Below are 285427 nucleotides of genomic sequence, written 5' to 3'. Positions count from 1 at the left end.
TTTTTGTTGATGGACTGGATATGGAAGGAGTGGGAAAGAGAAAAATCCTAAATAACTCCTAGCTTTTGGAATTGAGTGAATAGTGATAACATTTACCGAGATGTAAAAGACTAGAGAAGGAAAAGATTTGAGAGTTTGAAAAATAAACAGGACTTCTCCTTTGGCTGTGATTAATTTGAGAGGCTTTTTGACCACCCAGGTACAAATAAGACAGGCTATATATATATATATATATATGACTCTGATCACTTCTCAGCCTTTTGGCCAAGATCAAGTGATATATGACTCTGGAAGTCAGGGGGAAAGCCATCAGTGAAAAACTTAACTAACTTACAAGGCAGCCCATTATATTTTCGATAGCTCTAGTTATCAGAAAGTTCTTGCCATTACACTAAGGTGACTATAAATGTTATATAAATTTGATGCCCATTTCCATTCGGGGTTCCTGAAAAGTACATATTTTTCTAAGCACATCAAATATTGGAAGAGAGTTATCACATTTTCTCCCAGCATCTTTTATTTTATTTATTTATTGTTTTAGAGACGGAGTTTCACACTTTTTGCCTAGGCTGGAGTACAGTGGTGCAATCTTGGTTTACCACAACCTCTGCCTCTCGGGTTCAAGTGATTCTCCTGCCTCAGCCTCCCGAGTAGCTGGGATTACAGGCATGCACCACCACACTCGGCTAATTTTGTATTTTTAGTAGAGATGGGTTTCTCCATGCTGGTCAGGCTGGTCTCAAACTCCCAACCTCAGGTGATCTGCCCGCCTCAGCCTCCCAAAGTGCTGAGATTACAGGCGTGAGCCACCGCACCCAGGCTACATCTTATATTTTCTAATCTAAACAAACAATCGTAGTTTCTCCAGCTGTCCTTCAGGACCTGTTTCCAGACATGTCATCATCCTAGCTGGTCATATGCCTTTTCAGGTAGGATGCCAAGGACTAACATGACCCAAATAATACACAAAATGTAGGAGTATCATCCCTCGGATTTGCCATTCCTTCAGAAATATGGTTGACTTTTATAATTTGTGTTTTCTTTTTTTTTATTTTATTTTTTGGAGACACACCACCTTGCCCGGCTAATTTTTGTATTTTTAATAGAGACAGTATTTCACCATGTTGGCCAGGCTGGTCTCAAACTTCTGACCTCCAGTGTTCCGCCGACCTTGGCCTCCCGAAGTGCTGGGATTACAGGCATGAGCAACCTTGCCCGGCGCTATTTTCTTTCTTATTTTCATGATTGTGTCAGAGTTCCTGCCTGTGGCATACAATGTCTCTTCTTCTCTTTTTTTTTTTTTTTTTTTAATGGCGTTTCGCTCTTGTTGCCCAGGCTGGAGTGCAATGGCACAATCCTGGCTCACTGCAACCTCTGCCTCCTGGGTTCCAGCGATTCTCCTGTCTCAACCTCCCAAATCTCTGGGATTACAGGCATATGCCACCATGCCCAGCTAATTTTTGTATTTTTAGTAGAGACAGGGTTTCACCATGTTGGCCAGGCTGGTCTTGAACTCCCGACCTCAGGTGATCCACCTGCCTCGGCCTCCCAATGTGCTGGAATTATGGGCGTTAGCCACCACGCCACGCCTGGCCACAATGTCTCTTCTTACTTTCTTCTTATCCGTTGTTGGATTTGGAAATTAAATAACCAATTTAAGCTATCAGATATTAACATTTTGCTTTGTATGTTTGGGAAATTTTGTAATAATTTAAAAGGAGAGGCGGGGCACAGTGGCTAATGACTGTAATCCCAGCACTTTGGGAGGCCGAGGCAGGGAGATCACCTGAGGTCAGGAGTTGGAGAATAGACTGGCCAACATGGTGAAATCCTGTCTCTACTAAAAATACAAAAATTAGCCGGGCGTGGTGGCAACCACCTGTAATCCCAGCTTCTAGGGAGGCTGAAGCAGGAGAATCGCTTGAACCCCGGAGGCAGCGGATGCAGTAAGCCAAGATTGTGCCATTGTACTCCAGCCTGGGAGACAAGAGCTCCTTGTCAAAAAACACCCCGTCTCAAAAAAAAAAAAGGAGAAAGTGCTTCCTGAGAGGAACCAAAGCCTTCCTATGAGTTATGCTTTGAATTCTAGCGAGAAATCCTGTTTTCTTTCCTTGTTTCCTCCTGCCTATATTCAAAATAAATGAGTTTCCCAAACAGTTGAGTGTCAGATGGGTGAGGTATTTCAGCCTTTTGCACAGGATCTCATTGGAGATTTTCTGAGATGTCTTGCTGAAATCAAGGTGCGTGGTGTCTGTCTAAGGCAGTGGTTCTCAAACAGTGGTGATTTGCTCCCAGTGGACAATTGGCAATATCGAGAGATATTTTTGTTGTCATGATTACAGGAAAGGGATTGGCTTCTAGTGGGGAGGGGCCAGGGATTCTGCTAACCCTTCTGTAATGCATGGGACAAGCCTCTGTAACAAAGAATTGTCTGGCTCCGTATGTCAGTAATATCCATATTTCAGACTATGGTATTTCTCTGATTTTATTAACTTTATGGGAAAAAGTTAGAAAAGTTTTAAACTTAATGAAATAATTCTGCTTCCAACTAATCACTGCTCTCTCTCTCTTTTTTTTTTTTCTTGAGACAGAGTTTTGCTCTTGTTACCCAGGCCGGAGTGCAATGGCACCATCTCGGCTCACCGCAACCTCTGCCTCCCAGGTTCAAGCAAGCCTCCCAAATAGCTGGGATTACAGGCATGTGCCACCACGCCCAGGTAATTTTGAATTTTTAGTAGAGATGGGGTTTCTCCATATTGGTCAGGCTGGTCTTGAACTCCGTTCCTCAGGTGATCCGCCCGCCTCGGCCTCCCAAATTGCTGGGATTAGAGGTGTGAGCCACCGTGCCCGGCCTATCACTGCTCTCTTATTGCATACAAATCATCTGTTAATAATCTTTCTAGACTTTAGTAGGAAAATAATGAAGCACTGTTTTTTTTCCACTTTTTTAAAATGGAAAAGTTTACATTTTTCTGTCATCATTCTCAATCTCCATAATTTTTTCAATATTAACAGTGCCCGATGATTAAATTTGGACACAATGTTCATATACTGTTATTTAAAGAAAAATTGTATTCTTACCATATCCCATTGCCTTTTTTGGCCTTTTGTTTCTCTTCCCCATGTTTATTCATTTGTTACAGTTGTAAGGTTTTTCCTGAGGAGGTAAGTAATCCCGCTTTTCTTCTGTCATCTCTAAAAACTAAGTAGATACAATACAACTTAAACTAGAAGCTCTGTTCTTATCTTTTAGGACCCCTAGTGAGACATGTAGCTATTCTGGAATGAGGCTATACTAATCATGTTGACTAGCTACTTATTAGTGAGAGGGAAGGGGGCAGAAGTCACTGTCCTGTCACCAGGTAGATAAGAATGTGGGAGACAAAGAATGATGCTGTCTCTGCACGTCCTCCACGTGGGGACATTGGAATCTTTTCCTGGGGCTGTGGCATTTCTTTTGTATTGACTGCAGCTGTCAGGATCAAAGAAGAGCTAATGAGACAAAAGTAAATAGCTTCATTCTCAGGCTACCTGAGAGGAGCAATGTCTAATGGAGATTAAAAGATGAAAGGGGAGAAAAATTCTTTCTCAGCCATACCCAGATACAACTAAGTCACTGTTTTCACATGCTTCTGATTCTTCGAATTCTATGTTACCACTTAGAATCTAGTGGCAAAAAAAACCTTTTCCTAATGCTTTTTTCCTTATTACGTTTTTATTATTTTTAAGATAGAGAACAGTGATGTTTCCTGATCTCAATGCTTTTATATTCAGAGCTAGAGGTTTATTCAGTCAGCCAGTCATTTATTCAATTATATATTCACTATGTCTATATGTTCCAGACCCAAACATGAACCAAGGAAAGGCTCCAAAAACTTGGCAGTTTTAAGTATATATTTGAAGGAGGACTGATAAGTGAATATCTGATCAGTAGTTAAAATGTTATATAATTTGGCAAGGCATGGTGGCTCATGCCTGTAATCTCAGCACTTTGGGAAGCCGAGGTGGGTGGATCACCTGAGGTCAGGAGTTCAAGACCAGCATGGCCAACATGGTGAAACCCCATCTCTACTAAAAATATAAAAAAGTAGCTGGGCATGGTGGCGGGTGCCTGTAATCCCAGCTACTCCAGAGGCTGAAGCAGGAGAATCACTTGAATCCGGGAGACGGAGGTTGCAGTGAGCCAATATTGTGCCATTGCACTCTAACCTGGGCAACAAGAACATAACTCCATCTCAAAAAAAAAAAAAAAAAAGAACAATTACATAATTTTTCACCTTTCTTCTCGGGTGATGACTACTTCACATGCATGGATCAGGAAGTATTTGTTTGGGCAGTACATTTGTAGAACCCTTGAGATTGCACAGAATCAAATAGCTAGCATTCTTCTTCTTCAGCCATAAGTCCACCTTCTGGAATTAGAGAACTGAGACACACGTTTAATGACTTAAGTTTTTGCGAAGTCTGTAGCACAGTCTGTACCATAGTCTTTGCTGATACCTAGGTTTTCTAACTTCCAACCTTGTCTTTGTTCTAAAAACAGAGGTGAGAGAAGACTGCTTGCAGAAAACGCTTTCTGCCGTTGTACCAAATGCATTTCTATCAAGAAAGCCTCTGAAGCAATCAAGTTGGGATTCAGGGTTGGGGTCGAGGAAAGCAATAGAAAGACGAGATTTAAAAAAGCACAGAATGCTTGGTGCGGTGGCTCATACCTGTATCCCAGCACTTGGGAGGCTGAGGTGGATGATCACCTGATGTCAGGAGTTCGAGATCAGCCTGACCAACATGGTGAAACCCCGTTTCTACCAAAAATACAAAAACTAAGGCCGGGAGCGGTGGATCACGCCTGTAATCCCAGCACTTTGGGAGGCCAAGGCGGGCTGATAACGAGGTCAGGAGTTCGAGATCAGCCATGGCCAACATGGTGAAACCCCATCTCTACTAATAATACAAAAATTAGCTGTGCATGGTGGTGGGTGCCTGTAATCCCAGCTACTCAGGAGACTGAGGCAGGAGAATCACTTGAACCCAGGAGGCGGAAGTTGCAGTGAACTGAGATCGCATCACTGCACTCCAGCCTGGGCGACAGAGTGAGACTCTGTCTCAAAATAAATAAATAAATAAAATAATAATACAAAATAAATAATAAATAATTTAGTTCATCCCTCACCTGAGGGCTTACACTTGAACTAGCACCAGTGGTATTCGAAGACTGCTGCAGCATCCCCGAACTTGCTTTTCCAGCATTATCTTTTACTAGACTTCTGTAAGTGCCTTACTCCTCAGCTAAACTGGTCTAAGCACCATTCCCCAGCCTTCCCACAAACTGCCTACCACCAGACATGTGCCCAGGCCATTCCACTTTACTGAAATGCTCTTTTTTTTTTTTTTTTTTTCCCCTGAGATGGAGTTTCAGCTCTTGTTGTCCAGGCTGGAGTGCAATGGCGTGATCTCAGCTCACTGCAACCTCCGCCTCCCGGGTTCAAGCAATTCTCCTGCCTCAGCCTCCCCAGTTGCTGGGATTACAGGTGCGTGCCTCCACATCCGGCTAATTTTTGTATTTTTAGTAGAGACATGTTTCCCCATGTTGGCCAGGCTGGTCTCGAACCCCTGACCTCAGGTCATCTGCCTGCCTTGGCATCCCAAAGTGCTGGGATTAAAGGCGTGAGCCACCACGCCCACCCGAAATGCTCTTTTCTGATTTTTTTTTTTTTTTTTTTTTTTGAGACAGAGTCTCACTCTGTCGCCCCAGCTGGAATGCACTGGCACCATCTCGGCTCACTGCAAGCTCTGCCTCCCGTGTTCACCCCATTCTCCTGCCCCAGCCTCCCGAGTAGCTGGGACTACAGGCGCCCACCACAATGCCCCGCTAATGTTTTTTTGTATTTTTAGTAGAGATGGGGTTTCACCCTGTTAGCCAGCATGGTCTCGATCTCCTGACCTCATGATCCACCCACCTCAGCCTCCCAAAGTGCTGGGATTACAGGCGTGAGCCACTGTGCCCGACCCTCTCATCTTCATCTCTTATCTCTGAGTCTACCCATGTTTCAAGATCTATTCCAAATACCCACTTCAAGAAGCCTTTCTGGGTGTTTCCACATGAATAAAATCTCATGATTCTTGGCTTTTCTTTCTTTTTTTTTTTTTTTTTTAGCATTTTCTTATCTTGTCCCTTCCAGCACCAGATTATAACTTGAGGGTAGGGACTTTGAGTTTCCTGCCTAGTACAGCACAGCATTGTGCATTTTGTAGGCTTTCTCAATATATATGCATATACATTTTAATTTTTTTCAACATCACCTTTAAAAAAAATCTCATTCAAATCTTTCTGGATTTAGAAAGCTGTTATTTCGGCCAGGCGTGGTGGCTCACCCCTGTGATCCCAGCACTTTGGGAGGCTGAGGCAGGCGGATCACGAGATCAGGAGATCCAGAGCATCCTGGCTAACACAGTGAAACCCCATCTCTACTAAAAATACAAAAACTAGTCAGGCATGGTGGCAGGCACCTGTAGTCCCAGCTACTCGGGAGGCTGAGGCAGGAGAATCGCTTGAACCCGGGAGGTGGAGGTTGCAGTGAGCCGAGATTGCATCACTGCACTCCAGCCTTGGCGAGAACAGCAAAAACTCCATCTCAAAAAAATAAAAAATAAAAAGAAGGAAAAAGAAAGCTCTTATTTCTTGATTGATTTATATGTATGTATGTAACAGTCTTGCTGTCTTGCCCAGGCTGGAGTGTAGTGGCATGATCACGGCTCACTGCAACCTCGACCTCCAGGGCTTGACTAATCCTCCCATGTCAGCCTTCCAAGTAGCTAGGACCACAGGTGGGTGACCCCATGCCTGGTTAATTATTTGTATTACTTGTAGAGATGAAGTTTTGCCATGTTGCCCAGGCTGGTCTTAAACTTCTGGACTCAAGCAATCCTCCCACCTTGGTTTCCCAAAGTGCTGCGATTACAGACATGAGCCACCACGCCTGGCCTCTGGATGTTTTTATTAAGATGTTGTCTTGTCCAAAGATTGAGAGGCCCAAGTAAGAACTCGGTTAAAGAATGGAATTGGAAGAAGCAAAATTTTTGGCTAGGAGGGGTGGGGACAAGGATGACTAGGTAATAGAGACTGGAAAAAGGAATGGGATAGACATAAGGAGCATTAAGTTGGTGGCTACCTGGGGCAAATGGAAAAAAAAAAAAAAGAACAAGAAAGTGAATTGTAAAAAAAAAAAAAAAAAAAAAGACAAAAATACAAATATTGAAAAACAGTCAAGATATAAGAGTTGTGTCTAGGCCAGGCACGGTGGCTCAAGCCTGTAATCCCAGCACTTTGGGAGGCCGAGGCAGGAGGATCACGAGGTCAGGAGATCGAGACCATCCTGGCTAACACGATGAAGCCTTGTCTCTACTAAAAATACAAAAAATTAGCTGGGCGTGGTGGTGGGCACCTGTGGTCCCAGCTGCTCGGGAGGCTGAGGAAGGAGAATGGCACGAACCTGGGAGGCAGAGCTTGCAGTGAGCCGAGATCGGGCCACTGCACTCCAACCTGAGTGACAGAGCGAGACACTGTCTTAAAAAAAAAAAAAAAAGAGTTGTGTCTAAGGGACATATTCCTGGCTTTTGGTTGTCCTAGGGAAGTTCCTTTCTGTGCACATCAGAAGATGACAGGCAAGAAAACAAAGTGGAAAACAACAAGGAAGTGAAGGTAACCCCTTTATAATCTCCCACTGGTTCATTCCTTGGAAATAGAAATGACTCAGGGAGGCAGATGAGGATAAATAAACGCTGCCTTGAAACAGTCTCTATGCTTAGCTAGATTCTGTCTGCAGCTGCTTTCTGCAGAATCCTGCAAATTGGGTTTGTCATCTGACCGTGTCTCTCTCCTCCTGTGTCTCTACATCTATTTCAGGTCCCTGGGTTTGCTCATGTCTGTTGCCTTGGTTCCTCTGCTGTGTTCCTCTAACTGTGGGCAATGCCTCCATCCATTTCTAGAAGTAAATGTGTTGATGGCATTTTCTCACCTGTGTAGTTCCTCTTTTGACTGTCTCAATTCTCTTTTTTTTTTTTTTTTTTTGAGACGGAGTCTCGCTCTAACGCCCAGGCTGGAGTGCAGTGGCACGATCTCGGCTGTGCATGGTGGCAAGCTCCGCCTCCTGGGTTCATGCCATTCTCCTGCCTCAGCCTCCCAAGTAGCTGGGACTACAGGTGCCCACCACCACACCCGGCTAATTTTTTGTATTTTTTTTTTTAGTAGAGACGGGGTTTCACCGTGTTAGCCAGGATGGTCTTGATCTCCTGACCTCGTGATCCACCCGCCTTGGCCTCCCAAAGTGCTGGGATTACAGGCATGAGCCACCGCGCCTGGCCTTGACCGCGCCTGGCCTTGACCGTCTCGATTCTCACCTATGTCTGTGCCTATTGTTTTTACCTTCGTCTTTTATTTTTCTTTCTGCACCCTTTTGTTTCTGCTTCTGTCACTGCTTCTCTCTACCAGCTGGCTTTCTATGATGATGCCATCCCCATAGCAACCTCTCTCTGGGGAAGAATGAGGGGAAGGAAAAGAGAGAGCTAGAATAGATGGGCTAAGAGAAGCCAGATTGGAGCTGGAAGGTGACCTTTTGGATTGAGTCCTAGAACAGAGTACAGAGAAACTATGAAGACTGATACCAGCCAAGTTACACAAAACCCTAAGAAAACACAAATTGGGAGCCCAAATCCAGTCCCTGCTGGCAAAACTCATTCAGCAAATCCTTTCTATTGTAAATTAACCTGTCATCTATTTTCCCCTTCTCTGTGATTCAGATTATTCTTTCTTTCTGTTTTTAGATCTCATGATTCTTTTTTTTTTTTTTTTTTTTTGAGACAGAGTTTTGCTCTTGTTGCCCAGGCTGGAGTGCAATGGCATGATCTCGGCTCACCGCAACCTCCGCCTCCCAGGTTCAAGCAATTCTCCTGCCTCAGCCTCCCAAGTAGCTGGGATTACAAGCATGCACCACCATGCCTGGCTTATTTTGTATTTTTAGTAGAGACAGGGTTTCTCCATATGGGTCAGGCTGGTCTCGAACTCCTGACCTCAGGTCATCCACCTGCCTCGGTCTCCCAAAGTGCTGGGATTACAGGCGTGAGCCACTGCGCCCAGCCAGATCTCATGATTCTTAAACATGTATAGTTCTTTTTTTCTTTTTAAAGCTGGTCAAGTGAAGCAGTGTGAGTGGAAAAGGAACGAAGAAATTCGTAACTGGTTGTTATCAGTTAGTTGTAAATGCCACTGTACTCAGACCAGCCACATGTATATTTTCTTTTAAAACTTATGAATATTCACATTGTAACCACAAGGTCTTTCTTTTGATGTACTATAGTTTTTTCACTAAGATTAGTTCTGGACACCATACTTTGAGTGGTACATGAAATACACTTGGAATGGCCTTAGGAAAAGACAATAAAGAAAAAAACCAACTTGAAATGATATTATGCACTCTCATTAAGGATCACAATGTTAGATAAGAGATTTCATAAGGATGATTCTTTTCTTTTTTCCTTTTTTTTTCTTTTTTTTTTTTTAACCAACAATGGGATTTGTTCCATGTAGGGAAAGGTTACTGAGCGAGTTGAAGCAATGGAAAAAAAATTTTTTTTGAGACGGAATCTTGCTCTGTCACCCAGGCTGGAGTGCAGTGGCTAGATCTTGGTTACTGCAACCTCTGCCCCCTGGGTTCATGCAGTTGTCCTGCCTACCCCCCCGAGTACCTGGAATTACAGGCATACACCACCACGCTTGGCTAATTTTTGTATTTCTTTTGTAGAGATGAGATTTCACCATGTTGGCCAGGCTGGTCTGGAACTGCTGACCTCAGGTGATCCACCCACCTTGGCCTCCCAAAGTGCTGGGATTACAGGCGCAAGCCACTGTGCCCAGCCAGCAATGGAAAAATTCTGCTCGGAAATCTGTTTTTTTTTTTTTTTTTTTTTTTTTTGAGACAGAGTCTTGCTCTGTCACTTAGGCTGGAGCGCAGTGGGGCAATTTTGGTTCACTGCAACCTCCACCTCCCGGGTTCAAGCGATTCTCCTGCCTCAGCCTCCTGAGTAGCTGGGATCACAGGTGCACACTACCACGCCCAGCTAAGTTTTGTATTTTTAGTAGAGACGGAGTTTCACCATGTTGGCCAAGCTGGTCTTGAACTTCTGACCTCCTGATCCGCCCGCCTTGGCTTCCCAAAGTGCTGGGATTACAGGCGTGAGCCACCGCGCCTGGCGAGTTTGCATTTCTAACAGGATCCTAGGAGATGCTGATGCTGCTGGTCCATGGACCACAATTTCAGTAGCACTAGTCTAGATGATCTCCAAGTCAAGCAATAGAGTTGATAAACATAGTGCATAAATGTGTGGATATTTTGTTGTTCATTGATTAAAAATAACTTTCCTGCTGGGCACGGTGGCTCATGCCAGTAATCCCACCACTTTGGGAGGCCAAGGCGGGCGGATCACGAGGTCAGGAGTTCGAGACCTGCCTGGCCAACATGGTGAAACCCCGTCTCTACTAAAAATACAAAAAATTAGCTGGGAGTGTTGGCGTGCGCCTGCAATCCCAGCTACTCGGGAGGCTGAGGCAGGAGAATCGCTTGAACCCAGGAGGTGGAGGTTGCGATGAGCGGAGATCACATTGTAGCACTCCAGCCTGGGTGACAGAGCAAGACTCTATCTGGGAAAAAAAAAACAAAAAACTTTCCTTTGGGAATGGAGGAGCATGAATGAGCTAAATCAAGTTGGTTTTGTTTTTCTCTGCCATTTGCAAGTTGTGATATCTATCTGACCCCTTTCTTTGTTTTGTAAAATGACCAACCTTCCAGGTTTGCCCAGAGCCTTTCAGTGCTAAAACTGAGATAGTCCTGGGCAAAGGAGATGACTGGGTGACCTCTTCACTCACGAGGCCAGTGAAATCAAAGGAATATGTAAGCATAAATGAACTTGGCTAGGAATTAGGAAATGCAGTTTCTAGTCCTAATTCACAACTTATTAATATTATGAACTTGGCCGGGCACGGTGGCTCACGCCTGTAATCCCAGCACTTTGGGAGGCTGACGCAGGCGGATCACGAGGTCAGGAGATCGAGACCATACTGACTAATACATTAAAACCCCGTCTCTACTAAAAATACAAAAAATTAGCCGGGCGTGGTGGCGGGCACCTGTAGTCCCAGTTACTCAGGAGGCTGAGGCAGGAGAATGGCATGAACCCAGGAGGCGGAGCTTGCAGCGAGCCAAGATCGTGTCACTGCACTCCAGCCTGGGTGACAGAGCGAGACTCTGTCTCAAAAAAAAACGAGATATTATGACCTTAAATTGGCCATTTAAATTATCTTTCAGTTTTTACACCTGTAAAATGGCGATAACATTATCTACTTTACTTCACACTAAAGTTTGAAGATCAACTTAAATAATGTATTTAAAAGATTTTTATTAAAGTACCATACGCTTATTAAGACAAAGATGTAGCCCACTTGTTTCTGTTTAGAATTTACTATTTACTGCCAAAAAATAACAACCCAGGCCGGGTGCAGTGGCTCACGCCTGTAATCCCAACGCTTTGGGAGGCCAAGGTGTGTGGATCATCTGAGGTCGGGAGTTCAACACCAGCCTGGCCAACATCATGAAACCCCGTCTCTACTAAAAATTCAAAAACATTAGCCAGGCATGGTGGTAGACGCCTGTAATCCCAGCTACTTGGGAGGCTGAGGCACGAGAATCGCTTGATCCCAGGAGGTGAAGGTTGCAGTGAGCCGAGATGGCCACCACTGCACTCCAGCCTGGGTGACAGAGCAGGACTCCGTCTCAAAAAAAAAAAAAAAAAAGCAACCCAGCAATCTCATTCCTAATTATACACCCAAGAGAAAAGAATTCATACATTGAGCAAATGACAGGGATGTTTATAATAGCTCAAAACTGGAAACAATGAAGCGTACATCAGTGGGAGAATAGATAAATAAATGTTGGCATAGCCAAAGGTGGAATACTACTCAGCAGTAAGAAGGAATGAACTACCAACACCACCACATAGTACTCATAGACACTATGCTCAGTGAAAGAAAACATCTGAGCACAAAAGAGTACATACTGTATGGTTCCATTTAAAGGTCAAGAACAACAAAATTCATTGATGATGACAGAAGTGAAAATTGTGATTTCTAGCTGGGAGTGGTGGCTCATACCTGTAATCCCAGCTGCTCGGGAGGCTGAGGCAGGAGAATGGCTTGAACCCGGGAGGCGGAGGTTGCAGTGAGCTGAGATCACACCAGTACACTCCGGCCTGGGTGGACAGAGCAAGACTCCATCTCGAAAAATAAAAAAAAAAAAATCTTGGTTTCTTCTGGCAAGGGCGGCTGTAGACTTGAACCGGCACAAGGAGCCTTTTTGAGGAGCAAGAAATGTTAAAGAATCTAGATTTTGCCAGGCTCGGTGGCTCACGTCTGTAATCCCAGCACTTTGGAGGCCGGGGAGGGGGGTGGATCACCTGAGGTTAGGAGTTCGAGACCAGCCTGACTAACATGGAGAAACCCCATCTCTGCTAAAAATACAAAATTAGCCGGGCATGGTGGCGCGTGCCTGTAATCCCAGCTACTTGGGAGGCTGAGGCAGGTCAATCACTTTAACACGGGAGTTGGAGGTTATGGTGAGCCAATGGCGCCATGCACTCCAGCCTGGGAGACAGTGCAAGACTCCCATCTCAAAAAAAAAAAAAAAGAAAAAAAAATTAGCTGGGCATGGTGGTGCAAAAAAAAAAAAAAAATCTAGATCTAAATATTCACCCAACTGTAAGCTCCAGATTAGTGAATTTTTATCTGCTTTATTGCATGTGCACTTCAGTAAAGTAGAAAAAAAATAAAAGAAAAGACAAAAATAAAGGAAGGAAGAACTCACCCTCAATTCTATCACCACTAGAAAACAATGTTTTTTTTCTTGAAATGTTTCCATTCTAACCGCCCCAGCACTAACGAGAGGTTCAGTTTTGTAATTGGAACGTCTGATGAGCATCTGATGAGTGGATCTAGAGGTTATCCCCTCATGTCGAGTTGATGATGATATTTCAGCTTCTAGACTTGAGCAAGTTGACAGTAAAGGGAAGTGGAAACCCTGGGTCACTGGTTCAGGAAGAGGGCCAGGTTTACATCAACGTTGCAACAAATCTGGTGGCTTTTTTTTGTTTCGTGTTGCTGTTTCTTTTCTTCCTCTTCATCTTTGGGTCCGTTTGCTACTTTTCTTGGATTGATTTTCCACTCTACCCCACTACACAACGTACTCTTTGGGGAGGAGGGGGGTCTTTACATTTTCTTCCACTCTCCTACTTTCCCATATTTTCTCATGTGTCTCAGTGAATTCAATGGTATGTGCTAACATTTTCTTTTATGAGTCTATTCCAGAGGCTCACATCCTGTCCCCTGCCCGAGGAGCCTTCCAGTAGCCTTTACAGCCGCATTCTCAGGCTTTTATCCACTCTTTTTGAAACAGCGCCTGTGACATTCCCACTCATTACAGCGTGCCCCTCCCATGCCTCCAGGAAATTCTCTGTTTTCCCACCGGCTTTCTACTCAGCAGCTATTCTCAGTCTAATGTGCTTCATTCACCGTCAGCCTTCCTCAGGAAGACATAAAAAAGGGTAAAAAAGAACATTTATTTCTCAGGAAGGATTGGTCAGCTGACTGAGTTGTCTGAGGGTCTAAAAAGATGAGGGGGTAACTCAAAGCATAAATGCTTGAGGAGATGGATACCCCATTCTCCATGAGGTGATTATTTTACATTGCATGCTTGCATTAAAACATCATGGACCCCATAAATATATACACCTACTATATACTCACAAAAAATTTTTTTTAATTGTTTTTAAAGGGGAAGGGGAAGGATTAGCAGAAATACTATAGGTGAAGGGGAAACAAAAGTATGTGTCTTATTGTATGCGCCTTCCCTTTTACATTGAGTTGCTCTAGTTTCCTGGTTATTTCTGTTTCCGTAGTGTTTGGTTCATACGTAGTACTTACGTAAATATTTCACCAATATATGAAAAAGTGAATGTGAGGGAGAAAACCTGTAAGTCGTGATTGAAAAATGACAGGCTAACTGCCCAAGATTCAGGATGCTGAGCTTTCTAAGATGATGAAAATTTCTGTGCGGATTGGGGTAGTGGCAACACTGGTGTGTGTGTGTGAGAGAGAGAGAGAGAGAGAGAGAGAGAAGTCGTCCACCTGCACACCTAAAAGGTTTGAATTGTATTGTGTACATTTTATACATAAAATTGACTTTAAAAAAGACTCAGCGTGCTGCTCGGGCATAATGAAGGGAGAGAGTTGGTAAACATAGGAGGCTGTGTGCAAGCGTGAAATGTGAAACGTGGAGTGTACGTGGGAAAGAAGAGGAAAAAAAGGACCTGCAGCTAAAGAGGCAACGTGGTCGGGTGAGAGGAGGAGATGGGGATGGAGACTCACACAGCTGAGTGGGGCTAAAAGGGACGTTTGGGGATTACTGGCCTAGCACAAAACATCTGCCCTTAAGGCGAAACCCTCTTAAAACCTTTGGCGGCTTTCCAGAGAAGACACCGATTCCTGAAAATTGCAAGGCTCTCCGGCGGGGTGGGAGTGGGAGGCGCTCCCGGTGTCCCCCAGCATGTGGGAGTCAGCGGGACCTGAGCCCCGCCTTCCTGCGGCGGCCGGGACGTGCCGTGTGGCACGCTACCCGCCGCGCGCGCATCCTGTCCCCCGCCCTCGGAATCCCAGCACGGGGGCCGAGCCCCGAGCTACATTCCTCCTCCTCCTTCTTCGCCACCCAAAGACTCACGCATACACGCATTTTTCTTTCGTATCTGCTGTCTCAGCCTCCCTCGGGCCAATTTGGGTAAATGCGCCCAGGAGGAAGAAATAAAAATGAAAAGACTGACAGTTTAAAAGCATGTGGAGGGCTTAGAAGATAAAGACGAGTGCAAGAAAGGGAGAGCGCGGCCGGCCGCGGTGTCTCACGCCTGTCATCCTAGCACTTTGGGAGGCCGAGGAGGTCGCATCACTTGAGGTCCGGAGTTCAAATCCAGCCTGGCCAACATGGTGAAACCCTGTCTCTACTAAAAATACAAAAAAATTATCCGGACCTGGTGGCGGGCGTCTGTAATGGCAGCTACTCGGGAGGCTGAGGCGGGAGAATCGCTTGAACCTGGGAGGCGGAGGTTGCAGTGAGCCGAGATCGCGCCACTGCATTCCAGCCTGGGCAACAGACTGAGACCCTGCCTCAAAAGAAAAAAAAAAAAAAAAAAGGAGAGCACGTACTGTTGCGGAAGGGGCACTGCTCGAGAAACAGAGACGAAGGGATGATTTTGAAGTAATCAAGACACCGAGAAAGAAAAGATTGGGGATGGAAGAGCAGTAAGAATTAATGGAGACGTCCAAGAATTGTAGTTCGGGCGCGGTGGCTCATGCCTGTAATCCCAGCACTTTGGGAGGCTGAGGTTAGTGGATCACCTGAGGTCAGGAGTTCGAGACCAGCCTGTCCAAATGGCGAAACCCCATCTCTACTAAAAAATACAAAAATTAGCCGAGCATGGTGGCGCACGCCTGTAATCCCAGCTACTGGGGAAGCTGAGTCAGGAGAATAGCTTGAACCCGGGAGGTGGAGGTTGCAGTTAACCGAGCCACTGCATTTCAGGTTAGGTGACAGAGTGAGACTATGTCTCCAAAAAAAAAAAAAAAAAAAGAAGAAGAAGAAGAAGAAAAGCAAATGGGGAGTTTGTTTTGCATGCTTCTTGCCAGGCAGAAGAGGTGCTTGAGAGGAGAAAGAAGTGGAAAACTGGAAAGGGGGGGAATCTAAATCAAGGACTTTATTTTCCTTACTGTTGAGTTGTAAATACAGTCCTCCTTTGACATTTATCTTCCCCTTTTTCTATGGTTTAAAAACAGGTGATTTGGCTGCGCATGGTGGCTCACACCTGTAATCCCAGCAGTTTGGGAGGCCAAGGCAGGCGGATCACTTGAGATTTCCAAAGACCAGCTTGGGAAAAAAAAAAAGACCAGCTTGGTCAACATGGTGAAACCCTGTCTCTACTAAAAATACAAAAATTAGCTGGGTGTGGTGGCAGGCACCTGTAGTCCCTGCTACTCGGGAGTCTAAGGCAGGAGAATCGCTTAAACCCAGGAGGTGGAGGTTGCAGTGAGCCGAGATCGCACCATTGCACTCCAGCCTGGGAGACAGAGTGAGACTCCGTCTCAAAAGCAAAACAAAACAAAAAACAACGTGATTTATATATCATGGCGTTGTATTTATGTATTATGTAGTTTTTTTTTCTTTTGACACAGGGTCTCACCCTGTTGCCCAGACTGGAGTGTAGCAGAGCAATCACGGCTTCACTGCAGCCTCAGACTCCTGGGTTGAAACAACCCTCCCACCTTCCTGAATACCAGCTATTGTCCCAGCTTCCTGAATACCTGGGACAATAGTTGGGACTATGAGCACAACTGTCTTGGGACTAAATTTGTATTTTATTTTATTTTATTTTTATTTTTTAGAGACGGAGTTTCGCTCTTATTGCCCAGGCTGGAGTGCAGTGGCGCGATCTAGGCTTACTGCAACCTACGCCTCCCGGGTTCAATCGATTATCCTGCTTCAGCCTCCGGAGTCGCTGGGATTGCAGGCATGCACCACCACTCCTGGCTAATTTTTTTTTTTTTTTTTTTTGAGACGGAATCTTGCTCTGTTGCCCAGGCTGGAGTGCAGTGGCACCATCTCGGCTCACTGCAACCTCCGCCTCCCGGGTTCAACCGATTCTCCTGCCTCACCCTCCCAAACAGCTGGGACTACAGGCGCGTGCCACCACGCCCAGATAATTTTTTTTTGTATTTTTAGTGAAGACGGGGTTTCACCATATTGGCCAGGCTGGTCTCAAATTCCTGACCTCGTAATCCACCCTCCTTAGCCTCCCAAAGTGCTGGGATTACAAGCGTGAGCCACCGTGCCTGGCGGCTAATTTTGTGTTTTTAGTAGAGATGGGGTTTCTCCATGTTGGTCAGGCTGTTTTGGAATTCCCGACCTCAGGTGATCCGCCCGCCTTGGCCTCCGAAAGTGCTGAGATTACAGGCGTGAGCCACCGCGGCCAGCCTGTATTTTATTTTTTGTAGAATCAGTGTTGCGCTAGGTTGCTCAGACTGGCCTCTAACACCTGGGCTCAAGGGATCCTTCCTGCCTCTGCCTTCAGAGTAGCTAGAATTACAGACACACATCACCATGCCCAGCTTTGTTTGCTTGTTTTGAGATAGGATTGGCTGGTTTTGAACTCGTGGACTCAAGCTATCCTCCTGCCTCAGCCTTCCAAAGTGGTAGGATTACGGGTGTGGACCACCGCTCCCAGCCTGTATTTTATTTTTTATGCACTTGGCAGTGCCCCTTCATGACACTTAATATAAACTTTCAGCCAGGAACAGTGGTTCCCACCTGTAATCTCAGCCCAGGTGGGAGGATTGCTTGAGCCTACAAGTTTGAGACTAGCTTGGGCAACATAGTGAGACGCCAATCTCTATCTTTAAAAAACTAAAACATTAGTCCGGGCACAGTGGCTCATGCCTATAATTTCAGCACTTTGGAGGCCGAGGCGGGTGGATCACCTGTGAGGTTAGGAGTTTGAGACCAGCCTGGCCAACAAGATGAAACCCCGTCTCTACTAAAAATACAAAAATTAACCAGGCGTGGTGGTGAGCATCTGTAATCCCAGCTACTCGGGAGGCTGAGGCAGGAGAATCACTGGAATCCAGGAGGTGGAAGTTGCTGTGAGCCGAGATCGCGCCATTGCACTCTAGCCTGGGTGACAGAGCAAGACTCTGTCTTAAAAAAAAATTTTTTTTCTAATAAATTTAAAAAAAACAAAACATTAAATAGGCTGGGCCTGTTGGCTCAAGCCTCTAATCTCAGCACTTTGGGAGGCTGAGATGGAAGGATCACTAGAGCTCAAGAACTCGAGTCCAGCATGGACGATGTATCAGGACCTCATCTCTACAAATAATGTTAAAAATTATTAGCGCAGCATAAGTGGCATAGGCTTGTGGTCCCAGCTACTTGTGAGGCTGATATGGTTTGGCTCCGTTTCCGCACACAAACATCATCCCAAATTGTAACCCCTACCTGTTGAGGGAGGGACCTGGTGGGAAGTGATTGGATCATTTGGACAGTTTCCTCCATGCTGTTCTCGTGATAATGAGTGAGTTCTAACAAGATCTGATGGTTCGGCCGGGCGCGGTGGCTCAAGCCTGTAATCCCAGCACTTTGGGAGGCCGAGGTGGGCGGATTACGAGGCCAGGAGATCGAGACCATCCTGGCTAACACGGTGAAACCCCGTCTCTACTAAAAATACAAAAAATTAGCCAGGTGTGATGGCGGGCACCTGTGGTCCCAGCTACTCGGGAGGCTGAGGCAGGAGAATGGCGTGAACCCAGGAGGCAGAGCTTGCAGTGAGCCGAGACCGCGCCACTGCACTCCAGCCTGGGCGACAGAGCAAGACTCCGTCTCAAAAAAAAAAAAAAAAAAGAAAAAAAAAAGATCTGATAGTTGAAAGGTGTGTGGTGGTCTCCCCCCGCCCTCTGCCACCTCTCCTGCTGCAATGTAAGACGTGCCCTGCTTCCCATTTCACCATGATTGTAAGTTTCCTGAGGCATCCCCACCCATGTGAAACTGTGAGTCAATTAAAGCTTTTTTTTTTTTTTTTTCCAGAGTCTCCCTCTGTCGCCCAGGCTGGAGCGCAGTGGCGTGATCTCGGCTCACTGCAACCTCCGCCCCCGGGTTTAAGCAATTCTCCTGCCTCAGCCTCCAGAGGAGCTGTGATTACACACGCTTGCCACCACGCCCGGCTAATTTTTGTATTTTTAGTAGAGATGGGGTTTCACCACGTTAGCCAGGCTGGTCTCGAACTCCTGACCTCGTGATCAGCCCAACTCGGCCTCCCGAATTGCTAGGATTATAGGCATGAGCCACCACACCCTACCAAGCTTTTTCCTTTATAAATTACCCAGTCACAGGTAGTTATTATTTTTTTTTTTTTGAGACAGAGTCTTGCTCTGTTGCCCAGGCTGGAGTGCCATGGCGTGATCTCAGCTCACTGCAACCTCAGCTTCCTAGATTCAAGCTATTCTCCTGCCTCAGCTTCCCACGTAGCTAGGATTACAAGCATGCGCCATCACACCCAGCTAATTTTTGTATATTTAGTAGAGATGGAGTTTCATTCACCATGTTGGCCAGATTGGTGTTGAACTGACCTCAGGTGATCCACCCACCTTGACCTCCCAAACTGCTGGGATTATAGGCATGAGCCACTGCACTCAGCCTCAGGTACTTCTTTGTTGTTGTTGTTTTGTTGTTGTTGTTGTTGTTTCAGACGAAGTCTCGCTCTCGTCCCCCAAGCTAGAGCATAATGGCATGATCTCGGCTCACTGCAACCTCCGCCTCCCGGGTTCAAGCAATTCTCCTGCCTCAGCCTCCCGAGTAGCTGGGATTATAGGCACCTGCCACCATGCCCGGCTAATTTTTGTATTTTAAGTAGAGACGGGGGGTTTCATCATTTTGGCCAGGCTGGTCTCGAACTCCTGACCTCAGGTGATCCGCCTGCCTCGGCCTCCCAAAGTGCTGGGATTACAAGTGTGAGCCACCATGCCCGGCCGGCCTCAGGTAGTTCTTTATAGCAGTGTGAAAATGGAGTAATAGAGAGCTGAGGCAGGAGGATCACCTGCGGCCAGGAGGTGAGGCTGCCATGAGCTGTGACTGCACCACTGCACTCCAGCCTCGGTGACAAAGTGAGACCCTGTCTCAAAAAAACAAAACAAAAGACATATTTATTTTAAAAATAAATAAACTTTGTAGGACTTTGTTTAGACACGTTTACCATATGACATATGTGTTTTTATAACAGCGTCCAGCATCTTGTAGAAGGACAATCATTACAAAGGTCAAGCACGTTCTGCTTTAAACACACCTATTGTGCCACACTAAAATCTGAATTTGTGAATAAATGAACTAAAACAATCATATTATAAAACTACACAGGGCTTTAAAACGTCATGTAGGATGTGACTTTTTTATTACAGGCTCCCATAATGTATTTAGAAATACGACTCAGGATCTATCCATGATAACAGTCAGTATAGGATAAACAAGTTAATAATTTACGTTTAATAATGTATTCTATTTATTTTATTTTATTTTATTTTTTGAGCTGGAGTCTCACTCTGTTGCCCAGGCTGGAGTGCAGTGGCACGATCTCAGCTCACTGCAGGCTCCGCCTCCCGGATTCAAGTGATTCTCCTGCCTCAGCCTCCCGAGTAGCTGGTACTACAGGTGCGTGCCACCACGCCCAGCTAAATGTATTCTATTTATAATGGTTTATTCGGGGACTAATTCCACTAAAGTTATTATTCCTGCGCTGTTCTCCACATCTGTTTTCTTCACCCACACTTCATTAGGTAGATGGGTGATGATAGTGGTAATTTTTGTGTTTTTTTTCTTTCTTTTTTCAGATGGAGTTTCGCTCTTGTTGCCAGGCTGGAGTACAGTGGCCTGATCTCGGCTCACCGCAACCTCTGCCTCCTGGGTTTAAGCAATTCTCCTGCCTCAGCTTCCTCCTGAGTAGCTAGGATTACAGGCATGCGTCACCACGCCCGGCTAATATTGTATTTTATTTTTATTTTTTATTTTTATTTTATTTTATTTTTTTTTTTTTTTTTGAGACGGAGTCTAGCTCTGTCGCCCAGGCTGGAGTGCAGTGGCGCGATCTCGGCTCACTGCAAGCTCCGCCTCCTGGGTTCACGCCATTCTCCTACCTCAGCCTCCCGAGTAGCTGGGACTACAGGCGCCCTCCACCACGCCCGGCTAATTTTTAGTATTTTTAGTAGAGACGGGGTTTCACCGTGTTAGCCAGGATGGTCTCGATCTCCTGACCTCGTGATCCACCCGCCTCGGCCTCCCAAAGTGCTGGGATTACAGGCGTGAGCCACCGCGCCCGGCCGCTAATATTGTATTTTAATAGAGACGGGATTTCACCATGTTGGCCAGGCTGGTCTCGAAGTCCTGACCTCAAGTGATCCGCCCGCCTCATCATCCCAAAGTGCTAGGGTTACAGGCATTAGCCCTCACGTCTGGCCAAATGCAGTCTTTTCACCACCTTTTTGGATCACAGAAAATGACCATGAAGCTATGGAAAAAAGGGAGAGCTGAATTTAAGATTAGCCGTCAGCCCATCTTTCATTAGCCATTTCTCTAATCCAGTCTTGAATTTTCCTCTTTCTAGTAATATGGAGGGTAGCACTATGTTCAAAGCGGCCACTGGGGATTTAGGTATTTTAATATCTGTACTATGTTTCTAGATAAGTAAAAGAACCAGGTGAATTTATCAGCCCGCAGTGAACCTGGGGAACAGTTTATTGAACTAGTGCCCTTAAGTAGAGGACATTCTCAACATTGCTAAGTTTATCTCCCATTCCCTATATCATGGAATGAGAGAAATTTGGAGAAAAAATTTCTATTTCCTAATCTCAGCTTTTTTTTTTTTTTTTCCGAGACAGAGTATCGCTCTGTCGCCCAGGCTGGAGTGCAATGGCACGATCTTGGCTCACTGCAACCTCTGCCTCCCGGGTTCTAAGTGATTCTCCTTCCTCAGCCTCCCGAATAGCTGGGATTATAGGCACGCACCATCATGCATGGCTAATTTTGTATTTTTAGTAGAGATGGGGTTTCCCCATGTTGGCCAGGCTGGTCTCGAACTCCTGATCTCAGGTTATCCACCCGCCTCAGCCTCTCCAAGTGCTGGGATTACAAGTGTGAGCCACCGCACCCTGCCCTAATCTCAGCCTTTTTATATCTTCTTGGTAGGCCCACTTTTTGGCATCCCCTAACAAGGAGTCCTCAGAGATTTTTACTGCTCAACATGTGTGCATCCCGCTCAGATGTATTCTGTTCTTTCTGTTCACCCTCTACTCCCCATTCCATTTCTTCCTCTGACTTAGGGTTAGAATGAACCAATGATCCCACAACTTTTTGATGCTATTTCATTTGATTCCTCTACTGTCTAAATCACAAGTTGGCTAACTTTACTTACTGTAAGGGATCAGATAGCAAATAGTTTAGGCCTTGTGGGCCATTCAATCTGTCATAACTACCCACTCTGACCATATGTAGTGCAAAAGCAGCCCTTGACAACATATAAATGAATGAATGTGAATGTATTTCAATAAAGCTTTACTTGTGGACACTGAAATTTGAATTTTATATCATTTTCACAAGCCACAAAATAATTATTTTGATTCCCCCCCACCCTCAATCATTTAAAAATGTAAAAATCATTCTTAGTTTATGTGTGGTGATAAACAGGTGTTGGGCTGGATTTGGACCCAGTGCCATAGTTTCAGACCCCTGGTCTAACTGAACTGAAAGGTAATCAGCTCTCCAAAGCCATTATTACTGAAGGAGATTCCCCCTTTTTTCCCTTTGACGTTTCTTCTTGGCAGACAGAACACTGATAAGTAGCAAGAGCTTTCCTTCCCTTATCCAGCCTCCCTGCCTGGCATCCTCAACTTCCTTTCACCTTCTCTCTAGAGCCTAAGAATAGAATCTTTACTAAACTCGCGGGGGAGAATGTCTCCCTTTTCCTACAACCCTTGAACAGCCACTTATCGTCAGTCTCCAGATGTCTTGCACCCAGGACACATGCTTCCTGTTTATGACAAGCTGCCTAAGAAGGGGCAAGAACAGGCTCCATTTCTAGGCGTAAAAGGGTAGGATAGACGTGGATGGAGAAAGAGTGGCTATCCCGGATTCTTTTTTCTTTTCTTTTTTTTTTGAGGCGGAGTCTCGCTTTGTCGTCCAGTCTGGAGTGCAGTGGCGGTGCGACGTCGGCTCACTGCAACCTCCGCCTCCCAGGTTCAAGCGATTCTCCTGCCTCAGCCTCCTGAGTAGCTGGGACTACAAGCGCGCACCACCACACCCGGCTAATTTTTGTATTTTTAGTAGAGAAGGCGTTTCACCATATTGGCCACGCTGATCTCGGACTCTTGACCTCGTGATCCGCCCACCTCGGACTCCCAAAGTGGTGGGATTACAGGCGTGAGCCACCGCGCCCGGCCCCGGATTCTTTCTTCCTAACATACATTGGATATATTTCTCTTAATCTACAACAATGTAGTATACTATAGTATAGTATGGACAACTAGTTCTGCCCCAAACTGTGGGTCCTTGAGCAAATTACTTAGAGATTTCTTGGTGTAAATGAGGATGACAATAGCAAATTTTAAATATTGTTATGAATTATAAATGAGGTAACAGAAGAAACTGACACTTTGATTTATCAAGTACCTATTTCTACCACCACAGAGACGAATGTTTCTGTGATGATTTGATTAAGCTCCTCACATCTACTTCGAGTATGTTTGGAAAGTCTAAATTTAGATCGTTAAGAAGAATGGTGGTGGGGGTGGGGCGGGGGCTCGGTGGCTCACACCTATAATCCCAGCACTTTGGGAGGCTGAGGCAGGTGGATCACCTGAGGTCGGGAGTTTCAGACCAGCCTGACCAACATGGAGAAACCCCATCTCTACTAAAAATACAAAATTAGCTGGGCGTGGTGGTGCACGCCTGTAATCCCAGCTACTCGGGAGGCTGAGGCAGGAGAATCCCTTGAACCCAGGAGGTGGAGGTTGCAGTGAGCTGAGATTGCACCACTGCACTCCAGCCTGAGCGACAGAGCAAGGCTCTGTCTCGAGAACAACAACAAAAAAGAAATAAAAGGTAAAAATGAATACATAGCCTCATCCCAGTAGAATTTAAATTCTATGCAAACAGGAAATGGAGTTCCCCTACCACACCACAGTATCCTCAGAATATAAAACTGGGTTTGGCAACATAGTAGATCTGTATAAATAAATTAACCCAGACTTATATCCCCTTGTGGATTTTTCAGGCCATTTGTCTTTCTTACTCACTCTTGTCACTACGTTAGTCTGCTGCTGTTTATTAATAGTATCTAGGGGAAGAAGGCCAGAGAATATTAAGGTAAGGTCCACAGCCTTTAAAGGGCCACTTGTCAGGGTATAAGATTTCATGGGTTATCTCTTAACTTTGAATTTCATTTTTTAAAAATTATAAACTTGCTTATTTTCTATTAGCTTAAAGCAGCCACTTACATGTAATTGGAATTAAGCTGGATTTTAAAATTTACCTGGGGTTCGCTCATGCCTGTAATCCCAGCACGTTGGGAGGCCAGGGTGGATTAGTTGAGCCCAGGAGTTCGAGACCAGCCTGGGCAACATGGTGAAGCCTTGTCACTACAAATGATACAAACATTAGCTGGACATGGTGGCATGTGCTTATAGTCTCCGCTACTCAGGAGGCTGAGGCAGGAGGATCACTTGGGCCCAGCAGGTCGAGGCTGCAGTGAGCTGAGATCATGACACTGCACTCCAGCCAGCTCCTTTTTGCAACAGAGAAAGACCCTGTCTCCAAAAAATAAATAAAGAAAATAAATAAATCTACATGGAATCTAGTTTTTGAATATTGTGGTTGTAATCAAAGCAACTTCCCATGTTCGAACACTTAAACAGTTACGGGATTATAGGCTCAGGCCACTGAAGTCAACATTTGTTGCACACATTTTAAAAACAGGTAGAGTATTGCTGCAATAAATTTGCATTGAATCATGCAAGAAGTACTCGAGATTTTGCACTCCCATGAGATTGTGCAGATCCACGCCAAACAGACCAAGAACCAAAGAGGATGAAGAAAAACAGGACGCTGAGGGAGATAAAGATGTTGTCGTATCCCTCGGTGGCATCAACAGGAAGATAAATTCCATAGGAGGAGAAGAGAAACAGAAGAACAAAGAAGGGACCAGAGTATTTGATCCGCTTTGAGTGATGGAGCTCGTCGCTCCGGAGATTCAAGATGATCTGCAACTCACGTCCGCACTTGCTTACGCAGCCTTTTACAAAAGCAAAACGCCAGCAGGCGGGGCTAACCTACAGGGTAGATACAGACAGGAAGAAATTCTTTGGTTTCTGGGCCCGCCTCATCCAAATATTTCTGTAACTGCCCTGTTCAGCTGGGAGGCTAAAAATAAGAGGTCAACAGCCTGTGTTATTTGTAAGAAAAATGCATAAATTAGGGAAGATGATTTTGTTGTTTTTTTTTTTTTGAGACAGTCTCGCTCTGCCGCCCAGGCTGGAGGGCAATGGCGCAATCTCTGCTCACTACAAGCTCCGCCTCCCGGGTTCACGCCATTCTCCTGCCTCAGCCTCCCGAGTAGCTGGGACTACAGGAGCCCGTCACCATGCCCGGCTAATTTTTTTTGTGTTTTTAGTAGAGACGGGGTTTCACCATGTTAGCCAGGATGGTCTCGATTTCCTGACCTTGTGATCCGTCCGCCTTGGCCTCCCAAAGTGCTGGGATTACAGGCGTGAGCCACCGCTCCCGGCCGGGAAGCTGATTTTTCACTACACAGAAAGATTGTGTGGCACTTGTAAATGAAGTATGTATAGTAGAATATGCATCAGGTCATATAATTCCTACAAGTATAATAGCTAGAACACTGTATAGTATGTAACAGCCACTGAATGTTAAAAATGTGTTAAATGCATGTGGTGTGAAATGTATGGAATAGGAAAACACACGAGTCTTTTTCACTTAAGAGAGCTTGGCCTCTGCTACTTCACATCTCTTCCTCTTCAAGTTGCTAAAGACAAATGCTAAAATATTACAGTGACCCCTTATACAAGTGAGGGTGAAGAGTTTTTGTCTCTTCAGACTATGGCATGCTCTGAGGATTATACTGCTATTTTGCTTAAGTACCTTAATCAGGCACTAATGTTACCTGCACTTTCTCTTAACTTCCCCTTGCCTGAAAGGAATTGGGGCCTCAGGCTTGAAAGGAGCTTGCTCTTTGCGATTCCACCAGGAGCCGTCCCTAAAAGTGGGAGGAGAACCTCTGTTGCAAGCAGACCACACCTGCTGTTTCCACACTAAGGCTCCTCTGCAGTGGCTTCCTCCCCACTTCCTACCACATTCAATGCCCAGAGGCCAATCTGGCTGTATTCTGAGTCTTGTACTCCTTTTTGAGACTGTAATAAGAGATTTTGCACCTCACCGCCCCTCAACAGTACACTAAAATACATTTGCATTCACTTTCAGGGGGTATTTGCCTAGTCTACGTTATTTTTTCTTTCTTTTTTTGGGGGGGGCGGGGGTGGCACATAAAGGGGGAACAGGGTTTGACTCTGCTCCCCAGGCTGGAGGGTAGTGGCTCACTGCAGCCTCAAACTCCTGGGTTCAGGGATCCTGCCTACTCAGCCTCCGGTGTAGCTGGAACTACAGGCATGGCACCACCACACCTGGCTCATTTTTAAAGTTTTTTTGTAGAGATGAAGTCTTGCTATGTTCCCCAGGCTGGTCTCTAACTCCTGACCTCAAGCCATCCTCCCATCTCAGCCTCCTAAAGCAAGGTAATTATAGGCATAAAGCACCACACCTCCTAGTCCATTTTAGAACCCCATTTGATAAACAGCATCCTGGGGCTTCAGTAGTCTTTTTCCTCCTAGAGAACTTGGTGAATCTTTTCCAGGGAGTTAGGCTCTGCTGCACTGGAGGGTTACCAAAGTTAGGGAAAAGCCCTGTTAAAAGAATGTAGACCTTTACTTATGAAACACTGTATTGAAAAGTATCCATAGGTCAGGCACAGTGGCTCGAGCCTGTAATCCCAACACTTTGGGAGGCCAAGGTGGTTGGATTGATCACTTGAGGTTGAGGTCAGGAGTTTGAGACCAGCCTGGCCAACATGATAAAACCCTGTCTCTACTAAAAATACAAAAATTAGCCAGGCGTGGTGGTGGGCATCTGTAATCCAGGAGAATCACTGGAATCCGGGAGGTGGAGGTTGCTGTGAGCTGAGATCACGCCATTGCCTGGGTGACAGAGCGAAACTCTGTCTCAAAAGAAATTAAAAAAAAAAAAAGTGCCCATAGATTGGCATGTGCTTCTGGTTTTGAAAGCATAGATGTGAGTCAGCTAAGCACTTCAGTCATCATGTAGCTGTTTTCCTGTGAGTGGGGGGAGGGGGCTGGTATCCTGGTGATAGTGTCCCACTAATAGCTACACAGAGAAAGAAGGACATTTATAGCTTTAGAGCACTGCTAGAGAAAAGTTAAGGAACTCAAAGAACTGTCTCCACTTCATGCAAGCAATTATCTGTGTTGCTTATATATTGGCACTTGTATAGAAGAAGACTTTTCCCGCTTCTCGGCCTTTTGGCTAAGATCAAGTGAAGACGACTTTTAAAACCCTTGTCTGTGATCCTGCAATCACCCTCCTTGGTACTTACACAAATGAGTTGAAATCATGCATCTACATGAAAACCTGCAAACGAATGTTTAGAGCAGTTTTATTCATAGTTGCTAAAACTTACCAAGATGTCCTTCAGTAGGTGAAGGGATAAACTGTGGTGCATCCAAATAATGGAATATTATCCAGTGATAAAAAGAAATGAGCAATGAAAAGACATAGAGGAACTTTCAATGAATATCACTAAGTGAAATAAGCCAATCTGGAAAGGCTACGTAATGTATGACTCCAACTGTATGACATTCTGGAAAAGGTAAAACTATGCAAAAACAGCAAAAAGATCAGTGATTGCCAGGGCTTGGAGGAGTAGGGAAGGGAGGTGGAACATGGGATTTTTAGGGCAGTAAAGCTGTTCTGTATGATATCAAACATTTATCAAACCCATAGAATATACAACACAAAGAATGAACCCAAATATAAACTATGGACTTCAGGTAATAATAATGTATCAATATTAGCTCCTCAATTATTAATATAACAGATGTGGCGAGGCGCAGTGGCTCAAGCCTGTAATCCCAACACTTTGGGAGGCCAAGACGGGCAGACCACCTGAGGTTAGGAGTTCAAGACCAGCCTGGCCAACATGGCAAAACCCCATCTCTACTAAAAATACAAAAATTAGCTGGGCATGATGACGGGTGCCTGTAATCCCAGCTACTCAGGAGGCTGAGGCTGGAGAATCACTTGAACATGGGAAACAGAGGTTGCAGTGAGCCGAGATCATGCCACTGCATTCCGGCTTGGGAGACAGAGTGCAAAACTCCATATAGATATATAGATATATATATAGATATAGATATATAGATATATATATAGATATAGATATATAGATATATATATAGATATAGATATATAGATATATATATAGATATAGATATATAGATATATATATAGATATAGATATATAGATATATCTATATAGATATAGATATATATATAGATATATAGATATATCTAGATATATAGATATATATATAGATATATAGATATATCTAGATATATAGATATATATATCTATATATCTATATATAGATATATCTCAGATGTATCATACTAATGCAAATGTTACTAGTAAGGGGGTTAAGGGAGTAGATGGGAACTCTGTATACTTTCTGCTTAATTTTTCTGTAAACCTTAAACTGTCCTACCCCAAGTAAAGCCTATTAATTAAAACAAAGGCAGAACGCTTGATTATATGTCACTCTCCATCCCCTTTACCACCACGAGACCTTAAAGGCAGGGAACATCTTTTTTGTGTGTGACAGAGTTTCGCTCTTGTCGCCCAGGCTGAAGTGTAATGGCATGATCTCGGCTCACTGAAATCTCAGCCTCCCAGGTTCAAGAGATTCTCCTGCCTGAGCCTCCTGAGTAGCTGAGATAACAGGCGTAGGCCAGCATACCCAGCTAATTTTTTTGTATTATTACTAGAAATGGGGTTTCACCATGTTGAACCAGGGTAGTCTGGAAATCCGGACCTCAGGTGATCCACCCACCTCGGCCTCCCAAACTGCTAGGATTATACGTGTAAGCCACTGTGCCAGCCCGAACATGTTTTTTATCTTTATATTCCCAGCATCTGGGATGAAAGAGAAAGGGAACACTATTTTTAGTGCATACCCTAACAACATCTCAGACTTAGCGCATCTAAAATAAAAGTCTTGATTTGACCCTGAAGTCTCTGTCTGCTTTCCCGACTGAGGTAAATGGCAACTCCAGTTCTCCAGTTGCTCCAGCCAAAACCTTTAGGATCATTCTTGACTCCGTTTTTTCACTTATGCCCAACATCTAGACCACCAGTAGGTTGCACCTTGAAAATACATTTTAAATCCAACAACAACCCACTACCAAGTCATTTCTCACCTGGACCAGTAGCCTCCTAACTGGTCTCTATGCTCCCACTCTTACCCTGTGTCTTTGTTCATACTGCTGTAACCAAGTAACACAGACTGGCAGGGCGCGGTGGCTCAAACCTGTAATCCCTGCACCGAAGCGGGTGGATCACCTGAGGTCAGGAGTTCGATACCAACCTGACCGACATCATGAAATCCCGTCTCTACTGAAAATACAAAAAATTGGCCTGGCGCGGTGGCTCATGCCTGTAATCCCAGCACTTTGGAAGCCGAGGCAGGCGGATCACGAGGTCAGGAGATCGAGACCATCCTGGCTAACATGGTGAAACCCCGTCTCTACTAAAAATACAAAAAATTAGCCGGTCGTGGTGGTGGGCGCCTGTAGTCCCACCTACTCCGGAGGCTGAGGCAGGAGAATGGCGTGAACCCAGGAGGCGGAGCTTGCAGTGACCTGAGATCGCCCCACTGCACTCCAACCTGGGCGACAGAGTGAGACTCCGTCTCAAGAAATAAAATAACAAATTTAAAAAATTAAAAATTAACTGGGCGTGGTGGTGCGCACCTGTAATCCCAGCTACTCAGGAGGCTGAGGCAGGAGAAATCGCTTGAACCCGGGAGGCGGAGGTTGTGGTGAGCCGAGATTGCGCCACTGTACTCCAGCCTGGGCAACAAGAGCAAAACTCCGTCTCAAAAAACAAAAACAAAGTAACATAGACTGCGTAATTTTTGTTGTTATTGTTTTTTGAGATGGATTCTCACTGTGTCACCCAGGCTGGAGTGCAGTGGCGGGATCACAGCTCACTCACTGCTGGCTTGACCTCCTGGGATCAAGTGATCCTCCCACTTCAGCCACCCGAGTAGCTGGGACTAGAGGCGCAAATCACCATGCTCGGCTAATTTTTTGTATTTTTTTTTGGTAGAGACAGGGTCTCCACGTGTTACACAGGCTGGTCCAAAAGGAGGAAATAAGGACCTCTGCACTCAAGCAATCCGCCCGCCTTGGCCTCTGAAAGTGTTAAGATTACACGCATTAGCCACCGTGCCTGTCCTCTGAAGTCCTTTTATATGGGGATGAATCCATCCGTGGATACAGACTCCTCATGACTCAGTCACTTCCCAAAAGGTCCGGCCTTTTTTTTTTTTTTTTTTTTTTTTTTTTTTTTTTTTTTTTTTTGAGACGGAGTCTCATTCTGTCGCCCAGGCTAGAGTGCAGTGGCGCAATCTCGGCTCACTGCAACCTCTGCCTCCCGGCTTCACGCCATTCTCCTGCCTCAGCCTCCTGAGTAGCTGGGACTACAGGCGCCCGCCACCACGCCCGGCTAATTTTTTATATTTTTAGTAGAGACGGGGTTTCACCGTGTTAGCCAGGATGGTCTCGATCTCCTGACCTTGTGATCCACCCGCCTCAGCCTCCCAAAGTGCTGGGATTACAGGCGTGAGCCACCGCGCCCGGCTTTTTTTTTTTTTTTTTTTTTGAGACGGAGTTTCACTCTTGTTGCCCAGGCTGGAGCGCAATGGCGCTGTCTCGGCTCACCACAACCTCTGCCTCCCGGGTTCAAACGATTCTCCTGCCTCAGCCTCCCGAGTAGCTCGGATTACAGACATGCGCCACCACGCCCAGCCAATTTTGTATTTTTAGTAGAGTCGGAGTTTCTCCATGTTGGTCAGGCTGGTCGCAAACTCCCAACCTCAGGTGATCCGCCCGCCTCGGCCTCCCAGCGTGCTGGGATTACAGGCGTGAGCCACTGCGCCCTGCCAAGGTCCAGCCTCTTAATATCACCACAATTAGGATTAAGTTTCTGCATGAATTTTGGAGGGAACACACATTTAAACCACAGCACCCTCCTTCAGCATCTTTTCCATTCAACGGCACATACTTTTTTAAAAACACGAATCAACTCATGTCATGCTTCTGCTCAAAAAACTAAAATGGCTTCGTAGCTTCCTGGCTGTCTGTCACATTCGGAATATAAACCAGAACGTTCATGACTGCTTACAGCGTCCTGCATGAGCAAACTCTTAGCTGTCTTCAACATCATTTCTCCTGCCACTCTGCCCCCGCTTCACTCCACTCCTGCCAAATCCGCCTTTTGACACCCTGCCAAGCACGAGTCCTCCTTTTGGTGTCTGCGTTTGAAATGCCTTCTGTTTGAAATGCTGTTTTCAGATACTCCCAAGGTTGACTTTCTCGTGTGATTCAGGTTTCTGTTCAAGTATCATCTCTACTGAGAGAGGAACCCTAACCACCCTATCTTAATCTTCCCCAGCCCCAACCCTTTATCGCCTTACCTTGATATTTTCTCCTTCAAAATGCTCCCTTATTACTTGACAGTATATATTTATTGTCTGCTAAGGCTGCCATAACAAAATACCACAAACAGGTGGCTTAAACAACAGGAATTTGTTTTCTCAAAGTTCTAGATGCTGGACATCCAAGATCAAGGTGCCAGCAGGCTTAGTTTCTCCTGAGACCTCTCCCTTCAGTAGCAGATGGCTGTCTTCTCAGTGTCCTCACATGGCCTTTTCTCTCTTCACAGGCCTAATGCCTCTTCCTCTTCTCATAAGGACACCTGTCCTATTGGACTAGAGCCCCACCCTAGTGACCTCATGTAACCTTAATTACCTCCTTAAAGGCCCCATCTCCAAATACAGTTCCATTCTAAGTTACTAGGGGTTAGGGCTTCAACATAGGAATTTAAGGACGCAATTAAGTCCATGACAGTTTGCCCTTTGGCCCCCCAAAATGTATGTCCTCACATCCAAAATACATTTATCTCTATCCCAGCAGCCCCTAAAATCTTTTTTTTTTTTTTTTTTTTTGAGACGGAGTTTTGCTCTGTCGCCCAGGCTGGAGTGCAGTGGCGCAATCTCGGCTCACTGCAACCTCCGCCTCCTGGGTTCACACCATTCTCCTGTCTCAGCCTCCCGAGTAGCTGGGACTACAGGCGCCCGCCACCACTCCCGGATAATTTTTTTTGTATTTTTAGTAGAGACGGGGTTTCACCGTGTTAGCCAGGATGGTCTCGATCTCCTGACCTCGTGATCCGCCCACCTCGGCCTCCCAAAGTGCTGGAATTACAGGCGCGAGTGAGCCACCGCGCCCCGCAGGCCCTAAAGTCTCAACCCATTCCAGCATCAGTTCCAAATCCAAAATCTCATCTGAATATCATTTACATTTGGTATGGGTGAGACTCAAGGTATGATTAATCCCGAGGCAAATTTGTTTTTCCAATCTGACCCTGGGAAACCAGACAAGTTATGTGCTTCCATAATATAATGGTGGGACAGGCATAGGCTAGACATTCCCCTTGCAAAAGGGGGAAATGGGGGAAATAAGAAAGAAGAAAGGGGTACCTGGGCTTCCAAATCAAAATTCTAGCAAGGCAAATTCCATTTTTTTTTTTTTTGTTTTTTGAGACAGAGTCTCACTGTGTTGCCCAGGCTGGAGTGCAGTGGCGCGATCTCGGCTCACTGCAACCTCTGCCTCCTGGGTTCATGCGATTCTTCTGCCTCAGCCTCCCAAGTAGCTGGGATTACAGGCTTGTGCCACCACGCCCGGCTAATTTTTGTATTTTTAGTAAAGACAGGGTTTCATCATGTTGGCCAGGCTGGTCTTGAACTCCTGATCTCAGGTAATCCACCCACTTTGGCCTCCCAAAGTGCTGGGATAACAGGCCCGAGCCACCATGCCCAGCCCATTATTTCTTTATCAAATGATTTTCTTTTTTTTTTTTTTGAGACCGAGTCTTGCTCTGTTGCCCAGGCTGGAGTGCAGTGGCGTGATCTCAGCTCACTGCAAGTTCTGCCTCCGGGGTTCACGCCATTCTCCTGCCTCAGCCTCCTGAGTAACTGGGACTACAGACGCCCGCCACCACGCCTGGCTAATTTTTTGTATTTTTGGTAGAGACGGGTTTCACCATGTTAGCCAGGATGGTCTTGATCTCCTGACCTTGTGACCCGCACGCCTCAGCCTCCCAAAGTGCTGGATTACAAGCGTGAGACACCGTGCCCCGCCAACTATCGAATGATTTTCTAGCCACACTCTCAGTATTCTCTCCAGAACATGCTTTCTCAGTACTTTGCAATATAGATAGGCCAAGAATTTCCCAAATAATGGTTCCTTTTTGCTTACAATTTCTCATTCAGTTTATCTCTTCTTCTCACATATTACTATAAGCAGCAAGGAGAAAGCAGGCTATATCCTCAGCATTTTCCTTAGAAATCACCTCAGCTAAATATGCATTTCATGACAAACAAGTTCATTACACAAAACATTGGCACAATGTTCAGCCAAGTTTTTTTTGCCACTTTATAACATAGATTGCCTTTTCTTCAGTTTCCAATAACATGTTCCTCATTTCCCTCAGGGAACTCCCAGAATCGCCTTTTTATTTATTTATTTATTTTGTATATTTATTTTTCAGAGGGTCCCATGGAGAAACAGAATCACTTTTAGTGTTGATTAATGTTGATATTCTTACCAAGAATCATTTTTGTTGTTGTTGTTGTTGTTTTGAGACAGAGTTTCATTCTTGTTGCCCAGGCTGGAGTGCAATGGCGAGATCTCAGCTCACTGCAACCTCCACCTCCCAGGTTCAGGCGATTCTCCTGCCTCAGCCTCCTGAGTAGCTGTCATTACAGTCGCACACCACCACACCTGGCTAATTTTGTATTTTTAGTAGAGACAGGGTTTTCCCATGTTGGTCAGGCTGATCTTGAACTCCTGACTTCAGGTGATCCACCCGCCTTGGCTTCCCAAAGTGCTGGGCTTACAGCCATGAGCCACTGAACCCGGCTGCAAGAATCCCTTTAAGGCAATCTAGGCTTTTTCTCGTATTTACCTCAAAATTCTTCAGCTGCTACTCATTACCCACTTCCACAGCCATTTCCACATTTTTAGGTATTTGTTATAGTAACACCCTACTTTTTAGTACCAAAATCTGTATGAGTTAGGGTTAGAACCAATAGGGTGCATACGTGTGTGTGTGTGTGTATGTGCAAGCATGACTGCCTGTGTAGAGGGAGAGATTTATTTATTTATTTATTTATTTAATTTATTTTTTTTAGATGAGTCTCACTCTGTCCCCTAGGCTGGAGTGCAGTGGCATGATCTCGGCTCACTGCAACCTCTGCCTCCCAGGTTCAAGCGATTCTCCTGCCTCAGCCTCCTGAGTAGTTGGGACTACAGGCGCGCACCACCATGCCTGGCTAATTTTTTTTATTTTTTAGTAGAGACGGGGTTTCACCATGTTGGCCAGTCTGGTCTCGAACTCCCAACCTCAGGTGATCCGCCTGCCTCGGCCTCCCAAAGTGCTGGGATTACAGGTGTGAGCCTCTGCACCCGGCCTGGCTCACATGATTATAGAGGCTGGCAAGTCCGAAATCTGCAAGAAGGGCTGACTGGATAGAGACCCAGGAAGAGCTGATACTGCAGTTGAAGTCTGAAGCCCCTCTGCTGGCAGAATTCTCTCTTGCTCAGGGAGTCAGTCTGCTGTTCTATCAGGTCTTAGCAACTGATTGGATGAGGCCTACCCACATTATGGAAGATAACCTTCTTTACTCAAACTCTGCTGATTTAAATATAAATCTCATCCCAAACACTCTCACAAAAACATTTAGAATGAGGGTTTTTTAAAATTTTTTATTTATTTATTTATTTTATTTATTTATTTATTTTTGAGATGGAGTTTCGCTCTTGTTGCCCAGGCTGGAGTGCAATGGCTCGATCTCGGCTCACTGCAACCTCCGCCTCCTGGGTTCAAGCAATTCTCCTGCCTCAGCCTCCCGAGTAGCTGGGATTACAGGCATGCGCCACCACGCCTGGCTAATTTTGTATTTTTAGTAGAGATGGGGTTTCTCCATGTTGAGGCTGGTCTTGAACTCCTGACCTCAGGTGATCCACCCTCCTCGGCCTCCCAAAGTGCTGGGATTACAGGCATGAGCCAACTCACCTGGCACTAGAATGAGGTTTGACCACATATCTGGGCACTGTAGTCCAACCAAGTTGACACATAAAATAAAATATCACAAATATCTTCCGTACTGAAATGTAGATGTTGGGCACAGTGGCTCATGCCTTGTAATCCCACTACTTTGGGAGGTCGAGGCAGGAGGATCACTTGAGCTCAGGAATTTGAGATGAGCCTGGGCTACATGGGAAGACTGTGTCTCTACTAAAAACCAACAAAATGAGCCAGTCATGGTGGTATGCACATGTATTCCCAGCTGCTTGGGAGGCTGAGGCAGGAAGTTCACGGCATCATGCCTCACTGCAGCCCCGACCTCTCTTGAGCCAGGAGCTCTAGGATGCAGTGGGTCATGATGGTGCCATTGCACTCCAGCCTAAATGACAAAGTGACTCTGTCTCAATTTTTTTTTTTTTTTTTTTTTTTTGAGGCAGAGTCTCACTCTGTTGCCCAGGCTGGAGTGCAGTGGCATGATCTTGGCTCACTGCAACCTCTGCCTCCAGGGTTCAATCAATTCTCCTGCCTCAGCCTCCTGAATGGCCGGGACTATAAGCGCACACCACCACGCCTGGCTAATTTTTGTATTTTTAGTAGAGATGGGGTTTCACCGTGTTAGCCAGGCTGGTCTTAAATTCCTGACCTCAGGTGATCCGCCCGCCTCAGCCTCCCAAAGTGCTGGGATTACAGATGTGAGCCACCGCCCAGCCTCAAACAAGTCATTTTCTTTCTCTAAATCTCAATTTCAGTATTTAAATTGGAGGTTTGAATACCCATCTCACAAAATTATTGGAAAAATTAAATGAGACAATGTAAGTGAAAAAAAGGCACATACACTCTATAGCCCAAACAAATATATTTCTTCAGTCAGTCATTATGCATTTTTTTGATTTATTTATTTTTTACACAGATGGGATCTCACTATGTTGCCTAGGCTGGTCTCAAACTCCTGGGCTCAAGCAATCCTCCCGCCTCAACCTCCTAAAGTGCTAGGATTCACCATACCTGGCCTTTGAGGTGAGTATTTTATTTTATTTTATTTTTTGAGACAGAGTCTCGCTCTGTTGCCCAGGCTGGAGTGCAATGGCCAGTCTCGGCTCACTGCAACCTATATTGTCTGTGCCTAGTAGTGTATCTAGCAAACAGTAGGTATTCAATAAATAGTTGATGAAAAATATCACTAGGTCTAGAGTTCGAGACCAGCCTGACCAACATGGTGAAACCCTGTCTCTCCTAAAAATACAAAAATTAGCTGGGCGTGGTGGCAGGCACCTGTAATCCTGGCTACTCAGGAGGCTGAGGCAGGAGAATCGCTTGAACCCGGGAGGCGGAGGTTGCAGTGAGCCGAGATAGTGCCATTGCATTTCAGCTCTGGCGACGGAGTAAGGTTCTGTCTCAAAAAAAAAAAAAAAAAAAGAAAGTGACTTGTTTGAATATCTAAACTCTAGTTCATGCTCCAGAGCTGGGCTTCACATTTTTCTGTTCTGATGTCCAAACCTCTGCTTAGTTAACTACACCAAACTGTAAAAATTCTCTCTCCTACCTATTTTTTTCTAGTATTGACAATAAGAGGAAGTAGATAAAGTAATAATGCCAAGTCTCAGATTGTCTCATACCTTTCACATTCTGCTGGGTGTTAAAGAGGATATACAATGAGTAAGGGGAATATTTGTGCAGCCCTGCCCAAGGTTAATAGGCAGTTGTGATCTGCAAGGGAGGTGTCAGAGAAAGAGCTTCTGCTTTAGTGTAGATGGTCATTTCAGGGAAGCACTGAAATACTCTGCAAGGAGTGTCACTTGTTTCTCCAATCCTGGGGAAAAAGCTGTTATTAAAACACTGGAGAGAGTCTATAAACACAAAGACTTTGCTTTGCACTGCAAGTCTTTCAGAATTAGTTTGGCATATAGGGATTGGGGAGATTTGGGGGCTAAATTGTGGGCAGCTGTTGTATAAGGTAGTGGTTTTTTGTATGGTAATTGTGACATAAACATTCACTTCCCCCTCTTAGTAACCTGGTTCTTCCTTTTTTTCTCAGGTCTTCCTTTATCAAGTATAATGATCGACTTACTTTCTAGATATTGAATAGAGCATATTCAGACATTATTGATTCTTAACAATAAGTATAATATATGTGATGCTATAGTATGATAGAACCATTTTAATCTCTGCTAAATATGAAAAAGTACTTGTGGCCAGACACGGTGGCTCACACCTGTAATCCCAGCACTTTGGGAGGTTGAGGCGGGTGGATGATGAGGTCAGGAGATCGAGACACTTCTGGCTAACATGGTGAAACCCCATCTCTACTAAAAATACAAAAAATTAGCCGGGCGTGGTGGCAGGTGCCTGTAGTCCCAGCTATTTGGGAGGCTGAGGCAGGAGAATGGCTTGAACCCAGGAGGCGGAGCTTGCAGTGAGCCAAGATCGCGCCACTGCACTCCAGCCTGGGCAACAGAGTGAGCGAGACTCAGTCTCAAAAAAAAAAAAAAGTACTTGTGCTGGGAAAGGTGTCTCACGCCTATAATCCCAGCACTTTGGAAGGCCAAGGTGGGCAGATCACGAGGTCAAGAGACTGAGACCATCCTGGCCAACATGGTGAAACCCCGTCTCTACTAAAAATACAAAAATTAGCTGGGTGTGGTGGTGCTCACCTTTAGTCCCAGCTACTCGGGAAGCTGAGGCAGGAGAATTGCTTGAACCCAGGAGGCGCAGGTTGCAGTGAGCCGAGATCGAGACACTGCAGCGAGACTCCATCTAAAAATAAAAAGTACTTGTTTAAAGAAAAATAAAAATAATTACTTAGAAGTAACAAGGCAGGCCAGGTGTGGTGGCTCACACCTGTAATCCCAGGACTTTGGAAAGCCGAGGTGGGTGGATAGCTTGAGGTCAGGAGTTTGAGACCAGCATGGCCAACGTGGTGAAACCTGTCTCTACTAGAAATACAAACATTAGCCGGGCTTGGTGGCATGGGCCTGTAATCCCAACTACTGGGGAGGTGGAGACTCAAAATTGCTTTACCGGGAGGCAGAGGTGGCAGTGAGCTGAGATCACTCCAGCCTGGACAACAGAGCGAGACTGTGACTCAAAAATAAATAAATAAAATAAAATAAAAAGACGAAAACAATGCATGGGAAATAAAATGGCTAGGCTCAGTGGCTCTTGTCTGTAATCCCAGCACTTTGGGAGGCCGATGCGGGTGGATGGCTTGAGCTCAGGAGTTCCAGACCAGCCTAGGCAACATGGTAAATCCGCATCTCTACAAAAAATTAGCTGGGTGTGGTGGCGCACACCTGTGGCCCAAGCTACTCAGGAGGCTGAGGTGGGATGATTGCTTGGGCCCAGGAGGCAGAGGTTGCAGTGAGCTGAGACCACACAACTGCACTCCAGCCTGGGAGACAGAGTTAGACCCTATCTCAAAAAGAAAGAAAAGGAAAGGAAAGGAAGAGAAGGGAGGGGAGGGAGGGGAGGGGAGGGCAGGGGAGGGAAGGGAAGGGAAAGGAAGGAAAAAGGAAAGGAAAGGAAGAAAGAGTATTATCTTAATTGGGTTATCATGCCCCATCTACCTACATTCCTAGAAGGATTTACTTATCTAAGGGACATTTTTGAGACTTATAAAAATAATTTTATTAATGAATCTCTTCTATAATTATGGTATCTAATTAGGTAGTAGCTTATTTAGATATTAGTGGTCCTAAAGATATACTTTGGACGTGTTTTATTCCCCTAATTTGACATTTTGATCACCTATTTATTAGGCACTGTGAATGCAGAGATAGGTGAAATCAAGTCTCTGCCCCTAGAGTGCTCACAGCTTAGAAAGGTGAGCAAATATTCACCATGGGATTCAATAAGTACTAAATTACGGGTATGTTTGAGATGGTTGGTAGCACAAAGGAAATGAGATCTTCTTAGGTTTCTCTGGGAAAATTTCACAAATGAGAAGAAATGCTGGTTAGTGAAGTATGATCAGGAGTTAGCTGATTGGAAAGAATATTCCAGATGGAAGAATACAAAGGAGTGAATCTCCAGTAACATGGTGTTATGGACTGAATCGTGTCCCCCAAATTCAATACTACTGCCCTATTCTGGGAATAGAGTTCACTACAAATCCTGGTATTAGAGACTAGTAATATTAAATTTTAGTCGCTTAAATTTCAGTCTCTTAAATTTTATTTAAAGATGTTATTTCATTTAAAGAGATAACTTCTTTTCTTTTTTTTTTTTTTTTTTTTGAGATGGAGTTTTGCTCTTATTGCCCAGGCTGGAGTGCAATGGCACAATCTTGGCTCACTGCAACGTCCACCTCCCGGGTTCAAGCAAGCGATTCTCCTGCCTCAGCCTCCCAAGTAGCTGGGATTACGGGCATGTGCCACCAAGCCCAGCAAATTTTGTATTTTTAGTAGAGATGGTATTTCGCCATGTTGATCAGGCTGGTTTCGAACTCCTGACCTCAGGTGATCCACCGGCCTTGGCCTCCCAAAGTGCTGAGATGACAGGAGTGAGCTAACGGGCTCGGCCTGCTCAACATTAAAATAGGTATCTGCTTTAACAATTTCAGGGCATGGGTTTTTTTGTTTCTTTTGGGTTTTTTTGTTTTTGTTTTTGTTTTTTGAGACAGGGCCTTGCTCTGTCGCCCAGGCTGGAGTGCAGTGGCATGATCATGGCTCACTGCAAGCCTTGACCTCCTGGGCTCGAAAGTCTCCCACCTCAGCCTCTTAAGTAGCTAGGACTACAGGCACACACCACCACGCTCAGCTAATTTTTAAATTTTTTGTAGAGACAAGTTCTCACTATATCACCCAGGCTGGTCTTGAACTCCTGGGCTCAAGCGAAGCCCCCACCTAGGCCTCCCCAAGCCATGTTTTAATACCTATGAGTGACAAAGATGGCTACTGTAAAACAAAAGGACCTATGGCTGGCAGAATTGAAGTCCTATTGCAATTTATTATAAAAAGGAAGAAAGATCCGGATTGTTTCTATACCCTCTACAATTAATTCAACAATGATTAAGCCTTTCTATGTGTGAGGAACTTACACATTTCAAAAGTTTAAAAATTACCCAGAGAGTTGATGAGAATACTACATTAATACAATGACCAGATGCCCAGATTTTCCAAGGCAATCCTGGTTGCAGTATTTTGTCCCAGTTTCAGACTGTGTGGAATGATGTAAATATGTCAATTATGAGCATCATGAGTTTGTTGTTTGAGTTTTCCAAAAGTCCTATATTATGTATTCAAGGCTAACATAAAAAATAGAGTAAAAGTAAACTTCACATACTTGGTTATGGGTTAATGTACTCCTTGGCCAAGTGTGGTGACTCACACCTATAATCTGAGCAATTTGGGAGGCTGAGACAAGGGGATAGCTTGAGGCCAGAAGTTTGAGACCAGCATGGGCTATATAGTGAGTCCCTGTCTCTATAATTTAAAAATAAAAATAATGTACTTACTAACCTTGGTTTCACTGTCAGCTGTGCCCTGTTTGTGTGGCCTGCAAGCATGACTGTATGACCTTCCTAAACCAAATGCTTTAGGAGGAACTGAAGTGTTCATAAGTTTTAGTTTGTTCATTTATTCTGAGAAATACAGTAAACTTTTTTTTTTTTTTGAGAGGGGGTCTTGCTCTGTTGCCCAGGCTGGAGTGCAGTGGCGCGATTTAGGCTCACTGCAACCTCTGGCTCCCGGGTTCCAGCGATTCCCCTGCTTCAGCCTCCCAAATAGCTGGAATTACAGGCATGCGTCACCATGCCCAGCTTATTTTTGTATTTTGCGTAGGGACAGGGTTTCCCCATGTTGGGCAGGCTGGTCTCCAACTCCTGATCTCAGGTGATCCGCCCGCCTTGGCCTCCCAAAGTGCTGGGATTACAGGTGTGAGCCACTGTGCCTGGCCAACAATAAACTTTTTTATCTGAGGAATCTGAATCCCCTTTAAATTACCAGGTCCAGAGAGGCATTGCAATAAGACTGCAGTCACTTCCCATCCCCGCTTGAGCCAAGTCATTATTTTGATGTGGCCTTCTATATGAACTCTAGATTGAGTGTCAGCATCAACAGCTATAAATTAACATGGGCATGGTGGTGCGTGCCTGTAATCCCAGCTACTCAGGAGACTAAGGTAGGAGGATCACTTGAGATTGGGGTGACATAGAAAGATGCCGTCTAGAAGAAAAAAAAAATTAATTGAGTGATACAGTACATTGGACACCATAAATCATATCCTATAGTTCAACTAGGTATAACCAATCACTGATCAATGTTATTTATTTTTTTTAAGACAGAGTCTCACTCTGTTGCCAGGCTGGAGTGCAGTGGCGTGCTCTCGGCTCACTGCAACCTCTGCCTCCCGGTTTCAAGCTATTCTCCTGCCTCAGCCTCCCGAGTACCTGGGACTACAGGCATGCACCACCATGCCCAAATAATTTTTGTATTTTTAGTAGAGACAGAGTTTCACCATGTTGGCCAGGCTGGTCTTAAACTCTTGACCTCAGGTGATCCACCCACCTCAGCCTCCCAAAGTGTTGGGATTACAGGCGTGAATCACTGCGCCTGGCCTGGTCTTAAACGCTTGCCCTCAGGTGATCCGCCTGCCTCGGCCTCCCAAAGTGCTAGGATTACAGGCGTAAGCCACGGAGCCTGGCCGATCAATATTATTTCTGTAAACCTGTGAGAATTCCTGAAACACAACTTTTGTTTTCACCCTTCTCCTGATTAATCCTTTTTTCTTTAAAATCTCAAGGTTCTCCTTTGTTCTCTGGAGCACTTCCTAGTGATTTCTAGGATACAGTCCTCAATCTTGGCCCAAATACACCCCCTACCTATATTAATTTTGCCTCAGTTTCTTTCTTTAGACCGACATGTCATTCAGTCAACGGTTCATTCATGCATATGTCCAGGACTATGTGAAGTGCCTGTGAATAGAAAGAAGACACAAAATCCCTGCTCTTAAGGGATTCACATGTGAATTAGGGTGATGAAGAAGACAATTAAGGTGAGACTCTGAGGAGCATGGAGTGTGCCTGTAGTCCCACCTACCAGGAGGATCACTTGAGCCCAGGAGTTATAGTTCAGCCTGGGGTAACATAGCTAGATGCTGTCTCTTAAATTAAAAAGAAGAAGAAAATTAAAAGACGCTGGCCAGGCATGGTGGCTCACGCCTGTAATCCCAACACTTTGGGAGGCCGAGGCGGGCAGATCACCTGAGGTCAGGAGTTTGAGAGCCTGGCCAACATGGCAAAACCCCATCTCTACTAAAAATACAAAAAAATCAGCTGAGTGTGGTGGTGGGAGGCTGTAATCCCAGCTACTTGCGGGGCTGAGGCAGGAGAATCACTTGAACCCGGGATGGGGAGGTTGCAGTGAGTGTGCCATTGCACTCCAGCCTAGGCAACAAGAGCAAAACTCCATCTCAAAAAAAAAAAACAAAAGAAAGAAAAAATTAAAAGACATAGAAACAGGTTGTGAGGGATGAAGTTCCTGGAAGAGATGATGTTTCATTTAAAACTTGAAGGTCGCCTGGCGCGGTGGCTCACGCCTGTAATCCCAGCACTTTGGGAGGCCGAGGCAGGCAGATCACGAGGTGAGGAGATTGAGACCATCCTGGCTAACACGGTGAAACCCCTTCTTTACTAAAAAAATACAAAAAATCAGCCAGGCGTGCTGGAGGGCACCTGTAATCCCAGCTACTTGGGAGGCCGAGGCAGGAGAATGGCATGAACCTGGGAGGTGGAGGTTGCAGTGAGCCGAGATCATGCCACTGCACTCCAGCCTGGGCGACAGAGTCAGACTCTGTCTCAAAACAAACAAACAAACAAACAAAAAAACACTTGAAGGTCTTCATCAGGTTTTTCACTACCCTCCAACTTCCACAACTTTTACATACAACCATTCATTGATTCAACTAACATGTAGTGGGTTTCCATTCTATTCTAGGCCTGCTCAAAACAAGCCAGATCATGCTCCCATGGAGTTCCAACCTACATACCTAAAATTCAAGATAAAATATAGTATTATAAGACATGCATGATCTTTGGCTGGGCACGGTGGCTCACACCTGTAATCCTAGCACTTTGGGAGGCCAAGGTGGGTGGATCACCTGAGGTCAGGAGTTTGAGCCCACCTGGCCAACACGTTAAAACCCCCTCTCTACAAAAATTGGCTGGGCGTGGTGCCACATGCCTATAATCCCAGCTAGTCGGGAGGCTGAGACAGAAGAATCGCTTGATCCCAGAAGGGAGAGGTTGCAGTGAGCTGAGATCACGCCACTGCACTTTAGCCTGGGCAATAGAGTGAGACTGTCTCAAAAAAAAAAAAAAAATACACATAATCTTCAAATGTATGTCCTTTGGCCAGAAGGATCTTGCATTAGAATTGACCCATAAAGGATGGGAAAGATTTGTACGAGCAGGAATGAAAGGGATTTATTTATTTATTTATTTATTTATTTTTTGAGAGGGAGTCTAGCACTGTCGCCCAGGCTGGAGTGCAGTGGCGCGATCTCCGCTCACTGCAAGCTCCGCCTCCCGGGTTCACGCTACGCCATTCTCCTGGCTCAGCCTCCCAAGTGGCTGGGACTATAGGCGCTCGCCACCACGCCTGGCTAATTTTTTTGTATTTTAAGTAGAGACGGGGTTTCACCGTGTTAGCCAGGATGGTCTCGATCTCCTGACCTCATGATCTGCCCGCCCGCCTCGGCCTCCCAGAGTGCTGGGATTACAGGCGTGAGCCACCGCGCCCGGCTGGGGATTTATTTTTTAAGGCAAAGTAAGACAAAGTAAAAACTATGAGGCAGGGAATGGGGCCTGTTTGAAAACTGACAAATAGTTAGATTGGCTGGGGCAAAGGGTAGGTATACTTCCAATTTTTTTCTTGGGTGTATATTTTAAGTATATTCTAAGCCTGGCATCCTAAGTTGGGATCATGCTGAAGAGTCAAGATATATCTCGTTGATAATTATATATATTAATTTAATGCTGAAATGAGAATTTGGGGGTATATTAGGGTATACAAAGGATAATATTAAAATTAATGTGTTTCTTTTTATTTTCTTAATGTGGCTACTTAATTTTTTTTTTTTTTTTTTTTTTTTTGACTCAGGGTCTCACTCTGTCACCCAGGCTGGAGTGCAGTGGCACTGTCTTGGCTCATTGCAACGTCTGCCTCCTGGGTTCAAGTGATTCTCATGCCTCAGCTTCCCAAGTAGCTGGGGTTACAGGCGGGTAGCACACACCTGGCTAAATTTTTGTATTTTTCACAGAGACGGGCTTTTGCAATGTTGGCCAGGCTGGTATTGAATTTCTGACCTCAAGTGATCTGCCCGCCTCAGCCTCCCAAAATGCTGGGATTACAACAGGTGTGAGACCCCATGCCCAGAAGAAAAATTTTAAGTGACATATGTGGTTCACATTATATTTATATTGGACAGTACTGGTCTAGGCTTTATTCAATAATTATTGAAGATATTTGAGTAGGAAATTGATACAATTCAAATTTTGATTTAGGATAATTCATCTAGCACTGATGTGGAATGGATTCATTTTTGAAGAAGGGAGAGGGAGGAGGAGAGAAGACCCTTCTGAACGTGGTAAGGGCCTGGGAGCTGGGATTAGGCCCTTCAGGGCCAACAGGAGTGACGGATGGATGGTTTAAACCCACTATAGACAGGAAAATCAACATTTCTCAAATTCTTTCTTTCTTCACCCTGAGGACTTATTTTCTACAGTGTTTTCAAATTCAAAGTGAACTCTGCCTACACTAACCTAATAAAGGAAGATAAAAAAGTTGCTTTAACAAAAGTTGTTCTTTATGAGGAATATTACAGATGCAAGCAAAGTTTTAGAGCAGTTACTAGCTCTTTTGTTTCTGTTTTTGTTTTTCTTTTTGTTTTTTTGAGATGGAGTCTTGCTGTGTCGCCCAGGCTGGAGTGCAATGGCGCAATCTCAGCTCACTGCAAGCTCCGCCTCCCAGGTTCACGCCATTCTCCTGCCTCAGCCTCCTGAATAGCTGGGACTACAGGCACCCGCCACCACGCCCAGCTAATTTTTTTGTATTTTTAGTAGAGACGGGGTTTCACCGTGTTAGCCAGGATGGTCTCAATCTCCTGACCTCGTGATCCACCCGCCTCGGCCTCCCAAAGTGCTGGGATTACAGGCATGAGCCACCGCTCCCGGTCTTGTTTTTGTTTTTTTTTTGGATGGAGTTTTTGCTCTTATTGCCCAGGGTGGAGTGCAGTGGCGCAATCTCGGCTCACTGCAACCTCTGCCTCCCAGGTTCAAGTGACTCTCCTGCCTCAGCCTCCTGAGTAGCTTGGATTACAGGCACGCACCACCACTCCCAGCTAATTTTTTAGTATTTTCAGTAGAGACAGGGTTTCACCATGTTGGCCAGGCTGGTCTCGAACTCCTGACCTCAGGTGATCCACCCGCCTTGGCCTCCCAAAGTGCTGGGATTACAGGTGTGAGCCACCGCGCCTGGCCCAGTTACTAGCTTTTTAGTGTGTCTTGAAATGCCACTTATATTGTTTTATGAAAGAGACAGTTTTCCCTGTCTTTACCTCAATGCGTTTAAAGCCTTGTGTTCCCTGACTTTAGATTTTATGTTTGTTTTCCACTTGGTTATCATACTAGCAAGCATCCATTCCACAAAGCTGCATGAAACTAGGATTGAGATTTACATTCTGCAGATTTAGATTCCAGGATTGAGATTTACATTACAACTCTTCTCTAGCGGCCAGGGTGAAGGACTATCTAAGCTTGGACATTCCTGTTGCTTTCCGGGCCAGCCCAGTGCAGAACTGGTTTTTGAGCATCAGGTTCCTCCCAGGTGCCATTTGCCCAAGGAACACTTGTCTCAATATGCTCAACATACTTTTTTTTTCTTTTTTGAGGCAGGGTCTCACTCTGTTGCCCAGGCTGCATAGCTCACTGCAGCTTCTACCTCCTGGGCTCAAGTGATCCTCCCACCTCAGCCTCCCAAGTAGCTGGGTCTATAGGCACCTGCCATTACCACGTCCAGCTAATTTTTTTTTCTTTTTTTTTTTTAGAGAAGGGGTCTCACTGTGTTGCCCAGGCTGGTCTCAAACACCTAGGTTCAAGTGATCCTTCCACCTCAACCTCCCAAAATGCTGGGATTATAGATGTGAGCCACTGTGCCCAGGTCAACACATTTTTAGATTCTCAAGACTCGGCTGAATTCCAATTGTAACCTTTAAAAATATATATGGCCAGGGCCGGGCGAGCTGGCTCACGCCTGTAATCCCAGCACTTTTTTTTTCTGGAGATGGGGTTTCCCTCTTGTCACCCAGGCTAGAGTGCAATTGCCCACGGCAACCTCCGCCTCCTGGGTTCAAACGATTCTCCTGCCTCAGCCTCCCCAGTAGCTGGGATTATAGGCTTCCGCCTCCACGCCCAGCTAATTTTTGTATTTTTAATAGAGACAGGGTTTCACCACATTGGCCAGGCTGGTCTCGAGCTCGTGACCTCAGGTGATCTGCCCGCCTCAGTCTCCCAAAGGGCTGGGATTACAGGCATGAGCCACTGCGCCCAGCCAATCCCAGCACTTTGGAAGGCTGAGGTGGGCGGATCACGAGATCAAGAGATCGCCGGGCGCAGTGGCTCACGCCTGTAATCCCAGCACTTTGGGATGCCAAGGCGGGAGGATCACGAGGTCAGGAGATGGAGACCACGGTGAAACCCCGTCTCTACTAAAAATACAAAAAATTAGCCGGGCACGGTGGCAAGCGCCTGTAGTCCCAGCTACTCGGGAGGCTAAGGCAAGAGAATGGCGTGAACCCGGGAGGTGGAGCTTGCAGTAAGCCGAGATCGCGCCACTGTACTCCAGCCTGGGCAACAGAGCAAGACTCTGTCTAAAAAAAAAAAAAAAAAAAAGAGATCAAGAGATCAAGACCACCCTGGTGTACCACTGGGCTAGGCGGCCAGGCTTGGCCGTATGCAATTTGCCTGCATGCAATGCTCGATATGCAATTTAAAATATTTTCCTGATAAACACAACTTTGTTGTTTTGGTAGGGCTACATATCCCTTTAATTTGTAAATTTAAAATATACAATATGTTTCAAAGACTTAGTACAAAAAAGTAAACTATTAATAATTTTTATATTGAATGCATGCTGAAATGACAATGTTTTGGATATATTGGGTTAAATAAAATAATTATGAAAAAAATTTATCTTGTTTCTTTTAAAATTTTTAGTGTGGCTACTAGAAACCATAATGTGACATGCTCATATTATATTTCTATTGGACAGCACTGCCCTTTGGGATATCCTTTTTCCTTTAGATACTAAATTCAGTTGCTGTGGTGACTAAAGGGGCCTCTGGCTCAGCATTTCCTGGAAGGCAATGGTGAGATGGGGGAGGGGAGTTGTCATCAAATCAGATTTTAACAATATCCTCGTTAAAGCAGAGGAAGCAACAGTAATCTAGTTTTCTCGGGTCCAGCAGTATCAATTTGAATTCTAGGCCTTCAACCAAAACCCTAAAGAAAGATGCACTTTCTCCAATTCACCATTGGGAAAAATTTTATCTCTTTACCAAGCTTCCTTCACCCACCCCGCCACCTCCAGTACTGAAAGGGTTGCAAGCTACAAATTAATGGGCATTAGGAATTTGATAGTTGATATTCCTCCTCCAAAAAAGCCTAGATACTATCTCCCACTTACCCAGCTGTTTAAACACAAACCAAGTTGTTTTGCTTTGTTTACTCTCAACCTGGAACCACTCTTCTCTCTCCCCGATTATCCCTCCCTCAGTTCTCATTCCTATTTTCTTCTCCTGCTTAGCTTGTTCAGTTTTCTTGTATAGCTTAGTAATCAGATACTTATCTAACACTTCTCTTTCAAGAAACTCACAGTCCATAACTAATAGGATATTAATAATCTTTTCCAGTTATGTGAGAATTACTTGCCCTAGTCCCTTTTTATACTTTATAAAAAGGGAAGAAGGGAAACACTATAAATGACTTGTGGGTCAGAACTCTTTTGTCCTATTATTCTTTTTTTTTTTTTTTTCTTTTGAGACGGATTCTTGCTCTGTCGCCCAGGCTGGAGTGCAGTGGCGCTATCTTGGCTCACTGCAAGCTCCGCCTGCCGCGTTCACGCCATTCTCCTGTCTCAGCCTCCCGAGTAGCTGGGACTGCAGGCGCCCGCCACCATGCCCGGCTAATTTTTTTTTTTTTTTATTTTTAGTAGAGAATGGTTTCACCGTGTTAGCCAGGATGGTCTTGATCTCCTGACCTCGTGATCCGCCCACCTCGGCCTCCCAAAGTGCTGGGATTACAGGCGTGAGCCACCGCGCCCGGCCTTTTTTTCTATTATTCACTGAAGAATCACCAACTTCTTGGAGAGTACCTGATACATAGCATGTATTCGGCAAATACCTGCTTAATTGAATTCGGTATTTATTGCATTTCTAGATGCTATAAGCTTGAGACTAGCAGAAAGTGATGCAGAATTCAGAATGGGTGATATGGCAAATGCCTTATTAAATATAGGGCCCGGCGTGGTGGCTCACACTTGTAATCCCAGCACTTTGGGAGGCCAAGGCGGGCAGACCACAAGGTCAGGAGTTTGAAACCAGCCTGGCCAATATGGTGAAACCCCGTCTTTACTAAAAATACAAAAATTAGCGGGGCGTGGTGGCGGGCGCCTATAGTCCCAGCTACTCGGGAGGCTGAGGCAGGAGAATTGCTTGAACCCGGGAGGCGGAGGTTGCAGTGAGCCGAGATCGCACCACTGCACTCCAGCCTGGGCGACAGAGAGAGACACCGTATCAAAAAAAAAAAAAAAAAAAAAAAAAAGGATATGGATTGTATTCCATAAACAGTTGAACCTCTTATTCCTGCTGCCCTGATAGTTGGTCTGGCTCCTAGACATTCAGGTTTTCTTCCTTCCAGGTGAGATTATGCGAAGAAAGGAACACTGGCAAAATTATTTCCCTGATTTTCTTCTCTCAGGCTGTCTTTCCCTCCCCTTTAAGATTGTGGACTCCGTCTCAAAAAAAAAAAAAAAAAAAAAAAAAGATTGTAGACCCAGCCTATAAATTCACAGGATCAAGAATTCTTACTAACACTCTTTCTAACAACCTTAAATCTCTGATAGTAGCACCCACTTGACTTTGTTTTGTATGGATAGATTTATTCTAATCTCTCTGTAGATTGTTTTAATCCCAAGCAGATGCGAGAGCAAAAAATAGTGTATTTGCCCTCCCTCCAGGCTTTTCTGGTAGCATTTTGTCTGTGAAACTAAGAGGCTCTAGCTGCTATTAGAAGAGGGAAGGAGTAAGGATGAGCTTTTGAAAAAAAAAAAAAAAAAAAAACCCAGGGTGGAGAGAGTGGAAGGATGTGGTTTTAAGAGAGGGGGGAGGGAGGGCGTTATTGTCTGTGGGGCGGGGGCGGGGGTAGTTCTGATAACACAGAATTCCGAGAGATCACAAGATTGCTTCAGGGGGGTTGGGTGGGGTGGGGTGGGGTGGGGCTGGGGGCTTGTCGCCCTTTCAGGCTCCACCCTTTGCGGAGATTATAAATAGTCATGATCCCAGCGAGACCCAGAGATGCTGTAATGGTGACACTTTGGATCCTTCCTGAGGACGTGGAGAAAACTTGCTGCTGAGAAGGACATTTTGAAGGTTTTGTTGGCTGAAAAAGCTGTTTCTGGAATCACCCTTAGATCTTTCTTGAAGACTTGAATTAGATTACAGCGATGGGGACACAGAAGGTAAGAATGATATAATTACTGGTTATTTTTGCTTGTTTGGGATACACTCAGAAAGGCAAATATTAATGGTAATCTCCTTGTTCTATTTTCTCCTAAGTCACCAAGCCATCTCAAGGCCTTTTCATTTCGTCTCTAGCCTGCACTGCTGCCGCTTCATCAGTTCTCTTTGAATGTCATACAGTTCTGTTCACCTTATCATAGGAAAGTCACCCGGAGAAGTTGTGTTTGCTTCTCAGGTTTATTTTAGGTAACCATATGCCACTGAGGACGAGATGGTTGAGTGTTTAGAGGATCGGGCTGCTTGGTTGTATGGATTACAAGTGTGGGTCTCAGAGCCAGTGTGAAGACTTCTCTGGAAGCATTAGACCTTGAAAAGGTCTGTGTTTGGGGGCACAGGCCAGGGTCTGGCCATCTGTTTGTCCTATAACATATGGAGTTCGTGGATGCTAAGGAGAAAGAATTCCAGTTGTCCTTCCTATTAGGGTTAAAATCGTGAGTGCAGGACATACTAAAATATTGAGTGTTGTATATGCATTATTTGCAGGGAGAAAGGCTTTTCTTTTTTTTCTGATTGAGTTTTACTCTTGTTGCCCAGGCTGGAGTGCAATGGAGCGACCGCAGCTCACCACAGCCTCCGCCTCCTGGGTTCAAGTGATTCTCCTGCCTCAGCCTCCTGAGTAGCTGGGGTTACAGGCATGAACCACCGGGCCCGGCTAATTTTGTATTTTTAGTAGAGATGGGGTTTCTCTATGTTGGTCAGGCTGGTCTCGACTCCTGACCTCAGGCGATCCGCCGGCCTCGGCCTCCCAAGGTGCTGAGATTACAGGCATGAGCCACTGCGCGCAGCAAGAAAGGCATTTTTTACCAAGATAAATTTAACTAAAAATAAGGGGCCAGGTGTGGTGGGTCACACCTATAACCCCAGCATTTGGGAAACCAAGGCAGGAGGATCACATGAGGCCTGGAGTTTGAGACTAGCCTTGGGCAATATAGTGAGATCCCATCTCTACAAAGCAGAAAGAAAGAAAATGTAGGAAAATAAGAAAGGGATGGAAAATTATGAGACTAAAGAAGAAAAGGCTCTCAAAGATAGTGAATGATGAGAGGAGACAGAAGAGATTTTTACTAAACGGAAAAAGATTTAACAGAGCATTGCACTGGCAAGGCCCTCCGGGGTACCGATGCTTAGCTGGGACTGAGACATCTGGGAGGCTGCAGGCAAGGTCACTTCTCCTGCTGAAGCTCCCAGCCTGCTGCCTAATCTGCCTGACCTGAAAGGAAAGGAGTTTAAGATATGAAAGGTTGAAGGGATTTTGGGTGGTGGGGTGGGGGGGAATGGCGTAGAAGTTGGCCTCAGGTATAAAAATTGAGCTGCCCCAAGGCAGAAATGGAAAATGTCTCGCCCGGCTGAATTATTCCAGGCAAGGTGAAGATGACCGGTTCTCCCCACTAAGAAATGTCTCTTATATGTTGGGTTCAGAGTAAGTACTTTCTTCCCCTGCGCGGGAGTTAGGGATAGCAGAACTGTATTTAATAAACGAAGACTGAAATGGGGCCAGGATGCAGTGGGTAGATCCAGTAGGTTACATGGTCCTGAGAGATAAGAGACTCAAAGAGCCGCCCAGCAGTGAAGACACAAACTACCACCCCCTCCACCACCACCACTGGGCTTCCGTGGAGTCTGGGGTACAGATCAGACTGCACTGTATTTGTTTCCAAAATGGTCAATTCTTAGTAATCCTACCCAAGACTGTCTTTTTCTCTGCCCTCCCAGTTCGTGAGTGGAATTCTATGCCTACATTTGCCTGATGCAAGTTTTTAAATATTTCCAAACTGACCAACCCAGTTTCTCTTAACTTCTTCCTTCCCCAATTTTCTTTCATTTTTACCGAGTTAACTTCACATTCTTATCTCCAGATAAGTTCTTTAGTATAATCTATTCCTTTGTCTTCCCCATTAATTACCTAAATCTTATTGGATGTTCTTTTCATACCACTCATAACTCAAATTCTCCTAATACAGCTCCATAATTAATAAGAAACAGTCATCAATCACAAGTTTTAAGGACTATTCTCTCCTCTGTCTTCCCTCCCTCCAGGTCACCCCAGCTCTGATCTTTGCCATCACAGTTGCTACAATCGGCTCTTTCCAATTTGGCTACAACACTGGGGTCATCAATGCTCCTGAGAAGGTGAGTGCCAGGCCACAATAATTAGAATTTAGAATAGGGAAGTTATTCCTTTAAGTAGGGTTTCAGGAATTCAGAATTTAAGGCCAGGCATGGTGGCACCTGCCTGGAGTCCCAGCTACTCCTGAGGCTGAGGCTTAAAGATCACTTGAGTCCAGGAGTTAAACACCATCCTGAGCAACACAGTTAGTGAGGGTCCCTCCCCAAACTAGGGGATTTTAAGACAAACTTTGTATCTATCCTGTCCAAGACTGAAGATGGAGACAATATTGGTGGGGAAAATTAGTGGGGTCATCTAATCGAAGCACAAAGCTCACTTACTCCCTGAACGCTGGGCGGTGCTGTTCTTCCTCCCACTCTTTCACCTCAAAGTGATGCACATCCTGTATTATCCCTTAGGGGTTAGTTACAAAGAAGCTGGGTTCCCTTAGCAGAGGGCTGGGGTAGACTGTGAACATCGGTGCTGCCACCTACTGGGATTTTCAGGACAAATAGAATTACTATTCCAGGGAGAGTTAACATAAATTCCAATACGTTATCTGCCCCTTCCATTCCTGTCTATTTATTCCCTTGATTCTCTAGGAAGGAAATGATCCCTAATGTTTGTCTTTTGTTCTCATCCAACTGTAACAGTCTGTTCTTCCACCAACCCTTTTATTTTGCAGATCATAAAGGAATTTATCAATAAAACTTTGACGGACAAGGGAAATGCCCCACCCTCTGAGGTGCTGCTCACGTCTCTCTGGTCCTTGTCTGTGGCCATATTTTCCGTTGGGGGTATGATCGGCTCCTTTTCCGTCGGACTCTTCGTCAACCGCTTTGGCAGGTATTGACTAGAAACTGGGCAAGGAAGTGGGCTCTACCAGCCACATTGAGGACAAGTGTGGAGAGTTAGGGCAGGGAGGTGATGATGCCTTTGAATAAGAACACCTTGAATTCTAATCAAGGGAAACCTAGTCCAACTGGCCCCGAATATGACTGCCCTTGCTTGGAGCTCTACTACCCTGGAGAGCTCCCACCCAGCTGTGCAAGAGATGAACTGTGAGTGATTGGCCTTTGCAGTCCAGCTAGGGATAGTTCAGAATTATTCCCTAGTAAACTCAACTATGGGGTTTCCAGAAACATACTTAATTTACAAGGTCCGAAGTTGTTTACTTGTATTAAAAAAGTTGGGGTTTCATATAAATGTTTTTATTATTTTACCCAGGATTGGTAGGAATTATTTTTGTGCTTCTTAGTCTATGGCAAATGTGGATAATAGCAAAAAAAAAAAGTCTTATTCTATAGAAGCTTAACAATATGTTTTAGAAGGTAGAATATATTTTCATTTATGACTAATGAAGGAACTGTTTTAATTTGCCAATTAGGCAGGGTGTGGTGGCTCACCCCTGTAATCCTAGCACTTTGGGAAACCGAGGCAAGTGGATCAGCTGAGGTCAGGAGTTCGAGACCAGCCTGGCCAACATGGCAAAACCCTGTCTCTACCAAAAATACAAAAATTAGCCGGGCGTAGTGACAGGCACCTATAATCCCAGCTACTCCGGAGGCTGAGGCAGGAAAATCACTTGAACCTGCAGTGGGGGTGCAAAGGGTGCAGTAAGCTGAGATCTGGCCACTTCACAACAGCCTGGGTGAAAGAGCAAAATCTCGTCTCAAAAAAAAAAAAAAGCCGGTGCCGTGGCTTACGCCTGTAATCCCAGCACTTTGGGAGGCTGAGGCAGGCAGATCACAAGGTCAGGAGATCGAGACCATCCTGGCTAACACGGTGAAACCCTGTCCCTACTAAAGATACAAAAAATTAGCCGGGCGTGGTGGCATGCACCTGCAATCCCAGCTGCTTGGAAGCGGAGGCAGGAGAATCTCTTGAGCCTGGGAGGCGCAGGTTGCAGTGAGCCGAGATCCCACCACTGCACTCCAGCCTGGGTGACAGACCAAGACTCCGTCTCCAAAAAAAAAAAAAAAAAATGCCAATTAGATATTCTAGAAATGCAATTGGAATTCACATTTAAAAATCAGTAAAGCAACCTGTTTTACTTGATTATGTTGTTCTTTTGTTTTTTTACCCCCCAAGAAAGAGGGTCTTGCTCTGCCACCCGGGCTGGAGTGTAATGGCCCAATCATAGCTCACTACAGCTTTGACCTCCGACCTCAGTTCCCTGAGTGCCTGGGACTACAGGCGGGCACCATCACACCTGGTTCCCAACTAGAAATGTTCTGATAATAGAAAGTGAAAAACAAAAGTTAGATTAAAAAAAAAAAGAGATGATATGAGCCTGGAGAAGAACAGAATAATGAGGACAGAGGAGAAGTTAGGAGCCTCTCACTTTGCTAATTCCACTTTGTCTTTGATTAACCTTACAGGCGCAATTCAATGCTGATCGTCAACCTGTTGGCTGTCACTGGTGGCTGCTTTATGGGACTGTGTAAAGTAGCTAAGTCGGTTGAAATGCTGATCCTGGGTCGCTTGGTTATTGGCCTCTTCTGCGGACTCTGCACAGGTTTTGTGCCCATGTACATTGGAGAGATCTCGCCTACTGCCCTGCGGGGTGCCTTTGGCACTCTCAACCAGCTGGGCATCGTTGTTGGAATTCTGGTGGCCCAGGTACTCTAGAACTTCTCATACTTAATGAGTGTTAGTTTCATGGGTCATTAAAAAAGTTAACATAGGTGAAGCACTGAAGAATATCTGGCACATGTTCAATTACATATGGAAGTTTTAGATAATAGATAGTAGCTGAAGAAGCAGGCTGAGGCCGGGCGCTGTGGCTCACGCCTGTAATCCCAGCACTTTGGGAGGCCGAGGTGGGTGGATCACGAGGTCAGCAGATCAAGACCAGCCTGGCTAACATGGTGAAACCCCATCTCTACTAAAAACACAAAAAATTGGTTGGGCGTGGTGGCGGGCACCTGTAGTCCCAGCTACTCCGGAGGCTGAGGCGGGAGAACGGCGTGAACCCAGTAGACGGAGTTTGCAGTGAGCCGAGATTGTGCCACTGATCTCCAGCCTGGGTGACAGAGCGAGACTCCGTCTCAAAAAAAAAAAAAAAAAGCACGCTGAGTAGAGAAAGGAAAAGAAGCACAATTTGTTTATTTTTTCACATGGTAAAAGAATGTATGATTTTCTGAACTTTTTGTGTTTTAATGAACTTGTGGCCTGTGAAGTATGGGATTTATAGCATTATCTTTGTGTGGTTTCTAGATCTTTGGTCTGGAACTCATCCTTGGGTCTGAAGAGCTATGGCCGCTGCTACTGGGTTTTACCATCCTTCCTGCTATCCTACAAAGTGCAGCCCTTCCATTTTGCCCTGAAAGTCCCAGATTTTTGCTCATTAACAGAAAAGAAGAGGAGAATGCTAAGCAGAGTGAGTATCCTTCACACCTTACTACATGAATTATATGGTTGTGGTTTGTTTTAGGGATGATTGTACTGGACCTACTTTCTGTTACACTCTTTCCCTGCCTCTCAGAATCCAAGTGAGGAGGGTTCTGATTACTCCTGAGTAAAATTTTCAGCCCCTAAAGAGTGAGGTGAAAAGGCGGGTTTAGGAATGGATGCTATCAGGCCGGGTGTGATGGCTCATGCCTGTAATCCAGCATTATAAGAGGCCGAGGTGGGTCACCTGAGGTCAGGAGTTCAAGACCTGCCTGAAACAACATGGAGAAACCCTGTCTCTACTAAAAACAAAATTAGCCGGGCATGGGGGCGCATGCCTGTAATCCCAGCTACTTGGGAGGCTGAGGCAGGAGAATCGCGTGAACCCGGGAGGTGGAGGTTGCAGGGAGCTGAGATCATGCCATTGCACTCCAGCCTGGGCAACAAAAGTGAAACTCTGTCTCAAAAAAAAAAAAAAAGGAATGGATGCTACCCATCACCTCACCTCGTGCGGCCCTTTCCTGGCTGCCTTACAGGAAGAATGAATTTGGGGCAGCACATTCTCTTTATCCTTTCCTCTTTCTTCTTTTCACCAGTCCTCCAGCGGTTGTGGGGCACCCAGGATGTATCCCAAGACATCCAGGAGATGAAAGATGAGAGTGCAAGGATGTCACAAGAAAAGCAAGTCACCGTGCTAGAGCTCTTCAGAGTGTCCAGCTACCGACAGCCCATCATCATTTCCATTGTGCTCCAGCTCTCTCAGCAGCTCTCTGGGATCAATGCTGTGAGTGTGATACTTTAGGGTCAAACGTGTCTTAAAGTATTTCACTTAAAATGCCGGGTGTGGTGGCGGTGTGCCTCTGTAGTCCCAGCTACTCAGGAGGCTGAGGTAAGAGGATCACTTGAGCTCAGGAGTTTCAGGTTGCAGTGAGCTATAATTATGCCACTGCATTCCAGCCTGGGAGACAGAGTGAGACTGTGTCTCTGAAATTTAAAAAAAGGAAAAAAAAAAAGACCCTGGAAGGACACTGGCAACTTCAGAGTGAACTGACTTTACCAGTCTGTTTTTACAACTAGTATAGCGAGCGTGGTAGTTTAAAGAGGGCATGATAGATGATAGTTTAAAGAGTGTGGCAAAACGGAAGCTAGCATTTGGCAGATAGCCCTTGTATTCCATGCAAATATCAGCTTCCTGCATTTGACTGTGGATTGTAGGAAGAGAGTACTCCTGTGCCTTCTAGTCAATATGGATATTAAGAGCACCCTTGTCCCACCTTTTTAAATACTGATTCATCCCCTAAGGGTTTTCAGACAGACTTTGATCAATGGGATTAAATTATTTTGTAACAAAGCATTTTGCAAAACTTACTATTTTGAGCATTTTGATGCTCAAAATAGTAAGTTGGTTCTTGGAACTTTTCTCCTACCTAGCACACCAGGATATTTGTATTTGAAGTGGCAGTGCTTCTTATGAGGGGTTAGAGGCTGTTATGTCAGAATCTATGAGGAGCCAAGTGTGGTGGCTGCTCATGCCTGTAGTCCCAGCTACTACTCGGGAGGCTGAGGTGGGAATATCACTTAGGGCCAGGAGTCAAGCTTGGGAAATATAGTATGACCCTGTCTTTAAAAAAAAAACTTGGGAGGAAATACACAGTAGTTAGAAAAAGCCTCCTAGGTGATTTTGATGAATCCCAGTCTCAAATTTCTTCATTTGGAAATGATAATGTAGGCCACACGTATTACTGGAGAAAAATGTGCTCCCGAGACTCTCCAGAGCAGCAGAGCTGGGACTAGGCAGGTGAGGCAGCTACGTGCAAGTGTAGCCCTGAGAATGAGCACCTCTCTAAAGAATGTACCTTGCCTTAGTTCTGTGCCTGTTTAAAAAAAGAAAAAAGAAAGAAAGAATAAAAGAATGCACCTGAGGCAACTCCCTAGCTGCCTCACCACAGTCCAGGCCCTGCAAAACAGGATCAGTAAAAGATCACCTGTGAGAAATGACAAGTGATCCGTGAGCAGTCTGAGGGACAGACTCCTGCCATTTCAGAGTATGGTGTGTACATTCTTTTTTTTTTTTGAAACAGAGTCTCACTCGATCGCCCAGGCTGGAGTACAGTGGCACGATCTCCGCTCACTGCAACCTCCACCTCCCGGGTTCAAGCGATTCTCCTGCCTCAGCCTCCTGAGTAGCTGGGACTACAGGCGTGTGCCACCATTGCCTGGCTAATTTTTGTATTTTTAGTAGAGAACAGGTTTCACCATGTTGGCCAGGATGGTCTCGATCTCTTGACCTCATGATCCACCTGCCACGGCCTTCCTAAGTGCTGGGATTATAGGTGTGAGCCACTGCGCCTGGCCCATCGTTTTTTTGAGGTGAAGTCTTGTTCTGTCACCCAGGCTGGAGTGCTGTGGCACAATCTCAGCTCACCATAACCTCCATCTCCTGGGTTCAAATGATTCTCCTGCCTCAGACTCCCGAGATTACAGGTGGGATTACAGCCCAGATTACAGGTGCGCACCACCATACCTTGCTTATTTTTTCGTACTTTTAGTAGAGAATAGAGGGATATCACCATGTTGGCCAGGCTGGTCTCAAACTCCTGACCTCAGGTGATCCACCCACCTCAGCTCTCTCTCCTAAAGTGCCGGCCTTACAGGTGTGACCCACCTCGCCCGGCATGTACATTAATTATTCTTGGACTAAGCTGGCTCCCAATTTAGTCAATGAGTAGATTTTGCGCCAGGTATAATCTCACCCAAAGCTGGCTGCATCAGAATTATGGGGATTGGGATTCCTGAGTCAGCTGAATTTGAGAATCTCTGTGTAAGAGACATGAAAGTTGTCCGTAAAAAAATAAATCTGATGCACAGCAGGCTTGGAAATCACTTTTCCAACCTACTTTGCACAAATGATGATTTCTAATTTCCCTTATGGGCAAATGGGTAAGAGGTTGCATTGTATCATGTTTACCTAGCAGAGTAAACTATTTAGGTGAGATGATGTAGCGGTTACCTTGCTTGGTGACACTAGATAGCAAAGTCATTTTACTATGAGAAATTTTATTGAGATGTGTACATGTACATTAGGTTTTTGACGTGTAGACATTATGTTAAGGAAAAGAATTGGCATACCTATTGCTTGTTTAAACTGCTCAAGTAATTACTTTTGCACTAGCCTAATATCTTTCCCCACAAGCTTGACGCCATCATATAATATGTTGAGATTTCTTAACAGTCTTAATTAGCCCTAGAGCTGCAGGTTTTTCAATAATGACTCCACAAATCTCAGTTTCAAAAAACAATTATCTTATTTTAGAAAATATGAATATACATAGTTTACATCTTACGTACTAGGGATTTAAAGAGTTGTTTCATGAGAAGGTAAATCCCAATGTAGAGGTCCATATTCATCAAAAAGACTAATAAATATTGCTATGGAGGCAAATACTCTGGGTGAAATAAACTGAAGTGAACCTCGGTAACCTAGATAATGTTCCCTTGTTAACTTGAGGTCTGAGTCCAGTATTTTAATATCTCTTAACTATGGTAGTTATAGCAACTTTAGATTTTAGCACAGTGCCTAGCAAACAACATAATAATTTATTTAATATATATTAAATTGCAATAGTAGCTGGTATTATTTCATAAAACACTTCAAAAGGGCCTAGGCCTAGGAAACACAGCCCAACCTCTGCTTATTCAATGAGCAGGATAAGGTTATTCAATTAGTTCACTATCAAATTGAGACATCGATGTCCCTATCAATGCTTTGAGAGTTTGGGGAAGAGCCAATTAAAAAAGCATTTAGCTGGGCCTGATGGCACATGCCTATAATCCCAGCAACTTGGGAGGCTGAGAGGCAGGAGGATCACTTGAGACCAAGAGTTTAGGACCAGCCTCGGCAACAGTGAGTTGCTGTCTCAACTTATAAAAAAGAAACCAGTTAGTAGGAATTACACCTTCAGGTAAGTTAGTGAAGTGGACATAAGCAAGAGGAAATGGAACAGTGGGAATAAGCATTTTTAGAAGAAACAATGTAAATGAGTAGCTAGCATTAAGAACATTTAGAAAGAGAAAGGAGGGCCAGGTGCGGTGGCTCCTGCCTGTAATCCTAGCACTTTGGGAGGCCAAGGCGAGCAGGTCACTTGAGGTCAGGAGTACGAGACCAGCCTGGCCAACAAAGTGAAAACCCATCTCTACTTAAACTACAAAAATTAGCTGGTTGTGGTTGCAGGCACCTGTAGTCCAGCTACTCAGGAGGCTGAGGCAGGAGAATCGCTTGAATCTGGGAGGTGGAGGTAGCAGTGAGCTGAGATTGTGCCACTGCACTCCTGCCTGGGTGACAGATCCAGACTAGGAGATAAGATACAGAAGATAATTCATTTGCAGAAGGGATATTAGTATTGAACGAAAACCTAGAAAAAGGACTTCTTACCCACTGGGACTTTTAAGTTTATTTTTGAGGGTTCTGTGTAAGTGGTGTGCAGAATTGCATCAAAGCTGCATGTTTTCTTTTCTACTAGGTGTTCTATTACTCAACAGGAATCTTCAAGGATGCAGGTGTTCAAGAGCCCATCTATGCCACCATCGGCGCGGGTGTGGTTAATACTATCTTCACTGTAGTTTCTGTAAGTTGGATGGTTTGGTAATTTTGAGGCGAGAAAAGAATCCTTGCTACAGATGTTCAAAGATGGATTGCATGACCCTACCATCATTTAGTTACCTTTTTGTTGCTTAATTTTCCTTTGGGAAAAAGAGATAAATTTAATGTTGGATGTAGTCTTCACTCTTCAAGCAAATATGGGATGGATGGGAAAGGAGGGAGTATAGAAGGGACTATATAGTATGCTTTGAACTTGGAATTGGAGGAGAGGTGCTTGGAAAAACTCAAGCTCTGTTACTCCACTGTTTTTACACTAAAAGAACAATAATCAACAAGTTATCTGTGATCCCCAGAATATGTGAGAACTTTTCCCCGTGAGGTGTGCAATCAGTTCCGTAGTGGACACCATCTAGGTGTCCTGCGATTTTTTAATTATTACACTGTCTGCCTGGAGATAGCATCAGATCTCACAGGTTGGTGGCCGATTTCCCAAGACTGCCCCCAACTCCTGATGCCAGTCACAAGCTCCAGGTTGTTTTACCTGTGCTTCTGACTCACCAGCTGTAGATCAGGATTCCCACTACATCCTCTTTGGGTTTGATTAATTTGCTACAGTGGCTCACAGAACTCAGGGAAATTGTTTCCTAGTTTGATTTAAAGGATATTTTAAAGCACAGAAATAAAGAACCAGATGAAGAGATTCACGGGGCGAGGTCTGGAGGGATCCTGAGCATGGGAGCTTCTGTCTCTGGGGTTGGGGTGCACTCCTAGCACATAGATGAGTTGTTGCTGACCTTCCTGTCAGCTTTCACGGGTTCAGATATCTGGAAGCTCCCCACACCCTGCCTTTTGGGCCTTTTATGCAGATTTAATTGGTTCTCCATGATTGAAGCATGGACAACTGTTCTGACATGTGATTGGACAAAAAGGGAATGATCTGAACCCAGCTGGGCCTGTCTGCTTAGATTATTTGTTGGCCTCTCTGTAGCGTTTCTTCCTGTAGGGTATGGGGCAGGACCCTCTCTGAAATGAGGGTTTTATGACCCACAGTCAGATTAGCGTCCTGCCAAGTGGGAGGGCAAGAGAAAGTCAGAGAAGAATTCTGTTATCTGAGGCCTGCTCCTGAGGCCTGAAGCATCCCAACATTATGGCAAAAGACTCTACCAAGGGCTATGGGGATTTTGAGCCAGGACCTGTGAATGGAACACAATATGTATGTATATAAAATCATAAATCACAGGAGGGGTATCCATAACAAGTGTTGTTATGGATATGCCTGCTGTTGGTAAGGCAGATTTCAAGTAGCTCAGATGCTGTTTTCATGGAAAGGAAAACTGAAGTTTCATGTCATATTCTTCTTCCAGCTATTTCTGGTGGAAAGGGCAGGAAGAAGGACTCTGCATATGATAGGCCTTGGAGGGATGGCTTTTTGTTCCACGCTCATGACTATTTCTTTGTTATTAAAGGTAAGTGCTCTTTGGGTGAAAAAAAAGGGAGGGGGAAAGAAAAGAGGTTACAGTTGACTTCTGGGACACAAGGGGTGGGTTGTTAAGGTTGCAGTTTGTCAATAAAGTCAGAGGAGAGAAGCAGGATGCCCAGAGTTTAAGAAACATGGGTCATCAGAGAACTGGAGGTAAACTGTTAGAATCTTTACATTTAGAGAACATTATTATAGCTTATAAAATAAATTATCTAATTTAATTCTTAGAATAATATCAAGGTAATCACACTTAATAGATGATGACATGGTCTCAGTACAAAGTGACATATATGAGATCATATAGATGGGATTGAAAAATTCAATCCTCGGCTGGGCGCAGTGGCTCACGCCTGTAATCCCAGCACACTGGGAGGGTGAGGCGGGCGGATCACCTGATGTCGAGAGTTCAAGACCAGCCTGACCAACATGGAGAAACCCTGTCTCTATTAAAAATAGAAAATTAGCCAGGAGTGGTGGTGCATGCCTCTAATGTCAGCTACTTGGGAGGCTGAGGCAGGAGAATCGCTTGAACCCAGGAGGCAGAGGTTGCGGTAAGTTGAGATGGTGCCATTGCACTCCAGCCTGGGCAACAAGAGCGAAACTCTCTCTCTCAAAAAAAAAAGATCCAATCCTGGCTGGGCGCAGTGGTTCATGCCTGTCATCACAACACTTTGGAAGGCCAAGGTTAGAGGATTGCTTGAGCCCAGAAGTTCAAGACCAGCCTACGCAACATGGCAAGAAACTTTCTCTACAAAAAAACAAAAAAATATTTTTTTTTTTGAGACAGGGTTTCACTCTGTCACCAGGCTGGAGAGCAGTGGCAGGATCTCAGCTCACTGCAACCTCCGCCTCCTGGGCTTAAGTGTTTCTGCTGCCTCAGCCTCCCAGGTAGCTGGGATTATAGGCGCGTGCCACCACGCTCAGCTAATTTTTGTACTTCTTAGTAGAGACTGGGTTTCACCATGTTAGCCAGGCTGGTCTCCAACTCTTGACCTCAGATAATCCACCTGCCTTGGCGTGAGCCACAGCTCCTGGCCAAAAAAAATTTTTTTTTAATTAGGCAGGTGTGGTGGCACATGCTTCAAGTCCAAGCGATTGGAGAGGCTGAGGTGGGAGGATTGCTTATGCCCAGGAGATCAATGATGCAGTGAGCTATTGTAGTGCCACTGCACTCCAGCATAGGCAACAGAGTAAGACCCTGTCTCAAAAAATAAAAATAAAAATAAATCCAAGCCTTTTGACTCCACAGCCACTCTTTGTATTGTACGTCAGGGACAGGAGGAGCTTGCCGTTAATTGCTTCTGGGAACCTAGATACTAGGTTACACTGTCTTTAAATTTAATTTTCTCTGTTCCTTCCTCTTACAGGATAACTATAATGGGATGAGCTTTGTCTGTATTGGGGCTATCTTGGTCTTTGTAGCCTTCTTTGAAATTGGACCAGGCCCCATTCCCTGGTTTATTGTGGCCGAACTCTTCAGCCAGGGCCCCCGCCCAGCTGCGATGGCAGTGGCCGGCTGCTCCAACTGGACCTCCAACTTCCTAGTCGGATTGCTCTTCCCCTCCGCTGCTGTAAGTAAACTCACCTTATCTTAAAACCAGCCTATGTAAGCTGACATGAAGATACTCCTTAATAATGCAGTAGTCTGGGCCTGGCATGGTGGCTCATGCCTGTAATCCTAGCACTGTGGGAGGCTGAGGCAGGTGGATCACCTGAGGTCAGGAGCTCAAGACCAGCCTGGCCAACATGGTGAAATTCAAAAATTAGCTGGGCATGGTGGTGCATGCCTGTAATTCCAGCTACTTGGGAGACCGAGGAAGGAGAATCGCTTAAACCTGGGAGGTGGAGGTTGCAGCCAGCTGAGATCGCACTACTGCACTCTAGCCTGCTTGATGGAAGCAAGACTCCATCCCTAAATAAATAAAAAAATACAGTAGTCCCTCCTCTTCTTCAGTTTCAGTTACCTGTAGTCTAAAAATATTAAATGGAAAATTGCAGAAATAAATAATTCATAAAGTTTAATTTGCGGCCAGACACAGTGGCTCAAGCCTGTAATTCCAGCACTTTGAGAGGCCTAGGCGGGTGGATAACTTGAGGTCAGGAGTTGGGGACCAACCTGACTATCATGGTGAAACCCTGTTTCTACAATAAATACAAAAATTAGGCTGGGCGTCGTGGCTCATGACTGTAATCCCAGTGAGCGAGATCACACCATTGCAGTACCACACACCTGTAGTCCTAGCTACTCAGAAGACTGAGGCAAGAGAATCACTTAAACCCAGGAGGTGGAGTTCATGGTGAGCTGCGATCAAGCTTCTGCTCTCCAGCCTGGGTGACAGAGCGAGATTCCGTCTCAAAAAAAAAAAAAAAATTCATAGAGATGGAGTTGCCCAGGCTAGTCTCAAACTGCTGGGTTCCATTGATCCTCCCACCTTGACCTCCCAAAGTGCTGGGATTATGGGCGTGAGCCCGCACTCGGCCCAGAAACACAGATTTTAAAAATAATACTCAAAAGTCCAAGAATACTCAGTAGACATTTGGAAGCATTTAACTGTAATGAAAAGGAATGGCAGAAAGAAAACTAGAGAGAACTACAGTAAGTTAGCAATGGAATCATAAGTGAATCTGAAGAAACCTGTTTTCATTAAATATGGAAGGGTTATAGCTTGAAGCCTATTGGAAATATGAATGTGAAGGAAATTGACTTTGTCAATGACCAGATTTTTATATCAATCTTCCTTTTTTCTGTCCTTTCACTAGTACTATTTAGGAGCCTACGTTTTTATTATCTTCACCGGCTTCCTCATTACCTTCTTGGCTTTTACCTTCTTCAAAGTCCCTGAGACCCGTGGCAGGACTTTTGAGGATATCACACGGGCCTTTGAAGGGCAGGCACACGGTGCAGATAGATCTGGAAAGGACGGCATCATGGAGATGAACAGCATCGAGCCTGCTAAGGAGACCACCACCAATGTCTAAGTCGTGCCTCCTTCCACCTCCCTCCCAGCATGGGAAAGCCACCTCTCCCTCAACAAGGGAGAGACCTCATCAGGATGAACCCAGGACTGCTTCTGAATGCTGCTACTTGATTCCTTTCTCATCCCATGCACTCCATGAGCACCCCAAGGCTGCAGTTTGTTGGATCTTCAATGGCTTTTTAAATATTTTATTTCCTGGACATCCTCTTCTGCTTAGGAGAGACCGAGTGAACCTACCTTCATTTCAGGAGGGATTGGCCGCTTGGCATATGACAACTTTGCCAGCTTTTCCTCCCTTGGGTTCTGATATTGCCGCACTAGGGGATATAGGAGAGGAAAAGTAAGCTGCAGTTCCCCCAACCTGAGACTTACCAGGAAGCAGATACATATGAGTGTGGAAGCCGGAGGGGGTTTATGTAAGAGCACCTTCCTCACTTCCATACAGCTCTACGCGGCAAATTAACTTGAGTTTTATTTATTTTATCCTCTGGTTTAATTACATAATTTTTTTTTTTTTACTTTAAGTTTCAGGATACATGTGCCGAATGTGCAGGTTTGTTACATAGGTATATATATGTCATGATGGAAATATTTATTTTTTTAAGCATAATTTTGCCAAATAATAAAAACAGAAGGAAATTGAGATTAGAGGGAGGTGTTTAAAGAGAGGTTATAGAGTAGAAGATTTGATGCTGGAGAGGTTAAGGTGCAATAAGAATTTAGGGAGAAATGTTGTTCATTATTGGAGGGTAAATGATGTGGTGCCTGAGGTCTGTACATTACCTCTTCAACAATTTCTGTCCTTCAGATGGAAACTCTTTAAGTTTAATTTCTCGTAAAAGTCATATACCTATATAATAAAGCTACTGATTTCCTTTGGAGCTTTTTTCTTTAAGATAATAGTTTACATGTAGTAGTAGTACTTGAAATCTAGGATTATTAACTAATATGGGCATTGTAGTTAATGACGGTTGATGGGTTCTAATTTTGGATGGAGTCCAGGGAAGAGAAAGTGATTTCTAGAAAGCCTGTTCCCCTCACTGGATGAAATAACTCCTTGTAGTAGTCTCATTACTTTTGAAGTAATCCCGCCACCTATCTCGTGGGAGAGCCACCCAAATGAGAAACCTAAAATAATTGGTTCTTGGTAGAGATTCATTATTTTTCCACTTTGTTCTTTAGGAGATTTTAGGTGTTGATTTTCTGTTTTATTTTAACTCATACCTTTAAAGGAATTCCCCAAAGAATGTTTATAGCAAACTTGGAATTTGTAACCTCAGCTCTGGGAGAGGATTTTTTTCTGAGCGATTATTATCTAAAGTGTGTTGTTGCTTTAGGCTCACGGCACGCTTGCGTATGTCTGTTGCCGTGTCACTGTGGTCCTATGCCGAATGCCCTCAGGGGACTTGAATCTTTCCAATAAACCAGGTTTAGACAGTATGAGTCAATGTGCAGTGCAGCCCACACTTGAGAGGATGAATGTATGTGCACTGTCACTTTGCTCTGGGTGGAAGTACGTTATTGTTGACTTATTTTCTCTGTGTTTGTTCCTACAGCCCCTTTTTCATATGTTGCTCAGTCTCCCTTTCCCTTCTTGGTGCTTACACATCTCAGACCCTTTAGCCAAACCCTTGCCAGTGACAGTATCTTGGTTCTCAGTTCTCACTGTTCCCTCTGCTCCTGGAGCCTTTGAATAAAAATGCACGTAGCTGAGGCCGGATGCGGTGGCTCACGCCTGTAATCCCAGCACTTTGGGAGGCCTAGGTGAGCGGTCAGGGGTTCGAGACCAGTCTGGCCAACATAGTGAAACCCTGTCTCTACTAAAAATGCAAAAATTAGCCGGGCATGGTGGCGGGCGCCTGTAATCCCAGCTACTTGGGAAGCTGAGGCAGGAGAATCATGTGAACCCGGGACGCAGGGGTTGCAGTGAGCGGAGATCGCATCATTGCACTCTAGCCTGGGCCACAGGGCGAGACTCCGTCTCAAAAAAAAAAAAAAAAATGCACATAGCTATGGAGTGGGCTTTAGCTTGAAAAGGTGACCTTGCAACTTCATGTCAACTTCTGGCTCCTCAAACAGTAGGTTGGCAGTAAGGCAGGGTCCCATTTCTCACTGAGAAGATTGTGAATATTTCCATATGGATTTTCTATTGTTACTCTGATTCTTTGTTTTAAAATAAAAATTCTGAATGTACACGACATTATGGGCTTATTTACTTTTTGTCCTTCCTGTAACCACAAAATGAGCTTTAAATCCTGACTTGGCTACTCAGTGCCTGTTGACTTTGAGACTTGTATGAGACCCTCATACTCATATGAGACTCTGTTGTTAGAGTCTCATACATAAGAGAATAGCAATATGTGTTTATTATGTAGATTAAATGAAAAAGCTTTCGTGGCCGGGCGCGGTGGCTCACGCCTGTAATCCCAGCACTTTGGGAGGCCAAGGCGGGTGGATCGCCTGAGGTCGGAAGTTCAAGACCAGCGTGACCAACATGGAGAAACTCCGTCCCTACTAAAAATACAAAAATTAGCTGGGCATGATGGCGCATTCCTGTAATCCCAGCTACTCGGGAAGGCTGAGGCAGGCAAATCGCTTAAACCTGGGAGGCGGAGGTTGCGGTGAGCAGAGATCGCGCCATTGTACTCCACCCTGGGCAACAAGAGCGAAACTCCGTCTCAAAAAAAAAGAAAAAAAAAGCTTTCATTTGTTGCTTTTCATACTTGATAAATTATTTTGCTTTCTTTCCCCACTGAGAACTAGCTATTTTGTTTGTTTTTCTCTTGTGTTCTTTTTACTTCCTCCTCCAGTCTTTTTTTTTTTTTTTTTGGAGACAGAGTTTTGCTCTTGTTGCTCAGGCTGGAGTGCAATGGTGTGATCTCAGCTCACTATAACCTCTGCCTCCTGGGTTCAAGCCATTCTCCCGACTCAGCCTCCCAAGTAGCTGGTATTATAGGCATGCGCCACCACACCCGGCTAATTTTTATATTTTTAGTAGAGATGGGGTTCCACCATGTTGGCCAGGCTGGTTTTGAACTCCTGACCTCAAGTGATCCGCCCACCTCCGCCTTCCCAAAGTGTTGGGATTACAGGTGTGAGCCACCGCACCTGGCCCAGAGTGATCTTTTAAAATTGAATGTTACTCTGCTGCTTAAAGCCTTCCAATTACATCTAACCACTTAAAATAATGTCCAAACTCCTTCACCATGACTAACAAATCTAGTGACCTTAGGTCCCAGTTTAAATTGCCTTGATTCATTTTCACAACTGCCCTATCTGCCTAAAAGCCTTGCCTCTCCAATTTCACATCTTGTTATATGCATTTTTTTTTTTTTTTTTGAGACAGAGCTTCATTCTTGTTATCCAGGATGGAGTGCAATGGTGTGGTCTCGGCTCACTGCATCCTCAGCCTCCCAGGTTCAAGCGATTCTCCTGACTTAGTCTCCCAAGTAGCTGAGACTACAGGCATAGGCCACCACACCCAGCTAATTTTTGTACTTTTAGTAGAGATCGGGTTTGGCCATGTTGACTAGGCTGGTCTTGAACTGGACTCACGTGATCTGCCAGCCTCAGCCTCCCAACGTTCTGGGATTACAGGCGTGAGCCACCACACCCAGCCCTAAGTGATGTTTATTTAAAGTGTCAGTCTGGGTCCTATCAGAAGACAAAAATGACACTTTTTTTTTTTTTGGAAATAATAATATAAAGAATATCAAGCTATAGGCCGTGCGCGGTGGCTCACACGTGTAATCCCAGCACTTTGGGAGGCTGAGGTGGGTGGATCACCTGAGGTCAGGAGTTCGAGACCTGTCTGGCCATCATGCTGAAACCCCGTCTCTCCTAAAAATACAAAGAAAAATTAGCCGGGCTTGGTGGCAGGCGCCTGTAATCCCAGCTGAGGCAGGAGAATCGCTTGACCCGGGGAGGCAGAGGTTGCCGTGAGCCAAGATCGTACCATTGCACTCCAGCCTGGGCAATAAGAACAAAACTCCTTTAAAAAAAAAAAAAAAGGTATAAGACAAAATGCAGTTCCCTAGAGCTGAGGGAGATTATCCAAGAAATGACATACTTGGAAGGAAGGCCACTGCCATCTCCTCAAAACTGAAGTGCACACCTTATTGGAGAGTGTGGAGTTTCAGTCTACTGGAGAGCAGAGAAGTCCGGTAGTTTGCCTGGGTCAGTGCTGGTGTGCAGTCCCTGGGCAAGCAGGGAACACACAGCTGGTGACCAGACATGCAGATGTGCAGATGGAGTTGAGGCATCAGAGGGGTGGGAGGCTTAGAGTGTGGCATCCCTGTGGAAAGTGACCACCAGGCCAGGGTGTGGCTGGGGCAGGTCACCATCAAATTTTCTCTCATCTATACTACTAACCTATGGTGCAGCCACTGGAACCAGTAAGAGAATCCCCCTTCATCCTGCAGTATCCTTCCAGCACCATCTACTGAGAAAGCATTGTTCTTAGTACTCTAAAAAGGAAATGCTTAAAGGAATTCCAACCATTTAAAAGCAGGTATTGGCCAGGCGCGGTGGCTCAAGCCTGTAATCTCAGCACTTTGGGAGGCCAAGGCGGGCGGATCACAAGGTCAGGAGATCGAGACCATCCTGGCCAACACGGTGAAACCCCGTCTCTACTAAAAATACAAAAAATTAGCAGGGCGTGGTGGCGGGCGCCTGTAGTCCCAGCTGCTCTGGAGGCTGAGGCAGGAGAATGGCGTGAACCCGGGAGGCGGAGCTTGCAGTGAGCCGAGATCACGCCACTGCACTCCAGCCTGGGCGACAGAGCGAGACTCCGTCTCAAAAAAAAAAAAAAAAAAAAAAAAAGCAGGTATTGAGGGATGAATTCGGAGCTGACAGACAATAAATTTATAACTAGCACAATAAGTGTTAGATGGCTGGGTAGATAATAGTGGGTATTGGTAGAGGGGATTTCCCCCTTCCACACCTCCTAAAGCTACCTGGGCTTTTAGAGAAAATTCAAGTCCCCCACCCCGCCATCCTCCTTTTTTTTGGAATCAAGTGTTTGTTGCAGAAACTTGGCCAAGGTTCCAAGTGGCCCCAGATGGTTGAGGCTGGGCTAGGGGTCGCCTGCTCAGGGCTGGGCAAGTGAGACAAGGAAAAGGTGGAGGGAGCGCCTCTGGGCCTGGAGCTTCAGAGCTGCGAGATTATGTTTCAGCCAAACTGCAGGTGAGGCTTATGAGGCCCGCTTCGGCTCCGCGCTGTGGGCCTTCATCACGCCGTCCTCTCTCATCATGAGCTGTAGATACCCAAAGAATGGCACCGATGAATCATCTAGTAACAAATCTGTCTTTTTGATCGGGGGCCTTCGCTGCACTGGCGTGGCTGAAACTGCGGTTCTCACCAACGTCCACCCTCTTCTTCCAGTTCGCCGCCCTGCCCCCAGCGAGCACTGAGCCCGCCAGCCCGACTTGGCGCTGCGGCCGCGACCACCCACCTCCCAACAGCCAGGCGCCGCATGAGGCTGGGACTGGCGCCCGGAGGCGGTGGGGCGGGGTGGGGGGCGGGGAAGGGGGAGGGGAAGGGGGGTGCGGAAGCGGGGGGCGAGAAACTGGAGACCCTGCAAAAAGGCTGGGCCTGGGCCGCGCTGGTTCCCCCGCGAGTCCTCTTCACTGCGCAGGCGTGGGCAGCTGCAGAACCCTGTCATTCTTTCTTAGTTTGCTTATCATCACTAATATTCTTTGCTATGACCCAGGATATACCTGGAACCCAGCGACCTTGACCTGCCTTCCAATGCAGGTAAGTGAATTTAACTGCCCTTTCTGTATTGCTCTAGGCTGTGTTACTTGATAGGGTTGACTCCTGAGTTGGGATACATTTCAGGGATTACATTAAATTTTTTTTTTTTTTTTTTTTTTTTTGGAGACTGAGTTTCGCTCTTGTCGCCCAGGCTGGAGTGCAATGGCACGATCTCAGGTCACCGCAATCTCCGCCACCCGGGTTCAAGCGATTCTCCTGCCTCAGCCTCCCGAGTAGCTGGGATGAGAGGCGCGCGACACCACTCCCAGCTACACGCCCGGCTAATTTTTTGTAGTTTTAGTAGAAACAGGATTTCACCATGTTAGCCAGGCTGGTCTCGAACTCCCGACTTCAGGTGATCTGCCCGCCTAGGCCTCCCAAACTATTGGGATGACAGGCGTGAGCCACCGCGCCCAGCTAAGTTTCATTTTTTTAAATGAGAAAATTGGCCAGGTGCTGCGGCTCGAGCCTGTCATCCCAGCACTTTGGGAGCTGAGGCGGGAGAATCGCTTGAACTCGGGAGGCGGAGGTTGCAGTGAGCCGAGATCGTGCCATTGCACTCCAGCCTGGAGGACAGACTGAGACTCCGTCTCAAAAAAATAAACAAAAGAAAAAAAGTGAAAGAAGCCAATCATAAAAGACCACATACTATATTAATAACTCAATTGAGACGAAATTTCCAGAACAGGCCATTCTACAGAGAGAAAGAAGATAGATTTACTGGTGGCCTTGGAAGGGAAGAGGAAGTGGTGAAGAACACAGGGAGGGCCGAGTGCAGTGGCTCACGCCTGTAACCCCAGCACTTTAGGAGGCCGAGGCAGAAGGATCACTTGAGCCAGGAGTTCAAGACCAGCCTAGGCAATATAGAGAGACCCCGTCTCTACAAAAAATTTAAAATTTAGTCAGATGTGGTGACACGTGCCTGTGATCCCAGCTACTCGGGAGGCTGAGGCAGGAGGATCGCTTGAGCCAGGAGGTCGAGGTTGCAGTGAACCGAGGTCATACCACTGCACTCTAGCTTGGGCGACAGAGGGAGACCCTATCTCGAAAAGAAAAGATATGAAACCGAAATATCCTGGCCAGGCGCGGTAGCTCACACGTGTAATCCCAGCACTTTGGGAGGCTGAGGTGGGCGGATCATGAGGTCAGGAAATCGAGACCATCCTGGCTAACATGGTAAAACCCTGTCTCTACTAAAAATACAAAAAATTAGCCGGGCATGGTGGCGGACGCCTGTAGTCCCAGCTACTCAGGAGGCTGAGGCAGGAGAATGGCGTGAACCCGGGAGAAGGAGCTTGCAGTGAGCCGATATCCCGCCACTGCGCTCCAGCCTGGGCGACAGAGCAAGACTCTGTCTCAAAAATATAAATAAAATAAATAAAAAATAAAACCTAAATATCCCAATAAGAAACTGGTAAACATAAATTTTGAAACATCCGTGGAATATAGTACTATGCAGATACTCTACATAATTAGGTAGATATTTGGTGCTGCTATGTTACAACATCCACGATGTATCACTGAGTAAAGAAAAGAAATTAGAGAATAACATATTCAGTATGACCCCATTTGTTTAAAAAAAAAAAAAAGAAGGAAGATAAGAAAAGGAATCTTACTTATGTAGGCTTAGATAAGCATAGTTTCCGGAGTGATATTGAATAAATTGTTAATAATGGTTACCTCTGAATAATGGGAAGAGATCTTATTGAGAAGACATTTACTTTTAAATTTTTTCCATCTTGTGCTTTTTAAATATTTTGCTGGGCTGGCACGGTGGCTCACCCCTGGAATCCCAGCACTTTGGGAGACCAAGGTTGGCGGATCACCTGAGGTTGGGAGTCGAGACCAGCCTGACCAACATGGAGAAACCCTGTCTCTACTAAAAATACAAAATTAGCCGGGCGTGCTGGCTCATGCCTGTAATCCCAGCTACTCGGGAGGCTGAGGCAGGAGAATCGCTTGAACCCAGGAGGCAGAGGTTACGGTGAGCCAAGATAGTGCCATTACACTGCAGCCTGGGCAACGAGAACGAAACTCTGTATCAAAAATAAAATAAAAATAAACATTTTGCCGTGATTATATTCTACTTTTAAAAGCGTAAGTACACACAACAAATATTTAGAAAATTCTCAATCATCTCTCTTTTTAAAACATTGTAGCTTTTGGCCAGGCGCAGTGGCTCATGCCTGTAATCCCAGCACTTTGGGAGGCCGAGGCGGGCAGATCATGAGGTCAGGAGATTGAGACCATCCTGGCTAACATGGTGAAACCCCGTCTCTACTAAAAATACCAAAAATTAGCGGGGCATGGTGGCAGGCGCCTGTAGTCCCAGCTACTCGGGAGGCTGAGGCAGGAGAATGGTGTGAACCCAGGAGGAGGAGCTTGCAGCGAGCCGAGATTGTGCCACTGCACTCCAGCCTGGGCGACAAAGCGAGACTCCGTCTCAAAAAACAACAACAACAACAACAACAAATTGTAGCTTTTCCCTTCTTCATAGATTTGGGAAGCTTCATTGATCTTGGACTTTTCCCAGGAAGGCTTCATGGAGTGTGGAGGCCCAAGATAAAGTCTAGGTAGTCTAAAAGGAGATCTCTGCATAAAGGATGAACAAGAGATCAAACCATGGTTCAGAAGAAGACAGCAGTCCTCTTTTGCTTTTTCACCTTGGTGCTGGACAGAGGAGGAAAAAAAAAAATCTCGCCAAGAATTCTTAACTACACATTGGTCCCCATGCAGTGTCGTTGTCTGATTTTATGCTAACTGTGTGGCTAAAAATCTACAAATAGAAAATATAACTTAAAGCGGTTCTAGATTAGTACAGGTCCTAAACAACTGAGAGAAGCAAATGTAAATCTTTTCTGGAGGAATGCCAGTTCAACTCAGAGTTCAAAGTAGTCAATTATAAAATAAGAGGCCAGGCGCAGTGGCTCACGTCTGTAATCCAAGCACTTTGGGAGGCTGAGGCGGGTGGATCACCTGATGTCAGGAGTTCGAGACCATCCTGGACAACATGGCAAAACCCTGTCTCTACTAAAAATACAAAAGGCTGGGCACAGTGACTCATACCTGTAATCCCAGCACTTTGGGAGGCCAAGGTGGGTGGATCACTTGAGGTCAGGAGTTTGAGACCAGCCTGACCGACATGGTGAAACCCTGTCTCTACTAAAAATACAAAATTAGCCGAGCATGGTGGCATATACCTGTAATCCCAGCTACTCGGGAGGCTGAGGCAGGACAATCACTTGTACCCGGGAGGCAGAGGTTGCAGTGAGCTGAGATCAGGCCATTGCACTCCAGCATGGGCAACAAGAGCAAAACTCCATTTCCAAAAACAAAACAAAACAAAACAAAATCCAAAAATTTGGATGGGCATGGTGTCTCACGTCTGTAATCCCAGCACTTTGGGAGGCTGAGGCGAGTGGATCACTAGAGGTCAGGAGGTCGAGACCAGCCTGGCCAAGACAGTGAAACCCCATTTCTACTAAAAATACAAAAATTAGCCTAGCATGGTGGTGCACGCCTGTAATCCCAGCAACTCAGGAGGCTGAGGCAGTAGAATTGCTTGAACCCAGTCACTATTAAATGAATAAGCCTTATAGATGATAAATTCCAAATATTTTACATGGGGGAAAAAAACAGACTACGTAAAGAAAAACAAACCAACCATTTTTTTTTTTTTTTTTTTTAAGAGATGGAATCTCGCTATGTTGCCAAAGCTGGACGTGAATTCCTGGGCTCAAGCAATCCTCCCGCCTCAGCCTCTCGAGTAGCTAGAATTACACACACACCCCACACAAACCAACTACCTTTTTTTTTTTTGAGACGGAATCTCCCTCTTGTTGTCCAGGCTGGAGTGCAATGGCACGATCTCGGCTCACCACAACCTCTGCCTGCCGGGTTCAAGTGATTCTCCTGCCTCATCCTCCCAAGTAGCTAGGATTACAGGCAGGCACCACCACGCCTGGTTAATTTTTTGTATTTTTAGTAGAGACGGGGTTTCTCCATGTTGGTTAGGCTGGTCTCGAACTCCCAACCTCAGGTGATCCACCCGTCTCGGCCTCCCAAAGTGCTGGGATTATAGGGGTGAGCCACCACGCCCGGCCAGACAACCAACTACCTTTAAAAGAACAGAAAAGGGTTTGGGAAGAGAAAACAGAAAAAGCATTACAAAGTAGAAAGCAGATAATAGAATGATAGGAAAAAATCTAATTATATAAGCAATAACAAATATAATGGGATAAGCTTTTCAAATAATAGAAGAAGATTATCACATTAGATTTTTATTTATTTATTAAATTTTTTTTTTGAGACAGGGTCTCAGGCAGACCAATTTTATTAATTCATATAGAGGCAAACAAATTATTAGAATTTCATATCTAGCAATGTATTAAAAAATATAATACATCTTAGCCAGGCTCGTCGGCTCATGCCTGTAATCCCTGCACTTTGGGAGGCTGAGGCAGGTGGATCACTTGAGGTCAGGATTTCGAGACCAGCCTGGCAAACATGGTGAAACCTTGTCTCTACCACAAATACAAAAATTAGCTAGGTGTGGTGGCACGTGCCTGTAGTCCCAGCTGCTACAGAGGCTGAGGCAGGAGAATCGCTTGAACCTGGGAGACGGAGGTTGGAGGTTGCAGTGAGCTAAGATCATGCCACTACACTCCAGTCTGGCTGACAGAGCAAGACTCTGTCTCCAAAAAAAAAAAAAAACGGAAAAGAAACTCTGGACCCTTTAACTATTGTGCCTCTCTCTCCATTCCCCCAGCCCCAAACAACCACTAATGTACCTTCTACCTCTGTAGGTTTACCTATTCTGGACATTTTGTGTAAAAGGAATTACACAATATGTGATCTTTTGTGACTAGCTTTATACATTTAGCATAACATTTTCAAGATTCATCTATGTTACAGCATGGGTCAGTACCTCATTCCTATTAATGGCTGAATAATATTACATTGCACGGACATACTACATTTAATTTATCCTTTTTTTTTTTTGAGACAAAATCTTACTCTGTTGCCCAGGCTGGAGTACAGTGGTACAGTCTTGGTTCACTGCAGCCTCTGCCTCCTGGGTTCAAGCAATTCTGCCACCTCAGCCTCCCAAGTAGCTAGTACTACATGTGCACACCACCACACCCGGCTAATTTTTGTATTTTTAGTAGAGACAGGGTTTCACCATGTTTGCCCAGCTGTCTGGAACTCCTGACCTCCAGTGATCTGCCCACCTCAGCCTCCCAAAGTGTTGGGATTATAGGCGTGAGCCACCGCGCCCAGCCTGTTTATCCATTTATTGGCGGATGGATGGGTTGTTTCCAATTTGGTGTTATTGTCAAGAATTCTGCAGTGAACACCTATGAACAACTTTTTTATGTGGTCATATGTGTATTAGTCAGGGTTCTCTAGAGGGACAGAACTAATAGGATAGATGTATATATAAAAGGGAGTTTATTAAGGAGTATGACTCACACGATCACAAGGTAAGGTCCCACAATAGGCCGTCTGCAAGCTGAGGAGCAAAGAAGCCAGTCCAAGTCCCAAAGCTAAAGAACTTAGATTCCGATGTTCAAGGGCGGGAAGCATCCGGCACGGGAGAAAGATGTAGGCCAGGAGGCTATGCCAGTCTGGTCTTTTCATGTTCTTCTGCCTGCTTTTATTCTGGCCTCACTGGTAGCTGATTAGCTGGTGCCCACCCAGATTGAGAGTGGGTCTGCCTTTCCCAGTCCACTGACTCAAATGTAAATTTCCTTTGGCAACACCTCACAGACAAGACACACCCAGGAACAATACTTTGCATCCTTCAATCCAATTAAGTTGACACTCAATATTAACCATCACAATACATTTTCATTTTCTTCAGATAATATACCTAGGAGTAGAATTTCTGGGTTATATAGTAACTCTATCTTTAACCATTTGAGAAACTATCAAACTGTTTTCCAAAGTGGCTGCACCAGGCTAGGCTACTCTGCCTCTGGAGTAGCCATTCTTTTGTTCCTTTACTTTCCTAATAAACTTGCTTTCCTTCTTTTTTTTCTTTTTTTTTTGTTTTTTTGTTTTTTTGAGGCGGAGTTTCGCTCTTGATCCCCAGGCTGGTGTGCCATGGTGCGATCTCAGCCCACCGAAACCTTGGCCTCCTGGGTTCAAGCGATTCTTCTGCCTCAGTCTCCCGAGTAGCTGGGATTACAGGCATGCAACACTATGCCCGGCTAATTTTTGTATTATTAGTAGAGATGGGGTTTCTCCATTCTCTGTGTTGGTCAGGCTGATCTCAAATTCCCTTTTTTTTTTTTTTTTTTTGAGACAGACTCTCACTCTGTCGCCCAGGCAGGAGTGCACTGGGCTCACTGCAACTTCCGCCTCGGGGGTTCAAGTGATTCTCCTGCCTCAGCCTCCCAAGTAGCTGGGACTACAGGCACATGCCACCACACCAGGCTAATCTTTGTATTTGTAGTAGAGACAGGGTTACACCATGTTGGCCAGGCTGCTCTTGAACTCCTGACCTCAGGTGATCTGCCCACCTTGGTCTCCCAAAGAGCTGGGATTACAGGTGTGAGCCACCATGCCTGGCCTAATAATCTTGCTTTAAAAAAAAAAAAAAAACAAAAAAAAAGAACAGGCCAGGAGCGGTGGCTCATGCGTGTAATCCCAGCACTTTGGGAGGCTGAGGCGGACAGATCACGAGGTCAGGAGATCAAGACCATCCTGGCTAACATGGTGAAACCCCGTCTCTACTAAAAATACAAAAAATCAGCTGGGCGTGGTGGTGCTTGCCTGTAATCTCAGCTACTTGTGAGGCTGAGGCAGGAGAATCGCTTGAACCCAGGAGGTGGAGGTTGCAGTGAGCCAAGATGGCGCCACTGCACTCCAGCCAGGGTGACAGAGCGAGACTTCATCTCCAAAAAAAATTTAAAAAGCAAAGCCAGGCGTGGTGGCTCACGCCTGTAATCCCAGCACTTTGGGAACCCAGGCTGAGGCAGGCAGATCACAAGGTCAGGAGTTTGGGACCAGCCTGGCCAACATGGTGAAACCCCGTCTCTACTAAAAAAATACAAAAATTAGCCGAGCATGGTGGCTTGTGCCTGTAATCCCAGCTACTTGGGAGGCTGAGGCAGGAGAATTGCTTGAACCCAGGAGGCAGAGGTTGCAGTGAGCAGAGATCACGCCACTGCATTCCAGCCTGGGCGACAGAGCAAGACTCCATCTCAAAACAAAATAAAGCAAAACAAAAACACCCAAAGTGGCTGCATCACCATTTTATATTCCCAACAGTAGTGTCTAAGAGATCCAATTTTTCCACATCTTTAATAACACTTTCCTTCCTTCTTTCCTTCCCTCCTTTCTTCCTTTCTTTCCTTCTTTCTTCTTTTCTTTATTTCATTCTTTCTCTTTCTTTCTCTCTCTCTCTCTCTCTTTTTCTTTCTTTTTTATTTCTTTGAGACAGAGCCTCCCTCTGCTGCCCAGGCTGGAGTGCAGTGACATGACCTCGACTCACTGCAACCTCCACCTCCCAGGTTCAAACTTCTTCTCTGGAGTAGCTGGGACTACAGGCGCCCGCCACCACACCCGGCTAATTTTTGTATTTCTAGTAGAGATAGGGTTTCACCATGTTGGCTAGGCTGCTCTTGAGCACCTGACCTCAGGTGATCTGCCCACCTCAGCCTCCCAAAGTGCTGGGATTACAGGCATGAGCTGCACCCGGCCCTTACTCTCTCTTTTTCTTTCTTTTCTCTCTCTCTTTCTTTTTTCAGAGACGGGGGTCTCACTGTGTTTCCCAGGCTGGCCTCAAACTCCTGTGTCCAAGTGATTCTCCTGCCTCAGTCTCTCAAGTAGCTGGGATTACAGGTGCAAACCTCCACATCCGGCTCAATATCCGACCTTCTGATTTTAGTCAAAACATGAGTGGGGGCCAGGCGCAGTGGCTCACACCTGTGATTTCCAGCACTTTGGGTGGCCGAGGCAGGTGAATTGCTTGAGGCCAGGAGTTCGAGACCAGTCTGTCCAACATAGTGAAATCCCGTCTCTACTAAAAATACAAAAATTAGTTGGGCATGGTGGCTGGCATGTGCCTCTAATCCCAGCTTCTTGGGAGGCTTAGGCATGAGAATTGCTTGAACCCAGGAGGCAGAGGTTACAGGGAGCCAAGATCACAGCATTGCATTCCTGCCTGGGCAACAGCGCAAGACTCTGTCTCAAAAAACAAAAAAACAAAACAAAACAAAAAAAATGTGGTCCAGGCACGGTGGCTCACACCTGTAATCCCAGCAGTTTGGGAGGCCAACGCAGGTGGGTCACCTGAGGTCAGGAGTTCGAGACCAGCCTGACCAACATGGAGAAACCCCATCTCTACTAAAAACACAAAATATTTTAGCCAGGCATGGTGGCACATGCCTGTAATTCCAGCTACTTGGGAGGCTGAGGCGGGAGAATCACTTGCACCTAGGAGGTGGAGGTTGCAGTGAGCCGAGATCGTGTCATTGCACTCCAGCCTGGGCAATAAGAGCGAAATGCCATCTCAAAACAAAAAAAAAAATTGATGTAATCAAATTTATCTATTTTTTTGTTGTTGTTACTCAGGCCTGCTAAATTGGCAAACCTTTAAATAGCTGTACATATCAACTTGGGCAAGAATGAGAAGCAATGGGAACTAAATTTACTGCTAGCAAGAGTATAACATTGTATCACTACTTTGTTATTATTATTATCTTTATTTTACCTTTCCCAATTCTCTTTATGTATCATTACTTTAGAAAGCAGTTTGGGCTGGGACAGGTGTGGTGGCTCACGCCTCTAATTCCAGCACTTTGGGAGGCCGAGGCAGGTGCATCACCTGAGGTCAGGAGTTTGAGACCAGCCTAGCCAACATGTCGAAACCCCATTTCTACTAAAAATACAAAATTAGCCGGGCATGGTGGCACACGTCTGTAGTTCCAGCTACTCGGGAGGCTGAGGCAGGAGAATCGCTTGAATCCAGGAAGCAGAGGCTGCAGTGAGCTGAGATCACGCCATTGCACTCCAGCCTCGGTGATAGAGGGAAACTGTCTCAAAAAAAGAAAGCAGTTTGGGCTGGGCACAGTAGCTCATGCCTATAATCCCAGCACTTCGGGAGGCCAAGGCAGGAGAATCGCTTGAGCCCAGGAGTTTGAGACCAGCCCTGGCAACAGAGTGGGACCCATGTCTCTGCAAATTTTTTATTTTTTTAGTTAGCTGAGCATGGTGATGTGTGCCTGTAATGCCAGCTATTCAGGAGGCTGAGGGCAGGATCCCTTGAGTTATGATTGAGGTACTGCACTGCAGCCTGAGCGACAGAGCAAGATCCTATCTCAAAAAAAAAAAAAATGAAAGCAGTGTGGCTTTATCCAGGAAAGTTGAATGTATGTATGGCTCCAATTCTTTACCTCCTCATCCCATCCCCAATTCCATGCTTTTTGCTAAATGGTCTTTGCAGTTCCTTCTACTAAAGGAGAGGGATAAGTTTCACTTTAACTTTTTTTTTTTTTTTTTTTGAGATGGAGTTTTGCTCTTGTTGCCCAGGCTGGAGAGCAATGGTGTGATCTCGGCTCACTGCAACCTCCGCCTCCCAGGTTCAAGCGATTCTCCTGCCTCAGCCTCCTGAGTAGCTGGGATTGCAGGCATGCACCACCATGCCCGGCTAATTTTTGCATTATTAGTAGAGACGGGGTTTCTCCATGTTGATCAGGCTGGTCTCAAACTCCTGACCTCAGGTGATCCGCCCGCCTCGGCCTCCCAAAGTGCTGGGATTACAGGCGTGAGCCACTGCACCTGGCCAACTTTTTTTTTTTTTTGAGACGGAGTCTCACTCTGTCACCCAGGCTGGAGTGCAGTGGACTCAATCTTGGCTCACTGCAACCTCCGCCTCCTGGGCTCAAGCGATTCTCCAGCCTCAGCCTCCTGAGTGGCTGGGATTATAGGTGTGCACCGCCACACCTGGCTAATTTTTGTATTTTTTTTTTTTTTTTTTTGAGATGGAGTCTCGCTCTGTCGCCGAGGCTGGAGTGCAGTGGTGCGATCTCGGCTCACTGCAACCTCCACCTCCCGGGTTCACACCATTCTCCTGCCTCAGCCTCCTGAGTAGCTGGGACTACAGGCGCCCGCCACCACGCCTGGCTAATTTTTTGTATTTTTAGTAGAGACAGGGTTTCACCATGTTAGCCAGCATGGTCTCGATCTCCTGACCTCGTGATCTGCCTGCCTCAGCCTCCCAAAGTGCTGGGATTATAGGCATGAACCACTGAGCCTGGCCGTCAATTTTTGTATTTTTAGTTGAGACGGGGTTTTACCATGTTGAACAGGCTGGTCTCGAACTCCTGACCTCAGGTGATCGTCCTAGCTTGGCCTCCCAAAATGCTGGGATTACAGGCATGAGCCACCGTGCCCAGCCCACGCTAACTTTAGGTTCAGTCATCTGACTTGAATTGGCCAACAGAATAAGGAATATTGGTTCTGAGCCTAGGTCTTAAGAGCATTTGTCTGTTTTCACTTGCCCTCTAGTATACCTGCTTTTGCTAGGTAAGAGCTTTTTCTGGGTAACTGTTGTAATCCTGGCCTGGCCTCCAAAGTAAACAGGCAGCGATATCTTAGTACAAACCTCAGGGAGAAGCCTAGCTCAGCTAGATCTGTAACTTGAAACAGAACCAAACCCAGCCTGGACCTACTGACCCCCAGCCCATTCACAGGTATGTCCAATCAACATGGGCAGAAGGATAGATGTATATGCCTTCTGTTTGACCATACTAGGTAGGGGAAGCATTCCCCAGTCAGACACAGTATCCATCCCCGTAATACATTTGGGTAAAGGGGACTCAACTGTTTCACATAAAATCTTTTCAAACATACCAATTTCCATCCAAATTTTCACCTTAGTCTTACGAGTCTTTTGCACTCTTATATCCTCCTAACTTTACTGTAGCCCCCTTAGACCTTCATCAACAGGTCTTGGAACGACAGTGCATGGGGCTTCTGTGTCAAGGAGTCCCAGAAATATCACTTCTCTACCTCTGACTATTTTACTCACTCATGTGCATATGTCTTTGAGTCCTATACTGGAGGTCAGGCCGAGAGACCCAAACCCTCTCATCAGTTCTTCTTTTGATTAAATTGCAGGACCATCATCCCAGATGATTAGAGGTCAGGTTTGATTGTTTGTCGTTTTTCTTTTTCTTTTTTCTTTTTTTTTTTTTTTTTTTGAGACAGAGTCTCGCTCCATCCCCCAGGCTGGAGTGCAGTGGTGCGATCTCGGCTCACTGCAAGCTCCGCCTCCCGGGTTCACGCCATTCTCCTGCCTCAGCCTCCAGAGTAGCTGGGACTACAGGCACCGGCCACCACACCCGGCTAATTTTTTGTATGTTTGATAGAGACGGGGTTTCACCATCTCTATCAAGCCAGGATGGTCTTGATCTCCCGACCTCGTGATCCGCCCGCCTCGGCCTCCCAAAGTGCTGGGATTACGGGCATAAGCCACCGCGCCCGGCCTGGTCCAGTTTCTTGAATTCCTAATAACTAGGGTAAACACCTCCGGTTTGTTTAAGGCCCTTCAATGCTGAGTGACTAGTAGGAGTCTCATCAGTACAGCAACTTCTGACAGTGCTGCATTAAGGCCTCTGTTTCGGCCCCATCAGTGTCTGCTTTATTGGTCCAATTTCTTGGAGGTTTTTTTGTTTTATTTTCTTTTGTTTTGTGTTTGTAGAGACAGGGTCTTGCTCTGGCACCCAGGCTGGAATGCACTGGTACAATCACAGCTCACTATATCCTCAAACTACTGGGCTCAAGTGATCCTCCCACCTCAGCCTGCTGAGTAGCCGGGACTACAGGTGCTCACCACACGTGGCTAAGTTTTTAATTCTTATTTTTTGTAGAGATGAGGTCTCACTGGATTGCCAGGCTGGTCTCAAACTCCTGGGCTCAAGTGATCCTCCTGCCTCGGCCCTGCAAAGTGCTGGGATTACAGGAGTGAGTCACTGTGACCAGCCTATTCATCCCATTTCTTTCTTTCTTTTTTTTTTTTTTTGAAAAGGCGTCTCGCTCTGTCACCCAGGCTGGAGTGCAGTGGTGTGATCTCGCCTCATTGCAACCTCTGCCTCTCAGGCTCAAGTGATCCTCCTGCCTTGGCTCTGCAAAGTTCTGGGATTGAAGGAGTGAGTCACTGTGACTAGCCTGTTTATCCCATTTCTTTTTTTACTTTTCTTTTTTTTGAGAAGTAGTCTCACTCTGTCAGCCAGACTGAAGTGCAGTGGTGCGATCTCACCTCATTGCAATCTGCCTGCCGGGTTCAAGTGATTCTCCCGCCTCAGCCTCATGAGGAGCTGGGATCACAGGCGTGCGCCACCACGCCCAGCTAAATTTTGTATTTTTAGTAAAGACGTGGCTTTGCCATGTTGGCCAGGCTGGTCTTGAACTCCTGACCTCAGATAATCCACCCGCATCGGCCTCCCAAAGTGCTAGGATTACAGGCATGAGCCACTGTGCCCGGCTACTCATCCCATTTCTTAATAACAGTTTGAGAATTGATGTACTGATGGGATGAGTATTTCCATACTCTTCCCATTTTCTTTCCCCTTTGTTTTACCCATGCTCATACAAATTGTTCCAACCTTCTTTGCTATTTTTTGTTTTTGCATAATTTTTTCCTTTTTCTTTTTTTTTTGAGACAGAGTCTTGCTCTGTCACCAGGCTGGAGTGCCGTGGCTCGATCTCGGCTCACTGCAACCTCCGCCTCCCGGGTTCAAGCAATTCTCCTACCTCAGCCCCCTGAGTAGCTGGGACTACAGGCGCGCACCACCACACCCAGCTAATTTTTGTATTTTTAGTAGAGACAGAGTTTCACCATGTTGGCGAGGATGGTCTTGATCTCTTGACCTCGTGATCCGTCCTCCTCGGCCTCCCAAAGTGCTGGGATTACAGGCATGAGGAACCGCACCAGGCCAGTTTTTCCCTTTGGAAGCAATTCTGGCTACCAGCTGTAACTCAGGCTGGCTGGAATCCGTTTGGCCTAGTGACAAGATCTGTCCCAGTGTGTTCCTTTGGTAGGGCCCCTGAGGCTAGAGGCTAGAGTTCCCCTGGGCCAAGATTCAAGCTTGGCTCACTGTCAGGATTCACCACAACAATTTCTTTTCACTTTAACTTTTACCTGTTGGAGACCGGCCTGACCAACATGGTGAAACCCCATCTCTACTAAAAATACAAAAAACTAGCTGGGCGTGGTGGTGCACGCCTGTAACCCCAGTACTTGGGAGGCTGAGGCAGGAGAATCGCTTGAACCTGGGAGGCAGAGGTTGCAGTGAGCTGAGATCGTGGCACTGTACTCCAGCCTGGGCAACAGAGCAAGGTTCTGTCTGAAATACATACATAAATAAATAAATAAATAAATAAATAAATAAATAAATAAATAAATAAATCTTTTATTGTATTTTATTTTTATTATTATTGTTTTGAGTCTCACTCTGTTGCCCAGGCTGGAGTACAGTGGCATGATCTCAGCTCACTGCAAATTCCACCTCCCGGGTTCAAGTGAGTTTCCTGCCTCAGCCTCCCAAGTAGCTGGAATTACAGGTGTGTGACACCACACCCAGCTAATTTTTGTATTTTTAGTAGAGACAGGGTTTCACCATGTTGGCCAGGCTGGTCTCAAACTCCTGACATCAAGTGATCTGCCTGCCTTGGCCTCCTAAAGTGCTGGTATTACAGGTGTGGGTGTGAGCCACCTCGCCCAGCCATTTTTATTTTTATTTTTTTCCGAGACCACCCAGGCTGGGGTGCAGTGTCATGATCTCGGCTCACAGCAACCTCCGCCTCCAGATGCAAGCGATTCTCCTGCCTCAGCCTCCCAAGTAGCTGGGGTTACAAGCGGGCACCACCACGCTGGGCTAATTTTTGTATTTTCAGTAGAGACGAGGTTTCACCATGTTGGTGAGGCTAGTCTTGAACTCCTGACCTCAGGTGATCCACCCGGCTCAGCCTCCCAAAGTGCTGGGATTACAGGTGTGAGCCATCATACCTGGCCTGACTAGTCTTAAAAAAAAAAAAAAAAAAAAAAAAAAAACTTACAGAGCTTTAGAGTGTCAACACACAAATGGCAGTTAACCTCAGAGTATAGCTTACAGTTCAAGTGAAGCACAGTTTATAAATATTTTCTCATGTAATTGAGTGCTGTGTAAATCTAAAGTACTCTGAAAGGTATTTACCTCCAAATTGGAACTCACTTTATTTTTCACTATTCTTTTTTTCTTTTTTTCAGAGACAGGGTCTTGCTCTTGTTGCCCAGGCTGGAGTGCGGTGGCAGGATCTTGGCTCACTGCAACCTCTGCCTCCCAGGTTCAAATGATTCTCCTGCCTCAGCCTCCAGAGTAGTTGGGATTACAGGCGCGTGCCACCACGCCCAGCTAATGTTTGTATTTATTTATTATTATTATTTTTTTGAAAAAGAGTCTCACTCTATTACACTGATTGGAGTACAGTGGCGCCATCTTGGCTCACCGCAACCTCTGCTTCCCAGGTTCAAGCGATTCTTCTCCTGCCTCAGCCTCCCAAAAAGCTGGCATTACAGTCACGTGCCACCAGGCCCAGGTAATGTTTGTATTTTTAGTAGAGATGGGGTTTCTTCATGTTGGCCAGGCCGGTCTCAAACACTTGACCTCAGGTGATCCGCCTGCCTTGGCCTCCCAAAGAGCTGGGATTACAGGTGTAAGCCATTGCGCCCGGCCTATTTTTCACTCTTCTTTTGGAAGATGTAAGTGACATAAGAGGCAGAGTAGGACTGCTGAGGTGGCTCACGCCTGTAATCCCAGCACTTTGGGACGCCGAGGCAGGCGGATCACCTGAGGTCAGGAGTTGGAGAGCAGCCTGGCCAACATGGCGAAACCCCGTCTCTACTAAAGATACAACAATTAGCTGGGCGTGGTGGCAGGCACATGTAATTCCAGCTACTCGGAAAGCTGAGGAAGAAGAATCGCTTGAACCCGGGAGGCAGAGGTTGCAGTGAGCCGAGATCATGCCACTGCACTCCAGCCTGGGAGACAGAGCAAGACTCCGTCTCAAAAAAAAATGAAAAGAGGCAGAGTATTCTGACCTATAGAACTGTAGGAAAAAAAAAGGAAAAAACATGTTTTTTAAAAAAGGCATAATAAAAATATATCGCTAAGAGTTAAGAATAGTGATCATCTCTCTTATCCTGACAAAGACTGATGTGGCCAGGAGTGGTGGCTCACGCCTGTAATCCCAGCACTTTGGGAGGCCGAGGCATGCGGATCACAAGGTCAGGAGTCTGAGACCAGCCTGACCAACATAGTGAAACCCCACCTCAACTAAAAATACAAAAATTAGCTGGGCGTGGTGGGCGCGCACCTGTAATCCCAGCTACTCAGGAGACTGAGGCAAGACAACTGCTTGAACCCGGGAGGCGGAGGTTGCAGTGAGCTGAGATCCTGCCACTGCACTCTAGGCTGGGAGACAGAGGGAGACTCCAACTCAAAAAAACAAAAAGAAAAGACTGATGTGGCAGATACTTAAAACACGGTCTTTCCGCCCCCCCGCACCCGCCCCCCCCCCCCACCGATAGAGGGCAGCAACTCTGAGTAAATAAAAGGAGTCACTTTTATTGACATAATGAGATAAGAATTGACCAGGAACTGTGTGTGATAGTTGTGTGGACTGAACTGAAAGAACCTACAGAGCCTTACATAGCTTGAGGGCTAAGTATGATTGCAGGCCTGGTGGGGCTCACACCTGCAATTCCAGCACTTTTGCAGGCCAAGATGGGAGGATCCCTTGAGTCCAGGAGTTCGAGACCAACCTAGGCAACATAGTGAGAGCCTGTCTCTACAAAAAAAAAAAAAAAAAAAAAATTAGCCTGTGATCCCAGCTACTAGGGAGGCTGAGGTGGGAGGATCTGTTAGACCCAAAAGGTTGAGGTAGCAGTGAGCCATGATCGTGCCACTACACTCCAGCCTAAACAACATAGCAAAATGTTGTCTCAAAACAAAAGTATGGCTGTAGGATTACTGAAAGGCTGAGGAAGGACGAGACTTAAGAAATGACATTTGGGGCCGGGCGTGGTGGCTCACACCTATAAACGCAGCACTTTGGGAAGTTGAGGCAGGCAGATCATGAGGTCAGGAGTTCGAGACCAGCATGGCCAATATGGTGAAACCCTGTCTCTACTAAAAATAGAAAAATTAGCCAGGTGTGGTGGTATGCACCTGTAGTCCCAGCTACTCGGGAGGCTGAGGGAGAAGAATGACTTGAACCCAGAAGGCGGAGGTTGCAGTGGACCGAGATCACACCACTGCATTCCAGCCTGGGTGACAGAGCAAGATTCCATCTCAAAAAGAAAAAAGTGCTGCTCAATGAGCCAAGGAGAACTACTTTTGTGGCCAGGAATACCTACCCCTTTGTCTCTCTGATAAGAGCACATTCACACCCATGTTCCAGGTACATCTGTTCTGCAGATCCCTGGCCCTAATTGAATCTCAAATTCTCACCCTTGATTCTTGTCCTTAGCTCTTGTGACTACGCCAGTGTATCAGAGGACATATAAACACTGCTACCCTTTCTACTCCACATGCACCTTATCCTAAATGGATTAATGTATCCCATCTTTTTTTACTGTGCTTTGTGCCATGTATTTAAGTGATTTAATATGATTCTAGTATCTTAATTTGATCTGTGAGCTTTTCTGTTTCTTAATAGTTTGCTTGGTAGTGTCATTGGAGGTAGTGCTACCATTGCATTGAAGTAATTTCCCAGGTGCTTAACCCTTTAAAATTCTCAAGAACATTTTATTCGAGGACCACAAAGTTTATACCAACTACCCAGAAGCCAGGAATAGCTTAAGGAGAGACTCACCACCAGCAGCTTCTTTTCAATCAAGTTTCACTTCAACTTCACACCCATGAACCCATTCAAATTCCTACATTTCAGTATCCTTAGTCGAACTAACTTCCTGTGCCGGAAGCTTTTGTCTGTCCCAGTGACTTCTTTCTTTAACAAATTCCCTTCATCTCCTTCTTGAGTCAAAACCCATGGGGGCCCCAGGAGGCATGCAATATTTACCAAGGGTCCTCCCCCGTTTTCCTGCCTCTGTCTGGCAGTTGTTTGCCTTTACTTTTAGGTTTGTAGTCACAGCCTGTATTTTTTCCTGTAGACACACCAGGTTTTCTGAACGGTAGAATTATTCAGAGTAGAATTAACCTTGTCCTTCACCCCGAGAACTGAGCTTGAAATTCACTAATCAAGGCCTGTATTCCTCCCACTTCTGAGCTTTGAATTTATATTATGAAATTCGGAAAACCCAGGCAAATTCAATCCATGCTTCTCTCCTTCAGGTACAAACTGAAATGGAAATGGAAGCTGAAAAATCAAGAAAATGAATTTTAAAAACTAACATATGGTAAAGTTACTAAAATATAATGTTGGAAGTAACACACACCACCTTTTGGGAAAAGAACAAAGAAAGCAAAATTTTCTAGGGGAAAGGAAGAGATGTAAAAAGGAGAGCCTGACTTGTGAACTTATAATTTCCTTTTTGCTTAATCTCGTATTATTATATTTGTTTATATTGTTGGTGATCCGGTGACCTAGAAAGGATAAGCTGAAAAGCCTTAAATTAGGTTGGCACATCTCCAAGTTCTTACTGGCAACTTTTCAAGCCTCTTCTTAAGGTGGCTTATGTATAGTGAATTTTGCTTTAATGTTTATTTGCTGATCTTTCACCTTCTTAGGCATTAAGTTTTTGGACCATAAAGACAACACAGAGCTTACATTTTTTAACTTTTAATCACTTGGCTAATAGTAGTCAGTGATTAGTTCTCATTTAGCCATGAAGTGAGCAGGAACATAAAGAATGGCATTTTTTAATTTTTAAAAACATATCGGCCAGGCGCGGTGGCTCACGCCTATAATCCCAGCACTTTGGGAGGCCAAGGCGGGTGGATCATGAGGTCAGGAGTTCAAGACCAGCCTGGCCAAGATGGCGAAACCCCATCTCTACTAAAAAATACAAAAAATTAGCCGGACATGGTGGCAGGTGTCTGTAATCCCAGCTACTTGGGAGTCTGAGGCAGGAGAATTGCTTGAACCCAGGAGGCGCAGGTTGCAGTGAGCCCAGATGGCACTACTGAACTCCAGCCTGGGCGACAGAGCGAGACTCTGTCTAAAAAAAAAAAAAGCTGTCGGCCGGGCGTGGTGGCTCATGCCAGTAATCCCAGCACTTTAGCAGGCCAACGCGGGCAGATCACCTGACGTCAGGAGTTCACAACCAGCCTGACCAACATGGAGAAACCCCATCTCTACTAAAAATACAAAATTAGCCAGTCATGATGGTGCATGCCTGTAATCCCAGCTACTTGGGAGGCTGAGGCAGGAGAATCACTTGAAACCGGGAGGCAGAGGTTGCAGTGAGCTGAGATCATGCCATTACACTCCAGCCTGGGCAACAACAGCAAAATTCTGTTTCAAAAAAAAAAAAAAATCTACACCTTAACATTTATTTAAATTAATGACAAGATGTTAATAGCAGGCTGGGTGCGGTGGCTCATGCCTGTAATCTGAGCACTTTGAGAGGCCGAGGCAGGTGGATCACCTGATGTCAGGAGTTCGAGACCAGCCTGGTCAACATGGTGCAACCCCATCTCTACTAAAAAATACAAAAATAAGCCGGGCGTGGTGGCCGGCGCCTGTAATCCCAGCTACTTGGGAGGCCGAGCCAGGAGAATCACTTGAACCTGGGAGGTGGAGGTTGCAGTGAGCCAAGATCGTGACACTGCACTCCAGCCTGGGTGACAGAGCAAGACTCCGTCTCAAAAAAATTTTAAAAAAATTTTTTAAAAATGTTAATAGTTATATATAGTGCTCAAAAATCAAAACAAAAATAAAAACAACTTAAATCGTGATACATCTGTAATATTTATTATTACATAATAATTAAAATGAATGAGCCAGATCCAATTTTAGTGTATAGAAAGTTATCTATGATAGGCCGAGCACGGTGGCTCACGCCTGTAATCTCAGCCCTTTGGAAGGCTGAGGCGGGCGGATCACTTGAGGTCAGGAGTTCAAGACCAGCCTGTCCAAAATGGTGAAACCCCAACTCTACTAAAAATACAAAAATTAGCCAGGTGTGATACCTGTAATCCTAGCTACTTGGGAGGCTGAGGCAGGAGAATCGCTTGAACCCAAGAGGCAGAGGTTGCAGTGAGTGGAGATTGTGCCATTGCACTCCAGCCTGGGCAACATCTCAAAAAAAATAAATAAATAATACAAAAGTTTGTTGGGCATAGTGGTTCGTGCCTGTAGTCTGAGCTATTTGGGAGGCTGAGGCAGAAGAATTCCTTGAATCCAGGAAGTCGAGGCTGCAATGAGCTGAGATGGCACCACTGAACCCCAGTTTGGGCAGCAGAGCCAGACCTTTTTTTTTTTTTTTTTTTTTTTGAGACAGAATTTGCTCTTGTTGCCCAAACTGGAGTGCAATGGTGCAATCTTGGCTCACTGCAACCTCCGCCTCCCAGGTTCAAGCAATTCTTCTGCCTCAGCCTCCCAAGTAGCTGGGATTACAGGCGCGCACCACCACACCAGGCTAATTTCTTGTACTTTTAGTAGACACGGGGTTTCACCATGTTGGCCAGGTTGGTCTCAAACTCCTGACCTCAGGTGATCCACCAGCCTTGGCCTCCCAAAGTGCTGGGATCACAGGCATGAGCCACCCTGCCTGGCCAAGACCTTGTCTTTAAAAAAAAAAAAAAACCGGGGCACAGTGGCTCATGCCTGTAATCCCAGCACTTTGGGAGACCGAGGGATCACCTGAGGTCAGAAGTTCAAGACCAGCCTGGCCAACATGGTGAAACCTTGTGTCTACTAAAAATACAAAAATTAGCCGGGTATGGTGGCATGCACCTGTAATCCCAGCTACTCAGGAGGCTGAGGCAGGAGAATTGGCTTGAACTGGGGATGTGAAGGTTATGGTAAGATGAGATCGCACGCTGCACTCCAGCCACCTGGGCGACGGGAAAACTTCGTCTCAAAAAAAAAAAAGACGGGCACGGTGGCTCACGCCTGTTAATCCCAGCACTTTGGGAGGCCGAGGCAGGCAGATCACCTGAGGTCAGGAGTTTGAGACCAGCCTGACCAACATGGAGAAACCCCGTGTCTACTAAAAATACAATATTATCTGGGTGTGGTGATGCATGCTTATAATCCCAGCTTTCCAGAGGCTGAGTCAGGAGAATCGCTTGAACGTGGGAGGCGGAGGTTGGAGTGAGCCAAGATTGTGACATTGCACTGGGCAACAGGAGTGAAACTCCGTCTCAGAAAAAAAACCAGAAAATATAATAGTGTTATAATTTACAAAACCACGCATTAACATCTACATTATATGTACTAAAATATCTTTGGCTGAAAATCTGTAAGAATATATGCTGAATTATTTAGTGTTTATATCTGAATAGGTGTAATTACTAGATCAACTTCATTATGTATTTTTCTATTGCTTAAATAATTTGCTTTTAAGAGCAAATTTATTTCAGACTTGCAACCAAAAGCCATGATTCTTTAGAAAAAAGAAAATCGGGGCTGGGCGCAGTGGCTCACGCCTGTAATCCCAGCACTTTGGGAGGCTGAGGTGGGCAGATCACCAGGTCAAGAGATGGAGTCCATCCTGGCCAACATGGTGAAACCCTGCCTCTACTAAAAATACAAAAATTAGCTGGGAGTGGTGGCACGTACCTGTAGTCTCAGCTACTTGGGAGGCTGAGGCAGGAGAATTGCTGGAACCCGGGAGGCAGAGGTTGCAGTGAGCCAACATTGTGCCACTGTACTCCAGCCTGGTGACAGAGCAAGACTCATCTCAAAAAAAAAAAAAGAAAAGAAAAGATATCAGGCCGGGTGCAGTGGCTCATGCCTGTAATCCCAACACTTTGGGAGGCTGAGGCTGGAGGATCATGAGGTCAGGAGTTCAAGACCAGCCTAACCAACATGGTGAAACCCTGTTGTTATTAAAAATACAAAAATTAGCCAGACATGGTGGCACACACCTGTAATCCCAACTACTCCGAAGGCTGAAGCAGGAGAATCACTTGAACCTGGGAGGCAGAGGTTGCAGTGAGCCAAGATCATGCCACTGCACTCCAGCCTGGGTGACAGAGTGAGACTGTGTCTCAGGAAAAAAAAAAAAAAAGAAAAGAAGAAAATTTTCTTTTCTCTTTTTTTTCCTGAGCTGGAGTCTCACTCTCCACCAGGCTGGAGTGCAGTGGTGCAATTTCAGCTCACTGCCATTTCCACCTCCAGAGTTTATGCGATTCTCCTGCCTCTGCCTCCTAAGTAGCTGAGATTACAGGTGTGAGCTACCATAACCGGCTAATTTTTGTATTTTTAGCAGAGATGGGGTTTCACCATATTTGGCCAGGATGGTCTTGAACTCCTGACCTCAAATGATCTGCCTGCCTCAGTCTCCCAAAGTGCTGGGATTGCAGGTGTGAGCCACTGCGTACAGCCTTTCTTTGGTTTCTTGGTGACTGTGGGTTTTACTACCTTCTGCCCTAGGTCTTCACCTCAACTTGAATATTGACCTATTGGATGTAGGAAACAAGTCGTATTTCCATTAATGGTTAATTTCCAAAAGCAAATTAAACAGTGAAAACCAGACACCAATCTCCTTTTTTTCTCTCATCTCTTACTTCCTTTCTTCAGTCCCCAGCTTGATGGTTTCAACATGAGATGCTTCAAGCCTATGTGCAACTCAAAATCTTCCCTCTCGCAGATCCCAGACCTCAAGTCAGGCATCTTTCCTCAGCCTCTCAGTAACCCTGCAGTCATACTTAACCTCCCCCAAACCGGGGAAGGCCCTGTAGATTCCATCAGTGCTGCCCACACAGCCATCACACACGTGTTAACTGCCACCAAGGCCCTGAACAATTCCTATGCTCATTAGGTCAGTAAAACTGGTTCCATTATCTACTCAAGATTATCCTTTCGGCAGGTGGAGGGTGGTATCTACCACATCAGATTTCTCATCAGGATAACAGAAATATAAACTACCCCCATGCTTTGTAGCTGAACTTAATCCAAAGCAAAGAGAAGCCGGATATTTTTTCCAAAATTTCTAGGCTCTGAATTACTATTTAATATTTCCTCAAATTTATTGGAGCTTCATTATCTGCCCTTTGTAAGAACCAATAATTTTATTAAAATGTTAGTGACACACCATCTTAAAAAAAAAAAAAGGCCAAGCGCAGTGGCTCACACCTGTAATCCCAACACTTTGAGAGGCAGAGGCAGGCAGATCACTTGAGGTCAGGAATCTCACTCTGTTACCCAGGCTGGAGTGCAGTGGTGCGATCTTAGCTCACTGCAACCTCTTGCAACAAATTTTTGTATTTTTAGTAGAGATGGTGTTTCGCCATGTTGGCCACGCTGGTCTTGAACTCCTGACCTCGCATGATCCACCCAGTTCAGCCTCCCAAAGTGCTGGGATTATAGGACTGAGCCACCTCGCCCAGCCACTTACTCAATTCTATCATTTTTTGAGGCAGGGGACTCACTGTTGCCCAGGCTGGAGTGAGTCCTCCAGGGCTCAAGCGATCTTCCTTCTTCAGCCTCCCAAGTAGCTGGGACTACAGGCATGGGTCACCACATTCAGCTTTTTCTATCTATTTCTAAGATAGCAGTGTTCTCAGCTAATTTACTCCCCCGCCCCAACAAAAAACGTAACAAAGATTTATGTTTAAGCTGTATTTTTACTGATTGAAACACTAGGAGAAATCAGGCCAAAGTCAACTGAAGGAAAAATGGTTGTTTTATTCATTAGTACTTAAACCAGCCGAAGTAGTACTGCTGCCGTTATAATGCACTAAACACAAGACCTCTTTCCACAAATATTAGTCATAACCAACAAAATACAGGCTATAGTAAAACGGAGCCAAAAAGGGCTGAGGAAATCAATGAAGTATGTAACAACTTAAAGCTTCACCCTTCACCTCAATAGAGTTTTTATTTTATTTTGACATGGAGTCTGGCTCTCTCATCCAGGCTGGATTGCTGTGGCACCATCTGGGCTCAGCCTCCCGAGTAGCTGGGATTACAGGCGCCTGCCACCATGCCCAGCTAATTTTTGTATTTTAGTAGAGACGGGATTTCACCATGTTGGCCAGACTGGTCTTGAATTCCTAACCTGAGGTGATCTGCCTACCTTGGCCTCCCAAAGTGCTGTGATTACAGGTGTGAGCCACCACACCCAGCCTCAATAGAGTTTTTAAAAAAATAAACAAAGCCTCCCAATCCCAAACAATAGGAATATATCTTTATCACACCAATTTGTACTTTTATTTCCTTTTCTTTTTCTTTCTTTTTTTTTTTTTTTTTTGAGACAGAGTCTCGCTCTGTCGCCCAGGCTGGAGTGCAGTGGCGCGATCTTGGCTCACTGCAACCTCCGCCTCCCAAGTAGCTGGCACTACAGGCGCCCGCCACCATGCCCAGCTAATTTTTTTGTATTTTTTAGTAGAGACAGGGTTTCACCGTGTTAGCCAGGATGGTCTCGATCTCCTGACCTCGTGATCCGCCTGCCTTGGCCTGCCAAAGTGCTGGGATTACAGACTAAGCCACCGCGCCCAGCTTATTTCTCATTCTTGAGGTTAGATTCTAAACCCTAAAGATACCCAAACTAGTATTACATCTACTTATCTATAGCCAGAGACAGCTTCTATCAAGTTGTCTTTAGCAGCCAAGGTTATTAAAATATCTTTTCTCAGGAAAGATCCAATAGGAAAAAAGAAAGAAACCTCTCTGATTAGGCTCCAACCATACCCCACCCTCCATGAGATTGACTGGATAGGCATCATGGAAACCAGAACACGTAGTTTCCATACAAGAAAAATCCTATGAGGGATGGGAGGAGGGGAGAGGAAGGATTCAGCCAGTGTCCAGACTGAAACTGAGTAATATCAATTTCACTCATCTTCACACGTCTTCAGGTTGCATGTTCGTGGAGTAGTTTAGGAATAAATCCATGGTTTGTGGAGTACTAAAATACCTAGTGGTCTGCTGTATTACATTAAGGCCTCCCCAGCAGCTTCCAAGGCAGACTCCAAGTCACTGGCAGGAGAATTTGGCTGGAACTGCATGCAGGACTGCAGAGATTCCTCTCCACAGTTATAGAAGGGACTGTTCCAGGCCTGATTGTTCCAGAATTGGGTGCACCAGGTCTGAGTGTTCCAGGAGTGGTTGCTCCAGGACTGGATGTTCTGCGTCTGGTTGCTCCAGGTTGAATTGTTCCAGGTCTGGTTGCTCCACATTGGAAGGTTCCCAGTCGGGTTCACCAGGCATCCCTGGTGGTAGGAAGAGTAGAGGCTGGGGTAGGTAGGTGCTGAGGCCTTCTCAAAGAGAAGGAGAGATTAACAGAAAGGATACAAGGACAACCAGAACTGTCTGTGACTGGAGTTGTGTGTTTCAGGGATGGACAAGATTGAAAGATCACTGAAAGGAAAGAACAGAATGAAGTTTCCTGTTACCTGCGTCACACCATTGCTATTCTTCAGCCAGTTGTTTTTCTGCCACCTCTTAGATTTCATTCTCTGGTTCTGGAACCAGGTCTTCACCTGCAGGAAAAAATGACAGAAATTATAAAATATTAATAATACGGATGTACTTTGAATGAAAGAATACTACTAACTTTTATTCCTGGCCAGGCACCATGTCTCACACCTGTAATCCCAACACTTCGGGAAGCCAAGGTGGGCGAATTGCTTAAGCCCAGGAGTTCGCGCCAGCCTCGCCAAAATGGTGAAACCCTGTCTTTACAAAAATTAAAAAAATTAGCCAGGCATACGCAGTGGCTCATGCCTGTAATCTCAGCACTTTGGGAGGCCGAGGCGGGCGGATCATGAGGTCAGGAGAGCAAGACCATCCTGGCTAACATGGTGAAACTCCGTCTCTACTAAAAATACAAAAAAAAAAAAAAAAAAAAAATTAGCTGGGCGTGGCAGCGCGCGCCTGTAGTCCCAGCTACTCGGGAGGCTGAGGCAGGAGAATGGCTTGAACCCGGGAGGCGGAGCTTGCAGTGAGCCGAGATTGTGCCACTGCACTCCAGCCTGGGCGACAGAGCGAGACTCCGTCTCAAAAAAATAAAATAAAGTAACAAATTAGCCCAGCATAATGGTGTGTGCCTATGGTCCCAGCTACTCAGGCGTGGAGATGGAAGGATCACTTGCACCTGGGAGGTGGAGGTTGCAGTGAGCCAAGATTGCACAGCTGCATTCCAGCCTGGGCAACAGAGAAAGACTGTTTTAAAAAAAATAAAAATAAAAAAGAGAAATGAACATTTCGATACAAAATAAGGGCTAAAAACAAAAGAAGCTGGAGGCTGCTGGCAGAAAGAAAAAAAGGAAAAAGAAGAGATAGTTTTTATTTTAATAAGAACCAGTGTAAGTTAGGAATTCTCCTAACCTGGAAAGTGGAGTTACGTAATTCTTTTTTTTTTTTTTTTTTTGAGACGGAGTCTTGACCTTTCGCCCAGGCTGGAGTGCAGTGGCAAGATCTCGGTTCACTGCAACCTCCACCTCATGGGTTCAAGCAATTCTCCTGCCTCAGCCTCCTGAGTAGCTGGGATTACAGGCAACCACCACCACGCCCGGCAATTTTTTGTATTTTTAGTAGAGACGGGAGTTTCACCACGTTGGCGAGGCTGGTCTTGAGCTCCTGACCTCAGATAATCTGCCTGCCTTGGCCTCCCAAAGTGCTGGGATTACAGGTGTGAGCTACTGCGCCCGGCCCATAATTCTTTTTGATTAAGGAAACATTGGAAAGATTTTCACAATATTGGTCTATGCAAGAAAAGAAAGTGGTTAAATTATATCACATTCACGTAATAGATATTTAATGAAAGAAAGAGGTGAAGAACCTTCCAATGTGGAGCAACCAGACCTGGAACAATTCAACCTGGAGCAACGAGACCCAGAACATCCAGTCCTGGAGCAGCCACTCCTGGAACACTCAGACCTGGTGCACCCAATCCTGGAACAATCAGGCCTGGAACAGTCCCTTCTATAACTGTGGAGAAGAATCTCTGCAGTCCTGCATGCAGTTCCAGCCAAATTCTCCTGCCAGTGACTTGGAGTCTGCCTTGGAAGCTGCTGGGGAAGGCCTTAATGTAATACAGCAGACCACTAGGTATTTTAGTACTCCACAAACCATGGATTTATTCCTAAACTACTCCACGAACATGCAACCTGAAGACGTGTGAAGATGAGTGATATTACTCAGTTTCAGTCTGGACACTGGCTGAATCCTTCCTCTCCCCTCCTCCCATCCCTCATAGGATTTTTCTTGTATGGAAACTACGTGTTCTGGTTTCCATGATGCCTATCCAGTCAATCTCATGGAGGGTGGGGTATGGTTGGAGCCTAATCAGAGAGGTTTCTTTCTTTTTTCCTATTGCATCTTCCCTGAGAAAAGACATTTTAATAACCTTGGCTGTTAAGGACAACATTGATAGAAGCTGTCTCTGGCTATAGATAAGTAGATGTAATACTAGTTTGGATATCTTTAGGGTTTAGAATCTAACCTCAAGTATAAGAAATAAAGTACAAATTGGTGTGATGAAGATCTATTCCTATTGTTTGGAATTGGGAGACTTTGTTTATTTTTTTAAAAACTCTATTGAGGCCAGGCACGGTGGCTCACGCCTGTAATCCCAGCACTTTGGTAGGCCAAGGTAGGCAGATCACCTCAGGTTAGGAGTTCAAGACCAGTCTGGCCAACATGGTGAAACCCCGTCTCTACTGAAATACAAAAATTAGCTAGGCGCGGTGGCAGGCGCCTGTAATCCCAGCTATTCGGGAGGCTGAGGCAGTGAGCTGAGATTGTGCCACAGTGAATCCAGCCTGGATAATAGAGCCAGACTCCATCTCAAAATAAAATAAAATAAAAACTCTATTGAGGTGAAGGGTGAAGGGTTAAGCCATAACATACCTCATCTTCATACTTAAATTATTTGCAAGAGGGGGTGTGCTGACACATACCACACACATCTATGTGCATCCACAGAGATCTTAGCCATGCAAATTAGTCCAATTTTTGTTCACCTTATTGCAACGACAAAATAAGCCTACCTGTTTGTAGCTGAGGTTCAGGATGTTGGAGAGTTCTTGCATCTGCTGGAGGCTGAGGTATTTCTGTCTCTGAAATCTATCATTGAGTACACACAGCTGGGTGGAAGAGAACACAGTTCTGGTCTTCTGTTTCTTGACCGGGACCTTGTCTTCCTTTTTGGTGGCACTCTTCTCTGCAGAAGTGGGTTGTTTGCCTTTGGGACTGGTGGAAGAATCAGGGCTGTCCTGAATAGGCAGATCCATGGAGGAAGGAAGAGGAGAGACTGTTGGAAACAAATAAAAGGGTGCTTTTCTTTAAAACTTTTTCCAAATATTAAAATATCCTGTTAAAAAAATTGTTTTCAAAGTACTTTGATAATCCCCACAACCCCAGATCTAAGTAATAAGCACCTTCTTATTTATTTATTTATTTAGAGACAGAGTCTTGCTCTGACGCCCAGGCAGGAGTGCAGTGGGGTGATCTCCGCTCATTGCAACCTCCGCTTCCCAGGTTCAAGAGATTCTCGGCGGGGGCGGTACCTCACGCCTGTAATCCCAACACTTTGGGAGGCCCAGGCGGGTGGATCACCTGAGGTCAGGAGTTCGAGACCAGCCTGACCAACATGGAGAAACCCCATCTCTACTAAAAATACAAAATTAGCTGGACGTGGTGACACATGCCTGTAATCCCAGCTACTTGGGAGGCTGAGGCAGGAGAATCACTTGAACCTGGGAGGTGGAGGTTGCGGTGAGCCAAGTTCACACCATTGCACTCTAGCCTGGGCAACAACAGCAAAACTCTGTCTCAAAAAAAAAGAAAAAAAAGAGATTCTCGTGCCTCAGCTTCCTGAGTAGGTGTGATTACAGGCACCCGCTACCATGCCTAGCTAATTCTTTGTATTTTTAGTAGAGACAGTGTTTCACCATGTTGAGCAGGATGGTCCTGAACTCCTGACCTCAAGTGATCTAGCCGCCTTGGCATCCAAAAGTGCTGGGATTACAGGCGTGAGACACTTCGCCCGGCCATAGGCACCTTTTTTTTTTTTTTTTTTTTTTTTTTTTTTCCGAGACAAAGTCCCACTCTGTTGCCCAAGCTGGAGTGCAGTGGCGCAATCTCAGCTGGTGGCAACCTCCACCTCCTGGGTTCAAGTGATTCTCCTGCCTCAGCCTCCCAAGTAAATGGGACTACAGGCTCGCGCCACCATGTCCGGCTAATTTGCTTGTATTTTTAGTAGAGAGAGGGTTTCACTATGTTGGCCTGGCTGGTCTTGAACTCCTGACCTCAGATGATCTGCCTGCTTAGGCCTCTCGAAGTGCTGGGATTACAGGTGTGAGCCACTGCGCCCGGCCCATGATAAGCATCTTCTTTTTTTTTCTTTTTGAGACAGAAGTCTCGCTCTGTCGCCCAGACTGGAGTGAAGTGGTGCAATCTCAGCTCACTGCAACCTCCGCCTCCCGGGTTCAAGCAATTCTCCTGTCTCAGCCTCCCGAGTAGCTGGGAGTATAGGTGCATGCCGCCACGCCCAGCTAATTTTTTGTATTTTGGTAGAGATGGGGGTTTCACCGTGTTGCCCAGGCTGGTCTCGAACTCCTGAACTCTGGCAATCCGCTCGCCTCGGCCTCCCAAAGTGCTGGGATTACAGGCGTGAGCCACCACGCCCAGCCCGAGACTGTGTCTTAAAAAATAAAAAATAAAGCCAGCAACTCACTGCCCAGCTCTCAATGCTAGAACCAGCAGGATATGTGAATTTTGATAGGCTTCTGTTTCAGTCCAAGATTTCCCTTTACTAGCTCTCTGACCTCATCTCCAAAATTATTCCTTCATTTATTAAAATGAGGTAACCAATTAAAATGGTCTAGCATAGGGCCTGGCATATACTGATTTTGTAACTAAAGTTGGTTCATTTTTAAATTTTTGAAAACTACTGAAAAATTGATTTTCCAAAGAGTGATAGTGGCTTTATGAGTATCCTGAGTATCCCCCACCCCTTGCAGCTACCAGTCAGAAGCGTAAGTACTAGCACAGGTTTTGAAGCCAAAGTGGACTTCTAGCTACGTTCTGTTTGACTGTCAGTAGATTAAACTTTCTGGAATTATCTTTACCATAAAGTTTCATCAACACTTCCCAGGACTGATGAGAAGTAAACATAGGAGGTGCTCCCAAACTCAGAGCTGCCCAGTAACATCCACAAACCCAGAGAATGGAGAAGAGACAACCGTTACTGACATAGAAAGAAGGTAATTACGTAAATTATATATTAACTACAGAAATCTCACCATGATTTGCCATGCCATTTTTGGCAAAACAAAAACATCATGCTTATCCCTGAGCTATGATGTTAGGTCTTCCGGTTAATTAGCAATAAATCTGCTATAGCTGTGTGTCCAGTGCTATGTGAAGATGTACGCATCACCTTCATTTAACTATAATAATACATTTTTTTTTTTGAGATGGAATCTCGCTCTGTCACCCAGGCTGGAGTGCAGTGGCGCGATCTCGGCTCACTGCAAGCTCCGCCTCCCAGGTTCACACGCCATTCTCCTGCCTCAGCCTCCCAAGTAGCTGGGACTACAGGTGCCCTCCACCACGCCCAGCTAATTTTTTGTATTTTTAGTAGAGATGGGGTTTCACCGTGTTAGCCAGGATGGTCTCGATCTCCTGACCTCGTGATCCGCCCACCTCGGCCTCCCAAAGTCCTGGGACTACAGGCGTAAGCCACCGAGCCCGGCCAATGATACATTTTTGTTTCCACCATGCCTAAACCCATAGGTTCTCAAATTTACTGCACACTGTTCAACTGCCGAATTCTGTGTCCTTCAACTCAGTGCACACTCCTGAGACCTGGGATATAGTTCAAAGGGCAGGTGCCACCAAGTTACAATTGAAACGGGGGTTTTTTCAGAGGATTAGGTGATATTAACACTTGCTTATAGTAATGGGGTATTATTGCTCAAGAGTGAAATGATCCCTTAACCCTCTCTCCTTCCCTTTTCTCTTAAGGAACTTGGCCTTTCTCTCAAGGATAAATTTCTTTCTTACCAGTCTCTGTGTGAGGCATCTCAGCAGAAGACATTTGCAAGGATGGATGGTTTTCTTCAGGCCCACAAATCACAGGTATAGGTGACCAGTCTTTACAGTCAGATGCTTTGGAGCAAGGCAGGCTTTATGGACAAGCTGGATCCACACTCATGTCATTATTGGAGAAGAGTGGGAAAAATTTAAGAGCTGGACTGGAAAAAAGGCTAAGATGGCTTTAAGACTTTTTTCTGGAAGATCTTAGAGAAATATGACCTCCAGAAGCAAAAGGATCAAGAAGTTGTGATGAAGTGAGTCGCCTCCACAATAACAGGAGGAAACCAGCTCAGTCCAGAAAAACGCTAAAGTCCTGGAGTCTCTAGATTTATAATGAAGGCTCTATCACCTTAGACCCACCCCTCCTGGGGGGGACACCCCCGACCCTTGTGAATTCTCTGTTAATCCCGTCTGCCAGTCTCACCAAGGCCATTGTAATGCAAAAGTAGCTGCAGAGTAACCCAGACTAGGTGGGGAACTAGAAAACCGGGCAACAGAACCTGAAGACAAACGCAGCAACAAATACTTCTAGGTTCACCACGTTTCCAACTTTTAAATCAGGAATGATGATATTGTCATGTCTTTCAACATTACCCCATACCCATCTTGTGTGTTTGGGTTTGTTTGTTTGTTTGTTTGTTTGAGGTGAGAGGGAGGTATGTTTTCCAAAGGAATAAAGTTTTTAGAGTTGGGTTCCAGCACTAACATTTATGGACATAGTCTAAAGTGGCTGGGTGCTGTCATTCACGCCTGTAATCCCAGCACTTTGGGAGGCCAAGGTGGGCGGATCACGAGGTCGGGAGATGGAGACCATCCTGGCTAACACGATGAAACCCCGTCTCTACTAAAAATACAAAAAATTAGCTGGGTGTGGTAGCACGGACCTGTAGTCCCAGCTACTCAGGAGGCTGAGGCAGGAAAATTGCTTGAACCTGGGAGGCAGAGGTTGCAGTGAGCTGAGATCGTGCCACTGCACTGTAGCCTGGGGGAACAGAGTGAGACTCCACCTCAAAAAAAAAAAAAAAGTCTAAAGTTTTCCATTTTCCTTTCTATTCCCAAACCTAACATTCAAGAAACCTGGCCAGGTGCGAAGGTTCACGCCTATAATCCCAGCACTTTGGGAGGCCGAGGTGGGCGAATAACTCTGAGGTCAGGAGTTCGAGATCAGCCTGGCCAACATGGTGAAACCCCGTCTCTACTAAAACGTACAAAAAAATTAACCGGGCTGTAGTGGCACACGCCTGTAATCCCAGCTACTCGGCGGGGCTGAGGTAGGAAAGTCGCTTGAACCCAGGAGGCAGAGGTTGCAGTGAGCCGAGATTGTGCCACTGCACTCCAGTCTGGGTGACAGTGAGACCCTGTCTCGAAAAAAAAAAAAAAGAAATAAAAGTAAGATTTCTTTCTCTTTTCCAATTTCCCAAACAGAAAGTAAACTCTTAGCAAATCGCAATTACGTAATTTTTGAAGACACAACTCTGACTCATTCTCCTCTGCACTCTGCTCCTGGATCTGCACCGGGAGCAGCTGGCTTTGCTCCCACGCAAGCTGACTTTTGTTCACAATGCAAAGACTCCAACTGTTGAGAGTAGAAGTACTGCTGGTTGTAAAACAAGGAGATGAAATGCGGCATATCTTTTTTTCTTCTCAGACCTCCATTCTGTAGAAGAGTCAGAATGGGAGCGTCGGGGAGGAGGTAAGTGGAACTAGATAGATCATGCTTCAGGCAGGTAGTCCATGTTTCTGGATGATTTCTTTAAAAAAGGGAAAAACTTGCCCTCCGGTCTCTCTTAATCAGCACAGTGTGTTAAGTGGGGGCTGTCAAGGCCGCCAAGACTCACTGAGGCTGAGCTTGCCCGCAGCTCTCGAAAGGGCAGGTACCAGAAGCTTTGTTCTTTGCTGAAAGGGGGACTTTGCATAAAAACCTGAGCTGAATTCCCCCATCCCCCGCTCCCCGTCCTATTGTGTCTAGGGTAAGAGCCTCCGGAGTGAAAGACCAAAGGGAAGGGGGTTGGTGGCTGGAAGGCCAACTTACTATGTCCTTTGCCAAGGAAAGCAATTTGAATAAAGTTGAGGTTTAGGAACCTGTCTGACTTCAGATTTGTTGGAATAGGCTGGCATAAGGGTGTGTTAAAATGAGCTAACAATTTAGTAGAGTAGATCAAAATAAACCAAAAAAACAATTATAATGTTGTGTGATAAGTACTGAAAAAAGTGCACTGGATGCTAAGAGAGTACAGATAATGGAGGATGGGGTTGAGAAGGGTTGGGCAGTGAAGAGTGGACGATCTTCAGTGATCTGAGAAGGAAAAATGTGGAGAGAAGGGAATTGCAGAAAATTAACAGTTTGGGTAAAGGCATGAGAGAAAATGATGGGTTCCAATACTGTTGTTTAACGGGACTCAAAGGCAGGGGTGCAACAGGAGCGAGTTGTGGGAGAGAACACGGCAACTAACACTTAGTGAGCAGATTACTGTCAGAGCCGTGTGAACCAGAACGACTCCATCTTAAATAGGAGCTGGGTAAAATGAGGCTGAAACCTACTGGGCTGCATTCCCAGATGGTTAAGGTGTTCTAAGTCACAGGATGAGACACGAGGTCAGCACAAAATACAGGTCATAAAGACCTTGCTGATAGAACAGGTTGCAGTAAAGGAGCCAGCCAAAACCTACCAAAACAAAAATGGTGGCGAGAGTGACCTCTGGTAGTCCTCACTGCTACACTCCCATCAGCGCCATGACAGTTTAGGAATGCCAAGGCAACCTGGGGAAGTTACCCTATATGCTCCGAAAAGGGGAGGAATGAATAATCCACCCGTTGTTTAACATATCATCAAGTAATAACCATAAAAATGGGCAACCAGGCGACCAGGCTCATGCCTGTAATCCCAGCACTTTGGGAGACCAAGGCGGGTGGATCACCTGAGGTCAGGAGTTCGAGACCAGCCTGACCAATATAATTGAACCCTGTCTCTACTAAAAATACAAAAATTAGCTGGGCGTGGTGGCGTACACCTGTAATCCCACCTACTCTGGAGGCTGAAGCAGGAGAATCGCTTGAACCTGGGAGGCAGAGGTTGCAGTGAGCCGAGATTGCACCCCTGCACTCCAGCCTGGGCAACAAGAGCAAAACTCCATCTCAAAAAAAAAAGGGGAACCAGGTCAGGCACGGTGGCTCACGCCTGTAATCCCAGCACTTTGGGAGGCCGAGATGGTGTATCACCTGAGGTCAGGAGTTCGAGACCAGCCTGACCAACATGGAGAAACCCGTCTCTACTAAAAATACAAAATTAGCCGGGCGTGGTGGTGCATGCCTGTAATCTCCCAGCTATTCGGGAGGCTGAGGCAGGAGAATTGCTTGAATCCGGGAGGCAGAGGTTGGAGTGAGCTGAGATCACACCATTGCAACCCAGCCTAGGCAACAAGGGCGAAACTCAGTCTTAAAAAAAAAAAAAAAAAAAAAAGGGGCAACCAGCAGCCCTCTGGGCTGCTCTGTCTATGGAGTAGCCTTTCTTTTATTCCTTCACTTTCTTAATAAAGTTGCTTTCACTTTGCCTTGCGGACTTGCCCTGAATTATTTCTTGTGCTCAAGAACCCTCCTGGGGTCTGGATTGGGACCCTTTTCCTGTAACATTAATATGCATGAGGCACTGTCTTGTCCATATTGTAGCCATCTTAATTATATCTAGCCCAAGGCCTGATACCTGTGTATGTATATATTTGATCATCTTGGTTTATATGGAGATGGAGTGTCAAATCGGTCATTGGAAATTAGAGTCCAGACACCTGAGAAGTAAGTAGGTGACCATAGGTAGAAAAGGACTGTAAGCTTTAAATTAAACCTCTTCTAATTAGTCTGTATTCTCCTGATATTTCTTTTTTCTTTTTTCTTTTTTTTTTTGAGACAGAGTCTTGCTCTGTTGCCCAGGCTAGAGTGCAGTGGCATGATCTCAGCTCACTGCAACCTCCACCTCCCAGGTTCAAGTGATTCTCCTGCCTCAGCCTCTGGAGCAGCTGGGACTACAGGCACGCACCACCACGCCTGGCTAATTTTTGTATTTTTAGTAGAGACGGGGTTTCACCATGTTGGCCAGGATGGTCTCGATCTCTTGACCTTGTGATCTGCCAACCTCGGCCTCCCAAAGTGCTAGGATTACAGGTGTGAGCCACTGCACCCGGCCAGTCCAAAATCTTAAAGCCATCTTTGTCAACTATGCCTTCAAAATATATCTAGAATTCAATGGCATCTTTCTTGTAATTTTATTGCTTTTGTATGCTTCTGTTTTCCACCGTTGAGTGAGTTTTTGATCAGCACATGAACAAGGGCTTGGTGAACCAGTAGAGTGTCAAAAAATGATTATGCTTTTTAAAAACGTGCATTTCTTTATTTCTTTCATTACTGCTTGTGTCACAGGACTGCTGGGGTGGAGATTACCTGTTTCTCTTGCCAAAAGGGTAGGTTCACATTTGGCATGTGTGCCAACCGAAGCTGCAGTTGACCTTTCCTAAGTGCTGTAATGAAGAATCAAATGGAGGATAGGGAGGGGGACACTGCATTAAGGAGGTAATGTTAAAGCTAGGTAGATTTCTGGAGGAAGAACCAGAAAGACAACATTGGTGGCAAAAGCCCTGATTCTGGAGATTTCCTGCCTTCTTCCTGGATCAATGAGGGGCCAACTTCATGGTGCTGTGGAAGAACCCAAGGAGGCAAAGACAGAGTGTAAAGTACAGGGCCAGAGGAAGGATTCTGTGATTCAGCAGTTTGACTCATGACTCTGAATGAGAGAAAGCCAAAGGAAGATTTTGAGCTAAGGAGTATCTTGTTACGACTGTCTTTAAAAAACAACAAAAAAATAATTCTGACGAATACATTGGGATTAGATTATAGGAAGGCATGGGTGCCAACAGAGATGACAGTTGGGAGACTTCTTGAATAATTCAAGTGATAGGATTTGGATAGGGCAATAGGTAGACTTGGAGATGATTAGAAAAGGTCAAGTGCAGCTTGGATTGACATACATGCCAAATGTGAACCTACCCTTTGGCCAGGCAACACAGGTAACATACATTCTTTCTATCTATCTATCTATCTATCTATCTATCTATCTATCTATCTATCTATCTGATTTATCTACCTACTATCACTAGAATATAAGCTCTGTGAGGGCAATTACTTTCATTTTTCACCTGTTTAATTTATTGTCTTGTCTGCAACCCTAGAAGAGTATGAATGGTTCATTCGCCAGCATCCTCAGCACCACCTGGGAGCTTGCTAGAGATGCTAATTGATGGGCTTCACCACTGAATAGGAATCTTTGGTGGTAGGGATCAGGAATCTGTTTTAAAATTCTCCCTGTGATTTTTTTTTTTTTCATGACAGCCTACCATTGAAACCAGGTGATTTTTCTGAATGCTATTGTTTAAGAACTACTCTTCTAGAGAGAACCAGGCAAAAAGTAGGAAATCATTATTTGGCCGGGCGCGGTGGCTCACGACTGTAATCCCAGCACTTTGGGAGGCTGAGGTTGGCGGATCACCAGAGGTCAGGAGTTGGAGACCAGCCTGGCCAACATGGTGAAACCCCATCTCTACTAAAAATACAAAAATTAGTCAGGCGTGGTGGTGGGTGCCTGTAATCCCAGCTACTCAGGAGGCTGAGGCAGGAGAATTGCTTGAACCTGGGAGGCGGAGGTTGCAGTGAGCCGAGATCGCGCCATTGCACTCCAGCCTGGGCTACAGAGCAAGACTTAGTCTCAAAAAAAAAAAAAAAAAAAAAAGAAAATCATTATTTGTTGATGAAGGAATGGGCATAAATGAGAACTAGGGTTTTGTAAACAAATAGAGGGTAGGAGTCATTTCCTTACATTTAAATATTGAACTGCACATCAATGTGATATACAGAATAACTCTTGAAAATAACAGTGGTCATTGCCTTAGGTCCCCTACACTGACAATTCAATGAGCCTTGAACAATGAGTCTTTAATTCACAACTAACAGTCTTTCTTCCTTCCTTCCTTTGGGAGGTAGAGTTACTCTCCAATTACCAATGATGGAAAGATGAACACCACAACTACTGAAACTACTTAGTTTAGTTAGAGATTACAAATGGAATTATCAGCATATTCTTCACTATTTTGCCTATTTTACCTATAAAAACACAAAAAGAACCTTTTTATTATGAAAAATTTTAGCTAGCTGCGGTACTTCACGCACTCCCAGCAATTTGGGAGACTAAAGCAAGAGGACTGCTTTGAGCCCAGGTATTTGAGACCAGCCTGGGCAACAAAGAAAAACTCTGTCTCAAAATAAATAAACAAATAATTAATTAAATTTTAAAAATTTAATTAGCTGGGCGAGGTGGCACATGCCTGTGGTCCCAGCTACTTGGGAGGCTGAGGTGGGAGGATCCTTTGAGCCGAGAAGGTCAAGGCTTCAGTGAGCCATGATTGCATCACTGCACTCCAGCCTCAGGGACACCTTGTCTCCAAAAAAAAATAAAAAAAAAAAAGCTGTCCGGGCGTGGTGGTACATGCCTGTAATCCCAGCTACTCGGGAGGCTGAGGCAGAGAACTGCTTGAACCTGGGAGGTGGGGGTTGCAGTGAGCTGAGATCGCACCACTGCACTCCAGACTGAGCGACAGAGTGAGACTCCATCTCAAAAAAAAAAAAAGAAGGAAAGAAAAGAAAAATTTCAAACTTACATAGTGAACAATACAATAAATCTTCACATATGTATCTATGAACCAGTTTAATTAACTTGCTCATGGCTGTTTCATCAATGACCTTACCATGAGAAGAAATTTTGAAGTGGAATAAAAGATTCAACTAACAGAAAAACATGTGAGACACCATTGACTCCTTTTTCCACGATGAGCATCACTTATTGGGCTGGGCATCACCCGAGACCTACTGAATAAGAATCTCGTAGGTGGGCCCAGAAATCTGTCCTTTATGAATCTCTGATTTTTGTTTGTTTGTTTGTCTGTTTACTTTTCTTTTTTCCCTCTCCATGATATAGAGCTTGAACGAATCTCTGATTTTTGTATATACTAAATTAGAGAAGCACTGCTCAAACTACGGTGCTTGGCAGCATGAAAAAAAAAAAACTTACCAATTTAACAAATTAGTGAATCATTTCCAATAGCTAAAACATTAACATTCAGAAAATTGGAGAGTTACAAGAACTTTTTTTTTTGAGACGAAGTTTCACTCTTGTTGCCCAGGCTGGAGTGCCATGGCATGATCTCGGCTCACTGCAACCTCCCTCTCCTGGATTCAAGCGATTCTCCCGCCTCAGCATCCCGAGTAGCTGGGACTACTGGCGCCTGCCACCACCCCTGGCTAATTTGTGTATTTTTAGTAGAGATGGGGTTTTGCCATGTTGGCCAGGCTGGTTTCAAATTCCTGACCTCGTGATCTGCCCGCCTCGGCCTCCCGAAATGCTGTACAGGCATGAGCCACCACACCTGGCTCTTTTTAGTTATTATTTTTTCTTTCCTATGGTGCTGGAAAAAAAAATTTCTGACTCATGGTTCAGCTTTGGATTTGTCAGATTGTACTCTAACTAAAGGCTTTTAATATTCAAGGACTGAATTACTATGTATACCAAATTCTAAGGTTTACTGGAGAGTTCAAAAGACTAAACCATCAAACTGCATTGTCAAAAATAGTCCTGACCGTTTTTTGGTTCCTGAAAAATATGAGGAAAAAAAATAGTCCTGACCTTGAACAATATTGTTGCCAGGGTATTTATGACTTCCTCTTTCCCACCCTACCCTCAGGGGATCTTTGACCCAATGTAAAAAGGGATTTATTTTTAACTCCTAGTAAGTCTAGCCCGCAGGGAGAGGAGAAACATCTAAGAATGCCTTCCAAAGTTTAACAAACAAAAATAGAACCTTGCTCTGGAACAGCATATTAACAGCCCTGAAGAGAATCGCCTTCTCAATTTCTCAGTAGGTGTTACAGAAGGAGGAAGAACATGTGCGCAGAGTTGAGGAAGGTGAAGTGATGATGATGTTGAGGAGAGAGAAGTCCAGCACCTATGACAATGCTATTATCTCAACCTTAGCTGTTGCTCCAGTTAGCTGATGTGGGATAAAAAAAAGCTGTTGACCGTAATAATACAGCAACCAAATAGTGAATTACCTACGTAGTGAGTTATCCCAACTGATTGTTCAGGGTCAGTTACAGATCAAACTCCTTGTTCTACTCTTCCCCACCCCCCCAATACGGCACTTCACTAGTATTAAAAGCTTTTTACAAAAATAAATAAATATTATACTTAAAATATTGCAGGACACCAGAGTATTTCAGTTATTACAAAGGGGTTGGAGGAAGAAGGAGCAACAGGTCCCAGCCTCCAGGAGTAAATAAGTTTAATTATGTGAAAGAAAGAGTTCAAACTTATAGCACATAGTATGATGTTGAAAAGGAAATTCAGGCTAGGATGGTGGCTCATGCCTGTAATCCCAGCACTTTGGGAGGCTGAGGCGGGCAGATCACGAGGTCAGGAGATCAAGACCATCCTGGCTAACATGGTGAAACCCCGTTTCTACTAAAAATACAAAAAATTAGCCAGTTGTGGTGGCAGGCGCCTGTAGTCCCAGCTACTTGGGAGGCTGAGGCAGGAGAACGGCGTGAACCTGGGAGGCAGAGCTTGCAGTGAGCCGAGATTGTGCCACTGCACTCCAGCCTGGGTGACTGCACTCCAGCCTGGGTGACAGACCAAGGCTCCGCCTCAAACAAAAAAAAAAAGAAAGAGAGAAAAGTTAATTCAGATTTAAGAAAGCATTTGTGGGCCAGGCGTGGTGGCTCATGCCTGTAATCCCAGCAGTTTGGGAGGCCAAGGCAGGTAGAGCACGAGGTCAAGAGATCGAGACCATCTTGGCCAACATGGTGAAACCTTGTCTCTACTAAAAACACAAAAAATTAGCCCGGCGTGGTGGTGGGCGCCTGTAATCCCAGCTACTCGGGAGACTGAGGCAGGAGAATGGCGTGAACCTGGGAAGCAGAGGCTGTGAGCCGAGACTGCACTCCAGCCTGATGACAGAGAGACCCCGTCTCAAAAAAAAAAAAGAAAGAAAAAGAAAAAGAGGCCGGGCGTGGTGGCTCATGCCTGTAATCTCAGCACTTTGGGAGGCCGAGGCAGGCGGATCATGAGGTCAGGAGATCAAGACCATCCTGGCTAACATGGTGAAACCCTGTCTCTACTAAAAATACAAAAAATTAGCCAGGCATGGTGGCGGGCACCTGTAATCCCAGCTACTCAGGAGACTGAGGCAAGAGAATGGCGTGAACCCAGGAGGCTGAGTTGCAGTGAGCCGAGATCACGCCACTGCACTCCAGCCTGGGCGACAAAGCAAGACTCCATCTCAAAAAAAAAAAAAAAGAAAAAGAAAGCATTTGTGGTTTTGTTTGATTTTGGGTTGTTTTTTGAGACTGAGACTTGCTTTTGTCACCCAGACTGGAGTGCAATGGCATGATCTTGGCTCACTGCAACCTCCGCCTCCTGGGTTCCAGCGATTCTCCCCACTCAGCCTACGAAGTAGCTGAGATTACAGGCGCCCATCACCATGTCCAGCTAATTTTTGTATTTTTAGTAGAGACAGGGTTTCACCATGTTGGCCAGGATAGTCTTGAACTCCTAGATCTTGTGATCCGCCCACCTTGGCCTCCCGAAGTCCTGGGATTACAGGCACGACCCACCACACCTAGCCAGGAGAGCATTTAAAAGTCCTAGTTTTTTTTTTTTTTTTTTTTTAACTTGAATTGAGAAACAATTTCCACGTGGTGAACAAGTCTCAAGCAAATTTTTTTGAGACAGCCTCACTCATCACCCAGGCTGGACTACAGTGGCCGGATCTCGGCTCATTGCAGCCTCTGCCTTCTGGGTTCAAGTGATTCTCCAACCTCAGCTTCCCAAGTAGCTAGAATTACAAGCGTGCGCCACTATGCTGGACTAATTTTTGTATTTTTAGTAGAGATGGGGTTTAGCCATGTGGACCAGGCTGGTCTTGAACCCCTGAGCTCAAGTAATCCACCTGCCTCAGCCTCCCAGAGTGGTAAGATCACAAGTGTGAGCCACTGCCCGCGCTAGCCTCAAGTAAATATTTTTTATTTTTCCTTGAGAGGTAAGTTTTGCTCCCTTGCCCAGGCTGGAGTGCAGTGGCACTGTGTCAGAAATTGGTGGATTCTTGGTCTCACTGACTTCAAGAATGAAGCCGTGGACCTTCACGGTGAGTGTTACAGCTCTTAAATGTGGTGCATCTGGAGTTTGTTCCTTCTGATGCTCAGGTGTGTTTGGATTTTCTTCCTTCTGGTGGGTTCGTGGTCTGACTCAGGAGTGAAGCTGCAGACCTACACGGTGAGTGTTACAGCTCTCTTAAGGCGGCCCGTCTGGAGTCGTTCGTTTCTCCCGGTGGGCTTGCGGTCTCACTGGCTTCAAAGGTAAAGCTACAGATCTTCACGGTGAGTGTTACAGCTCACAAAGGCAGTGCGAACCCAAAAACTCAGCAGCAGCAAGATTCATTGCAAAGAAACAACGAACAAAGCCTCCAAGAATCTAAAGGGAGGCTAACAAGTTGCCACTGCTGGCTCGGACAGCCTGCTTTTATTCTCTTATCTGGCCCCACCCACATCCTGCTGATTGGTAGAGCCCAGTGGTCTGTTTTGACAGGACGCTGATTGGTGTGTATACAATCCCTAAGCTAGACACAAAAGTTCTCCATGTCCCCACCACAGTAGCTAGATACAGAGTGTCAATTGGTGCATTAACAAACCCTGAGCTAGACACAGGGTGCTGATTGGTGTGTTTACAAACCTTGAGCTAGATACAGAGTGCCGATTGGTGTATTTACAATCCTTTAGCTAGACATAAAGGTTCTCCAAGTTCCAACTAGACTCAGGAGCCCAGCTGGCTTCACACAGTGGATCTCGCATTAGGGCTGGAGGTGGAGCTGTCTGCCAGTCCCGCACCGTGCGCCCGTACTTCTCAGCCCTTGGGTGGTCGATGGGACTGGGCGCCGTGGAGCAGGAGGCCGCGCTTGTCGGGGAGGCTCAGGCTGCCCAGGAGCCCAGGGAGGCGGAGCGGGGAGGCTCAGGCATGGCGGGCTGCAGGTCCTGAGCCCTGCCCCATGGGAAGGCAGCTAAGGCCTGGGGAGAAATCAAGCGCAGCGCCGGTGGGCTGGCACTGCTGGGGAACCCAGCACACCCTCCGCAGCCGCTGGCCCAGGTGCTAAGCGCCTCATTGCCCAGGGCCAGCAGGGCCGGCCGGCCGGCCGCTCCGAGTGCGGGGCCCGCCGAGCCCAAACCCACCCTGAACTCGTGCTGGCCTGCAAGCACCGCGCACAGCCCGGTTCCCGCCCGCGCCTCTCCCTCCCCACCTCCCGCAAGCTGAGGGAGCCGGCTCCGGCCTAGGCCAGCCCAGGAAGGGGCTCCCACAGTGCAGCAGGGGGCTGAAGGGCTCCTCACGTGCCGCCAAAGTGGGAGCCCAGGAGAGGAAGTGCCCAGAGCGAGCGAGGGCTGTGAGGACTGCCAGCACGCTGTCACCTCTCAGTGCGATCTCGGCTTACTGCAACCTCCGCCTCCTGGGTTCACGCCATTCTCCTGTGTCAGCCTCCTGAGTAGCTGGGACAACAGGCGCCTGCCACCACGCCAGTTAATTTTTTGTATTTTTAGTAGAGACGAGTTTCACCTTGTTGGTCAGGCTGGTCTCTAACTCCTGACCTCAGATGATCCACCCGCCTTAGCCTGGCAAAGTGCTGGGATTACAGGCGTGAGCCACCGCGCCTGGCCAATTTTTGTATTTTTAGTAGAGACAGGGTTTCAGTGTGTTGGCCAGGCTGGTCTTGAACTCCTGACCTTGTGATCCACCAGCCTCAGCCTCTCAAAGTGCAGGGATTACAAGCATGAGCCACTGCACCCGGCCAATTTCTCTCTCTTTTTTTTTTTTTTTTTTTTTTGAGACCCAGCTAATGTTTGTATTTTTAGTAGAGACAGGGTTTCTCCATGTTGGCCAGGATGGTCTTGATCCCCGGACCTCGTGATCCATCCGCCTCAGTCTCCTAAAGTGCTGAGATTACAGGCATGGGCCACCACACCCAGCCTCAGTAGTAATCTTGATGGAATTCTGTTATTAATATTGATTAATCAGTATTTTTTTTTGTTTTTTTGATTCAAGAGTCTTGCTTTGTTGCCTAAGCTGGAGTGCAGTGGTGTGATCTTGGCTCACTACAACCTCCGCCTCCTGGGTTCAAGCGATTCTCCTGCCTCAGCTTTGATTTTTTTGTGTGTTTTTGTTGTTGTTGTTTCTTTTTTAAATATGTATTTATTTATTTATTTATTTTTGAGACGGAGTTTTGCTCTTGTTGCCCAGGCTAGGGTGCAATGGCGTGATCTCGGCTCACTGCAACCTCCGCCTCCAGGTTCAAGCGATTCTCCTGCCTTAGCCTCCCAAGTAGCTGGGATTACAGGCACCTGTCAGCATGCCTGGCTAATTTTTTTGTATTTTTAGTAGAGATGTCGTTTCCCTATGTTTGGCAGGCTGGCCTTGAACTCCTGACCTCAGTTGATCCGCCCCCCCTTGGCCTCCCAAAGTGCTGAGATTACAGGCATAAACCACAGCACCCGGCCTCTTTTTTTGCTTTTGAGACATGGCCTTGCTCTCTGTCATCCAGGCTGGGGTGCAACTTTTTTTTTTTTTTCCCAGAGTTGAGGTCTTGCTAGGTTTTCCAGGCTGGTCTGGAACTCCTGGCCTCAAGCTGAGGCAGATATTAAAATAATAATAATAATGAGTACTGCATTTATTCACTCCAAGAAAAGTAAAAGCTAAGGCCCGGAATGTGGTAAGGCAAGGGTTAAAAAGAAAAGAAGTTTTCCTATGTAAGCAGCTCACTTCAAGGACAGTTATAAGATAATGCTGTCTGAAAAGCCAAGGCCAAAGGAATGGGCTTCAGACACCACTGCCTTCTAGAGTAAGGTTGAGGAAAAAAAAGACAAATTCTTTTTTTTTTTTTTTCTTGAGACGGACTCTTGCTGTGTCGCCCAGGCTGGAGTGCAGTGGCAGGATCTCAGCTTACTGCAACCTCTGACTCCCTGGTTCAAGTGATTCTTCTGCCTCAGCCTCCTGAGTAGCTGGGATTACAGGCAGGTGCCACCATGCCCAGCTAATTTTTGTATTTTTATTAGCAACAGGGTTTCACCATGTTGGCCAGGATGGTCTCAATCTCCTGACCTCGTGATCCGCCCACCTTGGCCTCCGAAAGTGCTGGGATTATCGCCCTGAGCCACCCCGCCTGGCCCAATTTCCATATTAATACATTCATTTTACTTGAGAAAGATATTTCACTATGTTTTTATTTTTTTCTGATAAAATGTTAGCAAGAGTAGAAATATACACCCACAGTATATACTTTAACTGCCTAAAAATCTTTAAAACTGGCTGGGCAGGGTGGCTCACGCCTGTAATCCCAGTGGTTTGGGAGGCCTAGGTGGGTAGATCTCTTGACGTTAGGAGTTCAAGACCAGCCTGGCCAACATGGTGAAACCCTGTCTCTACTAAAAATACAAAAATTCGCTAGGCATGGTGATGGGTGCCTGTAGTCCCGGCTACTCAGGAGACTGAGGCAGGAGAATCACTTGAACCCAGGGCTGGCACAGTGACTGACACCTGTGATCTCAGCACTTTGGGAGGCTGAGGCAGGCAGATTACCTGAGGTCAGGAGTTTGACACCAGCCTGGCCAACATGATGAAACCCTGTCTGTACTAAAAATACAAAACTTAGCCAGGCGTGGTGGCTGCCACCTGTAGTCCCAGCAACCTGGGAGGCTGAGGCAAGAGGATTCCTTGAACCCAGGAGGCAGAGGTTGCCGTGAGCCAAGATCACGCCATTGCACTCCAGCCTGGGCGACAAGAGTGAAACTCTGTCTCAAAAAAATAAAAAATAAAAAACAATAAGGCCGGGTGTGGTGGCTTACGCCTGTAATCCCAGCACTTTTGGAGGCTGAGGTAGGCAGAACCCCAGCTCAGGAGTTCGAGACCAGCCTAACCAACATAGTGAAGCCCCTTCTCTACTAAAAATACAAAAATTAGCTGGGCATGATGGCATGTGCCTGTAATCCCAGCTACTTGGTAGGCTGGTGCAAGAGAATTGCTTGAACCCGGGAGGTGGAGGTTGTAGTGAGCTGAGATGGCGCCACTGCACTCCAGCTTGGCCAACTAAGTGAGACTTCATCTCTAAATAAATAAATAAATAGAATTTAAAACAAAAATGTAAAACAATTTTTTTGCTGGGTGTGGTGACTCACGACTGTAATCCCACCACTTTGGGAGGCCGAGGCGGGCGGATCACCCGAGGTCAAGAATTTCAGACCAGACTGGCCAACGTGGTGAACTCCATCTCTACTAAAAATGCAAAAATTAGCTGGACGTGATGCCCTGTGCCTGTATTCCCAGCAACTCCAGAGGCTGAGACAAGATAATCTCTTGAACTTGGGAGGTGGAGGTTGCAGTAAGCCAAGATCGCACCATTGCATTCTAGCCCGGGCAACAAGGGCAAAACTTCATCTCAAAAAAAAAAAGAAAAAATTTTGTACTCTCTCTCCTAAGCCCAGGAGGTTGAGGCTGCAGTGATCTGTAATCATGCTGCTGCCCTCCAGCCTAGGTAACAGAGCAAGACCTTGTGTTAACAAAATTTTAAAATATTATTCAGCTTTGGCCAGACATGGTGGCTCACGCCTGTAGCCCTAGCACTTTGGGAGGCTGAGGCGGGTGGATCACCTGAGGTCAGGAGTTCAAGACCAGCCTGGCCAATATTGTGAAACCCTGTCTCTACTGAAAATACAAAAATTAGCCGAGTGGCATGCGCCTGTAATCCAAGCTCTTGGGAGGCTGAGGCTGGAGAATCATTTGAATCCGGGAGGCGGAGGTTGCAGTGAGCGGAGATTGTGCCACTGCACTGCAGCCTGGGTGACAGAGCGAGACTCCATATCAAAAAAAAAAAAAAAAAAGAAAAAAAACTATTCAGCCTTAAAAAACAAGATCTTGCCATTCACAGCAACGTGGAGGATATCATGCTAATTGAAATAAGCCAGACAGAAAAAAAAAATTATGTGAACTCTCTTATATATGGGATATAGGAACAGTCAAATACGTATATCAGCCTCCTGAGTAGCTGGGACTACAGGCATATGCCACCATACTCGCCTAATTTTTTTTTTTCTTTGCACCCAGAACTTTCCTGGCATCAATGAGTTTTAAAATTTTTGACAGAGCTTAGGTCCCATTAAGTTGGCTAAGCTACTATTCATCTCTCCACAGACGTTTAGATTGTTTCCATATCTTGGCTATTGTGAATAATGCTGCAATGAATATGGGATGCAGTTATTTTTACAAGGTGCTGGTTTCATTTCCTTTGGATATATACCCAGAAGTGGAATTGCTGGATCATAGGGTAGTTCTGTTTTAATTTTTTGAGGAATCTCCATACTGCTTTCCATAATGGCTGCACCAATTTACATTTCCACCAATGTAAACACTTTCTCTTTTCTCCACTTCAGCACCAACACTTGATTTGGGTGGCTGGGAAGTCCAAGATCAAGGCCCCAGCAAATTCACTGTCTGGGGAGGGCATGCTTCCAGGTTCACAGGTGACTGTACTCTTGCTGCGTCCTCACAAGGAGAAATCCAGGAGAGAGCTCCCTGTTGTCTCTCTCTTTTTTTTTTTTTTTTGAGATGGAGTTTTGCTCTGTCACCCAGGCTGGAGTGCAATGGCGCGATCTCAACTCACTGCAACCTCCGCCTCCCAGGTTCAAGCCATTCTCCTGCCTCCACCTCCCAGGTAGCTGGGACTACAGGCATGTGCCAGCATGCCTGGCTAATTTTTTTTGTATTTTTAGTAGAGATGGGTTTCACAATGCTGGCCAGGCAGGTCTCAAACTCCTGACCTCAAGTGATCTGCCCACCTCGGCCTCCCAAAGTGCTAGGATTACAGACATAAGCCACCGCACCCAGCTTGGTGTCTCTTTTTTTTTTTCTGGGACGAAGTCTTGTTCTGTAGCCCAGGCTGGAGTGTAGTGGCACGATCTCAGCTCACTGCAACCTCCACCTCCTGGGTTCAAGAGAATCTCCTGCCTCAGCCTCCAGAGTACCTGGGATTACAGGCATGCGCCACTGCACCCGGCTAATTTTTTGTATTTTTAGTAGAGGCGGGGTCTTTCACCATGTTGGCCAGGCTGGTCTTGAACGCCTGACCTCAGGTAATCCACCTGCTTCGGCCTTTCAAAGTGTTAGGATTACAGGCTTGATCCACTGACCCTGGCCCTGGTGTCTCTTTTATAAGTACACTAATCTCATTGATGAGACACCACTCTTATTACCTAATCACATTCCAAAGGCTCTATACCCTAATACCATCACATTGGAGTTTAGGATTTCAACATGTTAATATTGAGGGGGTAGAAGCATTCAATTCATAGCAATAATTTTTTTAAATTTTTTTTTTTGAAAGGGAGTTTCACTCTGTCACACAGGCTGGAGTGCAGTGGTGCAATCTTGGCTGACTGCAACCTCTGCCTCCCGGATTCATGCAATTTTCAGGCCTCATTCTCCCAAGTAGCTGGAATTGCAGGCGTGCATCACCATGCCCAGCTAATTTTTGTATTTTTAGTAGAGATGGGGTTTTGCCATGTTGGGCAGGCTGGCCTTGAACTCCTAGCCTCAGGTAATCTGCCTGCCTTGGTCTCCCAAAGAAACTATATATATATATATATATATGTATATATATATATATATGTATATGTATATATATATATATATGTATATATATATAATTAAATATATATATTTAATTTTAAATATATTTAAATATATTTAAATATATTTAAATTTAAATATAATATTAAATATATATAATTTATATATAAATACATATTTATATATGTATGTATAATTTATATATAAATACATATTTATATATGTATGTATGTATAATTTTTATATAAATACATATTTATATATGTATGTATGTATAATTTTTATATAAATACATATTTATATATGTATGTATGTATAATTTTTATATAAATACATATTTATATATGTATGTATAATTTTTATATAAATACATATTTATATATGTATGTATAATTTTTATATAAATACATATTTATATATGTATGTATAATTTTTATATAAATACATATTTATATATGTATGTATAATTTTTATATAAATACATATTTATATATGTATGTATAATTTTTATATAAATACATATTTATATATGTATGTATAATTTTTATATAAATACATATTTATATATGTATGTATAATTTTTATATAAATACATATTTATATATGTATGTATAATTTTTATATAAATACATATTTATATATGTATGTATAATTTTATATAAATACATATTTATATATGTATGTATAATTTTATATAAATACATATTTATATATGTATGTATAATTTTTATATAAATACATATTTATATATGTATGTATAATTTTTATATAAATACATATTTATATATGTATGTATAATTTTTATATAAATACATATTTATATATGTATGTATAATTTTTATATAAATACATATTTATATATGTATGTATAATTTTTATATAAATACATATTTATATATGTATGTATAATTTTTATATAAATACATATTTATATATGTATGTATAATTTTTATATAAATACATATTTATATATTTATATATTTTATATATTTATATACATATTTATATATTTTATATATTTATATAAATATTTATATATTTTATATATTTATATAAATATTTATATATTTTATATATTTATATAAATATTTATATATTTTATATATTTATATAAATATTTATATATTTTATATATTTATATAAATATTTATATATTTTATATATTTATATAAATATTTATATATTTTATATATTTATATAAATATTTATATATTTTATATAGTTATATAAATATTTATATATTTTATATAGTTATATAAATATTTATATATTTTATATAGTTATATAAATATTTATATATTTTATATAGTTATATAAATATTTATATATTTTATATAGTTATATAAATATTTATATATTTTATATAGTTATATAAATATTTATATATTTTATATAGTTATATAAATATTTATATATTTATAAATATGTATATACATATTTATATATTTATAAATATGTATATATATGTATATATATTTATATATACATATTTATATATTTTTTTGAGATGGAATCTTGCTCTCTGGCCCAGGCTGGAGTGCAGTGGCGTGATCTCGGCTCACTGCAACCTCCATCTCCCGGGTTCAAGCAATTTTCCTGCCTCAGTCTCCGGAGTAGCTGGGATTACAGGCGCATGCCACCACGCCCGGCTAGTTTTTGTCTTTTCAGTAGAGACGGGGTTTCACCATGTTGGCCAGGCTGGTCTTGAACTCCTGATCTCATGATCCACCTGCCTCGGCCTCCCAAAGTGCTGGGATTACAGGCATGAGCCACTGCATCCTGCCTAAATATACTTTTAAAATACTCAATGCAAAGGCCAGGCTGAGATGAACATTTTAGTACCTACTTTTTGGTGAATATATGTATACATTTCTGTTGAGTGTATACCTAGGAGTGGAATTCTTGGATCGTGGGGTAGCCATATGTTCTAATAAATATTGCCAAACAATTTATCAATTTGTACCCCATTAACAAATGTGTGAGAGTTCTGAATGTTCCACATTCCCCAGGTTTGGCATTCACTTCCTTTTTTCTCCACACCCCAACTCCCATCTTTGTTTTAGTCATTCTAGTGGGCACGAATTGGTATCTCATGTAGTTTTAATGTGAAGTTCCCTGATCAACAATTCAGTTGCATGCCTTTTGACATGTTTATTGTTGACTGAGATATCCTCGTTTGAGAAGTGCAGTATAGACCCTTTTAATGGCCCTTGTTTGCTATTGACTTGTCAACCCTGTACTGAAGGCCATGCTGTCGTGGTAAGGCTCCAGGTAATTCCAAGGTAAGCCTTATGCTTGGGCTAGGGGAGAACAATCTCTCCAAAACACCTTCGTGCTGTCTGCAGGGGCCTTACCCTGGATGGCACCAATGGGGCAGCAGGGGATGATCTTTATTACTCCAAAGCCGAAAACCTAGAGAGTCTTTTCCAGGAGGTGGAGAGAACGACCGCGGGGCTTTTCATCCAAAAAGAGCTCCTGAGTCCGAAATAACTGTTTTGTTTGTTTGTTTGTTTGTTTTTTGAGACGGAATCTTGAGCTGTTACCCAGGCTGGAGTGCAATGGCGGAGTTCAGCTCACTGTAACCTCCGCCTCCTGGGTTCAAGCGATTCTCCTGTCTCAGCCTCCCAAGCAGTTGGGACTATAGGAGCGCACCGCCAAGCCCGCTAATTTTGTTATTTTTAGTAAAGACTGGGTTTCGCCATGTTGGCCAGGCTGGTCTCGAACCCCTGACCTCAAGTTATCCGCCCTCCTCGGCCTCCAAAAGTGCTAGGATTACAGGTGTGAGCCACCGTGCGCGGCCCGAAATAACTCTTTACAGGATCTCGCCCTGGGCCTTCCCAGCCAGCCGGCCCGCCCGCGGGGATAGCCCGGGCACTATCTCCCTGCTGCAGGCGGTGAGGGGCTCGGGTATCTTTGAAAATAGATACGTTCACACCCTCCTAACGGCGGCGCCAAGGGTGGTGGGTCCCAAAACTGTTTCCCCGTAAAGAGTTCCCCCGCCCGGTCGCAGGAAGACGCCTGAGGGGGCGCTCGGAGGGATCCCCAGCAGCCGCCGGGGCTGGACCGTGCGGTGCGCAGGTGAGAAGCCGGGAGGGGCCGGACAACCCCGACCACGAGCGGGACTCCTGCTCTGACCGCAGGTGGGTGCTTGTCTTGCTTACGGAGGGCGCCCGATGAACCGAGTCACGTTTTGTAACCACATTAACGGACCATTCAAAGTCGAATCCTAGGCTTTTCGAGGCAGTTAGTGGGTCCCAACGGCTGCAGGCGGGGCCGGCGGGAGCGCAGCGGCGCGGTCGCTGTCACTGCCGGGCACGGCGGCGGCCTGGGGCCAGCGCGGGGGCGCAGCGGCCCGGGAGGTGCGTGGTTGAGCGAAGCCGCGGGGCCCAACCGCAGTCGCGGGGTCTGGGAGGTGGGTGCGCCGCGCCGTCCCTGCGGCCGGGGGGTGCGGGAATGAGAACCTGAGCTGGGGTAGAGGTGGTCGAGCTAGAGTAGAGGTGGGCGGCTACTCGGAGGTGGGCCGGGCTAAGAAAGAAGAGAGCTGCGGCTCTGGGAAACTAGCCTTGGAGCCTTGGAGAAGAGATTTGTGATTTACTGAGCACCTACTATGTCCTGGGCTCCGCTCTAGGTGCTGGGATCCCACAGCAAACGAAGCCACCCCAGCCCTTGCCTTGCTGGACTGTATATTCTAGGGAAGAGACAGACAAGAAAATGTATAGATGCGTAACAAAATGCCGTAAATCTTCATGAATAAAAATGTAGTAGGGCTAGGGGAGTGGACTGTAAAGTTGGGAGTGGGGAAGGGGTCAGTCTGAGAGGCCTTTGTGAGGAAGTGTCTTTTGGCAGGAGACCTGAATGAAATGAGGGAGCCTTGGGAGCATGATCCAGGCGGAGGGAACTGGATTCGGGAGGAGGAACTGCCTTGGCCTTGAAAGATACCTACCAGGAGTTCAAGTGCTGTGCGGGTGCATCAGCTTTGTAGATTTGTGCAAGATGAAAATTGGAATTGTCTTAGGAAATTATGGATCATTCATTTATTCAGTGCTGGATTCATTCAGTGATTTATGTCTGAAGTCTGAGAGAATGGGAGTAAGGCCAAATGCCCTTGGTAAAATACTATTATTAGTTTTGTCCCAGTTTAATACACAGATTAAATTTAGAATTTCCATTGATTTTTAAGAAGAATTAATCTGAGTTAATTTTACAGATAAATAAATAGTACCTTACTTTTTTTTTCTTTTTCTTTTTTTTGTTTTTTTTTTCCGTGCTCAGCCCTCTATTGGAGATTCTGCCTCCCCTGGGACAGATGGCTTCTTGAGCACACTCCCACGATGGGTGGCTGCTCTGGGTGGGTGTGCGCTGGTGGCTCAACAGGGTGTAGGGGAGGAGTCTAGTGTCCTGTCCTCTGAGAGGGGACTTTGGTGAACTTGTGTTTGGGTGGGGATGCATGTGAAGTGGTATTGGATCTCAGGACTAAGGGTCCCTTCCTCCTGGGGGCACACAGGTTCCCTTCCTCCTTGGGGAGCAGCCCAGGAATGGCTGTCTTGGGGGCCTTCTCTCAGTACCTCCAGGTCCTGGAGGCCCATCTCTTCATAAGGCGGTCTTTCCTTGGAGGGGTCAGAGACTCCAGCCCAGGGCCCTAGGGTCACAGTGAGAACACCTGCCTCAGTCCTGCACTGCACTTCTCTTGGCGTGATTCTCCACTGGGAGCTGGGACCCGAAGCCCTCAAAGGGAGGATCCCCTGAGAGAAGGTCGTGGGCAGAGAGCTGGTACAGACCAGTGTGTGCCGGGGGTGGGGGGGTGACTGGCGGGGGGGCCAGGGTGTCACGAGGGCTGGGGTGGCCTAGTCATCTTTGCCCTTGGCGCCATGTATGAGGATGCAGGTGAACTCCACCTAGTTGAACTTGCCTTTTTTTATCAATGGGTGCAGTACATCTCATCCACTTCTTCATCTGTGAAGCTGTCACCCATGGTGGTGAGCAGCTCCTGGAGGTGGTCCTCATGAATGAAACCTGAGGATTCCTCGTCGAAGCAGGTGAAGGCGTTTTGGATCACATCCTGGGGGTCTGTTCCATTCAGCTTCTCCCCAAACATGGTGAGGGAAGTGTTGAAGTTGATGGGCCCTGGGGCCTCGCTCATCATGCCCTGCAGGTATTCATCCTTGGGGTTCTTCCGCGGTGAAGCCAGCTTGTCGTGCTGTCCCCCTTGTCAATGAAGCCATCATGGTTCTGGTCAATCGTGTTGAAAGCCTCCTTAAACTCCTGGATGTGGAACTGGTCGAACATCACAAAGACATTGGATGTGGCCCCCTGTGCTGTGGTCGCTTCTTGATGGTCTTGGCTTTGGTCCACTTGCTGAACATTTTGGCTTCAGGTGGGTGGGGGCTTCACTGGGTTCTTGGAGCTGGGCTGACCATACTACTTTACTTTTTTTGAAAAGTATATTTATTTGAGTTAAAAGAGTTCTGAGGTTTTTTTTGGTTTGACTTTATTTGTTTTTTCCAAGTGTGAATGACCTAGAAGATAAGAACTAGCTGATACAGGAACAAAAACAGTGAGGCGCAGGGTGGGGAAGGTAGCAGAGAGAAATGAAAACGAAATAAGGAGGATGTGGAATAGTGGGACAGTCTGTCCTAATTCTCCTCCTCCTAATAGACTCAGGAAATAATACAGGTGTTCAACATAACGTATCTCAGCAGACCTTCAGAACTATCAGTCCAAGTCAGGAGAGCTGGTAGAGGAGAAAACGGACTCACATTTGGTAACTGGTTAAGCAGAATCACGACTTCCAACTTCACTGTAGCTCACTGAAGCAGTTTAGGCTAAGGTGATGCTATGAGGAGAGGTGGCTTGTTCTAAGTGTTTTAAATTTTATATGGCAAGGTAAACCACATTAAATCACAGAATTTTATGACAGCAAGATTACCTAATCCAATCCTTGCTCATTTTGCAGATGGGGAAACTGCTAGTTGGTGACAGAGAAACAACTCAAAATATAGGAGAGACATTTTTACCTTACCTTCAGCTGTCTCTCCCCAGAACCCTTATTTGAAAAAATGCTTCTCAATGGCTACTGAATGAGTAGAGTAAACTTTGTTGAGGATCCCAGAATTGAGTTAATCTAAAACATCAATAGAATTATATAAATTTTCACTTTTCTTCCAGAAGTATTTATTGGAGTGTCCATTGGCGAGGGGGCTAAATCACAGCCTCTTCCCTCAAGGAGCTTAAGTAGATGGAGTAAATGAATAACTAGACAATTACAATTTACAGGAAGCAGTACCTTGAAGAGAAATTGGAGAGGGAGTCAATTCCTAGGATAGCAGAGAGATGGACAACAGACAGAATGTGAGTATTAAAACTGATGTCAGATATCAAATTGGTTTGTCAGAGTTATGTTGATAATCACAGTACCTATCATCTTCCTAAACTTTTCATGTCTTGATAATGTGTAATATACATAAGTGGTGGTGGGAGAGACTGTTACAGCCAACAGACTTGGTACATTCCCAAAATCTTTTTATTCATAAGCAATTACTCTTTGCCATTTGCAGCCTTTTGTGCTTTACTATTATCAAGAACAAGACGAATGATAAAATATTTATGATCAGCATTGTAACTGCAAACAGGCCTCCATAATAATCATATGCAACTGGTTTTGAGGGAATTTCCTTGGAAAGAACCATGGCTATATATGCGTGAAGAGTAACATAGAGTAATATATGAATGTACACAGTAATAATAACTTTTTCTAGAGCAGACTATGGAGTGTAACTGAGTCATTGTACTTGCATACTGTGATAAAGATCAAGAAAATGTATTCAGCAACATATGAGCCTTTGGATTGGGCTGGAGGGTAGGATAGGCAGCATCTGGTGGTTAACTTACATAATGCCTAATTTGCCACATGTGCTCACCTCTGGAAAGACTCACTAAGCTTATTTTCTGGGAACTTACCCGCATCTTGAATGCTTTGCATCTCCGACTCCCAGATTTTTTCTGAACATTTTAATGTCACACTTAGAGAAGCAGAGCATACTTAGTCAACACTTTTTTTTTTTTTTTTTGAGATGGAGTTTCACTCTTGTTGCCCAGGCTAGAGCGCAATGGTGTGATCTTGGCTCACCGCAACCTCCACCTCCTGGGTTCAAACGATTCTTCTGCCTCAGCCTCCCGAGTAGCTGGGATTACAGGCATGAGCCACCATGCCCGGCTAATTTTGTATTTTTAGTAGAGATGGGGTTTCTCCATGTTGGTCAGGTTGGTCTTGAACTCCCGACCTCAGGTGATCTGCCTGCCTCGGCCTCCCAAAGTGCTGGGATTACAGGCTTGAGCCAACGAGCCCGGCATAATTTTTTTGTATTTTTGTAGAGACAGGGTTTCGCCATGTTGGCCAGACTGGTCTTGAACTCCTGATCTCTGGTGATCCACCTGCCTCAGCCTCCCAAAACGCTGGGATTACAGGCATGAGTGAGCCACTGTGCCTGACCAGACATATACTTTTATTCAAGTATTTTTTCTCTAACAAAACAATTTACAGGCTAATATGTAGCTTTTTTCTGGGAAGATGTAGTAGTTCTTTATGACTCATTTATTCACTGAAATATTTCTCGAGTAGCTATTATACTACAGGCACTCTTGGTGCCTACGACTACCCTGATAGAGAAGGAAGTGATAAATTCTAAGAAGAAAAATAAAGCAACATAAGGGGATAGAAAATGGTGGAATGGACGGGGAGGATTTTGATTATTCTAAATACAGGCATACCTCAGAGATAGTGCAGGTTTGGTTCCAGACTACTGAGAGAAAGCTAATATCCAATAAAGTGAGTCAGAAATACTTGGGCTTCCCAGTGCATATAAAAGTTATGTTACACTATACTGTTGTGTATTTCCTGTACCATAGCATTGTGTCTAAACAAAATGTATATACCTTAATTTTAAAATACCTTCTTGCTAAAAAATGCTAACAATCATCTGAGCCTTCAGCATGTCATAATCTTTTTGCCTCTGGAGGGTCTTGCCTCAGCATTGATGGCTGCCGACTGATCAGGGTTGTGGTTACTAAAGGCTGGGGTGGCTGTAGCAATTTATTTATGTAAGACAACAATGAAGTTTGCTGCATCTATTATAGGCTCTTATTTTCACGAAGGAGTTCTCTGTAGCATGTGATGCTGTTTGATAGCATTTTAGCCAAGTAGAACTTCTTTCATAATTCGAGTCAGTTCTTTCACACTTTGTTACTGCTTTATTAACTAAATTTATGTAATATTTGAAATCCTTTGCTGTCATTTCAACAATATTCACAACACGTTTACTAGGAGTAGATTCCATGTCTAGAAACACTTCCTTTTTTTTTTTTTTTTTTTGAGACAGAGTCTCACTCTGTCACCCAGGCTGGAGTGCAGTGGAACGATCTCGGCTCACTGCAACCTCCACCTCCCAGATTCAAGTGATTCTTCTGCCTCAGCCTCCCGAGTAGCTGGGACTACAGGCGCACGCCACCACACCCAGCTAATTTTTGTATTTTTAGTAGAGATGGGGTTTCACCATATTGGCCAGGCTGGTCTCAAACTCCTGACCTTGTGATCTGCCTGCCTCAGCCTCCCAAAGTGCTGGGATTACAGGTGTGAGCCACTGTGCCCAGCCAAGAACCACTTTCTTTGCTTATCCATAAGCAGCAACTCCTCATCCATTCAAGTTTTCTTATGAGATCGCAACAATTCAGTCTCATCTTTGGGTTCCACTTCTAATTCTAGTTCTCTTGCTATTTCTACCACATCTGCAGTTACTTCTTCCACTTAAGCCTTGAACCCATCAAAGTCATCCATGATGGTTGGAATCAACTTCTTCCAAAGTTCTGTTAATGTTGACATTTTGAGCTCCTCCCATGAATCACGAATGTTTGTTTTTTTGTTTTTTTGTTTGTTTGTTTTGTTTTTTTTGAGACGGAGTCTCCCTCTGTCACCCAGGCTGGAGTGCAGTGGCACGAGATCTCGGCTCACTGCAAGCTCCGCCTCCCGGGTTCAAGCCATTCTCCTGCCTCAGCCTCCAGAGTAGCTGGGACTACAGGTGCCCGCCACCACGCCTGGCTAATTTTTTGTGTTTTTAGTAGAGACGGGGTTTCACCGTGTTAGCCAGGATGGTCTCAATCTCCTGACCTTGTGATCTGCCTGCCTCGGCCTCCCAAAGTGCTGGGATTACAGGCGTGAGCCGAGATTGAGCAATTGCACTCCAGCATGGGCGACAAAAGTGAAACTCTGTCTCAAAAAAAAAAAAACCACAAAAGTCCTAGATGGCATCTTCCTCCAATATAAGGCTTTTTCATCTACACTGAAAATCTGTTGTATAGTGTTGCCACTTTTATCAGTTATCTTAGCTAGATCTGGATAACTAGTTGTAGCTTGTATATCAGCACTTGCTGCTTCACCTACCTTGTACTTTTAAGTTATAGGGACAGCTTCTTTCCTTAAACCTCATGAACCAACTTCTGCTACCTTCTAACGTTTCTTCTACAGCTTCCTCACCTTTCTCAGCCTTCATAAAATGAAAGAAAGTTGGCTGGGCCCAGTAGCTTATGCCTGTAATCCCAGCACTTTGGGAGGCTGAGGCGGGTGGATCACCTGAGGCCAGGATTTCTAGATCAGCCTGGCCAACATAGTGAAACCCTGTCTCTACTAAAAAATATAAAAATTAGCTGGGCGTGGTGGCGGGCGCCTATAGTTCCAGCTACTTGGGAGGCTGAGGCAGGAGAATAGCTTGAACCCAGGAGGTGGAGGTTGCAGTGAGCTGAGATCATGCCACTGCACTCACTCCAGCCTAGGTGACAGAGCAAGACTCCATCTCAAAGAAAAAAGAAAAAATTAAAGAAAGTTAGGGCCTTGCTCTGGATTAGGCTTTGGCTTAAGAAAATGTTTAGTGGTCTATCTAGACCACTAAAACTTTCTCCATATCAGCAATACATCTGTTTCACTTTCTTTTCTTTTCTTTTTTTTTGAGACAGTCTTGGTCTGTCACCCAGGCTGGAGTGCAGTGGTGCAATCTCAGCTCACTGCAGCCTCTGCCCACTGGGTTCCAGCGATTCTCCTGCCACAGCCTCCTGGGTAGCTGGGATTAGCTGGGTACAAGTGGACGCCACCATGCCTGGCTAATTTTTGTATTTTTGGTAGAGACAGGGTTTTGCCATATTGGCCAGGATGGTCTCGAACTCCTGACCTCAGATGATCCACCCGCCTCGGCCTCCCAAAGTGTTGGGATTACAGGCGTGAGCTACCATGCCCGGCCCCTGTTTCACTTTCTTATCATTTGTGTGTTCACTGGAGTAGCACTTTTAATTTTCCTCAAGAACTTTTCCTTGGTATTTATAGCTTGGCTAACTGTTTGGTGCAACAGGCCTTGCTTTTGGCTTCTCTTGGCTTTTGACATGCCTTTATCACTAATCTTAATCATTTCTAGCTTTTGATTTAAAGTGAGATATGTTTGACTCTTTCACTTGAATTGTTAGATGCCATTTAGGGTTTTAATTGGCCTAATTTTCAATATTATTGTCTCAGGAAATAGGGAGGCCTGAGAAGAGAAAGAAGGAGAGAGAAATGGGGAATGGCCAGTTAGTGGAGCAGTCAGAATGCATACAGTATTTATTGATTAGATTTATTGTCTTTTTTTTTTATTTTTTATTTTTGAGACAGAGTCTCACTCTGCCGCCCAGGCTGGAGTGCAGTGGCACGATCTCGGCTCACTGTAACCTCCGCCTCCCAGGTTCAAGAGATTCTCCTGCTTCAGCCTCCCGAGTAGCTGGGACTACAGGCATGTGCCACCACGCCCGGCTAATATTTTGTATTTTTAGTAGAGATGGGGTTCCACCATGTTAGCCAGGATGGTCTCGATCTCCTGACCTCGTGATCCGCCCACCTTGGCCTCCCAAAGTGCTGGGATTACAGGTGGGAGCCACCGTGCCCAGCCTGCCTGGCTAATTTTTGTATATTCATTGTATTATATAGGTATGGTTCATGCCAAAACAATGACAATAGTAATATCAAAGATCACTGATCACAGATCACCATAACAGATATAATAATAACGAAATGTTTGAAATATTACAAGAATTACCAGAATATGGCACAGAGACTCAAAGTGAGCTCATGCTGTTGGAAAAATGAGGCCAATAGACTTGCTTAACATAGGATTGCCACAAACCTTCAATTTGTAAAAAAGCGCAATAGGAGCAAAATGCAATGAAGCAAAATGCAATAAAGCGAGATATACCTGTAGTGTGGTCAGGGAAGGCCTCTTTACGGTAAATTTGAGCAGAAACCAGCATGACATAAAGAGCCGGCCATGAGGAGATCTGGAGAAAGAGTGTTTCAGATAGAGAGAAAGGCATATGAAAATACCGTAAGAGTATGGAGGCTTATCTGATTAGAGCCTGGGTCGGCTGACTCTTTTTCTGCAGATAGAGGCTCTGTGGGCCATAGCGGCTCAGTCACCACTACAGCTACTCAGTTCCAACGTCATAGCATTTAAGCAGCCATGTTCATTACATAAACAAGTGAGCATGGCTGTGTTATAGTAAAAGAGACTTAACAGTAAAAGCTCAGCCAGGCACGGTGGCTCACGCCTGTAATCCCAACACTTTGGGAGGCCGAGGCCGGCGGATGATGAGGTCAGGAGATCGAGACCATCCTGGCTAACATGGTGAAACCCCGTCTCTACTAAAAATACAAAAAATTAGCCAGGCATGGTGGTGCGCACCTGCAGTCCCAGCTAGTTGGAAGGCTGAGGCAGGAGTATGGCTTCAATCCGGGAGGCGGAGGTTGCAGTGAGCTGAGATTGCACCACTGCACTCAGCCTGGGCGACAGAGTGAGACTCCATCTCAAAAACAACAACAACAACAACAACAACAACAACAACAAAAGACGGTAAAAGCTCAAGCCACAGGAGGAAAAATTGATAAATTTGGGCTTATCAAAATGAAAAGCTTTTGCTCTGCAAAAGGCCCCATGTATATGGTGAAAAGATAGGATACATTCAGAGAAGATATTTGCAAACCACATATCCCAAAGGATTTGTTTCTAGAGAATGTAAAGCACTCTCAAAATTCAGCAGTAAGCTGTAATCAAAACAATGTGGTGGCCGGGCGCGGGGGCTGACACCTGTAATCCCAGCACTTTGTGAGGCCGAGGCATGCAGATCACGAGGTTAAGAGATCAAGACCATCCCGGCTACCACAGTGAAACCCTGGCTCTACTAAAAAACACAAAAAATTAGCCAGGCATGGTGGCACATGCCTGTAGTGCCAGCTACTCGGGAGGCTGACGCAGGAGAATCGCTTGAACCCGGGTGGTGGAGGTTGCAGTGAGCCGAGATCACGCCACTGCACCCCAGCCTGGGCAACAGAGTGAGACTCTATCTCAAAAAAAAAAGAAAAAAAAGGAAGATGGTTGATATAGGGAGATATATTAAAGTTTTCATCTGAAATAAAAAAAGGAAGTTAGGCTTTTGGCTTCCAAAGCCAAAAGATGTGGCTCACAGGTTTCTCCATAAACAGTAGGTTTGTCATTTAGTTTATATGTCAATGGATTGAATGAGCTATGTCTGTATTCCAAGGTTTTTTTTTTTTTTTTTAAGATGGAGTCACTCTGTCGCCCAGGCGGGAGTGCAGTGGCGCAATCTCAGCTCACTACAACCTCCGTCTGCTGGGTTCATTCTCCTGCCTCAGCCTCCCAGGTAGCTGGGACTGCAGGCATGCACCAGCACACACAGCTAATTTTTTTGTATTTTTAATAGAGATGGAGTTTCACAATGGTGGCCATGTGTCTGGAATTGGTGGGTTCTTGGTCTTACTGACTTCAAGAATGAAGCCGCAGACCCTTGCGGTGAGTGTTACAGCCCATAAAGTGGTGCGTCTGGAGCCCCTCCCTTCTGATGTTCAGATGCGTTCGGAGTTTTTTCCTTCTGCTGGGTTCGTGGTCTTGCTGGCTCAGGACTGAAGCTACAGACTTCCGCAGTGAGTGTTGCAGCTCTTCAGGTAGCGCGTCAGGAGTCGTTCGTTCCTCCCGGTGGCCTCGTAGTCTTGCTGGGCTCAGAAATGAAGCTGCAGACCTTTGTGGTGAGTGTTACAGCTCATAAAAGCAGCGTAGACCTAAAAACTCAGCGGTAGCAAGATTTATTGCAAAGAGTGAAACAACAAAGCTTCACCAGTTTGGAACAATACCCAAGCTGGTTGCCAATGGGGGCTCGGGCAGCCTGCTTTTATTCTCTTATCTGGCCCCACCCACATCCTGCTGATTGGTAGAGACCAGTGGCCTGTTTTGTCAGGGCGCTGATTGGTGCGCTTACAATCCTTGAGCTAGATACAAATGTTCTCCACGTGCCCATCAGATTAGTTAGATACAGAGTTTCCACACACAGGTTCTCCAAGGCCCCACCAGAGCGGCTAGATACAGAGTGTCCATTGGTGCACTCACAAACCTTGAGCTAAACACAGGGTGCTGACTGGTGTATTTACAAACCTTGAGCTAGATACAGAGTGCCGATTGGTGTATTTACAATCCCTGAGCTAGACATAAAGGTTCTCCAAGTCCCCACCAGACTCAGGAGCCCAACTGGCTTCACCTAGTGGATCCCGCACCGGCGCTGCAGGTGGAGCTGCCTGCCAGTCCCGCGCCATGCGCTCGCACTCCTCAGCTCTTGGGCGGTCGATGGGACTGGGCGCCGTGGAGCAGCGGGCGGCATTCGTCGGGGAGGCTCGGCCGCACAGGAGCCCACGGAGGGGGTGGGAAGGCTCAGGCACTGCGGGCTGCAGGTCCCGAGCCCTGCCCCGTGGGAAGGCAGCTAAGGCCTGGCAAGAAATAGAGCGCAGCGCCGGTGGGCTGGCACTCCTGGGGGACCCAGTACACTCTCCGCAGCTGCTGGCCCAGGTGCTAAGCCCCTCACTGCCGGGGGCCGGCAGGGCCGGCCGGGCTGGCCGGCCGCTCCGAGTGCGGGGCCCGCCAAGCCCACGCCCACCCAGAACTCCAGCTGGCTTGCAAGCGCTGCGCGCAGCCCCGGTTCCCGCTCGCGCGTCTCCCTCCACACCTCCCTGCAAGCTGAGGGAGCCGGCTCTGGCCTTGGCGAGCCCAGAAAGGGGCTCCCATAGTGCAGCGGTGGGCTGAAGGGCTCTTCAAGTGCCGCCAAATTGGGAACCTAGGCAGAGGAGGCGCTGAGAGCAAGCGAGGGCTCTGAGGACTGCCAGCACGCTGTCACCTCTCAGCCAGGCAGGTTTCAAATTCCTGACCTCAAGTTATCCGCCTGTCTCGGCCTTCCAAAGTGCTGGTATTACAGACATGTGCCACCGCACGCAGTTTGGTGTCTTCCTTTTTTTTTTTTTGAGAGACGATGTCTGGCTCTGTAGCCCAGGCTGGAGTGCAGTGGCGTGATCTCGGCTCACTGCAAGCTCCGCCTCCTGGGTTCAAGCAATTCTGCTGCCTCAGCCACCTGAATAGCTAGGATTACAGGCATGCGCGACCATGCCCAGATAATTTTTGTATTTTTAGTAGAGACGGGGTTTCACCATGTTGGTCAAGCTGGTCTCAAACTCCTCACCTCGTGATCCACCTGACTTGGCCTCCCAAAGTGCTGGGATTGCAGACCTGAGTCACCATACTGGCCTTTGTTTTTGTTTTTTTTTTTTTTTGAGATGGAGTCTCGCTCTGTCGCCCAGGCTGGAGTGCAGTGGCGTAATCTCAGCTCATTGCAACCTCTGCCTCCCGGGTTCCAGCATTTCTCCTGCGTCAGCCTTCCGAGTAGGTGGGATTGCAGGCGTGCGCCACCATACCTGGCTAATTTTTGTATTTTTAGTATAGATGGGGATTCACCATGTTGGCCAGGCTGGTCTGGAATTCCTGACCTCAGGAGATCTGCTGCCTCAGCCTCCCAAAGTGCTGGGATTACAAGGGTGAGCCTCCGCGCATGGTCTGTTTTTTCAGTTAAAGTTTACAAAGCTTTTATGTATGGTTTGTATAGTTTTGGGGACAAGTGAAGGGCTGAAACTTAGTTGTGCGGTTTTGTGGGATAAGTAGAGGCTGAAATACAGCCTGCAATCCACTGGCCAGGCTCTCCTCCTCCTCCAGAGGAAGGAGCACATTTTTCTTTACACAAAAGTACCGTTCCTAGAAAACCTGCTTTTTCCCAAAAGGGCACCTTTGCCTAATTTGCACAAAAGCAATGGAAAAGCTAGCAGTGGTACTGAAAGCATGTATACCAGATAATAGACAGCAGAAATTAATCCCTGGAAGCTACTTAAACATAAAAAAATTTTCTTAGATGTCAACTTAAAAATGTGTAGGGGAAATACATAGTTTTTGAAAATTATTATGGGGAATAAACAAGCCTCCCCCCCACCAAAAAAAAGACTATTGCTCCAAACTCTCTTCCAATGTTGCTCTGGTGCCTTTTCCTCACCTTGCACTACAGATCTTCACATCTCCCCTCTCTCTTTGGTTCTTCCTTTTGGCTGCTTCTTTCTTTAAACAACTGATAATTAATTTATGAAAACAGTTGATGCCGGGCGAGGTGGCTCACGCCTGTAATCCCAGCACTTTGAGAGACCGAGGTGGGTGGGATCACTTGTGGTCTGGAGTTCGAGACCAGCCCGACCAACATGGAGAAACCCCGTCTCTACTAAAAATAAAAAATTAGCTGGGCATGGTGGTGCATGCCTCTAATCCTAGCTACTCGGGAGGCTGAGGCAGGAGAATCGCTTGAACCCAGGAGGCAGAGGTTGCAGTGAGCTGAGATTGCGCCATTGCACTTCAGCCTGGGCCGCAAGAGTGAAACTCTGTCTCAGGAAAAAAAAAAAAAGTTGACAAGTAAGTACAGTGGTGAGCAGCCTCAATTCCTGACTCAGTACTGATGGAAACAATCTGTTTAACAACCTCAGAAGGACTGTGTGAGGCAGTGAGTCATCTGTGGATTCTCATAGGGAAATGATCCCAAATCCCAGAACCCTCACCATAAGGCGTTTTTCTTGCAGTGATTTATGGAGTCTTGGCATTCCAACTGGTCCTTCATGCTGGGATTCTTTTCCTTTGTGCCTCTGATCCAATCAGCGCACACCTTCTCCAAGGATTTCACGCTGTGGCTGTTTGGGGTAATCCTTATTCAGTGAATTGTCACCTCTGGTTCCAAGAGTGTATTTCCGGAGTTTTGTAAAGCCTAGGGCAGCGTGGCTATCCTGACCAACTAGTTCCTAAAGGAATGGCCAGGAGGACATGGCTGTCCCTCCAAGAGCCCCCTACTACTTTTTAGACCTCCTTGTACTCTCGCCCTGAGGCAATTTCCTTTCCTTTTATCTTCTGCCTGATATTTTCCCTAAATGTTCCCAAATTTATCCTCTTCTCTGAGGGCTTTGCTTCTTCAGGCCTAACTAAATACGCAATCCACAAGCCACTGATCTCACCTCAGCTGTACCTGTGCTAATTCTCACTTCCAGTTTTTCTCCAGGGCCAGTACTGGGAGGGATGGCGCAAAGATATACACTGCCACCTGGTGGCCAACTGCTAACCAGCTCTGGTAATACCAAGGATGCTATTAGCACCACAGCAACGGGCTCTGGAGGCGGATTTGCAAAAGCACCAGGCGTGGGTGGAGCAGTGTCAGCTCTTTGGTTGGTAATAGCATCTCTCTGCCTGGAATTATCTTTCCAAGTCTATTTCTCTCAAAATTCTTTTCATCTTTCAAGGTCCATATAAATGCCATGTTTCCCATGATCCCCTTCTTGATCTTTCAAGTTAGAGGATCTCACTTCTCTGAAAGTACTACAGGGTAGGTTCAGCATTTCGTTTGTAACTCTTATGATGCTGCTCTTTGCCTACTTCAAACTGTTGCTAATCCCTTAAAAACTCAGCTTCTTTTCAGTGCATGCCATCAAGATATTGTAATAATCTGCTGATCTCCTGGGTCACTTCCCCCACATTCTCTGAAAATTTAGAAGCCTGATTCATTCTGTTGGTTTTCACCATTCCTACTGTCATCAGTCCTGGCTATTCCATGATGTGTGGAGACAACTGGCCCTCAGTTTTTTGTCCACTCATTTCCAATCATCTTGTTTTCCAGTCCACCTCAGTCATTTATTCCCATGGTTAATACCCTAGCCCTGGTCATTTATAATAAATGGGCTCCTTGCAAAACCTGTATATTTTGCACCTCACATTGACTATCACTTCGTTTCCAAAATTTATTTCCTTTTTTTTTTATTTTTTGAGACAGCGGAGTCTTGCTCTGTCACCCAGGTTGGAGTGCAGTGGCACCATCTTGGCTCATTGCAACCACTGCCTCCTGGGTTCAAATGATTCTCCTGCCTCTGCCTCCTGAGTAGCTGGGATTACAGGCATGCGCCACTACGCCTAGCTAACTTTTTGTATTTTTAGTAGAGACAGGGTTTCACCGTGTTTGTCAGGCTGATCTCCAACTCCTGACCTCAGGTGATCCGCCCTCCTCAGCCTTTCAAAGTGCTGGGATTACAGGCACCAGCCATCATGCCCAGCCTGTTCAACTGATTTTTGACAAGGGTGCCAAGATTATTCAATGGGGGAAAGAATAGTCTTTTCAACAAGTGGTGAAGGGACAAGAGGATAACTGTATGCCAAAAAATGCAATTGGACCTTTACCTCATACTATATACAAAAATTAACTCAGAATGGATGAAAGTGCTACAACCATAAAACTCTTAGAAGAAAACATAAATGTTAATGTTTGTGATCTTGGATTGGGTAATGATTTCTTAGCTATGACAACAAAAGCATGAGCAAATGAAAAACTGGATATATTGGATATATTCAAAATTTAAAATTTGGGGCTGGGCAGGGTGGTTCACGCCTGTAATCCCAGCACTTTGGGAGGCGGAGGCAGGCAGATCACCTGAGGCTGGGAGTTTGAGATCAGCCTGACCAACATGGAGAAACTCCATCTCTAATAAAAATACAAAATTAGCAGGGTGTGGTGGCACATGCCTGGAATCCCAGCTACTCGGGAGGCTGAGGCAGGAGAATCGCTTGAACCCGGGAGGCGGAAGTTGTGGTGAGCTGAGGTCATGCCATTGCACTCCAGCCTTGGCAACAGGAGCGAAACTCCATCTCAAAAAGAAAAAGAAAAGAAAATTAAAATTTTTGCGTTTCAAAGGATACCCAAGAAAGTGAAAAGACAACCCACAGAATGGGAGACAATTATAGCAAATCATGTGTATGATAAGGGGCTTGTATCTAGAATATGTAAAGTCCTTTTACAACTCAGTAATAAAATACAACCCATTTATATGAACAAGGAGAGAATGATAGGTTTTGTCAGATGTTGAGTGGTTGAGTAAGAAGGCTCGAGAATTGACCATTGGATTTCATAAGATAGTGTTTGTTGATGACTGACAGGAATGGTTCAAATAGAGAAATGGGGCAAATGCCTTACTGGTATAGGTTCAATAGGGAATTATTTAAGGAAATGGAGAAATTTTGTTTTTGTTTTTTTTCAGATAAGAGTTTTGCTGTGTCACCCAGGCTGGAGTGCAATGGCACGATCTCGGCTCATTCCAGCCTCCACTTCCTGGGCTCAAACAGTTCTTATTGCCTCAGCCTCCCAAGTGGTGGGATTAAAGGTGCAAGCCACCACACCAGGCTAATTTTAATTTTTTTGTTGTTTTTAGTAAAGACGGGGTTTCACCATGTTGGCCAGGTTGGTCTCAACCTCCTGGCCTCAAATGATCCTCCTGCCTTGGCCTCCCAAAGTGTTCATGCCACCACGCCTGGCCTGGAATTTTGCTTTAAAAAGGACCATATGGGCCAGGCCCAGCAGCACCTGCCTGTAATCCTAGCTACTTGGGAAGCTGAGGCAGGAGAATTGCTTGAGCCCAGGAGTTCAAGACCAGCCTGGGCAACATAGGGAGACTCTCTGTCAAAAATAAATAAAAGGGAGCGCAGATATAGGGTACTGTTCTATCCTCTCAAGCTGAAGGTAAGATCAAGAGAACTATTTAATTTTTAGAAAGGAATATATGTGTTTGTTTTGTTTTGTTTTGAGATGGAGTTTCACTCTTGTTGCCCAGGCTGGAGTGCAATGGCGCGATCTTGGCTCGCTGCAACCTTTACCTCCCAGGTTCAAGTGATTCTCCTACCTCAGCCTCCCAGGTAGCTGGGATTACAGGTGTGCACCACTGCGCTCGGGTAATTTTGTATTTTTAATAGAGACGGGGTTTCACCATTTTGGTCAGGCCAGTCTCAAACTTCTGACCTCAAGTCATCCACCCACCTTGGCCTCCCAAAGTGCTAGGATTACAGGCGTGAGCCACCGTGCCTGGCCTATATGTGTTTTACGAATGGTTTTTGTTTATGGTTTTTTTTTTTTTTTTTTTTTTTTTTGAGACGGATTCTTGCTCTGTCACCCAGGCTGGAGTATAGTAGCAAGATTTCGGCTCACTGCAACCTCCACCTCCTGGGTTCGAGCGATTCTCCTGCCTCAGCCTCCCGAGTAGCTGGAACTACAGGCACGTGCCACCACACCCAGCTAGTTTTTGTATTTTTAGTAGAGATGGGGTTTCACCATGTTGGCCAAGATGGTCTCAATCTCTTGACCTCGTGATCCGCCCGCCTTGGCCTCCCAAAGTGCTGGGATTACAGGCATGAGCCACCGTGCCTGGCCCAACCATCTTCTTAATTCTAAGACAAATATACTCGGGAACTTTACTTAGGGTTTGTTTACCAATTGATCCTTCTAAAACTTTGCATTCCAACCTGAGCGACAGGGCGACACTGTCTCAAAAAAAAAAAAAAAAAAATTAGCATTCATTAATACCCACTTCAAAGGCTTGTTAATACAGATTTCCTGATCCCACTCTGCTGAAATTGTGACTCAGCAGGCCTGGGGTGGAGCTGAGAATTTGTATGTCTAACAGCCTCCCTGAAGATACTGATGTCATTCATCCATGGATAATCACACTTGGATAAAGTAGGGTGGTGCTCCGTTTAATCATTTCCATCGATGCCGTCAATAGTGCTCTTCCTCAGCAGCTATGCACTCTTAAATTGTGCATCTTGCACCACAGTAAAAGTTTAACATGGGTTAGAGATAGCTTTTCTTTTGCAAAGTAGAAGAAAGTAGCGAAAAGTAGAAAAGAAAAATGAGCAAACCACACACATTAGTTTTTGAGACAGGATCTTGCTATGTTGTTCTGGCTGGAGTGCGATAACTGGCTATTCACAGGCGCCATCCCACTGCGGATCAGCACGGGACTTATATGGGCCATGTTCTGTGGAGAAGCTAGTTCACTTCTCCTTAGGTAACTTTGTGGTCCCCCGCTCGTGGGAGATTATCATACTGATGCCAAACTTAGTGTCAACACCTGATGTGCAAAGCACACTTCAGCCCAGAACTGCTGGCCTCAAGTGATCCTCCCGCCTAAGCCTCCCAACTACCTGGGATTATAGGCACGCACCACTACGACTGGGCAGGCACATTCTTAAGAAAACCAGTTTTAGGAAATAAAACCCATGAAAGCTGAAGTTTTGGAAAATGACTTTGTTAAATACGTGTAATCAAATTAGTCAGAATTTTACATGTCTGGTTTTGCATTAAAAATATAAAAATTTTTACAATATGATATGGCTAATTATAATTATAAAATGATTTTTTAAAAGTCTACTTCATGTTGTGAGGCTGGTGCATTGAGAGGGAGCTTTTGTAAGCCAGGCGTGGTGGCTCACACCTGTAATCCCAGCACTTCGAGAGGCTCAGGCGGGTCACCTGGGGTCAGGATTTCGAGACCAGCCTGGCCAACATGGCGAAATCCCATCTCTACTAAAAATACAAAAATTAGCCGGGCTGGTGGAGTGAGCCTGTAATCCCAGCTACTCAGGAGGCTGAGACAGGAGAATCATTTCAACCTGGGAGGCGGAGGTTGCAGTGAGCTGAAACCGTGCAACTGCACTCCAGCCTGGGCATCAGAGTGAGACCCTGTCTCAACAAAAACAAAGAAAAAGAAAAAAAAAGGAGCATTTGTGGAAGAAGCAGTGGTACATGTGTAAACGTTTAGGGTAAGGGGGGCATCACACTGGTTGAGGAGAACAGGCAGCTGCAGGGGTAGTGATGGCGTGTTTAGATTTCTTCTTAAGCTCCCAACTTTGCTGATACAGCCATTTGGGGAGCAAGGGGGTGGTCATCAAAAAACAAACAGAGAGTTGGGCGCAGTGGCTCATGCTTGTAATCCCAGCACTTTTGGAGGCTGAGGCAGGAAGATGGCTTGAGCTCAGGAGTTTGAGACCAGTCTATGGGCAACATAGGGAGACCCCATCTCCAAGAAATAAAAATGAAAACAAATAGAGGAAGCATGCTTTTGTTTTACCTGCCCTCCCTGAAAAGAAATTGAAATTGACATAACTGTCTTAAGAGGATGTAAAGATAGAATGCCTAATGTCCAGAGTGGGAATCAAGGGGTTACTCTGGGAAGTGATGAAGACTGGACAGATGATGCTCATTGATTTCCCAAGCTATATATAAAGTGCGATACCTGGCTGGATGCGATGGCTTATGCCTGTAATCCCAGCCCTTTGGGAGGCCGAGGTGGGTGGATCACGAGGTCAGGAGTTCAAGACCAGCCTCGCCAACATGGTGAAACCCTGTTTCTACTAAAAATACAAAAATTAGCTGGTCGTGGTGGCAGACACCCGTTATCCCAGCTACTCGGGAGGCTGAGGCAGAGAATTGCTTGAACACGCGAGGTGGAGGTTGCATTGAGCTGAGATCGCACCACTACACTCCAGACTGGGTGACAGAGCGAGACTCCATCTCAAAAAATAAAAAATAAAATAATAAAGTGAGATGCCTGTAATCCCAGAATTTCGGGAGGTCGAGGTGGGCAGCTGAGGCCAGGAGTTTGAGACCAGCCTGACCAACATGGAGAAACCCCATCTTTACTAAAAATACAAAATTAGCCGGGTGTGGTGGTACATGCCTGTAATCCCAGCTACTCAGGAGGCTGAGGCAGGAGAATTGTTTGAACCCGGGAGGCGGAGGTTGCCATGAGCCGAGATCGCACTCCATTGTGAGCCATTGCACTCGTGGGCCATTGCACTCCAGCCTGGGCAACCAGAGTGAAACTCCATCTCAAAAAGCAAACAAACAAACAAACAAAAAACAAAAGAAGAGAGAGGAATCAGTGAGACTCATTAGGAGACTACTTCAGTAGATCAAGGGACACTTTATAATGGCTTTGACAAGTATGGTGTAGCAGACATGTGCGAGTGGAAGGAATCTAAGAGTATTTTGGAGATAAAGGTAACAGTTTTTGTTGGTGGATTAGATATGGAAGGTGTGGGAAAGAGAAAAATCCTGAATAACTCCTAGCTTTTGCAATTTGGTGAACAGTGATAAAATATTTACTGAGATGTAAAAGACTAGAGAAGGAAAAGATTTGGGAGTTTGAAAGATAAACAGGACTTCTCCTTTGGCTATGCTTAATTTGAGAGGCTTTTTGACCACCCAGATACAACAAATAAGACAGGCTATAGATATATGACTCTAATCACTTCTCAGTCTTTTGGCCAAGATCAAGTGAGACTCTGGAAGTCAGGGGGAAAGCCATCAGTGAAAAACTTAACTAACTTACGAGACAACCCATTATATTTAGGATAGCTCTAGTTATCAGAAAGTTCTTGCAGTTACACTAAGGTGACTATAAATGTTATATAAATTTGATGCTCATTTCCATTCGGGGTTCCTGAAAAGTACACACTTTTCTAAGCACATTCAATATTGGAAGAAAGTTATCACATTCTCCATCTTTTATTTTCTGAGCTAAACAATCAATTCTAGTTTCTCCAGCTGTTCTTCATGACCTGTTTCTAGACATGTCATCATCCTGGTTGGTCATATGCCATATGAGGTAGGATGCCAAGGACTAACGTGACCAGAATAATCATATACAAAATGTAGGACTGTCATCCCTCGGATTTGCCATTCTTTCAGAAATATGTTTGCCTTTTATAATTCATCTGTTTTCTTTCTTTTTCTTTTCTTGAGACAGCATCTTGCTCTGTCACCCAGGCTGCAGTGTAGTGGTGAGATCTTGGCTCACTGCAACCTCTGTCTCCTGGGTTCAAGAAATTCTCCTGCCTCAGCCTCCCAAGTAGCTGGGACTACAGGTGCGCCACCACGCCTGGCTAATTTTTTTTTTGAAATGGAGTCTCTCTCTGTTGCTCTGGCTGGAGTGCAATGGCATGATCTGCAACCTCCACCTCCCGGGTTCAAGCGATTCTCCTGCCTCAGCCTCCTGAGTAGCTGGGATTACAGGCGCGCACCACCATGCCTAGCTAATTTTTGTAATTTTAGTAGAGACGAGGTTTCACCATGTTGGTCAGGCTGCTCTCAAACTCCTGACCTCATGATCCACCCACCTCAGCCTCCCAAAGTTCTGGGATTACAGGCATGAGCCACCATGCCCAGCCCTGTTTTCTTTCTTATTGTCATTAGTGTGTCAGTGTTCCTACCTGTGGCATACAATGTCTCTTCTTATTTTCATCTAATCCGTTGTTGGATTTGGAAATCAAATAACCAATTGAAGCTATCAGATATTAACATTTTGCTTTGTATGTTTGGGATATTTTGTAATAATTTAAAAGGAGAGAGAGAGTATGTGCTTCCTGAGAGAGACCAAAGCCTTGCTATGAGTTGTGCTTTGAATTTTGTGAGAAAACCTTTCTTTTTTCTCTGTTTTCTCCTGCCTATATACAAAATAAATGAGTTTCCCAAACAGTTGAGTGTCAGATGGGTGAGGTATTTCAGCCTTTTGCACAGGATCTCATTGGAGATTTTCTGAGATGTCTTGCTGAAATCAAGGTGCATGGTGTCTAAGGCAGTGGTTCTCAAACAGTGTGACTTGCTCCCAGTGGACATTTGGCAATATCTGGAGATATTTTTGTTGTCATGATTACAAGAAAGGGATTACATATTTCTAGTGGGGAGAAGCCAGGGATTCTGCTAACCATTCTGTAATGCATGGGACAAGCCTCTGTAACAAAGAATTGTCTGGCCCCAAATGTCAGTAATACCTATATTTGGGACTATGGTATTTCTCTGATTTTATTAACTTTATGGGAAAAAGTTAGAAAAGTTTTAAACTTACTGAAATAATTCTACTTCCAACTAATCACTGCTCTCTTCTTTTATTACATAGAAATCATCTGTGAATAATCTTTCTAGATGGGGAAAAAATGAAGCACTGCTTTTTTCCACTTTTGTAAAATGGAAAAGTTTACATTTTTCTGTCACCATTCTCAATCTACATAATTTTTTTAATATTAACAGTGCCCAATGATTAAATTTGGACACTATGTTCATATACTGTTATTTAAAGAAAAATTATACTTTCACCATATCTCATTTTCCTTTCTGGCCTTCTGTTTCTCTTCCCCACGTTTATTCATTTGTTACAGTTGTAAGGTTTTTCTTGAGGAGGTAAGTAATCCTGTTTTTCTTCTGTCATCTCTAAAAACTAAGTAAATACAATACAACTTAAACTAGAAGCTCTGTTCTTATCTTTTAGGACCCCTAGTGAGACGTGTAGCTATTTTGGAATGAGGCTATACTAATCATGTTGACTAGCTACTTATTAGTGAGAGAGAAGGGGGCAGAAGTCACTGTCCTGTCACCAGGTGGATAAGAATGTGGGAGACAAAGAATGATGCTGTCTCTGCACGTCCTCCACGTGGGGACATTGGAATCTTTTCCTGGGGCTGTGGCATTTCTTTTGTATTGACTGCAGCTGTCAGGATCAAAGAAGAGCTAATGAGACAAAAGTAAATAGCTTCATTCTCAGGCTACCTGAGAGGAGCAATGTCTAATGGAGATTAAAAGATGAAAGGGGAGAAAAATTCTTTCTCAGCCATACCCAGATACAACTAAGTCACTGTTTTCACATGCTTCTGATTCTTCAAATTCTATGTTAACCACTTAGAATCTAGTGGCAAAAATAATATTTTCCTAATGCTTTTTTACTTATTACATTTTCATTATTTTAAAGATAGAGGACAGTAATGTTTCCTGATCTCAATGCTTTTATATTTAGAGCTAGAGATTTATTCAGTCAGCCAGTCATTTATTAAATTATATATTGACTATGTCTATATGTTCCAGACCCAAACATGAACCAGGGAAAGGCTCCAAAAACTTGGCAGTTTCAAGTATATATTTGAAAGAGGATTGATAAGTGAATACCTGATTTGTAGTTGAAATATTTACATAATTTTTCACCTTTCTTCTGAGGTGATGACTACTTCAGATGCATGGATCAGGAAGTATTTGTTAGGGCAGTACATTTGTAGAACCCTTGAGACTGCACAGAATAAAATAGCTAGCATTCTTCTTCAGCCATAAGTCCACCTTCTAGAATTAGAGAACTGAGACACAGGTTTAATGACTTAAGTTTTCAGCACAGTCTGTAGCGTAGTCTGTACCACAGTCTGTGCTGATACTTACGTTTTCTAACTTCCAACCTTGTCTTTGTTCTAAAAACACAGTTGAGGGAAGATTGCTTGCAGAAAATGCTTTCTGCTGTTGTACCAAGGGTGTTTCTCTCCAGAAAGCCTCTGAAGCAACCAAATTGGGGTTCAGGGTTGAGGTCGAGGAAAACAATGGAAAAGCAAAAGTGAAAAAAGCACAGACCAAGAAAAAACATTTTAACTGAGGCAAAGCATCTAGGATAAAGAGACACATTTGATGTATCTGGAATACAAGTAGTATGTAGGTGCTGTGACGGAGCAAAAAAGCCCTAAGATTTTCCTTCATAGCTGGTCTAAACGCAGTGGTCCTTACAACTAACTGATCACAACCAGTAACAATTTTCTTTGTTCCTTCTCCACTCTCACAGCTTCATTTGACTAGCCTTCAAAATAAATAAATAATAAATAAATGGCCGGGCCTGGTGGCTCACGCCTGTAATCCCAGCACTTTGGGAGGCCGAGGTGGGTGGATCACGAGGTCAAAAGATCGAGACCATCCTGGCCAACATGGCGAAACCCCGTCTCTACTAAAAATACAAACATTAGCCGGGTGTGGTGGTGCATGCCTGTAATCCCAGCTACTTGGGAGGCTGAGGCAGGAGAATGGCTTGAACCCAGGAGACGGATGTTGCAGTGAGCCGAGATCACACCACTGCACTCCAAGCCTGGCGACAGAGCGAGACTCCGTCTCAAAAAAAAAATAATAATAAATAAATTAGTTCATTCCTCACCTGAGGACTTACACTTGAAGTAGAACTACTGCTATTCAAAGACTGCTGCAGCATCCCCGAACTTGCTTTTCCAGCATTATCTCTTACTAGACTCCCGTAAGTGCCTTATTCCGCAGCTAAACTGGACTAAGCACCATTCCCCAGCCTTCCCACAAACTGCCTACCACCAGACATGTGCCCAGGCCATTCCACCTTACTGAAATGCTCTTTTCTAATCTTTATCTCTTATCTCTTAGTCTACCCATCTTCCAAGATCCCTTCCAAATACCAACTTCAAGAAGCCTTTCTGGGTGTTTCCACGTGAATAAAATCTCATGATTCTTGGCTCTTTTTTTTTTTTAGCACTTTCTTGTCTTGTCCCCTCCAGCACCACATTGTAACTTGAGGTCAGGGACTTTGGGTTTCCTGCATCGTACAGCAGAGTGTTGTGCATTTTGTAGACTTTTTCCTTTTTTTTTTTTTTTTGAGATGGAGTCTCGCTCTGTCACCCAGGCTGGAGTTCAGTGGCCTGATCTCGGCTCACTGCAACCTCTACCTCCCAGGTTCAAGCGATTCTCCTGCCTCAAGGCCTCCCGAGTAGCTGGGACTACAGGTGCCCGCCGCCACGCCCGGCTAATTTTTTTTTTCATTTTTAGTAGAGACGGGGTTTTACCAGGTTGGCCAGGCTGGTCTCCATTTCCCTACCTCGTGATCCGCCTGCCTCAGCCTCCCAAATTGCTGGGATTACAGGCATGAGCCACTGCACCCAGCCCAGACTTTTTCAATATATATCCACATACATTTTAATTTTTTTCATCATCTTTAAAAAAAAGCTCATTCAATTCTTTCTGGGTTTATAAAGCTGTTATTTCTTGATTTACTTAAGTGTGTAACAGTCTTGCTGTCTTGCCCAGGCTAGAGTGTAGTGGCATGATCATGGCTCACTGCAACCTCAACCTCCAGAGCTTGAATGATCCTCCCACTTCAGCCTCCCAAGTAGCTAGGACCACAGGTGGGCGCCACCACACCTGGCTAATTATTTGTATTGTTTGTAGAGATGAAGTTTTGCCATGTTGCCCAGGGTGGTCTTGAACTCCTGGACTCAAGCAATCCTCCCACCTCGATCTTCCAAAGTGCTGGGATTACAGGCATGAGCCACCACGCCCAACGTATGGATGTTTTTATCAAGATGTTATCTTGCCCGAAGATTGAGAGGTCCAAATAAGAACTCAGTTAAAGCGGGCGCAGTGTCTCAGACCAGTAATCCCAGCACTTTGGGAGACGGAGGTGGGCTGACTACCCTGAGGTCAGGAGTGCCAGACCAGCCTGGCCAACATGGCAAAACCCTGTCTCTACTAAAAATACAAAAATTAGCCGGGCGAGGTGGCAGGTTCCTGTAATCCCAGCTACTTGGAGGCTGAGGCAGGAGAATCACTTGAACCCGGGAAGCGGAGTTCAGTGAGCCCAGATCGCACCACTGCACTCCAGCCTGGAAAACAGAGCAAGAATCTGTCTCAAAAAAAGAAAAAAAAAGAGGCCGGGCGCGGTGGCTCGTGCTTGTAATCCCAGCACTTTGGGACGTCAAGGCGGGTGGATCACCTGAGGTCAGGAGTTCGAGACCATCCTGGCCAACATGGTGAAACCCCATCTCTACTAAAAATACAAAAATTAGCCGGGCATGGTGGCAGGCACCTGTAATCCCAGCTACTTGGGAGGCTGAGGCATGAGAATTGCTTGAACCCAGGAGGTGGAGGTTGCAGTGAGCTGAGACTGCGCCATTGCACTCCAGCCTGGGCAACAAGAGCAAAAACTCTGTCTCAAAAAAAAAAAAAAAAAAAAAATGGAATTGGAAAAAGCAAAATTTGTGGCTAGGATGGGCGGGGACAAGGATGACTAGGTAATAGAGACTGGGAAAGAGAATGGAATAGATGTAAGGAGCATTAAGTTGGTGGCTACCTGGGGCAAATGGAAAAAGAAAAAAAAAAGAACAAGAAAGGGAATTGTAAAAAAAAATAATAAAAAAAGATAATCTGAGATACAAATATTGAAGGATGGCAGGAGAACAGTCAAGACATAAGAGTTGTGTCTAAGGGACATATTCCTGGCTTTTGGTTGTCCTAGGGAGGTTCCTTTCTGTGCACGTCAGAAGATGACAGGCAAGAAAACAAAGTGGAAAACAACAAGGAAGTGAAGGTAACCCCTTTATAACCTCCCACTGGTTCATTCCTTGGAAATCTGCCTCAGGGAGGCAGATGAGGATAAATAAACGCTGCCTTGAAACAGTCTCTATGCTTAGCTAGATTCTGTCTGCAGCTGCTTTCTGCAGAATCCTGCAAACTGGGTTTGTCATCTGACCGTGTCTCTCTCCTCCTGTGTCTCTACATCTATTTCAGGTCCCTGGGTTTGCTCATGCCTGTTGCCTTGGTTCCTCTGCTGTGTTCCTCTAACTGTGGGCAATGCCTCCATCCATTTCTAGAAGTAAATGTGTTGATGGCATTTTATCACCTGTGTAGTTCCTCTTTTGACCGTCTCAATTCTCGCCTATGTCTGCGCCTATTGTTTTTACCTTCGTCTTTTATTTTTCTTTCTGCACCCTTTTGTTTCTGCTTCTGTCACTGCTTCTCTCTACCAGCTGGCTTTGTATGATGATGCCATCCCCATAGCAACCTCTTTCTGGGGAAGAATGAGGGGAAGGAAAAGAGAGAGCTAGAATAGATGGGCTAAGAGAAGCCAGATTGGAGCTGGAAGGTGACCTTTTAGATTGAGTCCTAGAACAGAGTACAGACAAACTATGAAGACTGATACCAGCCAAGTTACACAAAACCCTAAGAAAACACAAATTGGGAGCCCAAATCCAGTCCCTGCTGGCAAAACTCATTCAGCAAATCCTTTCTGTTGTAAATTAACTTGTCATCTGTTTTCCCTTCCTTGTGATTCAGATGAACTATTCTTTCTTTCTTTGTTTCTAGGTCTCATGATTCTTAAACATGTATAGTTCTTTTTTTCTTCTTAAAGCTAGTCAAGTGAAGCAGTGTGAGTGGAAAAGGAACAAAGAAATTCATAATTGGTTGTGATCAGTTAGTTGTAAACACCACTGTACTCAGATCAGCCACATGTATATTTTCTTTTCTTTTCTTTTCTTTTTTGAGACAGAGTTTCTCTCTTGTTGCCCAGGCTGGAGTGCAATGGCACGATCTTGGGTCACTGCAACCTCTGCCTCCCGGGTTCAAGTGATTCTCCTGCCTCAGCCTCCTGAGTAGCTGGGATTACAGGCATGCACCACCACACTCGGTTAATTTTGTATTTTTAGTAGAGACGGGGTTTCTCTATGTTGGTCAGACTGGCCTTGAACTCCCAACCTCAGGTGATCCACCCACCTCGGCCTCCCAAAGTGCTGGGATTACAGATGTGGCCACCGCGCCCGGCCGCCACAGGTATATTTTCTTTTAAAATTTATGAATATTCAGGGCCAGGCGTGGTGGCTCACGCATGTAATCCCAGCACTTCGGGAGGCCAGGGCAGGTGGATCATGAGGTCAGGAGTTCGAGACCAGCCTGGCCAACACAGTGAAACCCTGTCTCTACTAAAAATACAAAAAAAATTAGGCGGGCGTAGTGGCGGGCGCTTGTAATCCCAGCTACTCCAGAGGCTGAGGCAGGAGAATCGCTTGAACCCAGGAGGCAGAGGTTGGAGTGAGCCAAGATCACGCCATTACACTCCAGCCTGGGTGACAGAGCGAGACTCCATCTCAAAAAAAAAAAAAAAAAATTATGAATATTCACATTGTAACCACAAGGTCTTTCTTTTGATATACTATAGTTTTTTCACTAAGATTAGTTCTGGACACCATACTTTAAGTGATACATGAAATACACTTGGAATGCCCTTAGAAAAAGACCAATAAAGAAAAAAACCAACATGAAATGATATTATCCACTCTCATTTAGGACCAGAATGTTAGATAAGAGATTTAATAAGGATAAAGTTTTTTTTGTTTGTTTGTTTTTTGTTTTTTTTTTAAACCAATAACGAGATTTGTTTCATGTAGGGAAGGGTTATTGAGTGAGTTAAAGCAATGGAATAATTCTGCTCGGAGATCTTTAAATTATATAAATATCCAAATATCTGTAAATAAAATTGGTTAGATCAGTTTTCCCTCAAACTTTAGCTTCCTTTTTCCACCGTTTCCTTTGACCTCCACCTGGAGAGCTGGTCAGACACAAATTCCTGAGCTGTACTCTCAGTAATTCTGATTCTGTAGGTCTGGGGGGATAGGAGGGGCTTGAGTTTGCATTTCTAGTTCTTCTTTTTCTTTCTTTCTTTTTTTTTTTTTTTTGTTTAGACAAGGTCTCCCTTTGTCACCCTGGCTGGAGTGCAGTGGCACCATCTCAGCTCTCTGCAGCCTCGACCTCCCAGGCTCAAGCTATTCTTCTGCCTTAGCTTCCTGGGTAGCTGGGTTTACAGGCGTGCACCACCACACCCAGCTAATTTTTTGTATTTTTGATAGAGATGGGGTTTTGCCAGGTTGCCCCCACTGGTCTTGAACTCCTCAGATCAGGAAATCCACCCGCCTTGGCATCCCAAAGTGCTGGGATTACAGGCGTGAGCCACCACGCCTGGCCTTGAGTTTGCATTTCTTTTTTTTTTTTTTGAGACAGAGTCTCGCTGTGTCGCCCAGGCTGGAGTGCAGTGGCGCGATCTCAGCTCACTGCAAGCTCTGCCTCCCGGGTTCACGCCATTCTCCTGCCTCAGCCTCCCAAGTAGCTGGGACTACAGGCGCCTGCCACCACGCCCGGCTAATTTTTTGTATTTGTAGTAGAGATGGGGTTTCACCGTGTTAGGCAGGATGGTCTCAATCTCCTGACCTCGTGATCCACCTGCCTCGGCCTCCCAAAGTACTGGGATTACAGGCATAAGCCACCACGCCTGGCCTTGAGTTTGCATTTCTAACAGGATCCTGGGAGATTCTGATGCTGCTGGTCCCCAGACCACAATTTGAGTAACACTAGTCTAGATGATTTCCGAAGTCAAGCAATACAGTTGACATACATAGTACGTAAATGTGTGGATATTTTATTGTTCCTTGATTAAAAATAACTTTCCTTTGGGAATGGAGGAGCATGAATAGACTAAATCAAGTTGGTTTTGTTTTTCTCTGCCATTTGCAAGCTGTGATATCCATTGACCCCTTTCTTTGTTTTGTAAAATGACCAACCATAGAGGTTTGCCCAGGTACTTTCACTGCTAAAACTGAGATAGTCCTGGGCAAACGGGATGATTGGGTGACCTCTCCATTCACGAGGCTAGTGAAATAGAAAGAATGTATAAGGAAAAATGAACTTGGCTAGGGATCAGAAAATGCAGTTTCTAGTCGTAATTCACAACTTATTAATATTCTGACCTTAAATTGATCATTTAAATTCTCTTTCAGTTTTTGCACCTATAAAATGGTGATAATGTTAACTACTTTACTTACTTCCCACAAAAGTTTTGAGGATCAATTGAAATAATGGATAAAAAGATTATTAAAATACCATATACATATTAAGACAAAGATGTAGCTCACTTGTTTTTGCTTAGAGTTTATGATTTACAGCCCGGTGTGGTGGCTCACACCTGTAATCCCAGCACTTTAGGAGGCCAAGGCGGGTGGATCAGCTGAGGTCAGGGGTTCAAGACCAGCCTGGCCAATATGGTGAAACCCCTCTCTACTAAAAATGTAAAAATTAGCTGGATGTGGTGGCATTTGCCTGTAATCCCAGCTACTCGGGAGGCTGAGGCACGAAAACTGCTTGAACCTGGGAGGTGGAGGCTGCAATGAGCCGAGATTGTGCCACTGAACTCTAGCCTGGGTGACAGAGTGAGACCCTGTCTAAAAAAAAAAAAAAAAAGGAATTTACTATTTACTGGCAAAAAATAGCATCCCAGCAATCTCATTCCTAAGCATACAGCAAGTATACAACCGAGAGAAAAGAATTCATACATTCAGCAAATATCAGGAATGTTTATAATGGCTCAAACTGGAAACAATGATGCGTACATCAATGGGAGAATAGATAAGTAAATGTTGTCATAGCCAAAAGTGGAATACTACTCAGCAGTAAGAAGGAATGAACTACCAACACAACCACAATAGTACTCGTAGACATGATGCTCAGTGAAAAAACATCTGAGCACAAAAGAGTACATACTGTATGGTTCCATTTAAAGGTCAAGAACAACAAAATTCATTGATGATGGTGGAAGTAAAAATAGCAGTTTCTTCTGGAGAAGGAGGCTATAGACTGGAACCAGCACTAGGAAACTTTTTGAGGAGCAAGAAATGTTAAAGAATCTAGATCTTGATCTGGTTAATGGTTATGCCTGTGAATACAGATATAAATATTCACCCAACTGTAAACTCCAGATTAGTGCATTTTTATCTGCTTTATTGCATGTGTACTTCAGTAAAGAAGAAAAAACAAAGGAAGAGACACAAATAAAGGAGGGAAGGACTCACCCTCAATTCTATCACCACTAGAAAACAATGTTTTTTTTTCTTGAAATGTTTGCATTCTAACTGCCCCAGCACTAAGAAGAGGTTCAGTTTTGTAATTGGAATGTCTGATGAGCATCTGATGAGTGGATCCAGAGGTTATCCCCTCATGTCGAGTTGATGATGATATTTCAGCTTCTAGACTTGAGCAAGTTGACAGTAAAGGGAAGTGGAAACCCTGGGTCACTGGTTCAGGAAGAGGGCCAGGTTTACATCAACGTTGCAACAAATCTGGTGGCTTTTTTTTTTGTTTTGTGTTGCTGTTTCTTTTCTTCCTCTTCATCTTTGGGTCCGTTTGCTACTTTTCTTGGATTGATTTTCCACTCTACCCCACTACACAACATACTCTTTGGGGAGGAGGGGGGTCTTTACATTTTCTTCCACTCTCCTACTTTCCCATATTTTCTCATGTGTCTCAGTGAATTCAATGGTATATGTGCTAACATTTTCTTTTATGAGTCTATTCCAGAGGCTCACATCCTGTCCCCTGCCCGAGGAGCCTTCCAGTAGCCTTTACAGCCGCATTCTCAGGCTTTTATCCACTCTTTTTGAAACAGCGCCTGTGACATTCCCACTCATTACAGCGTGCCCCTCCCATGCCTCCAGGAAATTCTCTGTTTTCCCACCGGCTTTCTACTCAGCAGCTATTCTCAGTCTAATGTGCTTCATTCACCGTCAGCCTTCCTCAGGAAGACATAAAAAAGGGTAAAAAAGAACATTTATTTCTCAGGAAGGATTGGTCAGCTGACTGAGTTGTCTGAGGGTCTAAAAAGATGAGGGGGTAACTCAAAGCATAAATGCTTGAGGAGATGGATACCCCATTCTCCATGAGGTGATTATTTTACATTGCATGACTATATTAAAACATTTATGTGGCCAAGCGCGGTGGCTCACACCTGTAACCCCAGAACTTTGGGAGGCTGAGGCGGGCGGATCACCTGAGGTCGGGAGTTCGAGACTAGCCTGATCAACATGTAGAAACCCTATCTCTACTAAAAATATAAAATTAGCTGGGTGTGGTGGCACATGGCTGTAATCCCAGCTACTCGGGAGGCTAAGGCAGGAGAATCGCTTGAACGCGGGAGGCGGAGGTTGTGATGAGCCAAGATTGCACCATTGCACCCCAGCCTGGGCAACAAGAGCGAAACTCCATCACAAAAAAAAAAAAAAAAAAAAAAAAAAAAGAAAAAGAAAGAGTAGATGTGAGTCAGCTAAGCACTTCAGTCATCATGTAGCTGTTTTCCTGTGAGTGGGGGAAGGGGGCTGGTATCCTGGTGATTGTGTCCCACTAATAGCTACACAGAGAAAGAAGGACATTTATAGCTTTAAGAGCACTGCTAGAGAAAAGTTAAGGAACTCAAAGAACTGTCTTCACTTCATGCAAGCAATTATCTGTGTTGCTTTTATATTGGCACTTGTACAGAAGAAGACTTTTCTCGCTTCTCAGCCTTTTGGCTAAGATCAAGTGAAGATGACTTTTAAAACCCTTGTCTGTGATCCTGCAATCACCCTCCTTGGTACTTACACAAATGAGTTGAAATCATGCATCTACATGAAAACCTGCAAACGAATGTTTAGAGCAGTTTTATTCATAGTTGCTAAAACTTACCAAGATGTCCTTCAGTAGGTGAAGGGATAAACTGTGGTGCATCCAAATAATGGAATATTATCCAGTGATAAAAAGAAATGAGCCACAAAAAGACATGCAGGAACCTTCAATGAATATCACTAAGTGAAATAAGCCAATCTGGAAAGGCTACGTAATGTATGACTCCAACTGTATGACATTCTGGAAAAGGTAAAACTATGCAAAAAGACAGCAAAAAGATCAGTGATTGCCAGGGGTTGGAGGAGTAGGGAAGGGAGGTGGAACATGGGATCTTTTTTTTTTTTTTTCTTTTGAGACAGAGTTTTGCTCTTGTTGCCCAGGCTGGAGTGCAATGGTGCAATCTCGGCTCACTGCAACCTCTGCCTCCCGGGTTCAGTCAATTCTCCTGCCTCAGCCTCCTGAGTAATTGGGATTACAGGCATGCACCACTACGCTCGGCTAATTTTATATTTTTAGTAGAGATGGGGTTTCACCATGTTGGTTGGGCTGGTGTCAAACTCCTGACCTCGTGATCTGCCCACCTCGGCCTCCCAAAGTTCTGGGATTACAGGCGTGAGCCACTGCACCCAGCCTGGAACATGGGATTTTTAGGGCAGTAAAGCTGTTCTGTATGATATCACACATTTATCAAACCTACAGAATATACAACACAAAGAATGAACTTGAATATAAACTGTGGACTTTATGTAATAATAATATATCAATATTAGCCCATCAATTATTAACATGACAGATGTGGCTCGGCGAGGTGGCTCACGCCTGTAATCCTAGCACTTTGGAAGGCCAAGTCAGGCAGATCATCTGAGGTCAGGAGTTCAACACCAGCCTGGCCAACATGGCAAAACCCCGTCTCTACTAAAAATACAAAAATTAGCCGGGCATGGAGATGGGTGCCTGTAATCCCAGCTGCTTGGGAGGCTGAGGCAGGAGAATCGCTTAAACGTGGGAGGTGGAGGTTGCAGTGAGCCGAGATCACGGCACTGAACTCCAGCCTGGGTGACAGAGTGCAAGAAAAAAATAATAACAATAAATAATAATGATAATAATATAAGAGATGTATCACACTAATGCAAATGTTAGTATTAGGGGTGTTAAGGGAGTACATGGGAACTCTGTGTACCTTCTGCTCAATTTTTCTGTAAACCTAAAACTGCCCACCCCCAATAAATCCTATTAATTAAAAAACAAAGCGAAACACTTGTTTATATGTCTCTCTCCATCCGCTTCACCACCATGAGAACTTAAAGGGAAGAACATGTTTTTTATCTTTATGTTCCCGGCATCTGGGATGAAAGAGAAAGGGAACACTATTTTTAGTGCATACCCTAACAACATCTCCGACTTAGCACATCTAAAATAAAAGTCTTGATTTGATCCTCAGGTCTCTGTCTGCTTTCCTGACTGAGGTAAATGGCAACTCCAGTTCTCCAGTTGCTCCAGCCAAAACCTTTAGGATCATTCTTGACTCCTTTTTTTTCTTTTGTGCCCAAAATCTAGACCGCCAGTAGGTTGCACCTTGAAAATATATTTCAAATCCAACAGCAACCCACTCTATGCTTCTATCCCTACCCTCTGTCTAAGTCTGTTCATGCCGCTATAACAAAACAACACAGGCCAGGTGCAGTGCCTCACGCCTGTAATCCCAGCACCTTGGGAGGCCCAGGTGGGCGGATCACCTGAGGTTAGGAGTTTGAGACCAGCCTGACCAACATGGTGAAACCCTGTCTCTACTAAAAATACAAAAATTACCTGGGTGTGGGTGTGGTGGCGGGTGTCTGTAGTCCCAGCTACTCTGGAGGCTGAGGCAGGAGAATCGCTTGAACTCAGGAGGCGGAGGTTGCAGTGAGCCGAAATCACGCCATTGCACTCCAGACTAGGCGACAAGAGCGAAATTCTGTCTCAAAAAAACAAAAAACAAAAACAAAAACTGAGTAATCTATAAACAGTAGAAATGTATTTCTCACCGTTCTGAATGCTGGGAAGTTCAAGGTACCCGCAGGTTTCATGTTTGGTGAGGGCAGCTCGCTGCTTCTAAGATGGCGACTGTTGCTCCGTCCTCATTAGGGGGACGAGTGCTGTGTCCTCACATGGTGGAAGGCAGAAGGGCCAAAAAAAAAAAAAAAAAGGAGCAAACTCTCTGAAGTCCCCCCACCGCACTTTTTTTTTTTTTTTTTTTTTGTGAGACAGGGTCTGGCTCTGTCTATCAGGCTGGATGGAGTTCAGTGGTGCAATCACAGCTCACTGCAGGCTTGACCACCCGGACTCAAGTGATCCTCCCACCTCAGCCACCCGAGTAGCTGGGACTACAAGTGCAAACCACCATGCCCCACTAATTTTTTGTATTTTTTTTTTTTTTTTTTTTTTGTAGAGACAGGGTCTCCTTGTGTCGCCCAGGCTGGTCCAAAAGGGGGAAATAAGAACTCCTGGACTCAAGCGATCCTCCCGCCTTGACCTCCAAAAGTGCTGAGATTACAGGCATGAGCCATCGAGCCTGGCCTCCGAAGCCCCTTCTGTATGGGTATTAATCCCTCCATGGAGGCAGAGCCCTCATGACTCAGTCACTTCCCAAAAGGTCCTGCCTCTTAATATCACCACAATTAGGATTAAGTTTCTGCATGAATTTTGGAGGGAACACAGATTTAAACCACAGCACCCTCCTTCAGCATCTTCTCCATTCAACGGCACATACTTTTTTAAAAACACGAATCAACTCGTGTCATGCTTCTGCTCAAAAAACTAAAATGGCTTCGTAGCTTCCTGGCTGTCTGTCACATTCGGAATATAAACCAGAACGTTCATGACTGCTTACAGCGTCCTGCATGAGCAGACTCTTAGCTGTCTTCAACATCATTTCTCCTGCCACTCTGCCCCCGCTTCACTCCACTCCTGCCAAATCCGCCTTTTGACACCCTGCCAAGCACGAGTCCTCCTTTTGGTGTCTGCGTTTGAAATGCCTTCTGTTTGAAATGCTGTTTTCAGATACTCCCAAGGTTGACTTTCTCGTGTGATTCAGGTTTCTGTTCAAGTATCATCTCTACTGAGAGAGGAACCCTAACCACCCTATCTTAATCTTCCCCAGCCCCAACCCTTTATCGCCTTACCTTGATATTTTCTCCTTCAAAATGCTCCCTTATTACTTGACAGTATATATTTATTGTCTGCTAAGGCTGCCATAACAAAATACCACAAACAGGTGGCTTAAACAACAGGAATTTGTTTTCTCAAAGTTCTAGATGCTGGACATCCAAGATCAAGGTGCCAGCAGGCTTAGTTTCTCCTGAGACCTCTCCCTTCAGTAGCAGATGGCTGTCTTCTCAGTGTCCTCACATGGCCTTTTCTCTATTCACAGGCCTAATGCCTCTTCCTCTTCTCATAAGGACACCCGTCCTATTGGACTAGAGCCCCACCCTAGTGACCTCATGTAACCTTAATTACCTCCTTAAAGGCCCCATCTCCAAATACAGTTCCATTCTAAGTTACTAGGGCTTAGGGCTTCAACATATGAATTTTAGGACACAATTTAGTCCATAACACTTTGCCCTCTGGCCCCCCAAAATGTATGTCCTCACATCCAAAATAGATTTATCTCTATCCCTGTAGGCCCTAAAGTCTTAACCCATTCCAGCATGAGTTCCAAATCCAAAATTTCATCTGAATATCATCTAAATTTGGTATGGGTGAGACAAGAGGTATGATTAATCCTGAGGCAAATTTTTTTCCAAACTGAGCCTGGGAAACCAGACAAGTTATGTGCTTCCATAATATAATTGTGGGACAGGCATAGGCTAGACATTTCCATTGCAAAAGGGGGAAATGGGGGAAATAAGAAAGAAGAAAGGGGTACCTGGTCTTCCAAGTTCAAAATTCTAGTAAGGCAAATTCCATTTTTTAAAAAAAATTGTGGGCCGGGCACGTTGGCTCACACCTGTAATCCCAGCACTTTGGGAGGCCGAGGCAGGTGGATCGCAAGGTCAGGAGTTCAAGATCAGCCTGGCCAATATGGTGAAACCCTGTCTCTACTAAAAATGCAGAAATTAACCAGGCATGGTGGCAGGCGCCTGTAGTCCCAGCTACTCTGGAGGCTGAGGCAGGAGAATCACTTGAACGTGGGAGGTGGAGGTTGCAGTAAGCCGAGATCTCGGCACTGCACTCCTGCATGGGCGACAGAGCGAGATTCTGTCTCGAAAAAAAAAAATTGTGGTAAAAACACATAACAACAACAAAAAAGGTAGGCTGGGCATGGTGGCTGACACCTATAATCCCAGCACTTTGGGAGGCTGAGGTGGGTGGATCATCTGAGGTCAGGAATTCAAGACCAGACTGACCAATATGGTAAAACCCCACCTCTACTAAAAACACAAAAATTAACCAGGTGTGGTGGCGTGCACCTGTAGTCCCAGCTATTTGGGAGGCTGAGACAGGAGAATTGCTTGAACGCAGGAGGTGGAGGTTGCAGTGAGCCAAGACTGCGCTACTGCACTCTAGCCTGGACAACGGAGTGAGACTCCATCTCAAAAAAAATAAAAATAAAAAATTAGCCAGTCGTGGCGGTGTATGCCAGTAATCCCAGCCAGAGTGAGACTTCATCTCAAAAAAAAAAGAAGAAAAATGGTTACCATGTGAACCATCTTTTTTTTTTTTTTTTTTGAGACGAAGTTTCACTCTTGTTGCCCAAGTTGGAGTGCAATGGTGGAAGCTCGGCTCACCGCAACCTCTGCCCCCAGGTTCAAGCGATTCTCTTGCCTCAGCCTCCAGAGTAGCTGGGATTACAGGCTTGCGCCACTATGGCTGGCTAGTTTTGTATTTTTAGTAGAGATGTTGTTTCTCCATGTTGGTCAGGCTGGTCTTGAACTCCCAACTTCAGGTGATCCTCCTGCCTCAGCCTCCCAAAGATTACAAGTGTGAGCCACTGCGCCTGGCCCATGTTAACCATCTTTTAATACTTTATCTTACATTTATTTTATTACAGTTTTTAAAATATCTTTTCAGCTTTACTGAAGTATAATTGACAAATAAAATTGTGTACATTTAAAGTATGTGCACATGATGTTTTGATATACGTGTATATTGTGAAATTATTATCACAAGTTAGTTAACACGTTAACTTTTTTTTTTTTTTGAGATGGAGTCTCACTCTGTCACCCAGGGTGGAGTGCAGTGGCGCGATTTTGGCTCACTGTAACCTCTGCCTCCCAGGTTCAAGCGATTCTCTTGCCTCAGCCTCCCGAATAGCTGGGATTACAGGCACGTGCCACCATGCTCGGATAATTTTTGTATTTTTATTAGAGATGGGGTTTCACTATATTGGCCCGGCTGGTCTTGAACTCCTGATCTTGTGATCCACCTGCCTCGGCCTCCTAAAATGCTGGGATTATAGGCATGAGCCACCGTGCCTGGCCAATATGTTTCTTTTTATTTTTTTAATGTGGCTACTGAAATTTTCTTTTTTTTGTAAAATTGAACACTTGGTCACCCAGGGTGGTGTGCAGTGGCACGATCTAGGCTCACTGTAACGTCCGCCTCCCGGGTTCAAGTGATTCTCATGCCTCAGGCTCCCAAATAGCTGGGATTACAGGCGTGTGCCAGCACGCCTGGCTAATTTTTTTGTGTCTTTAGTAGAGATGGGGATTGGTGATATTGGCCAGGCTGGTATTGAATTCCTGAACTGGAGTGATCCATCCGCCCTCCTCAGCCTCCCAAAGTGCTGGGCTTACAGGTGTGAGCCACCATACCCAGCAGAAAAATTTTAAATTACATCTGTGGTTGGGCTGGGCACAGTGGCTCACGCCTGTAATCCCAGCAGTTTGGGAGGCCGAGACAGGCAGATCACAAGGTCAGGAGTTCGAGACCAGCCTGGCTAACATGATGAAACCCTGTCTCTACTAAAAATACAAAAAATTAGCCGGGCGTGGTGGCACACGCTTGTAGTCCCAGCTACTCAGGAGGCTGAGGCAGGAGAATTGCTTGAACCGGGGAGGCAGAGGTTGCAGTGAGCCGAGATCATGCCACTGCACACCAGCCTGGGTGACCAAGTGAGACTGCGTCTCAAAAAAAAAAAAAAAAAAAAATTACATCTGTGGCTCACATTATATTTGTATTGGACAGTACTGGCCTGGCTTTGTTCAATAATCATTGAAGATATTTGAGTAGGACACTGACACGATTCAAATTTTGATTTAGGATAATTCACCTAGCCCTGATGTGGAACGGATTCATTTTTGAAGAAGGGAGAGGAAAGAGGAAGGAAGACCTTCGTGAAAGTGGGACGGGCCTGAGAGCTGGGATTAGGCCCTTCAGGATCAACGGGAGTGATGGATGGATGATTTAAACCCAGTTTAGACAGGAAAATCAACATTTCTCAAATGTTTTCTTTCTTAATCCTGAGGACTTATTTTCTACAGTGTTATCAAATTCAAAGTGAACTCTGCCTACACTAACCTAATAAAGGAAGATTAAAAAGTTGCTTTAACAAAAGTCGTTCTTTATGAGGACTATTACAGATGCAAGCAAAGTTTTAGAGCAGTTACTAGCTTTTTGTGTGTGTCTTGAAATGCCATTTACATTGTTTTATGAAAGAGACAGTTTTCCCTGTCTTTACCTCAATGCGTTTAAAGCCTTGTGTTCCCTGACTTTAGATTTTATGTTTGTTTTCCACCTGGTTATCATACTAGCAAGCATCCATCCCACAAAGCTGCATGAAACTAGGATTGAGATTTACATTCTGCAGATTTAGATTCTAGGATTGAGATTTACATTCTGCAGATTTAGATTCTAGAATTGAAATTTACATTCTGCAGATAACTGCATTTGGAACTAAGCGACCTCAGATATTATTCTATTCATTCCTTTTTTTCTAGGCACACCTACATTAAAGTATTAGGTGTAAATTTTGTTTGTTTGTTTGTTTGTTTGTTTGAGACAGTCTCGCTGGCACCCAGGCTGGAGTGCAGTGACGCAATCTCAGCTGACTGCAACCTCTGCCTCCCAGTTTCAAGCAATTCTCCTGTCTCAGCCTCCTGAGTAGCTGGGACTACAGGCGCGCGCCATCACGGCCGGCTAATTTTTGTATTTTTAGTAGAGACGGGCTTTCACCATACTGGTCAGGCTGTAGGTGTAAATTTTGTAACATTCTCACTAACTTACTCTGTTTTGAAATTTACCCATCGCACCTCACATTTCCTCTTTTTTTTTTTTTTTAATAGAGATACAGAAAGATTTCAAAAGGAATCAAATGACACAGCATATGTGTTTGAGGGCATCTAGCCTCACTGGCCCATCCTGACATACTTAATCCCTCATGCCTCATCACCAGAGCTGTGACTGTGACTGAGCCAGGCTCCTCCCAAAGTACACTGAAGACCCAGCTCAACCAACCAGTCTCTCGAAGCACATCAGCAAACAGTTATATGGAGCAACTCTTCTCTAGTGGCCAGAGTGAAGGATTATCTACCTTGGACATCTCTGTTGCTTTGGGGGCCAGCCCAGTCCAGAACTGGTTTTTGAGCATCAGGTTCCTCCTAGGTCCCACTTGCTCAAGGAACACTTGTCTCAATATGCTCAACACACTATTTTTTTTTTCTTTTTTGAGGCAGGGTCTCACTCTGTTGCCCAGGCTGCATAGCTCACTGCAGCTTCTACCTCCTGGGCTCAAGTGATCCTCCCACCCCAGGCTCCCAAGTAGCTGGGTCTATAGGCGCCTGCCATTACCGTACTCAGCTAATTTTTTTTTTTTTTTTTGATAGAGAAGGGGTCTCAAAAAAAAAAAAGAGAGAGAGAGAGAAGGGGCCTCACTGTGTTGTCCAGGCTGGTCTCTCAAACTGCTAGGCTCAAGTGATCCTTCTGCCTCGACCTCCCAAAGGGCTGGGATTATAGATGTGAGCCACTGTGCCCAGGTCAACACATTTTTTAGATTCTCGAGACTCAGTTTAATTCCAATTGTAACCTTTAAAAATAATCCCAGCATTTGGGAGGCTGAGGCATGAGGGTCACTTGAGGCCGGGAGTTTGAGACCAGCCTTGGGCAATACAGTGAGATCCCATCTCTACAAAAAAGAAAGAAAAAGAAGGAAAATAAGAGAAGGGATGGAAAGTTATGAGACTAATGAAAAAAAAAGGCTCTCAAAGATAGTGAATGATGAGAGGAGAAAGAAGGGACTTTTACTAAAAGGAAAAAGATTTAACAGAGAGCATTGTACTGGCAGGGCCCTCCAGGGTATCGATGCTTAGTTGTGACTGAGGCATCTGGGAGGCTGCAGGCAAGGTCAGTTCTCCTACTGAAGCTCCCAGCCTGTGACCTACCCTGTCTGACTTGAAAGGAAAGGAATTTAACATAAGAAAGGTTGAAAGGATTGGTGGGGGTGCGGGAAAGGACATAGAAGATGGCTTCAGGTATAGAAATTGAGCTGCCCCAAGGTGGAAATCTAAAATAATATCCACTTGCCCAGCTGAATTATTCCAGGCAAGGTGAAGATGACTGGTTCTCCCCACTAAGAAATGTCTCTCTCTCTGTCTTTTTTTTTTTTTTTTTTTTTTTTTTTGAGACAGAGTCTTGCTCTGTTGCCCAGGTTGGAGTGCAGTGGCACAGTCTCGGCTCACTGCAACCTCCGCCTCTCAGGGTCAAGTGATCCTCCTGCTTCAGCCCCTCCTAGTATCTGGGATTACAGGCACACCCCACCATGCCCGGCTAATTTTTGTATTTTTAGTAGAAATGGGGTTTCACCATGTTGGCCAGGCTGGTCTCGAACTCCTGATCTCAGGTGATCCACCTGCCTTGGCCCACCTGCCTTGGCCTCCCAAAGTGCTGGGATGACAGGCATGAGCCACCGTGCCCGGCCAGAAATGTCTTATTTGTTAGGTTTGTAGTGAGCCAAGTGTTCTTTCTTCCCCAACCCGGGGGTTAGGTTAGGGATAGCAGAACAGTATTTAATAAACCAGAAGACTGAAATGGGGCCAGGATGCAGTGAGTAGATCCAGTAGGTTACATGGTCCTGAGAGATAAGAGACTCAAAGAGCCACCCAGCAGTGAAGACACAAACTACTACCACCTCCCCCTACCACCACCACTGGGCTTCCGTGGAGTCTGGGGTACAGATCAGACGGCACTGTATTTGTTTCCAAAATGATCAATTCTTAGTAATCCTACCCAAGGCTGTGTTGTCCTCTGCCCTCCCAGTTCATGAGTGGAATTCTATGCCTACCTTCACCTGATGCAGGTTTTTAAATATTTCCAAACTGACCAACCCAGTTTCTCTTAACTTCTTCCTTCTCCAATTTTCTTTTCCACTTTTACCAAGTTAACTTCACATTCTTATCTCCAGATAAGTTCTTTAGTATAATCTATTACTTTGTCTTCCCGATTAATTACCTAAATCTCATTTGATGTTTGTCCTTTTCATACCACTCATAGGTCAGATTCTCCTAATACAGCTCCATAATTAATAATAAACAGTCATCAATTACAAGTTTTAAGGACTATTCTCTCCTCCCTGTCCTCTGTCTCTCCAGGTCACCCCAGCTCTGATCTTTGCCATCGCAGTTGCTACAATCGGCTCTTTCCAGTTTGGCTACAACACTGGGGTCATCAATGCTCCTGAGACGGTGAGTGCCAGGCCACAAGAATTAGAATCTGGAATAGGGAAATTATTCCTTTAAGTAGGGTTTCAAGAATTCAGAATTTAAGGCCAGGCATGGTGGCACCTGCCTGGAGTCCCAGCTACTCCGGAGGCTGAGGCTTAAAGATCACTTGAGCCCAGGAGTTAAACACCATCCTGAGCAACACAGTTAGTGAGGGTCCCTCCCCCAACTAGGGGAATTAAACTTTGTATCTATCCTGTCCAAGACTGAAGATGGAGACAATATTGGTGGGGAAAATTAGTGGGGTCATTTAATCAAAGGAAAAAGCTCATTTACTCCTTATACCCTGGGCAGTGCTGTTCTTCCTCCCACTCTTTCACTCTGTAGTAATACACTTCCTGTATTATCCCTTAGGGGTTAGTTACCAAGCTGGCCAGGTTCGCTTAGCAGAGGGCTGGGGTGAACATCAGTGGTGCCACCTACTGGGATATTCAGGACAAATGAAAAATTACTATTCCAGGGAGAGTTAACATTAATTCCAATATGTTATCTGCCTCTTCCATTCCCGTCTATTTATTCCCTTGATTCTCTAGGGAGGAAATGATACCTAATATTTGTTTTGTTTGTTTGTTTGTTTTGAGATGTAGTCTCGCTCTGTCACCCAGGCCGGAGTGCAATGGCGCTATCTCGGCTCATCGCAAACTCCGCCCCACGGGTTCAAGCGATTCTCCTACCTCAGCCTCCCGAGTAGCTGGGATTACAGGCATGCGCCACCACAACTGGCTAATTTTGTATTTTTAGTAGAGACGGGGTTTCACCATGTTGGTCAGGTTGGTCTCCAACTCCTGACCTCAGGTGATCCACCCGCCTCGGCCTTCCAAAGTGCTGGGATTACAGGCGTGAGCCACTGCACCCAGCATATTTGTATCTTTTGTTCTCATCCAACTGTAATAGTCTGTCCTCCCACCTTTTATTTTGCAGATCATAAAGGAATTTATCAATAAAACTTTGACGGACAAGGCAAATGCCCCTCCCTCTGAGGTGCTGCTCACGAATCTCTGGTCCTGGTCTGTGGCCATATTCTCCATCGGGGGTATGATCGGCTCCTTTTCCGTCGGACTCTTTGTTAACCGCTTTGGCAGGTATTAACTAGAAACTGGGCAAGGAAGTGGGCTCTACCAGATGCACTGGGGACAAGTGTGGAGAGTTAGGGCAGGGAGGTGATGATGCCTTTTAATAAGAACACCTTGAATTCTAATCAAGGGAAACTAGCCCAACTGGCCCCGAATATGACTGCCCTTGCTTGGAGCTCTGCTACCCCGGAGAGCTCCCACCCAGCTGTGCAAGAGATGAACTGTGTGAGTGATTGGCCTTTGCAGTCCAGTTAGGGATAGTTCAGAATTATTCACTAGTAAGCTCAACTATGGGGTTTCCAGGAACATACTTAATTTACAAGATCCAAAGTTGATTACTTTTCTCAAAAAAAAAAAAAAACAAAAACTGGGGTCTCATATAAATGTTTTTGTTACCTCTACACAGGATTGGTAGGAATTATCTTTAGTCTATGGCAAATGTGGATAATGGCCAAAAAAAGAAAACTGAATCGTCTTTTTTTTTTTTTTTTTTTTTTTTTTGAGATGGAGTCTCTCTCTTGTCACCCAGGCTGGAGTGCAATGGTGCAATCTCAGCTTACTGCAACCTCTGCCTCCCGGGTTCAAGTAATTATCCTGCCTCAGCCTCCCAAGTAGCTGGGATTACAGGCGCCCACTACCACGCTCGGCTAATTTTTGTATTTTTAGTAGAGATGGGGTTTCACCATATTGGCCATGCTAGTCTCGAACTCCTGACCTCACGTGATCCGCCCACCTCAGCCTCCCAAAGTGCTAAGCTTACAGGCATGAGCCACTGCGCCTTGCTGAAAACTGAATCTTCTTATTTTATACTAGCTTAGTAATCTATTTTGGAAGGTAGAATATATTTTCAGTTATGACTGACAAAGGAACTGTTTTAATTTGCCAATTAGATATTCTAGAAATGCAAGAGTGTAATTCACATTTAAAAATTGCTAAGGCAACCTATTTTACTTGCTAATGTTCTTCCCCCTCTGCCCTCCCTCTGCCCAAGAAGCAGGGTCTTGCTCTGTCACCCAGGCTGGAGTGCAGTGGCGCAATCATAGCTCACTATAGCCTCGACCTCCCAGTCTCAAGCAATCCTCACACCTCAGCTCCCTGAGTAGCTGGGACTACCAGTGGGCACCATCATGCCTGGCTCCCAACTAGAAATGTTCTGATAATAGAAAGTAAAAAAGGGCTGGGCGTGGTGGCTCACACCTGCAATCCCAACACTTTCGGAGGCCGAGGTGGGTGGATCATGAGGTCAGGAGTTAAAGACCAGCCTGGCCAAGATGGTGAAACCCCATCTCTACTAAAATACAAAAAAATTAGCCGGGCATGGTGGCAGGCACCTGTTATCCCAGCTACTCGGGAGTATGAGGCAGAGAATTGCTTGAACCTGGGAGTCAGAAGTTGCAGTGAGCGGAGATTGCGCCACTGCACTCCAGCCTGGGCAACAGAGCGAGACTCTGTCTCAAAAAAAAAAAGAAAGAAAAGAAAAGAAAGTGAAAAAGAAAAGTTAGACCAAAAAAGGAGTTGATATAAGCCTGGAGAAGAGCAGAATAATGAGTACAGAAGAGGAGAAGTTAGGAGCCTCTCACTTTGCTAATTCCATGTTGTCTTTGATTAACCTTACAGGCGCAATTCAATGCTGATTGTCAACCTGTTGGCTGCCACTGGTGGCTGCCTTATGGGACTGTGTAAAATAGCTGAGTCAGTTGAAATGCTGATCCTGGGCCGCTTGGTTATTGGCCTCTTCTGCGGACTCTGCACAGGTTTTGTGCCCATGTACATTGGAGAGATCTCGCCTACTGCCCTGCGGGGTGCCTTTGGCACTCTCAACCAGCTGGGCATAGTTATTGGAATTCTGGTGGCCCAGGTACTCTAGAACTTCTCATACTTAATGAGTGTTAGTTTCATGGGTCATTAAAAAAGTTAACATAGGTGAAGCACTGAAGAATATCTGGCACATGTTCAATTACATATGGAAGTTTTAGATAATAGATAGTAGCTGAAGAAGCAGGTTGAGTAGAGAAAGGAAAAGAAGCACAATTTCTTTTTTCCTTTTTTCTTTTTTTTTTTTTTGAGAGGGAGTCTCACTCTGTCACCCAGGCTGGAGTGCAGTGGCATGATCTCGGCCCAACCTCTGCCTCCCGGGTTAAAGTGATTCTCATGCCTCAGCCTCCCGAGTAGCTGGGATTACAGGTGTGCACCACCACGTCCAGCTAATTTTTGTATTTTTAGTAGAGACAGGATTTCACCATGTTGGCCAGGCTGTTCTCAAATTCCTGACCTCAGGTGATCCACCCGCCTCGGCCTCCCAAAATACTGGGTTATAGGCGTGAGCCACTGTGCCCGGCAATTTTTTAATTTTTTTCAATGGTAAAATAATGTATGATTTTCTGAACTTTTGTTTTGTTTTGTTTCTGAGATGGAGTCTCACTTTGTCGCCCAGTCTGGAGGGCAGTGGCGCGATCTCGGCTCACTGCAACCTCCGCCTCCTGGGTTCAAGTAATTCTCTGCCTCAGCCTCCTGAGTAGCTGGGATTGCAGGTGCCCACCATCATGCCTGGCTAATTTTTGTATTTTTAGTAGAGACGGGGTTTCACCATCTTGGCCAGGCTGGTCTTCAACTCCTGATCCACCTGCCTCAGCCTTCCAAAGTGCTGGAATTACAGGCGTAAGCTACTGCGCCCAGCCAACTTTTTGTGTTTCAATGAACTTGTGGCCTGTGAATTATGGGGTTTATAGCATTATCTTTGTGTGGTTTCTAGATCTTTGGTCTGGAACTCATCCTTGGGTCTGAAGAGCTATGGCCGGTGCTATTAGGCTTTACCATCCTTCCTGCTATACTGCAAAGTGCAGCCCTTCCATGTTGCCCTGAAAGTCCCAGATTTTTGCTCATTAACAGAAAAAAAGAGGAGAATGCTACGCGGAGTGAGTATCTTTCACTCTTTAGTATACGAAGTATATGGTTGTGGTTTGTTTTAAGGGTGAGGGTACTGGATCTATTTTCTGTCGTACCCTTTCCCTGCCCGTCAGAATCCAAGTGAAGATGGTTCTGATTACTCTACTTCGTTTTTTCTTTTTTTGAGACAGAATCTCATGCTGTTGCCCATGCTGGAGTGCAGTGGTGCGATCTCGGTTCACTGCAACCTCCGCTTCCTGGGTTCTAAGCGATTCTCCTGCATCAGCCTCCGGAGTAGGTGGGATTATAGGCATGTGCCACCACCACCACGCCTGGCTACTTTTGTACTTTTTTTTTTTTGAGACAGAGTCTTGCTCTGTTGCCCAGGCTGTAGTGCAGTGGCGCAATCTCGGTTCACTGCAACCTCTGCCTCCCAGGTTCAAGTGATTCTCCTGCCTTAGCCTCCCGAGTAGCTGGGACTACAGGTGTGCGTGACACCACGCCAGCTAATTTTTTTTGTGTTTTTATTAGAGATGGAGTTTCACCATGTTGACCAGGCTGGTCTCAAACTCCTGACCTTGTGATTCGCCTGCCTTGGCCTCCCAAAGTGATGGGATTACAGGTGTGAGCTACCGCGCCCAACCCATCTAATCTGTATTTTTTTTTAAGTGAAAGCAAGTTTATTAAGAAAGTAAAGGAATAAAAGAATGGCTACTCGATAGACAAAGCAGCGACTAATTTGTATTTTTATTAGAGATGGGGTTTCACCATGTTAGCCAGGCTGGTCTCAAACTCACCTCAGGTGATCCACAAGCCTCGGCCTCACAAAATGCTGGGATTACAGGCACGAGCCACCGCGCTGGGCTCTGATTACTCTTGAGTAAAATTTTCAGCCCCTAAAGAATGAGGTGAGAGGGCAGGTTCAGGAATGGATGCTATCCATCACCTCACCTCCTGCGGCCCTTTCCTGGCTGCCTTACAGGAAGAATGAATTTGGGGCAGCACATTCTCTTTATCCTTTCCTCTTTCTTCTTTTCACCAGTCCTCCAGCGGTTGTGGGGCACCCAGGATGTATCCCAAGACATCCAGGAGATGAAAGATGAGAGTGCAAGGATGTCACAAGAAAAGCAAGTCACCGTGCTGGAGCTCTTTAGAGTGTCCAGCTACCGACAGCCCATCATCATTTCCATTGTGCTCCAGCTCTCTCAGCAGCTCTCTGGGATCAATGCTGTGAGTATGATACTTTAGGGTCAAATGTGTCTTAACAATATTTCACTTAAAATGCCGGGCGTGGTGGCGGTGTGCCTCTGTAGTCCCAGCTACTCAGGAGGCTGAGGCAGGAGAATCGCTTGAACCCGGGAGGCAAAGGTTGCAGTGAGCTGAGATTGCGCCATTGCACTCTAGCCTGGGTGACAGAGTGAGAAACTTCGTCTAAAAAAAAAAAAAGACAAAAATTAGCTGGACGTGGTGGTGCGCTACTCAGGAGGCTGAGGCCGGAGAATTGCTTGGATCCGGGAGGCGGAGGTTGCAGTGAGTGGAGATTGCGCCATTGCACTCCAGCCGGAGCAACCAGGGCAGAACTCCTTATAGAAAGAAAGAAAAAGAAAGAAAGAGAGAGAGAAAGAGAAAGAAAGAAAGAGAGAGAGAGAAAGAGAAAGAAAGAAAGAGAGAAAGAAAGAAAGAGAGAGAAAGGAGAGAGAGAGAGAAGAAAGGAAAGAAAGGAAAAAGAAAGAGAAAGAAAGGAAGGAAGGAAGGAAGGAAGGAAGGAAGGAAGGAAGGAAGGAAGGAAGGAAGGAAAGAAAGAAAGAAAAAAGAGCGAGCCTGGAAGGACACTGGCAATTCAGACTGAGCTGACTTTACCAGTCTCTATGTTTTTACAACTAGAATAGGGAGCATGATTGTTTAAAGAGTGTGGCAAAACAGAAGCTAGCATTTGGCAGGTAGCCCTTGTATTCCATGCAAATATCAGCTTCCTGCTATTGAGTGTGGATTGTGGGAAGAGAGTACTCCTGTGCCTTCTAGTCAATTGTGGATAAAATACGGATATGAAGAGCACCCTTGTACTTCATCCCCTGAGGGTTTTCCATTAGTCTTTGATCAATGGGATTAAATCATTTTGTAACAAAGCATTTTGCAAAACTTAGTATTTTGAGCATTTTAATACTAAGTTGGTTCTTGGCCTTTTCTCCTACCTAACACATCAGATATTTGTATTTGAAGTGGCAGTGCTTCTTGTGAGAGGTTACAAGCTGTTTTATCAGAATGTACAAGGAGCCAGGTGTGGTGGCTGCTCATGCCTGTAGTCCCAGTTACTACTCAGAGGTTGAGGTGGGAATATCACTTAAGCCAAGGAGTCAAGCCTGGGCAATATAGCATGACCCTGTCTTAAAAAAAAAAAAAACTTGGGAGGAAATACACAGTAGTTAGAAAAAGCCTCCTAGGTGATTTTGATGAATCCCAGTCTCAAATTTCCTCATTTGGAAATGATAATGTAGGCCACACAAATTACTGGAGAAAAATGTGCTCCCGAGACTTTCCAGAGCAGCAGAGCTGGGACTAGGCAGGTGAGGCAGCTACGTGCAAGTGTAGCCCTGAGAATGAGCACCTCTTTAAAGAATGTACCTTGCGTTAGTTCTGTGCCTGTTTAAAAAAAAAAAGAAAGAATAAAAGAATGCACCTGAGGCAACTCCCTAGCTGCCTCGCCACAGTCTGGGCCCTGCAAAACAGGGTCAGAAAAAAATCACCTGTGGGAAATTACAGATGATCCATGAGCATTCTGAGGAACAGACTCCTCCCACTTCAGAGTGTGGTATGTGCATACTTTCTTTCTTTCTTTCTTTCCTTTTCTTTTCTTTTCTTTCTTTTTTTTTTTTGTGAGACAGAGGAGTCTCACTTTGTCACCCAGGCTGGAGTGCAGTGGTACAATCTCGGCTCACTGCAACCTCTGCCTCCGGGTTCAAGCGATTCTTCTTCCTCAGCCTCCCAAGTAGCTGGGACTACAGGCACGTGCCACCATGCCCAGCTAATTTTTTGCATTTTTAGTAGAGATTGGGTTTCTCTGTGTTAGCCAAGATAGTCTCAATCTCCTGACTTTGTGATCTGCCCGCCTCGGCCTCCCAAAGTGCTGGGATTACAGGCATGAGCCACCGCGCCTGGCTCTTTCTTTCTTTTTTTTTTTTTGAGAGGTAGTCTTGCTCTGTCGCCCAAGCTAGAGTGCAGTAGCGCAATATCAGCTCATAGCAACCTCTACCTCCTGGGTTCAAGTGATTCTCCTGCCTCAGCCTCCCAAGTAGCTGGAATTACAGGCGGCCAACACCACATGCAGCTAATTTTGTATTTTTAGTAGAGACGGGCTTTCACCATGTTGACCAGTCTGGTCTTGAACTCCTGGCTTCAAGTGATCCACCCGCCTCGGCCTCCCAAAGTGCTAGGATTACAGGCATGAGCCACCATGCCCAGCCTGTACATTAATTATTGTTGGACCAAAGTGGCTCCCAATTTAGTCAATGAGCGGATTTTGCTCCACATATAATCATCACCCAAAGTTAGCTGCACCAGAATTATGGGGGATGGGATTCCTGAGTCGGCTGAATCCAGAGTCTCCGTGTAAGAGGGCTGGAAATTGCCTGTAAAAAAATAAATCTGGGCCGGGGGCGGTGGCTCATGCCTCTAATCCCAGCACTTTGGGAGGCTGAGGCTGGCAGATCACCTGAGATCAGGAGTTCGAGACCAGCCTGCCCAACATGGCAAAAGCCTGTCTCTACTTAAAATATAAAAATTAGCCGGGCGTGGTGGACGCATCATCTAAAAATCAGTCAATCAATCAATCAGTCTGATGCATAGCAGGCTTGGAAATCACTTTTCCAACCTACTTTTGTGCAAACGATGTATTCTTTTTTTTTTTTTTTTTTTTGAGACAGAGTCTCTGTCACCCCGGCTGGAGTGTAGTGGCACGATCTCGGCTCACTGCAACCTCCGCTTCCTGGGTTCAAGTGATTCTCCTGCCTCAGCCTTCTGAGTAGCTGGGATTACCGGCGTGCACCACTTTGCCTGGCTAATTTTGTGGTTTTAGTAGAGACAGGGTTTTTCCAGGTTAGTCAGGCTGGTCTCGAACTCCTGACCTCAAGTGATCTGCCCGCCTACGCCTCCCAGAGTGCTGGGATTACAGGTGTGAGCCACCTCACCTGGCCCAAGAAGTTTTATTGAGATGTGTACATGTACATTAGGTTTTTGATGTGTAGGCATTGTGATAAGGTAGATAATTGTGACTATTTATTGCTTGTTTAAACTGCTCAAGTAATTACTTTTGTACCAACCTAATATCTTTCCCCACAAGCTTGACGTCATCACCTAGTATGTTGAGGTTTTGTTTTGTTTTGTTTTGAGACAGAGTCTTATCCGTTGCCCAGGCTGGAATGCAGTGGCTCGATCTCGGCTCACTGCAACCTCTGCCTCCCAGGTTCAAGTGATTCTCCTGCCTCAGCCTCCCAAGCAGCTGGGATTATAGGTACCCACCACCACACCCAGCTAATTTTTTTATTTTTATTACAGACAGGGTTTCACCATGTTGGCTAGGCTGGTCTTGAACTCCTGACCTCAGGTTATCCACCAGCCTCAGGCTCCCAAATTGCTGGGATTACAGGAATGAACCACTGTGCTCGGCCAGCAACCTTACACTTTAGCGCAGTGCCTAGTAAATAACAAACATAGTAATTTATTTAATATATATTAAATTGCAATAGTAGCTGGTGTTATTTCATAAAACACTTCAAAAGGGCCTAGGCCTAGGAAATACAGCCCAATCTCTGCTTATTCAAGGAGCAGGATAAGGTTATTCAATTAGTTCACTATCAAATTGAGACATCAATGTGCCTATCAGTGTTTTGAGGGTTTGGGGAAGAGTCAATTAAAAAAGCATTTAGCTGGGCCTAATGGCACATGCCTATAATCCCAGCAATTTGGGAGGCTGAGAGGCAGGAGGATCACTTGGAGACCAAGAGTTTAGGACCAGCCTGGGCAACATAGTGAGTTGCTGTCTCAACTTATAAAAAAGAAACCAGTTAGTAGGAATTACACTTTCTTTTTTTTTTTTTTGAGATGGAGTCTTGCTCTGTCACCCAGGCTGGAGTGCAGTGGCACCATCTCGGCTCACTGCAAGCTCTGCCTCCCAGGTTCACGCCATTCTCCTGCCTCAGCCTCCCCAGTAGCTGGGACTACAGGCGCCCGCCACCACGCCTGGCTAATTTTGTTTTTGTATTTTTAGTAGAGACAGGGTTTCACCACGTTAGCCAGGATGGTCTCGATCTCCTGACCTCGTGATCTGCCCGCCTCGGCCTCCCAAAGTGCTGGGATTACAGGCGTGAGCCACTGCGCCCAGCCTACACCTTCATATAAGTTGGTGAAGTAGACATAAGCAAGAGGAAATGGAACAGTGGGAATAAGCATAGTTAGAAGCAACAATGGACATTAGTAGCTAAAATTGAGAACATTTAAAAAGAGAAAGGAGGGCGAGGTGCAGTGGCTCACGCCTGTAATCCTAGCGCTTTGGGAGGCTGAGGTGGGTGGATCACAAGGTCAGGAGTTCAAGACCAACCTGGCCAACATGGCGAAACCATGTCTCTACTAAAAAAATACAAAAATTGGCCAGGCGTGGTGGCTCACGCCTGTAATCCCAGCACTTTGGGAGGCCGAGGCGGGTGGATCATGAGGTCAGGAGATCAAGAACATCCTGGCTAACATGGTGAAACCCTGCCTCTACTAAAAATACAAAAAATTAGCCAGGCCTGGTGGCACATGCCTGTAATCCCAGCTACTTGGGAGGCTGAGGCAGGAGAATCGCTTGAACCCAGGAGGTAGAGGTTGCAGTGAGCCGAGATCGTGCCACTGCATTCCAGCCTGGGCAACAAAGAGAGACTCCATCTCACAAAAAAAAAAAAAAAAAAAATACAAAAATTAGCTGGGCGCGGTGGCAGGAGCCTGTAATCGTGCCACTGCACTCCAGCCTGGGTGACAGATTGAGACTCTGTCAAAAAATAAAAAGAGAAAGGAGATAAGATTCAGAAGATAATTCATTTGCAGAAGAGATATTAGGATTGAACAAAAATTGTAGTAAAAGGACTTCTTACCTCCTGGGACTTTTAAGTATTTTTTAAATTTTATTTTATGGTGACAGAGTCTCGTTCTGTCTGGCCTCCCAAGTAGCTGGGACTACAGGTGTGTGCCACCATGCCTGGCTAATTTTTGTATTTTTAGTAGAAACAGGGTTTCACCATATTGGCCAGGCTGGTCTCAAACTCCTGACCTCAGGCGATCTGCTTGCCTTGGCCTCCCAAAGTGCTGGGATTACAGGCCTGCGCAACCACGCTCAGCCTTAAGTATTTTTTGAGGGTTCTGTGTAACTGGTGTGCAGAATTTTATCAAAGCTGCGTGTTTTCTTTTCTACTAGGTGTTCTATTACTCAACAGGAATCTTCAAGGATGCAGGTGTTCAAGAGCCCATCTATGCCACCATCAGCGCGGGTGTGGTTAATACTATCTTCACTGTAGTTTCTGTAAGTTGGATGGTTTGATAATTTTGGGGGGAGAAATGAATCCTTGCTACAGATGTTCAAAGATGGATTGCATGGCCGCACCGTTATTTAGTTACACCTTTTTTGTTATTTATTTATTTTTTTTAAATTTTTTGAGACAGAGTCTTGCTCTGTTGCCCAGGCTGGAGTGCAGTGGTGCAATCTCGGCTCACTGCAACCTCAGCCTCCTGGGTTCAAGTGATTCTCCTGCCTCAGCCTTCCGAAGTAGCTCGGATACAGGCGTGCGCCACCACGCCCAACTCATTTTTGTATTTTTAGTAGAGACGGGTTTTCGCCATGTTGGGCAGGCTGGTCTTGAACTCCTGACCTCTGGTGATCCACCTGCCTAGGCCTCCCAAAGTACTGGGATTACAGATGTGAGCCAGCGTGCCCGGACTGTTGTTTAATTTTCCTTTGGAAAAAAGAGATACATTCAATGCTGAATGTAGTCTTCATTCTTCAAGCAAATATGGGATGGATGGGAAAAGAGGAAGTATAGAAGGGACTATACAGTATGCTTTGAACTTGGAATTGGAGGAGAGGTGTTTGGAAAAACTTTCAAACTGTTATTCCTCTGTTTTTACACTAAAACAACAATAATAACAGATTTCTGTGACCCCCAAAATATATAAGGATTTGTCCCCATCAAGTAAGCAATCAGTTCCGTAGTGGACACTATCTAGGTGTCCTGTGATTTAATTCTGACACTACCTGGAGATAGCATCAGATCTCACAGGTTGGTGGCCCAGTTCCCAAGACTGCCCCCAACTCCTGATGCCAGTCACAAGCTCCAGGTTGTTTTACCTGTGCTTCTGACTCACCAGCTGTAGATCAGGATTCCCATGACACCCTCTTTGGGTTTGATTAATTTGCTACAGTGGCTCACAGAACTCAGGAAAATTGTTTCCTAGTTTGATTTAAAGGATATTTTAAAGCACAGAAATAAAGAACCAGATGAAGAGATTCACGGGGCGAGGTCTGGAGGGATCCTGAGCATGGGAGCTTCTGTCTCTGTGGGGTTGGGGTGCACTCCTAGCACATAGATGAGTTGTTGCTGACCTTCCTGTCAGCTTTCACAGGTTCAGATATCTGGAAGCTCCCCACACCCTGCCTTTTGGGCCTTTTATGCAGACTTAATTGGTTCTCCATGATTGAAGCATGGACAACTGTTCTGACATGTGATTGGACAAAAAGGGAATGATCTGAACCCAGCTGGGTCTGTCTGCTTAGATTATTTGTTGGCCTCTCTGTAGCGTTTCTTCCTGTAGGGTATGGGGCAGGACCCTCTCTGAAATGAGGGTTTTATGACCCACAGTCAGATTAGCATCCTGCCAAGTGGGAGGGCAAGAGAAAGTCAGAGAAGAATTCTGGTATCTGAGGCCTGCTTCTGAGGCCTGAAGCATCCCAACATTATGGCAAAAGACTCTACCAAGGGCTATGGGGATTTTGAGCCAGGACCTGTGAATGGAACACAATATGTATGTATATAAAATCATAAATCACAGGAGGGGTATCCATAACAAGTGTTGTTATGGATATGCCTGCTGTTGGTAAGGCAGATTTCAAGTAGCTCAGATGCTGTTTTCATGGAAAGGAAAACTGAAGTTTCATGTCATATTCTTCTTCCAGCTATTTCTGGTGGAAAGGGCAGGAAGAAGGACTCTGCATATGATAGGCCTTGGAGGGATGGCTTTTTGTTCCATGCTCATGACTGTTTCTTTGTTATTAAAGGTAAGTGCTCTTTGAGTGAAGAAAAGCAAGGGAGGGGGAAAGAAGAGAGGTTACAGTTGACTTCTGTGACACAAGGGGTGGGTTGTTAGGTTGCAGTTTGTCAATAAAGTCAGAGGAGAGAAGCAGGATGCCCAGAGTTTAAGAAACATGGGTCATCAGAGAACTGGAGGTAAACTGTTAGAATCTTTACATTTAGAGAACATTATTATGGTTTATAAAATAAATTATCTAATTTAATTCTTTTTTTTGTTTGTTTGTTTGTTTGAGACGGAGTTTTGCTCTTGTTGCCCAGGCTGGAGTGCAGTGGTGCAATCTCGGCTCACCACAACCTCTACCTCCTGGGTTCAAGTGATTCTCCTGCATCAGCCTCCCGAGTAGCTGTGATTACAGGCATGCACCGCCACGCCCAGCTAATTTTTTATTTTTAGTAGAGACAGGGTTTCTCCATGTTGGTCAGACTGGTCTCGAACTCCCGACCTCAGGTGATCCACCTGCCTCGGCCTCCCAAAGTGCTGGGATTACAGGCATGAGCCACTGTGCCCTGCCTAATTTAATTCTTAAAATAATATCAAGGTAATCACACTTTATGGATGATGACGGGGTCTCAGTACAAAGTGACATATATGAGATCACATAGATGGGATTCAAAAATCCAAGGCTGGCTGAGTGCAGTGCTTCATTCCTGTCATCTTAACACTTTGGGAGGCCAAGGTGAGAGGATTGCTTGAGCCCAGAAGTTCAAGACCAGCCTAGGCAACATGGCAAGAAACTGTCTCTAAAAAAAAAAAAAAAGTATTTTTTTGTTTTTGTTTTTTGTTTTTTGAGACAGGGTCTTGCTCTGTCACCCAGTCGGGAGTGCAATGTCGCCATCTCGGCTCACTGCAATCTCTGCCTCCCAGGCTTCATTGATTCTCTTGCCTCAGCCTCCCTGGTAGCTGGGATTACAGGCATGCGCCACCACACCCAGCTAATTTTTGTGTTTTTTAGTAGAGACAGGGTTTCACCATGTTGGCCAAGCTGGTCTCCAACTCCTGACCTCAAATAATCCACTCACTTCACCCTCCCAAAGTGCTGGGACTATTGGCGTGAGCCACAGTGCCCAGCCAAAAAAACAACGAAAACCTTTTGTTTAATTAGCCAGGTGTGGTGGCACATGCCTCAAGTCCCAGCTATTTGAGAGGCTGAGGTGGGAGGATTGCTTAAGCCCAGGAGGTGGATGATGCAGTGAGCTGTTATAGCACCACTGCACTCTAGCCTGGGCAATAGAGTAAGACCCCGTCTCAAAAAATAAATATAAAAATAAAAATAAATCCAAGCCTTTTGATTCCACAGCCACTGTTTGTATTGTACGTCAGGACAGGAGGAGCTTGCCATTAGTTGCCTCTGGGAACCTAGATCCTGGGTTACACTGTCTTTAAACTTAATCTTCTGTGTTCCTTCCTCTTACAGAATCACTATAATGGGATGAGCTTTGTCTGTATTGGGGCTATCTTGGTCTTTGTGGCCTTTTTTGAAATTGGACCAGGCCCCATTCCCTGGTTTATTGTGGCCGAACTCTTCAGCCAGGGCCCCCGCCCAGCTGCGATGGCAGTGGCCGGCTGCTCCAACTGGACCTCCAACTTCCTAGTCGGATTGCTCTTCCCCTCCGCTGCTGTAAGTAAACTCACCTTATCTATGTATCTATCTATGTATCTATCTATGTATCTATCTATCTATCTATCTATCTATATATATATTTTTTTTTTTTTTTTTTTTTGAGACTGAGTCTCAGCCTGGTGTGCAGTTGCCCGATCTCAGCTCACTGACAAGCGATTCTCCTGCCTCAGCCTCCTGAGTAGCTGGGACTACAGGCACCTGCCACCGCGCCCAGCTAATTTTTGTATGTTTAGTAGAGATGGGGTTTCCCCATGTTGGCCAGGATGGTCATGATCTCTTGACCTGGTGATCTGCCCGCCTTGGCCTCCCAAAGTGCTGGGATTACAGGCGTGAGCCCCCATGCCCGGCCAACTCACCTTATCTTAAAACCAGCCTACGTAGGCTGACATATTGAAGATACACCTTAATAATACAGTAGTCAGGCTGGGCGAGGTGGCTCACTCCTGTAATCCCAGCACTTTGGGCGGCTGAGGCGGGCAGATCACCTGAGGTCGGGAGGTAGAGACCACTCTGACACTCTGACCAACATGGAGAAACCCTGTCTCTACTAAAAATGCAAAATTAGCTGGGCATGGTGGGGCATGCCTGTAATCCAAGCTACTTGGGAGGCTGAGGCAGGAGAATCGCTTGAGCCCGGGAGGCGGAGGTTGCGGTGAGCTGAGATTGGGCCATTGCACTCCAGCCTGGGCAACAAGACAGAAACTCCGTCTCAAAAAATATATGTAATAATAATAATAATACAGTAGTCCCTCCTTATCTGCAGTTTCAGTTACCTGCAGTCTAAAAATATTAAATGGAAAATTCCAGAAATAAACAAATAATAAGTTTTAAATTGCACCCGGGAGCAGTGGCTCAAAGCCGGTAATCCCAGGACTTTGGGAGGTGGAGGCGGGCGGATCACTTGAAGTCAAGAGTTCGAGATTAGCCTGACCATCATGGCGAAACACCATCTCTGCTAAAAATACAAAAATTAGCCAGGCGTGGTGGCACAAACCTGTAGTCCTAGCTACTTGGGAGGCTGAGGCAGAAGAATCGCTTGAAACCAGGAGGTGGAGTTCGTGGTGAGCCAAGATCTTGCCATGACACTCCAGCCTGGGTGACAGAGCTAGACTCCATCTCAAAAACAAAACAAAAAAATTTATGAATAGAGACAGGGGCTTGCTATGTTGGCCAGGCTGGTCTCAAACTCCTGGGCTCAAGTGATCCTCCCACCTCAGCCTCCCAAAGTGCTGGGATTACAGGCATGCACCACTGTGCCCAGCTTAAGAATATATCTTTTGTCCATAAAATTGTGAAGAAGAAAAAAGAAGATGGGTGAGGTGGCTCACGCCTGTAATCCCAGCACTTTGGGAGGCTGAGGTGGGAGGATCACAAGGTCAGGAGTTCGAGACCAGCCTGGCCAATATTGAGAAACCCCGTCTCTACTAAAAATTCAAGAAATTAGCTGGGTGTGGTGGCAGGTGCCTGTAATCTCAGGTACTTGGGAGGCTGAGGCAGGAGAATTGCTTGAACATGGGAGGCAGAGGTTGCAGTGAGCCGAGCTTGCACCATTACACTCAAGCCTGGGCAATAAGAGCGAAACTCCATCTCAAAAACAAAAACAAAAACAAAAAAACAAAAAAAGAAACAAAACTGGCCAGGCACGGTGGCTCACACCTGTAATCCCGGCACTTTGGGAGATCAAGGCGAGAGGATCACCTGAGGTTGGGAGTGTGAGACCAGCCTGACCAACATGGAAAATCCCCACCTCTACTAAAAATACAAAATTTGCCAGGTTTGGTGGTGCATGCCTGTAATCCCAGCTACTCAGGAGGCTGAGGCAGGAGAGTCGCTTGAACCTGGGAGGCGGAGGATGCGGTGAGCAGAGCTCATGCCATTGCACTCCAGCCTGGGCAACAAAAGCGAAACTCCGTCTCAAAAACAAAAAAAAACAAAAAAAACAAAAAAAAAACTGGATAACTGGGGACTACTGTAATTACTGATGCTATGAAAGATTAGACATCAAGGGCTATAAACCAGATTTTCAACAATACATAGAAAAAAATGACGGCAGAAAAGATTGAAATGGGATGGCAAAACTGGGAACCATTCATTTTTTATTATTTGAGACGGAGTCTCACTCTGTTGCCCACGGTGGAATGCAGTGGCTCACTCTCGGCTCACTGCAACCTCTGCCTCCTGGGATCAAGTGGTTCTCTTGCCTCAGCCTCCTCAGTAGCTGGGATTACAGGCACGTGCCACCACTCCCAGCAATTTTTTTTTTTTTTTTTTTGTATTTTTAGTAGAGACGGGGTTTTGCCATGTTGGCCAGGCTGGTCTCAAACTCCTGGCCTCAAGGGATCCACCCGCCTCAGCCTCCCAAAGTGCTGGAATTACAGGCATGAGCCACCACACCCAGCTCAGCAACACAGATTTTAAAAATAATACTCAAGGCCAGGTGCAGTGGCTCACGCCTGTAATCCCAGCACTTTGGGAGGCCAAGGCGGGCGGATCACAAGGTCAGGAGTTTGAGACCAGCCTGGCCAATATGGTGAAACCCCATCTCTGCTAAAAATACAAAAATTAGCCAGGCGTGCTGGTGGGCGCCTGTAGTCCCAGCTACTCAGAAGGCTGAGGCAGGAGAATCGCTTGAACCCAAGAGGAGGAGGTTGCAGTGAGCCGAGATCCTGCCATTGCACTCCAGCCTGGGTGACAGAGCGAGACTCCATCTCCAAATAATAATAATAATAATAATACTCAAAAGTCCAAAAATACTCAGTAGACATTTGGAAGCTTCTAACTTTAATGAAAAAGAATGACAGAAAGAAAAATACAGAGAAATATAGTAAGTTAGCAATAGAATCATAAGCAAATCTCTGAAGAAACCTTTATGTTTTCATTAAATATGGAAGGGTTATAGCTTGAAGCCTATTGGAAATATGAATGTGAAGGAAATTGAATTTGTCAATGACCAGATTTTTATATCAACCTTTCTTTTTTCTGTCCTTTCACTAGTACTATTTAGGAGCCTACGTTTTTATTATCTTCACCGGCTTCCTCATTACCTTCTTGGCTTTTACCTTCTTCAAAGTCCCTGAGACCCGTGGCAGGACTTTTGAGGATATCACACGGGCCTTTGAAGGGCAGGCACACGGTGCAGATAGATCTGGAAAGGACGGCGTCATGGAGATGAACAGCATCGAGCCTGCTAAGGAGACCACCACCAATGTCTAAGTCGTGCCTCCTTCCACCTCCCTCCCAGCATGGGAAAGCCACCTCTCCCTCAACAAGGGAGAGACCTCATCAGGATGAACCCAGGACTGCTTCTGAATGCTGCTACTTGATTCCTTTCTCATCCCATGCACTCCATGAGCACCCCAAGGCTGCGGTTTGTTGGATCTTCAATGGCTTTTTAAATATTTTATTTCCTGGACATCCTTTTCTGCTTAGGAGAGACCGAGTGAACCTACCTTCATTTCAGGAGGGATTGGCCGCTTGGCATGTGACAACTTTGCCAGCTTTTCCTCCCTTGGGTTCTGATATTGCCGCACTAGGGGATATAGGAGAGGAAAAGTAAGCTGCCGTTCCCCCAACCTCAGACTTACCAGGAAGCAGATACATATGAGTGTGGAAGCCGGAGGGGGTTTATGTAAGAGCACCTTCCTCACTTCATACAGCTCTACGCGGCAAATTAACTTGAGTTTTATTTATTTTATCCTCTGGTTTAATTACATAAATATTTATTTTTTAAGTGTAATTTTGCCAAATAATAAAAACAGAAGGAAATTGAGATTAGAGGGAGGTGTTTAAAGAGAGGTTATAGAGTAAAAGATTTGATGCTGGAGAGGTTAAGGTGCAATAAGAATTCAGGGAGAAATGTTGTTCATTATTGGAGGGTAAATGATGTGGTGCCTGAGGTCTGTACGTTACCGCTTAACAATTTCTGTCCTTCAGATGGAAACTCTTTGATTTCCCAGAAAAGTTGTATGCCTATTTAATAAAGCTACTGATTTCCTTTGGAACTTTATCTTTAAGATAATAGTTTACATGTAGTAGTACTTGAAATCTAGGATTATTAACTAATATGGGCATTGTAGTTAATGGCGGTTGATGGGTTCTAATTTTGGATGGAGTCGAGGGAAGGGAAAGTGATTTCTAGAAAGCCTGTTCCCCTCACTGGACGAAATAACTCCTTGTAGTAGTCTCATTACTTTTGAAGTAATCCCGCCACCTATCTCGTGGGAGAGCCATCCAAATGAGAAACCTAAAATAATTGGTTCTTGGTAGAGATTCATTATTTCTCCACTTTGTTCTTTCTTTAGGAGATTTTAGGTGTTGATTTTCTGTTTTATTTTAACTCATACCTTTAAAGGAATTCCCCGAAGAATGTTTATAGCAAACTTGGAATTTGTAACCTCAGCTCTGGGAGAGATTTTTTTCTGAGCGATTATTATCTAAAGTGTGTTGTTGCTTTAGGCTCACGGCACGCTTGCGTATGTCTGTTACCATGTCACTGTGGTCCTATGCCGAATGCCCTCAGGGGACTTGAATCTTTCCAATAAACCAGGTTTAGACAGTATGAGTCAATGTGCAGTGCAGCCCACACTTGAGAGGATGAATGTATGTGCACTGTCACTTTGCTCTGGGTGGAAGTACGTTATTGTTGACTTATTTTCTCTGTGTTTGTTCCTACAGCCCCTTTTTCATATGTTGCTCAGTCTCCCTTTCCCTTCTTGGTGCTTACACATCTCAGACCCTTTAGCCAAACCCTTGCCAGTGACAGTATTTTGGTTCTCAGTTCTCACTGTTCCCTCTGGTCGTGGAGACTTTGAATAAAAATGCACATAGCTATGGAGTGGGGTTTAGCTGGAAATGTGGCCTTCCAACTTCACGTCAACTTCTGGCTCCTCAAACAGTTTGGCAGTAAGGCAGGGAAGTTGTTTTCCTATTTCTCACTGAGAAGATTGTGAATATTTCCATATGGATTTTCCATTATTGTTAGTTTGATTCTTTGTTTTAAAATAAAAATTCTGAATGTACACGACATCACGAGCACATTATTTATTTATTTTTTGCCGTTCCTGTAACAACAAAATCAGCTTTAAATCCTGAGTTGGCTACTCAGTACCTGTTGTGACCTTGAGACTTGTATGAGACTCTGTTCTTAGAGTCTCATACATAAGAGAATAGCAATATTTGGCCGGGCCCGGTGGCTCACGTCTGTAATCCCAGCACTTTGGGACGCAAAGGAGGGTGGATCACCTGAGATCAGGAGTTTGGGACCACCTGGCCAATATGGTGAAACTCTGTCTCTACTAAAAATACAAAAATTAGCCAGGTGTGGTGGCAGGTGCCTGTAATCCCAACTACTCGGGAGGCTGAGGCAGGAGAATCGCTTGAACCCAGGAGGCAGAGGTTGCAGTGAGCCAAGATTGCGCCATTGCACACCAGCCTGGGGGATGAAAGCGAGACTTTGTCTCAAAAAAAAAAAAAAAAAGAGAATAGCAATATGTGTTTATTATGCAGATTAAGTGAAAAAGCCTTCGTGCCTTGCTTTTCATACTTGATGAATTATGTTGCTTTCTTTCCCCAGTGAGAACTAGTTATTATTTTTTTCTGTTTTTCTCGTGTTCCTTTCCACTTCCTTCCTCCTCCAGTCTTTGCTCTCTACAATTCATCCCACACTGCTGTCAGGGCATCCATGTGACATACAGCAGTCCCTTGCCATCCCCAGGGGACTGGTTCCCAGACCCCTTCTTAGATAACAAAATTCAGGGATACTCAAGTCCCTTATATAAAATGCATATAGTCTGGGTGCAGTGGCTTATGCCTGTAATCCCAGAACTTTGCGAGGCCAAGACAGGCAGATCACGAGGTCAAGAGATCCAGACCATCTTGGCCAACATGGTGAAACCCCGTCTCTACTAAAAATACAAAACTTAGCTGGGCGTGGTGGCATGCACCTGTAGTCCCAGCTACTCAGGAGGCTGAGGCAGGAGAATCCTTTGAACCTGGGAGAAGGAGTTTGCAGTGAGCTGAGATCATGCCACCGCACTCCAGCCTGGTGACAGAGCAAGACTTGGTCTCAAAAAAAAATGCATATAATTATTATTGTGATGATTTAAATGCAAATAATCTATGCACATCATCTCATGCACTTTAAATCATCTCTAGATTACTTTTAATACCTAATACAATGTAAATAATTGTTAAACTGTATTGTTTTTTATTGTTGTATTGTCTTTTTTTCCAAATATTTTCCATCTGTAGTTCTTTGCATCTGCAGATACAGAAGTCGGACTGTATATCACTATCCTACTTAAAATCCTTCGGCCGGGCACGGTGGCTCACACCTGTAATCCCAGCAATTTGGGAGTCCAAGGCAGGCGGATCACGAGGTCAGGAGATCGAGACCATCCTGGCTAACATGGTGAAACCCCCTCTCTACTAAAAATACAAAAAAAAAAAAAATTAGTGGGGCATGCAGCGGGCGCCTGTAGTCGCAGCTACTCAGGAGGCTGAGGCAGGAGAATGGAGTGAACCTGGGAGGCGGAGCTTGCAGTGAGCCGAGATCGCGCCACTGCACTCCAGCCTGGGCGACAGAGGGAGAGTCCATCTCAAAAAACAAAAGAAAACAAGCCGGGCATGGTGGCACATGCCTGCAGTCCCAGCTACTTGGGAGGTTGAGGTGGGAGAATCACCTGAGTCCAGGCGATTGAGGCTGCAATGAGCCAAGATCGCACCACTGCACTCCAGCCTGAGTGACAGAGTCCCTATCTCAAAAAACAAAAAAAGTATATTATACTAAAATTTGTCTTCCCAAGGATTATAATTTTTTTTTATCGGAGGAGGGGAACAGGATATCACTGTATTGCCCGGGCTATTCTCCTGGGCTCAAGCAACTGTCCGGCTTCAGCCTGCTGACTAGCTTGGACTTCAGATTCGAGCGACCAAGTCTTTCACATTACAATTGTTTTTTTAATTAATTAACTATTTATTTATTTGAGATGGAGTCTTTCTCAGTTGCCCAGGCTGGAGTGCAATGGTGTGATCTCGGCTCACTGCAACCTCAGTCTTCAGGGATCAAGTAATTCTCCCGCCTCAGCCTCCCCAGTAGCTGGGATTACAGGCACCCGCTGTCGTGCCTGGCTATTTTTGTAGTATTGTAGAGACAGGGTTTCACCATGTTGGCCAGGCTGGTCTTGAACACCTGAGCTCAGGTGATCCGCCCACCTTGGCCTCCCAAAGTGCTGGGATTACAGGCGTGAGCCACCGCGCCTGGCCAATTGTTTTTTTATTATTGAAAGGTAGGAACACTGAGAAAAGCAGGGAAAGAGTAGGACCTTCCTGGTAGGAGCAGAAACCCATAAACTTAGACAGGGTAAAGCCTCATAAATCCTACAGTCAGGCCAAGGGCAGTGGCTCACACCTGTAATCCCAGCATTTTGAGAGGCCAAGGTGGACGGATCACTTGTGCCCAGTTCTAGAGCAGCCTGGCTCACATGGAAAAACCTCATCTCTACTAAAAACACAAAAATTAGCAGAGTGTGGCGGCATGTGCCTGTAATCCCAGCTACTTGGGAGGCTGAGACAGGAGAACCGCTTGAACCTGGGAGGCGGAGGTCGCAGTGAGCCGAGATCGCACCATTGCACTCCAGTCTGGGCAACAGTGGGAGACTCCATCTCAAAAAAAAAAATTAGCTGGGCATGGTGGTGCACACCTATAATCCCAGCTACTCGGGAGGCTGAGGTGGGAGGACTGCTTGAACCCAGGAGTTGGAGGCTGCAGTGAACTATGATAGCACCACTGTACTCCAGCCTGGGAGAAGACAAAAAAGAGTACACTAAGTTTGGACCGGCCCATGTAGCTCATGCCTATAATCCCAGCTCTTTGGAAGGCCAGGGCAGAACAATAGCTTGAGGCCAGGAGTTCAAGGACAGCCTGGACAACATAACAAGACCCCAGTCTCTACAAAAATAAATTTTAAAAAAATTTTATTTCATAAAAACAATTAGCCAGGTGTGGTGGTGCATATCTGTAATTCTAGCCACCGGAGAGGCTGAGGCAGGAGGATCACTTGAGCCCAGGAGTTCGAGGCTGAGGTGAGCTATGATCGATCCACTGCACTCCAGCCTGGGTGACACAGCCAGACACTGTCTCAAAAAAAAATAAAAAATAAAAAATAAAAATAAATGCTCATGTAAATGTAAACTGAAAAAAAGTAAAAAATAAAAATAAGTAATGTTAAAAATAAAATGATTGACCGGGCACGGTGGCTCACGCCTGTAATCCCAGCACTTTGGGAGGCCGAGGCGGGCAGATCACAAGGTCAGGAGATCAAGACCATCCTGGCTAACACGGTGAGACCCCGTCTCTACTAAAAATACAAAAAAAATTAGCCAGGCGTGGTGGCGGGTGCCTGTAGTCCCAGCTACTTGGGAGGCTGAGGCAGGAGAATGGCAGGAACCCAGGAGACGAAGCTTGCAGTGAGCCAAGATCGCGCCACTGCACTCCAGCCTGGGCGACAGAGCGAGACTCTGTCTCAAAAAAAAAAAAAAAAAAGATTTAAAAAATGAATGTATTCCTCATTCCTCCACAGCTCAGGTGACAGAAAACTGAAATCTATTTTTTTTTTTTTTTTTTTTTTTTGGTGATGGTGCTGGGGAATGATGAACCCAGGGCCGTGTGCAGAAAGCTGAAATTTTATGGCTGGAAGTGCCCAAAACCAACAGAGCAGTTTGAAATTAGGAGTGAATTGGCTGGGCACGGTGGCTCACACCTGTAATCCCAGCACTTTGGGAGGCCGAGGCAGGTGGATGGTGAGGTCAAGAGATCAAGACCATCCTGGCTAACACAGTGAAACCCCATCTCTACTAAAAAATACAAAAAAAATTTAGCCAGGCGTGGTGGCAGACGCCTGTAGTCCCAGCTACTTGGGAGGCTGAGGCAGGAGAATGGCGTGAACCCAGGAGGTGGAGCTTGCAGTGAGCCGAGATCACGACACTGCACTCCAGCCTAGGCGACAGAGTGAGACTCCGTCTCAAAAAAAAAAAAAAAAAAAAAAAGGAGTGAATCCTACCAAAAACAACTAAAAAAGGGGGAAAAAAAACCATAGAGAAAGTCATTCCTAAAAGTCTGATCATATTTTCTGCCCAAATTCCTGACTGACCAGCGAATTTTGCAAGCACAGGTGTCTCCAGGCCAAAAAGCAGCAGATGAAGACCCTAGATCAGGATAGAGAGATCAGCTGTTGCTCGTTGCTGGGAAGATAACGTTTTTGCCTACTAGAACAAAAATACAAAATGCCCAGAAGAACACAAGAGAATCCAGAATTTCTACAACATAATATTTGCAACATCAAGCTTTCAATCCAAAATGACTAGCTCACGTCACCCCCTACAAGTGTTGGGCTGTGAACTACTCCTAAAGACTGGCGGTAGATCCCAGGAGCCTACCTCCCTGGTGCCATGTTGCTGGATGTCCTGCACCTGTCCCATACTATAGCTGTGCTAGATGTTCTGATTCTAATAAACTCTGAATTTTCCTCAGCTAACGCATGATCTTGACCATGAATCTCCACAAGGATCTCTTGTAAACTGTGAGGGAAGCTGAAGCCAATCCTATGACTCCGACACTCTGTTCAGCTTGCCTTCTGTTAGTCTTTGTTCAACCGTGGCCCTGTTCATACACACCTGCGGGCTTGCTACCCAATTTTCTAAAGCTAAATAGGTGACAAAAGAGAAAGGCCAGGCGCAGTGGCTCACGCCTGTAATCCCAACACTCTGGGAGGCCGAGGTGGGCGGATCACGAGGTCAGGAGATTGAGACCATCCTGGCCAACATGGTGAAACCCCGTCTCTACTAAAAAATACACAAGTTAAAAATCAGCTGGGCATGGTGGCGGCGCCTATAATCCCAGCTACTTCCTAGCTACTCAGGAGGCTGAGGCAGGAGAATCGCTTGAACCCGGGAGGCGGAGGTTGCAGTGAGCCAAGATCATACCATTGCACTCCAGCCTCGGCGACTGAGCAAGACTCTGTCTCAAAAAAAAAAAAAAAAAAAAAAAAAGATGAAAGAGACTGATACACTTTTAGTTAAACTCCACAGCAACAGATTTCTTTTTTCCAATGTCCTCAGCAAAGTTGTATCTTCATTACGATATCTAAACACACACTTCCAAGAACATTTCCATGTCTGCCTGCTGGCTTAGTTTATAACCACTATGAATCACTTGTAAAAGCAGTGTCACTTATTCTGCTAAGGTTTTCAATCCATTTTTTTTCCCTAGGGCCTCCAGTTTATTCCATTTAGAGGAACTTCTACTTCATCAAGTACATCTGATCCATCATTCTCAATTGATTTCTATCTTGAACCACATGTAATTGAAGAATATGTCTGGGCATCCATTCCCTTGTCCCTGAACATGTGATGGTTAAGGAAAGTTCCCTATTATTGTAAAACAGTTGGGAGATTGGTGAGCCCAGTGCCACGGTAGACCACTAGAGGGGGGTGTGACTCTCTCAGTGAGCTTAACATTGACTTAATGGCTTTGCCCAAAGAGAGACAGTCTAATCTGTGTTTCAAAAGCAAGAGTTCCAGTATTCTAGCATGTCCTAAAGGTATCAGTACAAGTACTTGAGTTATTTTCATATTTCAAACATGTTCACGGAAATGTTACTTTTACTAGCAATTATTTAGTTCCATAGAGGCTACTCTTACGCTTTCCAAATAGATTTATCTATTATTTTTGTCAGATATGTTCTAAAAATAGAGGAAAAGCAAAAAATGCCTCCTAATTTTATTTCCTAGAGATAACTATTACTTTCATTTCTATATCTGTATCTATCTTTCCACACTTAATTTATCTCCATATATGACATGAATGGGATCACCTTAACCTATAAACGAATCTGCTCTTTTACCTTAATAATGGAATTTTCCCATACATTTAAATCTGCTTCATCCTTTTTGTTTTTGTTTTGTTTTGTTTTGAGACAGGGTCTCACTCTGTTGCCCAGACTGGAGTGCAGTGGCTCAATCTCAGCTCACTGCAACCTCCGTCTCCCGGGTTCAAGCAATTTTCCTGCCTCAGCCTGCCAAGTAGCTGAGATACAGGCACTCGCCAGCATGCCGAGCTTATTTTTGTATTTTTAGTAGAGACGGGGTTTTGCCATGTTGGTCAGGCTGGTCTCAAACTCCTGACTTTGTGATCCACCAGCCTCAGACTCCCAAAGTGCTGGGATGACAGGCATGAACCACTGCACTTGGCCATCTTTTTTGTTTTTTATGGCTACATAATACTCCAATATATCATAACACATTTAAGGAAAGTCCTATTGATATACATTTAGATTTAAAAAAATATTTTTGGCCGGGCGCAGTGGCTCACACCTATAATTCCAGCACTTTGGGAGGCCGAGGCGGGCAAATCACCAGGTCAAGAGATCGAGACCATCCTGGCCAACACGGTGAAACCCCGTCTCTACTAAAAATACAAAAATTAGCTGGCGTTGGTGGTGCGCAACTGTAGTCCCAGCTACTTGCGAAGCTGAGGCAGAATTGCTTGAGCCCAGGAGGTGGAGGTTGCAGTGAGCCGAGATCGTGCCACTGCACTCCAGCCTGGTGACAGATTGAGACTTCGCCTCAAAAATAATAAATAAAAAAATAAAAAATAAAAAATTGTTTAGCTATTACCAACAGTGCTGTAATGAGTATCTTTATGTGGTTGTTTGATTAATGCCTTGGCATACATTCCTAGGGGGTGTATCAAAGGATGATCACATTTTACATTGCCATGCAGGTAACTGACATTAATTGTATATGTTCTATGAGCTAGACAAAATACATATTAGATGACAGAAATCACTTCAAGTATTATTTCTATTTACACAAAAGGGAAGACCTAAAAGCCTGCAAAATAATTTGCCCAAGGTCATAATGGTGGAGCTGAGATTTTAATGTGTGTATTTTCTTTTCTTTTTTCTTTTTTTTGAAACAGAGTTTCACACCTATCTCCCTGGCTGGAATGCAGTGGCATGATCTCGGCTGATTGAAGCCTCTGCCTCCTGGGTTCAATCAAGTGATTCTCCTGACTCAGCTTCCTGAATAGCTGAGACCACAGGCATGCACCACCACGCCCGGCTAATGTTTGTATTTTTTTGTAGAGACTGGATTTTGCCATGTTGGCCAGGCTGGTCTTGAACTTCTGGCCTCAAGTGATCCACCCGCCTAGGCCTCCCAAAATGCTGGGACTACAGGTGTGAGCAACCTCTCACGGCCTATTGTTTTTTGATTGTTTGTTTTTTGAGACAGGGTCTTTCTCTGTCACTCAGGCTGGAGTGCAGTGGCACAATCACAGCTCGTTGCAGCCTCAACCATCAGGCTCAATTGATTCTCCCTCCTCAGCTTCCCAAGCAGCTGGGACTACAGGCAAGCGCCACTGTGTCCAGCTAATTTGTTTTATTTTTTGTAGAGATGGGAATTTGCTATGTTGCCCAGCCTTGTCTAAAACTCCCGGGCTCAAGTGATCTTCCCACCTCAGCCTCTCAAATTGCTGGGACTACAGGTGTGAGCCATGGCACCCAGCTTTCATGTAACCTAGAGTGAAGCAGGACTCTATGAACTTTCCCCCAAACTGAGAATTGTTACTTCTATTTACTAAATAATTTATCATTTATCTATTCATCTGAAATGTAAATTTTGGGCGTATGTTTTTATCCTCCCAGAAAATGTTTGTATCTATGTGGCTTATATTTTTTAATTCAAATAGAATAAATCATTCATATGGTTTTGTGCCTTGTTTTTCTTTCTTTTTTTTTTTTTGAGACAGAACCTTGCTCTTGTCACCTAGGCTGGAGTGAGTGTAGTGGCATGGTTTCTGCTCACTACAACCTCCACCTCCTGGATTGAAGCGATTCTCCTGCCTCAGCCTCCCAAGTAGCTGGGATTACAGGTGCCCACCACCACGCCCGGCTACTTTTTGTATTTTTAATAGAGACAGGGTTTCGCCATGTTGGCCAGGCTGGTCTTGAACTCCTGACCTCGTGATCTGCCCAGCTCAGCCTCCCAAAGTGCTGGGATTACAGGCGTGAGCCACTGCTCCCGGCCTGTTTTTCTAACTAATAATATAGTGAACTAAACTAGAATTCTTAATCAAATATGCAGTTTCTATATATATTTGGTAGTCTTCCTGGACTCTCTACCTTGTAAAATTGATTTAGTTGTAGCTGTGCTAGAGGAGATACACACTGGTTGCTGTAGCAGAAACTGTTCGTTTTCCATTCACATACAATTATCTTAACTTCTTCTGAAGGCCATGTCTTTTAGTTAGGAGGTAAATCATTTTATTTTATTTTATTACTATTTTTTTTAGAGACAGGGTCTCCCTCTGTCACCCAGGCTGGAGTGCAGTGGTGCAGTCATAGCTCATTGCAGCCTCAAACTCCTGAGCTCAGGCAATCCTCTAGCTTCAGCCTCCTGACTGGCTAGGACCAAAGGCATGCACCATCACAGCTGGCTAAGTTTTTAAATTTTTCTGTAGACATGGAGTTTTACTATGTTGACCAGGATGGTGTCAAACTCCTGGCCTCAAGTGTTCCTTCAGCCTCGGCCCCCAAAATACTGGGATAACAGATGTATACCACTATACCCAGCAGTGGGAGGCAAATTGTAATGATCTCATTCGCTTTGCCAAATTGTTAGTTTAATCATGGGCTTATGTCAATTTTGGATAATATGTGAGGAGAAGTCGCAGAAAGACTTCTGAGATTTTTCTGGCTTTTCAATTGTCTGCACATAAAGTCAATATCTGCAACTACCCTTAATTACAGCAATACCAGCGATCAGTTTTGATCTCTAAATATTATTCCTTGCTAAAAGTAACTAACGCTTCTTGGAGAAATGGCCAATTCTAGAAGAATGTGTAAAATGGGCTGACAACCAATTGCACAAAAACAACAACAAAAACAAAATTAGCCGCGCGTGGTGGTGGGCACCTGTAATCCCAGCTACTTGGGAGGCTAAGGCAGGAGAATCACTTGAACCAGGGAGACAGAGGTTGCAGTGAGCTGAGATTACACCACTGCACTCCAGCCTTCCAGACAGGAGCGAGACTCCATCTAAAAAGAAAAAAAAGCCGGGCCGGTGGCTCAAGCCTGTAATCCCAGCACTTTGGGAGGCCGAGGCAGGCAGATCACAAGGTCAGGAGATTGAGACCATCCTGGCTAAAATGGTGAAACCCCGTCTCTACTAAAAATACAAAAAATTAGCCAGGTGTGGTGGTGCATGCCTGTAATTCCAGCTACTCAGGAGGCTGAGGCAGGAGAATCACTTGAACCTGGAAGGCGGAGGTTGCAGTGAGCAGAGATCACGCCACTGCACTCCAGCTTGGGCAACAGAGCCAGACTTCGTTGCAAAACAAACAAACAAACAAACAAAAACAAAAAAATCCATGATCTCTAACATAGCTGTTGAAGAAGGAAAAAAAAACTCCAAAAATCATTTTGATTAGGGTGGTATACTTGAGCCAGGAACAGTGGCTTATGTCTGTAATCTCAAAACTTTGGGAGGCCAAGGCAGGTGGATTGCTTGAAGCCAGCTGGGATTACAGGCGCCCGCCACCATGCCCAGCTAATTTTTGTGTGTTTTTAGTAGAGAAGGGGTTTTACCACATAGGCCAGGTTGGTCCTGGACTCCCTGACCTCAAGTGATCCACCCACCTTGACCTCCCAAAGTTCTAGGATTACAGACATGAGCCACCACATCCGGCTATGAAATCATTCTTTGATCATCTCCTTACTTCTGTCATATGTAACACACTGTTTCCCAATGAATCCTAATCTAGGCCCTTATAAATAGGCATAATCATTAAAATAGACTAATCTTTGGTCTTGCTCCCTTCCGATACCTTCCCATAGTACAGGGAGAACAATCTAAAATGCAAATCTAAGTATGTTACTCCTTAAAGCTTTTAAAGGCTTATATTTTGCCTAACCTGTTTTAGTGTTTCTCTAGTATACCGTCTTATACTACCATCCTTTCTCCCTTTTTTTTTTTTTGAGACCCCATCTCTACTAAAAATACAAAAATTAGCTGGGTGTGGTGGCACATACCTGTAATCCCAGCTACTCGGGAGGCTGAGGTAGGAGAATTGCTTGAACCCAGGAGGCAGAGGTTGCAGTGAGCCACTACACTCCAGCCTGAGAGACAGAAAAAGAGTCCATCTCATAAAAAAAAAAAAAAAAAAAAAAGCTGGGCATGGTGGCTCATTCCTGCAATCCCAGCACTTTGGGAGGCTGAGGCAGGCAGATGACGAAATCAGGAGTTGGAGACCAGCCTGACCAACACGCTGAAACCCTGCCTCTACTGAAAATACAAAAATTAGCCAGGCATGGTGGCGTGTGCCTGTAGTCCCAGCTACTTGGGAGTCTGAGGCAGAATTGCTTGAACCTGGGAGGCAGAGGTTGCAGTGAGCCGAGATTGCGCCACTGCACTCCAGTCTGGGTAACAGGGCTTTAAAATTTTTAAATTTAAATTTAAAATTAAAATTTTAAATTTAAATTTTAATTTAAAAGTTAAAATTCAAATTTTAAATTTAAATCAAAATTTAAACATATAATGTGGCTGGGTGCGGTGGCTCATGCCTGTAACTCCAACACTTTCAGAGGCCGAGGCCGGTGGATCACCTGTGGTCAGGAGGAGTTCCAGACCAGCCTGGCCAACATGGTGAAACACCGTCTCTACTAAAAATATAAAAATTAGCCGGGCATGCTGGTGGGTGCCTGTAGTTCCAGCTATTCAGGAGGCTGAGGGAGGAGAATCGCTTGAACCCAGAAGGTGGAGGTTGCAGTGAGCCGAGATCGCGCCATTGCACTCCAACCCAGGAAGCAAGACCAAAAGTCGGTCACTAAATAAATAAAAACTTCCAGCCTCGTCTGAAGGTAGTCAGTTACCTCAATTGTTTGTTCACAGTGAATTACAGATCGAACTCCTTGTTCTACTCTTCCCCACTTCTCACTACTGCACTTGTCTTAAAAACAGAGCTTTAGCTTCTTAACCCACAAATGGTAGTTAACCTCAGAGTGTAGCTTAAGATTCAAGTGAAATACAGTTTATAAATATTTTCCTATGTTGTTGAGTGCTGTGTAAATCTTTTTTTTTTTTTTGAGATGGAGTCTCGCTCTGTTGCCCAGGCGGGAGTGCAGTGGCGCTTTCTCGGCTCACTGCAACCTCCACCCACCGGGTTCAAGTGATTCTCCTGCCTCAGACTTCTGAGTAGTTAAGATTACAGGCATGTGCCACCACGCCCAGCTAATTTTTGTATTTTTAGTGGAGACAAGGTTTTATCATGTTGGTCAGGCTGATCTCAAACCCCTGAGCTTGTGATCCACCAACCTCAGCCTCCCAAAGTGCTGGGATTACAGGCGTGAGCCACCGTGCCCAGCCCAGTGCTATGTAAATCTAAAGTACTCTTAAAGGTATTTACCTCCAAACAGAACTCATTTTAATTTTCAGTTTTTTTTTTTTTTTTTTTTTTTGGAGACAGGGTCTTGCTCTGTCTCACAGGCTGGAGTGCAATGGTGCGATCTCGGCTCACTGTAACCTCCACCTCCCAGGTTCAAGCAGTTCTCCTGCCTCAGCCTCCTGAGTAGCCGGGATTATAGGCCCCTGCCATCATGCCCGGGTACTTTTTATTTAGGAGACGGGGTTTCGCCACGTTGGACAGGCTGGTCTTGAACTCCTGTCCTCAGGTGATCTACCCACCTCGGCCTCCCAAAGTGTTAAGATTATAAGCTTGAGACACCATGCCTGGCCTGCAAATAGATTTCATAGCTGCTCAATGAGCCAAGAACTACTTTCGTGGCCGGGAATAACTGTCCCTTTGTCTCTCTGATAAGAGCACATTCACACCTATGTGTCCAGGTACATCTGTTCTGAAGATGCCTGGCCCTAATTGAATCTCAAATTCTCACCCTTGGTTCTTGTCCTTAGCTCCTGTGACTACACCAGTGTTATCAGAGGACATATAAACACTGCTACCCTTTCTACTCCACATGCACCTTATCCTAAATGGATTAATGTATCCCATCTTTTTGCCTGTTTTGTTCCATGTATTTAATTGATTTAATACAATTCTAGCATCTTAATTTGTTCTGTGAGCTTTTCTGTTTAATAGTTTGCTTGGTAGTATCATCAGAGGTAGTGCTACCATTGCATTGAAGTAATTTCCCAGATGCTTAACCTTCTAAAATTCTCAAGGACACTTTATTCAAGGACCACAGAGTTTACGCCAACTACCCAGAAGCCAGGAATAGCTTAAGGAGAGACTCACCACCAGCAGCTTCTTTTCAATCAAGTTTCACTTCAACCTCACACCCAGGAACCCATTCAAATTCCTACATTTCGGTATCCTTAGTCGAACTAACTTCCTGTGCCGGAAGCTTTTGTCTGTCCCAGTGACTTCTTTCTTTAACAAATTCCCTTCATCTCCCCCTTCAGTCAAAGCCCATGGGGGCCCCAGGAGGCATGCAATATTTACCAAGGGCTCTCCCCCACTTTCCTGCCTCTGTCTGGCAGTTGTTTGCCTTTACTTTTAGGTTTGTGGTCACAGCCTGTTTTTTCTTCCTTAGACACACCAGGTTTTCTGAACGGTAGAATTATTCAGAGTAGAATTAACCTTGTCCTTCACCCCGAGAACTGAGCTTGAAATTCACTAATCAAGGCCTGTATTCCTCCCACTTCTGAGTTTTAAATTTATATTATGAAATTCAGAAAACCCGGGCAAATTCAATCCATGCTTCTCTCCTTCAGGTACAAACTGAAATGAAAATGAAAGCTGAGAAATCAAAATAATGAATTTAAAAAACTAAAATATGGTAATGCTACTAAAATATAATATTGGAAGTAACACACACCTCCTTTTGGGAAAAGAAAGGAAAATTTTCTAGGGAAAGGAAGAAATGTTAAACAGAGAGCCTTGTACTATCCTTTTTGCCTAATCTCCTATTACATTTGTTTATTTTTGAGACAGTGACGCTCTGTCGCCCAAGCTGGAGTGGGGTGGCATTATCTCGGGTCACTGCAACCTCCCGGGTTCAAGCGATTATCCTGCCTCCGCCTTCCAAGTAGCTGAGATTACAGGCGCAAGCCAAAACCTCTGGCAAATTTTTGTATTTTTAGTAGAGACAGGGTTTCGCCATATTGGCCATGCTAAACTTGAACTCCTGACCTCAGGTGATCCACCTGCCTTGGTCTCCCGAAGTGCTGGGATTACAGGTGTGAGCCACGGCACCTGGCCCACTAATCTTACTGCTTTTGACTGTAGTTATTATTGTTACTTTAAAGATTATTCCAAATAGATCTCTCAATTCTTACATGCCAAGAGGTTGAAGATTAATACTGGGTGATTAAAAAAAAAAGTTCAGAAAACATAATACAGGGCTAGGCTGGTGGCTCATGCCTGTAATCTCAGCACTTCGGGAGGCCAAGGCTGGTAGACTGCTTGAGCTCAGGACTAGCCAGGCCAACATGGGGAAACCCCGTCTCTCCTAAAAACACAAAAGTTAGCTGGCATGGTGGTGTGCACCTATAGTCTGCGCTATTTGAGAGACTCAGGCAGGAGGATTGCTTGAATCCGGGAAGTCGAGGCTACAGTGAGGTGAAATGGTGCCACTAAGCCCCAGTCTGAGCAGCAGAATAAGCCCGTCTTAAAAAAATAAAAAAGAAGGCTGGGCACTGCGGCTCATGCCTGTAATCCTAGCACTTTGGGAGACCGAGGAGGGTGGATCACCTGAGGTCAGGAGTTCGAGACCAGCCTGGTCAATATGGTGAAACCCCATCTCTACTAAATACAAAGAAGTAGCTGGGCATAGTGGCAAATCCCTGTAATACCAGCCACTTGAAAGGCTGAGGCAAGAGAATCGCTTGAACCTGGGAGGTGCAGGTTGCAGTGAGTAGAGATTGCATCATTGTGCTCCAGCCTGGGTAACAAAAGCAAAGTTCCATCTCAAAAAAAAAAAAAAAAATTGCCCAGACACAGTGGCTCACACCTATAATCCCACCACTTTGGGAGGCCGAGGCAGGCGGATCACCTGAGGTCAGGAGTTCGAGACCAGGCTGGCCAACATGGTGAAACCCCATCTCTACTAAAAATACCAAAAATTAGCCGGGTGTAATGTTGGGTGCCTGTAATCCCAGCTACTTGGGAGGCTGAGGCAGGAGAATTGCTTGAACCCAGGAAACAGAGGTTGCAGTGAGCTGAGATCGCACCACAAAAAAACAAAAATTAGCTGGGCTTGGTGGCAGGCGCCTGTAGTCCCAGCTACTCGGCAGAGGCTGAGGCAGGAGAATTGATTGAACCCAGGAGGCGGAGGTTGCAGTGAGCCAAGATTGTGCCACTGCACTCCAGCCTAGGCAATAGAGCGAGACTGTCTAAAAAAACAAACGATAGGCCAGGCGCAGTGGCTCACGCCTGTAATCCCAACACTTTGGGAGGCCAAGGCTGGTGGATCACGAGGTCAGGAGTTCAAGACCAGCCTGGCCAACATAGTGAAACCCTGTCTCTACTAAAAATACAATTAGCTGTGCATGGTGGCTCGCGCCTGTAGTCCCAGCTACTTGGGAGGCTGAGGCAGGAGAATCACTTGAACCTGGGAGGCGGAGGTTGCGGTGAGCAGAGATCGCTCCACTACACTCCAGCCTGGGCAACAGAGTGAGACTCCAGTCTTAAAAAAAACAAAATAAAACAAAAAAAAACAAACACTTGGAACTATACCTTACTTCTTCTCTTGGCCAATTAGCTAGATAATTAGACTGGATAGTCTTAGAGAGTAACATTGGACAATTGGAGAAATAATGAGAAAAGACTGGAAAAAACCACTCTGATAACCTGCATCATGCTGCTTCAGAGTGAAGGGAAGTGCTCTCAGATCAGATACATTTAGGGCAGGCACAAGATGGGAAAAGGACAGTAAAGGATTATTAGTATAATTCACAGATGCCTGCGTAGCTGCTCTTAAGGTGAGAACATAAATCTGTTTCCACTAGCCTTAGAATTTACTTACATATACGCCTCTGATGAAACTTTAAATGTTAGCATCAATTACAGATTCATACACTGAAATAACCCATTACATTTGTAGATTACCTACAATGCACGTAAGTGCCCTTTTTTCTAAAACTGGCATATTTATTTATTATTCATTTATTTATTTATTTATTTTTGAGATGGGAGTTTTGCTCTTGTCGCCCAAGCTGGAGTGCAATGGTGTGATATTGGCTCACTACAACCTCCACCTACCAGGTTCAAGCGATTCTCCTGCCTCAGCCTCCCAAGTAGCTGGGACTACAGGCATAGGCCACCACGCTCAGCTATTTCTATGCATTTCTAAGATAGCAGTGTCCTCAGCTAATTTCCTTCTCCACCCCAACCAAAAATTTAACAAAGATTTATGTTTAAGCTGTATATTTACTCATTGAAACACTCAGTGAAATCAGGGTAAAATCAACTAAAGGAAAAATAGTTTCATTCATTTGAATTTAAACCAACTAAAGTAGTACTAATGTCATTATGATGCAGCAAATACGAGACCTCTTCCTACAAAGATTAGCATAACCAACAAATTAGGGGATATAGCAAAACAGAGCCAAAAACGGTAAGAAATCAATTAAGTATGTTACAGCTTAACCCTTTACCTCAATAGTTTTTAAAAAATAAGCAAAGCCTCCCAATCCCAAACAATACGAATACATATTCATCACCAATTTGTACTTGTATTTCTTATTCTTGAGGTTAGATTCTAAACCCTAAAGATATCCAAACTAGTATTAGATCTACTTATCTATAGCCAGAGACGGCTTCTATCAATGTTGTCCTTAGCAGCCAAGGTTATTAAAATGTCTTTTCTAGGCAGGGCGCGGTGGCTCACGCCTGTAATCCCAGCTCTTAGGGAGGCCGAGGTGGGCGGATCACAAGGTCAGGAGATCGAGACCATCCTGGCTAACACAGTGAAACCCCGTCTCTACTAAAAATATAAAATATTAGCCGGGCAAGGTGGTGGGCGCCTGTAGTCCCAGCTGCTCGGGAGGCTGAGGCAGGAGAATGGCGTGAACCCGGGAGACAGAGCTTGCAGTGAGCCAAGACCGCGCCACTGCACTCCAGCCTGGGCGACAGAGCAAGACTCCGTCTCAAAAACAAACAAACAAAAAAAGTATTTTCTCCAGGAAGATCCAATAGGAAAAAAAAAAAAAAAGAAACCTCGCTGATTAGGCTCCAACCATAATCCACCCTCCATGAGATTGACTGGATAGGCATCATGGAAACCAGAACACGTGGTTTCCAAACAAGAAAAATCCTATGAGGGATGGGAGGAGGGGAAAGGAAGGATTCAGCCAGTGTCCAGACTGAAATTGAGTAATATCAATTTCACTCATCTTCACACGTCTTCAGGTTGCATGTTCGTGGAGTAGTTTAGGAATAAATCCATGGTTTGTGGAGTACTAAAATACCTAGTGGTCTGCTGTATTACATTAAGGCCTTCCCCAGCAGCTTCCAAGGCAGACTCCAAGTCACTGGCAGGAGAATTTGGCTGGAACTGCATGCAGGACTGCAGAGATTCTTCTCCACAGTTATAGAAGGGACTGTTCCAGGCCTGATTGTTCCAGGATTGGGTGCACCAGGTCTGAGTGTTCCAGGAGTGGTTGCTCCAGGACTGGATGTTCTGCGTCTGGTTGCTCCAGGTTGAATTGTTCCAGGTCTGGTTGCTCCACATTGGAAGGTTCCCAGTTGGGTTCACCAGGCATCCCTGGTGGTAGGAAGAGTAGAGGCTGGGGTAGGTAGGTGCTGAGGCCTTCTGAAAGAGAAGGAGGCATTAACAGAAAGGGTACAAAGGACAACAAGAACTGTCTGTGACTGGAGTTGTGTGTTTCAGGGATGGACAAGATTGAAAGATCACTGAAAGGAAAGAACAGAATGAAGTTTCCTGTTACCTGCGTCACACCATTGCTATTCTTCGGCCAGTTGTTTTTCTGCCACCTCTTAGATTTCATTCTCTGGTTCTGGAACCAGGTCTTCACCTGCAGGAAAAAATGACAGAAATTGTAAAATATTCGTAGTACAGAGGTACTTTGAATCAAAGTATATTGCTAACTTTTATTCCTGGCCAGGTGCCATGTCTCATGCCTGTAATCCCAACACTTTGGAAAGCCAAGGCAGGCAGATTGCCTGAGCCCAGGAGTTCGCTACAGGCTAGCCAACATGAGGAAACACCGTCTCTACAAAAATACAAAAAATTAGCCGAGTGTAATGCTGCACGTCTGTGGTCCCAGCTTCTCAGGAGGCTGAGACGGGAGGATCGCTTGTACCTGGGAAGTGAAGGCTGCAGTGAGCCAAGATTGCATCACTGCACTCCAGCTGGGTGACAACAGAACCAGACTGTCTCAGAAAAAAAGAGAGAAATGAACATTTTGGATAGAAAATAAAGGCAAGGGCCAGGTGTGGTGGTTCACACCTGTAATCCTAGCACTTTAGGAGGCAGAGGCAGGTGGATCACTTGAGGTCAGGAGTTGAAAACCAGCCTGGCCAACATGGTGAAGCCCCATCTCTACTAAAAAATACAATAAAATTAGCCAGGTGTAGTGGCGGGCGCCTGTAATCCCAGCTACTTGGGAGGCTGAGGCAGGAGAATCCCTTGAACCCAGGAGGTGGAGGTTTCATCCATTTGTACTTAAACCAGCCAAAGTAATGCTAATGTCATTATGAGGTCTCATTATGAGGCCACTGCACTCCAGCCTGGGAGACAGAGTGAGACTCCATCTCAAAAATAAACAAAAGAAAAGAAGTAAATAAAGCCTAGAAGAGGATAAGCCAATTAATGAAGGAAAATGGCCAACAAGTAATAAACAATGATTGGCCTTATTGAATGCACACAGATAAAAACAAAACAAGCTGGAGGTTGCTGGCAGAAAGAAAAAAAGGAAAAAAAAAGTTTTTATTTTAATGAGAACCAGTGTGAGTTAGGGATTCTCCTACCCTGGAAAGTGGAGTTACATACTTCTTTTTTATTAAGGAAACGTTGGAAAGATTTTCACAATATTGGTCTGTGCAAGAAAGTGGTTAAATTATGACATAATTATTCACATAATAGAATATTTAAGGAAAGAGGTGAAGGAAGTTACAAAAGCATTTCATCTTCATAAATTATTTGCAAGAGGCGATGTACGGACACATAGTACACACATCTACATGCATCCACAGAGGTCTTAGCCATGCAAATTAGTCCAATTTTTGTTCACCTTATTGCAAGGACAAAACAAGCCTACCTGTTTGTAGCTGAGGTTCAGGATGTTGGAGAGTTCTTGCATCTGCTGGAGGCTGAGGTATTTCTGTCTCTGAAATCTATCATTGAGTACACACAGCTGGGTGGAAGAGAACACAGTTCTGGTCTTCTGTTTCTTGACTGGGACCTTGTCTTCCTTTTTTGTGGCACTCTTCTCTGCAGAAGTGGGTTGTTTGCCTTTGGGACTGGTGGAAGAATCAGGGCTGTCCTGAATAGGCAGATCCATGGAGGAAGGAAGAGGAGAGACTGTTGGGAACAAATAAAAGGACACTTTTGTCTAAAATTTTTCAAATATTAAAATATCCTGTTGAAAAAATTGTTTTCAAAGTACTTTGATAATTCCCAGAACCCCAGATCTAAGTAATAAGAAGCAATTTCTTAACCAGCCCTGGCACTTTGGCAAGCTTTGTATAGTATTACTCCAAGAAGTCTTATCAGTATCTCCATTTGGTATATAATAGACTGCACTGGGACAGATCTATAATGGTGGCCATTGCATTGCTGAGCAGCGCTACCCCTTTTTTTTTACATTAGGATGGAGTTTCACTCTTGTTGCCCAGGCTGAAGTGCGATGGCACAATCTCGGCTCACTGCAACCTCCATCTCCTGGGTTCAAGCGATTATTACAGGCATGCACCATCACGCCCGGCTAATTTTGTATTTTTAGTAGAGACAGGGTTTCTCAATGTTGGTCAGGCTGCTCTCGAACTCCTGACCTCATGATCCGCCTGCCTCGGCCTCCCGAAGTACTGAGATTACAGGTGTGAGCCACCTCATCAGGCCGGCGCTACCACCTTTTGCTTTAAACTGATGCTCAAAAGCCCCCACACTGGGTGTTAATAGGTCAGAATGGAGATTCACCAATTTTCACGTATTGCATCTCACCCTAAATCACTTTGTTTATGATCTTCATCAACACCTACATGATTGCTTAAATGACATGATTCTGGGGATTCTATAAAACCAGCACCTCAGCTAGGTGGGATGGCTCACGCCTGTAATCCCAACACTTTGGGAGGCCAAGGTGGGCGGATCACTTGAGGTCAAGAGTTCAAAACCAGCGTGCCAACATGGTGAAACCCCATCTCTACTAAAAATTACAAAAATTAGCCAGGAGTGGTGGCGCATGCCTGTAATCCCAGCTACTGGGTAGACTGAGGCAGGAGAATCGCTTGAACCCAGGAGGCCGTGATTGCAGTAAGCCAAGAGTGCCACTGCACTCCAGCCTGGGCGACAGAGTGAGACTGTCTCAAAAAAATAAAAAACAAAACCAGCAACTGACTGCCCAGTTCTCAATGCTAGGACCAGCAGGATATGTGAATCTGGATAAGCTTCTGTTTCAATCCAGGCCTTCCCTTTACTAGCTCTGACCTCATCTCTAAAATTATTTTTTTATTAATTAAAATGAGGTAACCAATTGAAATTCTCTAGCATAGGGCCTGGCATTTACTGATTTTGTAACTAGAAATGAATATCTAGATTTAGTCATCACTTATATACCTAATTGCTCTGCGGTTTTCCCAGTGTTCAACTCTCAATTCTACCCCTGCAGTCACATAACAAATGGACAGGCTCTAAAACAGCAAAAATTCACAATCTCTTCTCTCTTGCAAGTAGATCTGAAAAGCAGAGGAAGCCTTTCAACTAATGATTAGAATTGGGGAAAATCCTAAATATTAGCTACCTATATAAACTGTCACTTGATGTGTGCTAAAGAAAACATCCCCACTTGCTCATTCCCAAACCCAGCAATGTATTTTTAACATTTGAAATTATAAAGGTGGCCAGGCGCGGTGGCCAGCCGGGGCAGGTGAATCACTTGAGGTCAGGAGTTTGAGACCAGCCTGGCCAACATAGCGAAACCCCTTCTCTACTAAAAACTACAAAAATTAGCCAGGCGTGGTGGCATACATCTGTAATACCTGCTACTCGAGAGACTGAGACAGGAGAAATCACCTGAACCTAGGAGGCGGAGGTTGCAGTGAGCCAAGATCACGCCACTGCACTCCAGCGTGGGCAACAGAATGAGACCCTGTCTCAAAAAAAAAAAAAAAAGAAAGAAAGAAATTATAAAGGCAAGAACATTAATGCATAGTTTAGAAAAACTGGGTGAATAGCCATGCAGAGTGGGTCAGCGCCTGTAATCCCAGCGACTTGGGAAGCTGAGGGTGGAGGATCACTCGAGGTCAGGAGTTCAAGACCAGCCCAAGCTGCAAAGTGAGACCCTGTCTCTACAAAAAGAATTTTTTAATTAGCTGGGCATAGTGACACACGCCTCTTGTCCTAGTAGTTGGGAGGCTGAGGCAAGAGGATCACTTGATCTCAGGGTTGAGGCTGCGGTGATCCATGATCACACCATTGCACTCCAGCCTATGTGACTGAGTCCCTGATTCTAAAAAAGAGGAAAAGCAGGGTGACATTCAAATCTGAGGCTCAAATATAGCAATCATGTTTACTTATTCCTTTTCCACAACCTACTCTTTACAACTGTAGTTATAATGTAAATGCGCTTTTTAAGCTATTTTACAGCGTTCAGTGTTACCAATGGCATTCTTGGTAAAGTTGGTTCATTCTCAAGTTTTTGAAAACTACTGAAAAATTGATTTTCAAAAAAGTGGTAGCGGCTTTATGAGTATCCCCCACCCCTTGCAGCTACCAGTCAGAAGCATGAGTACTAGAGCACAGGTTTTGAAGCCAAGCTGGACTTCTAGCTACATTCTGTTTGACTGTCAGTAGATTAAACTTTCTGGAATTACCTTTACCATAAAGTTGGGTCAACACTTCCCAGGACTTAGGAGAAGTAGACATGGGAGGTGCTCCCAAATTCAGAGCTGCCCAGTAACATCCACAAACCCAGAGAATGGAGAAGAGACAGCCGTTACTGACATAGAAAGAATTACCCAAATTATGTATTACAGAAATCTCATCGTGATTTGCCATGCCATTTTTGGCAAAACAAAAACATCATGCTCATCCCTGAGCTATGACGTTAGGTCTTCTGGCTAATTAGCAATAAATCTGCTATAGCTGTGTGTCCAGCGCTATGTGAAGATGTACACATCACCTTCATTTAACTACAACGATACATTTTTGTTTCCACCATGCCTAAGCACATAGGTTCTCAAATTTACTGCACACTGTTCAACTGCCGAATTCTGTGTGCTTCAACTCAATGCACACTCCTGAGACCTGGGACATAGTTCAAAGGGCAGGTGCCACCAAGTTATAATTGAAAAAGGGGTTTCCAGAGGATCAGTTGATAGTAACACTTGCTTATAGTAATGGTCCATCATTGCTCAAGAGGGAAATGATCCCTTAACCCTCTCTCCTTCTCTCTTTTCCCTTAAGGAACTTGGCCTTTCAAGGATAAATTTCTTTCTTACCAGTCTCCGTGTGAGGTATCTCAGCAGAAGACATTTGCAAGGATGGATAGTTTTCTTCAGGCCCACAAATCACAGGCATAGGTGAAGATTCTTTACAGTCGGATGCTTCGAAGCAAGGCAAGCTTTGGGGACAAGCTGGATCCACACTCATGTTAGTATAGAGGAAGAGGAGGAAAAAATTTAAGAGGTGGACTGGAAAAAAGGTTAAAGCAGCTTTAAGACTTTTCTGGAAGATGTTAGAGAGGTAGGACCTCCAGAAGGAAAAGTTCAAGAAATTGGGATAAAGTGAGTCGCCTGCACAATAACATGAAGCAACCAGCTCAGTCCAGCAGAACGTTAAAATCCTGGAGTCTCTAGATTTATAATGAAGGCTCTATCACCTTAGACCCACCCCTCCTGGCAGGCACGCCCCCCACCGACCCACCCTTGTGAATTCTCAGTTAATCCCGTCTACCAGTCTCACCAAGGCCATTGTAATGCAAAAGCAGCTGCAGAGTAACCCAGACTAGGTGGGGAACTAGAAAACCGGGCAACGGAACCTGAAGACAAACCCAGCAACAAATACTTCTAGGTTCACCACGTTTCCAACTTTTAAATCAGGAATATGGTTCAACAGGAATGGGATAAAACTTTAATATTTTTAAAAATTAAGAAAAAGGCCGGGCGCGGTGGCTCACCCCTGTAATCCCAGCAAGTTGGGAGGCCGTGGCAGGCGGATCACCTGAAGTCAGGAGTTTGAAACCAGCCTGGCCAACATGGCAAAACCCCCTCTCTACTAAAAATACAAAAATTAGCCAGGCGCGGTGGTGGGTGTCTGTAGTCCCAGCTACTCTGGAAGCTGAGGCGGGAGAATCCCTCGAACCTGGGAGGCAGAGGTTGTGGTGAGCCGATATCACGCCACTGTACTCCAGCCTGGGCAACAGAGCGGGACTGTCTCAAAAAGAAAAAAAAAAAAGCGGGGGGGGATGCATGCACCTTAAATTCCTGAGGTTATTGAAATTCTCATTAGGGTGATTCCTTCATTTGAGATAACTTAGTGTCTCAAAATCTGGCTAGTTTAGGCAGAAATTTCAACTAGCTCCATTTTCCTCTTTCATTCACTCTGAGGTTATAGTGAAACACAACATGGCATTACAGCATGAAGCCAAGGCATCACTTAATGTTGAAAATGGTACTTGTTTTCAGCACCTACCTTAGTTTCCTTTAGTTTGGTCTCTTGTCTATCCCTCCTCCCAGGTAGTCGACTTCTGGCTTTTTCCCTCTGGCTCTTTAGCTTCTTCTCAGGTCTGGTGATTTGTCATGTCTTTCAAGACTACTCCGTGCCCATCTTGTGTGGGGGTGTGTGTGTGTGTTTCTGGGGGAAGGGAGGTGTTTTCCAAAGGAACAAAGTTTTTAGAGTGGGGTTCCAGCACTAACATTTATGGACAAAGTCTACAGTTTTCGATTTTCCTTCCTATTCCCAAACCCAACATTCAAGAAACCTAAGATTTCTTTCTCTTTTCCAATCTTCCATACCGAAAAGTAAACTCTTAGCAAATCCCGATTATGTAATTTTTGAAGACAAAACTCTTTGACTCATTCTCCTCTGCACTCTGCTCCTGGGTCTGCACCCAGAGCAGCTGGCTTTGCTCCCACACAAGCTGACTTTTGTTCACGATGCAAAGACTCAAAAAGTATTGCTGGATGTGAAACAAGGAAATGAAATTGGGCGTAATCTTTTTTCTTCTCAGACCACCATTCCGGAGAAGATTAAGCATAGGGGCATCAGGGAGCCGGTGAGTGGAGCTAGGTACATCATGCTTCAGGCAGATAGTCTATGTCTCGTAGGAAATAGGATGATTTCTTTAAAAAAAGGGAAAAACTTGCCCTCCTGTCTCTCTTAATCAGCACAGTTTGTTAAGTGGGGGCTGCCAAGGCCACCAAGACTCACCGAGGCTGAGTTTGCCCTCAGCTCTCGAAAGGGCAGGTACCAGAAGCTTTGTTCTTTGCAGAAGGGGGTCTTTGCATAAAAGCCTGGGCTGAATTCCCCCATCCCCCGCTCCCTGTCCCATTGTGTCTAGGGTAAGAGCCTCCGGAGTGAAAGACCAAAGGGAAGGGGCTGGTGGCTGGAAGGCCGACTTACTACATTCTTCGCCAAGGAAAGCAATTGGAATAAAGTTGAGGTTTAGGAAGCTATCTGACTTTAGATTTTTTGGAACAGGCTGGACTAAGGATGTGTTAAAATGAGCTAACGGCTGGGCACGGTGGCTCACACCTGTAATCCCAGCACTTTTCGAGGCCGAGGCAGGTGCATCATCTGAGATCAGGAGTTCAAGACCAGCCTGGCCAACATGGTGAAACCCTGTCTGTACTAAAAATACAAAAATTAGCTGGGCTGGGCGTGGTGGTGCACGCCTGTAATCCTATCTACTAGGGAGGCTGAGACAGGAGAATCACTTGAACCCCAGAGGCGGAGGTTGCAGCGAGCCGAGATCACGCCACTGCACTCCAGCCAGGGAGGCACAGTGAGACCTTGTCTCAGAAAAAAAAAAAAAAGATTTAGTAGAGTAGATCAAATAGACCAAAAAGACAATTACAATGTTAATTATAATTGTAATGTTGTGTAATAAGTAAGGAAAAAAATGCACTGGATGCTAAGAGAGTACAAATAATCGAGGTTGGGGTAGGGGAGGGATGGGCAGGGAAGATTGAACGATCTTCAGTGATCTGAGAAGGAAAAATGTGGAGAGAAGGGAATACCAGAAAACTAACAGTTTGGGTAAAGACATGAGAGAAAATGATGGATTCCAATACTGTTGTTTAACGGGACTCAAAGGCAGGGGTGCAACAGGAGGGAGTTGTGGGAGAGAACACGGCAACTAACACTTAGTGAGCAGATTACTATCAGAGCCGTGTGAACCAGAACGACTCCATCTTAAATAGGAGCTGGGTAAAATGAGGCTGAAACCTACTTGGCTGCATTCCCAGATGGTTAAGGTGTTCTAAGTCATAGGATGAGATAGGAGGTCAGCACAAAATACAGGTCATAAAGACCTTCCTGATAGAACAGGTTGCAGTAAAGGAGCTGACCAAATCCCACCAAAATGAAAATGGGAGACTTTTTGAATAAATCAAGTGATAGGATTTGGATAGGGCAATAGGTAGCCTTGGAGATGATTAGAAAAAGTCAAGTGCAGCTTGAGTTGACACACATGCCAAATGTGAACCTACCCTTTGGCCAGGCAACACAGGTAATATACTGTCTGTCTATCTATCTATTTATCTAGCTAGCTAGCTACCTATCTGATTTATCCCCTACTACCACTAGAATGTAAGCTCTGTGAGGGCAATTTTTTTTTTTTTTTTTTTTTTTGAGATGGAGTTTCCCTCTTGTTGCCCAGGCTAGAGTGTAATGGCACAATCTCGGCTCACCGCAACCTCCGCCTTCTGGGTTCAAGCGATTCTTCTGCCTCAGCCTCCAGAGTAGCTGGGACTACAGGCACACACCACCATGCTTGGCTAATTTTTTTTTAGTAGAGACAGGGTTCACCATGTTGGCCAGGCTGGTCTAGAACTCCCGACCTCAGGTGGTCCACCCCCTTGGCCTCCCAAAGTGCTGGGCTTACAGGTGTAAGCCACCGTGCCAGCCTATTTTTATTTTTGCCTGTTTAATTTATTATCTACAGCCCTAGAAGAGTATGAATGGATCATTCACCAGCATCCTCAGCACCACTTGGAAGCTTGTTAGAGATGCTGATTGATGGGCTTCACCACTGAATAGGAATCTTTGGTGGTTGGGACCAGGAATCTGTGTTTTAAAATTCTCCCTGTGATTTTTTTTTTTTTCATGACAGCCTACCATTGAAACCAGGTGATTTTTCTGAATGCTATTGTTTAAGAACTACTCTTCTAGAGAGAACCAGGCAAAAAGTAGAAAATCATTATTTGTTGATGAAGGAAGGGGGGCATAAATGAGAACTAGGGTTTTGTAAACAAATAGAGGGTAGGAGTCATTTCCTTACATTTAAATATTGAACTGCACATCAATGTGATATACAGAATAACTCTTGAAAACAACAATGCTCTTTGCCTCAGGTCCCCTACACTGACAATTCAATGAGGCTTGAACAATGAGCCTTTAATTTACAACAGTCCTCCTTCCTCTGGGAGGTAGAGTTACTCTCCAATTACCAATGATGGAAAGATGAACACCACAGCTACGGAAACTGCTAGTTTGAAGATTACAATGGAATTATATAGCATATTCTTCACTTATTTTGCCTGTTATACCTATAAAAACACAAGCAGCTAGGTGCAGTGGCTCACGCCTGTAATCCCAGCACTTTGGGAGGCCGAGGTGGGCGGATCACGAGGTCAGGAGTTCAAGACCAGCCTGACCAACATGGTAAAATCCCGTCTCTACTAAAAATACAAAAATTAGCCGAGGATGGTGGCATGTGTTTGTAATTCCAGCTACTCAGGAGGCTGAGGCAGGAGAATCGCTTGAACCCAGGAGGCAGAGGTTGCGGTAAGCCAAGATCACGCCATTGCACTCCAGCCTGGGCAACAAGAGCAAAATTCCGTCTCAAAAAAATAACTCAAAACAAAACAACAAATTTCTTCTCTTAATTTTTTTATTATGATTTTTTTCCTATGGTGCTGAGAAAAAAATTTCTGACTCATGGCTCGGCTTTGAATTTGTCAGATCTTACTCTAACTAAAGGCTTTTAATATTCAAGGACTGAATTACTATGTATACCAAGTTCTAAGGTCTACTGGAGAGTTCAGAAGACTAAACCATCAAACCGAATTGCCAAAAATAGTCCTGACCGTTTTTTGGTTCCTGAAAAATAGGAGGAAAAAAAATGGTCCTGACCTTGACCAACACTATTGTTGCCAGGGTATTTATGACTTCCTCCTTCCCACCCTACCCTCAGGGGACCTTTGACCCAATGTAAAAAGGGATTTCTTTTTAACCCCTAGTAAGTCTAGCCCGCAGGGAGGAGGAATATCTCAGAATGCCTTCCAAAGTTTAGCATATAGAACCTTGCTCTGGAATAGTGTAATATTATTGGCCAGAAGAGAATCGCCTTCTCAATTTCTCAGTAGGTGTTAGAGAAGGAGGAAGAAGAACATGTGGGCGGAGTTGAGGAAGGTGAAGTGATGATGTTGAGGAGAGAAAAGTCCAGCACCTATGACAATTCTCTTATCTTGACTTTAGCTGTTGCTCCAGTTAGCTGATGTGGGATAAAATAAAGCTGTTGACCCTAATAATACAGCATCTAAATAGTGAATTATCTAGGCAGTGAGTTATCCCAATTGATTGTTCAGGGTCAGTTACAGATCAAACTCCTTGCTCTACTTTCCCCCCCTTCTCACTACTGCAGTTGAGTAGTATTAAAAGCTTTTTACAAAAAATAAATAAATAGTAAGAATATTGCAGGACATCAGAGTACTTCAGTTATTGTAAAGGGGTTGGAGGAAGAAGGGGCAAGAGGTCCCTGCCACCAGGAGCAAATAAGTTTAATTATGTAAAAGGAAGAGTTCAGCCAGGTGCTGTGGCTCCTGCCTGTAATCCCAGCACTTTGGGAGGCTGAGGTGGGTGGATCACGAGGTTAGGAGTTCGAGTCTAGCCTGACCAACATGGTGAAACCCCGTCCCTGCTAAAAAAAAAAAAAATACAAAAATTAGCCAGGCATGGTGGCGCTTGCCTGTAATCCCAGCTACTCAGGAGGCTGAGGCAGGAGAATCGCTTGAAACCCATGAGGCAGAGGTTGCAGTGAGCAGAGATTGCTATTCAGCTAGGAAAAAAATTAATTATATCACCGGCCGGGCGCAGTGACTCACGCATATAATCCCAGTACTTTGGGGGGCGGAGGCGGGACAATCGAGAGGTCAGGAGTTTGAAACCAGCCTGGACAGCATGGTGAAACCCCGTCTCTACCAAAAATACAATAATTAGCCAGGCATGGTGGCACCTGTAGTTCAGCTACTTGGGAGGCTAACGCAGGAGAATCGCTTGAAACTGGGAGGCGGAGGTTGTGGTGAGCTGAGATCGCACCACTGCACTCCAGCCTGTGTGACAGAGCGAGACTCCATCGAAAGAAAGAAAGAAAGGAAAGAAAAGAAAGAAAAGAAAGAAAGAAGAGAGAGAGAAAGAAAGAAACAGAGGGAGAGAGAAGGAAGGAAGGAAGGAAAGGCCAGGCCCGTGAGCCACAGAGCCCGGCCTCTGCTCATCTTTTAAGGCTGAATTTAAGTACCACATTTTTCTTTCTTTCTTTCTTTTTCTTTTTTTTTTTTTTTTTGAGACAGAGTCTCGATCTGCCGCCTGGGCTGGAGTGCAGTGGCGCAATCTTGGCTCACTGCAACCTCCGTCTCCCAGGTTCAAGCGATTCTCCTGCCTCAGCCTCCCGAGTAGCTGGGATTACAGGCATGCGCCACCGCCCCAGCTAATTTTGTATTTTTAGTAGCGACGGGGTTTCTCCATGTTGGTCAGGCTGATCTTGAACTCCCGACCTCAGGTGATCCGCCTGCCTCGGCCTCCCAAAGTGTTGGGATTACAGGGGTGAGCCACCACGCCCAGCCAACTAAGGATGATTTTCACATCTTTAAATGATTAGGGGAAAAATCAAAATAATATTTTATAACTTGTGAAAAGTATACAAAATTCAGATTTCTGTGTCTTTTTTGTTTTTCTTTTCTTTTCTTTTCTTTTAAGGAAACAGGGTTTTGGCCAGGCAAGGTGTCTCCCGCCTGTAATCCCAGCAATTTGGGAGGCTGAGGTAGGAGGATCACCTGAGGTCAGGAGTTCAAGACCAGCCTGGCCAACATGGTGAAACTCTATCTCTACTAAAAATACAAAAATTAGCTGGGCATGGTGGCCTACGCCTATAATCCCACCTGCTCTAGAGGCTGAGGCATGAGAATCTCTGAACCTGGGAGGCGGATGATGCAGTGAGCCAAGATGGTGCCACTGCACTCCGGCCTGGGTGACAGAGGAAGACTCCGTCTCAAAAAAAAAAAAAAAAAAAAGAAACAGGGTTTTGCTCTGTCACCCAGGCTTGAGTGCAGTGATGCTGTCATAAGTCACTGCAGTCTCAAACTCCTGGTCTGAAGCAATTCTCCTGCCTCAGCCTCCCTAGTCCCTAGGGCTACAGGTGTGTGCCACCACCCCTGGCTAATAAAAAAAACAAAACAAAAACAAAAAAACACTTGTAGAGAATGGGTCTCACTATGTTACCCAGTCTGGTCTGGAACTCCTGGACTCAAGCAATCCTCCTGCCTTAGCCTTCTGAGTAGTTAGAAGTGCAGACATATGCCACCATTCCCAGCTAATTTTGTTTGTATTTGATTTGTCTTTTTTGAGAGACAAGGTGTCACTCTGTTGCTTAGGCTGGAGTGCATGGCAAAATCATGGCTCTCCTGCAGCCTCAACCTCCTAAGCTCAAGCAAACCTCCCACATCAACCTCCTGAGTAGCTAAGACTATAGGTCTGCGCTATGACACTGAACTAATTTTAAAATTTTTTTGTAGAAATGGGGTCTTGCTATGTTGCCTAGGCTCTGTGGTCCTCAAGCAACTCTGAGGATCTTCCCGGCTCAAGCGATCCTCCTGCCTCTGCCTCCCAAAGTGCTGAAATTACAGGCATGAACCACCGCTCCTAGGCCTAATTTTAAAATATTGTAATGCCTGTAATTCCAGCTACGCGGGAGGCTAAGGCAGGAGAATCCCTGGAACCCGGGAGGCGGAGGTTGTGGTGAGCCGAGACTGCGTCACTGCACTCCAGCCTGAGTAACAGAGTGAGACTGCACCTCAAAAAAAAAAAAAAATTGTTTTGGGTGGGGCTTGGTGGCTCATTCCTGTAATCCCAGCACTTTGGGAGGCTGAGGTGGGTGGATCACCTGAGGTGAGGAGACCAGCCTGACCAACATGGCGAAACCCCATCTTTACTAAAAATACAAAATTAGCCAGGTGTGGTGGCACATGCCTGTAATCCCAGCTACATGGGAGGCTGAGGCAGTAGAGTTGCTTGAACCCGGGAGGCAGAGGTTGCAGTGAGCCGAGATTGTGCCATTGCACTCTGGTCTGGACAACAAGATTGAAATTCCGTCTCAAAAAAAAAAAAATTGTTTTGTACAGATGGGGTCTCACTATGTTGCCTAGGATGCTGTCAAACTCCTGGCCTCAAGTGATCCTCTTGCATCAGCCTCCTGGGTAGTTGAGATTACAGGTGTGAGCCACTGTGCCCAGCTCAGTAGCTTTCAATAAAGTTTTATTGGAACTCTGCCACATATATTCACTTATGTATTCTCTATGGCTTCTTTTGTGCTACAGCGGCAGAATTTAGTTGTTGTCACAGACCATATAGTTTGCAAATTCTTTTTTTTTTTTTTTTTTTTTGAGGTGGAGTCTCACCCTGTTGCCCAGGCTGGAGTACAGTGGAGTGATCTCGGCTCACTGCAACCTCTGCCTCCCAGGTTCAAATGATTCTCCTGTCTTGGCCTCCTGAGTAGCTGGGATTACAGGCGCTTGCCACCATGCCTAGCTAATATTTTGTATTTTAAGTAGAGACAGAGTTTCACCGTGTTGGCCAATCTGGTCTCGAACTCCTGACCTCAGGTGATCCACCCATCTCAGCCTCCCAAAATGTTGGGATCACAGGCGTGAGCCACCGTGCCTGGCCTGCAAATTCTTATGTGTTGACTACTTGGCCCTTTGGAGATAGTTTGCTGACCCTGGTGCTAGACAAAAGTGATGAGTCTTTTTTTGTTGTTTTTTTAAGATGGAATCTTGCTCTGTCGCCCAGGCTAGAGTGCAGTGGGACCACAGGCACGTGCCCTGGCTAATTTTTTTTATGTTTTGTAAAGATGGGATCTTGCTATGTTGCCCAGCCCAGGCTGGTCTCAAACTCCTGGGTTCAAGCGATCCTCCTACCTTGGCCTCCGAAAGTGTTGGGATTACAGGCATGACCCACTGTACCCAGTTGATATATATATTTTTTTAAAGACAGAGTTTCGCCGGGCGTGGTGGCTCACACCTGTAATCCCAGCACTTCGGGAGGCTGAGGCGGGTGGATCACGAGGTCGGAGATCGAGACCATCCTGGCTAACACAGTGAAACCCCGTCTCTACTAACAATACAAAAATTAGCCAGGCGTAGTGGCGGGCGCCTGTAGTCCCAGCTACTCGGGAGGCTGAGGCAGGAGAATGGTGTGAATCCGGGAGGCGGAGCTTGCAGTGAGCCGAGATTGCGCCACTGCACTCCAGCCTGGGCGACAGAGCAAGACTCCGTCTCAAAAAAATAAAATAAAAAAAAAAAAAAAAAAAAAAGACAGAGTTTCACTCTTGTCGCCCAGGCTGGAGTGCAGTGATGTGATCTGGGCTCACTGCAACCTCCAGCTCCCAGGTTCAAGCAATTCTCCTGCTTTAGCCTCCTGAGTAGCTGGGACTACAGACACCTGCCACCACGCCCAGCTAAATTTTTGTATTTTTAATAGAGACGGGGTTTCACCATGTTGGCCAGGCTGGTCTCAAACCCCTGACCTCAAGTGATCCACCGACCTCGGCCACCCAAAGTGATGGGGATTACAGGTGTGAACCACCGCTCCTGGCCTAGTTCTGCCATTATTATTATTATTATTATTATTTTTTGAGACAAAGTCTCTCTCTGTTGCCAGGCCGGAGTGCAGTGGCATGATCTCTGCTGACTGCACCCTCCACATCCTGGGTTCAGGCAATTCTCAGGCCTCCCGAGTAGCTGGGATTACAGCCATGTGCCACCAGACCCAGCTAATTTTTGTATTTTTAGTAGAGACGGGGTTTCACCATGTTGCCCAGGATGGTCTTGATCTACTGACCTTGTGATCCACCCACCTTGGCCTCCCAAAGTGCTGGGATTACAGGCGTGAGCCACCATGCCTGGCCAAGTTCTGCCATTATTAACATTTACATAGGCATGGTACATTTGTCACAATTAATTAATCAATATTGGGTAATCAATATTGATTAATTTTGATTAATCAATATTAATCTTGATGGAATCCTGTTATTAATATTGATTAATGTTTAGGATTCTGGAACATAAAAAGACCATAGATTAAAAACTTGTTTTTTTAATGTGTGCTTTTTTTTTTTTTTTTTTTTTTGAGAGGTCACTCTGTAGCTAGGCTGGAGTGCAATGGTGCGATCTCGGCTCACTGCCACCTCCACCTCCCAGGTTCAAGAGATTCTCCTGCCTCAGTCTCCCGAGCAGCTGGGATTACAGGCATGAGCTACCACGCCAGGCTAATTTTTTGTATTTTTAGTAGAGCTAGGGTTTCACCATGTTGGCCAGGCTGGTCTTGAACTCCTGAGATCAAGTGATCCTCCCTCCTTGCCCTCCCAAAGTGCTGGGATTACAGGTGTGAGCCACTGTGCCCGGCCTAAAAGCTTGTTCTTTTTATGTTCTAGAATCGCATCCAGGATCTCTTCTATTTACTCATTATGTCTCCTTTGGCTCCTCTCGGCTATGACGGTTGGTCTACTGTATCGTAAGAACTCCCATTTCACCCACGGCCTCACCTATTCTCGCGTTTGGTCTCCTATTTGTTCCCTTTTCCTCTATCTGTACTTATTGCCTACCCTCTGAAGACATAATTTGTTTCATACCCACTGCTTTTAAAAGCATTATTGTCTTTCCTTAAGATCTTTGTTTTTTTTATAACTAAGAAAAGTGAGAATTCTAAGGTCAGAGTAGATAGAATTTTTTGTATTCTATTTTCCTCTTGCAAAATTCTCTCAGATTAATCCCATTCTTCTACTGTAGCGCTTACAAATTATAAATAGGATGATATGGTTTTGGGGAATCTGAAAAGGCAGCCTCTAGTGATAAGGTTAGTCAGACCTGGGTTTAAATTCCAGATTTACCATTATTCCAACTACTTGAATCTTGGGTGAATTAATTTAACTTGTCTAATTTCTTAGTTCCATTATCTGTTGAACAGCTATATTACTATCCAACGTGGTTGATGTGAGGGTTTTCTTTATTTTGTTTTTCTTTTTTTGTTTTTGAGACAGGCCTTGCTCTGTCATTCAGTCTGGAGTGCAACTTTTTTTTTTTTTTGTAGAGATGAGGTATTGCTAGGTTTTCCAGGATGGTCTGGAACTCCTGGCTTCAAGCGATCCTCCCTCCTGGGCCTCCCAAAGTATTGTGATTACAGATGTGAGCCACCATGCCTGGACTTAGAGACGTTTAAAATACATGGTTCTGAGTAAATTCCCAAGTAAATTACCAAATCCTCAAATGTCCTGTGCTCTAATCTGTCTTTATTCATACCGAGTATTACTGGGAACTGTAAGGTATTGGGAACTGATTTTTTTTCCTGATCCAATTTCCATATTAATACATTCAATTTACTTAAGAAAGATAATTAACTATGTTTTAATTTATTTCTGGTAAAATGTTAGCAAGAATAAAAATATACACCCACAATACATACTTTAACCATGTATAAATATTTTTATTTATTTATTTATTTATTTTGAGACAGAGTCTCACTCTGTTGCCCAGGCTGGAGTGCAGTGGCGTGATCTCAGCTCACTGCAACCTCCGCCTCCCAGGTTCAAGGGATTCTCCCGGCTCAGCCTCCCGAGCAGCTGGGATTACAGGTGCGTGCCACCAGCCCTGGCTAATTTTTTGTTTTTTGGTAGACGCGGTTTCACCATGTTAGCCAGGATGGTCTGGATCTCCTGACCTCGTGATCCACCTGCTTTGGCCTCCCAAAGTGCTGGAATTACAGGCGTGAGCCACGGCGCCTGGCCCTTAACCATCTAAAAATCTTTAAAACTAGCTGGGAACCGTGGCTCACGCCTATAATCCCAGCACTTTGGGAGGCCTAGGAGAGCAAATCACTTGAGGTCAGGAGTTCGAAACCAGCCTGGCCAACATGGTGAAACTCCGTCTCTACTAAAATTCCAAAACATTAGCTGGGCGTGTTGATGAGAGCCTGTAATCCCAGTTACTTGGGAGGCTGAGGCATGAGAATCACTTGAACCTGGGAGTTGGAGGTTGCAGTGAGCCAAGATGAGGCCACTGCACTTCAGCCTGGGTGACAGAGTGAGACCTTGTCTCAAAAATAAATAGATAAAGAAAATAAAAATAAGGAACAGTCTTACATCACTATTTTTTCTAGTATTTGTTCCAAATTAAAAAATTGTTTTAATTATTGTTTAAATTTAAGGTATACAACATAATGTTTTTTGTTTGTATTTGTTTGTTTGTTTTGAGACGGAGTTTTGCTCTTGTTGCCCAGGCTGGAGTGCAATGGCGCGAGCTCGGCTCACTGCAACCTCTGCTTCCCAGGTTCAAGCGATTCTTCCGCCTCAGCCTCCTGAGTAGCTGAGATTACAGACACCCACCACCACGCCCAGCTAATTTTGTATATATATATATTTTTTTTAGTAGAGATGGGTTTCTTCATTTGTCAGGCTGATCTCAAACTCCTGACTTCAGGTGATCTTCCTGCCTTGGCCTCCCAAAGTGCTGGAATTACAGGCATGAACCACTGCGCCTGGCTGATCTCTCTTATATATGGGATGTAGAAACAGTTAGGGTTGCTCGTGTTGCCCAGGCTGGAGTGCAATGGTGTGATTTCAGCTCACTGCAACCTCCACCTCCCAAGTGCAAGCGATTCTCCTGCCTCAGTCTCCGCAGTAGCTGGGATTACAGGCACCCGCCACCACGCTCGAGTAATTTTTTTGTATTTTTTTTCTTTTGGAGACAGAGCCTCACTCTGTTGCCCAGGCTGGAGTGCAGTGGCCTGAACTCAGCTCACTGCTACCTCCGCCTCCTGGGTTCAAGCAATTCCCCTGTCTCAGCCTCCGGAGTAGCTGGGATTACAGATGTGCACCACCACGCCCGGCTTATTTTTGTATTATTAGTAGAGATGGAGTTTTCACCATGTTGGCCAGGCTAGTCTCGAACTCCTGACCTCAGCTGATCCTCTCACCTCAGCCTCCCAAACTGTTGAGATTATAGGCATAAGCCACCGAGCACAGCCAATTTTTTTGTATTTTTAGTAGAGACAGGGTTTTACCATGATGTCCAGGCTGGTCTCCAACTCCTGACCTCAGATGATCCACCCACCTTGGACTCCCAACACACCGAGCCAGGATGCAGTTATTTTTACAAGGGGCTGGCTTCATTTCCTTTGGGTATATACCCAGAATTGGAATTGCTGGATTATACAGTAGTTCTGTTTTTAATTTTTTGAGGAATCTCCATACTGCTTTCCATAATGACTGCACCAACTTACCTTCCCATCAATGTCAAAACTTTCTCTTTTCTCCACATCCTCACCAACATGTGTTCTGGGTGACTGGGAAGTCCAAGATCAAGGCTCCAGCAAATTCACTGTCTGGGGAGGGCATGCTTCCTGGTTCACAGGTGACTGTATTCTTGGTGCATCCTCACAAGGAAAAATCGGGGAGAGAGCTCTACAGTGTCTCTTTTATAAGTACACTAATCTCATTTATAAGATGCCACTCTTACTGCCTAATCACCTCCCAAAGGCCCTATCTCCTATTATCATCACAATGGGGGTTAGGAAATTTTTTTTTAGATGGAGTCTAGCTCTGTCGTCCAAGCTGGAGTGCAGTGGCTCGATCTTGGCTCACTGCAACCTCCGCTTCCTGGGTTCAAGCCATTCTCCTCCTCAGCCTCTGGAGTAGCTGGCATTACAGGCTCCCGCCACCACACCCGGCTAATTTTTGTATGTTTATTAGAGACAGGGTTTCACCATATTGGCCAGGCTGGTCTCTTACTCCTGACCTCGGGGATCCGTCTACCTCGGCCTCCCAAAGTGGTGGGATTACAGGTGTGAGCCATCGTGCCCGGCTGGAGCGGTTTTATTCACAGTTGCTAAAATTTACCAAGATATCCTTCAGTAGGTTGAATGGATAAACTGTGGTCCATCTACATAATGAAATATTAGTAAGTGATCAAAAGAAATGAGCCGGCCAGGCGCAGTGGCTCACGCCTGTTATCCCAACACTTTGGGAGGCCGAGGGGGGTGGATCACCTGAGGTCAGGAGTTGGAGACCAGCCTGACCAACATGGAGAAAACCCATCTCTACTAAAAATAACTAAATTACCCAGGTGTGGTGGCTCATGCCTATAATCCCAGCTACTTGGGAGGCTGAGGTATGAGAATCGCTTGAACCTGGGAGGCAGAGGTTGCGGTGAGCTGAGATTGCGCCCTTGCACTCCAGCCTAGTCAACAAGAGCAAAACTCCATCTAAAAAAAAAAAAAAAACACTGAGATTAGGAAATAGAAATTCTTTTCTCCAAATTTCTCTCACTCCGTGATATAGGGAATGGGAGATAAACTTACCAAAGTTGGAAATGTCCTCTACTTAAGAGCGCTAGTTCAATAAACTGGCTCCCCCAGCTTTACTGAGGGCTGATAAATTCACCTGGTTCTTTTACTTATCTAGAAACACAGTACAGATATTAAAATACCTAAATCCCCAGTGGCCGCTTTGAACATAGTGCTACCCTACATATTACTGGAAAGAGGAAAAGTCAGGACTGGATTAGAGAAATGGCTAATGAAAGATGGGCTGATGGCTAATCTTAAATTCCACTCTCCCTGTCTTCCTTAGCTTCACGGTCATTTTCTGTGATCCAAAAATGTGGTAAAAAGACTGCATTTTATCTAACTACCAAAGATGTATAGGCAGGAAGCCTGTAAGAATGGCTGATGTGTACAGTAACACACTTATAGACTAGTGCCTGGGCTTTCTCATCTTCTAACTAGTGTTCTTTTTTTGAGTTGTAGAGTGAAAGTCTCAAAAGTTGGGGATAGAAACTGGAGCTCAAAAATTACCACCACAGGCTGGGTGTGGTGGCTCATGCCTGTAATCTCAGCACTTTGGGAGGCTGAGGTGGGCGGATCACCTGAGGTCAGGAGTTGGAGACCAGCTTGGCCAACATGGTGAAACACCATCTCTACTAAAAATACAATATTGGTGAGGCGTGGTGGCTCACCTGAGGTTGGGAGTTCGAGACCAGCCTGACCAACACAGAGAAACTTCGTCTCTACTAAAAATATAGAATTAGCCAGGCATGGTGGCATATGCCTGTAATCCCAGCTACTGGGGAGGTTGAGGCAGGAGAATTGCATGAACCTGGGAGGCGGAGGGTGCAGAGAGCTGAGATCACGCCATTGCACTCCAGCCTGAGCAACAAGAGGGAAACTCCATCTCAAAAAAAAAGAAAAATATTAAATTCCCCATGAAATAATGTATCAAACCCTACTAACTTATACACTTTATTTTAATTTAATTAATTCATTTGTTTATTTATTTATTTTGAGATGGAGTTTTGCTGTGTCACCCAGGCTGGATTGCAGTGGTGCCATCTCAGCTTACTGCAACCTCTGCCTCCCGGGTTCAAGCGATTCTCCTGCCTCAGCCTCCCAAGTAGCTGGGACTATAGGCACCTGCCACCATGCTTGGCTAATTTTTTTGAATTTTTAGTAGAGATTGGGTTTCACCATGTTGGCCAGGCTGGTTTTGAACTCCTGACCTCAAGTGATCCACCGGCCTCAGCCTCCCAAAGTGCTAGGATTACAGGCATGAGCCACAGCGCCAGGCCAATAAATTTTTATTCCATATTTATTCAATAATATTTATTGAGCACCTACTGTATATCAGAAACTAGTTGAAATACATGTGATTATGACAATGAATGAGATCAACAAGTTTCCAACACTAAGAGAGCTCTCATTATGGTGGGGGTAGAGAGATGAAGCAATATATAAATATAGTAATTTTAGATGATGCTGAGTGCTATAAAGTAAATAAAAATAAATAATATGACCAGGAATGACTGAGTATGTGTAGGGCTACTTCAGATAGGTAGTCACAGAAAACATTTTTGAATAGGTGACATTAGAAGTGAGATCTGAATGTTGCAAAGGAGGCAGCCACTCTCAAATCTGGAAGCAGACCATTGTAAGCTGTGGGAACAGCAAGAGCATAAGTCTGGAGATGGCAAGAAACTTACTGTCTCTGAGAAACAAAAGAAGGTGTGTTTGGCGTGTAACGAGCAAGTCAGGGAATGTGGTCAGATGAGATTGGAGACTTTAGCAGGGACCAGATCTTTTAGGTTTTTACAGGCCATAGTCAGGAATCATAATTTTATCCTAAGTGTGATGGCAAGCTATGCAGAGTATATCAGTGTTCTTAATAATAAACAACAAAATTAGTTTAAGGTGAAAAGCATTTAAAGAATATTAGAAGCCAGGCACAGTGGCCCATGCCTATAATTCCAACAGTTTGTGAGGCAGAGGTGAGACAATTGGTAGAGTCCAGGAGTTCAAGATCAGCCTGGGCAACATGATGAAACCCAGTCTCTACAAAAAATACAAAGATTGGTCCAGGCGTGGTGGCTTATGCCTGTAATCCCAGCACTTTGGGAGGCCGAGGCAGGCAGATCACCTGAGGTCAGGAGTTCGAGACCAGCCTGACCAACATGGAGAAACCCTGTCTCTACTAAAAATACAAAAGTAGCCAGGCGTGGTGGCGCATGCCTGTAATCCCAGCTACTCCGGAGGCTGAGGCAGGAGAATCACTTGAACCCGGGAGGCGGAGGCTGTGGTGAGCCAAGATCGCACCATTGCACTCCAGTCTGGGCAACAAGAGGGAAACTCCATCTCAAAAAGAAAAAAAATCTAAATGACCTTAGTCCTCTGACTCAAGTCACACATCAGAAAACAGTCACCCTTGTCTGGGCACTGTAGCTCATGCCTATAATCCCAGCTACTTGGGAGGCTGAGGCAGGAGAATCACTTTAACCCAGGCAGAGGTTGCGTGAGCCGAGACTGCACCACTGCACTCCAGCCTGGGCAACAGAGCAAGATCCTATCACAAAAACAACAACAACAACAAATTGCCCTTCCAGGAGTATAATCACATTTGTAGAGAAAAGTCATGTTTGGAGGGGATGTTTAGAGATATATTGACAAATTGCAGAAGGCACTGAACCCGTTAGCTTCTATAATGGATTTCCCTTTCAGTCTCAAAACATTTCCACAGGTTGGTAATTTTTTCATTGATTTTTTTATTTTCTTTTTTTTTTTTTTTTTTTTTTGAGACAGAGTTTCGCTCATGTTGCCCAGACTGGAATGCAATTGTGTGACCTTGACTCACTGCAACCTCCACTTACCAGGTACAAGCGATTCTCCTGTCTCAGCCTCCCAAGTAGCTTGGATTACAGGCATACACCACCAAGCCTGGCTAATTTTTTTGTATTTAGTAGAGACAGGGTTTCATCATGTTAGTCAGGCTGGTCTCGAACTCCCGACCTCAGGTAACCCACCCGTCTTGGCTTCCCAAAGTACTGGGATTACAGGCGTGCTCCACTGTGCCCGGCCTTGACTCGATTTTTTTTCTTAAATAAAATCAATTAACATCCATTATAAAAACTTTAAATCTACAGTAGGGTAAAAATAAAACACATAAAAACTCCTTTGCATACCCCTCATTTAGTTCTACTCCACGGAATCAACGACTGTTAATGTTTTCTTGTTTATCCTTTCAGAACTCCATTTATTGGTGAGAATGGTGTCATGTAAAATGTCTTAGCCAGTGCGATGGCTCATGCTTGTAATCACAGCATTTCTGGAGGCCAAAATAGGAAGATCACTTGAGGGCAGGAGTTCGAGACCAGCCTTGGCAACACAGAGATCTCCATCTGTTTAAAAAAAAAAAAAAAAAAAAAGAGTTTCACAACACAGTCTATATATTTATTTATTTTAAATTTTTTTTTGAGATGGAGTTTCACTCTTGTCACCCAAGCTGGAGTGCAATGGCACAATCTCGGCTCACTGCAACCTCCATCTCCCAGGTCAAGCAATTCTCCTGCCTCAGCCTCCCGAGTAGCTGGGATTACAGGCGCCTGCCACCAAGCCTGGCCTTTTTTTTTTTTTTTTTTTTTTTTTGTATTTTTAGTAGAGATGGAGTTTCACCATGTTAGTCAGGCTGGTCCCAAACTCCTGACCTCAGGTGATCCACCTGCCTTGGCCTCCCAAAGTGCTGGGATTACAGGCATGAGCCATGCACCCAGCCGCTGTCTATGTATTTAATATATACATCAAAATATGTTAAATCTGGAAAACAATTTTCATTGAAGGCCAAAGTAATCTTTCTAAAATACATTTTAAAATTTCAAAGTGATAAGAAAGTTATGGAGGCAGAAATGGTGCAAGAACATTAGAAACACCATCACACCAGCTGGGCATGGTAAGGTACACCTGCAATCCCAGCTACTCGGGAGGCTGAGGTGGGAGGATCGCTGTAATCTGGGAGTTTGAGACCAGCGTGGGCAGCATAGTGAGACCCCCATCTTTGAAAAACAAACAAAAAAAAACTATCACAGTTGGATTTTAATAGAGGACACTAAGAGTAAACAACACTACATGTGAAACAAATTGATAGAGCCTAGACTATGTCTCGAGTTATAACTGAAAATATACACTTCCTCATTTATAATTTAGAGTAATGATTGCTGGGAAATGCAGTCTCATGCATGTAACTCTTTTAATCCCCACTTGGCTGCATAAGAATAGATCCTGGGCCTGGAATACTTCCTTACCAAGAGGTAAAAGAGCCCGGATGGGTGCAGTGGCTCATGCCTGTAATCCCAGCACTCTGGGAGGCAAGCAGATCACTTGAGGCCAGGAGTTCGAGACCAGTCTGGCCAACATAGTGAAACTTAATGTATACTAAAAATACAAAAATTAGCTGGGTGTGGTGGTACACATCTGTAGTCCCAGCTACTAGGGAGGCTAATGCACGAGAACTGCTTGAACCTGGGAGGTGGAGGTTGCAGTGAGCCAAGATTGGGCCACTGTACTCCAGCCTGGGCAACAGAGCAAGACTCTGTCTCGAATTAAAAAAAAAAAAAAAAAAGGCCGGGTGCGGTGGCTCACGCCTGTAATCTCAGCACTTTGGGAGGCTGAGGTGGGCAGACCAAGAGGTCAGGAGATCGAGACCATCCTGGCTAACATGGTGAAACCCCCATCTCTACTAAAAATACAAAACTTAGCTGGGCGTGGTGGCGGGCACCTGTAGTCCCAGCTGCTCAGGAGGCTGGGGCAGAAGAATGGCATGAACCTGGGAGACAGAGCTTGCAGTGAGCCGAGATTGTGCCACTGCACTCCAGCCTGGGCGACAGAGTGAGACTGTCTCAAAAAAAAAAAAGAGCCCATGTAACCTGTGCTAGCTTATTGTCTTCTGTGAGACTATCTTTCCCTGTGGCAAGCCCAATGCACCAGAGGGGTACGCATAGCCAATTTCCCTGCACTGGCTGCCAGGAAGCTGATCTTGCTCTGTAAGTAAAGCATTGCTCCACCCATGGCTTGACTGCATTGTTTTGCACAACTCTGATACTGAGGTGCATTGAGTGGAGACATTTGGAGTTCTATTTTTGTCGGTTGGCACAGTGATGATCTTTGCAATCCTCCATGTGGTGGGAGTCATTCCCTCGGTGTTGGTAACCAGTGTTCATTGTTCTGCTCTCCTGGGATTGATAACCGGGTGCACCATATTTTGCTTAATGATCAAGTGAGTCCAGGCGTGGTGGCTCACACCTGGAATCCCAGCACTTTGGGAGGCCGAGGCGGGCGGACCATCTGAGGTTAGGAGTTTGAGACCAGCCTGGCCAACATGGTGAAATCCGGTCTTTACTAAAAATACAAAAATTAGCTGGGCATAGTGGCGCGTGCCTGTAATCCCGGCTACTTGGGAGGCTGAGGCAGGAGAATCGCTTGAACCCAGGAGGTAGAGGTTGCAGTGAGCAGAGATCACGCCATTGCACTCCAGCCTGGGTGACAGAGTGAGACTCTGTCTCACAAAACAAACAAAAAACAATGATCAAGTGAGATAATATTTAAACATTTCTAAATAAATATACATAAATAATACATTAAAATTCTATATACGGTCTAGTGCTGTTAAAACTGTTGATATTGGCTGGGTGCGGTGGCTCACACCTGTAATCCCAGCACTTTCGGAGGCCGAGGCAGGCGGATCACAAGGTCAGGAGATCGAGACCATCCTGGCTAACACAGTGAAACCCCGTCTCTACTAAAAATACAAAAATTAGCCGGGCGTGGTGGTGGGTGCCTGTAGTCCCAGCTACTCAGGAGGCTGAGGCAGGAGAATGGTGTGAACCCGGGAGGCGGAGCTTGCAGTGAGCCAAGATCGCACCACTGCACTCCAGCCTGGGCGACAGCGCAAGACTCCGTCTCAAAAACAAGCAAACAAACAAACAAAAAAGCTGTTGATACTGTCCTTAATTCCTTCCAAAAATCACATGAGCTTTTGCCACTAACTAGAGAGGAACAACAATCATCAGATATATTTAGCATCAAAGGAACGAACAGGACAAAATTATCAATTCTGTACTGCAATCAATAAAAAGCTAATGTCTGTATTTGTACATTTGGTAATATGATTACATGTTAAATGGTGGCATGCATATGTGAGTGTGTGCCTGTGTGGTGTTTTGAGTAGAGTGAAAAATACACAGTAAGTGGTTTTTCTGCCACTGGCTGGAACATTAAAAAGTTTATGGGCACTGGATGTGGTGGCTCACGCCTGTAATCCCAGCACTTTGGGAGGCCCAGGCTGGTGGATCACCTGAGGTTGGGAGTTCGAGATCAGCCTAACCAACATGGAGAAACCCCGTCTCCACTAAAAATACAAAATTAGCTGGGCGTGGTGGCGCATGCCTGTAATCCCAGCTACTCGGGAGGCTGAGGCAGGAGAATGGCTTGAACCTGGGAGGCGGAGGGTGTGGTGAGCCGAGATGGCGCCATTGCACTCCAGCCTGGGTAACAAGAGCGAAACTCCGTCTCAAAAAAAAAAAAAGTTTATGGGCATACCCAATAATGATGGAAACACAAACCAACTCCAGAAGTCAATATATTCCTTCTACTTCCTTTTATTTTACAAGAAACACTTTCTTACCTCATATGTTTTTTCTTATGCTTTCTCTTGGACATTTCTTTATTATATTTCTTCCTCGTTTTACAAAACCATTGACTTATCTACAAAAAAATGAGGTGTGGGAGGTGATTAATACAGGAATAAGGATATTGGTCTATATAGCAATAGTACTATACAAGTGACTTTGTCTATCAATGAAGAAATGTCTATTAATGTTGTCATACCTGTTTATGTGTCATGTCAAATTCAAATGAGAGTGATAGACTCTCTTGTATAGTGGGGCACCTGTTTAACTTAAACTTTGCCCAGAGAGTATGCATGAGGGATTTGCTGACTAATCTTTTCTCGGGATACTGTTTCTGTTTCTCATTTTCCCTTTTCCTTTTGTTTTCCTGTTCATCTTGCAGCTCCTTTTCATTTTTTTCTTTTTCTCGTTCTCTCTTTCTGCCTGCTTCTCCTCCTTCTTCTCTCCATTTCTGCTTTCCGTTTTGTTCATCTTCACTGTAATTTCCAGTTGATTGTTCTGGATCTTGATCCCAAGGCATAGCTGATTGTTTCTGTATAAAAAGATCCGTGGAATAAAATCAAGCTGCAGCTAAATTTGACTTTCAGAGCATAGTCAACAATCTTCCCTGGGAGAATATATTTGATTTTCCTAAGTTAGCAATGTTGTACATTGGTGGAAAACATAGAGCAAAGAAAAAGTGAACTTGAGGCTGGGCACGGTGGCTCATGCCTGTAATCCCAGCACTTTCGGAGGCTGAGGCGGGCAGATCACGAGGTCCAGAGATGGAGACCATCTTGGCTAACATGGTGAAACCCCGTCTCTACTAAAAATACAAACATTAGCTGGGCATGGTGGCACGCGCCTGTAGCCCCATGCTACTCGGGAGGCTGAGGCAGGAGGATCGCTTTAACCCAGGAGGTGGTGGCTCACGCCTGTAATCCCAGCACTTTGGGAGGCCGAGGTGGGTGGATCACCTAAGGTCAGGAGATCGAGACAAGCCTGGCCAATATGGTGAAACCCCGTCTCTACTAAAAATACAAAAATTAGCTGGGTGTGGTGGCATGCACCTGTAGTTCCAGCTACTTGGGAGGCTGAGGCAGGAAAATTGCTTGAACCCAGGAGGCAGAGGTTGCAGTGGGCTGAGGTTGCGCCACTGCACTCCAGCCTGGCGACAGAGTGAGACTGCATCTCAAAAAAAAAAAAAAAAAAAAAAAAATTTGCCAGGCATGGTGGCAGGCACATATAATCCCAGCTACTTGGGAGGCTGAGGCAGGAGAATTGCTTGAACCCGGTGGGTGGAGGTTGCAGTAAGCCAATATCGCACCATTGCACTCTAGCCTGGGCAACAGGGCCAGACTCTGTCTCAAAAAAAATAAAAATAAAAATAAGAAGAAATTCATTGCAGGGAATTGGCTTACGCAATCTTGGAACTGTCTTGGCAAGTCCGAAAGGATGGCTGGAACCCTTTGGTGTGCGATGGAGCTGCTCTCCCTAGGCAGAATTTCCTCTTAAAGCCTTAACTGATTGGATTAGGCTTTCTCAGATTATAATCCCTTTTACTTGAAGACAATTAATATGGATTTTAATTACATCTAAAAATGCCAGTAGCAAGGCCCGGCGTGGTGGCTCATGCCTATAATCCCAGCCCAGCCACTGCACTCCAGCCTGGGCGACAGAGCAAGACTCTGTCTCAAAAGAAAAGAAATATGCCGGCCGGGCGCGGTGGCTCACGCCTGTAATCCCAGCACTTTGGGAGGCCGAGGCGGGCAGATCACGAGGTCAGGAGATTGAGACCATCCTGGCTAACACGGTGAAACCCCATCTCTACTAAAAATACAAAAAATTAGCGGGGCATGGCGGCGGGTGCCTGTAGTCCCAGCTACTCCGGAGGCTGAGGCAGGAGAATGGCAAGAACCAGGGAGGCGGAGCTTGCAGTGAGCTGACATCCTGCCAGCTGACATCGTGCCACTGGACTGCAGCCTGGATGACAGAGCGAGACTCCCTCTCAAAAAAAAAAAAGAAAAAGAAAAAGAAAAGAAATATGCCAGTGGCACCTAGTGTTTGATTGAATAACTGGGGTCTATAGCCTACCCAAGTTGCCACATTAAAGACCATCACACTGATACTCAAACCAGACAGATATCACCCCCAAAAAACTATAGATTAATGTCCATTATGAATATGGAGGAAAAACTTCAACAAAATGCTAGCAATCCTAAATCCAGCAACATAGTAAAACGATTATGCACCATAACCAAGTAGGATTTATTCTAGAAATATGTGATTAGTTCAAAATAGGAAAATCAATGTAATACATCATATGAATAGAATAAAGGAAAAAAACATGCAATCATCTCAATAGAGGCAGAAAAAGACCGTTTCTCTAAAATTTAAAGTTACCATATGACCCAGCAATTGCCCCTTTAAACAAAATGTATTATATCTATACAATAGACTATTATTTAGTCACAAAAGGAAATAAAATGCTGATTCATGCTCAACATGGATGAATATTGAAAACAAGCTAAGCGGGGGGTTGGGTGTGGTGACTCACGTCTGTAATCCCAGCACTCTGGGAGGCTGAGGCGAGAGGACTGCTTGAGCCCAGGAGTTTGAAACCAGCCTGGGCAACAGAGTGAGTGAGGTCTCCTCCCCGCAAAAAATAAAAAAATGAGGTGAGAGGATCACTTGAGTCCAGGAGGTCAAGGCTGCAGTGAGTCCTGATCATGACACTGCACTCCCACCTGGGTGACAGAGCAAGACCCTGCCACACCGGAAAAAAAAAAAAAGAGGAAAAAGGAAAGCAAGTTAAGTGAAAGTTGAAATACAAAAAGTCATATATTGTATGATTCTGTTTATATGAAATGTCCAGCATAGGCAAACCTATAGAGACAGAAAGTAAATTAGTGATTATCAGAGATTAGGGTGGGATAAAATTCGGAGTGTCTGCTAATTGGTATACATTTTCTTTTAAAAAAAGTAATTTATTTATTTTTAAGAGACGGCAGTGGGTGAGGTGGGATGGCAGCTAACTGTGTTGTTGTTGGTCTCGAAATCGTCAGCTTCAGTGATCTGTCGGCCTTGGCATTCCAAAGTGCTGAGATTACAGGCGTGAGCCACCGCACCAGGCCACAAGTTTTCTTTTGTTAGAAAAAAAAAAAAAAAAAAAACCCTCTTGTAACCCACATCCTTCTATTGCTACCACTCCTCTTCTCAATTTCTTTTACAGAATGTGATAAAGTGTAAGAAAATTTTAAAGAGTTCTCTGTATGTGTTCTTTGCCTGTTGGTGATTTTTCTCCCCTCATTCTCTCTTGAATATTCTCCAATCAGGCTTTCACATCCACTTCCACACATTCCTCTTCAGAGTCAGACATTAATGACCTTGACATTGCAAAAAAAGTAAAATGGCCACCAGGCACGGTGGTTCCCGCCTGTAATCCCAGCATTTTGGGAGGCCAAGGCGGGCAGATCACCTGAGGCCAGGAGTTTGAGACCAGCTTGGCCAACATGGTGAAACCCTGTCTCTACTAAAAATACAAAAATTAGTTAGGCTTGGTGGCGCACGCCTGTAGTCCCAGCTACTTGAGAAGTTGAGGCAGGAGAATCGCTTGAACCCGGGAGGCAAAGACTGCAGTGAGCTGAGATCGCCCCACTGTGCTCCAGCCTGGGCAACAGAGCAAGACTCAGTCTCAAAACAAACAAACAAACAACAACAAAACAAAGGCCAGGCGTGGAGAGTCACTCCTGTAATCGCGGCACTTTGGGAGGCCGAAGTGGGTGGACCACTTGAGGTCAAGAGTTCAGGACCAGCCTGGCCAACATGGTGAAACCCCATCTCTATTAAAAATACAAAAAACTAATCAGACATGTCTTTTGAACCCCAGGAGGGGGAGGTCGCAGTTAGTTGAGATTGTGCCACTCCAGTCTGGGCAACAGAACAAGACTGTGACTCAAGAAACAAAAACAAAAGAAAAGAAATCAAATGGCCAATTTCCCATCCCCATTTTCTTTTAAGGGTATCGTGGTGGTGAGATAGTGGGTTTGTTTTGTTTTGTTTGTTTGCTGTTTTGTTTTATTGAGACGGAGTCTCACTCTGAAGCCCAGACTGGAGTGCAGTGGCTGGATCTCAGCTCACCACAACCTCTGCCTTTTGGGCTCGAAGGATTCTCTTGCCTCAGCCTCCTGAGTAGCTGGGACTACAGGCGTGCCTCACCAAGCCCGGCTAATTGTTGTATTTTTGGTGGAGATGGGGGGGTTTCATCATCTTGGCCAGGATGGTCTTCAACTCCTGAGCTCAAGCGATCTGCCCCGCTTGGCCTCCCAAAGTGCCGGAATTTGAGGTGTGAGCCACTGTGCCTCGCCTGTCCCCATCTTACTTACTTGAATGATCAGGGGCTTCTGAAGTATCGGGATCTCTCTCCACATTGAAAGAGTTTATTCTCCCACTTCCTGAACACCATCCTTTCCTGGGGCTTCCTCAAGTCAATGGCTGCTCTTTCAAAGCTTTCTTTGTTGCTCCTCTTTCCCCTACTGATTTCTGTCCCTGTGCTTTTTCAATCACACTCAAGGTTAAATCCCTTCACCTCTTATCTCCTTTACATGTAGCTCTAATCCAGGTCATCTAATCTCATGGTTTTTAATACTGCCCAAAAGGGAGATTATTTTCAAATTTTTATTTCCAGTCTTGTATGTCAAACTCCCAATTCAATATCTCTGCTTGGATGTCTAATAAGTTATGTGAATTGAACTTAAAATTCCCAAACTCAGTTTATGGCTCCCTTCACTGAACGCTGACCCACTCAGGCCTCTCTATCTTAGTAAAGCCAACTCCATCTGCCCAGTGGTTTGAGTCAAAAAGCTTGGTGCTGTCTTTCACTTCTTCCCTTTCTCATAGCTCAACTCAATCTGTCAGAAAGTCTTGCTTTTCTTTCTTTAAAATATATCCAGACAACTGCCACTTCTTTTTTTTTTTTGAGACGGAGTCTGGCTCTGTCGCCCAGGCTGGAGTGCAGTGGCGCGATCTCGGCTCACTGCAAGCTCCGCCTCCCGGGTTCACGCCATTCTCCTGCCTCAGCCTCCAGAGTAGCTGGGACTACAGGCGCCCGCCACCGCGCCCAGCTAATTTTTTGTATTTTTAGTAGAAACGGGGTTTTACCTTGTTAGCCAAGATGATCTCGATTTCCTGACCTCGTGATCTGCCCGCCTCGGCCTCCCAAAGTGCTGGGATTACAGGCGTGAGCCACCGCGCCCGGTGCATTGAGGAATTTTAAAGACCAATTAGTCCTTGGCAGGGAGGTTACAGAGATGACCGACCAGATAAGGTAGATGTCATCCATCTTTTGGATGTCAGTGGGCCACAAATATGAGCACCCAGTGGTAATTCACAAAAGGAATTCCACAAAAAGAACACATTTCCTGACATCTATTTTTGGAGCCATGAAGAAAAAAAACTTTTCAAATAGCCATATGAAAAATGTTCAATTTACATGTTGCAGAGTGTCCGAAATAGTGAGATATACTGATAAGAAAATGCTTTCCAAAATACAGTGGAGAGACAGGAAAAAAAAAAATGTAGGGCTGGGCGTGGTGGCTCATGCCTGTAATCCTAGCACTTTGGGAGGTCAAGGCGGGCAGATCATTTAAGGTCAGAAGTTCAAGACCAGCCTGACCAACATGGTAAAACTCCATCTCTACTAAAAATACAAAACTTAGCTTGTGTAGTGGTACGTGCTTGTAATCCCAGCTACTTGGAGGCTGAGGCAGGAGAATCGCTTGAACCTAAGAGGCAGAGGTTGCAGTGAGCCAAGATACTGCCACTGCATTCCATTCGGGGACAGAGAGTGAGACTCCATCTTAAAAATAAACAAATACATAAATATTTTATGAAAATGCTACTTGGTTGGGTGAGGTGTCTCACATCTGTAATCCTAGTATTTTGGAAGGCCAAGGCAGAAGAATTGTTTGAGCTCAGGAGTTCAAGAACAGCTTGGGCATCACGGTGAGACCCCTGATTCCATTATTATTATTATTATTATTATTATTATTATTATTATTATTTTTGATTTTTGAGACGAAGTCTCCTTTCTTGTTCCCCAGGCTGGAGTGCAATGGTGCGATCTTGGCTCACTGCAACCTCCGCCTCCCAGGTTCAAGCGATTCTCCTGCCTCAGCTTCCCGAGTAGCTGGGATTACAGGCACCTGCCACCACGCCCAGGTAATTTTTGTATTTTTAGTGGAGACAGGGTTTAACCATGTTGGCCAGGCTGGCCTCGAATTCCTGACATGAGGTGATCTGCCCGCCTTGGCCTCCCAAAGTGCTGGGATTACAGGTGTGAGCCACCGCTGCCCAGCCCATTTTATTTATTTATTTATTTATTTATTTATTTATTTATTTATTTTTGAGACAGAGTCTTACTCTGTCACCAGGCTGGAGTGCAGTTGTGTGATCTCGGCTCACTGCAAACTCCACCTCCCAGTTTCAAGTGATTCTCCTACCTCAGCCTCCAAGTAGCTGGGATTACAAGCAAGTGCCACTATGCCCAGCTAATTTTTTGTATTTTTAGGAGACATGAGGGTTTCTCCATGTTGGCCAGGCTGGTTTGGAACTCCCGACCTCAAGCGATCTGCCTGCCTTGGCCTCCCAAAGTACTGGGATCATAGACATGAACCATCGTGCCTGGCCTCCGACTATACTCTTACCTGGTCACACAACCAGCCTCACACTCTGGTAGAATAAACCACTTGTTAACCACTTCGTTAATCTCAGCTAAGAGAAGAGAATTTTATTTTATTTCATTTCATTTATTTATTTATTTTTGAGACGGAGTCTTGCTCTGTCACCCAGGCTGGAGTGCAGTGGGGTGATCTCGGCTCACTGCAAGCTCCGCCTCCCGGGTTCACACCATTCTCCTGCCTCATCCTCCCAAGTAGCTGGAACTACAGGCGCCCGCCACCACGCCTGGCTAATAATTTTTTGTATTTTTAGTAGAGACGGGGTTTCACCATGTTAGCCAGGATGGTCTCGATCTCCTGACCTCGTGATCCGTCCGCCTCAGCCTCCCAAAGTGCTGGGATTACAGGCGTGAGCCACCGCACCTGGCAGAGAAGAGAATTTTAAAGAATCACTGAAGACCAAGTGCGGTGGCTCATGCTTGTAATCCCAGCACTTTGGGAGGTGGAGGCGGGCGGATCATTTGAGGTCTGGAGTTCGAGACCAGCCTGGCCAACATGGTGGAATCCCATCTCTACTAAAAATACAAAAATTAGCTTGGCGTGGTGGCACACCCCTGTAATCCCAGCTACTCCAGAGGCTAAGGCAAGAGAATTGCTTGAATCTGGGAGGTGAAGATTGCAGTGAGCTGAGATCACGGACAGCACTCCAGCCTGGGTGACAGAGCAAGACTGTCTCAAAAAAAAAAAAAAAAAAAATCACTCAAAGTTTGACTTTTGTGTTTGGGGATACCCAGGATCCGACACCTGACTCAATCATGACAATGTTGAAAAGTGAGAGGGAATCAGGAGCTGTCCACGGTGGCCAAATGTGGACAGGAGGTCTCTGTTCGTCATGGTCGCTGGTAGTCCCCTCAGATGCAGGTAAGCTAGGGGAGTAAACATTTGATAGAGGCTGCTTTTGAGCTGTCCTGGGCACATTAGAGTTGCTGCCTATGGCCTTACAGGTCTTCCATCCTAGCAGCTCCTCTTGAAAGGAACACGGACTATCAGAAGCTGGGGGCTGAGGAGGGAGTTCCACAGGCCAGCTGTAAGAGATAAGTTCCCAAAAAGCAAATTCGGGGAATAGGCACTCATAGGGAAGAGATCTTAAAAAGCAACAGAGAAGGCCGGGTGCGGTGGCTCACGCCTGTAATCCCAGCACTTTCAGAGGCCGAGGTGGGTGGATGACGAGGTCAGGAGTTCAAGACCAGCCTGGCCAATATGGTGAAACCCCGTCTTTACTAAAAAATACGAAAATTAGGCTGGGCACAGTGGCTCACGCCTGTAATTTCAGCACTTTGGGAGGCCGAGGCAGGCGGATCATCAGGTCAGGAGTTCGAGACCAGCCTGACAAACATGGTGAAACCCCGTCTCTATTAAAAATACAAAAAAATTAGCAGAGTGTGGTGTCGCATGCCTGTAATCCCAGCTACTTAGGAGCTGAGGAAGGAGAATCTCTTGAACCTGGGAGGCAGAGGTTACAGTAAGCCAAGATTGTGTCACTGTACTCCAGCCTGGGTGACAGAGCAAGACTACATCTCCAAAAAAAAAAAATTAGCTGGGCGTGGTGGCACACAACTGTAGTCCCAGCTACTCAGGAGGCTGAGTCAGGAGAATCGCTGGTACCTGGGAGGTGGAGGTTGCAATGAGCCAAGATCCGGCCACTGCACTCCAGCCTGGGCGACAGAGCAAGACTCTGTCTTAAAAAAAAAAAAAGGGGGGGCTGGGCATGGTGGCTCGTGCATGTAATGCCAGCACTTTGGGAGGCCGAGGCGGGTGGATCATGAGGTCAGGAGATCAAGACCATCCTGGCTAACACGGTGAAACCCAGTCTCTACTAAAAAATACAAAAAAAAAAAAAAAAGCCGGGCACGGTGGCTTACTCCTGTAATCCCAGCACTTTGGGAGGCCGAGGTGGGCAGATCACAAGGTCAGGAGATCGAGACCATCCTGGCTAACATGGTGAAACCCCGTCTCTACTAAAAATACAAAAAATTAGCCAGGCGTGGTGGTGGGTGCCTGTACTCCAAGCTACTCGGGAGGCTGAGGCAGGAGAATGGTGTGAACCTGGGAGGCGGAGCTTGCAGTGAGCCGAGATCATGCCACTGCACTCCAGCCTGGGCGGCAAAGCGAGACTCCCTCTCTAAAAAAAAGAAAAAAAAGCAACAGAGAAATCTGGGCTCGGTGGCTCACACCTGTAATCCTAGCACTTTGGGAGGCTGAGGTGGGTGGATCACCTGAGATTAGGAGTTCGAGACCAGGCTGGGTAACATGGTGAAACCCCGTCTCTACTAAAAATACAAAAAAATTAGCCAGGCATGGTGGCAGGCGCCTGTAGTCCCAGCTACTGGGGAGGCTGAGGCAGGAGAATGGTGTGAACTCAGGAGGTGGAGCTTGCAGTGAGCCGAGATCACGCCACTGTGCCCCAGCCTGGGCGACAGAGTGAGACTCCGTCTCAAAAAAAAAGAAAAAAAAAAAAAAGAAACAGAGAAGACCTGGCTCGGTGGCTCATGCCTGTAATCCCAGCTACTTGGGAGACTGAGGCAGGAGAATGGCTTGAACCTGGGAGGCAGAGGTTGCAGTGAGCTGAGATCGCGCCACTGCACTCCAGCCTGGGCAACAAGAGGGAAGCTCCATTCCCGCCCCGCGTCCCCCCAAAAAAGAGAGAGAGAGATCCTCCTGCCGCGGCCTCCCAAAGTGCTGGGATTACAGGCATGAGCCACTGTGCCCGGCCGAGAATGGATTTTTAAATACCCAAATAAAGGTAATTATTTGTTAGGAAGCAAGAGAGACTGGAAAGGCTCTGGGATCTGCTTGAGATTTCCTCTGGGGTCAGGGCAAGGCAAGTCAGCAGAACAGGTTAAAGGGACAGTTATCGACAGAGAATAATCTGCTCCTGTTCTAACCCTTCCAAGTTCACCTTATCCAAAAGCAGTTAGGCTCTGATGACTATTTTATTCCCTTGCAGATGCATCTTATGAAAATAGAGATTTGGCCGGGTGTGGTGGCTCACGCCTGTAATCCCAGCACTTTGGGGAGGCCGAGATGGGCGGATCACGAGGTCAGAAGTTTGAAACCATCCTGGCTAACACGGTGAAACCCCGTCTCCACTAAAAATACAAAAAATTAGCCGAGCGTGGTGGTGGGTGTCTGTAGTCCCAGCTACTTGGGAGGCTGAGGCAGGAGAATGGTGTAAATCTGGGAGGCAGAGCTTGCAGTGAGCCGAGATCGCGCCACTGTACTCCAGCCTGGGCGACAGAGCAAGACTCCATCTCAAAAAGAAAAAAAAAAGAAAATAGAGATTTAACCCTTGGCAGAGAATATGGAGCAGAGGCTAGAGAAGGCTTAGACTAGTAAGAACTGAAATGGACACTTCAGGCCTATGATGATAGCTACATCACATATTCCCCCGTTTTATGTATAAACCAGCTGACACTTTGAGAGGGTAAGTGACATGTCTTAGGTACACAGCTTAGAAAGTGGCACAAACTAAAAAGGAACAAAGCTGTTTGGTTTCAAATCTCAAATGGAAGAAGGACCTGACCCAGAGGTGACCAGTCCAGTGAAGACAGTGGTCCTTAGGATCCAGGTAAATAAAATGCACTGAAAATAGAGCAGTTCTGCAGGGTGAAGTAGTTTCATCTGTCTGTGCAGAACCAACCTTACAAACAAATGGAGAAAATGGAGTGTGGCTTTCATTCTTGCGAGTTTGAATTTTGCAGGGGTAGTGATTGAGATTGCAAGGGACCTTAGTTTGTGTGTGTGTGTGATGTGGGGGGTGGGTGTCAGTGTGTTTTCAGGATTTGGATTTTCTAGAAATCAGACCCTGTCGGCCGGGCACGGTGCCTCACGCCTGTAATCCCAGCACTTTGGGAGGCCCAGGTAGGCAGATCATCTGAGGTCAGGAGTTCAAGGCCAGCCTGACGAACATGGTGAAACCCCATCTCTACTAAGCCCCATCTCTACTAAGCCCCATCTCTACTAAAAATACTGGGCATGGTGGCGCACGCCTATAATCCCAGCTGCTCAGGTGTGGGAGGCAGGAGAACCACTTGAACCTGGGAAGTGGAGGTTGCAGTGAGCCGAGATCACACCATTGCACTCCAGCCTGGGCAATAAGAGCGAAACTCCGTCTCAAAAAATAAATAAATAAAAATAAATATTCTCTAACGCTTAAACTAATCCTATGAGATAGAAATTATTCAAGTCCTCATTTTATAAATGAGGAAGCTGAAGTTTACAAGACCAGTGCTCTAACCCCTGAGCTATGGAACCAACTGCGAAGCTGAAGTTTAGAGCAGGGCAGTAACTTGTAGATCACAGCTTAGTTAAGTGGCAGAGCCTGGAGAGGAAGAAAGGCTGTCTGATTACAAATCTCAAAAGTAAGAAAGATGTCATCCAGAGAAATGAGAAGGATTGTCCTGGAGGATTTGAGAATCATGTGTGGTATTTCTGTTCTGATCTACCCAGCTGTTTGAGAATAATAACCATCTACACTTAATAGATGGTTTTTCATTTCCAAAGTGAAAAAGAACAACAGTACAGGTAAGCGATGAAAGAAGGCACATCTGGGGGCCGGGCGCGGTGGCTCACTCCTGTAATCCCAGCACTTTGGAAGGTCGAGGTGGGCGGAACACCTGAGGTCAGGAGTTCGAGACCAGCCTGGCCAACATGGTGAAACCCTGTCTCTACGAAAAATACAAAAATTAGCCGGGCATTGTGTGTTGTGGCGTGCACTTGTAATCCCAGCTACTAGGAAGGCTGGGCCAGGAGAATTGCTTGAACACGGGAGGCGGAGGTTGCAGTGAGCCAAGATTGCGCCACTGCACTCCAGTCTGGGTGACAGAGCGAGACTCTGTCTAAAAAAAAGAAAGAAAGAAAGAAGGCGCATCTGAATCTTTCCAGCCACAGGGGAAATCCTGCCAAAACGCAGATAAATAAACCCCCTGAAGTCTCTGTACAACACATTTATTCAAACCTGCTTTGAATAATTTGACAAATCTGCTTGACAATAACCTGATTAAGGGGTAGACACAAAAAGGAGGTGGCACAGTGATTTTCTAGTACATTTTTCTTCTTAGGAAGCTCTTTACAGCTATTCTATTGGAGAGGAACAACCATAGTAATTATTGAAATGGCAAAACCCTATATCCTCTGGAAAGCATTCTACCCGCCTTTCCCCTTCCCCCTCCCTGCCAGTGGCTCTCAGAGTTCAGCATGCATAATAATCCCCAGGAAGGCTTGTTGAAATGAGGTTCCTGGGTCCCACCCCAGAATTTCTGATTCAGTAATTCACACGCGGGGCTCAAAAATTTGCATGTCTGTGTAGGGGCGGAGAGGGTGTGATCCCTTTCCTCCTGATAGTAAGAGTCAGGAGGACACTCCAATAACAAAAGGCAGATTAACAAGAGAAAAGCATAACAAATTTATCTAATCAAAGTTTTACTTGACAAAGGAGCCTTCAGAGATGAAGATCGAAAGACTCAGGAAAAAAGTGTCTATTTTTATGCTTAGCTTCTCTGAAGAATGGACAGCTGTGTAGAAATGTGACTGGACAAAAAGGGAACGACCTAATGGTAATAGACTGAGTGGGGAAACCCAGCAAAGCCTGATTTTTTTTTTTTTTTTTTGAGACGGAGTCTCACTCTTGTCGCCCAGGCTGGAGTGCAGTGGCGCGATCTTGGCTCACTGCAACCTCTGCCTCCTGGTTCAAGCCATTCTCCTGCCTCAGCCTCCCGAGTAGCTGGGATTACAAGCACGCACCACCATGCCCGGCTAATTTTTGTATTTTTAGTAGAGATGGGGTTTCACCATGTTGGCCGAGCTGGTCTGGAACTCCTGACCTCGTGATCTGCCCGCGTCGATTACAGGCTTGAGCCACCGAGCCCGGCTGACAATGTATTTTCACATGTACTTGAGAAAATGTCCTGGTGTTCCAGATGCTGGCAGTTTCTAAATATGAAATATACATTTCCGGAGATCCATTTTGCAGAGAGGCATTCCCAGTTTGTTTGTTTGTTTGTTTGTTTATGACAGAGTTTTGCTCTTGTTGCCCAGGCTGGAGTGCAGTGGTGCGGTCTCCGGTCACTGCAACCTCCGCCTCCCGGGTTCAAGCGATTCTCCGGTCTCACCCTCCCAAGTAGGTGGGATTACAGGCGCCTGCCACCACGCCGGCTAATTTTTGTATTTTTAGTAGGGATGGGGTTTCACCACGTTGGTCAGGCTGGTCTCGAACTCCTGACCTCAGGCAATCCACCCACCTTGGCCTTCCAAAATGCTAAGATTACAGGTGCGAGCCACCGCGCCCGGCCTCCCAGTATTTTTATATCAAAGAATTTTAAAATATTGTTTTCAATAAAGATGTAAACTTTCCCATAGAGAGTAACTTAATGTCTGAAACTAACCAAAAAAAAAAAAAAAAAAAAGAAAGGAAGGAAGAAAGAGAGGGAGACAGGCTTTCAAAAAATATGCCTGTGCTGGAATTGCGAATTGTTCCTTGATAAAAGTCCTCTGTTGAAAGGCATTCCTTTAGACCCTGAGACTCACCTGCTGAGGCAGCACTGAATCTTCCATTTCTGTCTCAACCACAAATGGAATGCTCAGGTCAAGACTCCACTCCTACACATGTGCCTGGGGCAGTCTCATTTTTAATTCCATGCCTCTCTTGATGCCTGTAAAAAGGTATATGGTAATATAAACATTATATCATGTTTACAGCTAAGAAGACTAAAAGGAAAAGCAAGATGTTCAGGATGGTTCTTTCTAAGTAATTGAATTGCAGGTGGTTTTTCATTTTTTCTTTTTCACTTTTTGTATTATTTACATTCTCCATGGTGAAAATGTAATGTTTCTAAAGTTAAGAGAAAATATTGTTTCATTTTCTTTATTTATTTTAGAGATGGAGTCTTGCTCTATTGCCCAGGCTGGAGTGCAGTGACACCATCATACCTCATTACAGCCTCGAACTCCTGGGCTCAAGCAATTCTCTCGTCCCAGATTCTCCAGTAGCTGGGACTGCAGGTGCATGCCATCTCACCTGTTTTTTGTTTTGTTTTGTTTTGTTTTTTGTTTTTTTAGGTGGAGTCTTGCTCTTGTTGCCCCAGCTGGAGTGCAACGGTGGTACGATTTCGGCTCACCATAACCTCTGCCTCCTGGGTTCAAGTGATTCTCCTGCCTCAGTCTCCCGAGTAGCTGGGATTACAGACATGCACCACCACACCTGGCTAATTTTTGTATTTTTAGTAGAGATGGGGTTTCGCCATGTTGGTGAGGTTGGCCTTGAACTCCTGACCTCAGGTGATCCGCCCGCCTCAGCCTCCCAAAGTGAGCCACCACGCCTGACCTCACCTTGCTATTTTTAAAAGATTTTTTGTAAAGATGGGGCTCTCACTTTGATGCCCAGGCTGATCTTGAACTCCTGGCCTCAAGCGACCCTCCCATCTCAGCCTCCCAAAGTGCTGAGTTTATAGGGATGAGCCACCACACTCAGCCTTTCTTTTAATGTGAAAGCTCATACTCCGGCTCGAACTCCTGACCTCAGGTGATCCGCCTGCCTTGGCCTCTCAAAGTGTTGGGATTACAGGTGTTAGCCACCACGCCTGGCCAATCTTCTTTTTTTCCAGAGACAATTTACTTTTTTATTTTTTGATATGGAGTCTCGCTGTTGCCTAGGCTGGAGTGCAGTGGCACGATCTCAGCTCACTGCAACCTCTGCCTCCCGGATTCAAACGATTCTCCTGCCTTAGCCTCCCTGAGCAGCTGAGTCTACAGGCACACACCACCATACCTGGCTAATTTTTGTATTTTTAGTAGAGACAAGGTTTCACCATGTTGCCTAGGCTGGTCTCAAACTCCTGACCGCAGGTGATCTGCCTGCCTCTGCCTCCCAAAGTGCTGAAATTACAGGTGTGAACCACTGCGACCAACCGACAATTTACTTTTGCTTTTGCTTTTGCTTTGGCAGACGGAGTTAAAGTAGATTTTACCTTGATTCAAACAGGCATTGAGTTTGTTCAAAACCAATTTCAAAATTTTAGGCCAGGCTCAGTGGCTAACGCCTGTAATCCCAGCACTTTGGAAGGCTGAGGCGGGCGGATACCTAGAGTCCAGGAGTTTGAGACCAATCTGGGCAACATAGCAAAATTCTGTCTCTACTGAAAATACAAAAATTGGCCGGGCGCGGTGGCTCACACCTGTAATCCCAGCACTTTGGGAGGCCGACGCGGGTGGATCACGAGGCCAGGAGTTCGAGAGGAGCCTGGCCAAGATGGTGAAATCCCGTCTCTACTAAAAATACAAAAATTAGCTGGGTGTGGTGGTGCATGCCTGTAGTCCCAGCTACTTGGGAGGCTGAGGCAGGAGAATCGTTTGAACCCAGGAGGCGGAGGTTGCGGTGAGCTGAGATCGTGCCATTGCACTCCAGCCTGGGCGACAAGAGTGAAACTCCGTCTAAAAAATAAATAAATAAATAAATAAAAATAAAAATACAAAAATTAGCTGGGCAGTGGCTCATGCCTGTAATCCCAGCTACTTGGGAGGCTGAGGCACGAGAATTGCTTGAAACTGGGAGGTGGAGGTTGCGATCAGTTAAAATGCACCACTGCACTCCAGCCTGGGTGACAGAGCCAGACAAGACTTCATCTCAAAAATAAAAAAATAAAAAAAATAGCAGGGCATGGTGGCTCACGCCTGTAATCCCAGCATTTTGGGAGGCCAAGGCCAGCAGATCACCTGAGGTCAGGAGTTTGAGACCAGCCTGGCCAACGTGGTAAAACCTCGTCTCTACTAAAAATACTAAAATTGGCCAGGAGTGGTGGCTTGCACCTATAGTCCCAGCTACTCAGAAGGCTGATGGAGGAGAATCGCTTGAACCTGGGAGGCAGAGGTTTCAATGAGCTGAGATCAGGTCACTGCACTCTAACCTGGGCAACAGAGGAAGACTCTGTCCTAAATAAATAAATAAATAAATAAATATATAACAAACTGGATTTCATTCTTTATGAATTAATAGTCTCTTTTTGGGCCAGGCACAGTGCCGCATGTCTGTAATCTCAGCACTTTGGGAGGACAAGGTGGGCGGATCGCTTGAACTTAGGAGTTCGAAACCACCTTGGGCAACCTGGCGAAACCCCATCTCTACCAAAAATGCAAAACTTAACTGGGCATGGTGGTGTGTGCCTGTAGTGCCAGCTACTTGGGAGGTTGAGGTGGGAGGATGGCTTGAGCCCAGGAGGTGGAGGTTACAGTGAGGCAAGCTTGGGCCACTGCACTGCAGACTGGGCAAATAGAATGAGATCCTTCCTCCAAAAAAAAAAAAAAAAAGGTCCATTCTCGCTCTTCATTATTCATAAAGGAGTCCTTGTCTAAAGTTTTATTATTTAGTTACCAGCCTCCCAGTTGTACAGACACTGCACAGACACTCAGTCCTTCAGTCACTGCTGAAGAGCCAGCAGATGCCATGTCCAGCTTTCTCTCTCTCTAGGGTCTTGGCTCCTGAAATTCCTTGTTCTGTGGAAGCCTTTCTGATGCTTCCTAATAGTTTTTTTGTATTGATCCAGCTTTCCTGGTTGGTCTCAGCAAACAATTGGTCTGCCACAAGCTATTTAAGCCACAATCCAAACTGGAAGTTTCTGCTTCTCATTTTTGAGGTTGGCTTTCATTTCCTCATTGATTCAAAAATTCTAAAAAATATATGCTGTCCATGAGCCCTGGTGCTTCTTTTTAAGGAAAGCCAAAATTTAGTAGTAGCATTTTAAAAATCAATCAGATTTTAAAAATGAAATAGATGCTAAAAGTGATAAAGAACTACCAGGCACGGTGGCTCATGCCTGCAATCTTCCGGGTTCACTCCATTCTCCTGCCTCAGCCTCCTGAGTAGCTGGGACCACAGGCACCTGCCACCACACCCGGCTGATTTTTTGTATTTTTAGTAGAGATGGGGTTTCACTGTGTTAGCCAGGATGGTCTCAATCTCCTGACCTCGTGATCCGCCCGCCTTGGCCTCCCAGAGTGCTGGGATTACAGGCTGAGCCACCGCGCCCGGCCCCCTTGGCTTTCTTGACACTTGGTGTTATGGTCTGAATGTTTGTGTCTCCCCAAAATTCTTATGTTGAAATCCTAACCTCCAAGGTGATAGTATTGGAGGTGGGGACTTTGGAAGGTGATTAGGTCATGAGGGTTCAACCAAATGAGTGAAATTAGTGCCCTTATAATAAAAGACCCCAGAAAGCTGGCTCATCCCTTCCACCATGTGAGGACACAGCAAGAAGGAGCCATATATAAACCAGAAAGTGGGCCTTTGCCAGACACCAAATCTGCCAGTGCCTTGATCTTGAACTTTCCAGCCTCCAAAACTGTGAGAAATAAATTGCAGCTGCTATTGGCCACCCAGTTTACAGTATTTTCTTATAATAGCCTGAATGGGCCGGGCGTGGTGGCTGATGCCTGTAATCCCAGCACTGTGGGAGGCCAAGGTGGATGGATCACCTGAGGTCAGGAGTTCGAGACCAAGCCTGGCCAACATGGTGAAACCTCATCTCTACTAGAGATACAAAAATTAGCTGGGCGTGGAGGCATGCGCCTGTAGTCCCAGATACTGGGGAGGCTGAGGCGGAAGAATCACTTGAACCCGGTAGGTGGAGGTTGCAGTGAGCCAAGATCGTGCCACTGCATTGCAGCCTGGGTGACAGAACGAGACTCCATCTCAGAAAAAAAAAAAAAAAATAGCCTGAATGGACTAAGACACTCACTTTTCCTATTTCTCTGGATATTCTTCTTTGTCTCTTTTGCCACTTCATCCTCTGCAAACAATACATTCAAAGTTGGACTTTTTTTTTTTTTATTTTTTGAGACGGAGTCTTCCTCTGTCGACTCTGTCTCAAAAAATAAATAAATAAATAAAATATAATCTGATCCTTTCACCACACTGCTTTAGTGCCTTTAATGACTCTTTCTGCTATTGGATAAGTTAAACTCTAACTTCACCCTGCGTGGTCTGACCACTAACTTCCTCTTACACAAGCCCAATATCTCCACCTGGCTAGCTATAAAATAGAATCTTAAACCCTAAGGACTGCTTTTCTCATTGGTTTCTTTCTTTCTTCCTTTTGAGACAGAGTCTCCCTCTGTCACCCAGGCTGGAGTGCAGTGGCGCAATTGAGAGGTGACAGCGTGCTGGCAGTCCTCACAGCCCTCGCTCGCTCTCGGCGCCTCCTCTGCCTAGGCTCCCACTTTGGCGGCACTTCAGGAGTCCTTCAGCCCACCGCTGGACTGTGGGAGCCCCTTTCTGGGTTGGCCAAGGCCGGAGCCGGCTCCTTCAGCTTGCAGGGAGCTGTGGAGGGAGAGGCGCGAGCGGGAACCGGGGCTGCGCGCGGCGCTTGCGGGCCAGCTGGAGTTCCGGGTGGGCGTGGGCTTGGCGGGCCCCGCACTCGGAGCAGCCGGCCGGTCCTGCCGGCCCCGGGCAATGAGGGGCTTAGCACCCGGGCCAGCGGCTGCGGAGGGTGTACTGGGTCCCCCAGCAGTGCCAGCCCACCGGCGCTGCACTCGATTTCTCACCAGGTCTTAGCTGCTTTCTCGCGGGGCAGGGCTCGGGACCTGCAGCCCACCATGCCTGAGCCTCCCACCCCCTCCATGGGCTCCTGTGCGGCCGAGCCTCCCCGATGAGCGCCACCCCCTGCTCCACGGCGCCCAGTCCCATCGACCACCCAAGGGCTGAAGAGTGTGGGCGCAGAGCGTGGACTGGCAGGCAGCTCCACCTGCAGCCCCAGTGCCGTGATCCACTGGGTGAAGCCAGCTGGGCTCCTGAGTCTGATGGGGCCGTGGAGAACCTTTATGCCTAGCTCAGGGATTGTAAATACACCAATCGGCACTCTGTATCTAGCTCAAGGTTTGTAAACACACCAATCAACACCCTGTGTCTAGCTCAGAGTTTGTGAATGCACCAATCGACACTCTGTATCTAGCTGCTCTGGTGGGGCCTTGGAAAACCTTTATGTGGATACTCTGTATCTAACTGATCTGATGGGGAGGTGGAGAACCTTTATGTCTAGCTCAAGGTTTGTAAACGCACCAATCAGCGCCCTGTCAAAACAGACCACTCGGCTCTACCAATCAGCAGGACGCGGGTGGGGCCAGATAAGAGAATAAAAGCAGGCTGCCCGAGTTAGTAGTGGTAACTGGTTGGGGGTTGCTCTCCACGCTGTGGAAGTATTGTTCTTTTGCTGTTTGGGTCCATGGTGCTTTTATGGGTTGTAACACCGTGAAAGTCTGTAGCTTCATTCCTGAAGCCAGCAAGGCTACAAGCTCGCCGGGAGTAAACGAACAATTCCAGAGGCGCCATTTTAAGAGCCGTAATACCGCGAGGGTACGCGGTTTCATTCTTGAAGTCAGACCAAGAACCTACCAATTCCGGACATGATCTCGGCTCATTGCAGTCTCTGCCTTTTGGGTTCAAGTGATTCTTCTGCTTCAGCCTCCTGAGTAGCTAGAATTACAGGCTAGTGTCACCACACTAAGCTAATCTTTGTATTTTTAGCAGAGATGGGGTTTCACCATGTTGGGCAGCCTGGTCTTAAACTCTTGACCTCAGGTGATCCACCTTCCACACACTTCCAAAGTGCTGGGGTTACAGGTGTGAGCCACTGCCCGGCTTCTCATTGGTTTTTTTGCTTGATAATATGTTGCAAATATAACAGTATTCACATAGAAATCTGTTTTTCTGAAGGTGTAAATACTAATATATTGGGGAGGTTTCTTTTTCTTTCTTGGTTTTTATTTTATCTTAAAGATAGGGTCTCTGTCACTCAGGCTGGAGCACCGTGGCTTGTTTGTAGCTCACTGCAGCCTTGACCTCCCAGGCTGAGGTGATCCTCCCACCTCAGCCCCTCAAGTAGTTAGGACTACAGGTGCATGCTACCATGCCTGGCTAATTTTTGTGTTTTGTTTTTTTGTTTGTTTTTTTTGTAGAGAGAAGGTCTCACTGTGTTGCCCATGCCTCAAGTAATCATCCTGCCTTTGCCCCACAAAGTGCTGGGATTACAGGCGTGAGACACTGTGCCCAGCCAATAAGTTTTAAGTGGAAGAGAGTGGTTGTCTTTTAATGTTATAATTGGAGTGATTTGGTAATTTCCTGGCACACAAGTTTTTAAAAGCATGTACACAATAGGGCTTCTTTTCTTGCTACTATTGGAATCCTCCTGCCACAATGTACGTAAATCCAGGCTAATCTGCTAGAGGATGACCAAAGAGAGACGTGAATCAGCCAACCCCAGCCAGCACACCAGCTTATTGCAGAGTGAGCTCAGCTGAGATGGAACCGATCCAATCTAAACCAGAATCACCCAGTGGCGTTCAGCCCAAATTGCTGACTCTCGGGAACTATGAACTAATTGAATAGCTGTGTATTTTAAGTTTTAAGTTAATTGATTATACAGCAAAACCTAACTGATGCCATGTCCTGATTCCAAACACTGGGTACTCATGTTAAAAGAGCGTCACCGGCCAGGCACGCTGGTTTTTACATCTGTAATCCCAGCACTTTGGGAGACCAAGGCAAGAGGATCACCTGAGCCCAGGTGTTCGAGATCAGCCTGGGAAATAACATAGCGAGACCCTGTCTCCACAAAAAATTTAAAAGATCCCCAGGTGTAATGACGTGTACCTATAGTCCCAGTTACTCGGGAGGCTGAGGTGGGAGGATCACTTGATCCCAGGAGGTCAAGGCTACAGTGAGTGAAGGTCGTGACACTGCACTTCAGTCTGGGCAACAGACTGATACCCTGTCTCAAAAACAAAACAAAATGGCCAGGCATGGTGGCTCACACCTGTAATCCCAGCACTTTGGGTGGCTGAGGTGGGCGGATCACCTGAGGTTGGGAGTTCAAGACCCGTCTGACGAACATGGAGAAACCCCGTCTCTACTAAAAATACAAAATTAGACAGTCGTGGTGGCGCATGCCTGTAGTCCCAGCTACTCGGGATGCTGAGGCAGAAGAATTGCTTGAACCCGGGAGGTGGAGGTTGCAGTGAGCCAAGATTTAGCCACTGCACTCACTCCAGCCTAGGTGACCAGAGTGAGACTCCATCTCAAAAAAAAAAAAAATATTTGTTTCCCACTCAGCCAGTTTCCATCTCAGCTGGGCCAGCTGCACTCCACTTGGTCCTCAAGCTAATAGATTTCACTTCCCTGAAGGCCCACAAAATCTTTTTTTTCTTTCTTTTTTTTTTTCGTTGAGACAGAATCTCACTCTGTCACCCAGGCTGGAGTGCAGTGGTACGATCACGGCTCACTGCAATCCCTGCCTCCCAAATTCCAGTGATTCTCGTGCCTCAGCCTCCTGAGTAGCCGAAATTACAGACGTGTGCCACCATGCTTGGCTAATTTTTTGAATTTTTAGTAGAGATGGGGTTTCACTATGTTGGCCAGGCTAGTCTTGAACTCCTCGCCTGAAGCAATCCGCCCACCTCAGCCTCCCAAAGTGCTGAGATTATAGAAGCGAGCCACTACACCTGGCCACAAAATTCTTTAAAGAAGCCAATCCCATCCTCCCTCAAGAGCCAAGGGGCCACCTCACCTTCTTGTTACAGCAGATCCTGCCTCTCACAGTCACCCTGCTCCCAAGTGCAACCTCTGTCTGACGCTGCGTGGTGTGCGGTGCCCTCCTGCCTCAGGCCGTGAGTACATGCAGCTGAACTGCTGTCAGTCTTATCTGTCCAGTGTCGGGTGTTGTGTGTCCAGCCACCCCATAACCCTGGGTTGGGACTCCCTCCCTCACCAACCGGGGGAAGAAGTAGTGAGCAAACTATCAGTTCTTATCTAGATTTATCCTCTTCAGCTGTAGCTTTTGCAATACTCTGGTCATACTCAAAGCATTCTGCTGGGATGTCACCTGACCTGAGCCTACATGCAATTCTGCTTTTCTTCTGAGAAAATAATTTGTCATTCTTTCTGCTTTTATAATTTGTTCTATTTTAAATTATTTTTCTCATTTTTGCCTTTGCTCCTTTCTTCTCAGCATTGTATACTCAAAGGAATACCCTCATACTCTACATTTTAATCCAAGACAGAGGAAAGCAACAGGGAGAACCCCTGAGGCAGGGGCAGAGGGAGGTTCAGGGAACTGTAAACGGGAGGTAGACAAGAGACCAAACAGGACTTTAAGTTGTTTCAGCAAGTATACAGCTTAGAAAGGATCTCATTGGTCTGGGTCCTAAAATATCTCAATGGATGGCTGATAACTCAAAACTTTTTTTTTTTTTTTTTTGAGACTGAGTCTTGCTCTGTCACCCAGGGTGGAGTGCAGTGGCACGATCTCGGCTCACTGTAAGCTCCGCCTCCCGGGTTCAAGCAATTTTCGTGCCTTAGCCTCCTGAGTAGCTGGGACTACAGGCATGCGCCACCACACCTGGCTAATTTTTGTATTTTTAGTAGAAACGAGGTTTCACCATGTTGGCCAGGATGGTCTCAATCTCTTGACCTCGTGATCCGCCCACCTCAGCTTCCCAAAGTGCTGGGATTACAGGCATGAGCCACCGCGCCCGGCTCAAAACTTTTTTCTCACTACTCTACAATTAAATCTCAGTTGAACTCTGGGAAGATTCTGGAATACCTAGGTTCTTTCTTTCTCAGTGTCTATTTCACCAGTAGTTGTAACCATCCTTCAACCAAACATCTCCATTTGAGTAGCATAGGCTATAATGGATTTTCTCTATTTAAAATTACTCAGCAGTGGCCGGGCACGTGGTGGCTCACAATGGTAACCCCAGGACTTTGGGAGGCTGTATTAGTCCGTTGTCATACTGCTGATAAAGACATACCTGAGACTGGGCAATTTACAAAAGAAAGAGGCTTTTTTTTTTTTTTTTTTTTTGGAGATGGAGTTTTGCTCTTGTTGCCCAGGCTGGAGTGCAACGGCAGGAGGTCAGGAGTTCGAGACCAGCCTGGCCAATATGATGAAACCCTGTCGCTACTAAAAATACAAAAATTAGCTGGGCATGGTGGCACATGCCTGTAGTCCCAGCTGCTCGGGAGGCTGAGGCAGGAGAATCGCTTGAACCCGCGAGGCAGAGGTAGCAGTGAGCTGAGATTGCACCACTATACTCCAGCCTGGGTCAGAGTGAGACCCTGTCTAGAAAAAAAAAAAAAAAAAAAAAAGACAATCAGACCTGCAACCATGAACTGTTTTTCATGTATTTCTCGATTTCCTTGTTTGTGTTTCCTTATTTCTGAACATGATGTATGTTTTAAATTGAAAGCTTTAGCTCACTGCAGAGTCTCCTAAGTCACATCTCTTCCTTTGCAAGAGTAGGCGAAGAAAGATCTAAGGGCTTGGCTTGTTTGAAAGAACCACACCCCCAAAGTAACATCTTTGGAGAAAGTGATACAAGAACTTCTGCACCTCCTGATAGAGGAAGTCCAAAGGGTGTGTGCACACACAATGGTGCCTGAAGAAAAGCCTCAAGACCGAGGTAAGCACTCATCTTCTCAGTTCTAGGGAAGGTAGTAGGAGCAGGATGGAGTGGGAAACAGGCATTGAGGTGATAGGGATAACTTTGGAAGAAGTAGGCAGCTTTTCATAAATAATAGTAATTTCAGTATGGAAACAGGTATGGACCCAAGATACTTGGATCAGGGAAAGATGAAAGAAAAAAAGAAAGGCCAGGCGGGCGCGGTGGCTCACGCCTGTAATCCAGCACTTTGGGAGGCCGAGGTGGGCAGAGCACCTGAGGTTGGGAGTTCGAGACCAGCCTGACCAACATGGAGAAACCCTGTCTCTACTAAAAATAGAAAATTAGCCAGGCGTGGTGGCACATGCCTGTAATCCCAGCTACTTGGGAGGCTGAGGCAGGAGAATCACTTGAACCTGGGAGGCGGGGGTTGCAGTGAGCCGAGATTGTGCCATTGCACTCCAGCCTGGGCAACAGGAGTGAAACTCCATCTCAAAAAAAAGAAAAAAAGAAAACTCGGGCCTAGAAGGCCTTAAAGGAATATGAATTTGGCCAGGCGTGCAGGCAAATGCCTAAAGTCCCAGCTACTCAGAGGTTGAGGCAGGAGGACCACTTAAGCCTGGAAGTTTGAGGCCAAGGCTGTGCAATTCAAGGGAAAAGAGAGTAAGGAATTGGAAAGTACAGTTTACTCTGAGAGTTTTGCCTGGATTTGTCTTGGGTTCCAGGGTACTATCTGGTCATTTGTTCTGAGATAATTTCTATAATCTCTTTTTGCTTTCACATTTTTTCTGTTTTAATTAGTTTTGATCATAGCCTGACTTTATTATTCTAAGATTTTTGGGACTCTGGTTTCCTGGCTCTTTGGCAGTGGGGATTATGACTGTGCATTTGTCTTGCTGATCTGACAGAGAAAGGACTCTGGTGGTTCCAGTTAAAGGTCTGGTCCATGGCAGTCGTATCCATCTTGCTCCTCAGTGTCTGTTTCACTGTGAGTTCTGTGGGTAAGTTCTTGGCTGGAGTGCAGTCATCTCTTGGTCCTTTTCCCAATCACATTTTATCAATTTCCCAAAGAAACACGTTCCTCTTTCTTTTTTTTTGAGACGGAATCTCACTGTGTCGCCCAGGATGGAGTGCAGTGGCACGATCTCGGCTCACTGCAAGCTCACCTCCCAGGTTCATGCCATTTGCCTGCCTCAGCCTCCCGAGTAGCTGGGACTACAGGTGCCCGCCACCATGCCTGGCTAATTTTTTGTATTTTTAGTAGAGACGGGGTTTCACTGTGTTAGCCAGGGTGGTTTCGATCTCCTGACCTTGTGATCCGACCACCTTGGCCTCCCAAAGTGCTGGGATTACAGGTGTGAGCCACCGCGCCCAGCCACGTTCCCCTTTCTTGACATAAAATGGCAACCCTAACTGAGAAGGCTATGTTTCTAATAAAATGAGTTATTACTATTATTAATTATTCTGGATAATTGTGTGTACTTCCAGGTTTCTTTGCCTGGTTTTAGTTGCATTTTTCAAATGTGATCATAACTGTCTTGGTCAGCTTGGGCTGCCATAACAAAATACCATAGACTGGGCCAGGCGTGGTAGCTCATGCCTGTAATCCCAGCACTTTGGGAGGCCAAGGCAGGCAGATCACCTGAGGTCAGGAGTTCAAGACCAGCTTGGACCATATAGTGAAACCCTGTCTCTACTAAAAATACAAAAATTAGCTGGGTGCAGTGACTTGTGCCTGTAATCCCAGCTACTTGGGAGGCTGAGGCAGGAGACTCAGTTGAACCCAGGAGGCAGAGGTTGCAGTGAGCCGACATCACGCCACTGCCCTCCAGCCTGGGTGACAGAGTGAGACTGTCTCAAAAAAAAAAAAAAAAAAAAAAAAAAAAGCATAGGTGAGTTAAAAAACAGATATTTATTTTCTGATGGTTCTGGAGGCTGGAAGTCTGACATGAGGATGATGGTTGGGTATGGTGAGGTCCCTCTTCCTGGCTTACAGCTGATGCCCTCTTGCTGTGTCCTCACATGATGGAGGGAGTGCTAGCTCGTCACGGTTTCTTCTTATAAGAGCACTCATCTCATCATGAGAGCCCCCCCTCATAACCTCATCTAAACCTGATTTCCTCCCAAAGCCTCTATCTTCAAATACCACAAATTGGAGCTTAGGACTTCCACATATGGACTTGGGGAGGACGCAATTCATTCTATAACAATAACTCCACTTTGATGGGTGTGCTGATGGTGGGTACCATCTAGTTGATCTGCTCCTTTGTTTTAAAAAAGTCTCTATTGGGAACATAACTATTATTCTTTCTATGATGCTATAATTGTATTACTGTGGGGTTTTAATCTTCATGTGAGATTCTTCCCAACATGACAGGAAAAATTGTTCATGTGGCCAGGCAGTGGCTCACACCTGTAATCCCAGCACTTTGGGAGGCTCAGGTGGGAGGATCGCTTGAGGACAGGAGTTCAAGACCAGCCTGGGCAACAGAATGAGACCCTGTCTGTATAAAAAATAAAAAATATAACTTGGCATGGTGGCATGTGCCTGTGGTCCCAGCTACTCAGGAGGTTGAGGCAGGAGGATCGCTTGAGCCCAGGAAGTTGAGGCTGCAGTGAGCCATAATAGTACCACTGCAATCCAGCCTGGGCGACAGAGAGACCCTGTCTCAAAAAATAAAAATAAAAATAAATGTTTATACAGAGATACAATGGAAGAATAAACAAAGTAAACTATTATTTAATTGCTACTCCCTTTGCCAAGTTTTATATTTTTGTGACACCTGAGAAATTTCCCAACTCTCTTGTTTACTATTTGGGTGTCAAAATGTGCTCTATTATCTAATATTATGATTAGAAACAGAAATGAAACATCTGTGAGGAAGTTATTGAATACGATGACTTCCTATGTCAAGTAAAAATGTGTTGATGATACAGTCTTCAGTTTCTTTCTAGTTGTAAATACATCTCACAGTTTTCAATGTAACCCCAAGAGGCAGAATTATTACTAAAGTTAAACTTTGCTTTGCTTTTTATAACAAAGGGCAAGAGACAAAAGGGCTTAAAGATGTGATATGGTTAGGATAGTTGTCCCTTCCAAGTCTCATGTTGAAAATTTGAAATTTGGAAGGGACAACTATCACTTGAAATTTGAAATCCCCACTGTTGGAGGTGGGGCATGGCAGGAGGTTTTGAGTGATGCAGATGGATCCCTCATGAATGGCTTGGTGCCCTCCTCGAAGGAATGAGTGAGTTCTTGCTCTGAGTTGGGGTGAGATCAGCCCCTCCCCCTCACTCTCTCTTGCACCGTCTCTTGCCATGTAATATGCCAGCTCCTGCTTTGCCTTCCACTATGACTGAAAGCTTCCTGAGGCCTCACCAGAAGGTGAGCAGATGCTGGCACCATGCTTACTGTACAGTCTGCAGAACTGTGAGCCAGTAAAATGTCTTTTCTTTATAAATACCAAGTCTCAGGTATTCCTTTATAGCAATGCAAAAACGGACTAATACAAGATGGTTATTTAATTAGCTGAGAGGAAAGAAGACATGCAAGAACTTAAAGACATAAATTCAGAGAAAATAGAAGAGTCTGACTAGGTTTAGTCTCAAAATCAGAATGATGAAATACATGAATAAAGAATTAAGGCCGGGCGTGGTGGCTCACTTTGGGAGGCCGAGGCGGGTGGATCACGAGGTCAGGAGATCAAGACCATGGTGAAACCCTGTCTCTACTAAAAAAAGATACAAAAAAAATTAGCCGGGCGCAGTGGCGGGCGCCTGTAGTGCCAGCTACTCGGGAGGCTGAGGCAGGAGAATGGCGTGAACCCAGGAGGCGGAGCTTGCAGTGAGCCAAGATCGCACCACTGCACTCCAGCCTGGGCGACAGAGCAAGACTCCATCTCAAAAAAAGAAAAAAAAAAAAAAGAATTAAGTGAGGATAAGTGAAAAGTCAGATCTTGCTCTATGTGCATACCAGTGAACAAAAGAGACCGTTTTTAGCAAAAGATGTCTAAATGTCTCCAAAGGGTTAGGTTTTACCTTATATTTAATTTGACCCAAATGGTTTACTTACAGTTACAGCCATCAGAAAACTATAGAAAAACCGAAAGACCTGTGATATTTCAGGATTAATAGAATTAGATGCTGTTACCTAGTAAGTCAACAAATGCTTACTGAACACTTACTATGAGCAGGCCACTTTTCTAGGTGCTGGGTATATAGCGTGAATACAATGAAATTCCTTCACTAGACTGTATGTTATTGTAGGGGGAGATCAAGATATATACATATGTAAACTTATAAACAAACAAGATAAATGAATATAAGAAAGGGTTAAGAACATATTTTTTACTGGACCTGCACAGAAAGAAGCATGAGAAAAAACAGTACGGCTTGAAATGGGATGGGCAAGAGAGAGATGTTGCAGACTTTGTAAGAGCATAACGTTTATTTATTTATTTATTTATTTATTTTTGAGATGGAGTCTCGTTCTGTGGCCAGGCTGGAGTGCAGTGGTGCGATCTCGGCTCACTGCAACCTTCGCCTCCCAGGTCGAAGTAATTCTCCTGCCTCAGCCTCCTGAGTAGCTGGGATTAATAGACACGTGCCACCACGCCTGGCTAATTTTTGTATTTTTAGTAGAGATGGGGTTTCACCATGTCGGTCAGGCTGGTCTGAAACTCCTGACCTCATGATCCACCCACCTCGGCCTCCCAAAGTGCTGGGGATTACAAGCATGAGCCACTGTGCCCAGGCTTTTTTTTTTTTTTTTTTTTCTCGAGACAAAGTCTGGCTCTATTTCCCAGGCTAGAGTGCAATGGCACGGTCTCTGCTCACTGCAACCTCCACCTCCCAGGTTCAAGTGATTCTCCTGCCTCAGCCGCCTATAGCTGGGATTACAGGCATGTGCCACCATGCCCACCTAATTTTTGTATTTTTAGTAGAAACAGGGTTTCACCATGTTGGCTGGGCTGGGCTTGAACTCCTGACCTCAGGTGATCCACCCGCCTTGGCCTCCTAAAGTACTGGGATTACAGGTGTGAGCCACCATGCCCAGCCGTAAAGTCGTAAGATTCTTTATTTTTATTTATTTATTTATTTATTTTTTTTTTGAGATGGAGTTGCACTCTTGTCACCCAGGCTGGAGTGCAATGGCACGATCTCGGCTCACTGCAACCTCTGTCTTCCAAGTTCAAGTGATTTTCCTGCCTCAGGCTCTTGAGTAACTGGGATTACAGGCGCCTGCCACCACCCTTGGCCAATTGTTTTTTTTGAAACACAGTCTTGCTCTGTCGTCCAGGCTGGAGTGCAATGGCGCGATCTCGGCTCACTGCAACCTCTGTTTCCTGGGTTCAAGCAATTCTCTTGCCTCAGCCTTCCAAGTAGCTCGGATTATAGGTGCCCGCCACCACGCCTAGCTAATTTTTGTATTTTTAGTAGAGACGGGGTTTCACCATGTTGGTCAAACTCCTGACCTCAAGTGATCCAACCAGCCTCGGCCTCCCAAAGCGCTGGGATTACAGGTGTGAGCCACTGTGCCTGGCCACCTGGATAATTTTTATATTTTTGGTGGAGACGGGGTTTCACCATGTTAGCCAGGCTGGTCTCTAACTCCCGACCTCAAATGGTCCTCCCACCTCGGCCTCCTAAAGTGCTGAGATTACAGGCATGAGTCACTGTGCGTGTCCACAGCATAAGATTGTATAGTACAACATAGATCCACTTAAAAGAGTGAGAACTAACTCCGATTTCTCTTTCCCAGTGCCTCACAATTTTATGTATAGCAAAACTGTCAAGAGGCTGTCCAAGTTACGAGAGTATCAACAGTATCATCCAAGCCTGACCTGCGTCATGGAAGGAAAGGACATAGAAGGTACAACTCTGCAATGAGCAACAAGACTTCCCTTGCTATTAATCAAATTCCTAGTCTGATGGTTTATATCTTCAGCACTAAAATTATCAACTGCAGCCTGGTTTTTCCTACTGCATTCTTTAACTATCTACTTGGTATCTTAAATAGACACCTCAGGCTGGGCCCAATGGCTCACACCTGTAATCCCAACACTTTGGGAGGCTGAGGTGGGTGGATTACCTGAGGGTCTGGAGTTTGAGACCAGCCTGACCAACGTGGAGAAACCGCATCTCTACTAAAAATGCAAAAAAAGTCCGGGCGCGGTGGCTCACGCCTGTAATCCCAGCGCTTTGGGAGGCCGAGGCGGGCGGATCACGAGGTCAGGAGATCGAGACCACGGTGAAACCCTGTCTCTACTAAAAATACAAAAAATTAGCTGGGTGCAGTGGCGGGCGCCTGTAGTCCCAGCTACTCGGGAGGCTGAGGCAGGAGAATGGTGTAAACCCAGAAGGTGGAGCTTGCAGTGAGCCGAGATCACGCCACTGCACTCCAGCCTGGGTGACAGAGCGAGACTCTGTCTCAAAAAAAAATAGACACCTCAAAATTAAAGTATCAAACAGGGGTCCTCAGAACTGTCTCACTTCCTCCTGCTCCCATCAATATTAAAGCCTAAAACTCAAGAATCATTCTTAGCAGTTTTTTTCTCTTTTTTCTTTCTTTTCTTTTTTGAGACGGAGTCTCACTCTGTCGCCCAGGCTGGAGTGCAGTGGCGCGATCTCGGCTCACTGCAACCTCTGCCTCCCAGGTTCAAGCAGTTCTCCTGCCTCAGCCTCCCAAGTAACTGGGACTACAGGCACACGCTGCCAGGCCTGGCTAATTTTTTTGTATTTTAGTAGAGGCGGGGTTTCACCTTGTTGTCCAGGCTGGTCGTGAACTCCTGAGCTCAGGCAATCCTCCCGCGTCAGCCTCCCAAAGTGCTGGGATTACAGGCGTGAGCCACCGTGCCTGGCCAGCAGTTTTTCTTTGCTTATCATCTTCACCCCTGCATCCAATTAATCACTAAGTTCAACAGTAAATATATCCCTCTCCCTATATAGTTCTGGATTAACTGAAAAATAAATATACACAGGATTCAGATAAGAATAAAATTATGCCTGGCATGGTGGCTCACGTCTGTAATCCCAGTGCTTTGGGAGGCTGAGGAGGGGTAATCACCTAAGCACAGGAGCTTGAAACCAGCCTGGGAAACATGATGGGACCTCAACTCTACAAAATATTTGAAAATAAATCACCCAGGCGTAGCACGGTGGCTCATGCCTGTAATCCCAGCACTTTGGGAGGCCGACGCGGGTGGATCACCTGAGGTCAGGAGTTCGACACCAGCCTAACCAACATGGAGAAACCCTGTCTCTATTAAAAATACAAAATTACCCAGGCGTGGTGTCGCATGCCTGTAATCCCAGCAACTCGGGAGGCTGAGGCAGGAGAATCACTTGAACCTGGGAGGTGGAGGTTGTGGTGAGCTGAGATTGTCCCAGCCTGGACAATAAGAGTGAAACTCCATCTCAAAAAAAAAAAAAAAAAAATTACTGAGCTGTGGTGGCATGTGCCTATAGTCCTAGCTACTTTGGAGGCTGAGGTGGGAGGATCAGTTGAGCTCCAGAGGTTGAGGCTACAGTAAGCAGCAATTACACTGCTGCACTCCAGCCCGGGTGACAAAGTGAGACCCTGTCTAAAAAAAGATAATAAATAAAATAAAATTATCAGCTTTATTGATGGTAAAATCAAACCATGAAATATGGCCTAGAGTGAGGCCAAACTGTTGCTCCCTAGTCCAGGCCTACTCACCTCAGGGATAATTGGTCAGCTGTGTCCAGGATCAGGGACTGCCTACAGCCTCGTATGCAGAGCCGGAGGGAGACAAGTTCCACCCCAGAAATGCCTCTATGGCCTTAATCCTTTGCAGGAAGGAAATATGGACCCAAAGGGCATCAAACAGTTATTTCAAGAATGAAACAGGCCGGGTGCGGTGGCTCACGCCTGTAATCCCAGCACTTTGGGAGGCCGAGGCGGGCGGATCACGAGGTCAAGAGATTGAGACTATCCTGGCCAACATGGTGAAACCCCATCTCTATTAAAAATATAAAAAGTAGCTGGGCGTGGTGGCGGGCGCCTGTAGTCCCAGCTACTCCAGAGGCTGAGGCAGGAGAATTGCTTGAACCCGGGAGGCAGAGGTTGCAGTGAGCCGAGATCTCACCACTGCACTCCAGCCTGGGCGACAGAGCGAGATGCCATCTCAAAAAAAAAAAAAAGAATGAAATAATTCATTCTTTACTTACAGGGAAAAACTGTGAGAGGTAAAAAGATGACAAGAGTTTCTTTTTCAAAACTACTGGTGGGAATCGAACAATGAGAACACTTGGACACAGGGTGGGGAACATCACACACTGGGGCCTGTTGTGGGGTGGGGAGGGGGGAGGGATAGCATTAGGAGATATACCTAACGTAAATGACGAGTTAATGGGTGCAGCACACCAACGTGGCACATGTATACATATGTAACTAACCTGCACATTGTGCACATGTACCCTAGAACTTAAAGTATAATTTAAAAAAAAAACAAACAAAACAAAACTACCATAGGAGGCCAGGCTCAGTGGCTCATGCCTGTAATTCCAGCACTTCAGGGCAGCTGAGGCCAGTGGATCACTTGATCCCAGGAGTTCCAGATCAGCCTGGGCAACAAAGCAAGACTCTGTCTCTACAAATAATACAAAAAAAAATTAGCTGGGTGTGGTGGCGTGCCCCTGTGGTCCCAGCTACTTAGGAGGCTGAGGTGGGAGGATCACTTGAATCCAGGTCAAGGCTGCAGTGAGCCATGGTTATGCCACTGCACTCCAGCTTAGATGACAAAGCATGATCCTGTCTCTAAAAAATTTTTTAAATATTTATTTTGGTATAATGTATGTCAAAATATAAAGAAAAACATTTTGATATGGTCTACATTGTCACTGTTTGTTAGAGGGAATGTATATAATCTCTTTTGGGCTGACAGTGGAAGAAACTGGTGCTTCGAAGGAGGAGAGATGGATATTTTTCAGCACGTACTGCTCTTAAGTGTTTTGCATGTATTATGTCACCTCAACCTCTCAACATTCTGAGTGACAAATATTCCCATTTACAAACGAAAAGAAAAATATTTAAGGCTTAGAGTGGTTATATAATTTTCCCAAAATTACAGCACAGAAAATGAGGTTGCAACCCAGATCTGTCTTACTCTAGACTCATTCTTTATAATGGGATGCTAAACTCTAAATGATATTTATATCTATAATTATTAGTGACAAATATAACATTGTCAAGCTTATTTTTGCTAAAGATGTGGACATGGTTCATATATGACCACCAATGAATGATGAGAACCTGAAGTTAAAGTATTTGTCTTTCAAATCATTTTTGTGGGTTTAAAGCAGGGCCTGGAAAACTAAGGCATGGGCCAAACTCAACAAGCTGCCTAGTTTTGTAAATGGTATTTTATTGCCATACTCATGTTCTTTTTTTTTTCTTTGGTAACATATTGCCAGTGGTTGCTTTCGTACTGCAGTAGCAGAGTTGAGCAGTTGCAACAGAAACCGTATGGCCCAAAAAGCCTGAGATATTTACTATCTGGCCTTTTGCAGGAAGTTTGCTGGTCCCTGTATAGAGTGAAATGATCTAGGGATTAGTAAATACACCAGGAAATGAGTTCAGCTTTGGAAAATCCGTGGAGATCCATAGATGAAAACTAATTAAACCTCAGCAAGCTAAGCTTATAACTTTATGTGAGGAGAATTCTCTGTTAATATTTTTTCTTCTTCTATACTCATTTGGCAAGATTGGAGCTGCTGCCCAACCCCTTGGACTTCATTTCAGTCTAGTTGCTACTTTATTTCTACTGGGATGCAATCTTGGACTAAGAGTCAAAAGAACTGTTCTGTGATGGGGGCTGATCTGGTGGTGATCAACACCAGGGAAGAACAGGTATGTTCTAACAGGCAACGTGGTCAGCTAATCTGTTTCCTTTCTTATCTGATAGAGTCTTTTTATTGCCCTGAAAGTTCAAAGACAGGAAAAAAAAAAAACTTCTGGGTAAAAAAAAACCCAAAAAACAAAAAACACAGGAAAATCTCCTTAATCTGGAACACTCAAAAATGACTTTTATTTTTATTTTTTTTGGGGGGACTGTCTCCTTTTGTCGCCCAAGCTGGAGTGTAATGGCACAATCTCAGCTCCCTGCAGCCTCCGCCTCCCGGGGTCAGGTGATTCTCCTGCCTCAGCCTCCCAAGTAGCTGGGAGGATAGGCATGTACCGCCACGCCTGGCTAATTTTTGTATTTTTAGAAGAGACAAGGTTTCACCATGTTAGTCAGGCTGATCTTGAACTACTGACCTCAAATGATCCACCTGCCTCGGCCTCTCAAAGTGTTGGGATTATAGGCGTGAGCCACCATGTGTGGCCAACAATAACTTTATTTTTTATTTTTATTTATTTATTTATTTATTTATTTTGAGACGGAGTCTTGCTCTGTTGCCCAGGCTGGAGTGCAGTGGCACAATCTCGGCTCACTGCAAGCTCAGCCTCCCGGGTTCACGCCATTCTCCTGCCTCCCAAGTAGCTGGGACTACAGGCACCTGCCACCACGCCCGGCTAATTTTTTTGTATTTTTAGTAGAGACGGGGTTTCACTGTGTTAGCCAGGATGGTCTGGATCTCCTGACCTCGCGATCTGCCCGTCTCGGCCTCCCAAAGTGCTGGGATTACAGGCGTGAGCCACCACATCCGGCCAACAATAACTTTAATAAAACACATTCTGGAGCAAACTTCAGGCAAACATTGATGTTGAAATTTGATCCTGGAGAATTTTAATTTTAAAAATATAAGAAAAAAATTCAGGCAAATAAAATAGTGAATTTGAAAAATGGAAAAATGATATTAATATTTGCCATCTAAGAAATGTCAACCAATTAAACATTAGTCCTTCGTATACTGTATCCTCTGCATTTCTGACCTTCTTTTCAACATTTTCCAATCTGTTTTTCTCTTTGTACTTGATTTTATACAGTTTCTTCTGTCCTTCTGTTCTATTCCAGTTCACTAATCTTCTTTTTGTTTTTGAGACAGAGTCTCACTCTGTTGCCCAGGCTGGAGTGCAATGGCACGGTCTTGGCTCACTGCAACCTCCGCCTCTCAGGTTTAAGCAATTCTCCTGCCTCAGCTTCCCGAGTAGCTGGGACTCCAGGTGCGTGCCACCACACCCAGCTAATTTTTGTATTTTTAGTAGAGACGGGGGTTTCACCATGTTGGCCAGGCTGGTCTTGAACTCCTGACCTCGTGATCCACCCACCTCGGCCTCCCAAAGTTCTGGGATTACAGGTGTGAGCCACCACACCCGGCCCTCCCACTTGACTAATCTTCTTCAACTATGTCTATCCTGCTATTAAAGCCATATATTAACATCTAAATTCAATTATTGTATTTTTCAAATCTAGAATTTATCTTGCTTCTCTTTCAAATATGCTGTCAAACTTTATAATGTTCAACACTTAAGCTTGTTTTTTTGCTGTTACTGGTTTTTGCTTTTTTTTTCTTTTTTTTGAGATGGAGTCTTGCTCTGTCGCCAGGCTAGAGTGCAGTGGCTCGATCTCAGCTCACTGCAACCTCCGCCTCCCGCGTTCAAGCGATTCTCCTATCTCAGCCTCCCGAGTAGCTGGGATTACAGGCACCCACTACCACACCTGGCTAATTTTTGTATTTTTAGTAGAGACGGGGTTTCACCATATTGGCCAGGCTAGTCTCAAACTCCTGACCTCGTGATCTGCCTGCCTCGGTCTCCCAAAGTGCTGGGAATACAGGCGTGAGCCACTGTGCCTGGCCGTTTTTTTTTTTTTTTCTTTGAGACAGAGTCTAGTTCTATCACCCAGGCTGGAGCGCAGTGGCAAGATCTCTGCTCACTGCAACCTCTGCTTCCTGGGTTCAAGCGATTCTCCTGTCTCAGCCTCCTGAATAGCTGGGATTACAGGCGCCTGCAACCACGCCCAGCTAATTTTTGTATTTTTAGTAAAGATGAGGTTTTACCATGTTGGCCAGGCTAGTCTCGAACTCCTGACCTCAGGTGATCTACCTGCCTCAGCCTCCCAAAGTGCTGGGATTACAGGTGTGGGCCACTGTGCCCAGATCTTCTTTTTTTATTTTTTTGAGACAGAGTCTCTCTCTGTCACCCCAGGCTGGAGTGCAGTGGTGTGATCTCGGCTCACTGCAACCTCTGACTTCTGTGTTCAAGTGATTCTTCTGACTCAGCCTTCTGACCAGCTGGGATTACAGGTGCATGCCACCGCTCCTGGCTAATTTTTGTATTTTTAGTAGAGATAGGGTTACACCATGTTGTCCAGGCTAGTCTCAAACTCCTGGCCTCAAGTGATCAGCCTGCCTTGGTCTCCCAAAGTGCTGGGGTTATAGGCCTGAGACACCATGCCTGGCCTATAGAATGTTTCAAATTATCCTTGTGTGATGGATGTTGTACTTCAAAAATTATTTATAAAAATAATTGGAGGCCAGGCACGGTGGCTCATGCTTGTAATCCTAGCACTTTGGGAGGCTGAGGCGGGTGGATCACCTCAGGTCAGGAGTTTGAGACCAGCCTGGCCAACATGGCGAAACCCCTTCTCTACTAAAAATACAAAAATTAGCTCGGCATGGTGGCGCATGCCTGTAATTACAGTTACTCGGGAGGCTGAGGCAGGAGAATCGCTTGAACCCAGGGGGCAGAGGTTGCAGTGAGCCAAGATCATGCCACTTCATTCCAGTCTGGGTGAAAAAGCAAAACTGTCTCAAAAAAAAAAAAAAAAAATTGGAGGCCTAAGATATTATTCTCTTCCAAAGAGTATTTTCATTTGCTTTTGCCACATGCCTTGGCACAAGTCCTACAGTACATTACGGCAATTTCAGGGCTTGAAATTTCTACAATATCCAAATGATTCAAAGCCAGATCATAATCTATATGAGGTCTGATTTACTGCCTATTTACCCTTACCTCTTTCTTGGCTCTGGACTCTAATTTTTGCCTAACCCTACAAAGTTTTCAAAAGTGCTATTCATCCTGTCTCCCCAGTGATGTTGTAAACTTTTATTTGTTTTGACTTCCTATGCCACATTTAGCACAGAGTCTGAGCAGACAATAGACTGCTTGAATGTTCAATGAATGAATGAATAGATAAATTGATATGGTGGAGAGGGAGGGAAGCACACAAACCACTAACAATGTCTCGTATATGTTCATTTACATTCAAAATAATCTGAAAACCTATGTCAAAATATCTTTTCTTGTTTGTACAACATTATTTGAGGCCTGGCGACGTGTTTCATGCCTGTAGTCCCGGACACTTGGGTGGCTGAGGCAGGAGAATTGCTTGAATCTGGGAGGCAGAGGTTGCAGTGAGCCGAGATCATACCACTGCACTCCAGCCTGGGTGAGAGAACAAGACTCCATCTCAAAAAGAAACAAGTAAAACAAAACAAAATATATGACGGCTGGGTGTGGTGGCTCACGCCTGTAATCTCAGCATGTTGGGAGGCCAAGGTGGGCAGATCACTTGAGGCCAGGAGTTCAAGACCAGCTTGGGGGCCAGGCGCGGTGGCTCACGCCTGTAATCCCAGCACTTTGGGAGGCTGAGGCGGCTGGATCACAAGGTCAGGAGATTGAGACCATCCTGGCTAACATGGTGAAACCCCGTCTCTACTAAAAATACAAAAAATTAGCCGGGCATGGTGGTGGGAGCCTGTAGTTCCAGCTACTCGGGAGGCTGAGGCAGGAGAATGGCGTGAACCCGGGAGGCAGAGCTTGCAGTGAGCCGAGATCTCGCCACTGCACTCTAGCCTGGGCAACAGAGCAAGACTCTGTCTCAAAAAAAAAAAAAAAAAGACCAGCTTGGTCAACATGGTGAAACTCCATCTCTACTAAAAATACAAAAATTAGCCAGGTGTGGTGGCATACACCTGTAGTCCCAGTTACTCAGGAGGCTGAGGCATGAGAATTGCTTGAACTCAGAAAGCAAAGGTTGCCGTGAGCCGAGATCACACCATTGCACTCCAGCCTTGGCAACAGACCAAGACTCCATCTCAAAAAAAAAAAAAAAAAATTTGGCTTTCTAAAATTTGATTATAGACCTCTATCTTTCTTGTAACACAGAACACGTACTGGTTAAGAATATGGGCTCTAGAGTTAGATCTCTGTTATTTATTAGTTGTGTGACCTTTGACAACTTTATCTTTCTAAATCTCTGTTTCCTGAGACGTAGTAAAATGGAGACAGCAACACTATCTTCCTCACAGTAGTAGTTGTAAAATTTACATGAAGTAACTTATGCAAACTCATGGCATAATACTTGGCATATAGTAGACAATGACTAATTTTAACTACTACTATTATAAATATCTTTATTTTTTGAGACAGAATGTTGCTCTGTCCCTCTGTCGCCGAGACTGGAGTGCAGTGGCGCGATCTCCGCTCACTGCAGCTCCGCCTCCTGGGTTCATGCCATTCTCCTGCCTCAGCCTCCTGAGTAGCTGCCTGCCACCATGCCCGGCTAATTTTTTGTATTTTAGTAGAGACGGGGTTTCACCATGTTAGCCAGGATGGTCTTGATCTCCTGACCTCATGATCCGCCATCCTCAGCCTCCCAAAATGCTTGGATTATAGGCATGAACCACCACACCTGGCCATAAATATCTTTATTTTAAAGTGACCTGTGGCCGGGCATGGTGGCTCACGCCTGTAATCCCAGCACTTTGGGAGGCCGAGGAGGGTGGATCACAAGGTCAGGAGATTGAGACCATCCTGGCCAACATGGTGAAACCCCATCTCTACTAAAAATACAAAAAAATTAGCTGGGCATGGTGGCTCGTGCATGTAATCCCAGCTACTCTGGAGCCTGAGGCAGAAGAACCGCTTGAACCAGGGATTTGGAGGTTGCAGTGAGCCGAGATCACACCACTGCACTCCAGCCTGGCGACAGAGTGAGACTCTATCTCAAAAAAATAAATAAATAAAATAAAAAAATAAAGTGACCTGTGGTTGGACATCATGGCTCACGCCTGTAATCCCAGCACTTTGGGAGGCCTAGGCAGGCAAATCACCTGAGGTCACGAGTTTGAGACCAGCCTGGCCAACATGGTGAAACCCCCTCTCTACTAAAAATACAAAAATTAACCAGGCATGATGGTGCATGCCTGTTATCCCAGCTACTCAGGAGGCTGCGGCAGGAGACTCACTTGAACCCGGGAGGCAGAGGTTGCAGTGACCCGAGATCGTGCCACTGCACTCCAGCCTGGGTAACAGAGTAAGACTCTGTCTAAAAAAAGAAAGAAAAAAAAGTGACCTGAAGCATTTGGAGTGTGCATGCAAAGTTGTTTTTTATTTTTGGGCAGGGGGTGGGTTTGCATTTTTTGGACACAGAGTCTCATTCTGTCACCCATGCTAGAGTGCAATAACGTGAGCTTGGCTCACTGCAGCTTCTACTTCCCAGGTTCAGGCAATTCTCATGCCTCAGCCACTCGAGTAGTTGAGATTACAGACTCCCTTTATAAGAAGAATATATTAGGAGTGAGGGAGAATTTCCTCACTACATGCAGTCTTGAAGAATGCGGTCACTTAGCAAAGAAGTAGGAAAGCAAGTGTGACATGAGGATTTATGATGGCCATGGCTAGAGCGTGCTCCTGTACGTGCCAAACATCATGCTCACAAGTGATGTCTCTGATCCAGCCCTGCTCAGCCAGAGGCCTCTGCTCTTGGATAGGGGCCCTTTGTGGCTACTCCTGGGTCTTCTCCTTTTATTCTTTTCTTCCTATGGCCGTAAGAACTCAGTTCAACTTGAGTCCCCTAAAGGCTATTGTAAGAATTAAAGAAAGAGGAAAGAAATACGAAAGGTGGCTTGCCAGTCTATTTTAGAGAATTATTTTAGAGAAAATAAACCTGAGAGGAGCTTCTGGCTGAGTTAGATCAGAGGCCCACTCTCTTACAGACCAAGAGTTTTTAAGGATTCAGGGTGGGAGCGTTTATCAGAGGCTTGGACTGCTTCTGTGTCTCTTTGTTGTGCTTATCTGGGGGGGAGAGTTGTATGTCTGTTCCCATACATCTTTCTACAGCTGCAGGCATATCCCCCCAGTCTGCCTTTGGCCTTCCTATCTTAGTGCACCTGAAGGGAAAGGAATGTGCTTATTAAGGCCCACTGTTTTACTGGGGTCCATTGTATGAGGGTGAAGTTTGGCAGTTACCCAAGAGACTTTTCCTCCACCTCCGTCTGTGCCTGAGCTGCCTGTGCCTGAGCTGCCTGAGCTCAGGCAGATAGCTGCCTGAGCTATCTGTGTTTTGCTGTCTGCTCTTTCTGTCTGCTTGTAGTTAGAAGAGAAGTGATTTCCTTGAAATGCATGAGGCTAGAAAGGGAGCTGGAACTTAAAGTGGCGGTGTTCGTCCCAGATGAGGGTGCTCCTGCTCTATCAGCTATGACTCTTCCATTTTCTTCCCTCAGGATTTCATCATTCAGAATCTGAAAAGAAATTCTTCTTATTTTCTGGGGCTGTCAGATCCAGGGGGTCGGCGACATTGGCAATGGGTTGACCAGACACCATACAATGAAAATGTCACGTGAGTATAGAATGAGGTAAAGGACCCTGGGTCCTGATCATGTAGGGGTTTAGGGTGTTCCATCAGCTATTAAGCAAACAAACAATAAAACCCACAACACTTTTTAAAACCTAGGTCTATTTGACATCAAGGGTTGTGCTTTTTTTTTTTTTTTAGACAAGAGTCTCACTCCATCACCCAGGCTAGAGTGCAGTGGTATGATCTTGGCTCACTGCAACCTCTGCCTCCTGGGTTCAAGTGATTCTCCTGCCTCAGTCTCCTGAGTAGCTGGGATTACAGGCATGTGCCACCACACCCAGCTAATTTTTGTAATTTTAGTAGAGATGGGTTTTTACCATGTTGGCCAGGCTGGTCTCAAACTCCTGACCTCAAGTGATCCACCTGCCTTGGCCTCCCAAAGTGCTGAGATTACAGGTGTGAGCCACCATGCCTGGCCATTTATGTATTTATTTACAAATTTTAAAGCACTTTAGTACAGATTACCACTTTTAACATTTGTATCAACTATGTCAAATACGTAAGGACATTGTTCTAGTTCCCATTTTTTCAGATAGAAGAACTGAGAATCAGGGAAATTAAATTACTTGCACTAAATAACAGAGACTAAGTAGCAGATCCAGGGAATTTACCTAGTTCTTCAGACTCCAAAAGCAGTGCATAGAACCTGATTAATACTTGTGACTAGGGAAAAAAAATCCTTGAATCATTTAACTCTGTGAGTTGGAATTTCTATGGTAATTGGACATAGGGATGGCCAAACTGAAGGAATCCTCTTGGATATCTACCAGGAGGATGTTCAACATACGCTTGAGTTGATTAAGATGACAGAGTACTAGGTCGTATGGGAACAGTTTTCAGGGGAAATACCAGAGACACAAGTGGAGAGGAAACTGCCTGAACATGAGGTTTTACAAAACGTGGCAGCAGAAGTGAGAAGGTGGTTTGGGTAGACGTGACTTTGACTTTCGCACTGTTTAACCCTAGCCCTCTCCCAGTCTCTAACCTTTTCCAAACCACTGTTTCAAAACACCACTGTCCTTTATCTACCTTTCAGATTCTGGCACTCAGGTGAACCCAATAACCTTGATGAGCGTTGTGCGATAATAAATTTCCGTTCTTCAGAAGAATGGGGCTGGAATGACATTCACTGTCATGTACCTCAGAAGTCAATTTGCAAGATGAAGAAGATCTACATATAAATGAAATATTCTCCCTGGAAATGTGTTTGGGTTGCATCCACCGTTGTAGAAAGCTAAATTGATTTTTTAATTTATGTGTAAGTTTTGTACAAGGAATGCCCCTAAAATGTTTCAGTAGGCTGTCACCTATTACACTTACGATATAATCCATTCACACATTCATTTATTCATTTATTCATTCATAAAATGAGTGTTTAGTGAACATTTTTCTATGTGCCAGAGACTACTGGAGAATGCTTTTGCAGAAAAACAGAGGGAGCATGAGCATCTGCTCTTCTTTTCTTTTTTTTTCTTGAGACGGAGTCTTACTCTGTCGCCCAGGCTGGAGTGCAGTGGCACGATCTCGGCTCACTGCCAGCTCCGCCTCCCGGGTTCATGCCGTTCTCCTGCCTCAGCCTCCCCAGTAGCTGGGACTACAGGTGCCTGCCACCACGCCTGGCTAATTTTTTGTATTTTTTAGTAGAGACGGCGTTTCACTGCACTGTGTTAGCCAGGATGGTCTCGATCTCCTGACCTTGTGATCCACCCACCTCAGCCTCCCAAAGTGCTGGGATTCCAGGCGTGAGCCACTGCGCCTGGCCACATCTGCTCTTATTTTCCGACAGCTGAGGGGTGAATTGCCTGTTATGGGCTGAATTGTGTCCCCTCAAATTCTTATGTTGAAGCCGTAACCTACAGTACTTCAGAATGGGAGTCTATTTGGAGATAGAACCTTATGAGAGGAAATTAAGTTGAAACGAGGACATTAGGAGCCTTAATTCAATCTGACTGATGTCCTATGAGGAAATTCAGGCAGGTAATGTAGCTCATGCCTATAGTCCCAGCACTTTGGGAGGCCAAGGCAGGAGGATCCCTTGTGTCCAGGAGTTCCAGACCAGCCTGGGCAATATAGCAAGACCCTATCTCTACAAAAAATTTTGTTAAAAAATTAGCCAGGTGGCTGGGCGCGGTGGCTCATGCCTGTAATCCCAGCACTTTGGGAGGCCGAGGTGGGTGGATCACTAGGTCAGGAGTTCAAGACCAGCCTGGCCAACATGGTGAAACTCCGTCTCTACTAAAAAACTCAAAAATTAGCCAGGCATGGTGGTGGATGCCTGTAATCCCAGCTACTCGGGAGGCTGAGGCAGGAGAATCACTTGAACCTGGGAGGCGGAGGTTGCAGTGAGCCGAGATCACGCCATTGCATTCCAGCCTGGGCAACAAAAGCAAAACTCTGTCTCAAAAAAGAAAAAAATTAGCCAGGTATGGTGGCATACGTTTGTAGTCCCAGCTACTCGGGGACTGAGGTGGAAGGATCACTTGAGTTTGAGGTTGCGGTGAGCTATGATCACGCCACTGTGCTCCAGCCTGAGTGACAGAATAAGACCTTGTCTCAAGAAAGAAATTAAAGAAATAAGTAAAAGAAGAGGATATTTGAACACACACAAAGACACCAGGGGTGTACGTACACAGAGGGCCAACCATGTGAAGACACAGCAAGAGTGTGGCCATCTGCAAGCCAAGGAGAGAGTCCTCAGAAGACACCAACCCTGCTGGCACCTCGATATTGGACTTCCAGCCTCCACAATTGAGAGGAAATAAGTATTTGCTGTTTAAGTAACGCCATCTGTGCCATTTTATTATAACAGCCCTAGCAAACCAATCATGCAGTACTGATGTCAGTATTTGATGTACTTTCTGTGTTTGGTCAAAATGTTTCCCATTTCGTTCTGCTTTATTACTTTTAGCTGAAAGCAGACTATGCAGCAAGATACACAAGAACACAAGATATCCAAAGAAAGCAGTGTTCTTGCTTAGGTCCAATAAATTACTTGGGCTTCTTGATATTTGTTCAGTCTTGGGCTGGCACCTCACCTGAAGGTGCACAGAGAGGGAGATTAGACATGATTATTCTCCTGGTTAGCTGGCAAACAGAATTATATTCCTTGTCCTCAGGTATCCCAATAAGTTTTTTTCTTTTTCTTTTCTTTTTTTTTTTTAGACGGAGTTTCGCTCTTGTCACCCAGGTTGAAGTGCAATGGCATGATCTCGGCTCGCTGAAACCTCTGCCTCCTGTGTTCAAGCGATTCTCCTGCCTCAGCCTCCCAAGTAGCTGGGACTACAGGCGTGCGCCACCACACCCGGCTAATTTTTTGTATTTTTTTTTAGTGGAGACAGGGTTTCACCATCTTGGCCAGGCTGGTCTCGAACTCCTGACCTCATGATCCACCCGCCTCGGCCTCCCAAAGTGCTGAGATTACAGGCGTGAGCCACCGCGCCCGGCCCCCAATAAGTTTTTCTTTGGTTCAAAGTTTCTGTGTATGGATTGCCACCTCAAATGTTCCCCGATTTGTTCTTATTCTTTTTACTGAAGTTCCCACAGGTCACTTTATTTCTAGTATAGTAAAAATACATCATATTTACATCAGAGTAATGCATTGCTCTGGTATAGTGATCAGAATTACAATAAAGTTGGTTCCATCCATGACTACTTTTGTAGATTTTCCCAATGTGACTTCCAACTTTCTGAGATTGTGCCCTGATCATCTTGATGCAACAGAATCATTTCATTTCTTCAGCCACTGATTTCTTCACTGTCCTTTAGGATGGGCTATTTTGAAAGAGCTGAACTTGGCTGGGTGCAGTGGCTCACACTTGTATTCCCATCACTTTGGAAGGCCGAGGCAGGTGGACCACTTGAGGTCAGGAGTTTGAGACCAGCCTGGCCAACACAGTGAAACCTCCTCTCTACTAAAAATACAAAAAAATTAGCCAGGCATGGTGGCGGGTGCCTATAATCCCAGCTACTCAGGAGGCTGAAGCAGGAGAATCGCTTGAACCTGGGAGGCAGAGGTTACAGTGAGCCGAGATCACGCCATTGCACTCCAGCCCGGGCAACAGAGCGAAACTTCATCTCAAAAAAAAAAAAACAGAAAGCCAGAAAGATCTGACCTCACCTTAACCACTGTAGGTAGAATTTATCAGTTTAACTCTTAGAAATCAACTTAACCAATTCCTCTCATTTGCCCATCCCTATGAGTAGTTTTAAGCCTTGCTTGCAAATTATAATCAGAATGCTAGGGAGCTTTTAAAAAAATGCCTCACCCCAGACATCCCCATGTTTAAGTTTCTGGGATTAAGAACCCCTGATCTACATTTGCTGTTGTGCAATATCATTTCATACGCAAGCTCAGCAGTATGAGGCGGACACCTCCTGAGCAGATGGGAAAATTACATTTGATAGCCACATTAGTTTCCTGTTCCTGCTGCAACAAATCAACGCAAAATGGCTTAGAACAACACAAATTATTTATTTTTTTCTTTGAGACAGGGACTCACTCTCACCCGGGCTGGAGTGTAGTGGCACGATCTCAGCTCTGCAACCTCAGCCTCCCAAGTAGCTACGACTGGCATGCACCAACATGCCCAGCTATTTTGTATTTTTGGCAGAGATGGGGTTTCGCCATGTTGCCCAAGCTGGTCTCGAACTCCTAGGTACAAGCCATCTACCTGCTTCGGCCCCCCAAAGTGCTGGGATTACAGTGTGAGCCACTGTGCCTGGCCACAAGTTAATTTTTTTTATAGTTCTGGAGGTCAGAAGTCCAAAATGAGACCCAGTTCTCTGAAGTCAGGGAGGCAGCAGGGCTAGTTCCTTCTGCAGGCTGTGAGAGAAAAATCTGCTTCCTTGACTTTTCCAGCTTCTAGTGGCCACCTATATTCCTTGGCTTGTGGCCACTTCATCTGCCTTCAGAGAGCGCCTCTCCAAAATCTCTGCTTCTGTGATCACACTGTCTTCTCCTCTAACTCTGACTTCTGCGTCCCTCTCATAAGGATCATTGTGATTACACTGGGCCCCCTTGGACAATCCTGACAATCTCCCAGACTCAAGATCTTTAAAATAATCACATTTGCAAAGTCCTTTTTGCCATATAAGGTAACATTTGCAGGCTCTGGAGATTAGAGTGTGGGCATATCTGAGGGCCATTCAGCATATTACAGTAACTTTTTGTTTGTTGGTTGGTTTGAGACAGAGTCTGGCTCTGTCACACAGGCTGGAATACAGTGGCACCATCTTAGCTCACTGCAACCTCTGCCTCCCGGGTTCAAGAAATTCTTGTGCCTTAGCCTCCTGAGTAGCTGGGACTGCAGGCACATGTCACCATGCCCAACTAATTTTTGTATTTTTAGTAGAGACGGTGTTTCACCATGTTAGCCAGGCTGGTCTCAAACTCCTGGCCTCAAGTGATCCGCCCCCCTCAGCCTTCCAAAGTGCTAGGATTACAGGCATGAGTCTGTAATCCTACGCCCAGCCCTTACAGTAACTTTTGACAGGAAGTATACAAGAGTAGAAAGATTAATCAGAATTTCATTGAATTCTATTTCATTTATTTCAAGATACCTAAGTTATAATGTAATATTGAAGCATGAAACCCAAAGTTATACACAGAAAGCTTGTTTGATTGAGGAAACTCAACTAAGATATAAATGTGAAATTGTTTTGTTGATTTCAATACCTGCTACCGTTGGGGTCTGTGAAACCCTTTTTTTCCAGGGTAGCAGGGTCTTCATTAATGAAATATTAGTCCAGTTCCACGATATTTGGGTCATTTTCAGTTACTGAAACACTTTTGACCAGGCATGGTGGCTCATGTCTGTAATCCCAGGACTTTGGGAGGCCAAGGCAGGAAGATCGCTTGAGCCTAGGAGTTTGATACCAGCCTGGGCAGCATAGCAAGACCCCCATCTCTACAAAATAAAAATAAAAATTAGCTCTGTGTGGTGGTGTGTGCCTTTTGTTCCACCTAGTCAGGAGGCTGACGTGGGAGGATCAGTTGAGCCTGGGAGGTTGAGGGTATAGTGAGATATGACCATGTCACTGCACTCCAGCCTGTGCTATAAAGCAAGACCTTGCCTCAAAAAAATAAAAAATGTTTAAAAAACCAGTTTCTTGGGGTTGGATATGATGAATAAAAAGAAAAAAATTAAAAAACCTTTCAGTTATTAAGTTTAGAATTTAGAAATATAATACTCTATAATGAAAAAGTAATTTGTAATAAAATATATACTTGACATGTAAATGTTCACTTTAAATGTTTGAATTATACTTGATTCAAAGCTCTCCCATTCCAGTGATAGTCAGGGGTGGTTTTGGATTCTCAACACTGACCAGCCATCAGTTTCCTCTCTGTGGCAATGGCCTAAAACTTGGCTGTTTCATGGGGTTGCGTTGATTGGATTTGAGAGAGCTCTATGGGTGTTGGTCTCTGCCCAGTCCTTTGTCATAAAAATGGAACTGAGGCTTAAACTTTTACTCCATCCCCACAACCTTTTGCTTTTGGGAAATTCTCATCCAGCAGTCCCTTGTTGGGGGAAGGTCATGGGTGGTTACTTACAAGATGGTTTGTGTTCCACCCACTTTCTGAACTGTACTTGCGTCACCAAATGGTAGGAATGCCAGCTGTTTGCAGACACTCTGCCTAGCATCACCCTGCACTCCTTTCTCACCAACCGGCAGCATCAGGCCTGGCTCTCAGGCTCTCTGCTGGTTCAATGGCTCAGCAATTAGATTAGATGTAATCACCAGCTCCAGTTTTATTTGCGGGCAAAGATACTTTGGTCACATCTGATCCTGCAAGGAGGAGGGGGTACATATAAAATGCCCTGCCCTTTCCCAAAAAAAGATAAAGCAGATAGGAATCAGTAACATAAGGTCGGCATTCTCCCAAATGTACTCTCTTATCCTATTGCTAGCCTACTTTTGATAGTGAAAGATGTTCTTGTGTCTGATCTTACAAAACGATGTCCCTTAGCAAACCCTGCAGGAAGGAAACTGAGCTGGAGTTACTCTGAAACTAAAATGTGACTATGGGTCCTGGTAACCAGGAAATAGGAAAGATCTCATCTACCACCTCTAATTTAGCAAGTTACACACACCATTTCTTCCTGATATTTATTACTAGATTCTCACCTTTTTTTTTTTGAGATGGAGTTTCACTCTTGTTGCCCAGGCTGGAGTGTAATGGCGTGATCTCGGCTCACTGCAACCTCGTCTCCCGGGTTCAAGTGATTCTCCTGCGTCCCACTCCCGAGTAGCTGGGATTACAGGCAAGCATCACCACGCCCAGCTAATTTTTGTATTATTAGTACAGACGGGGTTTCACCATGTTGGCCAGGCTGGTCTCGAACTCCTGACCTCAGGTGATCCACCTGCCTTGCCTCCGCCTCTCAAAGTGTTGGGATAACAGGCGTGAGCCACTGTGCCTGGCCAAGACTCTCACTATTTTGAAAAATAATGGATCTTAAGATAAACTTAATTTTCAATCTCTTTTTTTTCTTTTTTCTGAGATGGAGTCTTGCTCTGTCGCCCAGGCTGGAGTGCAGTGGTGTGATCTCACCTCACTGCAATCTCCGCCTCCCAGGTTCGAGCGATTCTCCTGCCTCAGCCTCCTGAGTAGCTGGGATTACAGGCATCCGCCACCATGCCTGGCTAATTTTTGTATTTTTAGTAGAGATGAGGTTTCACAACATTGGCCAGGCTGGTCTTGAACTCCTGACCTCAGGTAATCCACCCGCCTCGGCCTCCCAAAGTGCTGGAATTACAGGCATGAGCCACTGTGCCTGGCCTCAATCTTATAAGGAATTCAAAAGAATAGAGAAAAGCCCACAAGCATATGAGAAATCTCATTATGGCACAGCACAAATTTGATAAGTGATATATCAAACCAAAGTATCCTTATAACAATTTTTTATTTTTTGAGACAAGGTCTCACTCTATTGCCCAAGCAGGGCCGTGATCTCAGCCTCTCAAGTACCTGGGACCACAGGTGCACACCACCACACCCAGCTGATTTTTTTATTATTTGTAAAGATGAGGTCTAGCTATGTTGCCCAGGCTGGCCTTAAACTCCTGGGCTCAAGTGATCCTCTTGCCTCAGCCTCCCAAAGTGCTGGGAGAGCAGACGTAAGACACTGTGCCCCGCCTATTTTTAATTTATTTTTAGAGAAGGGGCCTCACTATGTTGCCCAGGCTGCAGTGCAGCAGCTATTCACAGTGTGATCATAGGGCACTACAGCCTCGAACTCCTGGCCTCAAATGATCCTCCCTCCTCAGTTCAGGAGTAGCTGGGTCTACAGGTTTATGTCACCTTGCCCGGCCTAATAATATTTTAAATTAATAAAGTCTCAACAACTTGAAAAAGAAGAATAAAGTTGGAGGACTCACACTTCCTGATTTCAAAATGTACCACAGAGCAAGAGTAACCAAGACAGTGTGATATTGGCATAAAAACAAACATATAGATCAGGCCGGGTGAGGTGGATCACGCCTGTAATCCCAGCACTTTGGGATGCCAAGGTGAGCGTATGGCCTGAGATCAGGAGATCAAGACCAGCCTGGCTAACATGGTGAAACCCAGTCTCTACTAAAAATACAAAAATTAGCCCGGCGTGATGGCACACACCTGTAGTCCCAGCCACTCAGGAGGTTGAGGCAGGAGATCGCTTGAACCCAGGAGACGGAGGTTGCAATGAGCCAAGATCGCACCACTGCACTCCAGCCTGGGCAACAGAGCAAGACTTCATCTCAATAAATAAATAAATAAACAAATGTATAGATCAATGTAATAAGCAAATTCAAAAATAAACATTCACATTAATAGTCAATTGATTGTTAACAACTCAATAGGGAAAGAATGGTCTTTTTTAATTTTAATTTTTATTTTTTATTTATTTATTAAGAATGGTCTTTTCAACACATGTTGCTTGGACAGCTAGATAACCATATGCAAAAGAATTAAGTAGGACCCCTATCTAACATCATATAGAAAAATATATGTATATTTTTTAAGTCATAGAAACTTTTATTGGAAAGGAATGAGCTGTAGTAAAGTGACAACCAGTGCATGTGACCAAATGGGTGAGGTGGGGGTACAGGTGGGCACCAAGGGCTGGTCCAAGACCAGAGCTGGTGACCGCTGGGGCCTGATTGTGGGGCCTTGGGCCATAGGCCCTTTGGGCTGGACTGCGTGGGCCAGTAGAAATACAAAAATAAACTCTGGGCCGGGCGTGGTGCCCGCGCTGGGATTACACCTGTAATCCCAGCACTTTGGGAGGCTGAGGCGGGCGCATTGCCTGAGGTCAGGAGTTCCAGATCAGCCTGGCCAATGTGGTGAAACCCCGTCTCTACTAAAAATACAAAAATTAGCTAGGCGAGGTGGCAGGCACCTGTAATCCCAGCTACTCAGGAGGCTGAGGCAGGAGAATCGCTTGAACCCAGAAGGCGGAGGTTGCAGCGAGCCGAGACTGCACCATTGCACTACAGCCTGGGCTACAAGAGTGAAACTCTGCCTCAAAATAAATAAATAAATAAATAAGTTGCCTTTTGAACCCCTGGGGTCCTGTAGCCCATTTCCTCCCTTCCTATCCCTTCCTACCCCTTCCCCGCTTCCTATCCCTTCCACATCTTCCCCCTGGCCCCCAACACTACACCTGGCTAATTTATTTTTTGTTTGTAGAGACTAGGATCTCACTATGTTGCCAGGCTAGTCTCGAACTCTTGGCCTCAAGCAAATCTCTGGGCTCAGCCACCAAAAGTGCTGAGATTATAGGCATGAGTCACCACATCTGGCTATAAATTTCTTGAATTTTATCCTTCTACTGTGGTTATATAAGTCAATATTCTTGTTCTAAGAAAACACAAACTATTTTGGGATGAAGTGTTATCTGAAATTTACTCTCAAATACCTGTTTAAAAAGAGAAAATATAGAATGTTAAATGAAATGTGGCTAATGCTAACAATTGTTGTATCTAGGTAAAATGTACACACAGGTTTATGAGCTTAAGCTTGCAACTTTATGTAGTTTGAAATTTTTTTAAAAAAAGTTTAAAGTAAAACAAAAAATGTTGAGTGAACAGCAAATATAGAAATTAACAGCGTTAGCCTGGGCAACACGGTGAAACTCTGTCTCCTCAAACAATACAAAAAATTAGCCGAGCATTGTGGCTCATGCCTGTAGTTCTAGCTACTCAGAAGGCTGAGGTGGGAGGATTGCTTCAGCCCGGGAGGTGGAGTTTGCAGTGAGCCAAGCCTCACTACACTCCCAGCCTGGGCAACTGAGCGAGACCCTGGCTCAAATAAGTAAATATAGAAAAAAAACAACTTTCATATATTACAACCAGTTGAAAAATGTAATGGCAATATTTTAACACACCATAATATAATCTGAAGAGGAAGATATCTGTAGAAAGTACGACTTGGGCCAGGCGCAGTGGCTTACGCCTGTAATCCCAGCACTTTGGGAAGCCGACGTGGGGAGATCACCTGAGGTCAGGAGTTTGAGACCAGCCTGGCCAATGTGGTGAAACCCCGTCTCTACTAAAAATACAAAAATTAGCTGGGCATGGTGGCAGGCACCTGTAATCCCAGCTACTTGAGAGGCTGAGGCAGGAGAATTGCTTGAACCCAAGAGGTGGAGGTTGCAGTGAGCCGAGATTGCGCCATTGCATTACAGCCTGGTCTACAAGAGCAAAATTCCATCTCAAAAAAAAAAAAAGAAGAAGAAAGTACCGACTTGGCTTAGCTGACTTCCATCTCAGATAAGCCACTTCTTATGTAACTTTGAGCAAGTTCACTACTTTTGTGCTTTTTTTTCCTGTAAAATGAAGACACCGAAAGTGACCTATCTCAGAAGTTTTGAGGTTTAAATAAGCTAATGCACGTAAAGTCCTTAGAATAATGCCTAGCACTCAATAAATGTAAACTGGGAGCATAAAGATTCAGGGCAACTTGAACTGATGCTCTCGGCAGGAAATACATGAAAGGAAGATATTATAGAAAGGTTTAAAAATATACCTAAATACTAGCCAGGCGCGGTGTCTCATGCCTATAATCCCAGTACTTCGGGAGGCCAAGGCAGGCAGATTGCCTGAGGTCAGGAGTTCAAGACCAGTCTGGCTAACATGGTGAAACCCTGTCTCTACTAAAATTACAAAAATTAGCTGGGCGTGGTGGCACACGCCTGTAGTCCCAGCTACTTGGGAGTCTGAGGCAGGAGAATCGCTTGAACCTGGGAGGTGGAGGTTGCAGTGAGCAGAGATGGCACCACTGCACTTCAGCATTGGTGACAGAGCGAGACTGCATCTCAAAAGAATACTAAAGGACATGTGACATGTAGAATTAATGTTTTCATTAATTTACAAATTTAACATGATTGCAATAAAAATAAGTTGCCTTTTTTAACTAGTCAGTGATTTTCAAGCTCATACAGAAAAATAATAAAAGTTAGCTTTGCTACTAGGAACGATTTGTAAGTTATAACAAATGCTCTGCCGGGCACAGTGGCTCATGCCTGTAATCCCAGCACTTTGGGAGGCTGAGGTGGGTGGATCATCTGAGGTCAGGAGTTTGATACCGGCCTGACCAACATGGTTAGACCCTATCTGTACTAAAAAATACAAAATTATCTGGGCGTGGTGGCACATGCCTGTAATCCCAGCTACTCAGGAAGCTGAGGCAGGAGAATCGCTTGAATATGGGAGGCAGAGGTTGCAGTGAGCTGATATTGCGCCACTGCCCTCCAGCCTGGGCAACAAGAGTGAAACTCCATCTCAAGAAAAAAAAAAAAAAAAAAAAAAGAAATATAACCAATGCTCAATCTGCCCCACATTTGTCCTTGCTGGTAGACCATGTTAAATTTAGTTCTTCAGTGGGGTAACTTCTGATGACCAAACTTGGCAGTGTGGTCCTGCACTCCAGCCTGGGCAACAAAGTGAGACCCCATCTCAAAAAACAAAACAAAAACCACAAAGAAATCACTGGATAGCATCTTCTTGGGTTATTACATATCATGCAGATATCCTTTCCAATTCTCCCTGTGATATTATGAAATATATTTGTTCTTAGTCACCATTTCCTGTCATATAGCTCCTAAAATCTTCGAAATCTCTGGAGTGATAATTTTTGTATGCTAATGGTGACTGCTTTGCTGGGGGCTCCAAGATACCCTCAGGATGTGGGCAGGTTGCCAGGAGAAACCACCAAGTGATTGGAGGGTTGAAAGTTTCACTCCCATTCCGGGACCTCCAGGGGAAGGGACAGGGGCTGAAGGTTGAGTTGATAAACCAATGGCCAGTGATGTAATCAATCATGCCTACCTAATGAAGCTTCCCTAAAAACACAAAAGGAGTTCTGAGGGCTCCTGGACAGCTGCATACTCCTTAAGGGTGGTTCACCCTGCTTGTCTTTTCTCCTATACCTCGCCCTATGCATCTCTTCCATCTGGTTATTCATCTGTATCCTTTGTAATATCCTTCACAGTAAGTAAGGTGTTTTCCTGAGTTCTATGAGCCACTAGAGCAAATTAATCAAACTCAAGCAAGGGGTCGAGGGAACCCTGATTTGTAGCTGGTCAGTCAAAAGCACAGGTAAGACAACCTGAAGCTTGTGATTATCATTAGAAGTGCAGGCAGTCTTGTGGGACTGAGCCTTCAACCTGTAAGATCTGGAGCTATTTCCAGGTAGACAGTGCTGGAATTGAATTAGACACCCAGCTGATATCTATGGCAGAATTGCTTGCTTGGAGGCCAGGTGCCGTGGCTTACACCTGTAATCCCAGCACTTTGGGAAGCCAAGGCGGGCAGATCATCTGAAGTCAGGAGTTCCAGACCAGCCTGACCAGTATGGTGAAACCCTGTCTCTACTAAAAATACACAAATTAGCCAGGCGTGGTGGCAGGTGCTTGTAATCCCAGCTACTCAGGAGGCTGAGGCAAGAGAATCGCTTGAACTCAGGAGGTGGAGGTTGCAGTGAGCTGAGATAGTGCCATTGCACTCCAGCCTGGGCTACAAGAGCGAAACTGTGTCTCAGAAAACCAAACAAACAAAAAAGAATTGCTTGCCTGGTGTGAGGACCCCTGCATATTTCCTATCAACAACATAGTAAGCTCCACTTCTGTTCTACCTCCTTCCGATTTTCACATCTCTAATGGGAAGTTGATATTCGCAACCATCTGTGCCTGTGTTTTCCAATCTCACCCAAATGTACAATGAAGTTTCTTCCCAGTGGGAAGATATAAAATATTAGAATGCCAGATATTTACATTCTAGGAATGTAATAAAACTATTGTTCATCTAATTGTTAGTAAGAACAAGAATAAAATCAAGAACAATTTTTAAAAGGTACTCAAAATGTCAACTTTATTGTTTCTATATAAACACTTTTGTACTGAAAACTGTAAAAATAACAAAGTTTGCTGTGATTGCAATCCAAATTTTTGAAAGCCAGAAAATCTAATTATGCTATAGCCAAACTACCTAATGCTTTCTTTACCCACAAGTAACTTTGCTTCAATTTCTTGATGTTGGGTTTCATCTCACTGACTTTGGGCTTCTAAGACACATGGGAATACTTATATCGTCTTGGCTTCTTTGGGTCAAATCAAACAGTAGAGCTAAAGTTATTCAAATACATTCAGATTACACAGATCCCTTATGAATTACTAGTATCATAGTAGGAAGAAAAAGATACAAGAAAAATACATCCTAGAACTCATTATCAAAATTATTGGTGTATAGTCTATACTAGCATAGAGCAGCTTTCTCAACCTGCTATATAAAATTACTAGCAAGAAAAAAAGGTGCAAGAATAAGATTTATGGCTGAAGTGGCTTGGTGTCTTGATTCCCTATTCTAGCATTCTCAGAAGGATCCCATCCATTAGACACGCAGAAACTGCAGGGACATTTGAATGGTCTTGATTCCTTCTGAAAAAAAATGATGAAATGGATTAATTGGAATATTGTACCCCAGAGAAATGTAATAAACCCTCAACTATAATGTTGTTTATTTTGGTAAGTGTTGGAACAGGGAACACACACAAAAAAGGACACACGGGCCAAAAGCAAAACATTTTAGGAGAAAAAAAGAAGATCAAAATATGGCTACCACAGAATGGCAGCTTGTGGGTCATTTTGTAATGGTAACAAGTGCAGATTGTCAATAAAACATTCTAGTCTCCGTTCTCTGAATGCCTTAAATGTAACTCATTCTGCTGCTAGACACTCTGCTGAAGTGTTTGTCCTCTTACTATACAGTGCTACCGTGAAGATATTTGTGACAGCACGTGAAAGTATCAACCTAACACCAAGAGTGACCCCTAGTGTAAACTATGAACTCTGGATAATCCTGTCAGGGTGAATTCATCAGCTGCAAAGTGTGCAGTTCTGGTGTGTGACATTGACAGTAGAGGCGGCATGTGTGGGGTGTGGGGGAAGGGCTATGAACATAAAACTTCTCTGAAAAATAAAGAATAAAGAATATATTTTTAAAAACTACAAACATGAACTGACTTATCCAGAGTCCCTGGGGATTCAGAAAGTCCAAGCAAATTCCCTAATTCCCTATTCCGGCAAAAGGAAACAAACCAGATACCAATCCACATGTATAGCCAAAAACAAAAAAAAAAAAGGAAAATAAAAAGAAAAAAATTATACTTACCTTAACTCCCTTAGGCTCCTTGTTTGTTGGTCTTCTTTCATGCTTCATGGGGAAAAAAAAATATATGTTTATTGAAAACTATTAAGAAAAAGATTACTAATATTACACATCTATATAAGGGAGAGAAGCTAGGGAATTTGTTATTGAGACAGGGTCTTTCTCTGTTGCCCAGGCTGGATTGCAGTGGAGCAATCATGGCTCACTGCAGCCTTAACCCCCCAGGCTCAAGTGATCCAGCTGCCTCAGCCCTCAGCCACCCATCCCACAGCAGCTGGGACTTACAGACACGCACCACTACACCCAGCTAATTAATTTTTTGTAGAGATGGCTGATTTTATTAATTTTTTATATTGCCTAGGCTGGTCTGGAACTCCTTGAGCTCAAGTGATCCTCCCACCTCAGCCCTCCAAAGTGCAGGGATTACAGACGTGAGTTGGGAGTCTTTTTTTGAGACTCTTGTTTTGCTCTTGTTGCCCAGGCTGGAGGGCAATGGCACAATCTCGGCTCACTGCAACCTCTGCCTCCAGGGTTCAAGCGATTCTCTAGCCTCAGCCTCCCAAGTAGCTGAGATTACAGGTGCCCACCACCAGGCCCAGCTAACTTTTTGTATTTTTAGTAGAGACAGGCCCAGCTAACTTTTTGTATTTTTAGTAGAGACAGGGTTTCACCATGTTGGCCAGGCTGGTTTCGAACTCCTGCCCTCAGGTGATCCACCTGCCTCAGCCTCCCGAAGTGCTGAGATTACAGGCCTCAGCCACCGCACCGGGCCTAGAGCTAGGGAGTCTTAATTAGGTCTTAATTTATGAGTGTCACTCTCCGGAATTGGACAGCCCCGGCCACATCACATCAACATACCGTACGAACTCCGCCAAGTAACATGTATCTCAATCTTGCCATCTTTTCTCTCTGCACAGACAGCAATGTTCTTACTCCTCTCCTGCTGTAAAGCCACTCATCTTCGATTTCCCTGAGGACTGCTGCTCCTACAGACTCTCGACGGAGTAAAGCTTCCGATAGAGGGGAAACAGATTCGCTACTAGCGTTGATAGTCAAGTTACTAAGGTTCTTTATCAATGTCTCGGAGGAGATTTGAGAGGCCCCTGAAAGGGAAGGTTAAAAGCCATTACATTAAGGGGATCTTCAACATTCACACTTCAACTAGGTCTGCCCTTAAGCAGGGGAACAGGGCGCTGTGTGGGAAATTCCTCAGGGTGGAAGGTCACAGTAAACAACGCACAACTTCTAGTCTTTTCTCAAAAATCGTAAAGTTAGCCCAGCGCGGGGGCTCACGCCTGTTAATCCCAGCACTTTGGGAGGCCGAGGCGGGCGGATCACAAGGTCAGGAGATCGAGACCATCCTGGCTAATACGGTGAAACCCCGTCTCTACTAAAAAATACAAAAAATTAGCCGGGCGTTGTGGCGGGCGCCTGTAGTCCCAGGTACTTGGGAGGCTGAGGCAGGAGAATGGTGTGAACCCAGGAGGTGGAGCTTGCAGTGAGCCGAGATCGCGCCACTGCACTCTAGTCTGGGCGACAGAGCAAGACTCCGTCTCGAAAAAGTAAATAAATAAAAATAAAAATAAAACTACAAAATTAGCCAGGCGTGGTGGTGCATGCCTGTAATCCCAGCTACTCGGGAGGCTGAGGCAGGAGAATCGCTTGAATCCGGGAAGCGGAGGTTTGCAGTGACCTCAGGTTGCGCCACTGCACTCCAGCCTGGGCAACAAGAGCGAAACTCCGTCTCAAAAAAAAGGCAAGTCAAGGCAGGAAGAAGTCACTTGTACAGGGGCACATGATAACACAGTTGACCCTTGAACAACACGGGTTTAAACTTTGAGTCCCACTTACGCGAGAATTTTTTCCAACCAATCACAAAATTCGAAATCCCCACACACTCTGTTAACCTTTTTCGCAAGGTTTCGCAGGGCCCACTGTGGCACTTGATCACTTACAGATTTGGGGGATGTCCTGGAACAATTCCCAGAGTATAACCGAGGGATGACTGTAATCCCTTGTTTTCTAGACTGTTTCTAGACGGAGTCTCGCTCTGCCGCCCAGGCTGGAGTGCAGTGGCGCCATCTCGGCTCACGGCAAGCCCGCCTCCCGGGTTCACGCCATTCTCCTGCCTCAGCCTCCCGAGCAGCTGGGACTACAGGCGCCTGCCACCATGCCTGGCTAATTTTTTTCTATTTTTTAGTAGAGAAGGGGTTTCGCCGTGTTAGCCAGGATGGTAGACTGTTATTTTTTGAGACAGGGTCTTGCTCTGTCACCCAGGCTGGAGTGCAGTGGCACTATCATGGCTCATTGCAGCCTCTACCTCCCAGGCTCAAGCGATCCTCCCACCTCAGCGTCCAGAGTAGCTGGCGCTACAAGCGTGTCCCACATGCTGCCCTGAGCTAGCTTTGTTCACTTACACTTAAGAGATCCACTGAGTATCTCACAAGCATTACCTACCGTACATTCTGTGGAATCTTGTGAAAGAGACAAGAAAAACCCATACTATTTTCTCTCAGAATCCTCATCCTTAAGCAAAACTGGGCAATCGAAGTAAGTGGCTGTTACCCTCTCCAGTTAGCCCTAATATAGTTTCCCAGCTCCTTCATGGTATTAGATCTCTTCACTCAAACTCAATTATTTTGGGAAATCAACCACTCATTCTCGTCTCTCCCATCCGAACTGTGAGGCGTATCCCATACATAAGCATATCTCATACAATAAGAAGGTTATCGTTAACTGCCCCCTGTATGTGTGTTTTGTTTTGTTTTTTGCCCCCTATATGTGAAAGTATTAAACAATATCAAAGTTCGAGATCGATTCTCAAAGTCTAGGGACCTGTGCACATGGAAACGAGGATCCTTTGTGGAACTGTGAGGTACTAAGGCAGACGCAAGGAAAGGGAGAGACTGGGGGTACGTTCATTTTTCTTTCCCACTCGGATATATAGACCAGCATTCTTTCTTCTGGACGCAGGGGACACAGCTAAGACCAGGCGCAGAGGGCGTCAGCGCGCCAGCGGCCCAGTTCCCAGACCTCTCGGCATCGGGCAGTCGAAGATGTTGGCTCCAGGGTTTCTGCCGCCACCACCCTAGACGCCCAGCCCCGCTGTCAGGGTCATAAATAAGACTTCAAACCACGTGGAGGGCCTCAGTGGCCAAGCCCGCGCTTGGGTGCTGCTGTAAGAAAGGAGTTCTCCACCGGAAGACCCGGCCTATCAGGGAGCAGAATTACCCAAGCAGTTTCTAGATAAGCCGCCCTCCGGTGTAGGTCCTGCTACTAATTTACATTACGGAGCACGTTTACGGCCTCTCTCTTCGATTTTCCCAGTGAAGCTGTTAGTCTGTTTATTAACATTTAGCTGGAAAGCCAGTCTCAAAAATGTTGGCTTAGAGCCCGGACTCGGTGGCGCACGCCTGCTGTCCCAGCTACGCAAGACGATGGCCTGAACCCAAGTGTTCGATACCAACCTGGGCAACATGGAGAGACCCACTGTCAAAAATAAAAATAAAAATAGGACGGGCGCGGTGGCTCACGCCTGTAATCCCAGCACTTTGGGAGGCAGAGGTGGGCGGACCACGACGTCAGGAGATCCAGACCAGTCTGGCCAACATAGTGAAACCCTGTCTCTACTAAAAATACAAAAAATTAGCCGGGCGTGGTGGCACATGCCTGTAATCCAGCTACTTTGGAGGTTGAGACAGGAGAATTGCTTGAACCCGAGAGGCGGAGGTTGCAGTGAGCCGACATCGCGCCACTGCACTCCAGCCTGGGCGACAGAGAGAGACTCCGTCTCAAAAAAATAAATATAAATAAAAATAATGTTGGCGAGAGATTAAGAAAAACTTTAGGTTCAACTGAAGTTAAAGTTTCTCATATTCTTTCTTTTTTTTTCCTATCTTTTGTTTATTTGGTCTCTGTATTTGTTCCTTTTTACTGTTCCTGACATGTATTGCTGTTGGGGAAGATACTGATGCAACGACGCTATGAGCCGCGTTCTGTGATTACAATTATTTCTCCCCAGAAACTGGTCTTAGAAATCTGAAGTACTGGCCGGGCGCAGTGGCTCAAGCCTGTAATCCCAGTACTTTGGGAGGCCGAGGCGGGCGGATCACGAGGTAAGGAGATCAAGACCACCCTGGCTAACACGGTGAAACCCCGTCTCTACCAAAAATACAAAAAAAAAAAAAAAAAAAAAAAAATAGCCGGGCGTGGTGGCGGGCGCCTGTAGTCCCAGCTACTTGGGAGGCTGAGGCAGGAGAATGGCTTGAACCCAGGAGGCGAAACTTGGAGTGAGCCGAGATCGCGCCACTGCACTCCAGCCTGGGCGACAGAGCAAGACTCCGTCTCGAAAAAAAAAAGAAAGAAAGAAAGAAAGAAATCTGAAGTACTCCTAAGCATAGTGAATAAAGTAATACAATTCTCACCACCACCATCACTGCTTTTAATAAAGTCTTTGACCTCTGTGTTGACTCCCTCTGGTTTGAGGTTTACCTAAATACATTCCTCTTGCAAAGACTGAAGTCAACATTAAAAAAAAAAAAAAAGAAGAAGAAGACGGCAGCCTTTTGACCTCCCAACCCCCCTATAGTCATATAGTCAAGGGCATTATCTGGCTTACCTGAATCGTCCCGGGAATTTTCTTCGGTGAGCATTTGTGGAGACCCTGGGATGTAGGTTGGATTAAACTGTGATGGGTCCATCGGCGTCTTGACACAACACTAAGCTTCTCCTGGATCTTTGAAACGTAGCAGAAACTGATGACAGAGCCTCAAATTGCTACAAGGTACCCCGGAAAGAGGCTGAAAACCGGAGCTCCAACGAATGGTCAAAGAACTGACGTAAACTAGAGGTCCGGCTTCCTTTTAAAATACAGATAGGCCAATCTTCCAGGATATTTGAATGTTAATGATCCCATGATTAGAGGATTAAGGGATCCAAATGATTAAAGGTGAATGGGTGTAGTTTAGACTCATAGGGTAGTTCTTCATCTGCTTTGTATTAAAATAATCTGTCGGATGTCATATCTGCTAGAAAATTTATTAAAATCCTCTTTTTGTGGTTCTGTCTCCCTGAGGTTGCCTTACATATAAGTTGTTTTTTTCTTGTTTTTTTTTTTTTTTTCCCCAGACTCTACTCCTGGAGATGGCTTCTGTTTTGTGAACTGGGCTTAAGTGTTCTAGTGCAGAGAGGAGAATAGCAGTTTTTACCGCCCCCGCCCCACCACCACCACTGCCCATAAACTCCCAATTAAGCTAACTGAGAAAGTTTCCTTTAAGTTTTCCTTGCTTCAATCATCTTAAACCTTTGCTGCTACTAAGAAAGAAGAGAGGAATAATGAAGAAGTATCTGTTATGAACACTTTCATAGCTTGATATTTTAGGGACATGTATTTTTTATTTGTTAATTTGTTTTATAAACTATAAACAGTACCTAACATTTCTGAGCAGCTGAAATTAACTAACCTTACAAATTGCTACTCCCTCCCCACAAAAAAATGCTTGTATTTGTAGCAAAGCACAACAACATTTAACCACTGATTGTCTGCAGGAGGTGGAAGAACAAGTCCCCAGCTGCCCCTCTCATCTTTTTCCCTCTTATTCAAATACGCACCTTCCCCCATTCCCTCTCTAGGTGGAAACCACGAGAAAATACTCAAAGGCAACCTTGTTTGGGTTTGGTAAAAAGCAAAAATTGAAGTTATGATTAAGAAATATTTTCATAGAGAATGAGCAGCCATAGGCATAGATCATGTCCCAAAACTTTATGCAAGTGATTCTCAAAAGTGTGGTCTCCAGGATCGCTTAATCACCCAGCAGTTAAAGGCTGCAGTGACCTATGATCATGCCACTGCACTCCAGCCTGGTAGACAGGGCAGGACCCTGCCTCTTGGGAAAAAAAAAAAAGTGCAGTTTACAACAAGCACCTAGTTAACTTAGATATACAAATTCTGAGCTCCAACCCAGCCCTACTGAATCAAAGACTGGCGCCCAGTGGTAATGCTTTAACAAGCCTCCCAGGCAATTCTGCATTTAGCCAGAAGACCCAGAAGTGATCCCCAGGTGATTCTGATGGGTGCTCAAGTTAAGCAGCCCTGCTTTACGGCACTGTGAACTTTCTACTTCTGTTGTTCAGCTCTTGGCTAATCTCCCTCTTGCCTGGGGAATCTCTGATAATCAGTCCCCAAGAATTTCACTGGAGAGATAAATACAAAAAAATCCCATTGCAGGGGGTTTAGGATTAGGAGGTGAGATAACAAAAAGGGCTGAAATAGACTCTCATTTGTAAAAAACCTAGGCTGGGCACAGTGGCTCACGCCTGTAATCCCAGCACTTTGGGAGGCTAAGGCAGGTGGATTGCTTGAAGCCAGGAGTTCGGGACTAACCTGGCCAACATGGTGAAACACTGTCTCCACTAAAAATACAAAAATTAGGCCAGGCACAGTGGCTCACGCCTGTAATCCCAGCACTTTGGGAGGCCGAAGTGGGCGGATCACAAGGTCAGGAGATCAAGACCATCCTGCCTAACACAGTGAAACCCCATCTCTACTAAAAATACAAAAATTTAGCTGAGCGTAGTGGCAGGCGCCTGTAGTCCCAGCTACTCAGGAGGCTGAGGCAAGAGAATTGCTTGAACCCGGGAGGTGCAGGTTGCAGTGAGCCGAGATCATGCCACTGCACTCCAGCCTGGGCAACAGAGCAAGACTCCATCTCAGAACAAAATAAATACAACAATTAGCCGGGCATGGTGGCAACCACCTGTAATCACAGCTACCCAAGAGGCTGGGGCAGGAGAATCACTTGAATCTAGGAGGTGGAGGTTGTGGTGAGCCAAGATCGTGCCACTGCACTCCAACCTGGGTGACAGAGCAAGACTCAGTCTCAAAAAAAAAAAAAAAAAAAAAAAAGACAAATAAAAAAGAAAAGAAGCAAATTAGAAGGATGAGGAACCAAATTTGAAATATGTTAATACATGAGAAGGAAGAGGAAAAAAGCCACATCTGCACGTTAGAAGTCAAGAAAGGATGCCTAAATGGAAAAAATCAAGACATATCATTACAAACTTGCTCTATAGACCAGGCACGGTGGCTTATGCCTGGACTCCCAGCACTTTGGGAGGCCAAAGTGGGTGGATCACCTGAGGTCAGGAGTTCGAGACCAGCCTGGCCAACATGGTGAAACCCCCGTGTCTACTAAAAGTACAAAAATTAGCCAAGCGTGGTGGTGCATGCCTGTAGTCCCAGCTATTCTGGAGGCTGAGGCAGAAGAATTGCTTGAACCCAGAAGGTAGAGGTTGCAGTAAGCCGAGATCATGCTATTGCACTCTAGCCTGGGCGACAAGAGTGAAACTCCATCTCAAAAACAAAACAAAACAACAAAAAAACTTGCTCTATAGAAATACACAAAGGCCGGGCGTGGTGGCTCCCGCCTGGAATCCCAGCACTTTGGGAGCAGATCACTTGAGACCAGGAGTTTGAGACCACCCTGGCGAACATGGTGAAACCCCACCTCTGCTAAAAATACAAAAATTAGCCGGGTGTGGTGGCACATGCCTGTAGGCCCAGCTACTGGGGAGGCTGAGGTGAGAAAATTGCTTGAACCCGGGAAGCAGAGGTTGCGGTGAGCCCAGATCGCGCCACTGCATTCCAGCCTGGGTGACACAGTGAGAGGCTCTGTCTCAAAAACAAAAACAAACAAAAAAAAGAAATACACAAATGCCCCCCCAAAAGCCATCATACCAAAGTTTAAAGTGGGTGCTTATAGGAAAAAGAAAATGAAGAATGCAGCAGAGGACGGCAGTTGGGACATGTGTCTGTTTTAAGAAACTTAGAACTATGTGCTACTTTATAGTATATGCACATACAACTTTTTGAATTTAAAAAAGTGGGGGAAAAAGGGGTAAAGGGGCCAGGCACAGTGGCTTATGCCTGTAATCCTAGCACTTTGGAAGGCCAACAGAGAGGCCAGGAGTTTGAGACCAGCCTGGGCAACGTGGCAAAACCCCATCTCTACTAAAAATACAAAAATCAGTGGGGCATGGTGGCATGTGCCTGTAATCCCAGCTCCTTGGGAGGCCGATGTGGGAGAATCCCTTGAACCAGGGAGGGCGAGGTTGCAATGAGCCTGGATGGGCCACTGCACTTCAGCCTGGGCAACAGAACAATACTCTGTATCAAAAAAAAAAAAAAAAAAAAAAAAGGTGGGGAAGGAAAGAGGGGAGTAAGAAAAAGAAAAAAATGGGGGAGAAACAATTATCAGCTGTAAAACACATAAGAGAAGGGGA

At 45.2% G+C, this 285427-nt stretch overlaps 7 protein-coding genes, 1 long non-coding RNA gene and 1 pseudogene across 24 annotated transcripts; 4 read left to right on the top strand and 5 right to left on the bottom strand.

Moving 5' to 3' along the window:
- The first annotated feature begins 49587 nt into the window (after nt 1-49587).
- On the top strand, nt 49588-66736 carry LOC101123934 (solute carrier family 2, facilitated glucose transporter member 3). Its single transcript, XM_019038382.4, has 10 exons — nt 49588-49919; nt 52018-52110; nt 52773-52933; nt 54469-54709; nt 55307-55469; nt 56077-56264; nt 60001-60105; nt 61445-61546; nt 62928-63131; nt 64321-66736. The coding sequence occupies exons 1-10, from the start codon at nt 49905-49907 to the stop codon at nt 64537-64539; spliced, it is 1491 nt and encodes a 496-aa protein (XP_018893927.1). The 5' UTR covers nt 49588-49904; the 3' UTR covers nt 64540-66736.
- Nucleotides 66737-70104: 3368 nt separating this feature from the next.
- Nucleotides 70105-100486, top strand: LOC109029148 (uncharacterized). The gene is made up of 3 exons (XR_002008186.3): nt 70105-70292; nt 99514-99622; nt 100386-100486. It is a non-coding gene; the product is annotated as an uncharacterized lncRNA (long non-coding RNA).
- On the bottom strand, nt 93621-100534 carry LOC101124665 (homeobox protein NANOG-like). 2 transcript variants are annotated; one of them, XM_019038383.3, is made up of 4 exons: nt 100425-100534; nt 97406-97668; nt 94808-94894; nt 93621-94672 (listed from the first exon to the last, which is right to left on the bottom strand). In XM_019038383.3, exons 1-4 carry the CDS (start codon nt 100456-100458, stop codon nt 94346-94348), a joined length of 711 nt encoding a protein of 236 aa, XP_018893928.2. In that variant the 5' UTR covers nt 100459-100534; the 3' UTR covers nt 93621-94345. The 2 variants fall into 2 exon arrangements, with proteins under 2 accessions (XP_018893928.2, XP_055214582.1); XM_055358607.1 differs by having other exon boundaries at nt 93621-94624.
- A 19025-nt stretch (nt 100535-119559) lies between these two features.
- SLC2A14 (solute carrier family 2 member 14) lies at nt 119560-180147 on the top strand. 11 transcript variants are annotated; one of them, XM_055358602.2, is made up of 12 exons: nt 120031-120285; nt 123481-123555; nt 145556-145627; nt 161082-161174; nt 162132-162292; nt 163901-164141; nt 165036-165198; nt 166212-166399; nt 171615-171719; nt 173367-173468; nt 174918-175121; nt 178119-180147. In XM_055358602.2, the coding sequence occupies exons 2-12, from the start codon at nt 123538-123540 to the stop codon at nt 178335-178337; spliced, it is 1566 nt and encodes a 521-aa protein (XP_055214577.1). In that variant the 5' UTR covers nt 120031-120285; nt 123481-123537; the 3' UTR covers nt 178338-180147. The 11 variants fall into 11 exon arrangements, with proteins under 11 accessions (XP_030872539.1, XP_055214580.1, XP_055214577.1 ...); XM_031016675.3 differs by having other exon boundaries at nt 120204-120347; XM_031016673.3 differs by lacking the exon at nt 120031-120285 and adding an exon at nt 120425-120566.
- LOC101124288 (myosin regulatory light polypeptide 9-like) lies at nt 122052-122570 on the bottom strand (annotated as a pseudogene).
- Nucleotides 180148-194111: 13964 nt separating the features above from the next.
- NANOG (Nanog homeobox) lies at nt 194112-202186 on the bottom strand. 2 transcript variants are annotated; one of them, XM_019037998.3, is made up of 4 exons: nt 201820-202186; nt 198420-198682; nt 197088-197174; nt 194112-196948 (listed from the first exon to the last, which is right to left on the bottom strand). In XM_019037998.3, the coding sequence occupies exons 1-4, from the start codon at nt 201968-201970 to the stop codon at nt 196535-196537; spliced, it is 915 nt and encodes a 304-aa protein (XP_018893543.1). In that variant the 5' UTR covers nt 201971-202186; the 3' UTR covers nt 194112-196534. The 2 variants fall into 2 exon arrangements, with proteins under 2 accessions (XP_018893543.1, XP_004052684.1); XM_004052636.5 differs by having other exon boundaries at nt 194112-196951; nt 201820-202185.
- Nucleotides 202187-219209: 17023 nt separating this feature from the next.
- NANOGNB (NANOG neighbor homeobox) lies at nt 219210-244258 on the bottom strand. 2 transcript variants are annotated; one of them, XM_055358599.2, is made up of 5 exons: nt 244079-244258; nt 236055-236179; nt 223013-223345; nt 222810-222889; nt 219323-219531 (listed from the first exon to the last, which is right to left on the bottom strand). In XM_055358599.2, exons 2-5 carry the CDS (start codon nt 236079-236081, stop codon nt 219480-219482), a joined length of 492 nt encoding a protein of 163 aa, XP_055214574.1. In that variant the 5' UTR covers nt 236082-236179; nt 244079-244258; the 3' UTR covers nt 219323-219479. The 2 variants fall into 2 exon arrangements, with proteins under 2 accessions (XP_030872389.2, XP_055214574.1); XM_031016529.2 differs by lacking the exons at nt 236055-236179; nt 244079-244258 and adding an exon at nt 227953-228124 and having other exon boundaries at nt 219210-219531.
- On the top strand, nt 241677-263883 carry CLEC4C (C-type lectin domain family 4 member C). Of its 4 annotated transcripts, XM_055358597.2 has the most exons (8): nt 241677-241869; nt 244092-244178; nt 245813-245972; nt 246860-246952; nt 251713-251823; nt 255677-255822; nt 262365-262480; nt 263535-263883. In XM_055358597.2, the coding sequence occupies exons 3-8, from the start codon at nt 245942-245944 to the stop codon at nt 263677-263679; spliced, it is 642 nt and encodes a 213-aa protein (XP_055214572.1). In that variant the 5' UTR covers nt 241677-241869; nt 244092-244178; nt 245813-245941; the 3' UTR covers nt 263680-263883. The 4 variants fall into 4 exon arrangements, with proteins under 4 accessions (XP_055214572.1, XP_030856817.1, XP_030856819.1 ...); XM_031000957.3 differs by lacking the exon at nt 241677-241869 and having other exon boundaries at nt 243750-244178; XM_031000959.3 differs by lacking the exons at nt 241677-241869; nt 251713-251823 and having other exon boundaries at nt 243750-244178.
- An 11940-nt stretch (nt 263884-275823) lies between these two features.
- DPPA3 (developmental pluripotency associated 3) lies at nt 275824-282022 on the bottom strand. Its single transcript, XM_004052634.5, has 4 exons — nt 281766-282022; nt 278006-278250; nt 277151-277192; nt 275824-276417 (listed from the first exon to the last, which is right to left on the bottom strand). The coding sequence occupies exons 1-4, from the start codon at nt 281845-281847 to the stop codon at nt 276307-276309; spliced, it is 480 nt and encodes a 159-aa protein (XP_004052682.1). The 5' UTR covers nt 281848-282022; the 3' UTR covers nt 275824-276306.
- Between the last annotated feature and the right edge of the window lie 3405 nt (nt 282023-285427).

Source organism: Gorilla gorilla, chromosome 10 (assembly GCF_029281585.2).
Source record: "Gorilla gorilla gorilla isolate KB3781 chromosome 10, NHGRI_mGorGor1-v2.1_pri, whole genome shotgun sequence".
Taxonomy (NCBI): domain Eukaryota; kingdom Metazoa; phylum Chordata; class Mammalia; order Primates; family Hominidae; genus Gorilla; species Gorilla gorilla.
The sequence above is the reverse complement of the archived record's forward strand: the minus strand, read 5'-3'. Positions and strand labels throughout refer to the sequence as shown.

Excerpts from the sequence above, each read along its gene's own strand:
- DPPA3 (XM_004052634.5), bottom strand. The coding sequence starts at position 281,847 with ATGGACCCATCACAGTTTAATCCAACCTACATCCCAGGGTCTCCACAA. Across the intron at positions 277,193-278,005 it reads TACTTGGCGGAGTTCGTACG|CATGAAAGAAGACCAACAAA; the intron begins GTATGTTGATGT and ends TTCCCCATGAAG. Across the intron at positions 276,418-277,150 it reads AGGAGCCTAAGGGAGTTAAG|AAGGAATCAAGACCATTCAA; the intron begins GTAAGTATAATT and ends ATTTTTTTTCAG.
- NANOG (XM_004052636.5), bottom strand. The coding sequence starts at position 201,970 with ATGAGTGTGGATCCAGCTTGTCCCCAAAGCTTGCCTTGCTTCGAAGCA. Across the intron at positions 197,175-198,419 it reads TGAACCTCAGCTACAAACAG|GTGAAGACCTGGTTCCAGAA; the intron begins GTAGGCTTGTTT and ends TTTTTCCTGCAG. Across the intron at positions 196,952-197,087 it reads ATAGCAATGGTGTGACGCAG|AAGGCCTCAGCACCTACCTA; the intron begins GTAACAGGAAAC and ends CTTCTCTTTCAG.
- CLEC4C (XM_055358597.2), top strand. The coding sequence starts at position 245,942 with ATGGTGCCTGAAGAAAAGCCTCAAGACCGAG. Across the intron at positions 246,953-251,712 it reads TTTCACTGTGAGTTCTGTGG|TGCCTCACAATTTTATGTAT; the intron begins GTAAGTTCTTGG and ends TCTCTTTCCCAG. Across the intron at positions 251,824-255,676 it reads GGAAGGAAAGGACATAGAAG|ATTGGAGCTGCTGCCCAACC; the intron begins GTACAACTCTGC and ends TCATTTGGCAAG.
- NANOGNB (XM_031016529.2), bottom strand. The coding sequence starts at position 228,054 with ATGCACCGGGCGCGGTGGCTCACGCCTGTAATCCCAGCACTTTGGGAG. Across the intron at positions 222,890-223,012 it reads TTGACATGACACATAAACAG|ATAAGTCAATGGTTTTGTAA; the intron begins GTATGACAACAT and ends ATTTTTTTGTAG. Across the intron at positions 219,532-222,809 it reads CATAAGAAAAAACATATGAG|ATGGAGATCTCTGTGTTGCC; the intron begins GTAAGAAAGTGT and ends TTTTTTAAACAG.
- LOC101124665 (XM_019038383.3), bottom strand. The coding sequence starts at position 100,458 with ATGTCTTCTGCTGAGATGCCTCACACAGAGACTG. Across the intron at positions 94,895-97,405 it reads TGAACCTCAGCTACAAACAG|GTGAAGACCTGGTTCCAGAA; the intron begins GTAGGCTTATTT and ends TTTTTCCTGCAG. Across the intron at positions 94,673-94,807 it reads ATAGCAATGGTGTGACGCAG|AAGGCCTCAGCACCTACCTA; the intron begins GTAACAGGAAAC and ends CTTCTCTTTGAG.
- LOC101123934 (XM_019038382.4), top strand. Across the intron at positions 52,934-54,468 it reads TTCGTCAACCGCTTTGGCAG|GCGCAATTCAATGCTGATCG; the intron begins GTATTGACTAGA and ends TTAACCTTACAG. Across the intron at positions 54,710-55,306 it reads TTGGAATTCTGGTGGCCCAG|ATCTTTGGTCTGGAACTCAT; the intron begins GTACTCTAGAAC and ends TGTGGTTTCTAG.
- SLC2A14 (XM_055358602.2), top strand. Across the intron at positions 164,142-165,035 it reads TTGGAATTCTGGTGGCCCAG|ATCTTTGGTCTGGAACTCAT; the intron begins GTACTCTAGAAC and ends TGTGGTTTCTAG. Across the intron at positions 165,199-166,211 it reads AGAGGAGAATGCTACGCGGA|TCCTCCAGCGGTTGTGGGGC; the intron begins GTGAGTATCTTT and ends TCTTTTCACCAG.